Below are 288,358 nucleotides of genomic sequence, written 5' to 3' on the forward strand. Positions count from 1 at the left end.
ACCCATTTATTGTCCCACTGCTGGGCATGAGTCTCCTATCAGAATGAGAAGGTTTAGGTCATAATCCATCGCGTTAGCCAAGTGAGTATTGGTAGACTCACATACCTTTCAGATTTTTTATTATATAAATCTTTCAGGTGTAGAAGATTTCTTCACGATGTTTTCCTTTACCTTTTAAGCAAGTAATAATTAATTTCTAATACACACATAACTTTGAAAAAAATTCAGAGGTGATTGCCTGGGATTTGAACCTCGGACCCTTCGTTAGACAGGTCGAGTTTCTTAACCATTAGGCTATCACTGCTATTCAAATTTAATTTCTGTTTATTCAAATGACCATTTGTGCCATAACTAATACGATTTCTAACTTTGAATTAAGTTTATTTTATACTGTGATCTATCATTTTATGAAAAATAATGATACTATCATCCTTTATACTACATATTAGACATTTACTATTTTTATAAATATGCCCTTCATTTTTTAATAACCGACATACCTTTTATTATTCAATTCGATTTACTAAGAAGCTGCATAGGTACAGCTTAAGTTCCATAGAACTAAAGTTCCACAGAACTTTTGGTGAACAGTATAGAATTTTAAATTCTTTGTTTTTTACCTTTACCAAATCTTTAGCTCCTCCAATTTTAAACGTAGTCTGTCATTTAATACATATTAATCCTTTGTATTTTCAAAGTGATCAGAGTTTTCAAATCTAAAAGAAAAACAAGTGTCAGGGTTAGAATTGGAACAAAAATCAAATAAATTTCATTTTTAAGACATAAAAGCGAAACTGTCCTTATTTTTATTTGCAGTGTCCAATGCATTTACAGTTATATAGCTACTACTGTCTCAATTTTGTTGCAATTAGGTACTTGATATAATGACAGTTAGCATCAGTAATAGCGACGGGTTCAGATCGCAAAAAATATAATTTTTACACCAACAGTTTCCATGATAAAATTCATATTAGCTTGTGTATCTGCATGATGTAGTAAGTATTCTTGTAGTAGTTTACACATTTTTCTATATTAAAATTTATATTTTTACAAGCGTGTTATATTTGAAGTTCAGTTGTTTCAGGTCTCAATTTTACTTTGAACATTTTGAATGTATTCATTGAATCTAAAAGATGAGACATTGAATTATATGCATTCCGTCGATTCGTTTCATCCTTTGATCCATAATCCGTCGATCCATTTCATCCATTGATCCATTTAATCAAGTTTAGCACCAAGTTAGTGATCATATTACTCAATCATTAAAATAAGTTGTATCAGCGTTTGATATCTGGTCGCAATTCCAAATTAAGTTGTTTCTTACGCAGTCAAAATAATTGTGTAGCCAAAAAATTCTCCATTCGTAATTTTATTTAAGTCATCCATTATTGTTTTCGCCGTAGACGGTATTGGTTTAGACACTTATATATTATTGTTTGCCATCGCCGTTCGCCATCAAACATTTTTCATGTGTCTTTTTCTTCCGCGACTCCATGTTTGAAATATTACATAAATTTTATACTTAGTAGATGACTATATTTTTCAATATTTTACGATAGCGTAGCCTGGGCCCATAACCTGTTGGGAATAGGCCACAGGAGAAACGAGAAAATAAACTATGAAATATAATAAAATAAAATTCACTCCAAAAAGATACTTTTTATTATATCGAATCATTGACAGAATGACAAATTAGAAGAAGTAAAAATATATGTTTTTCAGCTGCCAGCTTTATCATATATAACCTACTTGAATATTATACATTATAAGAGGCTTGAGTTTTTGCTATATTCCAACATAAATGAATTAAGAAGATGTATAGTCAATAAATTAAGTATCTTATAATACTAGAAACAAATTAATAAAATTATGGTAAAATATAAAGTATTTAGTAATATGGGATTGTAGGAGAATAGTTAAGAAGTTAGCAACACCATAAGTAGTTTTCTTTGAAGATAGTGAAAAATGTGTGGTGCGCTATATTCAATTTAACTTAAAAATCGCTTAGACTAGACTTCTTTCCTAAATGTTAACTTTCATACAGAATGTTATAGGTGGCCGTAATCCGTAGCACCGCACTGTACATATTTTAACTTATGGGTTTTTTTGTAACCCTATATTATGTATCAAAGATGGACTTTAGAATCGATAACCCAGTTCGTAGTGAGTGTTAAGTAACTCTGTTAAGCTTGCACTGAAGCTCAGAAAGGCATCTTATAACTAATGCTGGTGGGAGTGGAAGCGTTGATTATCTGTGGGTCGTGTTAGATAAGATAGCGAAGATGTTGTTTACGCCAATTTATATTGCGATGACTTTCATCAAGACCTGGCGCATTCGCTCGTTCAGAGCTCGACTTTTGGAGTTCCTCAGTGGGAACACGAGTGTCGCGTTCTGCAAGGTGCCGGAGAATGCTGCAGGTTCGACTTTTCACAAATATAAGACATGATATATAAGACAACTTAGTAGATATGAGATGAGATATCAATAAATTTAAACTGCGGAAAGTTGCGTCAATTTATGATTGTTAATTAAAAAAAAAGTTATTTATACGTTATTTTTAATGAAACACAACCTAAATTTATTATCTACTTTGTGTTTACACTATATAATAGATCACAAGATCATTGAACCAATAACTTATTACTAAAATTAAAAAAAAAATGGATTTAAATATTTTGCTTAAAAAAAAAACCTTTGTAAATTATAAAAAATAATATGGGTTTCATTGTTACTGCTTGCTAATAATGCCTATGTAATGTCAAACTGCACTTTTTCTATATAATATATTATAAATGTTCATAACTTTGAAAAAGAGGTGGAGGGTTCCATGTCCGGTATTCGAACCTCTGACCGTCTCCATCATCCGTCAGCTGATTTTCAAACCATAAAACTATCTACTGCTAATGTCTCTTATTAATAATTTGCGTCTAATAGGAATTGTAAAATCCCAATCTTTAAAATAGATTAATCCATGGATCAATTATGGATTTTATATTACAGAAACACCAACACTCAGTTCCAAGTTATGTACAAATCCAAAGAATGCCTATCTTTGTGATCTGCTTGACTACACCAATGCATCCAGGATCTGCAGTATGAAGCCTGTACAGTGCATCGAGATCAGTGACTGGGTGTCCTGTGCTGGTGGTCTACCGCTGGGGTCTAGCGACACATCACCTATTACTGACTTGGATGTCGATGTCCTGTTTGAGTGTGAACTGAACCCACATGAATTCAGTTCTCAGTATGATATTGTCACTGTAAGATATTATTCTATACTTTCTATTCAATTTCTACTTACTCAGCGTTAGTTTCTATTATTTTTTCTCTCTTTTATTATCTCCTTTTTTTATAGTCATTTCAAGTGGCTTTTATTAAGCAACTGCAGAAAAGTCATTTCAAAATCTGTGTCAAAACACTTAATTCTTTTATCTGATTCAGCTATTTCCTACTTGCTTTATATATTTCCATCCATTCTCAGTTTATATTGGGAGCATTTCACAATATAGCAGTTTTTTATGAAGTCATATAAATGTGTTATTTTAATATAGAAATTTAAATGAAAGAACAAAGAAAGCAATAGACCACATCAGTAGTTATCTAATGGAATTTGTATAGTCTTACCAAAGTTTTATGTACTTATATACTTAATTGTAGTTATATAACAGAATGTGAAGTAATAAACTAACACCCATTAATAGTTATCAACTTAACAATGTTTTGTCTACCAAAGGCAATGGGACAATTTTTGTATACTAGAAAATGTCAAATTTTAATATTTAGTATGCAAAATTTTAATAGATTGAATATTGATACATAAGATGATATATTAACGCAAAAAATACATCAAATTTATAATTATCAGTTACTTTGATAAAAGTGTTACACTTATAAATAACATTGTGACCCATTTTTACATTTTATTTCCGGTCCAGATAATTGTAATTTACTTGTATGGTATATATTTTTAGCTGGAATCAATGGGTCAACCAATCGCATGGAAGGCAGGTGCCCACTTAGCGATAGTGGTGAAGACAAACATAGAACATCTCAGTGTAATAGGATTCCAATTTGTTGGTGGAGAGTTCATTATTGACCGTAAACTGCCAGTTGTAAGAATACAAAGTAAGTAATACAAGTAACCAATATATATAATTTTTATTTTGGTTTTGTCCACTCTAAACTTCTAGTCTGCTCTGAGGTTGTTGCTCGCAAGTGTCGAACACAACTACAAGCATATACTCCATAGCAACAGTAAAGGCACACTAACGCAGCTATGTAGCCATGGGCGAGAGTGGACAGTGGATGGGTGCCGGGGAGGTCCCGTACTGTCTTTGTCCCGCTAATATCTACAAGTTGCTGTTGCAACTCTACTCATTTCTGTATTCAAAGCGGACTAGAAGTTTGGCGCGGACTATACAATACTTGAACTTAATATTCTGTTGCTTTTTCAGCTGTACAATTATCAGGTGAACCAAATAAAGCAACGGATCCATCTATGAGAGGCCTACGTTCAGATATACAGCATGGGCTTAGACAGTCCCTTGAAGACTTTCAGTGGCCTGTTCATGCAGCATTATTAAGAAAATTGTCTAGAGTTGTGGATATTAAGTCCGAAGTCAGAAATACCACCATTGAGATGAATGGTGGCAGTGACCAGGCCTTAGATTCAATTTCAGTAGGTAAAAGGACTGTCACTTTAGCAGATGTCAGCACTATCACCACTAAATCTCTCTCAGCTGATGAAGATACTGATTTAGTTGAGCCGATTCCAAAGACTGAGCCAGAAGTTACAAAAACACCTGAAAAGGTTCTGGAAAAATCTCCAAAGAAAACTCCAGAGAAATCTCCAAAGAAAACACCAGAAAAATCTCCAAAGAAAACTTTAGAAAAGTCGCCAGAGAAAAAAGCATTAGAACATGCAGGAGATAAGGAGTTGGTGGTTGAGAATGTCACTGTTGAAATTCAGCACAATATTACACCAAAGAAATCTAGTCTGAAATTAGATTTGAAGAAAGGCACAAGTCAACTCTCTACTTCTCTACTGAATATTTCCAGTCAAATAAAATCAATTACAACACACAAGAGAATAGTAAGTACGACAGCACCAAAAAAGGCTCAACCACAGATAGAATCATCTTCTCATGTTAAGGAAGAAAGCTCACAGGCTAAGGCAGAAACTCCCCACATTAGGGAGGAATGCTCAAAGAATTTGCCTTGTCAGGCAACACCTAAGTCTATAAAAAGTTCCCGTCCATTAGTGAATACGAAATCTCCAAATGTATTAATATATTCTGATAGTATAACTGCTAGAGATAATTTGGAAGCGACCCTTAGGAAGGTTTTAGATTGTGATAGGTAAGTAACATTTGATTTTTATAAAGGTAAATATAAATATAAAAGGATGTTAATATAAAACAGATTATAATGTTAATTTGTATATAAACCAATCTAATAGCTGCACCTGGTCCTAGCGCGGAATATCATTATTTGGATGCCTGTTCTCATGTCATCAAAAATAAGGAAATCTGCAGCGGTTGTAGCAGTTGAGGGACGTGTTACCCTCCTGGCTTATATATATTCGTGGCAATAGGCAATAGGGCGGTAGGTAGGAAATTCGGGTTTCTAGAGTTTCCTCTTTTCCTGGGCAGATTCTCAGGTAGTCAAATACCCCTCAAATTTCAAATATTTATTCATAATAGTATAATGTTATTTTAAACATAATATAATGAATAAATATCAAAAATAAACCAACACCACTGTTAAGTGGGTGCGGTACCTTGTGCGTCATTACATTCATTACCGAGCTGACTGTCGGCACCCTGATGAAGCAAATCAATGACTGTCCACTCCCACTGTTGCTGACGTAACACTTGTAAGGACATGTGTGCAGGTACGCGGTGACGGGCGTGTCGGGCGCGGCGCTGCGCGGCGGCGCGTGGCGCGGCCGGTGCGCGCTGCTGGCGGTGGCGGGCGGCGCGGCCGGCGCGCAGCCGCTGCTGCTGGCGCACCTGCTGTCCGGCGGCCGCCTGCTCGCGCTCTGCTCCGACCTGCTGCACACCGTGCTGCCCCACTACAAGACCGCTGAGGTACACACCGCACACTTACCACTGTAGCCACTTCCCGCTACTCGTCAATCAAGAGATGGCGCTGCTGAATCACGCTATCGAAATTTCTAAAACATTTTGCATATATACAAGCTCCGAGCTGAGACTGTTGGAGCACGGCCACTCCCCGGACATGATCATCTAGATCGGCGAGAGATATCCCTTTGCCAAACCACCATTGATTCATGAAAGTTTTCTTATCTTGCAAGTATCTCGCCGTTGCTAGGACGTGGTCCTAAACTCATTATTACTCAATTACGCGCATATATGTGCATACACGTAAGCGCACAAAGACACATACAGATGTGCATGCGGACGACAACACACTAAAGCCTCACACATACCGAAGTCACCCACACGGCACACACACGCAATGCTCACACGCTAACTAAACATGAAGTAAAGTGACACAACTATTTTATATTTTTCAGATTCGGGAGAACGAAATTGTACAATTTTCATATGACAAGTGGAAGTCAGTTAAAATGAAGCACCACATATTCTGTTACCAAGCGTCGCCCGCTAAGAAACAATTTTCAACTGAAAGTGAAAGACAGTAAGTAACACATGCATTATTTATTCAATAAATGCGTAAATAAATAAAAAAACAAGCTCCTACTCACGTATGACAGAGTAATTTCAGAAATATTTTAATTACATATTTCGACCAATACAGGTCAATGAATTATAAAAAGACATTACATCAATTGAATTCTAAATTCATTCTGTAAAATAAATGAAGCATTATGATAACCTACTGATTGATTGATGGTGAACTAATTTATTGTCTCTCCCATGTTTTATATTGCGTTTCCTATATGTGTAATTTCAATATAAGTAATATTTTTATTCTTAATGCCAATTGAACACACCATAGAACGCAAAAGATTAAATTATTTGTTATAATAAAGAAATTAATGGTAGTATTTCTAAGATAATGCCTATATCATATATAATAGCTACTTTATTTTCTTCCTTATTTGTTACTGTGGCGCGTAAAAGCATTATAAACAAAAGCTACATGTGCTATTGTTTTGTTTATTTTGTTAAATAACAAAGTATGTTTTGATTGTAATATGTAATTTTGCAGAGCCAGTCAGGACGCTAATATGTGTTGGTACGCAAATATAATTAAATGATCCCCTTATTTAATTTTTTAATAGCCATTACCCATAATTATTAATACTTTTTGAACTTTACTTTGTAGTTTAGATTCTAGTCATTTTGAATTATTTGCTATTAATACTTCAATACGGCTTTACTTTTAAATATGACGATATACATCATTGTTTTTCATCAAAGTAAAAAAATAAACAATACTTTACTCCACAGTCATATTACGGCATTTTTAATGCATACAATTATTTTGCTTATAAAACTGCTCAAAATGGCAATAGTAATTCAAATAGATGCATTATATTATTCTACACAATCATACATAAAGGATCAGAGGCGTAGCGTGCCGTGGGCAGAGGGGGTTGCTAGATTTGGGGGCGGCAAAATCAGGCTTTTCGTAATTTATAAGGTGTTTTTATGTGAAAGGAGTTTGGTAACCTAAATTGGGGGCCCGGCGCGGCACATTTAGGGGCGGCTTTTTTTAATACTCGCATTTTAATTTCAATGAATGAATGAATGAATAATATGTGGTCCTGGACATTGTTTTGTTTTTCTCTTTCTTTGCCTGCTATTTCCTTATGGGTAACAGTGATTGAAATTTACAGTCCGGGTGGCGTTAACCCACGCTACGCTACTGTTGAAGATCCACTAGTTTTGCTCACAGATTTTGCCGCATAATAAGTCATAATATTAGCATCACAGACATTAAGAGCATGATAGAATACGTTATCATCGCTGGATATCACCGGCAAGAAGTTATTCGATTTAATATCACCAAGTGCTTTCTACTTTCCCTACAATTAATATGGATTACCTCAACTAATGACAGCGTGGTCGATCCGAATTATCGTACTACTAGCTTTTATAAATATAGTTGTAGTATGAATAAGTAATATTATTTGTAGAGGCATTATTTAATAGTCATTATATTTTTATGCAACATTTATAAAAGCCTTTCACAATTTGCTCTAAAAATATTTGATTTTTTAACATCAAGGTTTCTGCTAATTAGTAAGAGATGAACTGAAGTTAATTAATGTCGTCTAATATATGTTATAAATTACAGAAACCATTATTTTTGCAAAATAGTAGGTATACAACGCATTTTGTGGATGGCATGACTTTACACATTACACTATTAAAATGAAGGTAACACAAATATATCTAGATATTTTGAGAATAAGATCAAAATCCCTGTTCAACAGTAAAATATAAGTTGTTATTGTTTAAATTTAAGATCGTCCACAACATTATTTGTGTTGCTTTAGAATAAAACGCAATTAAGTCACTCATTTTAATAAGATTAGAAATGTATAGGTTTCTCACCACCATTAAAATTTTGCAGGCCGTCTAAATACACCGGACACCCCGGTCATGAGCTGGATATCCAGGTTCTGGCCTCGGAGGAGACTTGGCGGACGCCCTCGCTGTTGCAGGCCACCGACACCACTAATAAGGGCATTGCGATCTTCTCGCAGGTAACGTTCTCCCTTTTACCAAAATAGTATATAAAATATACAAATATAGTAGAACTATCTATGCTTGTGTGCTTAAAGCAGCATTGTAAACGCTATTGTATTCTGGTATCCCTCTCTCTCTCTCTCTCTCTTTCTCTCTCTCTCTCTTCCTTTCTCTCTCTTCCTTTTTCTCTCTCATTTCCCTCCATCTCTTCTCCCTCTGTCACACATACTCTCCCTATTACTGCTAATGAGCTTGTCTAGTTAGTACAAAATTTTATTTGGCCCAATGTATGACGTGACGGATTATGTACAATATATTATGTAAACACATATTTATTAGGAAAAAATGTCATACTTTCATTTATTTATTTTCAACTATTTCAGATTCATTTAGAGGCAGATCCTTGCGATTACTTGGGCGAAGAGGGAATCAAGAGCAATGAGGCTCGTTTAGACATCTTACATAAGATATTGGGCGATATTCTGGGTCTCCACGTCAAGGACCCTCGCGAAATACCCCAGATCCAATATACCAGTGGGTACTTCCTCGGAGATCACGTGGTAAGGACGTTTTTATGTGATGTCTTAAGTTTTCACGTTGGGTTTCGTTGCATCGCCATTATATCCCATGTATCACTGTAGCTGTTGCTGAAATTTACGTTTCCTAGATAATAGAAGTTTGGTTATAATGCATTTTGGTTGAGATTTTTGTAGCATTTCGGGTATATATAATTGAAGTGATATTCAAAATTCAAATTGTAATGAATAATTTTTCACAAAATATGATAGGTGTGTCTTATGCCTTCTCCAGGAAGGTATTCCTTCTAGGAATTCTTCTTCCGTAAGATCACTTGGACAGTTACGATATATAGAAACTAATTTTCATGTGTCGATTTCAAAATACACTGAAATAATTTTACTCCCTTGGAGCCTAGAATGATAGAATGAACTCACTGAAGAAACATTTTTTTTTATTTCCTGTTAAAAAGGGGAAAATAATATTAAAGGGTATATGAAGACAGGGAAGAAGTAAATAACACTATTACCTAAATGGTACTTTCCTAATAGTATGACTTTCCTAATAGTATGATTAGTCAAGTCAACAAAACGCATTCCCAATAAGCCAATATACCCGATATGCTTTACTTGAGTTATGATCAAACTTTTATTTTTATTTAATGAATAGACTACTTGAAATGTAAGCGTCCCGGTAATATTATTGTTAGATATAATGTATTAATTATTGCATATTGTACTAGAAGTATATTTGAATAAAGATTAATGTATAATATCACTTATATTTATGAGCTTTTTAGAAACACCGTCATCTGGTTTCATCTTCGCTGCATTATTATTTTTCGGATTTTGATAAATTAAGGTACTTACCAATTTACATTGGATTTATTTTAAAATAAAACTGGTTTTCAAAATTGTGTAAATAGCACTATGTGGGTACTAATGACTCGTGTATATCATTTGGGCATTTCGATCATTTTTCAGCTTAGTGTATGTAAAACAATAATAGAAAAAACAAAATATTTTTTAGGATTTATGGTTGCAATTTTAGTACAACCGTCGTATATGAATACATATGAACGTACGATAAAATTTGAAACGAAAACTACAACTTTATGTTTCTTTATTACTCTAGTAAATTAGATCCTTTATTAATCTTGTAAAAAAAACAACAAATATACCCAGAAACATATTATTGTTCCAATTATTTGTTCTGTAATGAGTTGTGAGTGATTAGGTTGACGCTGAACTATAGAATGAGTCATATAACACAATCACAAACCATGAGCATGTTAATTTACAGTACAATAGATAACATACATATGTTATCTATTGTACTGTAGGTAGCGTCTTTAAAACGTTTAGCGTCGCCGGTCTATGACAGTATGTGACCGACTCGTAGGATATCGTTCGGATGTGTGATGTCGTTCACCCATTCATTCAAGGTAGATAGACATTTTAGACAGATATTGTAATTGTTGTCATGCTCATGTAGTCTTTTTATACAATGAAAGTTAACCCACTCACTACACTAAATAAATTCACCCTACATCATTGTACTACGTAATTTTGCCGACGCATATATTTTGCAACTATTCAAAATACATACTTATACTAGTAAAACGATCACGAAAACTGAGCATGTTAGCGTTTCACATCACACAGGATAGGTACCGTTGAGGTTAACAATCATGTAGTTGACATACAACACCTTGGTAACTTTAGTCTTGAACATACATTATTATAGCCAACGTCATATAGGTACCACCAGGTGGCATGTCTGGTCGTTCGATTAATTACTAATGCCTCATTTAGATTTTCGGAAGACAGCCCACCGAATAACTTGCCGAATAATACGTGCACGAATACGATCCAAATTACATAGATCTTTTAACGTGAATGACGTGTGACTCGCTGCTAAAAAAATAGATTATAATTTGATTGACGAATCATCGACAGTACCAGTCTGTTCGAGTACTGAATACACGCGAGTAAGTCAACGTATTCGTGCGTATACGTCTGTATTCGGCGATTATGTAAATGTTGAAGAATGTTACAGTCCACATAGTGCTATGGGGTCCCGAGCGGGAGTGTAATGTGGGGTGTTGTCCGCTAGGGCGCGTGGGCGGCGGGCGCGGCCGGCCCCGGCCACTTGACGGTGTGATGTCCGGTGAGACGACCGCTTCACGCTCTATCATTATATATGTTGTTATATTGTACCGCTTACTGTACTGGGATTTTAAGATATAATGTTTTTTAATGAAAAAAAAAATGGAATAGTTTGGTGTGCATGGTGTCCTCTACACTGATATCAAAAATATACACACTGTGCTATGTGTATCAGATATCAGTTTCATTGATATATTATATTTGGTTACATTCACTTGAAATTAGAAAGGCTATTAGCTATTTACAATCTGCTTTGAAGGAGCTTACCAAAAGTAATATGTTTTATTTCATTTATTAAATAAATTGTTAAATTCTATTTTGAAAGGGAAACATAAATAAAAATTGTATACGAAAAATAAATAAATTATATTGTATAAGTGTTATGAGAGGCAAGTGATAAATTGATGATTTATGTTCATTGTTGTTATTTTGTTTTACAAATCATGTATGCCTTTATATACGCCATAATATAACTGTAACATTATTTTCTTAAAATCTCAGTTAGGCATATTGTATCTATGCTTCGGGCTACTCGCGAATATTGCATGTGTTATTGAAGTCCACAGTATATGTGATATCATACATTCGTGCGTTTTGTTGTCACAGTGTGCACTTTTTTATATATCTGTCTATTTGATGTTCATTTGTTATTCATTGTTGACAAATATTTAGTTTGGCAAATTAATGCTAAAAGAACATTAATTTTAAATTATTTAAAATCAGTAAGGTAACCAAAGTAACGCCAAATTCTTCAATTTGCGTAAACCCAAAAATAAAATTTATAACTTAACATCTTTTCATAATACGCATGTTTTGTTAAAAAGAAGCCTTGTGTTACAAATTTTTATTTTTTACAATCTAAATGGATAAATGTTTACAAGAAAGCTACATAAATTCTATTTTATACAATTATCCTTAATTTTCCGCTAATTTAGTGATTTTTTTTCGAAGTGTTTTTGTTACGAAGTTGTTTAAAGTAACGAAATTTCTATAAGGTATTTAAAATGGTCAGCTTGGTTCAATCTATATAAAAGAAATGAATGTTTGTGGAATTTTATATTTATTGGTTCGTATAAATGTACTAATTTGTAAACAAAGTAATTTGAGGTTTAGTTATGGGTTATATATGGGTGTAGAAAACATTAAAAGCTACTTTCTGTGCAAATAGAAATGCAAATCAGATTTTCTAAAAAAATATTTAAAAACTAGCATGATAAATATCTTACCGAAATTCGTACAACTTTGAACAGCAGCGCTAATTTGTACATAGCGACGTCAGCACCGCTAGACCCTGACAAGGGACATAATTAATAGTGGCTACTCACGGTCTGTGATATTACGGATAGAAGTGGAAATGTACGTACCGGATTAACCGTACTGTTTGTGATCCTTAAGAGCGTTTGTCCACCGTCGTCACCGGACCGATACCGAGAACGAGATGACGGCGCCGAAGTAGCGGTACATTTACTATAGCTTTTTACTATACCGCACGTTCGTCACCTGAGCACCGTGACGGACGTGGACAAACGCTCTAACGGTAAGTTGGATCCGCCGCGGTTCTATAACTTCAAAGGTGCATTGCGCATCGTACAAACTGCATTTTTTTAAATGCAAAAATGCACCGCAATTTAAAGATCGAGAGACCGTTACGCACCGTTGGATTGTCACGTTGGACTGTTCGTTATCGTTCATCGTCCGTACATAGATCCATAGTATCACAGACCGTGTAAAGCCACTGCAACAGCATCGTGGGCATGCATCAATTAACATAGTGACGCGGGTGTAGCATAAACTATCGCTAGTGGAGGGGTTCCGGCGGGCGGCGGGCGCGCGGGGCGCGGGCGGGCTGCGGCTGCAGTGGTGCGCGCGCGGCCAGCCGCCCGACGAGCCGCCCGCGCGCGACTTCCTGCCCGTCAAGCTGTACGAGTGCCCGGAGAACTTCTCCACCGTTGAATATTTTGACGTGAGTGACGGATTTGCACTTATTTATCGTGTTTTTAGGTTTTATTGTTAAGGCCCCTCCATATTCTCGTGAGAAAAGCACGAGATACAAGACATGTGGAGCCGATACGAATCAGGTTTTTCTCGCGTTAGGCTTTTGCAAAGGATACTGTTCATTATTTAAAAGTGTCTTATACAAAAGTTTATTATGAAGTACTCAATTTATATGTAATTAAATGTTTATGTTTTATAATAAAAAAGCGTAGTAAAAATCACACGAAGACGTTTTACCGAGTATGTGGAGCGCATGCGCATCAGTCGGAGGCTCAGAACGGAGTGACTGTAAAACTAGCCGGACGCTCGGTCGTTATTATTCGTTAAGAGAGGGTATTAATACAAAATCGCACTTACGACACTAGCGATATGACGATGATTTGCAAAAAAGACATTATTTATTATAATTTATATTTAAGGTAATTTGTAGAACTCAAGAAACGCACATATGAACGTGTGTAGAAACTCATTCAAATATAAATAAAAGTGGACACATTATACTACGTTTTGTACGAAATACAATGCAATAGTAAAATATATCACTGTTGACCCCTCAGAATCTCACATCGAAATCGCTGGGTCGGCTGGTGGTGTACGCGGATGTGTTGGAGTCGACGCAGCGCGTGTTCGCCGGGGAAGCGTTCGCGCACGGCGTGGCCGCGGTGTGTCGCCGGCAGGCGGGCGGGCTCGGCCGCGCCGGAAACGTCTGGATCTCGCCGCCCGGACAGGCTATTATATCCTTGCAGGTAGGGTAAGGAGGGAGGGGGTGGATCAGCTGTGCATGTATACTAATTGCGACATTAATAGCAAAAGTCTTACGATTGACTCGACACGTTTTCGTTTGTACTCAAGTCGCTTAGGTTTATTTTTTTGTAAACACTAGAGATGCATGTTTCAACTGAGTGCATGCAGCTGGACTGTCGTACATGATAAAACACATATATCATGATATGCAATTATCTTTAACTGCACAAAAACGTTGACAAAAACAATGAATTGATAATGTAACTGGAATATTTCCCTTACCAAAAACAACAATAACTTAAAATTATACTAACTATTGTAATTTTTATGAAGTAACAAACGAGTGACACAGTTTAATTAGTGAACGTTTAAAGACATACGCTAAAACTAACGTCGATAACCGTCCACGTGCTTGTTTTGCACTGCGATAATAATATGCGAGTGTCCGCTAAAATACTCGTTTCTTCATCAGTTGAACGTTGCCACTACGTATCGCAGTTTGCACACAGCGGATATTTACTGACGTCCGCTCTGTACCCTTAGTACGAGTTTTTACGTTTGCTCGAAAAGGTTCAACGTTAGTTCCAATAACGTCCACGTGCGTAACCAGCGTCCGAGTGCGCTGTATGAGCGAAATCGTAAACATTAAACATTTTCGAGCAAACGTACAAACTCATACTAAGGGTACTGTACACGCCGCAAGTTTTAGCGTACGCCCAAAAACGTGTGACACAATAAAGTACATAACATAGCCCGCTTGTACTAACGCGGCAGATCTGGCAGCGGGCGCACGCGGCGCTGCCGCTGGTGCAGCACGCGGCGGCGCTGGCGGCCGTGCGCGCCGTGCGCTCCGAGCCCGCGTACGAACACCTCGACATCAGGTAGGGATGTATAGTGGGAGTATTGGGTTGTGTTGGGTGGGAGCCCGAGCTCCGAGCCCGCGTACGAACACACCTCGACATCAGGTAGCGGGGGATACTGGCAGTATTGCATTGTATTGCATTGTTATGGGTGGGAAACCGCCTACGAACGCCTCGACATCAGGTAGCGGGGAGAAATGTGCTGGCAGTATTGCATTGTATTGGGTGCGCGCCGTGCGCTCCGAGCCTGCTTACGAGCTCAGGCTCGACATCAGGTAGCAATACTGGGAGTATTGGATTGTATTGGGTGGGAGCCCGCGTACGAAGAACTCGACATCAGGTAGCGGGGAGGGATAACATATTGAGAATATTGGATTGTATCAGTAGGATTCAGGTAGCTGGGGAGGCATATACGAAGTATTAGATTGTATTGGGTGAAGATTTGTGGTTAAATTGGGGATTGGGGAAATTTGGTAATTGGGTGTTTTTTTGGTTAAATTACGGGGATTAGAAAAATTGGATTAATAATGGTGATTGTTCAATTATAGTATTTTTTTTATTTATTGTGATGGTCATCGTTGATTAAGTTAATTCATTTTTAAAATGATAAAGTCCTTTGTCGATCTACTCTGATAAATAGGGTGTAACGTATGGTAAAGAAGACACATGATGACATTTTAACTTAAGTTTAACAAATTTAAATGATTTCATGACACAGATTAAATAGGAGTTCGATCCTTCAGAACTAGTTCACATCAGATGAACTGCATGCTTATTTGCTAATGCAAATAAAAATTCTAATGAATTTTATAATTCACATCTACTCAAAGTGACAGACTAAACTCATTTGGATAGGTACCGCTTATCAGACTAGGGGACCATAGGAAATAAACTTAAGTACTTAAAATACTTTCAGAATAAAATGGCCCAATGACGTGTATTATGGACGGGAAGTGAAAATCGGAGGCACCATCGCCAAAGCGAACTGTATTGGGGACGATGTCATCGTTGAAGTGGGTAAGAAACAACGCACTTTTCTACATTGAATTAACTAAAATGTCCAACAATATACAATAAAAACAATTTCTCCAAATACACCCATTTTATTTCATTGTATTAGAAACATTGATCACTTTAAAATGAACGCATGTGACCTTTGCTCCATTTGTGCTTAAGAGTTGAAAATTTGAAATATCTAAATAAAATATAAAAATCTAAAATTGCTAAATGCAGAAGGTCTTAAGGTGCAGATTGGGGCAGTTCTACGTACAACTGATATTTTGTCTCTAAAAATGTTATAATTCTGAACTTAAACTTGACTACAACTCACTCGACACTTTACAGGAACAATACAGTGTACAGGGGTAGAGGAAATGACATAAAACACTAAGCTATAAAATATTTCTACCTATATTACCTAAAATAAAAAAATGTAAACAGGAACAGGAGTGAATATCTCGAACAGCGTACCAACGACGTGTATAAACGACATAATAGCGGAGCACAACGCCAAGCACGGCACCAGCCTGCAGCCCTTCACTATCGAGCGGTACCTCGCGCGCTACTGCTCGCAGCTGGAGCGCATCCTCGACTACATGGCCACTGATGGCGGTATTGATGCCTTCAAGGAACAGTATTACCAGTACTGGTTGCATGAGTGAGTAGCCGTAATTTTTTTTGCGTAGCTATATAAGTACACTTTATAATAGATTGAAGTCTTCTGGAGAGATTGTATATTTATATGAAATATAATAATAATTGTAAAATTCTAATTGAAAATATGTTTTTAGCCAAGCCAATAATTGCAATAATTTACAAGATAACAAATTACATTTATATTCGGAGAAATTGCAATTTATTTTGCAAAATACTAAATTGTATATTTTTTAATTTTGTTAGAATATGGAGAAAATTATGGGGCATATAATATTTATCATAGTAATTTAGTATCTGGAGGCACGGAAGTGCCTCCGCCAAGTCGAGCCAAAGCCAAAAAAAGCGGCACGCCCGTAGCATTCTTTTCTCGAAGCAATTTGGCCCATTTTTGACTCCCTGTAACTTCGTTACATATTTTTTTCTAGAAAATAAAGAGACTTTCAAGAAAAAGGGATATATAAACTATACATTAAATTCTCTAACTTTTGTGTCACTAAGGTTAATGTAATTCTACCTATTTACGGCTAAAAGTAAGCCGAGGTTGGCGTAAACCACATAGACGGATGGATAACCTTATCTAAAATAGTTAATAAAAATTATGTATTATTTTCCAGCGGCGAAGAGATCCAAGTGCTAACGGAGGGTGCGAGCAGCCCCGTGGCGGGCACCGTCGCGGGCGTCGACGACGCGGGCTGGCTGCTGCTGCGCGCCGCCGCCGGCCCGCTGCGCCTCGCGCCCGACGGGAACACCTTCGACATCATGGCCGGCCTCGTCGCGCCCAAGCAGTGACCGCGCGGACACCCGCGACACCGTGGCGGCCCGCTGCGCCTCGCGCCCGACGGGAACACCTTCGACATCATGGCCGGCCTCGTCATTTGTTTGATTAAATGAGAATCAAACTCGGAACTCGAGACAGCCTAACAACCGTACCGGTCTCCAGACTACTCCGCGACTCGGGATACAAATGAACTAAACATCGTATGCCACGTAGCGTGTAAAAATGACTCCGCCACAAATACTTTCACAATACAAAATGTGTAATAGCGTCAGCTCAAAACAAGCACGAGTAACAATAGAACCTCTTAATAATCACCAAGAACAATTTCAATTGTTTACAAAAACCGCTTCTACAAAACATAACTAATTCAAGATCTACTCGTACTGCCAGATTTTACTACTCACACGAAACAGGATACATCAAAGCAAAATAGACACCGACATAACGAACTGCGGCAGTGCCAAGGAGTAAGAACACAAAATGAAGCCACATAGCGACAAAACTTAATGAGGATATGATTACATTACTTAATGAGTTCGGTTTCATAAATTAGTTTCCTGAAGTAGCATTACACTAAACTGAAGTAAAAGAACAGTTAACAAGTAAACTGTCATGTTGGTTCCTATGATCAAGGAAAAGTCTGATTATTAATCAGTACTTTTTATAAAAGTATTATGGTAGTGATTTTTGAAACATCAATGAAGGTTGTGACTAACGATTGCGGTATATCGGCCTCCACGACGATAGTTATAGAGACTATTTCGACTTTATTCTCGTAATGATGTGATCTACATAAAACATAATCATAATATGTAGTCTACTGTACGTATGTGTGTATTTTAGCAGTAAGTCTCATTTCAAAATGTGTCACTTATACAGCAAAATATGTTGATCCCATTACATCAAAATACATACATAATACGCCATATATCGCATAATACCTAATTCAAAATCAAGATCAAGTTTTTATAATGTTTCGCCATCTTTTTTTTTTATTGTAGAATCGGCAGTATATGAATAATCTTAACTTAGTCTTCGCAATGTCGCAATAGACTGCTTGTCTAAATTATTTTAGTCTAGCTGACCGAAATACTTTAACGCAAGGCTGCATATTTTTTTCTACTTTTTAAATATTTTTGTGTAATTAACAAAGAGACAATTACCCTAATTAGGAAATTTAACGTTTACATACTATCGTTTTAATCAAATTTAGTTAACCCTAACCACAGCTTTTACAAAAATGACTGACTATCTAAAATGCTGCTTTTTCTCATTGGAATTACATACAATACATCATGTTCACGTTAATGTCGTTACAGAGGGGAAAAAAGGGTTGTACATAAACCCCACTACTTATTAATTAGTGTGAATTAGGATTAATAAAGTGATGGGAGTTGTTATCAGAGGTTAGCTGTTTTATATAGATGTGATGGTATATGTATATAAGGGTTTATTTGAATATTTTATGATAATGATAAAAAAATATGAAAATTGAATAAATAAAATCACATGAAGAAACAAATTGTAAGCTTACATTAGCTATTAAACCCTTCCGCGCTTCGCTTCGGGAAAAAAAAGGTATATTTTTGGCTCGACTTGGCGGAGGCACTACCGTGCTTCCAGATAAAAACACTTAAATAGAAATGCAACGCGTAAATATAAAATCAATACATCGACTTCTTAACGAGTTATGTGATCACAAAAATACGAAAGCACATTTTTTTAAATGATGTTATGTAAATTTCGACTCGATCGCATTGTATGCTAGTATAACCTGGATCATAGTTTTCTGAAGTGTAGTTGCTATCATATCACGGAGTACGAGACAGCCACATCACTGCCAGTGTTCTTAAAATATATTTATAAGAAATTGGTGTAAAATATACATAGTCATATTCTAGGACTAAATTAATTATATAATCTTTCAATGTTTCAAATAAATTTATAGTATTTTAATATTGATACATCTGTTACATATTATGTCAATTAATGATGTTATACATGCGACATATTTATAAATAATAAATGATGTACCCATCACCTCGCTCTGTAGGCTACTAGCATTGTAATAGATTTACAAAGGCCTATGTTGATTAAAAATATCAAGTAATAACGTCGTCATATTAAAATGTCTCATTCAGCTTACTACATGGAGACAAAAACTCACATCACCTTTGTTTTCGATGACGGAAAAATGTTGACAATTGCTTAAAATACATAAGAAAATGTATAACAAATGTTATTACGCATCGTGAACTATGTACCGGTTTCCTCTTTAAATTGTCAACAATATTTTCGAAAGACTTGAGCAACATCCTTGACATAATTTATTTTTAAATTTTACTGACTATACAATTCGTATTTGTCATATATTACAAATAAATGTATATGTTTGTTAAAATATTAAGCAATATTTTTTTGCTTTTACAGTTAGTGATTGTATGGACCATAAGGCTTGTCATACATATTTAAGACAGAAAACTATATAGATCCTTTCCAAAGGAATATGTTTATAAATTGTTCAAAGGATGCAAACAAAATATTATGCATGATTGTAATTTATAGGTTGTTCATATAGAATTGAAATTAAATCGAAGTATAGAGTATGAATTAAAGATCAGCGTAGATATTTGTGTATTTACTAAGTACGATTAGTGATGTAATCGAATAATTTTCTGACTCCGAGCCTGTTCTTTAGATAGAACGTAGAGTAGATAGTTAGCTCAATTTTATCTTGAACTTAGCCTTTTTTATGTGTTCCATTATCCGGTTGTAGAAAGATAGATGTGTTCTAATAGTATATAAAAGTCTACCTCATTCATTTTATTTCTGATATTTTTTCCAATGAATTATCTGGTGAATTATCAACCAGATCCTATTTTACTAAGATTCAAGGCATGTTTAATTATTATTCATTATGTATTAAAAATGTTTCTGTACTTAAAATGTAGGTGACAATTTAATTTGCCAATAATTAGGAAGTGTTTGTTATCGTTGCCAAGAATAATTTGAATTATTTATTAATTTAAATAGTATTGTGATGTGATAGATCTCGACTAGAACGACTATTTTTCTACCAATTAACTTATGCCTACTTACTTGAAGTAGTATAAAGAAATGGTAGATCAATAGTTTTAGTCTTAATATATTAATATGAAATAGACCCAAAGAGGGTACTGATATTTTATTAGTACTTGAAATACAGTTTGTATTCATATAAAATACTGTTATTCAGATAATTATACTTGTTCATTGTTACAATAGTGATTATTATTATAAACAAGTAAATGTTGAATGTTCTGAGAAATAATGTACCTATTTATGTATTTGTTATATGTATAAGAATGTTCGCACATGACAAATGTTAAATATTAGAATTATGTAGATTGTATTTTTAGTTGGTAGTTTTATTTTTGTTAATGAAATGTGCCTAAAAATATAACATTATCTACACGAAACTATATCAATACAAGCTTGTAGGTAAAAATGTAAAATTGTATTGTAGACCTAAGCGACTTATCATAATGTTTACAATATCGTCGGTCTATATATAACGTTTCAACTTTTTAAAAATATTCTCTCCTGTTGAATCTTTAAATAATTTTGTAGTTAGGATATATTAATTTAAAAATTTTACGACTATATTATCTGGTTCTCGAGGAACTTTTCACAATTTACTAGTCATCTTTTGCTGTTGTCGTGTGACGTTTTGTTATGTATTAAAGAAGTCTAAAATGTTATACAACTTCTTGTTATTACAATTGTTGTAAACGCATGTCCTAATAAATTATTTCTGAATAACGAACAAATTATTTTATTTCAAAGAAACTTTACGAATTACCAGTAATTAATTTTATTTCCTAAAATATTTTGTAAATCTTGAGTTTCCGTGTCAAAAAAGCGTAACAGATGCAAACAAAATTATATGTTTAAAACTATATGTTTTAAGTATGAAACAGTGTTCGAATGAAATGATGATCCAATGAAAAAAGGAAAAATAATAAAAGCTCGTAAAATTCTTATAATTTATTCATAACTTAGTTATGGTATTAAGTTTCTTATATCTAAAACTTATCCAGTGCTAATATGTATGGGATACAATACAATACTAAATAGGTATTTGTCAAACCAAACGGAAGATATCGAGAATAAAATTTCTTGTTAATTTAGAAGAGTAAGGGTAGCAGTTGGTGATACAACATCGAAACATTGAATTTATCCCAGAAAATGATATTATCAGAAAGGAATATTTTGATCTGTTGAAGGATTTGTCAAATTTTAAAGTTAAGACACTTCAGTCCCTTTTAGTTAAATATACTGAATACTTACAATATTTTTTTACAAATGTTCATTACTATTAAATGAAGACAGTCGTTAAAATTAAAATCAAGATATAAAAATCTTACATTGAGATTTATGGTCCGTTACTTTGTAAAAAATAACATAATTACTATCAGCCTAGATCTTAATCCTATTACTACTTTAATAAATGATTATCATCTAAAGTTTTCTATAAATAAATGTTTCATGTGTCTGTATTTACCAAACATGTTAATGTTTGATCTAAAGTTAACGTTATTAGTTACACACCGAATTACTTATTTATTAAATTGGCATAGTTATTTTTTACAAATTGAGTTTTTATTACGTGTAATTCAAACGTTGATTGTTTTTGTTTGAATTAAATGTAGATACACATAGATGAATGTGCTGACCGTATAAATTGCGATGATATTATATTGATTTAAAAAAATAACAAATATGCAATGTCTTCGTCTGTAGATGTAGTAGACGTAGTACACTTTCTGTAAACTATTTAAATTAAAATACAAACTTTTAGTACAGTTTACGCACAGACTTGTGTGCGAATCGAACATACGTTTAATGCACACATCGCATCACATTAACTGCACAATAATTCACGCACATGATAGGACCTACATGGTAGACACATAACCCTTATCGGTATGAGTTCTTGTTATTGCGTTAATACCTAGCACCCATAATAACCCAGGTCTTGTAAGTTACAGTAACAATTCAGGTCCAAGTGCTAACACAAACTCCAAGTATCCGAAATTACTCTGGTCTGTGCGGCAGTGGCCATCGCATATGGTTATACGGACAGATCTGAATGGTTACGGTGACAGATATTAAGTCTCCGTGATAACTACTTAAGTTTGCAAATTCCGCAATATTTCCTTGTTCGCTTGTTATTAACCAGTTTACGACACCATACGACTGGGTATTGAATTCTCCGTAATATTCCTAGTCCATGTGCTAATACGTAACGCCCAGGGTACTAGGCGAGCAGATGTTGTGTAGCAGTGTGTGTGACGTACTAGGCGTGTAGCGGCGCGGGCGCGGGTTCGGGCGCGGGCGCATCCGCCGGAGGTCCGCCCGCCACCGCCACGCCCGCCGCGCCGCTCTCCGCTTGCAACCTACGAAGTACAGGCAACATTTATTAAACCCGCTCCACATTGAAGGTGGTAGAACCCTTTGTGGTTCGACTCCGGCGGCACCACCGCCACACCTATTTCTGCCTAATAACAGCTGTGTTAGGCGCTGCTGATGTGATAAGGGAGACATACTATTCCGAGACATTCCAGCTTAGACCTCAGGTAGGAATATCTAATCCTATCTGGAGTTGATTACAGATGTCCATGGGCGGCAGTAGCCACTTACCATCAGGTGGACTGCATGCTCGTCTGCTACTCCTATATTATAAAAAAAAGAAAAAAAAACCTCGCGAAAACGCGAGAAAAACTCGATTCGCATCGGCTCTACATTCTCGTTTCTTGTGCTTCTTTCGCGCTCTCACGAGAATGTAGAGCGGGCTTTACTAATCGGATTATCTATAAAGGCGAAAACATATTATGAAACGCCGCACTACAAAATGAAGCACGACAGGTGTTCAACTCAAACACTCAATTCAAACTGGGACACCAGTGTAGCAAACTGAATTTCATAGTAATAGGCTATCACTGCTATTGATTATTTATGAAATATATTTTTTTGATAATGAAAAACATCAAGGAACATAAAGTAGTTAAATAAAAATACTAAAAGACACTCAAAGCTAAGTTAAAATTATTCATACCTCTGGTGTGCTTGATGCCTCGCGCGGAACTCAGCCGCCTTCAGCTGCTCCAGGTGGAATTGCTGACGTTCCTGGATTAACTGTTGTCGTTGGTATTCCAAACCTAGTTAAATATACGTAAGAAATGTAATTTAAGACGGACAAGGTGTTCTAAATTAATTCTAATTTTGATACAAAACATAATTTGATATTTTTTTATGTAGTTTTAGAATAAACATAAATAATACAAATGTTGTCTTTAAAACAGATAAAAATATATAAACTCTCAATAACTATATCTATATGAAAACTTCAAGTCTTCCAACTATGAAATCTTTCAACAAATTACGAAAATATAATCTTTTTTTACTAAGCTTTTATTTATTTTATTTACATAATCATTTATTTTCATAATCATTTAAAACTGCATTTAAATTATACGGACGAAATCGTATTTGTTTTTTCAAAGATATTTTTCTTTATGTGTAGTAGTGTCTAGTAAAATTGATTGATCCATTGCAAATATGAACCAACCATAATATGAACCAATATGAGCGATACCATACCTTCTCTCTCGCGCTCCATAGTAGCTTCCAACTCCTCGAAGTGTCTCAACTTGATCTCGAGCTTCTTCATCTGTGTTTCAACGAGCAGTGCGACTAAGGACTTGATCTTGCGCTCTTCAACGCCCGCAAGGTGCTTCGCCTTCACCGCGGCCGCTGCGAGCGCCGCCGCCGCCGCCGACTGTAGCTTCGCATCCACCGCTGCTACGGGCTCTGCCAAAAAAATGCCGATATTTTCTTATTTTTTAAATAAACGCTTTGCACATTCTAAACTACACACTAGGATTCCCTGCATCATGAGTGCCGTGGGTGGACACACCCAAAGATGAATACACAGACTCCCCGAACAGATATCTAAATTCATCATTCTGATATCTGGCTGGGGATAACGGAACCCAGAACCCTTTATGCGTCAGATCGGTAAGGTGGCCGCTCTCTGCTTTTGAACATACACATTCTCGTTTATCAAACACGTCAAAAATCCTTGGACTACATATGGACATGCCTGAAAGGTTTGCGGGCTTATGTATAGATAAACATGAAAGGGCTACCAACAAAGTATATAGTATTATTATTAGAGATAAAACGGATAGCAGTACATCCGAATACCGGATATTCCGCCAACCTTGTAGCCGGCCAGTCGGATATTCGGCGGAAAGTTGAGAAAAAGATAATGAAGACACAGTCAGCTATTCCCAAATAAGAAACAACGTCTGTGTCGTAACGTATCATTTTTCTATTAACGTCGGCGTCGTAACGTATGTTTTTCCTTTTCTATTAAATAGGCCAAAGAAGTACGCATAACTACACCTTACAAGCGCACATGTGGTTAAGATCATTTATTCTCAAAAGAATTGGTTACAATTCACTTATTGAGAACTTCAGATTAATAAATTACATTCACAAGTAATGAGCATGAGGGTAGACTGCAAATATAATGTGAATGTTAGTTACATAAATAAATTAACACTTTATTTAGGAAATATTGACTCACCGGGTTGCGGCGACGCTTCTTCCTTAGCCTCCTTGATGTCTTCAGCAGGCGCGGGCTCCACCGGCTCGTCCTTGATTTTCGCTTCACCTTCCTCCACTTCCATTGGTTCCACTTTCACGTCGGAGCCTTCTTTCTTTTCGACTTGAGGAAATAATTTTGAACATATTGATTTAAGCTCGATAACGTGGCTCAGTAATTTAAATAAATTGATAATTTTAACACTGGTTTAACAAGTAATTTACAGGGAATATTAGAAAAGTATTAGTTGAAACTCAATTGATGTCTCATAACATAGGAACAGTCATGACTGTGGGTACAAGTTTCTTTTCGCAACTGGGCCTGGCCTAGAATTTGATAGTTTCAATTCGACATTAGAACAACACAAATCAGTCATTGTCCCCGAAACCGCTTTTAATTTCTGCCCCCAAATTTCCTTGGGTAATTAAAGGTCTTCTATGGCCTACAAGGGGGCGATAGACTTCACTTGGAAAACCCTGCACAAGACTGTTATTGCTCCTGTTAAAGAATCCAAAAGTACGGCGTGTAATTCTGTTACTATTGTTTGTATTACAAAAATACAAAAGTGCGGCGGATTACTTTGTTATTATTGCTTGTATTATAAAAGTATAACAGTACGGTGTGTTCCTATTACAAAAATAGATAAGTATAGATATCTCACCGCCTTGTAATTGAAGGAAGCCAAGGAAGGAATTAAATGTTTTAAACGGCTGACGAATATGTCAGCCATTTAATAGCTGTCATGGTATAATTACGCGGAAAAGTGCGGAAGAACATTGTTTCATTCGTAAGTCATATAAAAAAAAACATTTTATTAACATTTTTCAAATACGAAAATAGATGACAGTGACAATTTCAATTGTCAAAACTGGTAACATTTTCTTGTTAGGAATGAGTAAGATTCTTTACTTATCTATGACTAGCTGACCCGGCAAACTTTGTACCGCCTCAAAATTTATTTATCAAATATATTTCATATAAAATATAGAGTAACATATAAAATGTTACTTGTGGATAATGTAGCTTTCGAATGGTGAAAGAAATTTTTAAAATCGGTCCAGTAGTTTTTGAGCCTATTCATTACAACCAAACAAACAAACAAAGTTTTCCTCTTTATAATCTTTATATATATATATATATATATATATATATATATATATATATATATATATGTGGGATAATACCTACATGGTTAGATTTTAGTTTTACTTTTTATTTTTATATAATAACTCTGACGTAGTTTGATTGAGTCAAAGTAGGAACATTGAAGAAGAAAGTCAGTTGGAGAGAGTTTAAAACGATGTACGTGTATTTTGACATGAGCTCTGAAAAATAAAATAAGAATTAAATATCACCATCGACCTCTCATTTCTACGATCCCCCCACTTTTGGGGGCTCGTCCGGGATATCGTCCGGGATCTCGTCATTGCAGTTTCGATGGTGATTAACGAAGAAGATTATGAAAATATCCCGAAGAAAATTGTAAGAATTTTTCTCAATAATTTACGCCGGTTACCAAGCAACGCGTCAACAACTAATGTTTCGGGACGTAGCACACTATACTAGATGAATGCTTAGGAACGTGCTACACTATACCAACCGAATGATTAAATGAAGAAAGTTTTGAAGAGAAAGATATGAAAGAAGTATAGAAGAAATATTAAAGAAGTAAAGATTAAGAAGTCAAGATGCACTCAAGAAGCCGATCTAGAACCATGCCGCCGAAGAAAGAAAAAGATGTCGAAAGCCCAAAATTCAGAGAGCCACGAATATCCTTTAACGATTTAGAACAGTCTATGATTCCGTTTACTGGTGACGACACATATCCGATCACGAACTGGATTGAAGAATTCGAAGATACTGCTGGAATTATGGAATGGTCTGATATTGAGAAACTTGTGTATGGAAAAAGATTACTTGCCGGTACTGCTAAACTATTTCTCAGATCTACAGGAAGTGTGAAGAATTGGGATACTCTGAAGAAGCTGCTGCAAGAAGAGTTTAGTCCGAAGTTGAACAGCGCTATCATACATAAGAAGCTTGCTTCACGTAAGATGAAGAATGAAGAAACATTTCAACAATATTTTCTTCACATGAAGGAGCTAGCCTTAGACGCTGCCCTTGAAGATACAGCCCTAATGGTTTATATTATTGACGGCATTCGTGACAGTGAAACCAACAAAGCTATGTTATACGGAGCTAGAACCTTAAAAGAGTTTAGAATGAAGTTACAATGTTATGAAGAATTAAGACAAAGAATTGAAAGAAAGACTAACTCCAAGAATAATATACAAGGAAATAATTCTGATGACAAAGTTTCCTCAACCAGCACAGGGCGGAAAGTAAAGAGATGCTACAACTGCGGCGATACTGATCATATGGCACCAGCTTGTAAGAAAGGCATTAAATGTTTTCGGTGTAACGAATTCGGACATAAAGGAACTGAATGTCCTAATCAGCCGAAAAAGTCTCTTATTATTCAGAAACAAGAAGTTATGGATAAGATACCATTTAAAAAGGTTAAAATAAATGAGGTGGAGATGACTGCTTTGATAGATATTGGAAGTAACGTTAATCAGATAAAGATGACCGAAAACAAGAATTTTCACGACGACTACACGATGGAAGATGCTAAACTTTCTGAAAATATAGAAAAGACGATTAAAGAATATAAACCCGACGAAGCTAAGAAAGATAGTAATAATGAAATGAAAATAATACTTACCGATAATAATCCAATTCACCAAAATCCACGTCGACTGCCGCCTCTAGAGGAAAATGTTGTAAATGAACAAATAGAAGAATGGTCAGAACAGAACATTTTAGTGAAGAAAAAGAATGGACAAAACAGACCTGGAATTAAAATGAATCATGCTGAAACCCTCAGCAAGCAGCCTGCTTGCTTAATCGTTACCGAAATGACCGCACGTATTAAAAAAGCTCAAGACGAAGATGTACAGATTGAAAAAATAAAGAAAATTTCAGAGAAAGAACCTTATAAAGACTGCCTTCTACAAGACGGAATACTTAAAAAAGAGAAAGACGGAAGCAAACTAATTGTAGTACCGAAGAAGAAGAAGATGCAGTATGTAATTGTACGAAAGAATCGTGAGGAAGAACATTTTAGCTTGGATAAGACTGAAGAATTAACAAATCGCGAATATTTTAAAGTAAGAAACAAAGATGATGAGATACTGAAGTTGATTGAAGACGAAAGAATTGATAATTTTTATGAAAAGAGATCTGATTTAAGAATAAAAGCTAAAGAAATACAAGATATACAAAAAATACAAGATGAAGATAGAAGATATTACAATAAGGTTAGAAAAAAAGCTTATGAATACAATATTGGTGATTTAACTCCTATAAGAAGAACTCAATTTTTTTGGGACCATATGAACTAGTTCAGAAGAAGCGAAAGATTATGATTACAGTTCATCAGGGTCTGATGAATGAGCAGGATGGCCGTGTGGGATAATACCTACATGGTTAGATTTTAGTTTTACTTTTTATTTTTATATAATAACTCTGACGTAGTTTGATTGAGTCAAAGTAGGAACATTGAAGAAGAAAGTCAGTTGGAGAGAGTTTAAAACGATGTACGTGTATTTTGACATGAGCTCTGAAAAATAAAATAAGAATTAAATATCACCATCAACTTCTCATTTCTACGATCCCACATATATATATATATATATATATATATATATTTCTTATGTGCGTGTGTATGTCACTGAACTCTTACTAAACGACTGGACTGATTTTGATGAAATTTGTTGTGTGTGTTCAAGGGGAGTTGAGAATAGTTTAGATTCACAATTTAATCCGGTCTTATATATAAAATTCTCATGTCACAATGTTAGTTACTGTACTCCTCCGAAACGGCTTTACCGATTTTCACCAAATTTTATATGCATATTCAGTAGGTCTGAGAATCGGCTACTATCTATTTTTCATACCCCTAAGTGATAAGGGTTGTTCAACCTTAACATTTTTTTATTTATATGGCAACACAACGTTTGCCGGGTCAGCTAGTAAATAATAAAAGCGTGTTAAGAACAAGTTGGTGTTACCGGGCGGCGGCGCGGTGCCGGCGATGCCGGTGGCGGCGAGCGCGGCGGCCGGCCCGTGCGCGCCCGCCGCCTTCACGTGCGCCTCCATCATCGCCGCCGGCACCTCGTCCTGCGACACACCATCAACGTCAAAATCAAAAATATTTTATTCGTAGGTATAGTATCGTAGTAGGTCGTACGATTATAGTAGGTAGTAGATTATAGTAGATTATAAGTAGATTCTTTACAGAATTGTTTTTGAACTTAAATATATATATCACCACTTGACAAGGATCAACGTTAGAGGCGCTTCGCCTACCGCGTGTGTGGGCTTGACCATGCATGCAAAGTAAAAGTCAAAAACATTTTATTCGCAGTAGATTCATTACAGAACTGTTTTTGAAAGTCAATATATCTACCGCCACTTCACAAGGATCAACGTTAGAGGCGCTTCGCCCACCGCGTTTGTGGGCTTAACCCATGCATGCAAAGTAAAAGTCAAAAACATTTTATTTGAAGTAGATTCTTTACAGAACTGTTTTTGAAAGTCAATATATCTACCGCCACTTCACAAGGATCAACGTTAGAGGCGCTTCGCCCACCGCGTTTGTGGGCTTAACCCATGCATGCAAAGTAAAAGTCAAAAACATTTTATTTGAAGTAGATTCTTTACAGAACTGTTTTTGAAAGACAATATATGTACCGCTTCTTCACAAGGATCAACGTAAGGCGCTTCACCTAACGCGTGTGTGGGCATAACCACTAGCAAGCGTACCACTTGCATCGTTTTATTAATATTACTGTAAAAAATGTTGACTGTGGGATGTATAATAATTGGGGGTAAAACTAATAAAAACATGTAAACATATTATATTTCATATATGGATGTGTCACTTACAATTTTTAATTATTACCGTGAAGGTAAAAGTAATCCCTAAGTTAAACCACAAAATAATAAAAAAATCGGCGTCAAAATTTAATATAATATCCTGTGAATCTTTGTCATTATAACATACATGCACAAGATTAAAAATTGTTCAACGATGTTTCAAACAACTTGAACTGTTTATCTAAAAACTCATATTTTTTTCAGTGATTAAACTGCAATGAAAACATAAATTTACCTTAATAGCTGCGAACTCATCCATAGCAGCACGAGTGGCCTTGGAAGCTATACGAGGATCGACCACCGACGCGAGGAAGGCCACCGTACTCATCACTGGATTGCCTGTCTTGCTGAACGGTATTGGCTGGTATGCTAGCGGTCCTAGAACACCACCTGAAATAAAATAAATAGTTTACACTGTTTATAAACGCATTAATTGATTAAAGACACGACATGTCTTGTTATGTTGTCATTTGCAGGCGATATGTAGGTAAGCTTCTTTGTTGATCATCCAGCGAGTCGTAGCTCAGTGAAAGTATAGTCCGCACCAAACTGCTAGTCCGCTCCAAATATAAAAAAGAATCGCGTCACAAAAGCATATTGCAGATATTGGCGGGCTTAAGATAGCGCGGTACCCTCCCGGCACCCGTCCGATGCCCGTTCTCGCCCACGGGTATATAGCTGCGTTAGTGTGCCCTTACGTTAAGGAGTATATCTTAACTAAACTTGCGCGCAACAACTTTAGAGCGGATTAGTAGTTTGGCGCGAACTATACCTAAACAAACCTATACAAATGCAATGGCTTCTTCACCGGCAGCGGCAGCGGTGCCGTCGTATGCTATCTCCGGCGCGCGGTATAGTTACCGTTGGGCGCGTCGTGCAGGTAGGGGTCCTCGATGGGCAGGCGCAGGAAGTGCAGGATGCACTCGTCGTGCGTGCGCGAGCCGACGTGCGCGGCGACGCGGTTCCAGTCGTCGCGGTGCAGCTCCAGCGCCTCCAGCAGCAGCAGCGTCTCCTGCTCCGTCCACTCGCGACCGCGAGCACCACCACGATACTAATATAAAAAAAAACAATGAGCTATGCAGAAAATTTACTAAGTATTTCGTAAGGTGACAGAATCCTATGAACGAGGGTTACCAACATATTTATTTTTATTTTTTTATTTTTTATTTAATAAGTTTTTGTACACAAAAAAACATATCAATACAGAAGAGATAAAAATGAAGTACAATATTTTTCTCACAATTATTGCCATTAATATCTAAAAGAATGCGATAAATTGATAACTAAAGGTAGTTTATTTTTTTCATTAACCAAATTTATAGGCACTTGACATGAGTCTGCAGCAATGCGTTCTAAAAGATGATAGCTAAAATAATTTGCTATCTAGATCAAATACCTGATCCATTTTCAAGCCAGCTAGAGTGCCCAGCTCGAGCGTCGGTTCTGGTTTGACGGGGGGCTCGGGTTTGACCGCACCCGCCTCCGTACCGTTCGGTAAGCCGGCCTCCACTTTAGGCACTGCTGCGTTTTCCGCTGTAAAAAAGGAAAAAAAAATATTTGAAGGACGTATAAAAAATTCTGAAAATGACTATTTGATTCTAGGATAACTACTTGATATAGAAAACAATTTACAGGTGATAAACTTTACATAAAATTATTTTGCTATTTTGACAGCATACGAAAGCATCGGAATAATATTCCCTCGCCACGTGCAAAATTGTATCAATATCAGCAATAGTTATATAATGTATACATGTGGGAGAATGCTTCATTTCATATATAAATATTCCGTTTTTAAAATCACATGATATTAATTTCGAACTACCGCTCCGTATTAACAATTGGCTACCTGTATCATGGTATAAAAAAGGGGCGCGCAACTGTCAACAGATCAGAAGTTGTCCAATATTGGGCACGGCACGGTGGTGCTCTGAACTGTTTGGTATTTTGCTTGGGTGTTATATGGTACTATGGTGGCATTAACGCTTATTCATTTAATTATTTTAACTATATTTTTATAAATATTGGTTAAATTAGTCGAATCGAAATACCATTGTAGATCTACCTACCGGCGCGCCCACATACAAGTGTTGAAAATTTCCAATATCTATTATAAGTGATAGTGAAACATACCAGGTCGCGGCTGTGCAGGTCTCGCCGTGAGCGGTTGTAGGCCGGAGGGCGTGTCGGAGAGCACGTGGAAGTGTGATGTGGGCGGCGGACCCATCGCCGTCGGACGGGATTCTGCCTCCAACTGCAAATAAATTGTACTTGATAAGAAATGATAATATCATAACCGTAACAGCAACCCTATTGACGTCTGTAATCAGTCCCAAGTATAAAGAAACTTCTAAAGTTAGTCATAAATTTATTGGTATCTCTGAGAATGAAGTTGGAACACCTTATGTCCTCTTCTTTACTACCATCCTCATATAAGAACAAAACAGCACTCACCAGTGCTGTTAAAAGACAGAAACTGATGTAGCGATGGTGCCTAATGAGTTGAACCACGAATGGCTTTAAATTATCATTTAAAAAATTTATTTAAATATTAAGATCCTTTCAGTTTCTATTGATGCTGTTAGTTATTGCATATCATTCATCGTTTACGTTCCGTTACAGATCCTGGTGTCCCCTACGAAGTGGTTCTTAGTGCGGCGAAAGCCAGGTTGCGGCGGCACGTGGTGCTCGTCAGGTACCGTCGAATTCAGCCGGTAGTGTCGAGCGTGGGGCCCCGCCACTGTACCTGGTAGTTGATGAGCCCCCACTGCTCCAGGAAGCCGTGTACGCGCATGATGGCGCACACGTCGCCGGCCAGGTTGCGGCGGCACGCGGTGCTCGTCAGGTACTCCGTCGGGTTCAGCCGGTACGTGTCGATCATGAAGTTTCTGCAACGATATCATGCTATGTCAGAAATTGTCAGGGTGCAACACATTTTGTATCCAACTTCTGTACTTAAGTCTCCTACAAATGAGACAGACCTGGAGTTTACTCAATTACGTGTGTCACATAGTGTTAAACCTCCTGTAAGCCCTTTTTTAATGTTTATAGTCCATGAAATGATAACAGATTACAGGGATTGAAATCGGGAGCACCAACTTACCGTGCCTTGCGAAGGACATCTCATTCCATTTATGACAACATTAGACATCGCTTATCAGTGCAGATTGGCGAAAATGTACAAAATATAATTAAAATGATTTAATTGCTCTAGTTTTGTTTTTAAAAAAATAATTAGGATAACTAAGATAGTGATCATTAAAAATATAATTTAAAATTCAGGTAAATTTTTTTTTAAAGCAAATTTTGTGCATACCTGTATGCAAGGTATATTTCCGGCGTTTTCGACTTGTTCTTGCCGTTGAAGAACTCCGGTAGGGCGCGCTTCTCGATCGTGTGGATAGAGTTGTAGTCGAACCAGGCGGAGTACGACGGCACTACGATGTGATGTGTCTGATCTGTTACGTTATCTTCCATTTCTTCTTTAGTTATCATTTCCTAAATAGTGAACAAAAATAAATAAAAATAATGAGAAATAAATTAAACCCTTTTATCTCGCGAAATACAAAATGATCATGCAATTATCTACAAAATAGTACGAAATCCCCATTTCTAGTGTGCAACGATTCTAAAGGTTGGAGAATTTGTATTTTTACCACGCTTTTATTAGCTTGACCTGTATCTATGTATATATGTAACGGAATATTTGAACTCGATTTTTACCCACTTTGAAAGGTCCGATTAACTTAAAATTATGAACAATTTTCAAGAACCGATGACAATAAACGATTTAAACAATTTTATTCCATTCACCTCATAAGGATCTTCAGGAATCAGGATTAACGATTTTCCTTGTGCGATTTTAGCGTGGTTTTTAGTTTTTAAACTATAATCATTTTCATAAATCAAAAACACAAAAAAAATATAAAATGACTAGCTGATCCGGCAAACGTCCTGTTGCCATATCAATAAAACGATGTTAAAGGTTAAAACGATGTTGAAGGTGAGCAGTGGTATGAAAAATAGATGAGTAGCCGATTCTCAGACCTACTGAATATGCGTATAAAATTTGGTGAAAATCCGTTTCGGAGGAGTACGGTAACTAACACTGAGACACGAGAAACTTATATATAAGATTTAAGATTCCATCTATATGGGGTATCGAGTATCGAGTGTTACCTGCGTGTTGGAGTCGCTGTGCTTGCCCTGCGAGTCGTCGTGCTGGTCCATGGCGGGCGCGGGCGTGCGCGGCGCCTCCGCCGCCTCCGCCGCGGCCGCGGGGGGCGCCGCCGCCGCCGGGGGCGCTGCACACACACGTGTTACGAAGACATGCTTACTTACGTCCGGTATTCATAATCAATCTATTTAATTTTCACTTACTAATGATCGAAATTTGACAATGTGTAGTATGAAGAATTTGTCAAAGGTCGATATTTAATAGACATCACATTGGACAAATTGATTATTATTATCGGACTCAACTACGATAAAGCAATGATAGCGCAATAATTTGAAAGAGACCCCTTCCTTAGAAATAGAACAATAATGTATTTACAAGCTAGTTTAATTCTTTGTCGTTTGTCTGTAGAAGCACACCGTTACACCATTTCAGTACAACATTAAATTGTAAAGACTGGATTATTTTGATTTAAACGACATAAAAAAATACTATATGCGAAGCGTAACATAATAAGGAATCCCGAATTATTTCTTAAGAATACATGTAAATCCAACCAATAGTAAAACTTTTGTTAGAATTGACTTGAATTACCGATGTAGACCACTTAACATTATCAATAAAAGCAAGAGTTTATTACTATTTTATAAAAAATGAAAAAAAAAGTCCTGAGAAATAAGATTATTATTATTACACGCCTTACAAAAACTAAGAAAACATAACTTCAGATTAAAAACACTTACGCTCAGTAGACCGTTCGCTCTCGGGAGTTGGCGCGACATCAGTGTTGTCCCTGGAAGCGTTATCTTCTTCATCCTCGCCGTCATTATCGCGCCGTTTCGTCACTCTGCTAAATATTAAAATAACCAAATTTTTGAGTTATTTTAGAATAAAACACATACAAACTTTGAGAAAACAAATCGTACCAATTTTAATAATAAAGATAAAAAAAATGTCTTTAAAAACGCACAGATACCATGATACTATCGAAGGTAGGTTGAAGGTGGTAGAACCCTTCTGCTAGCATCTGTGGCCGACTAGTGGCTTACCACTTACCACTTACCACTTACCTTACTTAAAAAAGGTAGGAATATTTTTTTTGTGACATGCTACATAGTAAATAATTTTGATTTAGTAGTTTTCTATTTCCTACCTCTTTCTCTTCCCATGTTTCTGGGGCGGCGGTGAGGGCGAACGTTTCCTTTTGCCTCCCTTCTTGCTCTTGCTGGATGGCTCAGCGCCTGGGATCAGGTCGTCCACCGATAAACGTAGTTTGTGTACCTGGAAATAGTGTAAAATGTTACTTTTTTGTTGGTTTTCAAATATCATCCAAAATCGCCTCAAAGACTATCCTTATTAATATTATAAATCCGAAAGTAACTCTGTCTGTCTGCCTGTTTGTCTCTTCTTACCGCCTAAACCACTGAACCGATTTTAATGAAATGTTGTACAAAGATAGTCTGGACCCGAGAAAGGGTATAGGATAGTTTTTGTCCCGGAAATCCCACGGGAACTACGGATGGGAATTTGAGATCAATTAATTACACAGCAGTTCCTCCTTCAACGCGGTGATCTCCCTACCTTCTTCTTGCCATTAGAGTCCACTTCGTAGTCCTCCTCGTTCATCCACTCGTTGTACTGCGGCAGGTCCAGCACCCACGTGGCGGACACGCGCCACGGCTCCGAGCGAGTGCACTCCCAGTTTACGCTCTCTGGTACATCCACCTGGGGTATTGAAAATTATGCATTATTTAATTTAAGCAAAACTTATTGCTTAAACTATTAATCAAATCAAACTCTCGGCTTCCATCTCTTTCGAATAACCGCAGAACCATATTCGTACGAGAGTGAAAAAATATTCAGAACTTCATTGTCATCATCATTTAAGGCGCAAAATTTCGTAAGGAAATACACAAGATCAGTGAAATGGACAAACTGGTACATGGCCAAATATAAGATGAAATGTATACGTTATTGTATTAAATTAATGAGGCTACCTTCATTTTGAGGGCAACACTAAAAATTTTTTAAAGTAGATATGTACGTATCTTTATATACACACCGTTGTGTAGCCCTGAAGTTGATCACATGTAAGTTAACGTAAGTTAAAACTCCTCTTGGTAATCCATATATGCTCTTCAAAGAAATCTTATACCCTGGTACGCTATTATAAGACAGAAAAAATAATTAATCTTACCGGTAGGTCAGCCTGTGCCCACGTGTCGTGACTGTCGGGCAAGTAGTACCAGTGCACGAGGACGTTGTTGCCGCGGCGGAACACCGGCCGCGCGTACTCCTCCTCCAACGGGTCCACTGACGGGTATATTATGTGCGTGGCGTCTTCTTCGTCATCTAAAACATGAGATAAACTCTTTAAGATTTGAAAAGAGGTTCCACCGGAAATGTATCATAGCCATGACCAATTCTACTGTGAAGAAGTTTTTGCGCTGATGACGCGACCTTAGTCCTCCGAAGTGGTAACGCATATCGCATATCGGCATAAAGAAATCGACTTTATATACCTACTCCCAGTGATAATTAAATCATACTTTACTAAGCTTGGTGCTAAACAAAGTGGAATCAAAATTTGATAAATGTTACTTAATATTTTTTAAAACAAGTTTATTTAGACTGTATGTGATCCTTTTCAAGTCCAACGGCTGTGCACGATTATTTCGAGACAGTTGAAATCTCCCCTTGGTCCAATGTGAATTAATGTCAAAAATGCAAAATTCTTACCACATATTTCTCCCTGATGATTGACCACTATATCCTTGACTTTGCTAGCAGTGGCCTTGTCCACATCAGGCCTGATGAACACGCACGGCGACCTGATGGTCTCGGCGCTGAGCAACGCGGACTCGATCTCCATCATCATTTGCACGTTCAGGTCTTTGCGAGACGGGTTCTGCAAATGGGGGATGGGGGGGAGGGACCAGAAATGGGAATTATGTGAGTACTTACAAAATGAAATGAAAATATATCTACAATCATTGTCCAAAATGGAAAAAAGTTGAAACAAGTTATTACGTATTATTTGGAGTAAAATGAAGATTAAAAAATAAAGTAGGGAATCTTTTTAACATAACTTTTTTATTGTATTTATGTAAGTTAAATTAACTACCCATAATTTCAGAAGTTGTATATTATTTATTACATGTAAAATACTAAATCAGGGCTGATACGAAATCGAAATGTAGGTCTTCATTACATTTGACATAAATAAACATCAAAATTACAAACTATACTTATTGTTACACAACTTTACATAAAATAAATTATTTTACATAATTCACATTTAAGTATATAACGGATATAAAATTTAGAAAAGAGAAATAGCAACAAAATTTAAATTGTATAGAAGCAAATATATAAAATTTCAAAATACGTATGCATGCGTCAATGGTAATTTTGTGAGTAACAAATCCCAATTCGTATTAGTGACACAACACATGATTCGTTATTGAAACACACACAAATATATAGGTACAAATATAGTTGAAGACTACACAATCCCAACATTGATTCCCAATAGCAAGGCTATGTAATGAAACCCAGGAAAATGAGGGACATTTAATGACTGATATAATGAAATTCGGGGGGGAAATTCCAGTTTACATTCTATAAAAATATTTATATTTTGAGCTTTTCATTTATTTTGCAAAAATTTACATTTTATAAATGTAAACTTGAATGACTACAAAGAAGTGTATTCCAATTCTTAATAATTTTTATATTGGCTGGACACAGATTGAGTACTTTACTTTACCATTTTATAATTCTAAGTATTAATAAAATAATATTATCGAATTGAGAATTGTAAGTGAATTTAAAATAATAAAGAACAATAAATATAATAACGAAATATCAATAGCTTAATCTTTAAAAATGTGCTGAAATGCATAAACATATAAAGTAATTTTGTTAATATTTTATGTTGTCATACCCAGATTCGTGCGATTGGACTAGCGGTGACACGCCTGTGACGTTCATACTTTAATAAGAATACGTAATACTTTAATAATAATATTTATAAACTGTATACTTATCTTCAGAAAGAACAATTTCTTATTATAATAATAATGTATGAAATTAAATGAAAATCAATTTTGCAATATCATACGTGTGGATAATTTTACCAAAATTATATTAAACGGAATGGTATAAGGAAGAAAATAATTACCTTTGCAAATGTTTAAAAAAATATAAGTATTACGCGGCATATCTTTTAGAATAGTTTTAAGTTCAGTATAACGCTTTAGTTCTACTTTAAAGGATTCCATATGAAAGAAACAAACACGTTTGGAAATTGTATCTTGTTCGTCACGCATAGTGTGAACTATAGACAGTCATGACCAGCAGGGATTACTGTGTATCTGATCTGCGCGTTTACGGCCTCTATGTCACTAATTATACTTTTAACCTAATGAGGAAAATCTTTCTGATTAATACATTATTTATCTATTTTCTATAGAAGTTGACCGTGACCAATCAATCAAGAAAAACTGTGTTTAGTTCATATTTTCTATTTATGGTTTCCTCATGGCAATTTTGTTGAAAGCGTACTGTAACAGCAATTATTGCTTGTAAATAAAATGTTGAATATTTGGGATGTTTTATCACATCTGATTTAAAGTTTATATCATAATTCGAGGTTTTAGGCCTAATTCGTTTATGTCTTTATGTTTGGTATCATCTTAGACACGTAGTTTACTTAAGTTGACTGTTTTTACCACGTTTTTATTAGCTTGACCTGTATGTATGTATGTAGCGGAATCTTTGAACTCTATTTTTACCCACTTTTAACGGTACAATTAATTTAAAATTTTGAACAATTATCATGAACCGATGACAATACACGATTTTAATCATTTTATCCCTTTAAGAATCGTCAGGAATCAAGATTAATGACTTTCTTGTGCGATTTTAGCGTGGTTTTCAGTTTTTAAACTATAATTATTAACAGATAATAAATTTAGGTACAGGAAATAATTTTAGACTAAAATTATTGCGATATTAAAAGACATTTCACTATGTAGCTGGCACTCAAGATATGCGGTTTTTAATTTATTTATTGCCGATATTTCGACCCAGTTGCATGGATCGCCGTGAGCACGATCCATGCAACTGGATCGAATATCGTCAGTAAAGAAATTAAAAAACCACATATCGTGATTACAGATAATAATATCAATTCAATCATATTATTTATAATTAGTTAACATATACTAGTAGTATGACGTCACAGGCGCGTCACGAGCGATGCATTGTTATGGAGCTCGTGGCGGGGGGCGGTCGCGGGGTCGGTCGGTGGCGGCGGTGCGGGCGGGCGTGCATACCTTACCGACCTGGAAGTCGAACTTGCGCCACCGCTGCTCCGACTTGAAGCGGAACATGGTGGCGAGCACCGTGCACAGCGAACCGCCTGATTTCATGTCCATGAACACTTTCATCTGGAACAATTTACACCTATTCATTTCTTTACTTTAGAATTGTTAATTAGTTCGCAATCGGTCATTAAGCGTACCGCTCGTCACTCACCCCATTTTAGTATAATATTTCCATTAAGTAAGGTAATATAAAGTTTTAAGATTTTATCTTTCTTTTATTTAGTTTATTTAAACAGTTACGGTTTAACCCATACAGTATCCATTGGGCGTTTGCTATACTTAGGTACTTTACCATACAAAAACATGTTAAAAAAACTAGATTTAAATGTAAAATTTTTTAGCTAACGAATAATTTGCAGCATCATATATTCAGTTTACATCATATATTCAGTTTACACAAAATACATCCCAGAACTCTACGTAGTTCAACTTTGAGGACAAGTACGATAGTAGCGTAGCACCTTTGTTATATAGCAGCATAAAGCTGCTATGTTCTGATAAGAAATATATTTTGTAGTAGGTAACATTGGAGTCGATTAGTCAAGTGCTTGCCCGTTGGGTACTTCTTTAACATAAAACATCAATTTTTGTATCTAGTGATTCATAAATAATCCTCATGTTATATAATTACAGCACATATAAACAACGCACAAAAAGTCAATTACAGTGGCAAGTTCAGGGTCGAAATCGCAGTGTAGTGCGCCTTAAAATAATACGACACCCATTACAGACCGAGTAAGGGCAGAGTATACTTATTAATTTAGCACCATGACCATTTAGGACTGAACAAAACAGTTGATAGTGCGAAATGATCCATTGAAATTCAATGAACGCTTGCAATAAATAAATAGCAAGTGCTCGTGCTCTTTAGATTTAAAGATTTATCATTCCCTTCCGTCTCGATAAGAAAATATATTTACAAGAAGTAACTCAGTATACTCCGCGTAAAACTGCTAGTCTGCTCTGAATATAGAAATGAATCGCGTCGCCATAGCAAATTGTATGACTTCACCTGCTCGCAACAATTTCAGAGCGGTTTAGCAGTTTGGCGTGGACTATACGTTTGGTTTGTGACTTATGCATGCAGTTCGTCTAATAAAATACTAAAACTCTATAACATTTAATTACATATAGTATGACGGCAAATTTATGGAATACGTTTTCACATTTCTAGCGTAAAGATGGAAGTGTGTGGCAGGATGACTTACTTATGAGGCGACCACCTTGTTACCAAGCAGATGCAACGCATCTAAAACCTGTTCTATAGTTATTTGATCACAAACATACATAGGCGGTAGTACCCAGATATCATTAAACAGACTGTAAGCTCATTCGCTACTCCAGTCTTACAAAATAATCATCCTTCTAATAGCGTACCTAAATAGCAATACAGTATACCTAATAAAGATTACAAAAACCAGTTGATTCATCTTAAGGCTGTAAAAAAGACAATAGAAAGTAATGAGTTGACTTTAATGAAGCTATGGGGGAAATGAATATCATTAACTAGTTATTTACATATCTTTTTCTTCATTAATGTTTTTTCTTTTATTTTTACCGTTGCTACCTGAAGTGAACTACAAAAGAAAATATTTAACATTTGATTGTTATAAAGTCAATGGATAATGGATGGTCGACATATCAATATTATTTTTACTCCGTCAGTTTTAGTAGCATGTTCAATTTAAAGGTATTTAAATTTTCGCTCAGACAATTACATTCTAAATGTTATATTTACATTGTGTTTCGCATATTTTGAACGGATATGATCGGTTTATGTGCCCCTGCGAATATAAAATTATATGGTTACCATTTAGCAATGCCAATCAATGAATAAGTATACTCTCCGTTAGTTTTAGAAGTAATCAGAAGTGAAATAAAACAACTGTTAATTTTGTTAGTTCATGAAAATGTACCAGTCGATAAAAGGGTACAAAAAACAAATTAGAAAAGTATACATATGGAAAAATGAAAACCCGGCAAATAAAATACATTTATGAAAAAAACATTTTTTTTTTATAATATAAGAGTAGCAGACGAGCATGCGGTCCACCTGATGGTAAGTAGCTACTGCCGCCCATGGACATCGGTAATCAATCCCAGATAGGATTAGATATTCCTACCTGAGGTCGGCCACAGATGCGCCGATACCCCTGAGGACTAAGCTGGAACGCCTCGGAAAAGTCTGTCTCCCTTACCACACCCTTCAAACCGGAACACAGCAGCGCTTAACACTGCTGTTATTAGGTAGAAAGAGGTGTGGCGGTGGTGCCGCCGGAGTCGAACCACAAAGGGTTCTACCACCTTCAAATTACGAGACTAATGAGAATGAGTTCTGCAGTTCAAAGCCACATAAGAAATCTTATAAAGACTAATATAATTGGAGGCCTTGGCAGAAACCTGAACACTTCCGCGGAATCTCGGTGATCCGTGACGGATTTTTCCCGACTAATCCATTGAACTAGTTACATTCCATTATTCCTAATCGACAATAGTAATAAAACAGTAAAGTTAGCAAAGGTGTATTAGTGGTTGAAACTTAGCCTCAGTCTTTATGGTGAAATAAAATATTGCGAAGAAATCTACATCATCAAGAGTTCTTTACAAAACTTCTCGTAGGCTATGGCAAAAACCTGTTACTAAAATGATATTAAGAAGTAGTAAGTAGGAAATAAATTAATCATAGTAACTAGAAGAATAAATAAACCGAAATGACAGGTATAATAATAGTGTCAAATGTTGAATAAATTATTGTAAAAAATTTAAATGCAATTTTCTCTGTTGAATAATTCGTTATTGTAAAGACGGATACAATTCCCGTCCATGAATGATATTTTTAGAATTTATTCTACAGATTATTTAGTGTAATGCAAACTAAACCGGAAATGAATAGTGACGTAATTAAAAAGACCTTTGTAATTAAAAAGATTGTTTTTCATACAATTCTTATTATCATTTGTACTTTCGTAGCCCCAGAATGCATTGTAACCCAAATCGGTACACTAGCCACATACATAGCTATTTGTTTATCAATTATTATGTATTTGATATAGACCATTAATTATTATTTTATAATAAACATACAGCAAATACGTCATCGTATCAATCCTTCTTATATTAAAACAATACTACATAACATAAGTAAATAGTTAATCGAATTATAGAAATATGATTCATTATTTTAGATAGTTTAAATCAGCTTGCATTATCGGTGTGAAATAGAAATATTCTATACTTATAAAAAACTATAATTGACTGAGTGATATAATTGACTGACTGATTGATTTTTAATTGTAGATGCTTAACTACTGAAGAAAGAAGCGTGAAATTTGGAGAATATGTTCCTTTTATAACGAGAGCACCCACTGAGGAAGGATTTATGATATCCCAATTTTGTTTCTGTTAAATTTATTATTTGGATTTCTAGTCAGAAATAAGGAAACATCAGTTTCATCCTAAAATCAACCCTAGGGAAGTAGAGTAGATTAAAGATTGTATTATATCGTAGAATAGCGTAGAATATCGTAGCGTACGAAGTCGCTAGCAAAAGCCAGTCATTTATACTCTTACAAAACTTTATTCAATGTAGTAATAAGCCGTCAGTAACGTAGCATTGACCGGATAACCACGCGACGAGGTGGACGGGTATCGCGAACAAACGTTGAGGTTAAACTATTATAATGTTAACAAAAATAATGTTATTTTCTAAATTATTCCTATTACTCATGATTGTGAATGTGTACGCATACAGATCGAAGTCGCCTTTAATAAAAAATGTAAGTATTTTATTGGTTTTTGTTACTTTAGTTAAAACTAATTGTTTTTTAGTGGAAACAGTTCATTACGTTTGGTTCAATAAACTACTAATCGATTCGTGATAAAGTTTTCTTGCAATTAATTGTGACTATAAATCACTTTTTACAATAATGGTAATGTAAGGTGTATAAGTGTTTTATAAGTTGTTACGACTATATTAAGAAACCAATTATTGTAAGAAGATTCGCTAGAATTACAAACAAAAAAACATAAGTAGAGATATTTACAGTCGATGATCAAATATAATGATTTTAGGTTAATAAACTTGCCCAAGAACAGTATGTAATTCGAGTTTCATTTACTTTTTAAAACATAGAGATTTTGTATCTATCTAAATATGAGTGAAATTTTAAATGTTATAAAGTAACTTTTTCTGTTTATTTTTTTTACTAGAACAATTAATTCGAAACATAAGTATTTCATGAGTTAAATTCTAATTGTGTTCAAGTGACCTTTCTGATTGATTTTACTATAAGAATTGTAAATTAAAAATATTTTTTAATTATAATATTGAACATGCGCTATGTCATAAGCACTCGCATGTAACATTTTATATTTATACAAAAGTAGACAGACCTTAGTTCCAATCCTATATTAAACATGGTATAGATCATACTCATTAAACATAGACATAGACATAATTATACTTATTAAAAACAAGTTCCAGTAAAAAATAAAACACTTGCATCAAGTCGTGCGCAGAGCTTTATAAATAAGTATTGCATTATAACTGTACATTTTATTGCAATACGCAATTTGTTGAAGGTGTACCGTGGCGGCGTGCATTTAGAAGGTCCCCACTGGGCGAAGGCTGAGAACGCGCTCTATTGGGTCGACATAAGCCTTCAACGGTTACACAGGCTGGACGCGGAGACCGGAAACATTACTACTAGAGACATTGGTACTATATTTTACTACTACTACTTCTTTGCGAACGCTTTATGCACACAGTCGCATACTAGGATTCCTTGTGTTGTGGATGCCATGAACAATCACACACGGATGAATACACAAACACTCAGACCCAGAACAAATATCTAAATTCATCATTAAAATATCTGTCTGACCGGGGACTTACTAATTTAATTGATATTATAATTGATAATTAATATAAGATTGGCGTAGCAAACGAGAACGCAGTCCATCTAATGGATGATCAACTCCATATATATAGAACAGGTGCTACGAGTACCTGAAGTTGAATACAGATGCCTTGCCACTTTTCATAATTCTGATGATCGGCTTATATGTAAATCAGCCGGTTTCCATACCCTTCTAATAAATAAATGCGGCGGTGGTACGACCGATACTCCGATAGAAATATACCTTTGAATCTAGCACCGTTCTTATTATCTATACTAATATTATAAAGAGGAAAACTTTGTTTGTTTGTTTGATTGTAATGAATAGGCTCAAAAACTACTGGACCGACTTTGAAAATTCTTTCACCATTCGAAAGCTACATTATCCACGAGTAACATAGGCTATATTTTATATGAAATATATTTGATAAATAGATTTTGAGGCGGTACAAAGTTTGCCGGGTCAGCTAGTTAGTAATAATTAGCTAACAGTTGTTAAAACATTATAACCACAAAATTATATTATTTGTGTTATGCTTCAAATAATTATAAATTAAAAACAAACAAGCGATATAAAGATATTTATTTATTAATACAAATATCACACTTGATTTGTACAGATGGCGTAGTAAGTGAAAATATTGAATTCATGGATGTTCCAAATTAGTAATGAAAACGGAGATCTCAATTAGAATAATATACCTATTGTACATGAAAATATTTTTCCTTATTTCGCTTAGCAGTCCCTTATATGGCACCAAATTTAGAAGACTTAAGAACAGTCATTGTCTACAGTAATGCAATCTTTATCTTAAATCGTACTGATAAATAAAAGCTAAAATGGGCAGACAACATCTTCCAATGGATCGATAACGATAGAAAAATATTAGAGGGTAAACATTACTTAGAAAAAGTAGCACATATCGATCTGACCATGTGGTTGGGTAACTAAAGAAATTAAACAATTCAAACCGCTGGATAACACAGAAACGTCCTGTACGTTACCGGTTGGAATAATCCCAAACAGTAAAGACACAGTACAAATATCTATAATCCTATACTATATACCTATATAGATTCATACTAATAGATCTATACGTATAGATCCTTATACTGTGGTAAAGACTACCTCACATAGGTGGACCATAAAATGAAAAATGTTTTTTACACGCAATTTTTTTTATTTCTAAAATTTCATATTTTTTTCAGGCTATGGACCTGTATCTTTAGTAATGTCAGCGAAGGACTATCCGAAAATGGTAGTGGTAGCAGTACGCGCAGAGTTATATTTACTGTCATGGGATGCGCCGGCGGGAGACAAGGCCTTACGACTGCTGAGTGCAGTCGACATAGGGCTGCCGGATAACAGGATCAATGATGGCAAAGCTGACGCTAAGGGACGCCTATGGTTCGGTATGTGTGTTCAATCTTTAAATACGGAATCGGAATAAAAGCAGCCTATTGTTATCGTTGTTAATACCCAATTCATCAACATTTTGCCTCATCATCATCATCATCATCAACCCATTACTGTCCCACTGCTGGGCACGGGTCTCCTCTCAGAATGAGAAGGAAATTTTGCCTACCCAAGATAAAAAATTGTCAAATTCTAGTTATGGAGTAATTGTAAAATATTAATCGTTGTTCGCCTAACACAAGATAGATTGATAATTAGTAACGGGCGTATGTCACTCTCTTAAAAGACATTTTAGTTTAAAAGGATACAACATGCAATATATAAGTATTGTGCATATAAAATTATGACATACAATCTTTAAAGGTCGAAACAAATAGAGATCACTCAGCATTGTATTATGCTTAATAATGGGGTACATTTCGCTTTAAATAACCCAAATTACAATGTTTTCGTATATTGCAAATCTTTACTAGAAGTACACATTGTTACAAATTTGAGCTTAAAACAGAGATATTCAAATACAATTCAATCATCTTATATAGATGTAATTCCCGATAAATATACGAACTATATGGTTTTTCCTTACTGCATCTCTTTTATCAAATTACATTTTCTATCTTCCAGGAACGATGGGCAAAGAAACAGCACAAACGCTCGAGAAAGACCAGGGCACGCTTTATATGCTGGACCAGTACAACTACAAGACTCCTGAGGAAATGGTGCGGCCAGTTTCCATATCCAACGGCATCGCTTGGACATCCGATAACAAGTTCATGTTCTACATAGACTCGCCTACTCGGAACATTGACGTGTTCGACTATGATCTTGATAATGGGACTATACGTAAGTTTAAAAGTTATATGTACAAACTTTAATAACGTTTTTGAAGGTGGTAGAACCCTCTGTGGTTCGACTCCTGTGACACTACCGCCACACATATTTCTGTCTAATAACAGCAGTGTTAAACGTGTGTTTAACGCTGCTGTGTTTTGGTTTTAAGAGGACTAAGTTGGAACGTCCCGGATAAGTATAAAGATACATACTTATCCGGTACGTTCCAACTTAGTCCTCAGGGATAGCAACATATCTGTAGCAGACCTCAAGTAGGACCCTGATCTAATCTAGAATAGTTTACAGATGTCCATGGAAGTTTGGACTCTCGTTTGCTACTTCTAAAGTATTTAGTAGTAGACAATGTCAATTTTACAACAAATCGAGAGTATATGAGAGATATCTACTTATTTTCAGGAAACAGACGGACATTATTCAGCTTTCAAGCCAACAATGTAACAGGTGTCCCTGATGGAATGACAATTGACAGGGAAGGAAATCTATGGGTCGCTTGTTATGATGGTGGAAAGGTAAAACATAAATCATTAATTATGTTATTTTCACTGTTACAGCCGTATAAGGTGGTATTTATCATCATAATACCCATTTTTACCATGAAGCTGTTTATTGTTTTAGTAGAAAAGTATGGATACCAGTGGATGACTAATTGTGTATGTACATAATCGGCTTCAGGTAAAACCTGTTGTATGTGGTGTTTCACTGATGTCCAAGAGCGGCAGCAACCATTTCTCACCAGTTGAACTGCAAGCTTGTTGACTATTCCATTATTTTTTTAAGAAAATCAATTTAAAATTAGTTATGAGTGACATTTATGATTTTATAGAGTTAAAATTAAATTACTTGTCAATTATAAACCCCTGTATAGATGATTAAAGTTATAATGCAACTAATCAAAAAATTATAAATTTGTTATATTTGGATTAATATTTTTCCTATGCTCTTGCATGTCCATAACAATTCTTAAAATTACGGAACTTCAGACTCTACCCAAAAATAATGTTTTAATTTAAAAGTAGTAAATTACATATTAAACATTCCTCTCCACAGGTGATCAAGGTTGACCCCAGAGCAGGTAAACTGCTGGAACAACACAAAATACCGGCTACCAAAGTGACATCGGTTATGTGGGGAGGGCATGAACAGTCCATTCTGTATGTGACAACGAGTAATTTGAATCTGAACCCGGTAGAGCAATCCCAGCAACCAGAGGCTGGCTCCCTGTTTGCTATAGAAGGAACCGGGTCTAGTGGATATACGGAACATCAATTTGTGTTCCCTAACGCTGATAAATATTAAGAAATATTGTGCAATAAAATTGTATTTCAATAATGTAATAAGTTGAGGGAATGTTTGCGTTGGGGTAAAATATTAATCTAACTGAATTGATTATTTAAGAAGTTGATTAATTAGCCTAATTTAGCCTCCAATTCCTAATATACAGCTACCCCAGTGTCAATATTACCTTATTTACATTACATTTACTTTAATCTCTATATGAAATATCAAATAATCAAAGTAATATATGAAGAGTTTTACTTCAAATTCAAAGTTAATTTATTGTTGAAAAAGTCTCAAACAGTATGTAATTATGCATACATTGTATATCAAATTGTTAAACAATTATTTTCAGTTATTGTTATTAATAAAGCCAGTCAAATATCTGAAGGCAATCGTTCATTATAATTGAATAATTAATGACCAACATTACATGGCCCATCAAAATTGATTTAATAAGTCTTTACATACATAATAATATGTAATGAAAAGTGTCAACAAATTCTCTATTGATTTTATCATTTAATTTATTTTTACCTTATTTAATTTGATTACTGTTTATATTATACATAATAAAGGTCATTTTAATAATTAACTAAGTTGCTGTTTTTTATGTTCATTATCCACAATAAAAATCTGCATATTAAGTCATTTAATAATTAAAAAGGTGAAAATGCACATTTTTTCTATAATTACCTAGTCTTCAAGTACTTATGCAGTTTTGAGAAAGGAGAACATTATTATCTATTTTAAATAGTGATCCATTTAAAAGTTAACTAACAATTTCCAGCACAGTCACTGAACACCATGCTGAAAAGCTATGTAGATGCACACCAACCTTTATTACTATTTGTGGAAACGAGCACCCAACTGATGGTATATGGTTATAAACATATAATCACCACCATATAGACAAGTGGTTCTACATAAAGTTACTCACGGATACGTTGATACTCCTAATGGCTAAAAAGATTGCCTTATAAGTAAGTTAGCCACATTCTAACTTGTTCTAACAACTTACAAATACTACCTTATTATTATGAATATGATTAGAACAACTACATAATTGTTCCCTTTCCACTTTTGGTGTACATAACACTCAAAATAAAATATCACTTGTTTTAACAATAAAATATAACAATGTGAGGAAGCCGACATACTTGAGAATACTTATAAAAAAACATTCTCAGTGGTGCGTGAACTCAACCTATTTAGACTTAGCCAATGCCATGGAATATAGGCTAAGTCCTTCTCACTCTGAGAGGCAACCATGCTCAGCAGTGGTACAGTAATGGGTTGACAATGTGTACATTTTCTTAGTACTGGAGAGAATAGTTATGTGAATGAGTAAGGACTTACCGGCAGCCTTAAAAATGGCGGATCTGAAGCGTTCTTGCCCAGCTTGTTCTCCTGGTACTGTATCAACTGCACCACCAGCTGCGCCAAACCTTCCTTCGTTGGTGGGTCTGTTTGAACATGCTAAAACAAATACAATATTGAGCATTTAATTGTAAACACCATACAAAAAATAATGGAATAGATGTACAATGCATAGTTATTTTCAAAAACACATTTGTAAACATAATTGAATCTGACTCAAATTATGGGATGGAAAAAAGGCTTATACAAAGTAGTTAGAGCTGTACTTGTATTTCAATTGACTTATGAAAGGGCTTCAATTTAGTGAATAACAGAGGTTTCTGTGCTTTTAAAGGATATGCATGCAATTAATATCAGCACTGTGGGCTATTGGCCTCAGCCTTCTCATTTTGAGAGGAGACCCGTGCCCGGCTGTGGGACAGTAATGGGTTGGTGAAGATGATGATGAATAACATAATTTATAAATTGACAAAAGTGTTTCGTGATCATCCCATATTTTTTAAAGAAAAAGTCGATAAACACTCGCCGTTAGAACACAATACAAATAACAATAGATAACTTATATAGGCTAATGCACTATAACAATGTAATACTAACCTTTTTACAGTTTTTTTGTAACCAAACACGAATTTGGTCGAATTGAGCCAAAGATTCCGGTGACTGAAAGTACTCGGCGTTTGGCCCTCCATCTTTCTTAGGACCTATAGTAGTCATGTCTGAGGAACTTCTATATTACCACACGATTGAGATATATACGATTAACAAGGAATTATTAATCCAAAACGAAAAGAGAAAATCCAAATGCAAGCTTAGAAGCCTCGTCGCAAGCAAAGCGTCGCATTGATTAAAATGTCAGCAAAATGACAATGACTGTTTGACGTTAATCTTTTTAATAACAGATAGGCAATAGTAGACAGAATGGCAAAGGTATCAGAAAAATACAGCTTACTTTTTATGATAGTATCACACAGTCGAAAAATTGCTAAGAAGACGAAACAAAAAAAAAGCTACGTGAGAGAATGAACTACTATAGTCTTTGGTGAGAGAAATATTATGCTGTAAAATAATAATGATAAAAATATCACTTTTCTATCGTAATCTTTTGCATCGTCAAAATCGTAGAACAAGTTACTAAAAAAGTCTTTTATGTAAATTATATTTACGAAAATGTAGATTACTAGTATGTGAGTTTTTACGTTTTTTATTAACACATGTTGTTATGGATCCCAGAAAAGGACAGAAGTGCGTTTTAAGGACGCGTTAAGGACAATGTTATCAAATTGTTGTACTGCCGTCGACCTCACACCGCAAGCGAAATCGCGGGTAAAAGTTATAACTAAAATAAATTTGATTTAAAAAATAATATGACGTACGTTGCGGACAACTTTATTCCCGCGCAAATTTAATCGTACGTCCTTATACAAAATTAAATTTCCGGACTTTCAGGTATTTTATAAATAATAGACGTAAATATAGTTTCACGTTTATTGAACACCTATGTCTTTAACCAGCATTAAATTTATAAACTTTTACAACTTTATCTATTTGTCTCATATTTGAACCAACATCTTGCGCAACTTCTTCGGAACAATCTCTTTACAATAGTTTCTAACGGTAAAGTTTTTTGTGACGTGATCCGGTTGTGTATTTTACATGATATTTCGTATTTTTGTAAATCAAATGTTGCTCATGAGGAGCTATTGCGCTATTTTTTAGGATCCATCAGAAAAGACCGCTTCTGAAATAGAATGTCAATTTATTTATGAAATATGTTAAATATAAATTAGATAATTTCCACTGTTCACGTAAGAAGTGCTTGGGTTAGGTGGAAACTATGATAAGAATATTAAAAAAAAAACAAGATGCACTTTTCCCCTATTGCATATATTTAAGGGTTGTAAAATTACCTACAGGACAGATAATGCAGGAATTCTCAAGATTTCTAAAGCGGTCATTTCAGCTCCGGTACATGTGCTACGATTTATAAACATTGTTGATATACATGGAGTCAGTGTGAATACACCTTTAATAAACACAGTCTAATTTACCACTGCAGCTAATCTATTTACAATAATTCATTTATAACTCGGAATGGACCAAAAGCGTTATGTTAAACTATTATTAATTGACGATTACACTGAGTAAATAGCCACTTACACTTTTATATAGATATACTTATTGTCAAATCATGCGGAGGAGCAGCTAATACATGATATGCATTTAAATAATGAATATAGCAGTACAGAAAATATGTCAATCATTTTTATTGCTGTTATAATGTTAAATTAGTAATGTATGTTTCTAGTCTTTCCCAAGAGCCATTGTTCATTGCTCCAAAAACATGGATAATGCAACAAGACCACTCTTGATATTTTTTAATTTTACGTATTTCCGATAAATTGATGGCTATTTATTAATAAATTAAACTTCGCTATTTATGTTACGTTTGATATCATTTTAGTACAAATACATATATTTGTATAAACACTCACGAATTACATTTATAACTGCAAAAAGAGGCTGAAGATAGCAAAGTTTAGTTATGAAAAAAAAAAAAACTGTATTGCAATAAGCAAATCTTGTTAATTCATCCAGTTAATACGACTGTGTGTAGAAGTAACTATAAAAATAGTATAGTACATACCCTTGACTTTAATTGATATCGATAAGGTGTATATCTATATGACAACATTATGATTAGTAAAATAAATTAAATAGGCATATCGTGGCAATGACAGTAACATGTCAGTAAAGAGTAATAAAGCAGAACTTGTTTCATTAATTATTCATCGAAAATGCATACGTATTGTGCTTAATTAAATATATAAAGTATATTGAACACTGGACTTATACGAATAATTATATTTAGCAACAACAAGGCAAAATATTCAAATCTACGTTGCACGCAATCAACTCCTAAATATGTAGTAATCTAAACTCCTACAATACGACGGAAGATTAACATCATAATCATTATAATAATTAGTTAACATTCTCAATTTTGTAAAGGATAAAATTGACATCAATCTGAATATCGGCACGCTTATACTAACACCAATTTTATATTTGATAGATAATTATTGTCAATACGATAGGTGAAGGACAACATCAATAATATTACAGTAAACATACGATTAATACAGATCCTTTGGATCTCCATCTTATGCATAAGGAAACAACTATTAACTCAAAAAAAAATCACACATATGATCAGTTATAATAATAAAGTAACAGAGAGGCAGTTTCAATGCTATTAAATATTAAAAATTAATAATTAAAATATAATGTAACAAGAGAAAATTTCAAACTTTAATTTTAAAGTTAATAATAATCATAATAATCTTAAATGCAATTCGTACAGAAACCTAGCATTAACCTAATAATAACTTTGTGTTTTAGTAACCATTCAGTGACACCATTTTAAAAGTAATAGTTAAAACAATTTCAACAAGCAAATTATATCTAAAACAGCAACAAATATGGTAACAACGTAAATAATATAATTTAATATCACTTCAGTGCTCTCACTAATCCAGGGCTGGTCTGCGCAATACACGAATAAAGCCCCGTTTGTATCTACAGACACAGCGTGCCAGACACGGGCCGTGACAGACAAAACAACAGTTTTGTATACAATATTATTGGCCGGGGCTGTTCGTATGTGTGCGGCCGTACGTTTGATAATAACACGTTATATAACATTGTAAACGAAAATATTATTCTGTCTGTCACAACCTGTCTGGAGATATAAGCGGGGACTAATGTGAAGAATAAAACTGACAGCTGAACACATGGTTGGCCAACACACAAAGAATGTACTCTTTCATAACAAGCAAGATTTGCTGTCGTCGAGAATCGAACACGGAATGTGTCACTTCACATCTTTTATTGTCAATGTAATTAAATACAAATAAACCTTTTGTACATTGTTTTTGTTATGAATAAATTCTTGGCAAACAGTTCTAATTATACGCTTGGGCCATACAATACTGCCATACTGTAAACTGTATACACACCCGTTATTGATAATCGATCTATCCAATGTTTTGCATACCAAAGGTTGACATTTGACAATTTCTGCCAACTAGAAACTGTTAAATTCCGATCTTTGGTAGGCAAAACATTGGATAGATCGATTATTAACAACGGGTGGATACACCCAGTCACCCCGGAAGTTTGTCAAGTGCGAGCACAACTTATAAAATAAACTAAGCATATGAAATTGAGCTATAACACGTATCACTAAAGAATAGTCGCTCTCTTCGAGAGTATTACATTAAACGACAGTCAGTTGATACCGGTAGTGCATTTGTCTTGTATTCATACACTTCATAATACACATAATATCAATTCCCGCCTATTTTTTTATTACACTAATCTCTATTGATATTGACATTGTAATTGATATTGTAATACAGTATTCGGTAAGACATGTGAGCAACTTGGTTCAAGATATTTTTTATCCATTTCTTTACAGTATACAATAAATCAAGATGATTCACAATTAACCATTATCTTGAAATTAGGTTGGTTTTATGTTCAGGTCACGGAATACATTACGTTCAGGTCACAAACAGAAGGTTTATAAAGATGTTTTATATACAATTTATAGATGTTGTGTTTATTAAGATGATGATTGCAGATACTAAGTGAACCTTATCTAATACTGGTTGATGGTCATACCATCTTCGATCTTTCTGCGCAATAAACCTCTGCTTGAGTACAGTAACATAACAATATTGTGCACAAAAATGTGTGTTTTCGTTATATATTTGAAAACATCTTGAATCAAGTTGCATCAGTTTGTTTTGTATTGTAAAATCATGCACCACAATTCAACCATTTCTATAATTTACTACAACTAAACAATTTAAGCGCAAAATTGAATTAAAATGTCATATAAATTACTAACAATATGTAAGAAATAATTTAAATTAAAATTTTATAAAAGTAAAATAATATACAAAATGCACATAAAAGATATTCTGCGCGCATTAGTATTTAAAGATTTTGAAAAAATATATTGTAATACAATAAATTATACACGAAACAAAGTTACGTTTTTTTTTGTATTTTTTATCTTTTCAATATTTTATTAATCAAAATAGATAAATAAATAAATATATATAATAAATAGACATTTGTTGGGATTCGTTCAAGAAAAATTAACAATTTAAATATTGCGCTTCCAGGTCTGTGTAATTGCCAACTTTACTTGTATCCTAGCAATCTTTCCGCTATGCCGACGTAGTAGATGGCCTGGGCGATACCGAACAGCGGCGCGATCACGATCATACGGCAAGCTCCGCCCTTGAAGAACGCCGTGGGACCTTCGTGTGTCAAGGTCTTCCTAAAAAATTTTAACAATTACTAGATTAATAAGCTGCTTGAATAATTGATCATGTTAATTGTTGCTGACTTGTTTAATATAGTAGAAGTACTGTAATATAGTATACACTCTTTGAGACAATGAATCTAAGTTTGTCATACCAACAAATGTACCTATTGAAACCAATGAGCCTTGATCATGCTCATAAAATGAGATAAAACTACATGAAAAAATTATCCTAAATATATGTTTTATAATATTGGAGTACCAAACGAGCTTGCAGTCCACCTGATGGTAAGTCGTTTATATACAGCTGTAACTAACTTCGTATAGAATATGTTCTATTTGAAGCCTATGACATACACTAACACCTGAGGACTAAGTTGTAAATAAGAACTTTATATGTAAATCAGGCAGCATTGAAACCGTTTCATCACAACCGAAAACTATTTCATGCTAAAAATGGTCCTGGGGGTGATACTTCCCGGTTCGAACCATACTGGCTTAACCACATTTCACAACGTTTCACTAGAACGCAAAACCGTTTTACGCTGAAATGGGCGTGTCAGTGGTACCTCCCCGTTCAAAGCGTACTGAATGTACCACCTTTTTTTATTTTTTTTTATCATATAGGAGTAGCAGACGAGCATGCAGTCCACCTGATGGTAGGTGGCTACTGCCACTCATGGACAACTGTAATCAACCCCAGATAGGATTAGATATTCCTACCTGAGGTCGGCCACAGATGCGCCGCTACCTCTGAGGACTAAGCTGGAACGCCTCGGAAAAGTATGTCTCCCGTACCGTCTACCGTCCCGTAGCGCCTAACACTGCTGTTATGAGGCAAAAATAGGTGTGGCGGTGGTGCCGCCGGAGTCGAACCACAAAGGATTCTACCACCTTCAATAAATAGAATATAGCTACACAAAAGCTACATAAATAGAGTATAGCTACACCTGTCGTAAATAGAGTAGAGACACAAAAGGAAGTATATATATATGTACTAACGTGATACAATCCATAATGGAAGTGTACTGTCGCTCGCCGCTGCCCTTGGTGAGTGTCTGCATGCGCGTCTTCACCACGTCCATAGGGTTCACCGCCAGAGCAGCCGTCGAGCCGGACCCGCAGCCCGAGATGAACGACCACCTGTGATAACATAGGCTCATTTAAACCATTCACGATCATATATGATTTTAGACTACAATTGTCGCGGAATTGGAGACATTTTATTATGTAACGGGTATTCACGATATGCGTTTTCTTAGGGTGGGCCAAAAATTATTTTTAATTTTTTTTTCGCTTGATACCATGAGAATATCTTTCAAAATGACGAAACAAAAATTCTGGTAAAGTTTGAGCTCTTAATATTAATATTAAGAGGTGGCGATTTGTAATTTTTAATTTCCCATTTAAATAACACAGGAATATTTTTCTATTTTCTTCAGATTTTTGATAGGTTGGAATGGATAACTGTCGAGTAAAAACAAAAACTTATTTTTGTAGAGAATTTGACGATCTACAAAAAAGGTCTGATATGATTTTTCGCTAGGTTGAGTCCTTTGAAAGTTATTCGAAGTTTAATTCCAACCCGTAATTAGAAAAAAATATTTTAACAATTTTTTGAACTTTATTACAAAATAATGCCTCAAAAGTATAAAATATCTTATTTTTCATTAGTTTTGTACTTTGTATTCGATAAATTTATGGTAAAAAAAAATTTCTATACATTTTGATTTTAATGAAAACTAGCATTTGAATTTGCGCGCGCAAGCGCGCGCCTTAACTATAGAGTTGCATATATTTTTATGTTTATGATATATTGAACCAATCAGATGACGAATAAATTGGCTTCACATATATTTCATCTCAATTTTATTTAGGGATCCATTTTGTAACAACGTGTGGAAAAGATTTGAAAGATTTAAAATTTTATGATATTATACGATGGATTACTCCTATTACTGTTTCAAATTTTTTTACCGCGAATATCAGTCTAGTCTATAATGGCGCCATCTTAACAACGTTATTAACATTTGAATAAAATTAAAGGTTACACTGATGTTCTTTAGCTTTGTTTACTAAATCAGATCTCCGTAGTTTGATTTTTATTCAATCGCATTAAGAAAAGTCATCTTTATTGTTTTAGTTCTGAATTTCTAAATTTAATTATTTGAGATTTTTAGGGCTACTTTATAATGAGCTGCAAACCTATTTTTTTAATCGGTTCTCCCAGCCCAAACGTTTTTGGTCGTAAATTACCTACTGTTAAAGAGGTTATGGCTGTGTTTTTTCATCATCATAAAGTAATGAACGAGACAATTAATGAAAGTGCAGTGAACACAATAATTAAAGTGGAAAAACAATGGCAATCTGCGGGATTACCGATTTGTGGAAGACAAAATGCTATTAAAAAATTGCGAAATTTACATTGTAAGTGGAAAAATTTACAGAAAAGTAGCAACAAAAAAAACTCATCAACTCAAAAAAAAAGTCTCTCTTCCAAAAAATACTAAATGAACTTTTTGATATTACGGATCACAAAAGCCTTGAATCATTAGATGATGATAAAAAGATTTTTCTAGAAGGCCAAAAAAGTTTGAATCGAAGAGGAATTATTAATTTAAGTTCACAACCAGATACCGAATCAGATGCGATGACAGTTGATGAAATAAGTAAGTATTACATTTAATGAACGTGTACTAATATTTACAGGGCTCAGATTAATATTAATTGTTAATGTATTATTTAAGCTCATTCATGAGCTCATCAAGTAAGATTTGTAGCTGTAATTTTATTAAATAACTGAAACTCAGTGAATACAAATTCCAGTTACTTCCAATTTTCGATTAATGATTTCACATCTTCTAAATTTGGCAAATTATTCTGCGATTCTGGCACCACACAATGACTTAACTCTGATGCATGACTTGATTGAGTATAAAGCTGTGAACAGTTCCGTATCAAAAGCAGCTTGTTCAAAAATGATAAATCACCTGTGGTACTTAAGTGAACAGTTGGCCATTATTTCTCTCTTTGACGATAATGTATCTATTCTTGTAAAACAAAAAATGATTCGAGCTTTGAACAAAAATGAAATGAATACTGATCCAAAGAAGAAGAAATTTGAAATTGAGCTAAGAGACTTGGATAGATTGTTATCAGTAGACCTAAGTGATTTTGTATCAAAAAAGTCGCTGATTACATTTCAAATTTTTGATTTACCTACTGACTTTATCAACAAAAATGTAGAATGTTGGACACAGGATGAGAGCTATCAAGAGAATATGGCATTTTTTGAACGTCTCAGCGTGGTCGCATGTCAATGATGTAGCAGAAAGAGGGGTTGCATTGATAGAACAGTATAATAAATGTCTTACGAAAAACGAAGAACAGTTGCAATATTTGCTACAAGTGGTTAAAAATCACCGGCAAAAATTTCCGAATTGTAACAAAACAAATTTAATTTGATTTTATATGAAAAGTGTAAAGATTATAAAATAAAAAATTCCGTGATAATTTAAGAATTATTGAAATTTAGCGTTTATTATTTGATACTACGTAATGGTCAAGTCTATAAAAAATAGCTATTATTTTTCAGGAAATAATTCTGTTCTTTAAGTCATTGTTCAGGTAAAGTAAAGTTCTGATTTTTTTTCAATGAAGTAGGGAAAAATGTATTACTTTGACGATATTTTATTCACTTTTGATTTAATTTTAACAAAAATGAGATACTTCATACTTTTGAGGCATTATTTTGTAATAAAGTTCAAAAAATTGTAAAAATGATTTTTTATAATTACGGGTTGGAATTAAACTTCGAATAACTTTCAAAGGACTCAACCTAGCGAAAAATCATATCAAACCTTTTTTGTAGATCGTCAAATTCTCTACAAAAATAAGTTTTTGTTTTTACTCGACAGTTATCCATTCCAACCTATCAAAAATCGAAAGAAAATAGAAAAATATTCCTGTGTTATTTAAATGGGAAATTAAAAATTACAAATCGCCACCTCTTAATATTAATATTAAGAGCTCAAACTTTAACAGAATTTTTGTTTCGTCATTTTGAAAGATATTTTCATGGTATCAAGCGAAAAAAAAATTAAAAATAATTTTTGGCCCACCCTAGCGTTTTCTATTGGCGATATTTCGACTCAGTTGCATGGATCGTGGTCACGGCGAAAAAATATTTATCATCAAATTTAAAAACACAAACTTTATGGTAATAATCCAGTAGCACATCCACAAACAAAGAGAAACATTTTTAATTTATTTTGGACCTACGATCTTGCTTTTATTAGATGGTGGTAGGATATTTTTGGCATACTATTTTTAAATACATGTTTTTTTAATTATAATTAATCGATGCCTTATTATAGTTTCTTTTTAAAAAGGGTTTTTTTTTCTCTAAAAAAGAAACAAGTAGCCATAAAGTAATTGTTACATTCCTTCACTTGAAAAAATATTATTTTCATTATAATGTACGTATATAGTATGTACGTATGTAATGTAAGTAAGTATGTAATGTATGTATGTTATTTGAATAAAAAAAATTAAGAAATTTTCAAGTACCTCACTCCCTTTAAATGACAGTTGATGGGATTATACCAGACCTGCCCGCCCATTTTTTCTCGCCCTCGTACCTAATATGGGGTATATTTACCTATATATTTACCTACTTTGTACGTCCCAAGTCCCAACTAGAACTCACCAGAAGGGCGTGGCGCCGGTGACGGGGTCCTTGGGGCCGAGGTCGTTGAGCGTCGCGAACAGCGGGAAGTACACGACGCTGAAGGACACGTCCCTGGCCGCCGTGGCCGTGATGCCCTTGTACAGGCCGAACACGCCGCGCTCCGCGAGCAACTTGCGCGTTATCTGCATCGCCGTCACACGCTCGAACTTGCGACCCTCTACCATTTGAAAGAAATAGATATAAGAAATGTAACTTACAAAATAAATGGCTTGATGAAAACTTTATATTTTAGCCCCTGATCGGGGGAAACTGCAGCTGAGCAGAGAAACATACGTTTTTATTTAAGCAAACGAGCATGCTGTTCAGCCGATTGTAAGTACCACTGCCACAGATGGACATAATTATGTGATTACACATTAACAAATTAAGGGTTGATTGAACAATAAAATTAGGGTTCCACCTGAGTCTTGATCTACAGAATAAGTTAAAACGCTTCGGATAACTATGTCTTCCTTACCCCACTCTTCAAAGTGGAACGCAGAAGCATTTAACACTCACTATAACACAGAAATAGGTCAGCTGGCACCTTACCATCACATGTACTGAAGCTCGTTTGCTACTTCTATATATAAAAAAATGTTGATTACTAACCAGCTTTAGCCTGTGCAGCTATTCGGCCCTGATCCTGCATCTGAATCTTGAGCAGCTCCATGGGCGTGGTGATGACGATCTGACACGCGCCCGCCATACCACCCGCCAACATTTGCCGAAATACAGGTAGAGATCTGAAACCAAAAATATAAGTACATATAAGTGTTTACCTTTACAAAGTTTGTAAAATATTATTTTATTCATCGGTGAATTATGCTTTTCCGAATTGTCGGATATACAGAAATTTAAATATTAAGTCAATACCCACATAAGACTTAATTTTTATTTTTGGCATAAAAATTTCAATACGTTTTATTAACATTGAAATAATTCAGTTTTTTCTATAGTAGTTTCTTTGTAATATAGACTGCACAAGTGCACATGTATCAAGTTTAACTTTTCATTGGAAAGCAAACATATCGATTTCAAACTATGACGCCAACAGTTCCAGTCGTTTATTTGCTCGCCCTTCATTGCCAGTTTTCAAGATAATTGATTACAATTAAAGAGCGTGTGTGTTTTATGTATGCAAGTAAAAAAGTCTTTGAACATTTCTACCGTGCCTAGAGGGGCAATGTCTCTTTCCCATACCCCCTCTCTATTATCTCTCTCTCTCTCTCTCTACTATCTCTATTCCCACTCTAGAAATGCAAACTCCGCCGTTATATACCACCCACAGCATCACTCTGGATGATCAACAACATCCATCTATTGGGGTACTGTTAAGAGCTATGAAAGATTTAGACGAACCGGCATACGCACAACATAAGTATACTTACGTAATAGGCAATACACGAAAATAACTTGTTGTTTGTGTTAATCGCGTTTTGCTCTAAATTGTCAATGTCAATGTACCGTGCTGGTCTAATTTTAGTAGATGGAGCTCGGCAGGAATCTAAAATAATACGGCATCTACGCATACATTGTTACTCTTACGTCGTCATGTTAATAGTGGGTTGATATGTGAACGAGCTATCTTTATCAATCATTCGCATCGCTTGACACTTGATAGAGATTGAGTGGATTGTTCAATGATAAGTGTTTATTAAGGAGATCGATTCGGAGATGCGTCTGATGAAATTTATTTTTGTTTTTCATAAAAAAAAATGTAAAGCCTGTCTTTCTTTCCACATTTTTTTAGTCAACATTATAATTATTTATTATTACGCTATTATTATTTATACTTGCCTAACTTGTTAGTTAACCTGATGAATCAGTAAAATAGGAATTCAAAGGTGTGTAAAAGTCTTCTAATAAACGCTAGACCCTTCGAATAATTACGGCCTACACTCGTAACCAAGCCACTCTAAGAGCAGATCCGTGGCCAACAATAGGCCAAAAATTGATTAATGGCAAACATTTTTGGCATCGTCGATTTATTATACAATTTACTACCACATTTTGTTCACCGAATCACTATTTCCTAAGACACGCCCAATAAAAGTATCGCCAAATCATACAAGTTGTATGATGATGTATGATACAAATATCATTCAATAATACTTTCATTGTATGATACGCCCCCATCAATCAATTCAGTCTTTGCGGAATTACGCATACTTGCCAACAATGTCCTAATGGTAGGGCTTTATATTTATACGAGTAATAATTTACTGAAACATTTACATGTGAAATAACTATCTTAGTCGTCAGCTCTTCAGGGCAACGCACCCGTAATCGACTTCAAGTAAAACCCCCTATTCTTAATGGAGTCGATCCATAAGTAACCACCAGATGGACCAATTGCTCGTTTGTTATATAAAACAGTACCTTCTTTGTTATATAAAAATGTTTAATTTTATACTCTATACTAGCAATGTAGTATTACTAGGAGAGGCCCATTGCGCAAATCCCGCGCGTAATCAAATATGTTACGTAATCACACGTCCGTCAGGAAGCGTCAGTTCGAAGGCGGAACACACCGTTGGCGACTCCTTCAGTGTCATGACGATAATGTCCGACCTTGGTTTACACCGAGACATTACGTTTACATAAATATAAACAAAAGCCCATTTATATTTGCTCGTAACAATTTTACTCGTCAATAACGACTAACCGAATAGAATACGAATTGCACAATATTTCATATTAAAGTTTTTTTTTATATTATAGGAATAACAGACGAGCATGCAGTCTACCCGATGGTATGTGGCTATCTGTAATCACTAGGATTAGATATTCCTACCTGAGGTCAGCCACATATGCGCCGCTACCCCTGGAAGGACCCCTGAGGACTAAGCTGGAACGCCTTGGAAAAGTATGTCTCCCTTACCACAAGCCCTTCAAACCAGGACACAGCAGGGCTTAACGTTACTGTTATGAGGCAGAAATAGGTGTGACGGTGGTGCCACCGGAGTCGAACCACAAAGGGTTATACCACCTTCAAAGTTCGTCTACAAATCGTAGAAACAGAGACTAAAATAATATATAAGAACTATATAAGACTAAAATTCACTGGACACTAATTGCTTTTAACAAATGGACAACATAATAAATAATATATAGCTTCTAGTTCAAGGCCTATTTGACAAATCTATTACTATGTTAGGCATGTATTATGTTACTTTGTCTACTGTCACTAAAACGTTGGCATTACTAAACGGACATAAAGTGGATAAAGCTAAGTGGATAGGAGACGCTAACCCACTTAAGTTTGCCGCCGACAGGTGTATTGTTATCAACGACGTCATCAATATCTTCGAACATTATATTGAACGGGGGCATAAATATTGGAAAGGGATTCAACCTCTGCTCTCACGGACAACATAACCGAGCTTTTACGTAATTTTGCGTAATGTTATAATATTTGAATATCTAGGAGTCTATTTTGTGTGCGCAGTTTTATTACATTTCTATTGCCTAGTACTGCGAATGAGTATTGGCACTTATTTAGCTCATGTACTAGTATTACTTTTCCTTCAAGAATGGACAACCTGTGTGGTGGAGCAATCACAATCGTCTAATGCAAGGACGTTCCGGATTCGATCCCAAGCCAGATATACATTATCATCAACCCATTACAGGGCACGGGTCTCCTCTCAGAATGAGAAGAATTAGGCCATAGTCAACCGCGCTGGCCAAGTGCGTATTGGTAGACTTCACATACCTTTAAAAACATCTTCACATACCTTTAAAAACATTTTTTTAAGATTTCTCAGGTATGCAGGTGTCTCACCAGCCAGATATACATCTATATGAAATTAAATTCCTTTCCTGGAGATGGACATTTGTGGATTCGTCTTTGTGTGTGTCCATAGCATCCACACAGAGCCCTATGAGTGTAGAAAGCGTTATTTTTTAACCATATGTCTTACCCGTCGGGCAAAGTGAGGTAGAACCGGAACATGTCGTTAGCAGCCAGCTTGATGGCCTTCTCAGGCGTAATGAGGATGATGTTCACCGCCGAGCCCCTGTACATGCCGAAGTAGCCCTCTGCCGCGTATGTCTTCTTGAAGCAGTCCAACCTGAGAAATACATATTAATGGTTAATAATTAATGTTGAATAAAATTTCTTGTATTTTTTTTCTAATATGTCCTCTATGATCATTCAAGTTACTTAATGGTAGGTCACGGCTTCTCTTAGTCATCGCTTCATCTTTATGCCTTATTTTTAAAGTCATGACTTACATTGATATTGGCATTGAGGAAGGTGATCACTAAGGACGATATACGGTCAATAATAATAAAGCAACAGGGTCATTAGACTCAGTTTTTAAGGTTTTCAAATCTCTCACATATTCGCAATGCTAAGTATCGCAATAGTAAGTAGTAAATATACATCGTAGATACATCAAATTATGAGAAATCTAGACGCGTACTGCGTTAACAGTTTTTTTACGGATGACTTCATTTGGCAAATTTATTTAGAGTAAACAAATAAAGAGACTAATTGTGTAAGGAATATGTATACACTTACATGTTCTTATACTGCTTCTCGCCATTGGGTCCAACCGTCTGGTTCTGCAGACGAGTCTTCACGAGATCCAGGGGAAATACCACCGACACACCGATGATGCCAGCGATGCCGCCGTTTATAATTTTTGGAAGCAATCTGTTCAAGTAATCGATAAAAAATTCGATTTAAAGTAATGTTATTATTATATCAGTATATTTTTTATTACTACAAATAAATGTGATATATTGTAGAGGCTTGATTAACCGGACTGTTTGTGTAAGGCATTCGGATAATCGAAAGTTTGGTCAATTCAATCTACTAATAAAGAAAACCTATTTTTTTTTATTTTCTTTAACGGTCCTAGCAGATATGTTAGTATGTATGTAGCATCGGTGATCGATTATTTTACTGATTGTCGTTAGATCTAGCGGCCTAACTGCTAACTAGGCTGTGAGGTAAATTACAAAGTTACTTGATCGCGGTTTCAATCCAGATCGATAAAGGAGAAATACATTTAAAACAACAAAATGTAAAAAGTATGCGAACGACAGAGTTGTTAACTATCTTAGAACTTGTACTATCATAAATTGCGATTACTTGTATCTCGCTGGTTAATTAATTATAATTAGTAATTTTATTCATGCTATGAATAGGTCAACCAGTTGTATTAAATGACTATGCAAATAAACCATACAACAAATTGAACATAGTACCTAACATACTTTTTATTGTATATGATACACATATTTTGTATTATTATTACATACATAAGTATACATAACGAATTTATCAATTGGCAAACCAGCCAACTCCATATACATACACTTAAAACTTGGCGCCATACGAAATAGACCCCTTTAATAGCGTTTTATGGAAAGAATAATTTTTATATCGTAATTGTTGTTTTTGCAGATCCCCTAGAATTACTTCATGCAATCTAAACCAATGAAAACTTTTAACGAGATTGGAGCTGCCTGATTTGCGATTTAAGGTATCGATATGTATCTTGCACGTTTGCATATAAATAGTGATTATCTCGATATCTCAATAAAATGTTATAAATTATACAATCAATAAGTTATAATCCCTAAATCTTATTCTATAACTAAGAACAAATAAAATTATATCACCTTCCATAAAAATGGTAACATTAAGCTCTGTAAACATGTAGATAAGGATACAATAGGCCAAGTATTATTTGTATTTAACGATTATTGTCATCAGAAGAAAGATAAGGAAATTTTATTTATTTAAGATAATACTTTGGAATGTCTTGTTTCCGTAATAATATCAAACTCAATTACGTTCAGACTCCTGCGTGACGTACAAAACCTTTTTACTGTCCGCATAATATAACTATTTTTATTAAAATTTTGAACTCTAGGTAGGTTATATTTTACCGAATTATTGCTACAATACAAAAGTTGAAAAGACGATTTTTGAAAGTTCATAAATCCTCAATAGTTTTTAGATAATGAACACTAATAATTTCTCAAATCTCCATAATTCCAAAATAGTTCGGCGAATAAAATTAAATTGAATGCAATTTTTAAAAAAAATGCATTCATATAATGAAATCTTTAATAATCCACCAAATTCTGCTATTGTGGAGTTTCCTTGTTCGGTTCGCACATTTTTTATGGATATATTCGCAACGCTTGTTTTGAATTGCAAACGTAACTGTTGGTCGACAGCCAAACGTCGATTGCACATCACTGACGGTAAACAACGCCACCACACCCTCCATCGTCACGGAACGGTTATTTTTACCGTATATTTGTGACAAACGATGCTGTCAAATTTTCATGAACAACAAGGAAAATACTATTTTTCATACACAATACTTGTAGACAGATATTGACAAATTTCAATATTTGAAAGGCAAGATTGTTGATTACAGAGGGTTAGCTGCTTTTCGGATGTAAAAGATACAGCGATTAACCGCTTTAATACGCACATGCTTCCAAATGGGTTGCAGCTACTTTTGAACATTCAACGAAGTAAGTGAACGTGAAACACAATGCATCATTAATTCAGCCGCTAAAACAAGTTTTTGAAATCGCGCATTTTGATACCAAGTTAATGAAATCGCGAAAACATAGTGCAACAACGATGCAATCCCTAAAACGTGAATCACCGATGCTAAAAGATAGCTAGTCTGCTCGGACCTCAATAATGTTACATCTACCCTTTTGTTTTGGGTTAAGTGCTATGGTGGAACTAACTAAATTCGCTGAATGTTAAATAAATAAACTAATTTTAACACAACAACATTGCTATGTAAGATAACGATGTAACTTAATTCTGACCGTCACAGCAACGTCTGTCTTTGTTATAGACATGGTATAGACTGCAAGTTATATTAAAAAATGTATTCGCGATCTATTTCGATATTTCATGTTGCCGGCGAAATTCATGAGCGTCAGTGGCTACATATTTTTAAATGGACAGCATGCAAGTTTGCTTTTCATAATATTTAAAAACGTAAGTCAGCAGATCTCTGGAAAACCCCTATAATCAGTTGTGTTGTTTATAAAACCTAATCTCGTTGACTAAGTTATCTTGGCAACGACGAGGCACGAGAGGAAAATCGATGCCTTGTTACCAACGCGACGATATAGTAGCGACCGATAAGAAAACCCCGCCCATGAGTGCAATCTTCGATCGACATCTTATGAAATTAAGATAAATTATGAACCTTTCTTCTGTGTTTTTTCTCATAATCTTTATAATTAGAACCCGGCTAATATTGAAAGAGTTGAATTTTTATTTTTAATTATTTATAAGGTTATAAAGAATCGAATTTACAGCGTACTTGTAGATACAATTATTTTTTCTTCCTTACAAATTCACAGCGTTTCGTGACGGGAATACGAATTTCAAATGCCGATAATATAATCGCGCGAACAATACTTCATTAGAATGGATGGAAAAGTAGAAGTCTTATAAATTGCAGTATCCAATGGCGCCAATTCAATCAGTATCGGCATTCGAACATTATTGTTGGAAGCCCTATTTCTGAATGATTGGAATTATGATCTTTACTTATTGTCTGATTTTTTATACTTCAATTTATAAATCTTCTTATATACAAAATTCTCGTGTCACAAATGTTAGTAATCGTACTCCTCCGAAACGGCTTTACCGATTTTCACCAAATTTTATATGCATATTCAGTAGGTCTGAGAATCGGCTACTATCTATTTTTCATACCCCTAAGTGATAAGGGTTATTCACCCTTAACATTTTTTTATTTATATGGCAACACAACGTTTTAGAGTCGTTAAGATTCGCGAAATTATAAATTGTGCATTAGAATAGCAATGTTCTTGCTCACAATCTGATAAGCAGACATTGTCGATGTTATGTAGAATATGTACAATTTATTTAAAATATTTTCTTTTCGTTATAAAAGGGCCCCGTGAATGTCGACAGACATTGAACTTGTCAGGCACGGGTCGTGGCACAAAAACATTTTTAATTTCATATTTTAACAGGCCTATCCCGCATTTGCGCAATGCTCAGCTGTATTACACTCTTGATAATAAAAAGGTTTATACAGGTAGTGATTAATACACATCGTACTGGAGAATATTTTTTTGTCTGCCACGACACGCGTCTGACACGCTCTATGTCTGTACATCTAAATTTCTAAATGAACCTGATATCTTTTCTGAGTAAGATTTGTAAATAGACTTATTAAATTATATGTGGCACTTACAAAATGTATTACTAAAATTTGTGGCACTTAAAAATGCGCAAGCACCAAATTATATCATCAGTGATGATCATCACTATGACATTGTGTATCTCTGACAGCATTGTAGATCTATGAATTTTATTTTACAAATGGCCTTTTTAATTTTCTACAGTCATGGCTAACTATGTAATTAGTGAGTTGAATAGACAACCGGTATCACATGAATAGTTAATTTAGTACGAGTGCCAACTTGCAATGAGCCATACTAATATTTGCAACACAATACACTATATTTAGGACAACCTATTTTTTTTTTTTTTTTTTTTATAATATAAGAGTAGCAGACGAGCATGCAGTCCACCTGACGGTAAGTGGCTACTGCCGCCCATGGACATCTGTAATAAACCCCAGATAGGATTAGATATTCCTACCTGAGGTCGGCCACAGATGCGCCGCTACCCCTGAGGACTAAGCTGGGATGCCTCGGAAAAGTCTTTCTCCCTTACCACACCCTTCAAACCGGAACACAGCAGCACCTAACACTGCAGTTATTAGGTAGAAATAGGTGTGGCGGTGGTGCCGCCGGAGTCGAACCACAAAGGGTTCTACCACCTAAGGTGTTACTTTGATGTACTCTTACATTGTAGAGGAATTGGAGTTTTTTTTACAAGGAACAATCATTTTGGCACTAAATAGGAATTTAGTTTTAATTGTAATACTGTAATAGTGTAATACTGTCATTAGGTATAAAATATTTTTTGATCCTTGAATAATATGGACTGTTTTTAGAAACTGAAACTATTAATGTTTCGTCATTGGAAAAAATATATACAGAAATTTGAGTATTTAGGGCAATTGGTTACACAATTGTTTTAATTACGAGTACAGGTAATTACCTTCACCTAATTATTTTCTATCTGTTTCATTGTATTCATGACAACTTGTTTATGTTTTTAGAACAATATATTAGGTTTTCAGATAACAGATACAGAATCAACAGTCTCTCTTTCCTAACACAAAGTGATTGAAAGAATGACATTTGGTTGTCAAGTCACATTGTAATAAATATGTTTCAAATTTGTTATTTCTATCAAATAATAGTATTTGGATTTCAATAAGGAAAACAAGTGATATTTTCATTATAATATGTAGACAAGTAAATTAATGTAAAGAAATTTAAATTTATCAAATTATGAATTCTATTTTACTAAATATTCTCAGGGCATTTTAATATGGTATACATGGGATCATATGTAATTCCTTTTTTATATTTCTCCAGTGTTATTGCAATGTGCTAAATATACATAATTACTTAGGTACATAATATTCAATTTATATTATGACCATCTAAGTATCCAAAGTGAATAAAGATTTGTTTTGTAAATTTGTAGCAAATGTAAATTTCAATGTAAATTGTGTTACAATAATATGTTCTAAATTTTCCATTTAAAATCCTATTAGAGTCATTACTCCAATAATACATTACCAAATAGTGGTAATGGTAACATAAATCTTGCAGTACGGTGTTAAATACTTACGAAAACTGTTGTGGTGGTTGGTTGGGTTTAGCTGCTCCTCCGCTCATTTTGGCTGATTTTGGGTGACCTGATAAATGAATTTACAATTATTTTGGGGAAATTTTATCCATTTCGATTTAAGTCCTACTAATTCATTAATAAAAACAGTAATTGAGATGATTAGATTTTTTTGCAATCTAATTGAAAATTTTATTGCTAATACCATGATATTGTGATATATGCATTGATAGAAGGTAAAGAGTAAGTTTATATTACATTATATGAAATAAAAAATAATTAGATAACAGAGTACTATTTTTTTTAATTCGGGCAATATTTTTTAATTTCATAATTAGGGGTTCTTTCGAAAAAACATTATGGATATGACATGGGTCCTGAACCGGTTCAATATAAATGGTCTGAAAAATCAATACAGCGAAATCTTTCTTTGAATTTTACGTGAACAGATGAATTAGTCAAGTTGTCAAATAAATCAGTTGTGTAATAATATGTGTTAAAAATTGATTTAAAATTACACAATACTACGCGAAAAATATAAAATATTTTTTTTTAATTTGCTAGCACATTCAAATCTTTTTTCCTGAAGTTAGTTTTTTACGTAATCGGATCGATATTTGCCGTACGCTTACCTGTCTATGTTTATACTGCTATTACAAAGTATGATTTAGAAAAATATGGTTTGTGTTAAAAAAATAACATGGCGAATTTGATGTGAAATAACAATGCCCAATCGAAGGCAAGGGCGACCGGAACGCGATCAAGTTTAATTTTTTGTGACAAATGTGACAGCTGTCAGTTACAATGCTGCCAGATGTCAAACTCAAGATGTAAAATACTGGCTGCTTATTATTACCACATCACACAGTAAGCAAACACAAAAGTTTTGTTCATTGTTGGCCTTTTAAATTATTGGTTTACTTTCGAGTGTTACTGCTAGTATTAATATATACCTATGGTATTTTAATATACCTATTCTTATTAATCTATAAATGGAGAAGAGACAATAAATAATTATATACTTTTGAATAAGTCATTATAGTTTTGTCCACTGTGTGTTGCTTACCTAAGGTTGTAGAACGTTTTTTTGATGTGAAACATCTATAGCCACACGTAAAACCGATTTCTGGCGTGGCGACGCATGCCGTGGCGCCACGCTATACGATGGTATATATATACAGTCTATATGTAGTAGTATGTACGGTGTGGCGACGCGTCGCCATGCGCAATCGAATTCAATAAATTGTCATCGTTATCTGGAAAAAAATCGTAATATTTTATTTTATCATTATGACATATTTAGTTCCTATCACAATATGTTCTTTTCTGCATATTACTTTTACAAAATAATGTCGATGTTTCACATCTGCCAGGCGTCCCGTGACGGCTCACATTTTTTTTATAATACAGGAGTAGCAGACGAGCAATGTAATCCAACTGCAGACAGCTGCAGACATAGACAGATAAGATTATATTTCTACCTGGCGTCAGATACGCCCCGCTACGCCCCGCTACGCCCCGCTACGCCAGAGGACTAAGCTTGAACTTGCTCGGAAAAGTATATCTCTCTTACCACCCCCATCAAATCATAACACAGCAGAACTTAACACTGTCGCTCTAATCTTATCTGGGGTTAATTATTATAAATGGACCATCAAGTGGACTTCATGCTTGTCTGCTACTGTAATATTATAAAAAAAGATTCCCTAACACATATTATGAAGGGTAGTAAGTTAAATAAGTAAGGGTGTGGAGAACTGGAACCCCTCGGACTGGCTACTGCAGCCCCAGGACATCTATAATCAACCCCAGATAGGATTAGATATTCCTACCTGAGGTCGGCCATAGATGCGCCGCTACCCTTGAGGACTAAGTTGAAACGCCTCGGAAAAGTATGTCTACCTTATCACACCCTTCAAAACGGAACACAGCAGCGCTTAACACTGCAACAGCAGCCTAATAACAATTAGGCAGAAATAACTTTATAGAAACGCTTCACTTCCGGACTTTATGGTGCGATCGTCTCGACTGCATGGAGCACAAGAATGGAGGTTCGTCGCCTCTGCTGATTCGACCGCCGCATCCATTGAGGTCGCTTGTACGTTAGACTTTGCTATGGTATCCACACATATACCGACCGATAGTAATAAGTCTCCTGTCTCTGAAGCACGAATGTCAAGCCAAAAGTCTTCTATATAAGTCTCACTTTGTATTTATCAAGAAGAAAACTACAAAGAATAATAAATATTACTTGAATATTAGCTTTTAAATATTACTTGAATTTTCGTAAAACTAACATGAAATCATTGGTCCGATCGAGAGTGATAGTACCTATTATATGACTATTACCGAACCTAAACTAGGTAGGCATTAGGTACTTTTTGTCCAATTACAGTCCATAAATAATAGCAAACAATCCCTTTCTATATTATTTTAAACTGGAAGACTTCCGTGTACAACAATATAAAATGTTTGTTATCCGTCCACACAGCATCAGAAATTCGATAGAAGTTCTAGCAACGACATCTTCTTCTAACAACAATGACTTTTAAGCTTGTTGTGAGTATTTTTCTTTTTATTTTATGTCGCTTAAGTTTTGGGCCTGTGGTGTAGGACTAGGTAATTAGTCCTATACCTATATTATAGAATCCTTGCTAATTAAAAATATCATTAGGACTATGTTTCGTAATAATTTGTTACATTTTCTTTTTATATAATTTAGGAGTAGCAGACGAGCATGCAGTCCACCTGATGGTAAGTGGCTACTGCCGCCCATGGACATCTGTAATCAACCCCAGATAGGATTAGATATTCCTACCTGAGGTCGGCCACAGATGCGCCGCTACCCCTGAGGATTAAGCTGGAACGCCTCGGAAAAATATGTCTCCCTTAGCACACCCTTCAAAACGGAACTAATAACGGAACGGAACTAGATAATTAAATTACTTGCTATTACATAATTGTTTATTTAATCTCGAGATGTGCATTGTATAAAGTATACAAGTTACTCTTTCAGTCTCTCATATCGTTCGTGGCTATGGTCATTGGAAGCAATGTTGACAAGAGAAGCGCTGGCGGGTGGGACGCGCCCAACTTGGTACCAGTTGGAGGGTGGGTGCAAGTACAGAGCGGACCAGCTCCGAGTGGTAAAAATACTTATTTTAACTATTTGCTTACTCAGGATGTTGTCTGTAAAAAGTATTATTTATCCTATATAGATATTAAAAGAAATAACTTCATATTTTTACAATTATTGAAGTTGAGAAGCAGAGGTACTTAACTACTTACTAAGTACTAAGGTATTAGTAACAACTTTTTAAATTAATATGAAAAGTGTTTTTTTTTACATTTTGATATCTAGCATTTAAGTATATCAGAATAAGTTTTGGGTACAACAGTTACTTTTAAATCGTAGATGTCTGATATTATTTTATCATTCAGCAAACTACTCTAAATTTAAAACGTAACTTACAGTAACCTTTACTAATGTATAATTTTAATGTAGGTTGGTCATCAGACTCGAGTTCTGACGTAGCCGGCGCAATTGCTGCAGCTAAAGCCGCCGCGATGGCTGTCATGGCGGCTCAGCGGCAAGTTTCTGCAGCTAAACACTCTGCGCTCGAACAACAAAGCGCTGCAAGTGCGAAGGAAGCGGAGGCTGCTCATGCTGCTCATAAGAGGTCGGGATTGTTAAGATTTCAATGTATATCGTTCTTTTAGACTTGATAGTGAACAAAATGTATAAAGCTTAATATCGTTCTCCCGCCTTATTCTAAGTCGGTAATAAAGTGACAATAAAGGGTAACATTGAACAAATTAATAACAATAACAAAAATAATAAAGGGGCCCAAAATTTTACTCCTTCCATTACTTAGTATACCTACCTTTCATCCATGATATTAGAGACGACATTTATTTCAAGTATTACATTTTCTTATGTAGGAACATTTGCTATAAATTATTTTAAATTCCCATAAAATCGTAAACAACAGAATCATACAACAGCAGTTATCATCTCTACTTGATCTATACTTCGTAGTGAGGAGGCAGCGAGAAACGCTCGCGCCCACGCTCTAGAAGCCGCTCAAACTGCAGTCCACGCGCAGGCTCAACTCGCTGCAGCCAAAGCCCGTGCTGCAGCCGCGCAGAAGATCGCTGCAGCGCGTGAGGCAGCAGCTGCTAGAGCTATTCAACGTGCCGCTCACAATCAGGCGGCTAGGCTGCAGAATGCTGGTAAGTATATGGATATATAGATTTTCTGATTTTACTGAAAATAATTTGGTCCTAAATATTTAATTTTAGATAGGGCACGTTCACTTTTCTCCCATTGTATTTATGATAGTACACTGGTCATTAGGGACTGTCTTATATATGCCTGCAGTAAAGCCTTCAACAAGATTTAAACTTTGGTTTCAAGAAGAGTCACGGGAAATTATATATAGATATATATATTAGATAAAAAATATTTCTAATCTTGATAGTATGTTTACTTTTGCTCAACGAAGATAGACGTGAGAAAAAATCAAATGTTAATAAAAATGAACGTATCGATACATTGCCGTCAGTATTAAATAAACTTCCTGTCCGTACCCAGATTTGGAGGCTCTGAAGCTTTCAGTACTGCAAAGCTCCGGCGCAGCAGGCGCTGCGGGTGCCGCTCAGCATGCAGCCACAGCTGCGGCAGCCGCGCTTCGTCCTGCTGGCTGGACCCCTAGTAGCTCAGCTCCCTGGACACCCGCTCCTTGGGCTTGGTCTTAAATCATTATTAACGTAGCACATCTTCATAAGTCGATTTGGAAGCGTATCAATGTAGGTAAGCTTTTAGGTTTTTGATGGCGAATATTTAATGCCAGCGTAAGGTCGATTTTTTTCCATTTTGCATCAATTAGGTTTAACCAAAGCAAATAGCTAATTAAAAACAGACCCTTTTACTTGTCGATATCCGCTCAATACTGTCTGGTACTGTCTCAGTAAAAAAAAAGATATAAGTACTCACCCATTTTTAATTAGTTGTCTTTTAATTAAAACGGCCCAGGTCTAAAGTAAAAAATCCAAATATAAATATTTCTAAAAATAATTCCTTTTGAAATATAAAGCTCTGGTTCTGTGTATATTTGAAATATGTATATTGTTTTATATAGCCAATGTTGTGTGTTTACTTTATTGTTTACTATTAGATTCTAAGTGCTTGTTTTTGAGATTTTGCTCGATTTATATTATAAAATGTAATGTAATAAATATTATAGAAATGTCGAAGCTCATCTGTCTTGAAATAAAGGGGAGTATACCCTTACCACTTATTATATAACGTAAAGATATTGTCTTAAAAAATATATCTTAGATAATCTTTAGTATTCGAGTATTTTTTGTTGTTTTACATAAATGTATACCAACGTGTATTTTTATTTAAATAAAGGCTTCAAATTTATTTTTTGTATTTTTACTTGTATACGAATTACGAAATATAATTAAATCCTTCAGTATACATACATACATATTTTTCCAATTGATTGACTGATTTGAAACGCAGTACGCCTGCGCGGTGACCTAGGCAACGGGAGATGAGGCTCCATCTGCCGTTATCCCCAGCATCCTTCATTTGTTTTGATTACGTAAAAGGTTTCTCCGACAGAGATAACAATAATAAAAATGAACTGATTTTTTTGGATTTAACTTTGGACATTCCTTCGGGGTAAGTAGTGTAATAATTATTATTTGTTTATTGTAAGTGTAGAGGAGCCTTAAGCGGATAAATAAATGAAGAATGGCGCCTCTAGACGCCTCAAATATTAACACACAATCTAAAGTTGAGATGAAATGGGGTTGTGATGTACATTATCCTGTATGACAAGGGCCGTAGGGAGTATTCCATACCTTAAGTTCAAGAAGCAACAATTACTTAATGGATTTAGTAATTTTGGGGATGAACAGTTAGTAGAGTCGAGTGTTTAAGAAAATCTAAGTGACTTTACGTGCTATGTAAATCTGATTCCTGATGTATGAAAGATCCTTGATTTTCTTGATTATATAACAAGTATCAACCAACACAATATTTATTTCACCTGAGATTTTAAAAGTGAGCTCAAATTCAAATGTGCACATATTTTGTGGGTGGTTATCTCAATAAAATAAGAAGATATTCTTTTTCGTGACTACTTAGTTACAACGTCATAGAAACTTTAGTTACGAATATGGCTGGAGCGTGACAAGCACTGTTCTTTTTCAGAAACAAAAACAAAATGTGGCGTTATGCCATATGTTTAATTTACTTTGGCTCCACTGTTTTTGCTGACAAGAAAGGCATAAATCCTACGTACTACAATGTGGGCGGGGTGCTGTCCAGTAACGAGTCAATTGCCTTCTTCAAAGACACTATTTCTGTAAGTTATCTAATAAAACTTGCAACGCCTTCTAAATTTTCTATATCAATCGTAATATAGCGTAGTGTTTTGAGGTAAAGGCACCCATTTCCGCGGTTTGTCAAAAACCTAGTAATAAGTTCGGAATGTACAAAAGCTGCTCAAGGTACTCAAAAATCAAATCAACAAAAACTTTGTCTGCTCTCCATTCTTTTTACCTTGTTTTTTTTTCAGAACTTGAATTTTAAAGACAAATATGTCCCCCGAGGAGTGACGTACCATGATTATTCGATTCTTATGGACCCGAACCCTATAAAGACCGCTCTCAATGTTTGCAAAGACCTTATTGGCCATCGCGTGAGTATTTGCTATTTCCTTATTATAAGGCCATCTTTATCAGTAGTTAATTGACATTGATAATAGTATTTTAAAAAGTAAACATTTGCATACATAGGTATATCCTATTTTATTTACTTGAGGAAACCCATCACCATCATCATCCGCCGCGAGGGTCACATAGATATAGTGATGACTGGACCTTGCCGGTTAAAATCCTGAGGGTGTTCCTCTGGATTCCCGTTGTCGGAATTCTTGGAGCTAAATACCTACTTTTGCGGACATAACAGCTCTTTAGGTGTTCAGTCCTTTATATCTTTTATGTATGTGTAAAAATGAATATCTTCCTCGTTACTGAAGGACCTTAAATCATTCATTTGCATTTCAGGTTTACGCAGTGGTCGTATCTCATCCCTTAACTGGCGAGCTGTCCCCAGCAGCAGTCTCTTACACTAGTGGATTCTACCATATCCCAGTCATAGGCATTTCTTCAAGAGATTCCGCATTCTCAGATAAAAACATACATGTGTCTTTTTTGCGGACTGTACCTCCGTATTCGCATCAGGCCGATGTGTGGGTGGATGTGTTGAAGCACTTCAACTACATGAAGGTCATTGTCATTCACAGCTCAGATACGGATGGTAGAGCCATCTTGGGACGGTACGTTTGAACGCAAATAACATTTATTTAAGGAACACTTATGATCTAGGTATATATTTATGATGAAGTTCGTTAAAGATAGCTGATACAACAGCCTAAGGAAATTAGAATTTCCTACCATAAAACGAGTTGCATATGAATTTAATTAGAAATGTGTTGTTATATCTCCAGTAATAAGGGTAAAACACAAAACCCACGACGCAACGCCGTGCCACAAGACTTAGCAACTTTTTACGATGCAAGGCCGTAGGCATAGAGTGTCGTAGAGATGTTTAAATTAAATATATACCTACAAACTGAAGATGAAGAACCATAGATCGTTTATTAACTACTCATACTTCGTTTTATTTGCGACAGATTTCAAACCACATCTCAAAGTATCGACGAAGATGTAGATCGTAAAGTGGTGGTGGAGCAAGTTATCGAATTCGAGCCGGGCTTGGATTCCTTCACGGACAAGCTTATGGATGTGAAAGGAGCGCAAGCGAGGGTTTTTCTTATGTACGCCAGGTAAGTCTTATGTAAGCTAATTACCGATTAAATCATACGTTCTGTCAACGACACCGCAAGGAGAGAGATACTTAAGTATATACCAGTACATGATTCACGAGAAATGATACTCGAATTGATAAAAAATAGAAGCCTACCCCTACCCTAGATAGTCTTGTATAAATATCCTACCACTGCAACACGTCATGCCAACAATTGGGGAAGACTTGAAGCTTGCTGCACCATAATACTCCAATGTGGATTGATAAAGGAAAGTACCGGGTAGTGGACAACCCGATGTTTTCAAATAGCCCATAGTCGAAGGCCTTAAGAAAGAATTGAACGAGTGTTACCCAATGACAACAACCATGCTCTGACTCTTACGTTAAGACCGTTAAAAGAAACAATTATTTATTACGATTACAGTAAAACCGATGCAGAGATCATCTTTCGTGACGCGACGTATCTCAACATGACGACAGCTGGCTACGTGTGGATGGTGACGGAACAGGCGCTGGACGCCGCAAATGCTCCTGAAGGCTTACTAGGTCTACGTTTAGTCAATGCCACTAACGAACATGCGCATATTCAGGATTCTATGTAAGTAAAACAACCATGCTAAAAATATTTATGCGTGTGAATTTTTTGACTAGATTACGAGTGTCTGTGACTAAACTGTTTTCGGCATCGTACCTATGCGATATTCTCTATTTTTCTAAATGACTTTTAAGATAATTGGGAAAAGTCGTATTACAAATATATTATAAAGATATGCAAGAATAATTAATATATAAAAGAATTATGAACAACTATGAAAGTGGAATTACTAATATCCATTGCAAATAGAAGCATAACATTTGCCTACTTACGAGTATTTACCTTTATTTTAAACTCATCATTATTGAGTAAATGAAGAAACTTAATGAATTTGTATACGAACTAAAGGGAATATACTATCTCTACAGCTACGTCCTTGCATCAGCAATCCGTGACATGAACACATCAGAAGAGATAGTCGCACCACCGTCAGACTGCGACAACTCTGGTTCAATCTGGATGACAGGGCGCCTGTTGTTTGACTACGTAAGACGGCAGAGATTGGATAATGGAGCGACCGGCCATGTAGCTTTCGACGACCACGGGGACAGAGTGCACGCGGAATACGATATGGTGAATGTAAGAGCGCAAGGAGAGCATGTTGCTGTTGGAAAGTACTTTTACTCGAAGGTAATTGTCTGGTTGCCTTATTGCTATTTGTCTATGTTGTTGTAAGGTGCATAGACTTTCAAGAAGTACATAAGGTGTGGGCAGGTTACTATACTCTTTGCGCGTAGGTATATCCGTATTCTTTAATATGGCAAATTAATGAGTGACCATTATCGGTATATATTATATATCGGTATTTCGATGCGCCATGATCTTATTAGAAATTTTATCAAGCTGAAATTACGACATAAAACTCGTAGATTTTTTGTTATTTATGGTTAATCCATTTGGCTTTCAAATTAAGACGACGAAAGAAATATAATAAAAAGAAGTACCTTAAATAGCGGTAAAATTTATTTGATAGATTTGTTGCTCTACATAATGCATCTAACTTTCAGGAGACACAAAAAATGCGGTTAGAGTTAAAAGAAAGTGAAATTATTTGGATGGGTCGCAGTCCATCGAAACCAGAAGGATTTATGATTCCGACGCACCTTAAGGTAAGGAGAAATACATTTCTGTAGTACAATGGTAACCATATCTACTATACTAATTACTTCGAGCCCTAAAGTGTAGACATAGACATACTTAAAACTTAAATATGTAATATATTTATTCAGTCTTTGTATTTTTACAAAGGCGGGAATGGTTTATGTCATAGATTAGTAAAGATACTTCGCCGCCTTGAAATTGAATGAAGCCACAAATGGCTATTATCGTATGTTCTTTTTTTTAATTCTTGACAAATAAAAACATTTTTAGAGAAAATTTGCGAATAAATAACTAATACTGCGTAATTTACATAATAAATAAATAATTTATAATAATTATTTTAAATATTTTAGGGACATTTTAGAACGGAGACGTGGCAAAACTTTTTTAAGCATCTATTTCAATTCTCAAAACTGGGTACTTTTTCTTGTTAGGAGTGAGTAATCTTTACTAATCTATGGTTTATGTATATATTTTTTCCTTAGGTATTAACAATAGAAGAAAAACCATTCGTGTACGCTCGTCGTGTTGACGACGAAAGCGACTGCACTTCTGAAGAAATTCCATGTCCACATTACAATGCTAGTGATGATCTTGGTGACTTTTACTGATCTATTAACTTATACAATTATTTTTAATAATGAATGTATGATTTATTTATCATTAACAAAATCAATTGAATAATTGAAATATCATCAATAATTCGTGTCATCAATAGTTGTTACCGAAATAGCAACAATAATAATTGGCAAGAGTAGTTCTTGTAACCATGTCATTCCCGATCATTTACCCACTAACAAATTCTTCGAAAAATTGTTATATATGCTTTATTTCGTAATATTGGCTATTAATTATGAATCGTGTTCTTAGGTCACTTGTTTTCACAGATCGCGTATACTGTTGCAAAGGGTTTTGTATGGATTTGCTACGTTATTTGTCCAAAGCAATTAATTTTACGTACTCATTAGCCTTGTCCCCTGATGGCCAATTTGGAAATTATATCATTCGAAATCTATCTGCACCAGGAGCTAAGAAAGAATGGACTGGTCTTATAGGTGGGTTTAATATATAGCTTCGAAAGTAAATTAATAACACATCGAAGAAAACTAATTTGTTTTGTTACCTCATTGCTTTGCAAAGCTTAGCTGATTTTAGAGTTTCATTTAGTAGAGCACTCGTAATTATTCTGTTATAGTACGTAGAATAAAAAATAAGTCTGCAATGTGGTAAGAAATCTTGCGTTATCCTTAATTTAAATAAAAATAAACTGAAATTTACAGGTGAACTAGTTTATGAGCGATCAGATATGATTGTGGCGCCGTTGACCATAAATCCGGAACGCGCTGAGTTCATTGAATTTAGCAAGCCTTTTAAATACCAAGGGATTACTATTCTGGAGAAAAAGGTAAATTTTGTAGAATTTGAAAAGTATGAATGGAATATCACAAATAAGTGTAAGTAATATCAACATCAATTTACAAACAGGTAAGATAAAATTTGATGATGAAGATGATTTTTTCCTTGGCAGCCCTCGAGATCCTCAACCTTAGTCTCATTCTTGCAACCGTTCTCAAACACTTTATGGATCCTCGTAATGGTTTCTGTTCACGTCGTTGCATTGGTCCTTTACTTGTTGGATCGATTTTCACCGTTTGGAAGATTCAAGCTTGCCAACATTGATGGGACCGAAGAAGATGCTCTGAATCTCTCCAGTGCAATATGGTTTGCTTGGGGAGTACTCCTTAACAGCGGGATTGGTGAAGGTAATTTTCTTGTGGTGGCCATAGATTATTAGTGGAGGCTAAACAAAAATCTGATATAATAATTTCATGTTTTGAAATATTTATCTTCAATTATTTAAAATATGGTAGATAAGTGATAAGTTCTACAAAATATTTTTTAACACAATAAATAAAATGAACACCTTTGTGTCCTAAGTATATATCCTTAGGACAATATTTAGAGTTTAAGCAATTAAATATATAGGTACTTTAATAGATGGCCATATATAAATTTAATATATTTTTTCAGGAACACCGCGTAGTTTTTCAGCCAGAGTGCTTGGTATGGTTTGGGCTGGTTTTGCAATGATCATTGTTGCATCGTATACTGCCAATTTGGCTGCTTTTCTCGTGCTGGAAAGGCCAAAGACTAAACTTACTGGGATTAATGACGCAAGGGTATGTAACTCCAAATTATTATGTGTAACCATTGAAACTAAATGCGGCGATAGAAAATTATAATTGGGTACTCTGAGGATTATAATTGGATAACATAGATAGTTTTATGATCATTATCTCTTGTTCCCAGCTTCGAAACACCATGGAGAATCTCACTTGTGCGACTGTGAAGGGCTCAGCAGTGGATATGTATTTCAGACGGCAGGTTGAACTGTCCAACATGTATAGGACCATGGAAGCAAATAACTATGACAACGCTGAACAGGCTATTCAAGACGTGAAGAATGGGTAAAATTTCATTTTATGACGTATACATAATTATACCTATCTTAGAAGGTGAAGAATAAACCCCGCATTAAATTCGTAACCTCTATTTTACCTCTTGATGATTTAAATGTGTTTAATTCCGAGAAATTCAAATTTCTTAATTACAGAAAGCTGATGGCCTTTATTTGGGACTCTTCGCGATTGGAATTTGAAGCAGCGCAGGATTGTGAACTTGTAACAGCTGGAGAATTGTTTGGACGTTCCGGGTATGGCGTTGGGTTACAGAAAGGGTCTCCGTGGGCTGATTTAGTAACATTGGCGATCCTGGATTTTCACGAAAGTGAGTTATAACATTATAACATTATATTTTTAAACGTTTATGTATTTTTCTCGTATCTTCATTGCTATTTGAAATTGTAGGTGGCATCATGGAATCGCTCGACAACCAATGGATTCTTCGAAACAATCTACTGAACTGTGAGGAAAATGAGAAAACACCAAACACTTTAGGCTTGAAAAACATGGCGGGAGTGTTTATTCTCGTACTAGCGGGTATTATCGGAGGAATAGTCCTAATCGTCATAGAGGTGGTGTACAAACGTCATCAGATCCGGAAACAGAAGAGGATGGAGATCGCTCGCCACGCGGCCGACAGGTGGCGCGGCGCCGTTGAGGTAAACAAAGCAAAGATCGCAGCCATGGACTACATCGACTCCAAACAGCATTTTGAATCTAAAATATAAATTTCGTGTGCCCCGACCGATCGCTTTATGTTAAATGGACTTATTGTTAGAGACCAATATATTTATACTTTGAAATAAATACGATTCATGTTTAAGCTCTTAATTTCAATCGTAAAGCTATTTCCCGCTGCTTGGACGTTCGACAATTGCTGGACGTAATAGAATTTCATTGTCGTAAGTAGACAGTACCTACGTAGATTTTGTATGTGCCGGTCAAGTAGATAATCGATTGTTATGTTTCAGAAACGCAAGACGTTAAGAGCGGCGATTCTGCCGTCGCAGCGTCGAGCGAAGTCGAATGGTGTGAAGGAAGCTGGGACTATCAGCTTGTCTGTGGACCGTGGCGTGCGGCGAAGGGATGAGCCTAGAGTCCCGCGGTACTTACCTGCTTACACACCTGATGTGTCTCACCTCGTAGTATAATCGAACATGTCTTCAACGTTTCCTGCCCTCCTTTATGACCTCCCTGATCGTACGGCCGCGGATGGTTGAGAATTTTAATGCCCAGTATCTACGCCAAGCTTCGAGGAGACTTCAAATTTAGCAAGAAAATGATTTGATTTCATTGATCCCGCTCAAATTCGGTTATACGGAAGGTCATAAATTCAATTCCCGGTTGTGTCAGCATGCTCCATTTTGGACTTGGAGACTCTATCTACTGCACGTATGCCTGTAATACCTGTAATATCGATCCCGGAAGATGTGTGTGGTGTTTATTCATAAGATTAATTAACTTAATTCCTTATCGGTGTCTATAAAAATAATCTAAATTATTGAGAAAGTTTAATGGGTAGTTGTGAATGTTAATAATACACTAAAATAAAGAATAATTAATAAGGAATACGTTGTTCGTGGTAACTTTTTGGTTTTACGCACGCTTCGCGTGCGCAAAACCCCCATTTCCGACCCCGTAATATAAAATTTTATACAACACGCGGACGAAAAATGTTTTTCTGACTCGTGTGATTGCAGTCCTCGCCTGCGGCTCGGCCTGCAAACTCACACTTGTCAGAAAAAAATTTTTCGTCCTCGTATTGTAATGTACTATTTATTCGCTCTGTACTGACTTATCCCAAATTAAGATTTATTTCTAATAAGATACTGAAGGATCGACGCAAAAAAATCCTTTATAGTCTATTTTTACATTTCCATAAACCATGTTATATATTAAAGATTTTACTTCAATTTATTTCAGTGGAGCTGGAGCTAGAGCTTTATTTCAAACCACACGTTCACGCGTTATTATAATTTAAGCATTTTTTATATTTCTATAACGTATATAGGAGCACTATTATTTTAATATGTTTAACTCTCAGATGTTAACTTTTTCTGAATCAGTTATGAGTTCGTGACTTTATTTTCATTTACCTATACTTAGCAATAAGTGAAATAAACATGAACAATAAATAAAATATGAAATAAAATATAAACAAGTTTTTTTACGTTCTACCCACTTCAATCTTATAATTAATTTGCATTTGTTAAATAACATTTCGTAAAGTTAAATTAAAGTGTGTAAAGAAAGTCGTGGACACCGTAAGTGCAACAAACCTTGAAGAAATTATTGCTAAATTGCTTAATTTGTCAGTCTCTTTAATAAAATTAAGGATTAAGTTTAATAAGAGACTAAAATTTTAGGTACAATTTCATATCTATACGATAGACATTAAAAACTATAACGATGTTCTTATTAGTGATCGAAGGATATTAACGATCTTATTTGTTCAAAACAAAGCTCTAGCGACCCGCTTTATTCAGCAGCGTGATAAAGAAGGGCTTTTGGCCAAAAGTTAAACATCTATTGTTGGCATGGGCTAATTTTTTAAAAGTAAATAATGAAGTGTTGACATAAGGTTCAGATTAAAATTTTGACTTTGAAAGATAACAGCTGATTGGGGCTTAAAATTTAAATTTAGAGGTAATATTCGTAGTACAGTTCATAGTTGTATAATTCAAAGTATTTTTAAGTATTAAATGTTTATATAGGTAATTCTTTATTTAGTACAAATTACACAAAACCAACCAAAGCCGATTTGTATTATTTGTGTCCGGTTTTCTAGTTTCATATTAAAATGGAGTTTACACCAGTTACACACGTACTGTTTGATATGGATGGATTGATTTTGAGTAAGTTATTTATTAAAATGTGTTGGTAACTATCTACTTTTCATTTTGATGAACATAATATAATATTAATCTGGATTATAATTATACCACAGATACTGAAAACTTGTACACCGTGGCGTTTCAAAATATTGTTTCTAAATATGGAAAAGACTATACTTTCGAGCTCAAATTGAAGCTGATGGGATCGCAAACACACGAGACAGCTAACACTATTGTTAAAGAATTGGACTTACCCATGACTCCTGAAGAATTTATAATTGAAAGCAAAAAACAATTTGAACTTTTGTTCCCAGACACAGAGGTTCTACCAGGTTAATAGTTTTTATTGAAATTTTAATAATAAAGAGTTGTATTTTGTATATTTTAAATTTTAACACATTGTTAAATATGAAGTTGTAAATATTTGATATCATAAAATTATGTTAATTGGTAGAGTTGGTGCTTTGAAATATATGAAGAAACTACGAATTTTCCATATTCTTTCTATAATCATAATTTTATATAACGTTGTATCTGTAAAAAGTGAATATTAAAAACTATTACTACCAGGCTATATAAATAATAATATTAATAAATAAAACTGTTATGGTTCATAGTTCTATCTCTACAATAATTTTTAATTGAACTTATCACATTATATAACTTGTTTTCAGGGGCAAAGAGATTAATAGAACACCTACACAATAAGAACTTTCCAATTGGATTAGCAACCAGTTCTAGCGAAGAGAGTTACCACTTAAAAATAGACAAACACCACCAGGCACTATTTTCTCTATTTCCTTACAAAACTTTTGGATCCTCTGACCCCAATGTGAAGAGAGGGAAACCTTATCCTGATATATTTTTAGTGGCTGCAAACAAATTCCCTGAAAATCCCAAACCTGAACAAGTATGTAGCGTTACATTTTAAGATATTTTTGCTATTACATTTCTTTCAGGAAATTAATACACTATGGACTCATTTCTTTCTTTTTTCCTTGTTTGATATCCAACATTTCATTTGTATGCATATGCTTCTTTGCACTATATTAAAACAAAGGTGTGTAATATTATGAGCAAACTAAAACTGTGGAGTCAGTTAATTGTGCTAAATATGCTGAACCAATTTTGGCATAATTTTTTAAATTTTAAAATTCAGCTAAAATTTTACAAGTGTAATGTACATTACATTTCAGTATTTTACATATAAGTAGAGTAAAAATTAATACTTATTTATGAATATCTTTTCCAGTGCTTGGTCTTCGAAGACGCTGTGAATGGTGTTAAGGCTGCAAAGGCAGCTGGTATGCAAGTTGTGATGGTGCCTGACCAACGCCTAGATAAGAGAATGACAACTGATGCCACCCTAGTCTTAAATAGCTTAGAAGATTTTAAACCAGAAATATTTGGCTTACCACCTTTTGACGATTAGTAAAATTAGAATTTGTGGGTGATTCTCATCTATGGTGATTGTTTAATTAAGTTTTTGAATAACAAATGTTATTTTTTTGTACACATTGTGATACATAATATGCCATTATTATAGATTTGAATAATGAGTCTCATACTCATGCTTATATATTATTTAAGTACAAAAATAAAATGTTTTATGTATTTAAGACAACTTATTTCATTCATTACCTTCTCATTTAAAAAATTGAAGACACGAGATTAACACTTGAACATGCAAATGCAAAAATGGGAATTTATAAATTTTGTCCATCCTCCTTACAAAGAAAAATATATGTATTTGGTGGCACAGTAGTGCCCCACCAAGTCAAACAAAAAACGAAGATTTTGCACAGTTCTTAGTTATTGCGTAGTTTTTTCCGCCCGAAATATTAGTATTTCGGTTTTTAAACATAATGTATTCTATCATTGTTCAACAATATATCTAAGTAAAAAACAATTTGAAAATGAGACTCGTTAAATGGCATCAAATTGTTTGTAATAAATTCATCAATTCCTATTAATATAAGAATAATTTGGTATGGGAATGGGTTGGGTTTAAATGAAAGATTGATTTAACACATCTATATATTTACATAAGAATTTTAACAGTGCCATAATGGGAATAGTACAATATATACTTACCTTATTTATAGAGCTATGGTGCTCCTTTACTTTGACAAAAGCAAGCCAAATCGAAGATATTGCCAGGACAACACGATATTTATAGGAATGTGTAGTACGACTGCAAGGTTCAAGTGTGACACTACACTGCTCCCAGTCAAATCTTGATTTGAGTGAACGCAGCATAGGATGCTGCCGTCAAACTCCAACCTTACAGCCATCATTTATTCCTCAGAAAGTCGACAACAAGGAAAGTTAAGGCGTAAACATCAATCCGAAAACATTTAACATTGACAACAGCAAGATTACATGGAGAATACAATAAACAATCCGATATATTATAATATCGATCTACATCCAAGCGCTGTAACATACCTTGTGCTATTATTATAATACTGTAAGTGGACGTATGCATTAACGTCTCCATATTTTAATAACGGTTATACTGCATTACCTAGGAAATCGGTAACTTCTTAAATACATATAGTATATATTTTCCAAATTCTAAAACTACATCTCTAACATAGATATAGAATGGGCTACGTGAATGAATTGTAATAATAAAATATTTTAAATTTGAATAGATTAAAGACATTCAGAATAATAATTAATTTAAGGCGAAACTAACGTACAGTTGCGAGTAGGGTCTCCGTGAACGAGCGAACGCGGCCAGGCGTCAGAACAACTCACATGATCACACATTTACACATATTCCGGCGACTTAACAGGTTCATACATCAGAATAAGAATACATTCTAAACAGCGATAAAATTGTACGCATTATAATAATAATATATAATAATTAATTAGGCAAAGTAAAACACTTATTGTAATATTATTTTAGGTCTACCAATTATGAAATAAATTGTTAGTAATAACAAGTGTGTATAATTTATGAAGGGTTGTTTAATCAGTGAATTTACGGTTAGGGTTGCGGCCGAACAGGGCGGTACGGATCTCCGGCAGCAGCTGTTGGGCAATCAGCTCCAGACGAGACTCCAGAGTGTTGCAAATCTGGAAAACAGAAAAAACGCATGTACAAAGTTGGAAACATATCAAATTATTCTGCAAATATTTTTTTGTTATATCAAAAAGAAAAAAGATTATTCAAATGGAAAATGTTAAATCCCTAATTCATATAAATACAGAAGCTGCTCTCTGGTAAAAGGATTTTTTAGTAAGAAATAAATTACAATATATGTCCTTTGTGGATCTAACTGACATACTGCTGATATTGCTTTTAATTTTAAATAAGGAATAATTATTAAATTTAATTGTGTAGTTTCAAAGTGAAGTGTTTAAAGTATCAATATTTGTGTACTCACCTTAATGCGTCCCTTGGCAGCAACCAATTCAATTCCACCACAGGTGTCGGGGGACAGGTATGCATCGGGGTCCACCTTGAGCTGAATGTCCTTCTTCAGCTTAGCTTTGTAATCGCCCTGAGCTCTGCCGAGCAGAGATTCCACCAGGCCCTTGTCGACTTGTCGCACGCGGATGGTCACTGCAGGCTCCACCAGCTAAATGGAAATTTTAACGCAATATTTTAGTAGATTTATTAAATAACAAATTTCACCATAAAATTGTAAAACTAAACAATTTGACTATGTAAAGTAGTAAATTACATTCTTAATTAATGGAGTAAAAGTACACTAGAAACACTATAGTTTAAAATAAAAATGATATTACGAAAAATAATTACAAAAAATAAACAGTTCAAAGTATAAAAATAATTATTTTCCAATTCTTTCATATCCTGTATTTGCTACAAGTCACTTTAATAATACAAGGTTTCCCTATATGCAATTTTCACAAATCCCTTAATTTAAGAGATCATGATGGCTACCAATTTTAAAATATCTTAATGCTAAATGTATGTAATTGTAAATAAAATTTAAACATATAATTCACCTGGAAGAGGGCTTGTACAATGAGTGTAACAAGCAGATCCGAGTACAGCTTGGTGTCTTTGGGCACCTCAGCCAGGCGCTTGCGGGCTTCGTCGAGTACATTACGTACGTGGTCTTCACGCACTTTGAGCACCTTCAGACGAGCTTGATTGAGCATGTTCGATGATTGACTGAGGGTTACAATAAAAATTTTGTTAAAAAAATTACTGTGTTTGACAATGTTTCTACAGATTAGAGTAATCATCAACCCATTACTGTCTCACTAATGGGCACGGGTCTCCTTTCATAATGAGAAGGATTAGGCCATAGTCCACCGCGCTGGCCAAGTGCCTATTGTAGACTTCACATACCTTTGAGAATTTTTTTTAATCTCTCAGGTATGCAGGTTTCCTCACGATGTTTTCCTTTACCATTTAGCAAGTGATAATTAATTTCTAATACACACATAACTTTGAAAAATCCGAGGTGCGTACCTGGGATTTGAACCTCGGAACTCTTGACTAAGAGGCCGAGATTCTTAACCTGTAAGCTATCACTGCCTTAATTACAGATTAGAGTGTAACTTAATAATCTGATATGAAACACCACTTATTCATTTTTAAATACCCCTAATTATATTGTTTATAAAAAAGAATACTTTTATAATAAAATTTAGGATGTAAATTGCAATACATTTTATATCAAATATACAAATTTTTAGTGAAAATAAATTTAATAATACATATATTTTTAATTGCATTCAGTTTTGTTTGGTTTATAATCATAATTTATCATAAATTTAATTGAATTCATATTTCATATTTAGCAGCATTTTTGTATCAATATGGAGGTTCAAGATTGAAATATTTTATTATTTTATTATCTATTATAAAGAAGTAGAAATACACAGTAACATAATTGCAGTATGCAATTCCTATATAACATCCTAAAACATTGGTGTAAAAATTCTCCATGGTAAAGTCCTGATTAGGTAGAGAATCTGATTTAGTTTTATCTCAAAAGATAAGAGACTTAGATATTATCACTCATTTCCCACACATTGCAAAATATGATGTTAATAATTTAACAAAAAACTATAAGACCAATTTAGAGAAATGTTACTGAAAATAGTATTTTTATATAGTTTATTATGTTAACCATAGATGTTAACTTTGATTATTCTTTTATATTTCTATGTAATTAGCCATTTTAAGATTTGCTTTTAGTTTCTGTGGAATAATTTCGACAATCTATCAATAATATTGTGTTGGTAATCTTAAAACTTATACTAATTACTTGAAATTTAAAGAAAATTAAAACTTATACAAATAATTCTGTTAACTTAATACATTGAACAATCTGCAAGTCACATGATATAATATGTAATTGTGTGAATGGCTGTTAAATAGTACAATTTCATAGATCATACTTAAAAGTACAGCATATACTTTGTAAATGATCAAAATTTGCTTATAATCTTTTGATCATGACTTTGTAATTATATTAAAAACATAAAGCTAATATCACAGAAAGGATTTTCATATCTGCAGACCATGTGAGCAAAAATGCATTGGAAATGATGGATTTGAAAAATATATAACAAAATAATATAAGTAGACCACTGATGTCCAATAAGATTTGGACAGTTATTTTCTAATAAGATAATCATGAAAATGCCTTCAGCCATAGTAATTATGCCATTCTTCTAATATATGTTAAAAATGTTTCAGAAAAATCATCGATTTATGAAATTTTCATAGTAAAGGCAGGCAGGTAAAGGCAGATGTTGCATACAAAATTTAACCTACATCTTTTTCTGGAGTTCAACTTGTTTCTCCTTCTTCTCATAGTACTCCATGATCTTGAGCCGCTGCTGCTGGACGAGGCGGCCCTTCTCGATGTTGAACTCCTCCTCCGCCTTAGCATCGATTTCTTCAGCCTTTTCATTGGCCTCTTGTTCGATGAAGGCCATCATATGCTTGATCTGAACAGAAAAAATGCATATTTTTTAAGATAAAACCACGTATTAGCCATTTCTACACGATCCCCGCAGGCTTATACGAAGAGAACATGTAGTAATGCACCACCGATCAATCATTCTGACAAACCCCATGTCGATGAAAATTACATCTCCCGATTATAGCGATAGTTATCCTGTATTTTTATACGTACCTGCTTTTGAACATCTGCATCGCTGAGCGCCATGGCTGATAGCTATTTTTTAGCACCACTAACACGTAAAACAACCGATATTGAGCCAGAAAATTAAAAACTGGCTTGAAGAAGTAAGTCGACGCCTATCAGACGTGCTTCTTCATTGAACAATCATATGATCCCCGATGTTACCATTTTTCCACGTGAGTTTCCCATTGTTATCCATAGACATATCTATGGTATGTCAAATTTAAATGAAAATATTTTATTTTCAGCCATTAAAATAATATTTAATTTTATCAAAATAGTTTTTATAACACCACTATAATGTCAGTTTTTATCTGCTGAAAAAATATCCTACAATTTTTTTAATTAAATCTAATCGCCATAAATGTACATATAATATTTAAATGAAATAGATATTTTACCAAGAGATTATTATTCCATAAATAGTCGATTACATAAATTATATTACAATTGCAAAATTAATATATTTTATCATAAAGTAAATAAGAGGGTATTTGGAAAAAATAATTCCCTTTAGAAAATAATAAAGTTATCTGTTATAAGTCATTTAAGAGTCGAAGAGGACAACTTGTGAATAAGTTGGCTATAAATTGTGGTAATTCATTTATTGTTTTGCTATTTATGTATAAATAATATAATATTAAAAAGAATAAGAAGATTATGAATAATGAGAAAACGTTCTTCAAGTCGAAATAATAATGTTTATCAGGTGTGATACTGACCACAAATATTTTTAATATGAATATAATCCGAATTTTATGCACGTATTGCATCTTAATTAAAAACCAAAAAAATCTGTGAAGAAGGAAACATTTCAAAATAATGTTTATTTCCCCAAAACTGAGCACTTTTATAACGCGGTAACTACAAAATCGTGACCGCGGTTCAAATAGTCAATGTAGTGTCTCAATAAATGATTATCATGAATAAATCAAACCTTTGTTTAATAAAAAAGTATTTTCAGGTGTATAATTGGTGTACAAATTCAGTTAATGGAATTTGAGTTTTTTTATATTATGTGATCAAATGTGTAAAGTTAGTCAAGATGATCAATTTTATAAGTTTCCGCTTTTAACAATATGGCCGCCAGTTGTTTAGGGTAATGTGGCGTTCGACAAATCTGAGTGAAATTACTAAAATATTTGAAAGCGACGCAAAGATGCATACAGTTTTAAGCGTTTTATAGCAGTGTTTAATGGAAAGGCTGTATTAAATATAATTTAAGTTGGTGAATAAAATTCTGAATGCACAGAAATTGCCTTAGAAATTGAACAGTCAACAAACTTTTGTTTGTTTCGTTCGTGTGGATATATTTATTTCTGCTGGGAATACATTATTATGAACCATCTATACGCTTCTTGAAATAGTGGAACAAGGACTGACGTTGACACATTAGGTAAATATACGTAACTTTTGAAGGAGAACTGAAATTAGAACATGTTCCAGTGTCGCCATTGTTTGACAGTCGAATAAATAACCATCTTGATCTACGTATAATACCTACTTTATTTGTTATTATTGACTTTGGTTATCAGGCGTATCTTCGACATATGTTTCTATATGTAGCCATAAGATTTCAGTCACGAATTAACTGTAATAATGCTTCTCTTGTACTCAATAATACTTGAACAGTGCATCTGTTTAAACCTCAGATTCATTTAAAATATGCTTTTGAAGTTTTAGTTAGTAAATGTAAGTTCTACTTTGAAATGTATGTCATCTGATAACTGTAATAACTGTATTGGACCATATTTATTAATATCCATTGTTTTCAACTGTAGTTTATCATAACTTTAGCATGACTTTGAGAGTGACCTGATAGTCTCATATTTGTTAAACAAGTCCTTGCAATTTACTTATAAAATCATTGAATTCTAACCTTGTTTTGGATCATAAAGAAGGAACTGAAACAACAATCCAAAAACAGGTATAACTTTGTTTCATATAACTGGCAGTTTAGCATTCTGTAACATTGTGGATTATCCTTGGTTTCAATGTGAAGTTGTTACACATCTACTGTGATATTGTTTGTACCTGTTTTTATGATTATCGATTTATTATCATGAGATAATGCATATTTATGAATATTGTGTTCTTTTAAAAACACACTATTTTTGTTTGTTTTCTCATTAAGAGTTATCTGCTTAAAAATAATTCATTTTATAAAGAGATGTATATGTAAGTTTAAGTAGTGTGTAAAATGTGATAAGTAGTGTACGAAATATTGTTTATATTGAATGTGGACATGGTGTGTTGCAGGTTATGGCAAACTTGAATTTCCAACAAGCGCCCAGAAGCCTAGCGAGCGGCGGGGTGGGCGGGCGCGTGAGTTCAGGGCTAGTGAGTGGAGTGTCTGGGCATGTGACACCTACATTTGGGGGCGCACTGTCCCCCGGCCGGGGTTCCACCGCTATGCCAGGTGGCGCTCCACCCTCGATGGCGTCCCGGGCGACTCTATTCGGGCAAAGAGCATTCGCTGACAGAAGGGTACCAATGCCAACTACAATGTCACAGGCAAATTCAAATTCTATGGTTACTAATGTAAGTAATGTTTATTTTAAGATTGTAGTTTTAAAGGTTGTTACTTATCAGAAGTATATCTTATTTTAAAACCACCAAATTTACTAGTAAGTGGGTTCATTTCATTTAAAGTGATAACATAATAAAAGCTTTTTAATTGAGAATATTGCTAGGAAAGAATTCTTAATGAAATGTGCATAAATCATTAGTTTTTCTGCTTTAAATGAGGAAGCATTAAAGTGGCAATAAGTTCACTGGTGGTTAGTATTCCTACAGTTAAATTTAATTACATATATTACAATAATTTCCCTTTGTTTGTAGAGATAAGTACTCCCTATTTTATATTATTTCCCTTAGAATATTTTTTATGTCAATCAAAAAATGCATGCTGTGTGAATGTTCACAAAATGATGTCAGGAGGTTTGCAATATAAGCATATTTCTCGAAAATCTTACTCAACTATTACATTAAAGTCTACATAATTTTCTGAATCATCTTTCAAATCCATTATCCTAATAACATAATGAATACTATGCTGACTATGAATAAAAAGATATAATTCGAAAATAGTATATAATAATTAATTTGTCATTGTACTCATACTTGTAAATGTGCATATAAACATAACATTTTTATAAGTAGGATAAGTTGAATATCTCAAATTTCAAATCTTGTTGTATCTGTGTTTATGAGAAATAGCTCTTATGGTATGGACCAAAGAGCTGAACATAGTCTGCTGCAGTAATTTTTATTTTTCATAATTTATCTATCAATAAAACCATAATGAGTATCTTAGGTCTAGTCTAATCTCAGAGATATGCTAACAAGGGAGTCCTCATGAAGTTTATTTTGATTGTTTTAGCAAATGATATTCTATTGTATATGGCATTAATCTTGGAAACCTTAAGTAGCTTAGTGCTATCAATAGTACCAGCATATTTCTAACCTCTAAACAGTTTGTTTGATCGGCTGTATACTTTAATAGTTTCTTTGGTGGTAGAACACTATGTGGTTCAACTCCGGTGGCATCACCACCACACCTATTTCTGCCTCATAACAGTAGTGTTAAACGCTGTTGTGTTCTGTACCCTTGGTATGAGTTTTTACGTTTTTACAAATGACTGTTTTTGTATTTGTTTACGTATCAGCCCATACATTTCCAATCAGCGCCCCTAGTGGACTGTATCAGAAATACGTAAACAAATACAACAAAAAAAGACATTTTTGTAAAAACGTAAAACCTCATAATAAGTATACTGGTTTGAAGGGTTTCAAAACCTACACATCTAAGAGTTCTTTTAAAAAAATGTCTGAAGAGTACCCATTCTTACTTGGCCAGCTCAGTAGATTATGGCCTAAACCCCTGTAAGAGCAGACCTTTGTCCAGCATTGAGACAGTAATTATCAGTTAAATATGTAAAAATGATGGCATTTAAAAAAGGGAAAATGAGAATATTTTTATTAAAAAAAAAAGAAAACCCCCTGAGTTTCTTACCAGATCTTCTCAGTAGAGGCCGTGTTCCAATCCGGTAGTAGTTTAAGAAAAATATTGTAACTGACAATTTGTAACTGCCGCTGTTGGCCTATACAAAATAAATTATATTTCATTTCATTTCAATGATCTGACGAAGTCTAATATGAAGTAAACATTTGCAGCAGTCAAGTATGGCGAACCTGGCCCGGTTCAACACGAGCAGCAACTACCACTCGGTGTTCGGCGAGGGCGGCGACACGTCGACGCCGCCGCTGCTCGACCTGAGCGAGTTCCCCTCGCTGACGGCGCGCGGCGCGGGGGACCAGGCGCCCGCCGCGGCGCCTCCGCCCCCAGGCTCTAAACCTTACGGTATGCATCTATATTAATAGGTTAAGACATGCACAATGAATATTTGTTTGGTAGTTGTTGATGGGCTGTATAAATTACTAGCTGACCCGGCAAACTTTGTACCGCCTCAAAATCTATTTATCAAATATATTTCATATAAAATATAGCCTATGTTAATCGTGGATAATGTAGCTTTCAAATGGTGAAAGACTTTTTAATATTGGTCCAGTAGTTTTTGGGCCTATTCATTACAACCAAACAAACAAAGATTTCCTCTTTATAATATTAGTGTAGATCAATAAAAAAACATTGAAAATGATTGTTGTCGATAATGGACCACTGTACAAACTTCTTATTAAATACATCTAGTAGTTTGAATTATAGTTTCTCATTTTGGGAAACTTATATGAAACATTTTTCTCTTATTTTGTGTTTAAAAATGTATGATGACATGCTTCTGTAAAGGGCTAAACATTGCTATGTATAAACTTGTATGGATGAGTTCTATAAATAAAAACTGAAAAGTAGGTATGTGATGTTTACCTATAAGCACATTATTATGAAGCAAGCGGTGAACTATTGCCAAAATTCTCATTCTGTAAGTAAACCTTTCTCAAGAATGAAGAAGTAATGGGTACCTGATGATGAGGAAATAATTGTATTTTTTAAATGACCATACATTTAATGTGGTTAAATTCTTGTCAACTTTATTTTAATTTCAATACATTATGTGTAGTCTAATATACTCTAGGCATTGATAAGCATATGACTGTCCTTAAAATAAAGATGAATCTCTTGCTTACAAGGATATAGTTCATAACAAAAGACTGCGTGAATAAGGATTACTAAATAAGAAATATGGAAATTAGGTTCACCAGGTCCAAGATTTGAAACCGATAAAGACACAGACAGGTATCTTGTGACTTGTTCTGAATACGCAGTTATGCCTTTCAGTTGTTCACCAACATCGTCATGGTAAGGATTATTCACTTCATAATAGTCATTTGATATGCATCTGTTCGTATAAAATCATACTGATTTTATTTTTAGCAACATAAGTATTGGCAAAAAATATAATTTTATTACATGCAATTTAATATTTATGTTTGTATATATTTCTTTGTTTTTTGTTGTAAATATGTGTACCAAATTTTGCAAAAATGTTTTTGTACTGTTTTTCCTTATTTACTTGTTATTGTGATAATGTGATATGATTTCTATCAGTTGATTTCCCCTTACTAGTGTTTTTCCTCAACTGATAGGCCTAGAGATACAAAAGATAAGAGAGCTTAAGCAGGGCGTTCTTAAGAACCTCTTCTTAAGAACGCTCTGCTTAAGCTCTCTTAAATTTTTCTCTTAGCTTTTCGCTATAAAGCTTTAGGGGGTGATAGGACCAAAAATCAGTGGCTTAGTCAGTATCGTCTGAAAAAGAAAGTCTAGTCGAATCTCGGCGATATGCTAAGGGGAGTGGCCTCACAGTATTTTCTTTGACCATTATATGATGTGATAATTAATTTTTAATACGCACTTCGTGCTGGAAAAGATAGGTGACTGGGATTTGAATTTTAGACTCCTCAGAGTTGCAGAGTTTCAATTATCTATGTATATCTAGTGGATTGTTATGAAGAGCAAGTGGCGAAAATCTTCGTGTGTGTGCAATTTGAAATCTTTAAAAAATAAATATTACACAATTTTATGGGATGAATGGATTGTTTTATATTCTGTTTGTACGAGATATGTTCGCCCAGCGAAAAGATCCTACTGTAAATCTTATATATAAAATTCTCGTGTAACAATGTTAGTTACCGTAGTCCTCCGAAACGGCTTTATCGATTTTCACCGAATTTTATATGCACATTCAGTAGGTCTGAGAATCGGCTACTATCTATTTTTCATGCCCCTAAGTGATAACTTTTATTTATATGGCAACACAACGTTTGCCGGGTCAGCTAGTAAATAAATAAACGTATGCCTTACGCTCGTTGACGTATCGTACGCTCAAATCCCCAGTGGGTATGGTGAAGCAGCCAACGTCGGAGCAGTCGGAGTTCACGATGTCGTCGGAGGACTTCCCAGCGTTGCCGGGCACGTCGGCGGGCGCGCAGGCGGCGGCGCACGCGGCGCTCGCGCACCACCCGCCCGACTACACCAACCACACGAGCGACGCGAAGCCGAGGAAAGGGATACAGACGTCGCCCGATGGTGAGTACTTTTGTGTTTTATGTATTAACTAGCTGTAGGTATATCTAATCATCTATCAGGTAGGAATGTCTAATCCTATCTGAGGTTGATTACAGATGTCCATGGGCGGCAGTAGCCACTTACCATCAGGTGGACTGCATGCTCGTCTGCTACTCTTATATTATAAAAAAAAAGCTGTGAGGTTCAACCGCGTTAAAAAGAAACAGGGGGCACAGCTAGTTCTAAAATATAAGTAGTCTAAGTTACTCAGTCAGCTACCTGCCAATAAAAGTCCTGTCAAAATCGGTCCACCCATTTCAGAGATTAGCCGGAACAAACAGACAGACAAAAATTTAAAAAAATGTTATTTTTGTGTATGTGCTGTATGTATATGCATATGCATGTAGTTAAAAGCGGTTATTTCAATATTAAAAACAGATATGCTAATTTTATTTATATTTATAAATGAGCATACTGAACGCCTGAGGTGACGATCCGCGTGGCGGAATGGTCACCAAACTGATCAGATGTGCAAAGGGTTCCGGGGTTCAATCCCCGGTCAGACGGACGTCTGAATGGATATCTGTTCTGGGTCTGAGTGTTTGTGTATTCGCCTTTGTGTGTTCATGACAACCACAGGGAATGGTAGTGTGGGGCTGTGAGTGTACAAAACTGTCTGTCTTTATTACTGTCTCTGTTAAGTGGTCAATGCAGCCTATAGCAATGCAGCCCTTATAACTTAATGGGATGAATGTAGTCCGATAGAATCGTAGTAGGAAATGACAGCAGCCTGTTAAGCCTATTAAGGCGTGCGTTAAAACTTATACTGTCTGTATTGAAAAATGCATGAGTAACACTATAGATGGGTTTTTACATCCGCGACAGGCGGCATAAGTATGTGGACCCGCTGCCCATTCGGTCGTATACTGCTTTAATAAAAATTAGTTGAGAATCGTCACTACATAACACGAGTTGCATGTGACAGATGTCCGCGGCGGGTCCTACAGCGTCTAGAGCGGACGCCTGCCCTGCACAGTGTGCACCTGCCCATGTTTTAGCGTACGCTCTTAGGCCACCTGTTAAGTGGTCACAATTGCATATGACTAATTGATAAAGGGTCGTAAACCGTGATTAGTACCACCAGAGGTCGATGAAAAGCGCCTTATTGACAATTAAACAAGTAGCAAACGCTAGTATTTGCAGCTAATCATTGTTATAATGTGTACTCACTTGTGTTTTAAAATAAATATAATTATGAATTCATTTAGCTTTCATATTATAGTTGTGTGTTCTAATTTCTATTTTGTTAAACAATAACAAGTAAAACAGTTTTTACTGTAATAACTTTTTTCATACTTTGCAATTCTCACGGCATCTAGAACAATGCAGAACATAATAAATTAGATCCATGTATTAATTTGCTAACTGTGTTTTATACTTTTCGATATTGATGTTAAAAGTAGATCGTAATTCTAATGAGACATTTAACTTTGGCGTTCATAAAATATTATGTCACACTAAGAAAATTAATTTAATTTTCAATCTACCCACTTCTTCTTAATAGCAGTTCGTCATATTGACAACTCCTTATTTTTGAAATACACGGTGGGGTCTCTTCAAGATTGCTTGTAATATTTTAACTTTTGCTGAGGACCACAGATTTATACTCGAAAAAAATGTTGTCAAAGTCGCTGCTTATTTACGCTTACTGTTTGAGAATCTTGTCAAATTACGTGACTTGTTCTTATTTATATTTTTATTAATAACATAATTTAGTTTCCGAAGAATATAATGTTATTAAAAATGAAATTATAGTTATATTAAATTAAAATCATGTGTGACAATGTGACGAAATATTTATGCCGTCTTCGCTTATCATTACATGTCATCATGCTAAGCTATTGCCTTCTTCGTCCCTTTACATGTGTTTATTCTATGGACCCAACCATTGCACTGGGTTTGGTAACGTTTTGCCGAAAATTTTAATGAATTTATTGTAACTTACGACATTGACACTACTAAAATGGCAATTATAATATTTGACTAATATGGTACTATCAATACTTTTGTTACTTGTAATAAATATTTCCTGAAGACAGTATGAATATAATCGACATAAATTTGATCATGTTGTCGAGAGAATCATTATCCATGACCAATTTTGGGTTTATATTGTGGCTATAATTGAGTATTGATTATCGAATCTATGCATCAATAAGAATTAAAATTGACCAGGCCCACTATGTCGTAACGTGTGATGTAAAATAGTACATTACGATACGAGGACGAAAATTTTTTTTCTGACAAGTGTGAGTTTGCAGGCCGAGCCGCAGGCGAGGACTGCAATCACACGAGTCAGAAAAACATTTTTCGTCCGCGTGTTGTATAAAATTTTATATTACGGGGTCGGAAATGGGGGTTTTGCGCACGCGAAGCGTGCGTAAAACGTCAATTTACGCACGCCGTGATATAAATAATATTTTATATGTCAATTGTATATCTCTTTTATCCAAGTATCATCCAAGGTACAGATGTGGAATTATTAACTATCTGACATTTTTTTCTTTCTAAAGTTGTCAGTCAAGGAGATGATCACACGGATTACTATGGTGTGTACTTGAAATTGTTGGAAAATGATATTATATTGAAGTAGTTAACGTGTGTGGCATGCTTGAGCATTTTACATGGACATTACATATTATTTAGCACTTGAAATCCGCTTTTTCTATAATCACAATTTATTTGCATTCAATTGAAAATAATTTTCGATTAGTAGGCATTATTTGATTTTGTTTTTTTTATTTTTTGTAGGCAAAGTAACGAATATACCGGAAACAATGATACCCAACCAGTTTGGTATTGTTGGACTATTAACGTTTATTCGAGCAGCGGAATCGGACCCCAGTTTGGTGTCGCTAGCATTAGGACAGGACCTAACAGCACTCGGACTGAACTTAAACTCACCTGACAACCTTTACTTAACCTTCGCCGGACCGTGGGCGGACACGCCTTGCAGGTGAGCCTAACCCTTTAAATACTTATAGTTCCTGGCATGGATCATGAGCACTGATAAACTCAGTAAAGCAGGGTGTATGGACGTTTGAAGTAATTTTCCTGTTCGTCTAGGGCAGCTCGGGGTTAAACAGTATGAAACAAATTGCAGACTAATAATTGAGCCATTTTGTTTTATGGGCATCATTTTTTTGAAATATTGGTCAACTCAGCCTGTAACTTCTATCATGCTTTAACTCTAGCACTGATGTTACCCCAACTTATATTGCAATATATTACAGTCAATTCAGATTCAGATTTAAAGTCAATTCACATTTAAGTAAAAAATCATAGATAAGTATAAGTTTCACCGCCTTGTAAATGAAGGAAGCCATTTAATGGCTGTCATGGTGTAATTTACGCGGAACAATGCCGAATGCGGAACATGCGCAGTTAAGTGGTGCAAAAACAAGAAATCGAAGTAAAAGTGCGGAGAAATATCGTTTCATTCGTAAATGATCTAAAAACTACATTTTTTTAATATTTTTCAAACAAGAAAATAGATGACGGCGACAATTTCAATTTTCAAAACTGGTTACATTTTCTTGTTAGGAGTGAGTAATCTTTACTATTCTTTGTAAATAATATAAAAGAAGTACATCTTACATTGTACTTCTATGAACTGAAAATCCATGCCGGGAACTATATTTTAGTAGATATATCGATGTACCTATCTAAATCCAATGCTTCTGTGTTATGCTTGAAATGCTTCTTATTTTTATCATTTCATTATATAACATGTGAACACACAACACATTGATATTGACCTGATCCCTTTTAGATATAAAAGATGAGGATTTTTTTGGCTCAAAATGTTATCAGTTTTTTCATTGTAGATATTTTTGTCAGGTACAATTTGTCAGATTAAAAATAGAAGGACTTAGTCATCTAGTAAAGATAAGTTTAAAATGAAATGAAAAACTCAGTGTCGAATATTTTGTGAGGTACTTTGTGTTTAGCAAATAACATATATTTACTATTAGATATTAAACATGATTAGTATAATCAGACAATGATGTTGATTTACAAATTAAATGTTAAAATCTTTATTCTATTATTTACTATACAATAGATGTATGTGGTTTTCCTCATCGAATGTAGGCAGCCATAGTATAGTGAAATCTTCAGATAGAGTGCGATCATTGCTTTAAATCATCTCATAGTCACTTTCCGCGAAGGACAGGCGTGCGCATTCACAAAAAATACGAAATCATCCCGATAGAATTTTTGTTATTAATTTATTTATAAATTCCCGACCTTTTCAGACCACAAGACATGGACTATCACGTGCCACCTGAATATTTGATAAACGGCTCGATAAGAGAAAAGCTGGCACCCTTAAGATTGAGTCGATATAAGGAAGATCTGTTGTTCTATTTATTTTACTGCTTTGTGGGCGACGTGCTGCAGATAGCAGCGGCGGCGGAGTTGTGAGTATAACACACATTGCTCATTATTTATTATCTTTTGCTGTTCGTTTGTCTAGCCCTGCTATGCATTTACTTCCTGACTCATATAAAGGTAGTTTAAGATTAATTTAATGTTATTATTGTGTATTTGCTTCATTTGTTCTGTATTATTTAATGTTGTTGTTAACTTTAAACAGGGTGGTGTAAGTACCCTGTATGGTATATGATTTTTATATTATTTGTCAGAATTATCAGGTCTATAATAGAATTAATAATATTTCGTTGTTCGACAAAATAGTGTCATAAATGTTTTTTCGAAAGAATTAAACAAACTCTGCAAAACCTTTTCGTTTCTTTACTGACACTTCAATGTCTTAGTTCCCCAATGAGAAATAATTCCACTCTTTAGGTCTTTCCTTATTATTGAGAATCATCACTTTGCTGCCCGAATACCAACGAGGTATCATTGGTTTCCTTAAAAGTTTCCTCATCACGATGAATCGTCACTGCGACCTCCGAATTCTCACGAGAACACATCTCTTTTAGTCGTTTCTTTATCATTAAAAAATTGTCACTTCGATGCCCTAATTCTAATGAGAACACATCTCTCTTGTCCTTTTCTCATCATTAAGAACCCATATTGCCGTTCCTGAGTTCCAACGAGAACACGTCCCTCTCCGTAGTCGTTTCATAATAGAGAATCGACACTGATGTTTTTCCGACGGAAACAAATCCCGTTTTCAGTCGTTTCTTCATTATTGATATGGTCACTAAGATTACCTTGTCCATATTATCAGTAATCATGTCTTTGATACTTCAGCTTCAACAATAAAATTGTATCGTCGTGTATGACATTAATGTACTTTCTTTCGTCGGAATATATAGCTCTCTCTCTCCCTTTCTCTCTACGCCTTATTTTCGGTTTCATATAACGAAATATCTCTAAATGCGTCCTTATACTTGAACTCTCAGTTCTCATCTGCTTATCGATTATCCAAACGCCGCCTAAGAGTGATGAAATGCTAAGCGTAAGAATTGTCACATCAAAATAAGGAAATAAATGTGTAAATTAGCCGTTTGGTTGCAGATATAATCGTGAATGGCGGTATCACATGGAGGAGAAGGTGTGGATCTCGCAAGCGCCCGGCATGCCGATGGTCGAGAAGACGTCGACGTACGAGCGCGGCACCTACTACTTCTTTGATGCGCACAACTGGCGCAAAGTAATTATTTGTTTATACTATTATGTTTAGTTAATCTATGATGGTGTTAGATTAGATTTATATATTGTTTTTGTGTACTTTGCGGTGTTGTCACGACCCGCGTGGCGGAGCGGTCACCATGCCGGTCTGACGCGCAGAAGGACCTGGGTTCGATCCCCGGCCAGGCAGCTTTCTAAAATATGAATTTAAATTTCTGATTCTGGGTCTGGGTGTTCGTGTATTTGTCTCTGTGTGTCCATGGCACCCACGATACAGGGAATCCTAGTGTGGGGCTATGAGTGTAGAAATGTTTAAGCGTTTGTGCGCTATGGCGTTGCTATCGTAAAAGGCGAATAGAGTATGAGATTTTTGAGACCACCAACAATATCTGCTTGCGAAGTCTACTGCGCCCGTAGGTACTTAGGCACGACATTTACGGCAAAACTGGCGGGCTTTCAGCTGTTGATGAACAGTGGTCTATTTAAGACTTAAGATATGTTGTCTGCATAATTATGTAATAAAATAGATTATAATTCAAAAGTTAACTCGCCAAACTACGAGTATTTAACACCTTTAGTGTGCTAAATTAAATTTCTTCCATCTACGATTCCCAGTGTTAACCTGACATCATTATAAAGAACCCTAATATGATGCTCTACAAATCGATTATAATGATATCATTAACGCTGTTTGGTCACCAAACACCGATACCGATAATTAATGACGGCGCCGAAGTAGCGTACATACATTTGCTATAGCAGCTTGTCCACCGAACGTCCGTCACCCGAGCACCGTCATCCCATAGTAAATGTATGTGTACGCTACTTCGGCGCCGTGATTAATTATCGGTATCGGCTCGGTGACGGTGCAGTGGACAAACAGCGTTAGCCTATATATGTAATTAATAATTATATATTTTATTTGAATGTTGTTGCAGGTGGCGAAAGAATTTCACCTAGACTACAGCAAACTCGAGGGCCGACCGCAGATGCCGCCGCACGTGCTCACGTAGCGCCCGCGCCCTCTCTCACACCTATTGTAGTTTTGTTATATAAAAAGTACAAGTTAATAACGTATTTTTATTTATTACCTATAAAGTTTATTGCTAAATGCTGAAAATGGAGTTATTCTTCTATACATAGAATTTAAAAAAACGTGTAGTACAGTCTATTGTGGAGACGCGAGAGCTTCGACTGATCTAATAACGGCCAATAAACATTGCAAGCAAAATTATGTAACTTAAAATGTTACAAAAGCATTTTCTCTAGTATTTTTCTTTCATTAACAGCTAAAGAGGTTTTATAATAGTTCGTATTAATCCTGTAAATATATGATTGAAACATACAATGGTTATTGTTTCGATAAATGATGACCATTCTTGTAAAATATTGATTAGACACGTGAATGTCATTGTTCTATAACTCGTTTATAAGCTCTAATTCTCACGATCAGTGATTGTTCTATAAATATATGCTTATTTTTCCGTAAATGTTTTTTCTAATTACGCCATTATCAACTAATTGATATGGTTTCCGGGTAGTGTTCAGAAGTTTTGAAAGGGAAGATTTTTCAATAGGATAATCGATATAACATAGTGACTCACGCGGATGCAAGCCCACGTGTTTGTACAGAAAATAGATGATTTTTGGTAGAACCCTTAGTGGTTCGACTCCGGCGGTGCCACCGCCACGCCTATTTCTACTAATAAAACCAGGGACAAGCACTGTTGTTTTGGTTTGAAGGGTATGGTAAGGGAGATATACTTTTACAAGCAATCCAGCTTAGTCCTCTGTGGTAGCGGCGCATCTGTGGCTGGCTTTAGATAGGACTCTGATCCTATCTGGGGTTGATTATAGATGTCCATGGACATCTGTAGTAGTAGTGTAATGAGCGGCAGTAGCCACTTACAAAGCAGCGTCAAAGGCACGCGAGTGCGTAAGACGCATGGCGCGTTCGTATATTGTTTCTCAAAATCATTTGTCATGTTTTACGCAACGGGCGTCCGCGGTTAGTCTCAGGTCATCCAGAGCAGATGCCCTAAATCTACTAAGCGTGTGAATAGTTTTAATCTGTAAATTTTCATTATTAGCTGTTATATCGTATATAATTTTAGATTTTTTGCCGGTAATGGACTCTTTTAAGTGAAAGCGACTATTTATAACAAAAGAAAACAACGATTATAACAATTTTATAAATTGGGGCTAATAAATAAGATACAACATGCAAAATTTGATAAATTCAGTTTAATACGTAAACGTAAATTATATACACAAATAGTGTTATTTGCTCTCTTGCTTACTTAATCATTATTTCATGACATTGACAAAAATTAACAACTAGCATTCAATACTATCAAATAAAATGATTATTCCTTACTAATCCAACATGCATAAAGGCAAAAGTTAGTTATAATTGTGGAATATAAAGCGTTTCCTACACTGAGGTAATCTAAGACACTTAGGATGAATGAACTTGGAACTACAAACTACAGTCTATATTATTTTGGAGGCACTGGACATTTGTATGTGAAACGCACAATATTGCTTTATTTATTAGAACACTGAACGGGCTTATTTACATACTATGTTAAATAGATAAAAGCGGTTGAATCTCTCAGTCTATTTCTTCGGTGCTGGCAGAAGTAGCGGGTTTGGCTGCCTCGTTGGGGCCATCTACGTTTTCCTTCATAGTGGGTTCTTCATCATTCTTGCCAGGTACCCACAGGCCAGCATCCACACATCTCTTCATGTAGTACACAGCTTCTTGTTCTGGCATCTTTGCTATTGTTGCTTGGAGCATTGGAACATCTTGTGCATCAAAGCATTTCTTTAACTCCTGTAAACGAAATATGTGAAATTTCATGAGTACCATCTTTTAACTTAAAAAAATACTTTAATAACATGGGTTTAGGTGTACAAAAAGCTTAATTGCTGAACTGTTCTAACCAAAAATGGGGCTGTATTAGTAAATAATTACAAAGAAGCAGAGAGAGAGAGAGATTTTAGCAGAGAAAAGGGCAAAGTATGAACACTATGTTTTAATGTATATGCATTACCACAATTTAAACCAGATCATAGCAGGCTAATCATTACTGCTATAGATAGAAAATGTAAGTAGTTTTATATGCCTTGTTACTTACATCAGGTAGCTCCTCATACACTTCCACAGGATCTAGACCGCCAGGGCCGAGCCGCGCTTTTTTCTCTTCTTCCTCCTGTTCCCTGATAGCATCCTGGATCTTCTCAGCGGCGCGCTTCCTGATCCTACCCTTGAACTGCTCCAGCTCATCATCAAATGCATCCTTGTACGTTTTCTCTGCAACTTGGATCCTGAAATATCAATGAAAGAATATGTTAAACTTATATATAAAATTCTCGTGTCGCAATGTTAGTTACCATACTCCTCCAAAACGGCTTTACTGATTTTCACCAAATTTTATATGCATATTCAGTAGGTCTGAGAATCGGCTACTATCTATTTTTCATACCCCTAAGTGATAAGGATTGTTCACCCTTAACCTTTTTTTATTTATATGGCAATACAACGTTTACCGTGTCAGCTAGTGTTTATGTAAACTTACCTTCACTTGAGCCAATTGTAAAGCTGTAATTCTCATGCCTATTGCCATTACCAGATATATCTTCAAATAAGAATGCATCAAGTAGAGATAAGGGAAAGTAGTGATGCAACAGCATTTAAACAATATAACAATATGAAGAATGAATTTTACTACCTTGCAAAGAATGATCCTATGCAAGCTCTTGGGTCCACATCCAACTGTTTGGAGAGCTCCAAGATGTACTGCATACAAATAGTCTGGTGGGCTACATGGGCCATCAGTTCATGTTTCTGAAAATAAATATAAGACATTTTAACAAACTTTACCTTGCTATTATTGCTGAATGAAAAATTTGTAAGGCTGTAGTCTATTGAAAAATGAAGTCGATGTAGTTTTTAAAGCCAATAGATGCACATAGTAAGTACACATGCAGTTTGCTATAAGTTGTCACTGTCATCGGTGTACCTTGCAACCTGGTACAGTTAATTCGTATAGAAACAATTCTTACCACTTAGTTCTTGGTAACACTGAATCCAAGTTGGATAACCTAGTAAAATATTTCTCTCGTACCATACATTTCAAACCAGAACACAGCAACTACATTGCTATTATGTAGACATGAAAGTTTAGTGACCACTTAACATCAGGTTTTGCTATTTCAGTAAATACAAAAAGGCCACTGGTATTCAAACCTGCGCAATGCATTACAACCAAAACGTATTGCTGTATCCAAAGTAATTTTAAATGTTTAATGAGGTACAAAGTAAACATACCTCTTCCATTTCCAAATTGATACACCAAATAACAAGATAGTTGGCAGTCTCCTCGCAAACTAATTGAGTGTTTTGCTGAAGGAAGTGCTTGGAATCTTCATACTTCCGGAGCATTCCGAACTTCTTCAAGAGACTCTCATTGTCTTTTATGAACTTCTTCATCTTCTCCTCCTTTTCTTCTTCAGTTAAGTTCTCGTCTTTCGGCCTATTGGGCTTTGTATTAATAACTGTTTTGGTAAAACCTGGCTCACTGATAGTGTCAACATTCCATGGGATTAATTTTTCCTTTTTCTTTAATTCTTCCTCCTTCATCAAAATCATCTTTTCTTCTTTTTCCAGGTCAGCTAGAGCTTTCTTCAGGGACTCCATGTTGGGACTGTTAGGATCTTGTTCGGCTATAAACTTCCTGGTTTGCGTTAGCTTTGCCTTGTTTTCGTTTTTGCGTTGTTCGTGCTCGTCGAGTTGCTTGCGGCGGTCCTCCATGCGCTCGACGCGCGCCTGGTGCCGCCATCGGAACAGCGACGCGGTGTCAATGTTTGGGTGGGTTTCGTCTTCATCATCAGAAATCTATATAAACATATATTTGTTTAACTATAGTAGCAGTCATAATTATCAAGCACAACAGGAGTTCCACGTGATATAGTTCGCAGATGTTTTGCCACCCCTGAGTGCTGTGTTGTATCAGTAAGTTCGCATTATTAGTGTAGCATTGACACTGTAGCCCTGCTAGAAGATAGAAATGGGTGTGGCGGTGACGCCGGCACTGGCAAACCATGCATTTTTACTTCCTTAAATATATATACTTATAAAGCAAAATTTATGCTTTATTTTACACTTGTCAATATGTCAGTCTATAATGTGAATATGTTTTCTGTTATGAACTAATTTTAATGAGTGTAAACTTATACTTATTGCAGCATTGTTGACAAAATTCGAGTTTGAAATAAAATGATACGAACCTCAATATCCTTCCACTTGCTGTAGTCTACCATTGTTTACTTTAGTTTATATTGCAATGATTCTAACCTAATTTGCTCACGGTTTCACTTGTTGTCTATTCAAATTGCGCCAAAATTAAGCCGGTTAAATGAAATGCACACAATAATCTCAATCTATCGTATACGCAGACGGAATAGCGATAAAAGTGAATTTGACATTTAGCAATTTAGATTTATCCGGAATATTCTTTTCCCGACGAGTAAGCCAATCAGAAGGCTGCTTGCTGGTTAGTCAGTGTTGGCATCTCTATTAACTACTTCACCCTTTAAAAGTTATGAAATAAATAAAAATCTAATTCAATTTCGCTCTCCTTAATCTCGAATATAGTTTTTTAATTAACCTTTTTACGAAGATCAATGGAATCCAGGCTACCCACAATCACATCATAATCACATTATTTCAGGTCTCCTTTTCGTGTTATGATATTATGGCGATAACGAAGATTATTGCGTATAATTATTTTCCTAAGTTTGGGGATAAGATCCATTGATCCTTACTAATATTATAAATCCGAATGTAACTCTGTCTGTCTGTCTGTCTGTCTGGTTGTCTCTTCTTCACGCCCAAACCACTGAACCGATTTTAATGAAATTTTGTACAAAGATAGTCTGAGACCCGAGAAAGGACATAGGATAGTTTTTATCCCGGAAATACTACGGGAAAGAGGGATGGCGATCTCAGATCGATTAATCGGAGAATGGACCTTTTGGACCCAAAACATCGATTATTTTAATCGATATTAGCAAGGATTGAATCGTAAACTATGCATTTGATCAAGTGATGATCTTTAGCAAAGTTAAAGGTACGAATTTTCTTTTAAACGCGGGCGAAGCCGCGGGCAAAAACTAGTTGATTATATTACAGCAAGCCTCATTTTCTTTTCATATATCAAATAAACTTTACCTAAAGCTAAAATTAATTTGAAATATACCGTGTCTATACAATGCTTGCTTAGCTCCTGAAAATTCAGACTTCTAGCTTCATATGCAACGAAGTTACAGGGGGTCAAAAATGGGCCGAATTGCTTCAAGAAAAGAGCGGTACAGCCGTGCCGCTTTTTTTGGCTCGACTTGGCGGAGGCACTAGCGTGCCTCCACATATTATATTATTCGGAATATGCTAATAATTTCCGCTAGGTGTCACAATCGCCCGCTTTTTCATTTATTAAAGATAAGATAGTTGTAAATAAATATTGCTGTGCTTAAAATGCTTAAGAATATGAATAAAACACATATTTGATTATAATACGTATAATGTCGATATAATGTTTTAGTGGATACTAAGTCATGTATCTATATTATACATTTTATATAGGTATTTGCCTAAAAATCTTAAATATTCGTACTAAATAATAATTATCGTTACGGTTTAGTGCTTTTTCTTTTTCTTGGCTAGTGTTGTAATAATTGTAGTAGCTACGGTAGTAGTGGTTGCTGCAATAGTTGAGCTCGTTTCGTTGAAGAAGGTCTTTTCATCAGTGTTCTGTTGAGTTGATTGGCTATCATCAGGAATACTGATTTGAAATTGTAGAAGAACGACTAGATAGGTGACCATTGTTGCTAGAAGCTGGAACATATACTTATTATTACAACAACTAGTAAACATAATATAATTATTTTAATGCAAAGTTTTAAATAATTATCCATAGTAAAGGTGGAAAAGTAATAAAGTAACGCAGTTAGAGAGTTCGTAGTTAATTTCACCAAAATTAACGTCGAACTAATCAACTGCAAAACAATTATTATTTTTCAATTAATTTAGTAAAACATACAGATTTAAAAAGCGTTCGATTGACGTCAAAGAATCCACCGAGACTGATTTGCGATGGATTCATTTCTGTGGCTCGCAGAAACATGTTGACCTCTGTTTGCGCATCAGTATTCATCCAAGATAACTCCACGAGTAACAGTTTCTTCTGGAAATTCGTTCGAACCTTCAAATACAAAGAAATATCTTTACATAACGACTAAAGTATTATCAAAATGATTATTTCAGTATTTAAAAAAATCCTATTTAAAGTTACAGTGGTTTTAATCTTTTCTTCTTACCACAATAGCATTTAATTATTGACTCATAAATCATTTTTCATGAACATATTTGCTTTATACTTACTAAAATTAAAAACTTACGTTATGTGATGCATAATGAGCTTCATCGCAAATAAAGAAGAGCAGGAAAATACTGCAGATAGCTGTCAAAGCTAATCCAATGTCCTTGATGCCAAAACCCTCAGAAATCTGACTTAGTAAGCCATAGATAGATAACGTTATGATGAGGAATAGGTAGAGATTCACGAACGTGAAAGTGTAGCAGTTGGCGATGCCAGTGTCTCTGGCAAGTTTGCTTAATCGAAGCCACAGAGCTCGGTATTCTGCCACTTTGGACGCTGGCCCGATGTGACGAAGCGCCTTAAATATAAAAACGTTATTGAGTTACAATAAAACTTCTTTGCATATCATACAATTGTGTAGAATCGAAACTTTTTTTTAATTTTACGGTTCTTACGTAGTCAAATGTAAGACATGCGTTTTACTAATCAATCTTAACTGTGATCATATAGCGGTGGAATTGGGTTCAACTCTCCCTCAACAATAATTTAAACAACCAACCATGATAATCATGTACGTAGTCAGAGCGAGCGGTATTCTTATTTATTGCCAGAGAAGACCGTTTATTATCAAACATACCATATGAATCATACCTTATGAAAATCTTCAGCCAAAATATTGGCGCAAATGCTCAGCGTTTCACAAAGTAGGTACCAGTAGCCACCCAAAATGTATGTAAGTATTTCCAGGAAAATATATGGTAGGAGCTGCATAAGCTTGAAATGCACCATGGTCATGTGGGTAATGATCACTGACGTGGTTGAGAGAATTGGAATGATGACGGAAATCGCGAGAGCTTTCTTATATAACTTTACAGGCAGGGCGCGTCTGGATAATGTCTTATAGGCAATCTGTAACCAAAAATATATTTAATAAAACGTTTTAAAGACAGTTATACATATAAAATCAATGTCACGAGCTTAAGTTAGGAAAGAGTAGAATACGATAAAATTCAAGTACTTGTAGTTGTGTAATATTCTTAACACAAGAATTTTGTACTGAATTCTTATTAACCTTTAGGCGCAGTGGCTTAAATGAAAATATTAAAAGGTAGTTCCCACAGACAATTTCCCTGAAAATTTTCTGTCAAATTTTTAGAAGAATATGAGTTCTGAGGTGTATCTCGTTTAGCCAGGTGCAAAATCCTTTTGGCATTGATGTTTCTTGGTGTAGGTCCAAGATCAATAAGTTTTGCTGATTCGATACTTGCCAAACGATACAATCATAATCATTTGTAAGTAAACCAATAGGAAAATACGATATAAGGTAAGTTCTGTAGCAGGTTTACTTTCTGCTGATGTCAGATCTATTAGACTTTTTCCAGGTGCAAAAATCTTTTGTCCGGAAAATTGTCCGTCATTGTGTCTTGGCGAGTATCCAAATGGGACTCTCCGTTCAAACTAAACAAAAAGTTATTTGTCGAAAGCAATCTATATATTTTCAAGATGATAAATCTGTAATAGATTATCTACTAGATAGTAGCGATTGTAGGTGATTTTAATCGTGTTATTTTCGAAGTACATATATATTATACCAAACAATGATGAATATGATAAAGATTTTGATGAGCAAGCAACATTATTAACTTGAATGCAATTTTGGTTAAGCCCGGGAGGGTGATATTTGGACATATGTGTTAGTGCGGACTTCGTTCTAACTTAGAGACTAGGAGTGAGGACAGGATTAGGTTAGGTTTGGTTAGTAATTGGTACAGGCGGTAATTGATACATTAACTTTTATTATACGTGTGAATCAACTGCTATATAGGATAATTATAAAAAAATAAAGTTGGATTAATAGCATTATGTAAATTGGACACTGAACAACAATTGACAACTGTGTTGGCACTGTTACTTTAATATAGAAAAATACATAGAGGTATTTTGGATAGATGAATGATCTATGTCTAGAGATGTTATATTAGGGTTATTTTTAGGTATTCCTATTATTGAATATATTAGCTATCGTATATTATGATACTATACCTATTATAAGGTATTAGTCACATATTAGTGATCACTATTAGCTACTCAATGTAATATTGATACCTGCGTAGGTAATATTATCTACAATAATTAATATAAAATACAAGATCTCGAGAATATGCACGATATTAATCTCGTAAGTATGCCTATTACAGAAGTAAACTGGTGAAGGTGATTAAATTTTCCTTCATGCTTCAACAGCCTTAGTTGTTTTCAAGCGCATGTTTGTGTGAGTGTGCCGTTTCGAACGCTTGTAGGGAGTTTCTATACTCGTCTATATTTCTACTGTTGCCGCTGGGCGAGTGAATGAGAGGAGATGACCGCGGCCGGCAAATCATATTGTCATAACGAGGCGACTCGCCTGCTCGCCTCGCTATTACGCGTCGCTATTATTTGACTAATACCTGGTAACCTATTACTCTATATTCGCCTATCCTAATATGAATATACATGGCTTGTATTATAATACCTGTACCTGTTACTAATATACTAGTCACACCTCTAATCTATGTTACAAATTCAGATTTCATTCGTAAAAGTTACGATTCAATTATAATGTTTATTACAGCAATAGCGACAAAGCAAAGATTTAGTAGAGCGAAGTAGCAAGGTGGCGCCTTGCATATTGAAATTTATTGTTGCAATTACTTGTGTACGTTTATAGCCTATGCCTATGCCTATGCCTAAACATGTTACTGAAATTGTTACACTCCGTCTCCGTCAGACGCTGCATACGTCGCTCACTTGATCAAATTATATAACTTAATATGTATGAAATATTCTAAATAACAAATAGTTCAATATTCATTAAATTAAAATAAAGAAATTAAATAAATACGAAATAAGAAATTTTAATTGCGTTTTAACGCAAATCGTTCGTAGTAGGTAAGACATATTATAGATCGTTATGTAAGTTACTCCGGTAATATTATTAACTAAATATATTTCAAACAAAAACACATAAAGGTCCGATTTTTACTACACTACTAATTGAATTTTTCTTACCTCGAAATCAACCCAGCCATTTAACACTCCAGCAATTTTCCGCGTCTCATACCACAGTACTGGTATCACGGTGAGAGGAAAAAGATACACCGTGAACAGATACTCAATGACTGCTTCTTCAAATTTACCTTCAGAGGTACGTAGAATTTGTACTTTGTTCAGAGAAAGGTACAGAACGTAACTGAGTAATGATATGAAGCAAAATATTGAGTATAACATAGATGGTGAGGCAATCTGGAATTGATTCACGCCAGAGGCAGGTCTTGTTAAAGGCAGGACGCCCATAATACGAAGTAATGTAAACACGGGCTTTATATTTTCATACACGATGTCCTTGTAAATTTTGGGCGCAATCAAGTTATCTCTTAGCGGGCTGACCGAATTCAAGGACGGACTTTTTAAACGAGGAGTTCGCGTGGGCGTCACGTCCAGGAAAATTATTTTATTTTTCGGCTTTTCGTCGAATTGCGTCGCGAAGCCATTCGGGAGTTTGATAGTCGGATATAAGTTATGGTTGGTATATAGTCGAGACATTTTGCGTATGAAATTGAATTACATAAGCGACAAGGTTATAGAAATTTGGGGAGAGAAAGCGAGTGTGTAAATTGAGTACTAGGACGAGAATGAGGTTTGTTCGCTCTACGAATGCCAGCTAAGTTTAGCGGTCACTGCAATATTTCAAATTTTGACAAGATGATTATGGTAGTGAGTCGCTTTGACATCTACATTAAACTTTCATATTGTTCTTCACCTTGGGAAATACCTTGAAACAGACCTTGGTGGACACAAGGCAAATGGCTATTTAAGGTTTGAATATTTGAAGATTATTGTTTTACTGCACCTTGATCAAGTAATGTTTGACATACGACAACTAATTCGGTTATAATAATAACGGAAATGTTGTAAGTCCATAAATAAAGTTATATGCACACTATTTTATTACCTTTTTTTGGAGTTTACTCCTTAAGAAACGATTTGAGTTATAAGGCCCGGTACGGAAATTTTATGAGGAGTAAAATCAAGTGTAACACGAAAAGTTGAGGCGTAACGTAGAAAGAGACAAACATATATATCCACACTTTACGCGCAACACCAGTGAAGTCACTGAATAGAAATGTCATAATTTTATTTTTTTGTACTAGTGACGTGAAGGAATGCGTTGTATCGGTAAAACAGGTTCACAGACTACATATTAAAAGTATTTTTAGCCACAAATAAAACATAGATAATTTAAAATAAGCCAAATACGAAGGTGCTAAACTCGGACATGTATACATGTCCGTGGACGGTTACGGTACATTTCGTTTCGGACATGTATACATGTCGCTGGGCGGCAACGTATAATGATCCATTACAATCCCTCCTTTTTATTACAATCATCATATCCTCTCAAAAAGGAAGTAGCGTTTTTAACCAAAATATGAATCAAGAGTGCTTTTATTAATTTAAAATACAGTAAGTTCAAATCCCATATGAAAGTAATTATTACAATAAAAATAATTAGCAATATATAAAACATTAAAACGTCATTAACTATTTTCTATTCGATATATATCATAATTATCGTTCGTAAGGAGTAAACTCCAATCGTAGCTGACACACACACACTTTTTTTTTGTTTACGAGGGGGAAACCTTCAAAAGGTACTCGGTGCCGTGAGAGCGACACAGGGTTATGTGGGATTCTTACCGCACTAAAACCCCTTCCGGTGGCCGTCCTCTAAGTTGCCAAGAGGACTCCGGGATCTCCTACGGAACGCAACCGGAGTCCTCTGAACGCGTTGCCCCTTCGGGCTCCTCCTAGGTGAGCTTCAGGAGTCGCCACACCGTCTGGTGTTTACGACGGTATGCGACCACACACGCCGCCGTCCTTCCCGGAGTAGCTTGCCAGACGGCTCGACCTCCCAATCTTGCCGCCCGCAACCCCGGAAGCCCCCTTTTAGTCGCCTCTTACGACAGGCAGGAGTTACCGTAGCCCTATTCTAGTCCCGGAACTACAGGGACAACTAACTACATACCTAAGTAATGTTTTTTATTATAAAGAATTGATTTACAAGTTAAAGTTCACTTTGGGTTTCATTTCTCTGGGGGGATGATATAAATCTAATATAATCATATAAAAATCATATAAATATAATCATAGGCTTAATTAGAACATCTTTTGCCCGCGATTTGATGCGGTACCACGACTCAAGCCTATTATCGTCTCACAATAGGATACGTATTGTTCCTGTTAATTAATACTAGACGTCAGTAAATTCCCTTTGAGTTTGATCCCAAAAACTGCCTTACGACCTGCATAACGTATACGAGAAAACAAAAGTCAACACGAAAGAACAATAAAAGTTTTATCGGCGCGCATCTTGGTAATAAAATATGACGTTTTATAGAACACCTGCTCAGCATTCCACAAACGCGCTAGATACTTAGTTGTCCCGACAAATGAATGTTGGAATACCGTTTTATGGGTCATAAAGCTTAAGACCAGCAATAAATAAAACACCCGAGTGTTTTGTAGTGGACATTGAATTAAGGCCGTAAACAGTCACTTGAAACTGTAGAGGCAGTGAAGAGGGTAAGTGCCCACCTGAATTCAGGATGATGAGGCCTTTCGTAGAAATAGCGATACTTTCCACAGCTTATTCAAATTGTTTTAGATTAATAATAATAATACACTTAATAATATTCATAAAATGAAATAACAAAGAAGCAGACAAATTTACAAAAATACAAAATGTGACCTTGTCGCTAAACAGCGATATCTTCCAGCAAACCTTACGGTGAGGAGTTAAAGTTAGGAAGAAATAAAAATAGGTACTGTCCAAATAAGAATGCAGTTTTAAAACAACAGTAAAGTTGTATAGTTTAGGAGTAAATTGAGGATAGCATAGAACATACAATAATAGGAGAAGGAAAGCAGAAATGAAAAGGGATGAATTAATATAAATTGTAGAGATAATGTGTGTCTCCTGTATCGTCGAATGAGTATTTTGTGGCGCTTATTTTCCGTAAAAAAACAGCGTTGGTAGATTGTTGACTAGCATGAATACTTGTTTATGAATTAAGTTTAAATAAATTTCAAGGGAGGAGTTTAACCCCATTCTATGAATAGTTTGATGACCCATTCAGTTGAAAGCAAGATAAGCAAAAATAATAAAATTTAGGGCTTATATAGTGACAACGAACTAAATTTGTAGAGAAACAGAAGGGTGAATTTTATGAGAATATTTATTCGACATTTTTTTTACTATTTATTGAATAATAATCTAATGATTAAATTTTTGAACGCTACTTGAGTACATTCTTGCTTAGTGCCTAAAGAAACTAAAGGTTTTATTTCTATGGAGCGTATACTTGAGAGAACTTAAATTACATTATTATGTGCTTGAAGTAGCAAAAAAAGCATATTTTCCAATTGATTGTACATAAGTGTTCAATTAATGGTATGACGATTGATGTTATTTAGTAATTTGCTACTTCTGAGTATTACTTTGGAATTACTTGTATAAGTTTCTAACCCTTATAATTCTATAACTTTTCAAACCAGAATATAGAATGCTCGACACTGTTATTATAAGGAAGATTCCGGTGTTTAACCACGAAATGTTTTGTAGACTCCCAAGCAGTCAGAGGTTCGGGAAGAAAGTTGATTTGATTTCACAAAATTACAATTTTAACTACTTTGCAATTGTGCCAAAGGATACAGAAAAGGTGTGGGTATTGGAGATGTTCTACACAAAATCCTGGCGCTCAGCATTGACGGTTGAGAAACGTTTTTATACCCCCTAAAACCTCTTCGCTACGGAGTCGGTTCGCTATCTCTTTGATAAGGCTCTAAATGAGAAGCATAAACAAAGTCACTTAAGAGTCCTTTGAGGTTCTAATTTTCCATATAAATTGCCTTTTCGCGGTTTCATAATAATTTGACGCAATACAATTGTTTAGTATTTCCGTCGGCGGAAAGAGTAAAACCGATAAATTCAAAAAAATAATATTGACAACACATGTAAAATAACCCTTCCTTGGCAGTCGGGTAAATAGGCAAAAATAATGTGTTTAATAAGTATAAGCCTTTAATAAATATTAATGTGTATTAAATTTTCTTCCTCTTTTATTACGTAATTGAAGTAACAAACCATTATAGGGTCCACCTAAATATGAGTGGTCACTGCCATAATGAAAAGCTTCTACCTGAAGCCTATCGCCGAATTGAATCCGGCATCCACACGATTCGAATGAAACGCAACAACTGCTTCACGTTAGAAAAAAAAATTAAAGTTTAAAGGTGGTAGAACCCTTTGTGGTTCAACTCCGGCGGCACCACCGCCACACCTATTTCTACCTAATAACAGCAGTGTTCGGCGCTGCTGTGTTCCGGTTTGAAGGGTGTGGTAAGGGAGACAGACTTTTTCGAGGCGTTCCAGCTTAGTCCTCAGGGGTAACGGCGCATCTGTGGCCGACCTCAGGTAGGAATATCTAATCCTATCTGGGGTTGATTACAGATGTCCATGGGCGGCAGTAGCCACATCAGGTGGACTGCATGCTCGTCTGCTATTCTTATATTATAAAAAAAAAAAAGAAAGAAGTGTGGCGGTAGGTACCCCGGTCGGGTTGCGGGCGAAAAGAGTGGGAGCTCGAACCGTCCATTAAGCGACCCCGAGAAGGACGGCGGTATGTGTGGTCGCATACCGTCGTGAACACCATATGGTGTGGGAGGAGCGAAAACTGCTCTCTCAGGGTCTGCCCTGGGAGAGCAGTTTCTATTTTACTTCTATTTTACTAAGAGTACAATTAAAAAAAATGGTATTTATAAATTATCAGAGTAATCACAGCTTGCAGTAATTAAAATCTTGAGAAACTAGGTTTAAGAGAAGGGCCTATCTCAGGGAATTTAATCTTCGACGTAGCCTCGCTATGCAGGTAAATTCGATTGTAGGCGTTTAACGGCTTCGTGACCTTTCTTCTTGATTGACTTCTAAATAAATAAGAAGCGAGGCCCGTAACCCTCATAATTCTATGGAATTGCCGTATTGTATCTATACTAGCAAGACCATAAACCAATGCTACTTGGTTTGTTTACCATTTGTGGCGAAGTTTGAAGGTAGTTCGATTCCGGCGGCACCACCGCCACACCTTTCTGTCTCATAACAGCAGTGTTAAACGCTGCGTTCTGGTTTGAACGGGGTTGGAAGGGAGATATACCTTACCGAGACGTCAGCTTAGTCGTCAGGGGTAGCGGCGCATACTTTGCCGGCTTTGGGTAGGAAAATCTAACCTATCTGGTGTTGATTACAGATGTCCATGGGCAGCAGTAGCCACTTACGATTAGATGAACTGCATGCTACTCCTATATTAAAAAAAAACAGTTTCTAGTATTCTGCATTTAGCATTTAGTAATCAGCTGTATGTTAGCAGTATGTAACAGGTGTAGGTATATTGTTTGAAAGCTTAGGGTGGTGTTGCAGCCTATGACCTATGTATAACTAGATGATCTGTTCTGTTGCTGTTTTTGAGCTTCTTTATTTCATGAAAAGCATAAATCTTCTAAATATAGGAACATACTCCATGGACTCTACGAATCAACGTTATTCCTGCCTTAGGGCGTGAGAAGCCGCTTTATTCTCGATTATGTGCAATCTCTTCTTAGTTGTACAGTCTTAGATCCTGGGTGCCCTCTTATTGCTCCATCATTAGAAGTTTTAAACCATTAAATTGGTCTCTGCTCGTTAGGGACTCCTAGGAACTCAAACCTCTCCTAATCTCTCTACATGTACAAGCCAACAGCTCCTGTAATGTGCTTGAATAATTTATATAAATATACCAGATTAATTGCGAGGGATTGCAGGACTCATACATACGAAATCTCAGCACACAATTCCTATCGCAAAGTACTGGAGATATTATTTTGAGTATTTACTGAAGGGATTTTCTACGTCTACTAAGTTCGTGAATTGTATGCGTATAGGCCGAGAAATTCAAATTTGAGGTCCCTAGCAAGAGCTCTCGACGAACCAACGTGTCAGTCGCACCCATTCGATTCCATTTCAAGTCTCACTTTAGCCACACTATTATAATCGTAAATTATTCTTCAAGGTCTGATAATACTTGACCTACAAACTGTGACTCCGTTCTATGGGATGTAATATATTACGGTCTATTCTTTTGTTTATGTTGATGGGAGGTCTACCAAAGTTACGTAAATTAATATTAGTTTGCTTAGACTAATCCGCACTTAAATCGACGTTATTATTCATTTTTTTTGTGTAGTTCTTATGCAAAGATGGTCGGTTCGTAATAATAACAATGGTATGCTTTGGTGTGTTTTGATTTTAAGGGTGGGGTAATGTTGATACATTTAGACGAGTTATTTTAACTTAGCCCTTTCTACCATTGTAGAGACGCATACGTGGTAAATTATAATTTTAAATTGTATTTATTTCTAATTAACTTATAACTACTTCACACGGCATCTAAAAAAATCCTTTAAATACAACAGCTTTGTACATAAGCTTCCAGTCCAAGTTATTTCTCGTATTGTTCGGAGCAAACCGCAATCCCTTTAAAGAAATGGCGGGATTTTTCTGTACAATTTTAGAAGCTTAAGGCTAATCCAAACCTGAGGACAACTTAGGGTTTTGTTGTACACGTAAAATCTCGTATTTATGCAATGGCCCTGCCGGTTAAGGAAGGTTTATGAAAAATACTCTCTTACAAAGATGATGCGAATACAGAAATGCAAACCATATTTATTTTGACAGGCGCGTTCGCAAATGCAATTTTCAAAAGTAGTTTGTTCTGTGACTTCAATATTTAAAATTATGTATATTTTGCACATGATTTTTGTGTGGTTTGATGCCATTATTCAGATTCCTTTAATAAATATTATAAATTACAGCAAGGTACTTTTATTTTTTAAAAGATCACTGTTTAGTGTTTAAGTAATGTTTTTCAAGACTCATTATTTCTTATTAATCTTAAAATGGCTAAATCTTTCAACCCCAGATCTTTTTAATTTACTTGAGCGAAGGACTTTAAGAACAACTTCTTTAGGGAAATTATTTAATTAGAATTCTAAATACTTTTAAGTCTGCTTGAGGTTCACGGAGGATCTGAGGAGTTTCATTTTATGCTAACACAAGATAATCCGTCAAGTGAGGACAAAACATAATATTTTTAGTAATTGTTAGAACCAGTCAATGATATTTTATATAACCAACTACGAGTAGTTTTTGCCCGTGGCTTCGCCCGCGTTTAAAAGAAAATAATATGTCATACGAACATACATAAAACTGAAAATTCGTACCTTCATTGGAATGAAAGTGGCGCCATCTGGCGAAAATTGGATGTACCTCAATTGGGCTCATGTACAACAACTTTGCTAAAGATCTATTACTTCATGAAATGCATAGTTTACGATTCAATCCTTACTAATATCGATTAAAATAATCGACTTTTTGGTCTAAAAGATCGATTCTCCGATTAATCGATCTTAGATAACCATCCCTAGTTCCCGTGGGATTTCCGGGATAAAAACTATCCTATGTCCTTTCTCGAGTCTCAGGCTACCTTAGTACAAAATTTCATTAAAATCGGTTCAGTGGTTTAGGCCTGAAGAAGAGACAGACAGACAGACAGACAGACAAACGAACGGACAGACGGACGGACGGACGGACGGACGGACAGACGGGCTGACAGACGGACAGACAGACAGACAGAGTTACTTTCGGATTTATAATATTAGTAAGGTATTAGTAAGGATTTAGTTTGACCAGGAAAGCAGGTGGTCGTGGTTATCACATGTATTTTTATCATGAAGTAGTTTTGTGTTTGAGTGAAAGGATGTGTATGTCATCTAACTTATTGAGTTGTAGATTACTATACAACCAATTACTTGATACTGCTACTCACGGGTATCCATCCAACCATAGGTAAGATAAGTTTGCTACATGCGGTCCTTGTTGTCCTGTGGATAAATATGACATGTCTCTCTTACTACTCTCTTTAAACCAGTGTACAACAGGGCTTAACACTTATTAAGCAGGAATATCTAGGTGTGGCGGTGTTGCCGCCGGAGTCGAACCACAAAGGGTTCTAACACCTTCAAAAATGGGATAGGGGTAATGCTAAAGCAAACTACGGTAATTCTCTTAATACGAGTTAAAACCAAAATAACCGCTTTGAAGTGGTAAAGTTTTAATGGGAATAATAATTGAGATGATAAAATTTCATTGACAGTTCAACGACCTGCTGCAAAAATCGCTCTAAAAATTATTTCTTACAAGATGAGATCACCTTTCAACTTTACTATAAACCTTTTAATAAATATGGCATTTTAAATTATACATAGCGCAATTACTTGAATCGTGTAAATGACAATATTAACGAATCTTAGTCGAACATTAGGTTTAAACGAGTGGGGATAAATAGGTAAATAATCCAATAAATTTTAAGCACTGCTGTGTTCTGATTTGAAGTGTGTTGTAAGGGAGACGCAGGCACTTTTCCGAGGCATTCCAGCTTAATCCTCAGGGGTAGCGGCACATCTGTGGACGACTTCAGGTAATATGGTGTTGTTTACAAATGTCCTAGCTGGCGGTAGCGACTAACCATCAAGTGAACTGCTCTTCTGCTACTCCTATATTGTAAAAAAGTGGATAAAGCTGTCAATAATTATATTATCCATGCATTTGTGTGGTAGTATAAATATAAACTAGTTTTGACATTTTACGAAGGTCGGGCGTTCAGGTGTATCTATTAGAGTAAAACATAGGTCAGTGGTTTTCAAAGTGTGGATCGTGACCCCCTGGGGTCGCAAAGCTTTCGTAAAGGGGTTGCGAAGTCTTCGTTGTGAACTTAAATTAAAATATATATACAATGATTCCATATTTGTAACAAAGTGTCAGAAATAGCGGAGGGTTGGAGGACGGAAGATATTTTAAGTATTCGATAATTCTAAAGGGATAGTGATAAAAAAAATTGAATAGCACTGACATAGGTGATGTTTGCTTATCTTATATTTTTGTCCTCTACCCAAAGGAAAGGATGCCTGGCAGCTATCGCAGTTAAAAAGATAAGACCGGCTTTCGTGTATTTGTTGATTTACGAGGACACAACTTTTTGCCTTTGGCGCTCAAGATAAAGTTTAGTGTATATAAAAAAAAAATATTACATCAATTTGTTGGATTGTCAATGTGCATGTGAATTATTTATCTAATAATCAGATATTTAAGGAGATATTTAATTTTATGCATGTAACTATTGATATAAGTACAATGAATGTCAGAGTATTTGTTATTGTTCATTGAGTAATTATAAATATAGAGCGAGCCGTCTGGGCTACGAACGATGGCACAAGTGAGAACATCAGTATGCATATATACTGTTAAGTTATAATTCAAGTGGAATGTGTTAGCTAGTTTTGCTGTTTTAATAGTAAATATCGTAATTCCCGTGAAATGTTCTGTGAAAGTAAGCAGTATTTTTTACAACTAGGCTAGTTCTAAGCATATTTGCTTATGAGTCGTTCAAATGCCATGTGCGTCATAGAAAAACTCTATTCTAATTATTACTCTGAGACGAATCTATTACAAGGAGCAAATCATGAACGCTTATCAATTTTGTTTATAACTGTAGACCATTCGAACTTTTGCGCTGCGGTTCAAAGTTACTTCAAAAGCATCTGTTGGTGGCTTTTATAAATTACTTTCGGGGAGTGGACATAATTTTCTAAAATAACTTTACCAGATTATCCGACTTACACCAAACCGCTTCAAAGTAAATTAAATATTTATCGTCTTGACTGTAATATTGTGACATCGACTTGAGCTGACTGTACTTAAGTCTGTTAAACTTATTCGGTTATTCTTGGTTGGATTCGTCAGGAGAACTTTTCGGTTATTTAACAGTGTCAATAAAATGGTAGGAAATATACTGGTTAAACTTTGAGCGCGATTGATTCGTGAAATGATGGCAGATTAGTAAATTATCATCGATTTACTTCTGCTTCGAATAAATCGAACTTGATCTTTGGTAAATTAAAAAGAACTCAGGCGTACGATCATAGGCGAAAAATCTGCTAAGTTTCAAACTACTAGGCTAAAAAATGTCTCTACTTAAAGTTGGACCTCTGTGATCGAATTAAAGTTGTTTTCTTTGATGTTAACGTTTTAACTTATCAGTAATAGTTTTTTTTTTTTATAATATAGGAGTAGCAGACGAGCATGCAGTCCATCTGATGGTAAGTGGCTACTGCCGCCCATGGACATCCGTAATCAACCCCAGATAGAGATATTCCTACCTGAGGTCGGCCACAGATGCGCCATTACCCCTGAGGACTAAGCTGGAATGCCTCGGAAAAGTCTGTCTCCCTTACCACACTCTTCAAAACGGAAAACATCAGCGCCTATCACTGCTGTTATTAGGCAGAAATAGGTGTGGCAGTGGTGCCGCCGGAGTCGAACCACAAAGGGTTCTACCACCTTCAACAGTATATTAAATAGAAGTGATAATAACAAAAGTTCGAGAAACTTAAATTAATCATGTCAAGCTATATTTTTTAAATACAACAATAACAGTACATACATGCTTACTTGCATACAATACAAGTTTGTAGTGTAGTCACACATAGTAGATACTCGTATATTGTCAGCGGAATGTCTCTACATAATTTCATTTGCTTAAGACCCAGACGGGAGTTAAAACAACTTAGTTAGAAACATGCATTCACTTTAAAATTTCCACATCTTACCTAAGTAAGCCACAGCTTAAACTTTAAGCTTTTGTAATGGCGTTTAGTGAAATTTATTTTTTCCCGCTCAAATTAATGCACAAAATGGAATAAGACGTAGTGACCACTATGGTACGACGGTATGCGACCACATATAGCGTCGTCCTTCCCGGGGCCGCTGGCTGGACAGTTCGAGCTTCCACTCTTGTCGCCAGCAATCCTGGAAGATCCCCCTTTTAGTCGCCTCGTAAAACAGGCAGGAGATACAGTAGCCCTATTCTAGTCCCAGAACTACAGATTGGCAACAACGTCTACTATGCTTGTTTTCTTATTTGTATATCTTTAGGCCTTAGGTAGTACGTCCGGTTTCGTTCCCTGGAGATCCCGGAGTCCTCAACGCAGCGCCGAGGATGGCCACCGGGGGAGTTTTAGTGCGGTAAGAATCCCACATAACCCCGTGTCGCTCCCACGGCATAGGGTACCTTTCGAAGGTTTCCCCCTCGTAAACAAAAAAAAAGGCCTTAGGAACGACTCTTATAATGTGACTTCCGTGGACAACAGTAGTCAGTTAAGATTCAGGTGAATTTATGATAACAATAATAAGCACTTATTACAAAAACCAGATGACATTTGAATATGCGTTTAGTTACCTAAAGATGCTGTCTGGACTCAACGCATATCACATTTAACCGGTCTCTACGAAAGTCGAATAGAGATCGAGGGATCGACGTGTAATGAATATTAACTACTACCACTATCTATTCCTCTATCAAGTCCTCTACAATCTTTATCAGATTCGTATCCATGACTACTTTATAACGGCTATCATAAATACATTCTTAAAGAAACTATCAATGGATAGTGACTTGTTGCGTGCAGTTTTACGGACGTAATTTTTTACTCAAACAACTTATACGGGCAGTGTAGTCAGCTTGGGAATATAAGTAACACTAATTTTGTTAGCGTAGAGGTTATCTATTTAAGGTTCCTTCATCAGACCGATATAAAATCATTGTGAAGGATGTGTCGACTTTAATAATGTTGTTACGGTCGGATTACATAATACCGATGAGCATTAAGAGGCTCAAACATAGTCAATTCATTGTTTTGACCACATATCCTAACGTAAAATATTGAAATATACTTAATTAAGCAAAAATCATTAATTTTCATAATCGTAATAGTGTTATTAATATTAAAATATTAGTTTTAGGTATATAATAATAAGTTACCAGCATAAATCCATGTAAAATCAGGTATTACGAAAAAGTATTCGTAGAGGCTTCGTAGAGACACATGCTACGTCTAAATATATTTATTTATTTTGTGACTTGGTGAATTATTGTATAATTGTAATTGTTTTATTTTGTTTAGAGATGTTTGTAGATGGCAGTAATGTGGCAGACAAGTGCTCTACAGGTGCATGAGCTATGTTTATTTGGCATGCAATACGGCGTTTCCAAAGTATAAGAATAGATATATTATATATGATATAATTTACACATACATATATTTCTACCTAATAACAGCAGTGTTAGGCGCTGCTGTGGTCCGTTTTGAAGGGTGTGGTAAGGGAGACAGACTTTTCCGAGGCGTTCCAGCTTAGTCCTCAGGGGTAGAGGCGCATCTGTGGCCGACCTCAGGTAGGATATCTAATCCTATCTGGGGTTGATTACAGATGTCTATGGGCGGTAGTAGCCACTTACCATCAGGTGGACTGCATGCTCGTCTGCTACTCCTATATTATAAAAAAAAATTGTCAATTTAAATCATTTTAACAAGAATAAAAAACATATTTCTAAAGGGATGGGGCATATTCTACACATTCTCGTTGTCCCTTTTTAAGCATTAAGAAATAATTATTATAATATAAGCAAATAAAATAAATGAAGTAAGTACTAAAAGAACTTTATTATTTTCAATCTCATGTCGCGGTGTTTAGTCGGTATCTGAATATTCATCAAGCAGCCTACGTTCGTCTAAATGAAGTTCTGCGGAACATTTTCACCCCGTTGTAAATTTCCATACATCAGTTATGATGTTAGGGTGTACGCTACCACGATTAAGTGAAATTTCCTCTGTTTTGCATACCGTTTGCTCATATGCAAAGTGATTTTAGTAATAAAAACTAATTAATTAATGCATTTTTAGGAGTTTTCTATTACCTACTTAATATTTCCAATTCACAATAAACATGTATTTTATATAGAGGTATTATTATATACCTAGTGAGTCAATAGTTTTACAATTTTAGACAAGTAATATTGTAACAAAGGTATTAAAATAAGATGTGATTTTAATAGTTGTAATAGCTTTGGGCTTTGTCACAATTTTTAGTCATATGCGAATAGAGTCTGACGCTAATAGATGGCGAATATGGCGATGTACGTATTGAATGTTACTATTAATTGTAAGTATGTATATACTAGATAATAGACGTACGTACTACCCTTCGATCACTAATAAGAACCTACTACCAAATAAAAGTGGTACTACCGACATGTCGTTTAGAATTGTTTCATTATTAAAATTTTACATTATCAGTACAGGCAGATAAATGAACTAACTGGAGCGGCTCTTTCTTCCACCATTTGTATTTCTGACTTCTGTGCAATGCAGTAGTTGCAGGACAAGCCATTATTATCTCGGAACTTTCGCTACGTAACTAAATTCACCCACGAGCCTGTCAAACTTATGAACTTTTGTTTGCTAATTAAGCGTGGTAAAATTATATTCCCTAGATAAATGTGAGCAAATAAAGTTCAAATTTCTCCGCAATTTGTAACATAGATGAAACAAAGTTTGTTCCGAATTTTGTTTTGATGATATACGATTTTCGGTGTATCCCTTGTACAAAATACTTAATTAATTTAAATATAAATTAATTTATATGATCCAAGACCGAAGACTGCTATATCATCATTGTTTAGGTATAAGACGAAGTAATATATTATATTTATTGAAGTTAATCTTTTTTATTATAATATAAGTTTTAATTCAATTTCAATAAATAATCAATGTTTGTTACATAGATTAGTAAAGATTACTCACTCCTAACAAGAAAATGTACCCAGTTTTGAGAATTGAAATAGTTGCGTAAAAAAGTTTTGCTACGTCTTCGTGCTAAAATGTCCCTAAAATATTTGAAATAATTATTTATTTATTGTGTAAATTACGCAGTATTAGTTATTTATTCGTAATTTTTATCTAAAAATGTTTTTATTTGTCAAGAATTAAAAAAAAGAACTTACTAATAAGCCGTTTGTGGCTTCAATCAATTTAAAGGCGGCGAAGTATCTTTACTAATCTCTGGTTTGTTAATGTAATGTTTTTCTTTTTATATCACAAAAATAGGAAATGGTACAGAGGTATGGCTTTGGCTGGGCTATGATTCCAAAATTTATTTTCGATTTATGGGAATTGCTAATTTGCGCTATGCTAACACAAAGGTCACCACGGAACTCGTATACGGAGGTTTCGGGTTCGACACCGGCCAGACACAGATAATGAATTAAGGTACTATGGGTCTAGTTATTTATGACGTCATTTTTATGTGTATAGCGCCCATGATGATGTGCATCTGTCTTGCTATACTAAAACCGTTAAAAGAATAGTTCTAGACAAAAACAAAACCTAACCAAGCGTCTTTGTAAGTTTAGCTCAGCCATTACTTTTGGAAGTTTATCCGTGCATCTGTGCAGGACAAGCTCCCCTCATTAGTCTCCAACAACTTTGCCACGTAAAACTGGAAGTTCCTCTACAACATTGTCAAAGTTCTAAAGTTACGCTGCCTTAATTGAAGGAGGTGTACAATTAAGACTGTTAAGTATAATTAAGTGGCAGTAATACGTGTCTCACGAAGTCTAGACTTCGTATAATTTTAAGATGGGGTATTTTCCGCTTGCTTGGTTGGCTGGACATTTAAAGGGTGGATCTTTTTTTGTGGATTCTAGTTTTCGTAGGTTCCTATTAATTGTCGTCAACCCATTATAGTCCCACTGCTGGGCATGCGTCTCCTTTCCGATTGAGTAGGATTAAGAGGGCCTAAGACTATGGAGTCTACCGTTTCCAATGTATAGGTAGACTTCACATAACTATGAGATTTTTTTAAGATCTCTTAGGTATGCAGGTTTGCTCACGACATTTTCCTTCACCATTAAAGCAAGTCATAACTGATTTGTAATACGCGCATAACTTTGAAAAATCAAAGTTGTGTGCCTACTTGGGATTCTTTTACTTTTGTATTACCGTATAGGTACTACTTTATTATATTTTTCAATCTACTGAGTACTGACCTCAAATACTCGTTTGTAACCTAAATTCTTTATATCAAATATCGTGGAACAAAAAAAACCAGGTAAGCCCTTTATCATATTATATGTGTTTTCTCACAGCCGTCGAAACGTTGTGATGTGATTATTTTTATTAAATAATCTGCTAGGGCTGTCAACAGTACTGTAGTATTTATTTGTGTTTCGTGAATGTTATTATTTTTGTTTTTCCGAAATATGTTTTTCCGTCTAGGTTTGCAAGAATGGTGATAAAAGTTTAACCTCGTCAGACCAACGGTCGGCTTTAAACTTTAGTCGATTCTTACATACTAACCTGTATCTTCGATATTTTTTTATAATATAGGAGCAGACGCAGCATGCAATCCACATGATTGTAAGTGGCTACTGCCGCTCATGGACATTTGTAATCAACCCCAGATAAGATTAAATATTCCTACCTGAGGTCGGCCACGGATACGCCGCTACCCCTGAGAACTAAGCAGGGACACCTCGGAAAAGTATGTCTCCTTTACCACACTTTTCAAACCAGAACACAGCAGCACTTAACACTGCTGTTATGAGGCAGAATTAGGTGTGGCGGTGGTGCTGCCGGAGTTGAACCACCTTTAATAATAATATTCGGACACTACATAATGGGTTCATATGATTTTGACCACTCCTGAGTTTTCGGGGTTTTAGTAGTTTGACTCGCGAGTAGAACCATAGAGGTATTCTATCCATCTTTATTACTAGTGAATTTAGAAACTGAAGATCTAATATTTTAATGTCCTCCAAAAAGTGAAATAAAAGAATACAATTAAATATTTTTATCTCCATTATTTATACACAAAATGTAGCAAACCTTTTCGGTTGTGGTTCCGGTATGCCGCGACCCTAGCGACCTCAGTAAATCTTGTTACATTCACACATAAATAATTCACAGATTATAGTAACGAGAGCCGCGGGCGCTGTAGGACCTCAATGATAAACACCTCCGTATGTCACGTATTAATTATAAGAGATTTATTTGTCTAAAAAAGCATCTGTGGTTTTTCAGGGCGTCGTACTTAAAGGACACGCATCCCTGTTACTAAGCCTTCGCTGTTTGTCCGCCTGTCCCAAGGTTTTATTACTTTAACTGTAATATACAGACATTTGTATTTTTGCATAACGACAAATACTTTAATATAAAAAAAAACTTGCAAAATATCGGTATTTTCGTCGTAATAGGAAGACGGTTTAAATTTTCACACTGCATGTACTTCTATAAGTGTTAAACTTACAAATTTACCAAATAAGGAAATCTAAAAACCTAAAAATTATTCTTCATCGTGCAGGGCCGGATTTAAGGGAGAGCAACCGGGGCGGCAGCCCCGGGGCCTCCACGAAAGAGGGGCCCCCACAATAGAGACGCCCGGATTTTTTTTAAATTCCGACTAGTAAACACTAGTTAATAAAATATCTTCCTTTGATATTTTTTACAGTACTTTGTACAAACTTGAATACTAGAAGAATGTACCTGCGTTTTACAATAAAATATTTATTGAAAAACTCAACTGAAAAAATTGTTCATTTTATTCGGAAAATAATATGGGGCCAGGGGGCCTCCACTTCTTTGTTGCCCCAAGGACTCTAGACCTCTAAATCTGGGGCCTGTTAACGTGCGTACAGTCTACAAATTCGCACTTGGCGAACGCCTAGCGGTGGACCGGTGGACCTAGCCTAAATTCTTTTTACTTGCCAGTAATGATTACCTAATTACCCATTTGTATATTAAAAAATGAGAGTAATAAGACGATGAATATTAAATTTGTAATATTGTGTAGCTACAGTAGCAAAGGTATCGTCTGTCAATTGTTTATTGTTTGAACAAAGCCCTTAAAGGGATTTTCTGCGAAGTGAAAGAGCGTAGCATTAGCATATAATTATGTTAATATAAGCAATTGTACTGAGGTTGAAATAATAAGATCATTGTTATTTTTCTTATTTCGTTGCTTAGTTCGAATATTATACCGGTTGTTCAGAGCATTCTTAGAATTACTATAAGTACTTATTATTGTTATTGTTTATCCTCCAATTCGCACTTAGCGCGGTGGACTATGGCCTAAAATCCTCGTACATTGAGAGGAGACCAGTGCTCAGTATCGGGACAATAATTGGTTGACAACGTTTCTTAGTGAAATATCCAGGTTATTAACCAAAACTCAATCTAAATTGGATTAGTATTTAGAAAATCTCTTGCATACAAACTTACATACTTACATAGCAGTGAAATACAAAACCTTCTCTTTTCTAGTCGGTTAAAAATTAGTAATAGATCGAAACGACTATGTAATAACAGTTTAGGTAAAGCTATTAAAATATGTAATACTACAATATATTTATCTTGTTTTGTATATTTTTACAATTCACTTATGCTGAAAACTTTACTTTTATTACTTACATTTCCGTAATTTTACATACATTTATTTTCATTACATTTTACGAGGAGAAAAGAAAGAAAAACAGACAAAATACGGGTGTATTTTTGTTAAGTAGCAACCCTGTAAGAAAAAAGGTGTGGCTTGGGAATAATCAAGAGTTGTGAACTTTAGCGGATTAGCAGATTAGCACAGATTTGTAATTTATTCGAGACTTGAGACGGCTCGTGGCTGTTTGCGGGTATTCGGGTTGCCATGTTTGTTTGAAAGTGTAAGCCATATTATATATAAGTCTATGGTTTAAGCGCCATTTCTGTGACGTAATATTATATTTCTACCTACATAATTGGCAGGATGACAGTATTAAAAAATCAAAGAATAAATGATTTAAAAAAAAAAAAACACAATATATTATAAGGATCCCCAAAAATGACTCAGTTTAAAAGCAAACTTTAAGATTTATTATATTTTCAATTAAATAAAAGTATAAAATACTACAGTCGGCCATCTTGTCTGAAACGCTAATTGGGGCGCAATTTCACCACCCACAAATTCTGTGCGTGGTGGTGTTTCCGCGCCGTTGTGACCACCGTGGTCACGTCTGTATCTCGTGCTACCATCGCCGTCGGGTAGTAAAACGCGCGGTTATTAACGTGATTTCATCTTACAAAGAGCGTGTCAGATACGTGTTGGAGCAGACAAAACGTATTTTCCTATACAATGTGTTATTTACACAGCCACGTAGACATGGACAGCCTGTAAAATATTGTATGGAAAAATATACTTTTGTCTGTGACGATCCGTGTCTGGCACGTTCAATGTCTGTTGTTATACGGGGCCCAATAGGTACCTAAACGAAGCCTGCAAGTGATTGTGTAGTGTAGTGTAGTGTTGTGTAGTGTGGTATGGTGTGGTGTAGTGTGGTGTCGTGTCGTGTCGTCTTGTGTCGTGTCGTGTAGTGTTGTGTAGTGTGGTATGGTGTGGTGTAGTGTCGTGTCGTGTCGTGTCGTGTCGTGTCGTGTCGTGTCGTGTCGTGTCGGCTTGTGTCGTGTCGTGTCGTGTTGTGTAGTGTAGTTTAGAAGAAAGAAGAGGCTGACTGTGTGAAAAGCCTTGTTTTGAGGCAGTCGCGGAATGGTGTTGCAGTCCTCAAGGTAAGTGATTGTTATTTAGTTAAAAACCTACTTAATAAATCTAGGGCTGAATTATATCTGTGTTTCCCGGTCATGACATACAAATAAAGGTATTATTATTTGTCTGATAAGCGAGATTATGAACTATGGTAGTTATCAGATAAAATGTTTTCTATTAATAACAATGTTACGTTACTGATACTTAAAAAGTAAACTGGTAAATTAAAATTTAATAAGTTTCCTTTTTATAAATCATATAATCTTATATATAAAATTCTCGTGTTACACAATGTTAGTTATCGTAGTCCTCCGAAACGGCTTTATCGATTTTCACCGAATTTTATATGCATATTCAGTTTGTCTGAGAATCGGCTACTATCTATTTTTCATACCCGTAAGTGATAAGGGTTGTTTACCCTTAACATTTTTTTATTTATATGGCAGCTAGTATAATATAAAAGTTCGTCAGCTCTACGTAGGTAAACGTAGATACTCTAAAGTGTGTTAAATATATAAAAAAACATTCTTTAAAAATATAGCCTATATACAAATTAATCGAATACATATTTTTTTATAATATAGAAGTAGCAGACGAGCATGCAGTCCACCTGATGGTAAGTGGCTACTGCCGCCCATGGACATTTGTAATCAACCGCAGATAGGATTAGATATTCCTACCTGAGGTCGGCCACAGATGCGCTGATACTCCTGAGGACTAAGCTGGAACGCCTCGAAAAAGTCTGTCTCCATTACCACACCCTTCAAACCGGAACACAGCGGCGCCTAACACTGCTGTTATTAGGCAGAAATAGGTGTGGCGGTGGTGCCGCCGGAGTCGAACCACAAAGGGTTCTACCACCTAAGAATCTAACATATACACCTTGTATTTGTTAAAATCCATCAAGCCGTTTTGTGTTGTAGGATGTGCCAAAGAATGAGACACAGATACATACATACGCTAACAAGCATTACCCTCCGCTGTCAGGTAAAAAGTTTACCAAAACAATCATCCAATTTGTAGCCTCCGTTGGGGCTCCGCTTCCCATTACAATTTGCACATTTTATTTTCCATTTGGGAAATTCACAATGAAATTTCGCTTATAACGATGACGGGAAAGAACAGAGTCATTGAAATTAGGAATTTTCGCACTTATTATAGCTTATTTCTATCACATATCGCTTTGTATTCCGTCTATTCGTTTTTAAACTATTGAAAGTAGTAGGTCAAGTCAACAATAATTAGGCGAAAGTAACGTAAGTTAAAAAACCTAAAATAAGCATGGGACGTTACAACTTTGTTCCTTGTTCCTTTAAAATAAAATGCAACAACAAAAGAAAACTTACATGTAGGAAAATGATTTATAATGTTCTGAAGCGTATGTAAAATGTAGAAGATACTGTAACTTAACTTATATTTTGATTAGGTATACCTTTTTTTTTTTTGTTTACGAGGGGGAAACCTTCAAAAGGTACCCTATGCCGTGGGAGCGACACGGGGTTACGTGGGATTCTTACCGCACTAAAACCCCCCCGGTGGCCATCCTCGGCGCTGCGTTGAAGACTCCGGGATCTCCAGGGAACGCAACCGGAGTTCTCTAAGCGCGATTGCCCCTCCCAGGTGGGCATAAGCTCGCCACATCCTCTGGTGTGTACAACGGCATGCGGCCACACATGCCGCCGTTCTTACCGGGGTCGCTGGCCGGGTGGTTCGAGCTCCCAATCTTGCCGCCCACTACCCCGGAAGCCCCTTTTAGTCGCCTCTTACGACAGGCAGGGGATACCGTAGCCCTATTCTGGTCCCGGAACTACAGGGAAATGATTAGGTATACCTACCGATATTACGTATTACGATTCTTCTACGCCTATAGGTACATAGATAAATCCTTTAGTTTATGCTCCCCTCAAAGCTAAGTTTTAGTACCTTTTGAAACCCAGAAATATTCATCGTTAAAAATATAAAGTGAGACGAAAATAAGGTAATGCGATGAGCGTTGAGAGCTAAATAAACGAACATCAAAAATTAGAGGATATTCGCTTCGTGTCAAGTCCATTGCGCGGAGGGATTTCTTGTGAAAATAGATTTTTCAAATCCGGCAGCAAAGGCATTTTCCCTTGGGATTAACTGGATTATGTAGCTGAACAAACAGTTGAATTGTTCGCGTTAGCGGTGCCTGTAAAAGCTGCAAATCAGGGTTTTACATTGTTTTATCTAATTGCTATTGTATGTTTTATTCTAATATTTGTGTATCATATATAGGTATTGCTATAACAAACGTAGGTTACGTATGATATTATACAATAAACGTATATACAAACAAGTTTGAAAGAAATGTTACGACTCTTATAAAAAGCAGCTGTTGGCATAACAGTGGGTACTTATCATATTTTAGCGCCATGTTATTTTGCGATTCTATGTTTACATTAATAATAAATAACATTTACGAATGTTTGGATTTACTTCTAAACAAAGAAATAAAGTAGCAAACGAGCATGCAGTCTACTGATGGTGATCACTGATGTCCATGAACACCTCAGGTGTCACACCTGTAACCAAGTAAATATAGAACAGTTCTACCTGAGGCCGATCACAAGTGGGTTGCCACTCCAGAGGCTTAATATGATCACATCACATCAACAACCCATTACTATCCCACTGCTGGGCACGGGTCTCCTCTCATAATGAGAAAGATTAGGCCATAGTCCACCGCGCTGGCCATGTGCGTATTGGTAGACTTCACATACCTTTGAGATTTTTATTCTTTATAAATCTCTCAGGTATGCAGGTTTCTTCACGATGTTTTCCTTTGCCGTTTAGCAAGTGATAATTGATTTAAACTACGCACATAACTTTGAAAAAATCAGAGGTGCCTCTGCCTGGGATTTGAACCTCGGACCCCTCGATCGAGAGCCCGTGTTTCTTAACTACTTAGGATATCACTGCTATATTAATATGATCGCGTTATAATTATATAAGCCAGCTGTCATCCTTGCTCTTGCACCGAAGCGCAAAAACTGCGTCGTTCTAGAAATAGTTGTAGCGGTAATACTGGTTCTACTTTTCGTAGGACAAATATTATAAAAAACATTTTTATACAATTGTTTGTAAGCAGCCAATCCACTTACCAGTGTTAAAGTAATAAAAGAAATCAAAACAAAATAAACGTAAATATTTCTCGTTTTCCTTGAAACGTTGCAATCTGCATTGAATTGCAAAATACACTAATTAAATATTGTCTTTGTGAATGACGCGAATAAGATATATCTTACTTAAAATGGCATGCATTCATTAATAATCGTGCACCAGATAAGACTACACGTTATTTTAAAGTTATTCAATATGTCTGTAACCGAAGATCGTCTTCAAAATATACTCAGTCATGTCGCTACTAAGTGCTGTATGAAGAACTGGCGCTACGAGCTCGGAGAATTAAGTGACACAATTGAAAATTATGCTGGTTTCCTCATACCAGTGACTGTGATTGGGGTGTCTGGTGATAAAGAACGTACGCAACATGTATTTGTCAAGGTGCCGACTACAGTAGAAGCTGTGAGAGCGTTTAGTCATTATTTTTGGGATGCAGAAGCCTATGTCTATGAAACCCTGGTACCTATGTGGAAGGTAATATCAAATGTGGAAGTGGATGAATTAATTCCTGAGTGCTACTATGCAGATGTGACAATAAACGACCAAGCCTTAGTGCTAAAAGACATGACGTATGAAGGTTTTCAAAAATATGAGGAGAGATTTTTAGATTTTGATCATGTTATTGTATCTTTGAAAAGTCTCGCTCAATTTCATGCACTTTCAATGATCATTAAGAACGATCAAGTAGCTCTTGATGCATATGTTTTGCGGGTATACACAGACACGTATCCTGTCGAATTAAATTTTGTTTTAAAGAAAAGTTTTCAGACACATTTAGAGTTATTCAAAGGTTCAAAATATGAGAATTTCATGAAAGCAACATTGGAAAATTATAAAAATGTCGTGTTGGATACCAATTACAAGGTAAAATGCCTGGTCTATGGTCATGGTGACTACTGGAAAGAAAATATCTTGTACAAATACGAGGTAAGAAAATATAAGTATTAGTTAAACTGTGTTTGTAAAGCAAAAAGTAATGTACCTACTTCTGATAGATATTCGGGTGTCTTCAGTACAGTATCAACTTACTATGACAATATTTATAACATATTATTTATATTTTAAAATATATTTCCTACATAAAACATGAAGTTGGTTCATAAATCTGAGGTAATATCTTATGCCTCACCAAGCGTTGTCGAACTCTGAATATAGATGACTGCTGGTAGCAAATACAAGAGGTAAAATTATTTGGAGGTGAGGCTTTATCTAGATACTACTTTTTGCCCGCAACTTCGCCCGCGTTTAAAAGAAAATAATATAACATACTAACATTCATAAAACTGTAAATTCCTACCCTCAACTTTGCTAAAGATTATCACTTGATCAAATGCATAGTTAACGATTCAATCCTTACTAATATCGATTAAAATAATCGATGTTTTGGGTCCAAAAGATCGATTCTCCGATTAATCGATCTTAGATCGCCATATAGTTCCCGTGGGATTTCCGGGATATAAACTATCCTATGTCCTTGCTCGGGTCTCAGACTATCTTTGTACAAAATTTCATTAAAATCGGTTCAGTGGTTTAGGCGTGAAGAAGAGACAACCAGACAGACAGACAGACAGACAGAGTTACCTTCGGATTTATAATATTAGTAAGTATAATGATAAGGATGTAACGTAAACATAAATTGTACCCACAAGCTACTACTGCTTTAAGGAGAATGGGCGCAGAATAAGAAGGTTAAGGTCATAATTATTATAAGAAATATTGTTATTTAACAAGTACTTATTTTCAGAACAACAAGCCGATAAAAGCCTGCATATTGGATTTCCAATGTTGCCGCGTCATGAGTCCAGCTCACGACTTCTTGTTTTTTATTTTAAACAGCACTAATTCGTACTTGAGACAGCAACATTATGAAGAGTTTCGTACTAAATACTATGCCTGTTTGAAAAATACTTTATTTAATCACAATATTCAACTAGAAAAGATTTACACAGAAGAAGATTTTGTATCCGATCTACAAATCGTAGCACCCCTGTGTATCATTCGCATTTTTATGGGGTTTTCATTGTGGTTAGGTTTTGAACCAGAGTCAGTGATTAAAAGTACAAAAATATGGAAAAACGAAGAAGAAAAGGAGGAAAATTTGCAACATTTGAAACAAATATTAGCTGACGCTATGCAAGATCTTCATGACTATGAACTAATAAAGTTATATTAAAATGCTTCTACGTTATCTAAAGATTGAGCTAACTATGAGAAAGTGTTTTGCCAATTATCTTAAGACACGTAATTAAATATTATATAATATTTCCATGATTTTTATTTAACGGGAGTATTGAGTAAAGAGGATGAAATGAGTATAGTCCAAAGAAACAAAACAATAAAGCCAATGAGTAGGTACTTATTTCAAAAAATTAAACCTATAAGTACCTGCTACAAAACATTAAATATGTTGTTGTTTTCAGCACGTTATCAAAGCAAATATTCATCTGTCTGTCAATCGACTTTGCACGCTTCGCGTGCGCAAAACCCCCATTTCCGACCCCGTAATATAAAATTTTATACAACACGCGGACGAAAAATGTTTTTCTGACTCGTGTGATTGCAGTCCTCGCCTGCGGCTCGGCCTGCAAACTCACACTTGTCAGAAAAAAAATTTTCGTTCTCGTATTGTAATGTACTATACTTTTAAGCTAACAACAGTTTGATTGATATTTTCACTATAGTCAAATACCATATCATGAAAGAAATTAAGAAAACCAAGAAATTGTTCCGTGAGCATTGTAGCGTACACATTGAACGCACCCCACTGATAAGATATTGTCATTACTTGTCATAAAATTCTAATGTCACTGTCAATATTGGCAATTTGGCAATGGTTGGCATGGCTGTTTGTTTTGTTTTTGATAAAATGATAAAAGTAAACATGTTTATTTCAATAATGTCTTCGTAGTCTCATTAAAAATGTCCAACATATCTGAGAGTTATGTTTACGAAGTGTTGTGTAAAGTGGCGTCGGCGTGTGAACTAACAGAATGGAGTCATATACGACAAACATTCGATAGTATTGCACAAAACTACTTCGGTGTTCTTATCCCGGTGATTTTAAAAGGAAAGAGGGACGGGAAGGACCTAACCTTACACTTGGTATTAAAGCTAGCACCCACTGATGAAAGATACAGAGTTAGTGGTGCCGTGACCTTATTCTTTGCTAGAGAAATATTTGTTTACTCCGAATTACTCGAGAAGTATGATAAAATACAGGAATTATTGCCTCCAAAATGTCATTTTGACAGGCCCAGGTGCTATTTTGTTAGTAAGGAATATTGTGAAGAGGTTATAGCCATGGAGAATATGTGTGCCAATGGGTATTCACCATTTACTGAAAGGTTATTCCTGGATTTAGATCATGTTGTTATTGCTTTGAAGTCTTTAGCGAAATTCCATGCACTGTCATTCATTCTTAAAGAAAAAGACAGTGCTATGTATGAGAAAGGCAATGATGTATGTGTTCCTCTTACAAATAAAACAAACAATAGAGTTATTACTATATACACTGATCGATTGATGAAAGCATCGATCAAATTTGAAAATTCTATTTATGTGCCATTATTGGAATGTATGAAAAACAACTGTGTGTATTTTCTTGAGTCTGCAATATTTAGAGTAAGAAATGTTTGTCTATGTCACGGAGACATATGGAAAGAAAATATAATGTTTAAATACAAGGTAAAGTATAAATAAATAAATATAAATCACATACCTTTCATGTAACTTTTTATAAGCTTTATTAAGTAAATGACCATACCACCCACCTGATAAGTGGGTCACTGCCAGCATTTGTAAATAACTCGATATAAAAAAGTGTTTTACTTAAGGCCAATCTCCAATGCCTAAGGACTAAGGCGTTACTAGTAAATCTACATATTAATAATGTATGATAATGATTTTCATGTTTTGAACAAAAAGGTGATGAAACACTTAATGAAACACCCTTTGTATGTAAATAAAACTATTTTTTTGCCTTTATTGTAACTTTATTTTTTTATAAATATATTTTTTTCTCTTCCAGGATAACACACCAATTGCAGCTTGTCTTATAGACTACCAAACAACTCGAATGAGTACTCCCGCCTTTGATGTACTATATCTCATAATAACTAGTGTTGATACAAACTTCAGGCTGGAATATTACAGAAAACTAATAGACATATACTATGAAACATTTAGTGAAATGTTTTGCCACGCTCAATTAGATGCAAATAAAATTTATGGAAAAGAAGATTTGCAGTATGACTTGAGTATAGTTGGTCCTGCTTGCTTCATAGTAGCTAATACAGCTATCTGGTTGTCATCGGGTCTACAAGAAGAAGGCCATGTTAGAAGCAAGCACATACCTACCACGGAGGTGGAGAAATCTGAAGCTGTTAATCAATATAAAACAAGAATAAAGGGCATAATAGATGATCTTTCTAGTTATGGATATTTGAAACTGACAGATCTTTTAAATAAATAGTTATGCTGTTGGAATTTTATTGTTTAAATATTATACATATAGTTTAATTTTTGGATATTACTGTTAGGCAAAGTCATTATTAAATAAGTACACAAGAGGATAGTTTGATATAAGTGTTATATATTGGCCTTAACCAACAATAGGTATTCGCCTTAACTAAATTTATCAGGAAGAAATCCGATTCTGCACCGCCGCCGTGCCGTGGGAACGCTGACTACGCACCTACGTTGCCACCTCATAGTCGCGAACGTGGGAATTCACGCTGGGCGCTAACATTGCCCCAGCAAGTCACTTAGGATAGTTAGTTTTAATTTAGGTTAGATTTAATCCAAAACATGTAATATTCTGTTTTCATTTAATACGTATATATAAGTAATTCGGTCTTTCTGCATCCTGGCTGCTGCATCCCGACGCAATACATAACTTAAGTATGAATATTTATTAAATTACAAATGTTTGTCAACAATACACTTTCTACTTATAAGCTACGATTTTTTAAAGATATTTTTTAACATAAAAAAGGATATTTAAACGTATTACGTAAAAATTTAAATGATTGTTCACTGGAGATAAAATGTGACTGCAAATGCACTTAAATCTCTTGCATAATGCAAGATTCCTTCACGTTTCAAATTGTAAAATACGGCACGAAATCACTGTGAAGGATAGCTTGAGCGCTAGCATCTATTCTTGTAAGAAGATAGCTTGTAACGGTAACTTTTTTTAAAGTATAGTAATTGTTACTTTAGTACGGTACTCTTATTTTTAACATTTATTAATGTATTTTACTTCGCGTTGGCGCTGGTAGCTTATTAAAATTTTACAACTGAAATAAAATATGAACTAATTCTACGTACGTAGGTAACATTTTCTATTATTTTTATTATTTCTTTAAAGAATTTAATAAAAACTTGTATAAAAAAGTAGTGAGAAGGGTAAATTATGTTATTTTAGCATTTTACTAACACATTTTCCAGGCAAGTCGACTGGAACGAAGATATGGACAGTGAAAAGTGTTTGAAGTAGTTGCGTGGAATAAAGTAATTAGTTAAATGCACTCGACGAAGTGAATGATGTAGCTACTATTTCTTTGTTTGCTGATATACTACCCATTGAATACTCATATTTACATAAAATAGATTTGTCTGTCTGTAATGCCAAGATATGTTTTAATATTAACAGTCAAGTTTTCACGTCAGAATATTGACACAATCATTAGAGTACGTGGAGTCCATAGATTAGTAGTGGAGTCAGAAAAAATAGCAGCCATGTCACCACACCCATTTCTAACTTGAAGTTGTTCTTGCATGTCGGTGGGTCGATTGTCAGCTGAAATACCTATTAGGCAAGAATCTTAGTCTTCAGAAACAGTAACCCATCTGTGATCGGCTTCAGGTAGGTAGTTGGTTACACAGGTTAATGGGCAGCTATGAACTTTTACTACCGGTAGAATTAGTTCATATTTTTTACTTCAGATGCGAAAGTTTAACTTCCAGGGCCAACGGTTAGTAAAATACATTAATGAATATTAAAAATAAGAGTACCCCTAAAGTAAGACTTACTATATTTTATAATAAAAGTTACCGTTACAAGTGAAGCTAACTACATACAAGAATAGATGCTAGTGCTCAAGCTATCCTCCACACTGATTTCGTGCAGTATTTTACAATTCGAAACGTGAAGGAATCTTGCATTATGCAACAGCATCTTGCATTATGCCCTATAACAATCTTAAAAAAGCTTGTAATATAATGACGCGGAGAGTTGCAGGCAAACCGTAGTGGTAATATATTGTGCTTTAGCGTGTACAATGTGATCATGAAGCTACAAAGTATCTGTTATGTGATGTTCCTAATGCTATGTGTTACGGAACGGGCAGCTACCACTTATCTACTCGCTGCATAATTTGATAAGGATAGCTCTTGCTTGCATAAGGATAGGGTGCAAGATAAGATACAGGCTACTGGAAAGGAATTTAAATACTAGCCTAGGTTACCTGCATGGCATACTCGTATAAGTATTAAATGTTTGTTTTTATGAATCTAGTTAATTTGCTGTTTTAGTAGATTTTGTACATAATAATAACAAAAATCAAATAAATTATTTACCTTTATTGCCTATAGATAAATTACAGTCTACATATTAATTCTGGTTTTAATGGCGAAACTTATCTCTCCTTGACTACATCCGCCAACCAAAAATGTTGCAGCGCTTGATACTTTTGGAGTTAGGTTCCTATATGAGGTAGAAAGTTATTTTTATTAGACATAGCAAATGAGTCTGCAGTCCACCTGACCTTAAGTGTCCTCTGGAAGATAGGAGTAGTACTTGAATTCGGTATCCCTTCTTTTTTTATAATATAGGAATAGCAGACGAGCATGCAGTCCACCTAATGGTAAGTGGCTACTGCCGCCCATGGACATCTGTAATCAACCCCAGATAGGATTAGATATTCCAACCTAAGGTCGCCCACAGTTGCGCCGCTACCCCTGAGGACTAAGCTGGAACACCTCGGAAAAGTCTGTCTCCCTTACCACACCATTCAAACCGGAATACAGCAGCGTCTAGCACTGCTGTTATTAGGTAGAAAGCACAAAGGGTTCTATCACATTCAAAACCTACTCGTATATGCATTCAAACAACACTTCTTTACTCGTACGGTCGAAAATATTTACGAGGCCCCCGACAATGCATTTATAACGCAAAGTTTAAACTACGCTAATCCTAAATAGGTGGCATTTAACTTCTCCATAAGCATTGTACTCCATTTAGGTTAATTTCCGTTGAATTTTCAACTGTTCAACACCTGTAAAAGTTGTAAGCAGCGATAAATTGCGCTCCGGACAAAGCTAAAGTTATCTTTGTTATCTCATAACTGCGTAACTAAACCCATTATAATAATTAAAGTTTCAAGTAGGGTAGTAACGTTTCACGAAGTTATTGTGGCATTTCACAAGTTGCAGTGCAGTTTATTTTTAATTATTTTTATGCATTATTTTACAATTAATACCATATTTTACGCCGTTTAAAAACCGTGCTTATTTTATTGATGTCAAAAATTAATAATTGCGTTGTATTTAACTTTTAATTTAGGTACCTTTATATTCGTATTTGTAGAATCTATTTTAATTTGACCACCCCCACACCTATATCTACCTAATAGCAGCAGCGTTAGACGCTTAAACGTTTGTAGTCCTCAGGGGGAGGAACGAATCTGTGGATAAACCTAGTTAGGACACTAACCTTATCTGGGGTTGATAACAGATGTTCTTGAGCGTTTTAGCCACATATAGTCCGTGTAAAAATGCTAGTCCGCTCTGAATATAGAAATGAATCGCGTCGTCATAGCAAATTGTATGATACACCTGCTCGGAACAATTTCAGAGCAGACTGCCAGTTCGGCGCGGATTATACATACCTACCATCTGGTGGACTTCATGCGGGATTGCTGCATAAAAAAATGTTATAAAAATTGTAAAAGGCTATAAAACTATATGGATAATAATTTAAAATGGTTAAAAATATTCTATCATTAATTTATATTGGTACACATAAAGAGTAATAAAAATTGTACCTAGTATTTTGGATAGCTTATGCATTTTTTGGCGGACGACCAAATTTAGTCGCTAGAATAGAGACAATGAACTACCGAAGTACATCGGGCTTTTTTATAAACAGAATGAAAAACTTCCAGCCTATAACAACACACGAATAATAACGACAACAACAACAACTGCTTTTTAAAGGCAGTTGTAATGGTACTACGCTTTATAATTAAAAGTATGTTACAACCAAAATATATTAGAGAGTTTCTACCTATAAGTATTTTAACTAAATGTATGTTTATAATATTGGTATGTTTATAACGAAAATATCAAACATTCAGCTGTCTGGGATAAATAATAAAAATACTATGTAACTATTATAATCAATGGATAATAATAATGTAAGTAACATAAATGATATTGATCTGATATTGTATACAAATGCTTGCTAGTTTAAATTATGTAGTAGCGGTAGAAGATAAGCTGTGATAGCCTATTGATTAAGAAACTCAACCTCTTGATCGAGGGGTCCGAGGTTTAAATCCCAGGCAGGCATCTCTGATTATGGTCTAATCCTTCTCATTCTGAGAGGAGACCCGTGCCCGGCAGTGGGACAGTGATAGGTTGATGATGATAATGATGATGAGTAGCGGTCGGCTGTTATACTTACTAAGCCAATTTAACTATCGGTAAAGTTATGCAATGAAAATGCTTAAGCCAAAGTTTTAAACTACTTTACACAAAGTTGGTTCGGTAGTGGAGCTTGATTGAAGGTTGTTGTATTCTAATCCAGTGGATATGCGCTGCATTCACCCTCATTTCTGCGACCTGAATCTTGAACTATTCCAATAAACGTGAATGGTTTCTTACTAACTTTTTTCACTGTAAGCGGTTAGCGATAAGCTAAAAAGGACGAAGGAAGAAAAGCTGTTGTTAAAGAAACGAATGATACTCGTATGTTAATTGAATTCAATGACACATTAAATTACAATGTACATAACCCACCAAACTCGTAGATTGAGTCCGGAGATCGGTAATGACTTTACACACGTAACGCTTAGGTGACTGAGCTCCAGTTGGACTCCTTTAAATCTCCACTTTATTTGGGATGCATAATGCAACTCCAATAGGTAGGTATTTTTTATTTTACCTTTGACCTAAATACGCTACAGACACTAAAAGTTCATAGTATCATAAAATATAGGCAACTATTCATAAATGATATAATAATGCTGTAGATTATATCGCTACTCGTTGTTCGTTGGATATGTAACCTGTCTTTTATATAAGTACGGACTTAGTGGATCTCATTTTCTCTTCTCTGTTCAACGCTGTGTAGTAAAATAAGCTTACATTCAAATGGTTCAACGTTCTAATTTTCTAAAGTTCTGTAAATTATTGAAAGATATAGTGTAATAGAAAAAGCAAACAATGGAGGTTATTCAGACATTTTTATTTAAGTTTGAATGCATGAATACAGACCACCTGGGGTAAGTCGCAACTACCGCCTATGGACGTGTCTATATTGAATAAAGGTTTGAGTTCAAGTCGATCACAACCAGATATGACAGCCGGCCACACCTTTCTACCAACACCAAACTATTGGAACAACTGCTATACGCTAAAAATACCACTTTATACGTTCTTAAACTATGATTCCTTATGTCGTGGATACTTTGGATGACACAAAGACGATGTCCGTAAACATCCACATACATAAACACCCCAGGCAAATGACCGACACAGGGTATTACTATGTGCAAGCATATTTATAGGTACTCTTATCCATATTCGTTTTGAAAAGCTCACGATATTGCATGCTTCCCTTCTAAAGCATGCAGATATTCCTATTTCAGTATCATTTTATACCAATGCTTCGAATTCTATTTGAGTATCTATAGAATATTCTCTTACTGCAAAATTTAGTATACATATCTGATTATTTTCTCGTACATCGTCCATTGCTGGTTTTTGTTACAACGTCTTTTGTTGTTTGTAGATTACCGGTCAATGGACTGAGTTTTATAACTAACTGGTGTATTCTACTAGAAAATCCAGTCACGTCACGCGTGTGTATCCCGTCAAGTGTCAGGACGTGATGGCATCAATGTAATGCAGTGTACGTGTAGATTTGTTCCCGCTCTACCTCGCTCTAGATATATTTTACTCCTAGATAACCCTATTCAAATGAACTTGCCTTTCCACAGTTTCTGTAATGTTCGGGTTTTTGGGGCGGAAAATCTAGTTTAAAGATGCTCCACTGTATTTTTAACTTACATTTTGTTGAAACATTTTTTTGTCTATTGTGTGCTTTCTATAAGCCTTTGAGTTTCTGGGTTATTATTCTGTGGAACCTCTGTCTAATATCTGTGCCACAATGAGACTATTAATGGTCTTGTGTCTATTAGTGATAAAATAATCAATCTTAACTTTAACAAGTAAAAATTTCTTGTTTTATATGTAACGCAAATATCATAGTAAAGAAAGAGTAGTAGCACAGCTTCATACAAATCGGCCTCCGCCGGTTTGAATGTGTGCTTAAGTAGTGGGCGCCATTTAAGCACGCACTTTTTACGCACACAATCAAATAGAGGAGAGAGGCCAAGAGTTGCCTCAGTACAGCGCCCCGCGTATGATCGCTTTCTTTACTATGCAAATATTCAGTAATGGTGTAAAATATCCTAAGTTTATCGTTTGCGTTTAAAACGCAAATTAAATTAAAAAAATGTTTAAAATTTTTAGGGATGAAGCTTTTGTAAAAAAACTGGTTTTATGGACCGTGAAGTCAAACTACCCAAAGTAAATAACGGAATAGTAGGTAATTCGAATTTGGTTTCGACTTTTAAACAATCGGGGGACGCCGAATTTATAAATACCTTCAGAGGGATGTGAAAAAATTATTAGATTATTTTGTGTACTAATCGATTTTTAAAATAATAATGACGACGTTTTATTTTCGGTCAATTTTTAAGTGCACTTTCTAAAATCGATTTTCAATTGATTATCACTACAATAATCATTTTTTTATTAATCGGTTTACTTTTGAAAACCGAAATATCGATTGTTAATTAATCGACTTATTCTGCTTTCTTTCTTCCATCCCCATTCAGAGGTTTTCGTGTACAGCTGGATTTTCTCCGTATTCTGCTCTGATAGAATCATTAATTTAATGAATATTCTATACACTCGAGTTTGGCATGCATCGCACCGGCAGGCTTTCAATTCCAATTTTGCCACTGAATCGAAAACTATATAAACCTGAACTCGTTACTTCATTTGCATATTAGGTATGTACGGCGATCTGCATGTTTATTGGTGTCGCAATAACGGTCAAAAAATCTCATATTTCGGGCTTTCAATCTAGGAAGTTTAGCATTTATGTTAAAATACTAGTGGTTCCCGCGGCTTCGCCCGCATTTTAAAGAAATAATATGACAGACATAAAACGGAAATGAATTGGAATGACAGTGGTGCCATCTTTCGAAAATTGGTCTTACCAACTCCCAAACCCTGGTGGGATCTTGGACTCTTTTCCCATGGACTAAATTGTGAATCTAAACCATTCTCAAGTCCCCTTGAACACACACAACAAATTTAATCAAAATCAGTCCAGTCGTTTAGTAGGAGTTCAGTGACATACACACGCACATAAGAAATATATATATAAAGATTTTTGTCGTTATCATTAACCCTTTTCTGTCACTGTTCGGTATAAGTTTCTGGGAGAGTGAGGGTTTAGGCTTACGCTGGTCAAGGGTGGGAAACAACTTGTACTTTGACCTTCGCGAATTTTTTCCAGGTACATAGATTTTCCCTTGATTATTTCGTTCACTGAAAGCAAATGATCATATTTAATTAATTGTAATTGTAATTTGTAAAAACTTTTTAAAACCTGTGTTAAGTAGTTAGAATTGGAACACGGAACACTTGATACCCAGTGTGAAAAATCAAATTTAAAACCACTGCTTCTGGTCAAAATCTCTTTACCTATCATTGAAAGTTTTTCACGACGTTGTTCTACCCCAAAAATCCATGATTTTAAGAATGAAGACTAAATTTAAGCTTATTTTCAGTTACCACCCTCTACGGCTGTTATCAAAGAGAATGAACTGCTCAATTACCCGTAGTCACTCGTTTCTGAGACCCACAAAGGTGATAAATGCTTTGCGGATGGGCTTATTCGATTACACGCACGGCTTGCGGTGGTATCTAGATACGCCACACACACTTGAGTGTCAAGGGCCTTTCAATAAGACGAATGTTGTTGGTTAGTGTAGATGAGAACTACCTACTGTTTTTAACAAAACACTTAATTGTACCATCTATGAATTGTAGTGGATTAAATAGTACATTACAATACGAGGACGAAAAATTTTTTTCTGACAAGTGTGAGTTTGCAGGCCGAGCCGCAAGCGAGGACTGCAATCACACGAGTCAGAAAAACATTTTTCGTCCGCGTGTTGTATAAAATTTTATATTACGGGGTCGGAAATGGGGGTTTTGCGCACGCGAAGCGTGCGTAAAACGTCCATTTACGCACGCCGTGATATAAAATAGAATATTTATACATAGGTACTGCATTACGCATGCTACAAAGTCATGACTCAGTCAAGTCAAGTCATCAAAAGAAAATCAATTGATGACGATGTTTTCTTTCAACGTTAAAGCGTACGACAATTGAGCTTAATCGCTTATAACTTTTATTTGAGAAATTAGTGGCACATGCCTAGAACTTGAACCTTAGAATCCTTGGAGATGGTATTCTAACTGGTATTAAATTCACAATCCTCTAGAGCGGTACGTGATGAACGAGTCTCGCGAGCGTACGACGGGGTGAGGTTATTCAATTACACGCGCGGCTTGTGATGTGTTGCCTGTTCCTTGAACATCGCTTTGTTTTAACTAAAACACCTATTACATGCTTCAACAACAAAATAACAACAATACTAACTTGGTTACCAAAATTTTAAAAGTTAGCCTAATCGACGGTTAATTTTTGTATAGAATCATTTTTTGGAAACATGAGGGGATCGTTCGGCGTGTGTATTTTGAACGACGATGTTTTACTTCACTGTTATAGCGAATAACAATTTTAAAGGCAATTAACTTTCTACAACCAAAAGATTAGGACCTTGGGCCCTTAGATTGAGATACCGAATTGAGAACCGAAAACAGTATTAAATCTACGATGTTCTGGAGCGGTAGGTGATGAACGAGTCTCGCGAGCTTACGACGGGGTGAGTTTATTCAATTACACGCGCGGCTTGTGAGTTGTGATGTGTTGCCTGTTCCTTGAACATCACTTTGTTTTACTTGACTACAAGTTATACTAACCTAATACCTATTTTATGCTTGAACAAAAAACTAACAGCAGAATTAACTTCGTTTTTACAGATTCTACATATTTTAATTAACGGCCAAGATTTTGTATATCTATACCTAATCATAGTTGAAAACATTATGTGACCATTCATGTATGTATTTTGTATTAGGTATTGCTTTGCAAGATGTTTCGTTTATAGATAAAGACTTTTATAATAATGCCTCTTTTGGAGGTTGAAATGCACCCTAAACATATTTTACTAATTTATTTTCACTTTATATCGCAAGTAACTTTATTGTTTTTTCTTGTTTTGACGTTGCCTAAGTTGCCAATATACATAACACTAGGTTAAAAAAGTTCAAATAATTCCCAGGTTTTACTTTTTTTAAAAATGTAAACTAAGTAAACGTAATCTTTTCCTAAAACTACTGCTTTCTGCATTTGTTTTATTTCCTGCTTGTAGTCGTGTTCTCGCGTTACAAAGGAAATCTATCAGATCCTCTATTTTATTTACATATCCACGCTGTCTTACATTTAAACTGGAAATCCCGGTAGATGCTTTATGCGAATAGAAGTGTCAATCTGGCTCAGTGAAAATTGAGGTGGGATTTCAAAATTTATTTGACTCTACCATTTTTACAGACTTGTATAGAGTTCTTTAGAATATAGTTTTATTTATAAAGCTTGCTTTTCCTGACGGTTAATGGTTAATTCTGCATGGATTTCTGTATTTAAAATTGAACATGTATGGAGTAGGTACATTAAAAATTCAGAGAGTAAAGTTGGAATGCCTTTAGTAAGTGTGTCTTCCTTATTACACTCTTAAACCCAGAACACAACATCGTTTGACACAAATAAAGCTCGAATAGCTTTTTTTATCAGCAACTTTTTAACATTCAATAAATTTGTTTTATGCATATACCTATTACTTTCAGCATTATAAAATGCTTATGCCAAAAATCCATGACATTTCCATTTATTAATATACTCCCGTTGCCCTAAATTTAAATCCTAGAATTCTCGGTAGACGTTTTATTCGAATAGAGGCGTCTATGCTCCGGCGCGGTGAAAATTGAGGTCGGATTCCATAATTGATTCATCCCCGCGTCATATTGGCGGTAATCTAAGAAATCCGTTTCTATTTACTAGTTTCCGAGTTGTGATGTGTTTGGGGGAACCTAGGCAGCTAGGAACGGAATATATTGTTCGTAATTTTCGCCTTGAATCATAGGTTGAGTACGTACGAGTACGTACTAACTTGAAAAATCTGTTACATATGGATTTCCTTTTTGCAAATAGTTTTGATCATTTAAAGTGCTATTTGCTTATTAATAAAAACGTGCTTATACCTACTTATGTATGCACATAAGTTATACTTTTTTGTCGTAATTAATAAATTATTTTAATTAATAAAATATGCATTCAAACAACATTCTATTGAGCTACTGGAAGTAAGTACCTACTTAATAATACATATGTATCGTAAATACAACACCAATTTACAATTGAAATCTACTATATACTTACTTGCCTTTACTTATAATATAAATGTTTTGTATAAAATCCTCTTTCGTTTATTTGCAAATATATCTATGTTGCCTTAAATAAAAATCCTAAAATTCCCAGAAGTCTCTCTATTGAAATACGAGCGTCTATGTTCCCGCGAGATATATCTAGGAAATCGTTCCTATTTCTTAGAGTTTTAACGTAATCCTAAGACGGAAGTTGTTTAACTTAAAACATCAAATAATATATTTTGACAAGAAGCATGTGATTTTAAAATTTAATGTTTATAAAGGAGATGTTTCATTTTCGGCCATCTCATGTACACTATATCTAAAAAACACGAATATTTTGTATAATTGAAAAAAAATACACATATATTTTGATAACGTAAAGTATTCCTGTTTAAAAATATTTAAAATAAGCATTCCTCATTGAAATATTAAATATGGCGGAATACTGTCAATGTCAAGTTTTCAAAACTGTCGATGTCGGTCAGTTAACCTACTCGTATGTGTACCCCCACGTCGGTAATTCTGTATTTCGCTGTTTTTGTCGTAAAGTTATTGTTACCTTAGTACTTTACAACCTGGCTTTTGTTTTGGGTATCCCATCATTATTTCTGAATTTAATTAATTATTTATAATAATTATAACAAAACCACCTTTTAAATAGTATCTGGTTTTATAGATGTAAGTGACATGTCAAATTAAAAAAGAAGAAGTTGTCAATTTGATATATGTAAAAGTGATATATACATATTATATAATAATATCCAATGTAAACGTTGAATAAATATGTACTGATGAGAAGATTCCATTTCAATCCTGAATATATTTCTAGTTCTACTCTGTGCTGCTTACGATGTTGGACTGATTCTACCTTACTTATAGCTATAGCTAATTTACCCAGCTTATGTTTTATGGACTCTTGTGATTTTCGTGCGATCGTTGTGGATTGTGTTGACAAGGATTCAATATCATCAGGTAAAATATACATCAGTTATTTATATTAATGGTGAAATAATCGTTAATAATTTTAAACTAGAGAAGTTAATCTTTTTACATTTGTCTTTTTTTAGATAATTACAATAGCAAGACAAGGACATTCTTGGGATGACAAAATAATCAGTTATTATTGCAACTGCATCGCTGGGCAACGAACAATACTCGTAGCTAGCTGCGGTCACATTATGACCATTGTTTGATGTTTGGGCTGAGCTCGTCACAGGATATTACAGAACCTGCTACATGATTAGATGAAAATATTGATAAGGGAACATATTGAAAATGAATAAATAATGTATCTAAGTGAAGAATAAATAAAATATTATGTAAATGTGTACTTGAAGTTACTTTGTTTTATTTACACACTTAAATGTTTTAACTAAAATAAATTGGTATAGAAGTACATATTTTGGTATGTTTGTTTTAAGTCAAGATTTATGAAAGTAAATATAATTTATATTTATCAAATATAGGTATTGTTTTTCAATCCATACAATACAACATTTATATATCTACGCCCATTCACGTAAAAATATATTAAAAAGTATATAATGTATATAGTAAGTTAAAATAGAATGACAGATGACATTATTACGGTAATCACTACCGCCATGATGTTTTTCCACTGTTGTGTTGCAAGTTTAAGTGTAAATAATTGTTTTTAAACAATTAAACGAACATGATTTGAAGAAAATGAAGCCCTACGAATTGTTCTTTGCATGTTTTCTTAGTTTTTAATATAGTGTACAAAAGGTGGCCGGGAGCCCATACATTTTGAAACATCTCCTTTATATTGATTTATAGGTTCTTTTTGCGCGTTTTGTGAATAAGATATAGGAATATTTTTAGCGTGGAACTAACTTGCGGGTGTCGATGTAACACATGATTTATCATTATATTATTTTAAAATTTGTATTAAAACATAAACATAATTTTTAATCACGCTACCTTCTTACGTGTGTACACGCGTCTTATTAATATTTATTTTATGATATAAACATATTTAAAGAAATAACTTGCTATGCCTGCGCTCTAAAAGCGTTTTAAAGTCCTAGTGAAATAATTATTCGCATTCTAAGATTTCAAATAACGTTATTTTAAATATACTTTAAAGTTATTTCGTAAGTATATCTAGCAATATATGCAAGTATATGCAAAATTGGCTTAACCTCTATATATTTCGAAAAATATTCAGGAAGAAAACGATTTAATCGAACATTTCCTTGAACACGAGCACATATCAATTGTATTCGATTAGACTTCAATCCGGCCGGTCCAATCTTGCCTTATACTGCGCAACATTAATTTTTAAACTAATAATGAATTGCCGGGGCGCGCTCCTGTACGCTTCTTTGCCTTTAAAATCAGGGTTGCAACCACCTTTAAAATATTTAATACATTACTTTTGTACAACAGCTTCATGTGTGTGTACGGTAACGCGACACTGTACACATGTAGTGCTGTCACACACACTTGTTCATGCTTGTACTTGACAAATACGTTCGAAACCGATTTCTAAGAAGAAAGAAGTCCACTGTGCTTGTTTTGAGAACTCTCTGAAGTTCAGGCTTCTTCGTGATATTTTTAAATATGCAAGTGATAATTCATTTCTAATGCGTATATACTCGTATATCAGAGATTTCCCGAGGTTCGAACCTCGGAATCATTCATTCAGAGGCCGATTTTCTAACTACTAGGCTCATTTTTACATTTACAAAAATCAGTGATGCGTGTCTTGTCTTCGAACCTCGGGTCTCGAGCCTATTTACTAGTAAATCCGCTCAGTTATTAGAGAATCCTGTTCCCAAGAAAGGTACAATAAAGACTTACAAAGCCTTACCGTAAGTCGTAGCCCTAAAACAATGTTAGTTAAGCACACGAGCGGCCTTGTTAGTCGATCTCAATTGGTTTTCTCCGAACATCAGCTTCATATACTCGCTTTAATGAACTTTAAGAACATTAACAGGTGGGTATGATCAAGGCTCTTTAAAACTCTCGTTAATTATGCTTTGGTTTTTGATACAGTTTATTCAAAGGTTAGGTATTTTCGTTATTTAGCTGTAGAATAAAATATTTAACTACAATACAAAAGTGTAAATACTACGCCCATTGTTCAAAGTTTTGCCTGCTTAATATTGACATTTGGCTATTTGTGCATACTAGAACACATAGAAGAGAAAAGTTTCTGTTTCATGGTAGAACATTTCTATTTATGTTTTTTTTTGCACGAAATACGCATGATAATGGTGCTGGGGTCAAGCTTATGAGTTGTAATAACGCGTAGTGGGAGTTGGAGTATAGACAGTGGGAATACACCGGTCCTAGGACTTTAAAATTTAATAACCAATATGCATATTCGCTACTTCTATATGGGTCAAATCTATAACATCTACGATGACGAAAAAACGCTTAAACAATTTCTACACTTACATAGTCCTACTTACGTAGTAACTATTTATTAACCTGTGGTCCTACCCTAGGATTCCTTATGTGGTGGGTGCCATGTTCATTGTACACACAAAGATGAATACACATACAATGAGACCCAGAAGAGATATCTAAATCCATCACTCATTTCCATATCTATCTGAACAGGGATCGAACCCGGAGTCCTTTGCGCGATAGACCGCCCAGCTTCGCGGGTCGTCTTTATGTAAAATAGTGGCATTTTTAAATCATAGCATGTACGATAGAAGCTTATTCGGATTCTGAATTGCACGAATCCAGAACGGCAGCTTGTTAGGCGTTCGTGAACGATTTCCGACGGAACTCCAAGATTTTAAGGCGGATTGACTACATACGGGTCTGCTTGATTGAAGAACATTTTATATTGAGAATATTCTTGGGAATAGTTGAATCGGTGTATCAATATACTCTTGCATAAGGTATATGGTATTATTGGTATGTTAATTAAACCATTTTAACAGCTTTTTTTTTAAATACGAGTAAATAATGTTAGAAATATAAAAGTACTAAAATAAGTTAAGTTACTGTAGAGTTTATGAGTACACGTTTTAGTTATTAATTATGGTAAAAAACCTATATTACCAGAATTCCCAGTGTTGTGTGGTGATAGAAAACAAAATAATCATCATTCATATGTCTATGTGCCCAGGATCGAAAAGTCAACTCTCTGTGGCAATACCACTTTGAGCCACATTTATATTATGCATTAAATATAACTTTCAGATAGCTATAATCACATGTTAAAATACACGAGTATACATAAAATACATTCACAAAAATCGTAACTTTTACAATCAACTTAACCATAAAGTTATGAATAGCAAAGATTATTCTCTAGAACGAGTTATTGTCTAGCGCAAGACTACTTTAGATTTAAAACCATGTTAAAATTTATAACAGACATAAGGCTTTTGACAGTGGCTTGCACTGAAAATGTAATAAAAATATATGAATCATAAAGTCGCGTGGTTTTCCGTCAGCCTTATGTTGAAGTTAATGGGCCAATTTTATGAAAATTTCATCTTTTACGATATAAACGAACACAACATAAAATATTAAGGGTATTATCACATAATGTAAGATAGAGATTATATCGCCCACTGTATACGGTTATGATGATCGTAAACAAATAGCTATTAATAAAATTAGTACGTAAAAGTTGATGAAGAGTTGATTACTATTTTAATGAAAATATTATAGTAGTTTTATTATGACAGGGGCAAAGACATACAACATTCAACTTTTAACTACATAGTAGCAATAAACAGGGCATGGGGAAGGAATGTGTTATCCATCAAGTTATTACTATTGGTAATAAGTCCATCTGAATCTATATCACCCGTTTCGACGGGTCCTACGTAAACTGGTGCAAATGCGATTTCACACATTATTCAACGTACATAGTTAAAATTTTAAAATGGTATAATTGAATTCTTTTGAAAAAACCTGCATTATACGTGAATAATGCAAATCGCTCTACTGTAAAGTTGTGAAAACGCACTTGCACCAGTTTACGTAGGACCCGTCGGTTTATTCATCCAAGTGTGTGTCCGTTGGAAGCAGTGTGAAAAGATCGAAATTTGATATTTTCTAGCAGGTATAATCCGCGCCAAACTGCTAGTACGCCCTGAAGTTGTTGCGAGCAGGTGTAGTCATACAATTTGCTATGGCGACGCGACTCATTTCTATATTCAGAGCGGACTAGCAGTTTGGCACGGACTATACATATCGTCACATTTCGAAAAATTAAACAGATTGATTTAAATAACATAAATAAAACTCTTAAATGCAGCTGGCTTATGCCTAAAGTTAAGTTTAAAAATAATTTGTGCGTTTATTCGAATGAATTCCATAATTTGTTGTATAGTCAGAAATTACATAAGTTGTTGTTCCACAAACTCCACAGTTCATCGGCATCTACATTATCAACTTGCTTGTTTGTCAATATCGGCTATTGGGAGGGAAATGTAGGAATTTGGGACCATTACTCTGCTAAGGGCAAACAGGACGGGTCATCGAGCAGACCTTTCCGAGTCGCCTATAGAGTCAATGTGGTGGAAACACTTCGACTCCGGCGATACCCGGACCTTTCCGTTTTCGATAACCATTTAAAGGTACGTGAATGGCCGAGTATTAAATTTGTTTGCGAAGAACCATGCGGTCCTCTTTGTTGACAGCAGCTCTCCGCTTGTTCTACTGTGACTGGTAAGCTGAGAGCGAGATCGAGAAATATAATAGGCTTAGATAACCCTTTCATTCATTCACATAACCCTTTAACGCTGAATGCTCTATATGCTCATAGCCTCAGACATGATACATGTCTCATGGTCCTAGCATATACTTACACGGATTTTCTCTGTGTCGTAGTTGTCATGGACACACACAAAGACGAATACCCGAACACCCAGACTTGGAACAGAAATCTAAATTCATCATCTAGATATCTGTCTGGCTAGAGATCGACCCGAGACATCTTGTCAGAACGGTATGGTGACCGCTCTGCCATGCGGGCCATCTTGCCAAGGAACGCACCTTACACGCTTTTGTCAGTATAAATACACTGCAATATAGTTTAAAACGATATGATATCAAGTGAGATATGATGTCGGAATACTTGTATCCATACCCGAGTTCGATCTTTAGAATCTTAATTGGAACATTTTGAGTATTGCGGTGAATGAACCACTTCTTTCAAGCCGCAGAAACTGCTCTAAAACTGAATGGATCAAAACAGATCAGATGAGAACATAGCAGAGTAGAGCACATCTGAACAATTTAAACCAGAACAAAACATGTTAGAAAATAATAGACTAATACTAGTAATAAACTGGAATATCAAAATAAATAAAAGATAAATAGTTTATGTCACGAGAGATAATTTACGTAAAAAGCTTTCATATATCAACTTAGATAGATTTCTCACAGAGTCGCACATATGAGCAATAGAGTATTCGTTTTCATAGCATTTCCCTACTTACCTATTTGGTTCTCGAAGATGTAGATGTGGTAATAACATAGGTGTTTAACTTACTATGGCCATAATAAGAAACGCAAGAAAATCTGGCGAGGGCTGCTATCATTCGTATTTCCATCTATTAACCACAGAGAATAAAGGCTAGGTTTCAACCAGTCGTTACGGGACTAGAATAGGGCTACGGTATCCCCTGCCTGTCGTAAGAGGCAACTAAAAGGGGGCTTCCGGGGTTGCGGGCGGCAAGAGTGGGAGCTCGAACCGTCCAGTAAGCGACCCCGGGAAGGACGGCGGTATGTATGTGTGCAGTATCAATACCAGATGGTGTGGGAGGAGCGGAAACTGCTCCCCCATGGCAGAGCCCGACCGAGGCATCGCGCTTGGAGGACACCGGTTGCGTTCCGTCCGAGATCCCGGAGTTCTTCAACAAGCGTTGAGGACGGCCACGGGTTTTACTGCGGTAAAAATCCCACATAACCCGGCATCGCTCCCACGTCGTCGGGTACCTTTTGAAGGTTTCCCCCTCATTAACAAAAAAAAAAGGTTTTCAAACAGTCACTCGCTGGTAGTAAAACAAACGGCTTCGACACCAAATGTCGCATCCGATAAGTTATTGTTATTCTCACTTGTGAGTTAGGTCGACGTATTCACAATGTTTGCAGACAAAAAGTCAGACCGGATTCCTACTTTCCGAGTCGTAAGGTTTTATTAGTGCGTTTAAATTCTCTTCCCTCGATATTGGTAAAACATTGAGCTTATCCTACCCGTATATAGTCTGGCCTCTCTTTGAGCTTTACAAATTTTGCTCTCGAATATAAAGTATGGTATCGTTTCTTTGAAAATTCATATTGATAGTATTATCTTATATATAAAATTCTCGTGTCACAATGTTAGTTACCGTACTCCTCTGAAACGGCTTAACAGGTTTTCACCAAATTTTATATGCATATTCAGTAGGTCTGAGAATCGGCTAATATCTATTTTTCATACCCCTAAGTGATAAGGGTTGTTCACCCTTAACATTTTTTTATTTATATGGCCACACAACGTTTGCCGGGTCAGCGAGTAAATAAACAAAAGCTTTCTACACTCACAGCCCTACACTAGGGTTCCCTGTATCATGGATACCATGGACACACACAAAGACGATTACACAAACACCCAGACCCAGAACAGATATCTAAATTCATAATTCAGATATCGGTCTGTATACCGGTATGGTGACCGCGCCGCTACGCGGGTCGTCCTTATATCCTCAGGATCTTTTGTTTCGGTTTAATGCCGAAGTTAACCTAAAAAAAAATAGATTCTTTTTCAACTGCGAAACCTAGATTTCGAAACTCTTTTATTTACAGAAATCAGCATATAAATAAGAGATGGGCGCTGGGTTAAAATTTTATAACGAAAGTGTAACATTCATTTTCTTGTTTTTGTAGAAATTCCGTCCGGGATTGCGTATTACAAAGCCGAAAACATTTCTAAAAGTAGGAATAAAATGTTTTATTACGCTTTTTATACGTCTGTACCTACCAAAGTAAGTATTATTTTGAACGCGGTATTATTTTAGCAAGTTCTTTGCAAGATAATTCGACAGCTGTCTTCTAAGGAAAATCCACTTTTACAAATCTTTGCGTGTCCGGGTATGTTTGTTTTGAATGGCGAGTTTGCGTGGCATGCGTTCTTGCCTTGTCGCATGCGTGCACGTGTGTCTGTGTGTGACCCACATTGACTGACTCTGTGCCTGAGTTTTTTTTTTAAATATACGAGCAGCAGACGATTACAAATAGAATTCGACGATTACAAATAGAATTCTACAATAAGCGCAAACTTGGCCACTCAACACAGACTTGGTACTAAAATTTCTCTACACAACAGTCTAACGTATAATATACGCGTACAAAGGTACGATATTGTGAAACGGGGTTCACATGATGACATTGTCATACATACTCGACGTTGGTAGGAAGCCCCGGGACGGTTGTAGGCAAATCCAATTAAGTTTTGAGCATCATACTGGCGGAGTGCACGCATTGTGAGTCAATGGCATTGTGAGAAAGCGAAAATTCCGCACCGGTTTCAGAACTTGCCTGCAAAATGAACAAAATGTGGATCGATTTAATAGTACAATGATATTTAGATAAAGGTCAGTTAACTTGTTAAAACTTGCTAAATGCAGACTTACTTGACTGTATTCTTTTTATTACATAGAAACCTGTTAACACAATTAAATGTTTTTTTCGTTTTATTATTATTAAAGCCGATTTATTATTAAATAAAGTAAAGCTCATTTTAAAATTAAATTTGCTTCACTTCTTAAATAATTGCGCACATAAAAATAAATAAAGTTTCAAGATGACTTATAAGTTAAATTTAATAATTTATCAATAGTACCCCATTATTTTTACTACACAACCAAGCATACTTGTATTGCTCTATTTACATCTATAAAACAACTATTTTAACAAATAATTATTATAAAACAAAAAGAAACCCGGCTACTAAAAATAAAGCAAACTAAAAATTCGCTAAGCTGTTTGGGCTGTAAAGCGTGCCAAAGAGAATACATAATTATATAAGCTTATAAAACATTACTATCCGAAGATGGCTAAAAATAAACCGACGTAGAAAGCATTTATAGTATCTTAAATTATTAACACGTCTCACAAAATAAATATTATACTTAGCTACAAGCGCGGAAATAGAGTTGCAATCATTATTTTCTTCCAGCTTACTCAATCGCTATTATGTTTCTATTTAAGTGCTTGTTCACGTTGACTCGCGGGCGCGGTGGCGGATACGGTTACGAAATATCAAACACTAGCTGACCCGGCAAACTTTGTACCGCCTCAAAATCTATTTATCAAATATATTTCATATAAAATATAGTCTATGTTACTCGTGGAAAATGTAGCTTTCGAATGGTGAAATAATTTTTAAAATCGGTCAAGTAGTTTTTGAGCCTATTCATTACAACCAAACAAACAAACTAAGTTTTCCTCTTTATAATATTAGTGTAGATAAAATATAGCCTATGTTACTCGTGGATAATGTAGCTTTCGAATGGTGCAAGAATTTTTAAAATCGGTCCAGTACTTTTTGAGCCTATGCATTACAACCAAACAAACAAACAAAGTTTTCCTCTTTATAATATTAGTATAGATATGACGTGATATCCAAGTGTTCACGTACGAAACGCACGTGCGGTCTAAGTAGCGGGCAAACTAGCGACAGGCGCTTACGGTGCGCTTGCGACTGTATCAAGCGTGTGAGTCGATTTTGCGTGCTGTTCAGGCTAGAACTCCGATTTCGCAAAGTAAGCGATTACGATATGATTTGAAAGATTGTTCTTTATTTCCGAAACTTCAAATTTTTGTCATCTCCCAATTTAGGTATGAATTTTCGATTAAAAATAAAAGATCTTTATCAATGTTTTCAACCCCTGACTACGCGTCACAGTCGCAAACACAAGGCCAACGAGAATATGAACTTGGGACGTCCACCGCGCCCGCGCCCGCCACCGCATCCGCCACCGCGCCCGCGCCCGCCACCACGCCCGCGCCCGCCACCGCGACCGCACTCTCAATGTGAACAAGCACTAAGCTTCATTTCAAAGCGGAAGCGTACCTCATTCATTCGCTTTATTTATGTCGCCTTAAACAATCGAGTGTCTTGCAATAGTCACAATAGCTGCAACACGGTTTTAATCTTGCTTTAAAAGCTTTGAGTAGGTGTACAATTGTTTATCCTTTAAATGTCTCGTGGTATTGTTTTGATTAGAGATGGTTTGTCAAAAGATTTCATATGAAAGGTACTTTGTGTTTGATATTTAAATGACTTTAAAAATACATGACTTAGTATTTGGTTCATTCTTAGTAGTTGGTGAATACATTTTTTAATTATTATTTGGAACTCGATGAAGATATTAAACAGCCTATTACATTTAAATATATATTATACTTTAAAACATATTAGTATTCAATTTAATGTTTATTTTACTTCAATATAAGATATACTCCTACATTTTAGTATGTAGATACGAGCATATATTTTAAGTTTGACGTTCACGACTCCTTTTATGTGGCAACCTCACACTCTCGGTCGTATACCGCGTTCAATTGACGTGTTTTATCGGAAAGTATACCAGCTGAAATGTGGTATAACACATTTAGTTATAATAAATGGGGCTGCAATTCCTGGCTACTCTATCCAAAGTATATTTGCATGGCGATGGTTATGACAAAGGTTAGTAAGGTAACTAACCTTTTGAAGTATGAACTTTTCTATATAAAATTAAGTATGTTAGGCTTAGGACATGTTTTTTTTTTAAACTTGTCATAAGAAACTTTATATTAAAAAAAAATACAAGAAAAAAGTCACGTTTCACGCAGTATGTCTCCCTCAACATCTTTCCAATCGGATTACAACAGCGCCGAACACTGCTGTTATTAGGCAGAAAAAGGTGTAGCGGTGGAGTCTCCGGAGACGACTCCAAACGGATCTACTATCCTTGAAGTTTCTTAATCCTACGTCGGTTTAAACCATCACCTGTTACCATCTATAAGTAAAAAGAGTAACGATTAGTAAAGGGGGAAAGTATGCACTGATCAATTGAAGTATTTTATGGCGGTGAGTGCAGAAAGGAACAATATTGGCTCGCTTGTTTCGAACATCGTGGAGACAAAATATGCGTACAGCCATCGTAAACCATTGGATAGTTCACAACTACTTTTTATTTGTATGACCAGACGAATGATGTGTGGAACGTGTTATGGCGACGGTGTTTACAACCTTTTTTATGTGACGTGAATACGCGTAGTATACCGAGTTCAATAGCGGTATTTTACGGCGGTTTCGCCCAAAACAATCTGTACAAACAGGGAAAAGACTGCTCGTATTGACACTTTAGAAGTATCGACCGTTTTTTATACTTCATAAAATTTAAAGGTGTTAGATTCTTTATGTAGTGAGAGCCTAGTGGTTTTGAATTCGGCCTCTCAGGGTGGGGCTCGAGTAGGTACTTATCGCCTTCCTTTACGCCTGAAAGGTGTTTAAAAAATGTCATAGTTTTTGAGTAGCCTACCAATTTGAAGGTGGTAGAACACTTTGTGGTTCGACTCCAGCGGCACCACCGCCACACCTATTTCTGCCTAATAACAGCAGCGCTGCTGTTCCGTTTTGAAGGGTGTCGTAAGGGAGACATACTTTTCCGAGGCGTTCCAGCTCAGTCCTCAGGGGTACCGTCGCATCTGTGGCGGACCTCAGGTAGGACTATCTAATCCTATCTGGGGTTGATTACAGATGTCCATGGGCAGCAGTAGCCACTTACCATCAGGTGAACTGCATGCTCGTCTGCTACTCCTATATTATAAAAAAAATCACACTTGACCAGCATGATGGGCCTCTATCACTGTGAGAAGAGACGTATGCACAGCGGTGGGACAGTAATAAGTTATAGATTAATCCTTTACGTTCTATTACGGAATATGATCAGTGTTAAAAATTACTATATTTTGGTTTAAGATATGTTGTAAGACGACAGCTACTTAGATAACATATTTCCATTGTTTTGACCTAAAATTTAGACTTAGAAAATTGTAAATATAAATTCCAGTGAACAATATCAAACTGTCGGAAATTGCCTAAACAAAACAATAGGGCATCCGAAGTCTGGCGTAAAAGTTGACTCGATAAAACTGGAAGGTTGGAGGGAAGCGAAACAATCGCCTAACACGGCTATTGTTGTTCTTAATGAAAGAAAACCCGCAAGATGTCAACTTTGCGAGCCTTTTGTTGGAATGCCTTGACTCCTTTTAAGTTTGATTTACCCGTAAACAGGGGTTTTGGAATGAGGGCAATATAACTATTTTTGGATCAAATTTGAAGTAGTAAACTTCAACTGATATTACCATCAACTGTTTACGTAGACTGAATTCCCGTCTAAATAAGTGTCTCTACGTTATTGTACTTCAAATCTTAAATAAAAAGTAGTAGGGATCGAAACAGCCGTTATAAGGTTGAAATAGTTAAACCTCGATGGATTTTGACCAACTTTAATTAAATATCAGGATGACTTATTATGATGCGGCTATTTTAGTCCTTAGGAAAGGCAACGTAACTGTGATCGGCTTCACGTAGAACTCTAAGATACTCTATATGGAGTTGGTTGATATCCATGAGGGGCGGTGACCTCTTATCATCTAGTGGACTGCAAGCACTTTTTCTTAAATTTTCACCTTCCAAAAAATATTACTAAAATATAAAATCACTCCGGCAATTGCGTCTGTCACTTTCGTTACTCCAAACCGCCTTATTATCTACATTTTCCTTTTTTTCGGCCTTTTCCTGGTCTCAGATACTAAAAGTCGTTTAGTCCCAGTCCGTAACACAATCAGTGGCAAGTGGCATCGATCTTGCTTTCCCACAAGCCCCCTGGGAGCTAACAAAGGCCTTTGGACGGCCACACACACATCCATTTAACGAGAGCACTCACTTCGCGTTCCCACTATTTTATAAACGAATACACACAAACACAATATCGCTATTCATACATTGCTAAACTATTTTTAACTATGAATTCAATAAAAGTAAAAACTAATTATCCTCATATGTTTGAGATACATCTAAGTAGTTTGGGGTAACATTGCGGTAGTGACTATATTCTTTTTTGTTGCATATTTTAATTAAGATATTGTAAATTGGCTTAGTTCATTACATGCGTAATTTCATAAGCTATCCGATGGCATAATTTTTTTTAGATACCGCTTAGGTGCTCCTGTGGGCAGTAAACATGTGAGAGATCTTTATAAAAGATGTTATTATGAAAGTAGTGCCGTGCCCAGCAGTAGACAATAGTGGTTGTTATGGACTTAAATAAATAATTAAAACAAGTAACATTTCAGCTGAAAATACTCTTTTAAGTTATCAAAATAAAAGTATACTTGTACACAAAGTATTCAGAAAGCTATGATTACTATCACATGACGACATTAAATGGAAAACGTAAATTAAAACTAAAACCCGGAGTGGACGTTCTTTGTAGATACAACATAGCTCTGTGGTTGATGAGGACATTATTACAGTTTTAAACAACTTTATTCATACGTATGTGGGACTTATTTAATATCGCTTTGTTATACTGTAAGGCATACGTCCAAAGGTTATCACTCGAGCAACTGATACCTATACCGATTATGTTGTCATTAACGCAATTTTCGGGAGTTCGAACCGTCCAGCAAGCAACCGCGGGAAGGACGGCGGTATGGGTTGCATACCGCCGTAAACACCAGGTGTGCGGGAAGAGCGTAAGCTGCTCCACTCACGGCAGAGCCCAATAGGGGCATCGCGCTCTGAGGACTCCGGTTATGTTCAATCGGAGATCCCGAAGTTTTCCACTAAGCGCTGAGGACGGCCAGAGGGGGAGTTTTAGTGCGGTGAAAACCCACATAACTCGGCGTCGCTCCCACGGCGTCGGGTGTCTTTTGAAGGTTTCCCGCTCCTAAAAAAAGGTAAATATCACAAAAATAACATAACACCGACTATTCAATGATATGTCTGTATAAGGTATTTCTCTTACTTTTACGTGGGAGGAAAATATCTGTAAGAATTCGTACTTGGCATGGTAGACAATGAACTCTTAAAGGAAGATTTTATCTCCTATATTTTGTGTTGTGGTTAAAGCGAGTGTATAATATGCTATTACAATTCTGATATCTGTAATCGCATTTAGATAGAGTTGAATGCAGTGCCCCAGGGCTGTGGTCATTAACATAAAGCACATTGCACACCTATTGGTTACTTTATATTTTTCTTACAAGCTTATTTCAAATACTGACGTTAGAGGTCACTGCCGCCTACAGACATCTGTAAACAACTCTATTTAGAACAGAGGTTCCTAATACATGAAGCCGATCACAAATGCTTTTAGTTATCTAGGGGTTCTTTTAACAACAATCGCTAAAGATAAGGAGGATCTGGGGTTAGTTTTAATGTACATTGTTCGCTAATGCACCGTCAGTCCTACTTTGTTGACTTAAGGTCATTAAACACTAGGCCAGGCGTTTTCTATTCGTGTTCCTTCCAATTTGTTTACACCGTTCGTTGTTAACGGACAGTGACGGGTTAAGGCTGAGATGATCGCCTCATATGCAAGCCCTTCGGCGCCGCCAGGCGGGTGCAAGCGAGGAAAATATGTATCATCATGTGATCATCGAAAAATAGATGGTAAGAAATGTGTATTATAGGTATATCAATTAATAAAAGGTCGCCAGAAGCAAATAAGTTACTAAAATTATATAAGACCATTTCGATAGTAGTCGCAACGGTCCAAATGGCTATGCACCACCTTGAAAATAATCCTGGCGGCGCCCATGTGTAAGCCAATGAAGGCTGGTTGGCACACCCTTCTACTAAAAGAAAAAAAAAATAACCGAAAAACTAAATTTGTTTTACTTTACAAAAATAATAACCAAACGTAATATACGTAGATTACATTGAAACAATATGGAGCAATTTAAGAAACTTTATGTGTACAGATAATGTCTCAGATGATCATTGTTTGTTTTATGACACGAGAACAAAGAAGACATACTTTATGTTCCCATGGATTACGTTTAACTAAACGCACCCATTTATTTTACGAGAAATTAAGTTTATCGAGTAACCCCGAGTTGGCTGCGTGCCCATTACAATGTTATATTCGTTGTATGTATAAAGGAAATAAAATACCAAAGAAGTTTTATGGAGCCCGCGATAACTGTCTGTACCCTGAATATGATATGCGTCATATCGCTGCGAGATTAAAGGTTCATTTACATCTAGAGACAGAGGGTGAGACGCGTGGAATGGCAGACTAAAGTCATTCGCTTCTAATACTGACCATTGATATACCTCTATTAAAAGCGTAGATAAAACTATTAAAAACGTAGTATGAAGGCACCACCGCCACACCTATTTCTACCTAATAACAGCAGTGTTAGGCGCTGCTGTGTTTCGGTTTGAAGGGTGTGGTAAGGGAGACAGACTTTTCCGAGGCGTTCCAGCTTAGTCCTCAGGGGTAGCGGCGCATCTGTGGCCGACCTCAGGTAAGAATATCTAATCCTTTTTGGGGTTGATTACAGATGTCCATGGGCGGCAGTAGCCACTTACCATCAGTTGGACTGCATGCTCGTCTGCTACTCTTATATTATAAAAAAAGCTCATAGACGTTCGAAAAGTGCCACGTGAAATACGAATTAATTGTCCCACGCAAACTATGCTTATCTCTTTTGTGTGCATTCATTTAGACGTGATACTTGCACCTCTTGCAACTTTACAGTGTGCATTTCTCGCAATGAGTGCTACTAAAAAGCTCCGATTGTTTTTTAGTAACCTATCTACGTTTTTTACTAGTAATATAGCAATGGTGCTGTCGTATTATTATCTACTCTAATACAGCGGCGCCGATAAGCGCCTTGCCTTTTAAAATATTCTATATAAATTATAGAATGGAGAAGAAACTGCGATACAAATTCATAGTGTAGAAAACTCACGGTCTATGCTAAATTATATGTCTTCAACGGAGGACTGATTCCTGATTCTATGTTTAGATCGTTTAGACTTTAGAAGAACTTTCTTTACTCATAAGTCCGTTCAAAATCAATGTAATTTAACGAGCCGCGTGGCGGAGCGGTCACCATACCGGTCTGACGCGCAGAGGGTCCCGGGTTCGTACCCCGGTCAGACAGAAATCTAAATTATGAATTTAGGTTTCTGTTTCTGGGTCTGGGTGTTTGTGTATTTGTCTCTGTGTGTGTCCATAGCACCCACGATACAGGGAATCCTAATGTAGGGCTGTGAGTGTAGAAAGCGTTTATTTATTTATAATTAATTGGCGACGAGGGTTGACTGTCAACTTGGATGCGAGACTGTCAGTATACCTATCTGGCATGAGAGAGTTCCGGATTCTATCCCCGGTTAGGCAGATATTAAAGCTAAAAGATTAAAGATTTCCGTTCTGGGTCTGCGTGTTTCTAAACTCGTTGTGTGTTAAGCTCACACGGCTTATCCTAGTGTGCTTTAATTTCCTTGTATGGAGGTAACCCTATTATTTCGGTAAATTTCAAGAAATAAATACAGACATTTCCACCCTTATGAAGTTGTACAAACAATTCGATAAGATCGTAGAACGGAGTCTTGTTAGCAGTAAAAACAGCAACGTATACTTATCTTTGTGACTTGTTGTTGACCAGTATGCAATTTTGTAGTTCAAGACAATTGTTTTAAAACAAAGTCGTAATAAAAAGCAAGACCTTATCACGTAAAATCTGTGTTGGTATTTACTTTGTTTCGCTGGATTTTTAAATGTACAAACATTGATATAATATATACTTTGTAATATATAAGTACAAAACGAATTTGTAATCCAACTGATGGTAAGTGGCTACTCTTGCTGATGGACATCTGTAGTCAATCTGAGATAAGATTAGATTCCTACCTGAGATCGGCCAAAGATGAACCCCAGACGACTAAGTTAAAACGTCTCGGTAAAATGTATTAATTACCACACCCTTCAAACCAGAGAGTCGAGATATAGAAATAGATGTGACAATAGTGCCTCCAGAGTCAAACCACATAGGTCTTAAACCTTCAAAAATGTAATGTAATAAAACGCGAGACCTTTTAAAATCGTACACAAAATGTGTTTGGGTATTTTCTTAGTTTCGCCGAAACTTTCAAATTTTAAGACATTGGTTTTCAATTAAGAAGAACAATGAATGAAGAAGTTTTGTAGAACTATTTGTGGTTGGATTGTGATGCCAATATCATTTATGTCCACTTTATACAAGCATCGTGTTATGTTACCTATTCTTTTACCGTTCCTTCTTCATAAATGAAATTGAAGCGAAGTTAGAATATTCATGATCAAAAAATAATTTTGTAGTAAACCTTTTTTAAAACTTTAATTTTCGGCTTGGGCCGCTTTAGCCCAGTGCGAAGTATACAGTTATTTATTAAGCCTGTTTCCTGAAGTAAATAAATATTGACTACCTAATAAGTAGTTAGTTTCATTCAAGCGTAGTGTTTTGTCTTTGTTAGCACCAATCAAACAACAAACAAACGCTTTCTACACTCACAGCCCCACACTAGGATTCCCTGTATCGTGGGTGCCATGGACACACACATAGACAAATACACAAACACCCAAACCCAGAAGCAGAAATCTAAATTCATCATTTAGATATCCGTCTGGCCGGGGATCGAACCCGGAACCCTCTGCGTGTCAGACCGGTATGGTGACCGCTCCGCCACGCGGGTCGTCAAATCACCAATAGCACCAATCAATATTGTCTTTTAACGTGTGTTTCAGCTTGCTCTGCTTATACATATTATAATAGGTATTAGGATGTAATCGAGAGGACTAAGCGTAAATTAATAAGCAAGACAACTTTTAATGTACAATTCCAAAGATTAATAGAAGTACGAACTTCGCGAGTTGGGAATGAGATGAAAATCTATCTCTCCGGCGCCTATAAAGTTTGTTTGACCAGTTCGATAGCTCTGAGGACTAAAGTTTGAATTAATGGCTCTGTTCGGCACTAGACATAGTATTATACATAGTCGATGAGTTTGCTCGTATCGTGAACATTTTCCCATATTTTTGATCGAAAAACATAATTGTAATAGTGACATGTTTTTTTAGAAAAAGTCTTATTTTAGCGGTCACTGTAGGTAACAAACTTGTTTATCTAGAATTAATAATATTTTTAGGGTCAGTCTTGGCTGTACCATCAATTTTGAAAGAATCTCATCAAACACGTTTCAGCTTATCTCATCTAGCTGAACCGGCAAACTTTGTACCGCCTCAAAATCTATTTATCAAATATATATCATATAAAATATAGCCCATGTTACTCGTGGATAATGTAGCTTTCGAATGGTGAAAGAATTTTTAAAATCGGTCCAGTAGTTTTTGAGCTTATTCATTACAATCAAAGAAACAAAGTTTTTCTCTTTATAATATTAGTATAGATGAAAGTTCTACGGTTAAACGGTTTTAACCCTTTGCAAGAAACCTGGGATTTTGAACCTCGGATCCCTCGATTCAACTACTAGGCCGCGTTTTAACCACTAGGTTATCACTGTTCCAGGAGCAATTATTATCGCCTTAGTTTTACTCAGCTTTTTCTGGTTATAAATATTAGCAATTACAATGTAATCGAGAGGACTAAACGTAAATTAATAAGCAAGACAAGAATTCCAAGGATTAATAGAAGTACGAACTTCGCGAGTTGGGAATGAGATGAAAATCTATCTCTCCGGCGCCTATAAAGTTTGTTTGACCAGTTCGATAGCTCTGAGGACTAAAGTTTGAATTAATGGCTCTGTTCGGCACTAGACATAGTATTATACATAGTCGATGAGTTTGCTCGTATCGTGGGCGTACTAAACATTTTCCCATAATTTTGTACGTTCAAAACATATTTGTTATCATGACATGTTAATAGAAAATGTCTTATTCGAGCGATCAATATGAGTTGACACACTAGAGTTAACAGACATGTTTACGTAGAAATAATATTTTTAGGGTCAGGTTATGGCATTTTCAGGTTGTTTATTTTAAAAGAAATTCGGGTCAGACTTTGCCAAATATCTTATATGGAAGTCCTTTTTAAATCAGTTCAGCCGTTTTCGAAATAATGACTATATTCAACTAAGTTATGTGGAAATCACTGCATACTTTAATTTTACTTAGTAGAACTAGCTATTGTCCGCGGCTTTGCCCGCGTGGGCTATATTTACTACGGTAAGTAGCATTTGGGATATAGTATAGTATGTACTATGTACGTATCTAGGTAATAAACTATTTGTCCCTGTAGTTCTGGGACTAGAATAGGGCTACGGTATCCCCTGCCTGTCGTAAGAGACGGCAAGAGTGGGAGCTCGAACCGTTCAGTAAGCGACCCCGGGAAGGACGGCGGTATGTGTGGTCGCATACCGTCGTGAACACCAGATGGTTTGGGAGGAGCGACAACTGCTCTCCCAGGGCAGAGCCCGATGGGGGCATCGCGCTTGGAGGACTCCGGTTGTGTTCCGTCGGAGATCCCGGAGTTCTCCAACAAGCGATGAGGACGGCCACCGGGGGGGTTTTAGTGCGGTAAAAATCCTACATAAGTCGACGTCGCTCCCACGTCGTCGGGGTACCATTTGAAGGTTTCCCCCTCAATAAAAAAAGGTAATAAACTATCAGTAGTTTTCGTTTGAAACTGTAACAAACATTCATCCTCACACACCTTCGCGTTCATAACATTAGCAGATATAGATTTTCAAGAACACAATAATAAAACAAGATAAATCGGCATATAAACGAGGAATATGGGAAATTGAAATAAAATTCGTGTTGCAACGGTCATGTTTTATGGTGACAAGGGAAACTTCGTGGGTTATTTGAGCGTTAAATCGGCCCGAATTTTCATTACTGGAGCTGTCACGGGCCTAAGGGATCCGATTTATTTCCGACACCGGAACGACTTAACGGATTCGGCTAATGTTATTTGTTATTGAAGATCCGATTATCGTGTGGTTTTTAATCTGTGGTTTCTGATTTATTGTAAAAGGTTCATCGATTTTCTTATCTTTTGCATGTACGAGTAACTTTCTAAGGAAGAAACAGTAGTTACATGTAAACCTATCATTGCTTTTGAAGAACATTTCTAATACAAACTAAGTCAATTTAAATTATTTATAAAAGTCTCTCATGCATAAATTTCAATTAGGTAGATTAATGATGTATTAGGTAGACTTAAACTAATATTGAGTATAGTAATATTGTGCTAATATAAAGACTATGTATAGTATGTACATAGGAATGTAAAAGGTAATTTTCACACTGACAAAAATATTCTAATAACTTTTTGTTGTTCATTATTTCTATTTTTTGGTAATATTAGAATATACACTGTTAAACACTTTCACGACTTAAAAATTAACTCGTTTGACTAAATACGGTAGCTGTGAACAAAATCGCGGACGAGTGCTATTAGGGTACCCGTGGTCCCGAAAAAGGGCGTTCAGAGGAACACCGTGGGGTTCTAGCCGGTAGGAGTCCGGCATATCCTCTCCACTGCCCCCGCAGCCGAGAGGAACCCATGAAAGGTTTCCCCACGAAAAAAAAAAACAAAAAAAAAGGCTGTGAACAAAAACATTGCAAACTTATAAAGATTTAACTCTAAAATCGTTAAGCCCAAAACTTTGTGCGATACCTTATTACAAAACACACATGAAAACTTTATAACAATGGTTATAAAAACTTTTAAACATGTACATACTAAAAGCTGATGGCAATTCCGAGTATAAATAAGTTTATAAATAAAAGACAAAGCTCTCAAACTCGTGAGGAAGGGAAGCGGGTTGCCACATAAAAACATTTGCGTAGAACAGACGTTCTCAAAGTTTGCCGTATCGCCAATGAGAATTATTTATTTTCTAGCGCCCTACAAAATTAATTTTACTACTTCTTAAAAACACAAAGTTTAATTCAGGATAACTAACTTTACATACAATCAAACAGGATCGGAATAAGAACAAATCGATGGAGTGTAATGTTTTATAGTTTAACATTTTAGAATACCATGTATTACTTAAACCGTTTCAACACTCTTAATTTTTTTCGAGTATTTTTCTGCCCCACTGAAAGCCTTCAACATATTTGGGCGTTATCGCAAACTTTGAGAATGACTGGCGTAAAGGCATTACGTAGCAGCAATAATAGGCTAATAGTAATTCCGCTCAAGAACATTAAACCTTCCGTATACTCTTATATCGTGATTCTCTTTTATCTAATGTGTATATTAATGGTAGTAGAATTATTTGGGTTAATCACAACACCTTTTTCTGTTTATTACATATCATTTCGGAAAAATTAAAGCAATATTGTTCTTGAATATGGAACCTTATTTAGCGACTTCAAACAATTATTGTCCCATTGTTGGGCACTGGTGTCCTTCCAGAGGACTTTTAGTTGCCAAGGAATCAAACCTTGAACTCCCAAATTGAGACCAAACTTCAAACCACTCTGCTTCTGCTTTTTGTGTGTTTGTAATGTTGTATGTATTTAATGTGAAATATAAATATGGGACAGTAGTAAACGTAGATAAATCGTAAAACAACTTTGTGACATCGTAAATCTTTTAAAGAGTGTTGTGTTAATTTTAAACAAAAGCTTTTAAAACAATTATTTTGTACAAGTAAAAGAAATTCCGTTTGCAACGTGAATCCTGGCTTCAATGGGCCGATCTTCAAACAGTATTGTACCCCTTTTGCAAAATTATTGGTTTATGTGGAGTATTATTTTATTGCGTGGATCCGATAAAATTATTATCTGTCAAACGAGAAAAAAAGAGAAAAAGATTTCCTTATAAAACATTTGAGTAAAGCCATTATAGGACATAAAGGCAATGCCTTTTTTGAAAATCAATCCTCCATTGCGCCCTTTGAATGGTTCTACGTACACTTTTTTTTTAAATTATTGATTTATGTATTATGTACATAATAACATTTAATTTCCACGATTGTTCTTGTTACATATAGGTACATTATTGTTTTGCCCTTTATTAGCAAGTCGTTTACAAAACTCCCCATTGAAATATCATCATCATCATCGTCATCAACCCATTACTGTCCCACTGCTGGGCACGGGTCTCCTCTCAGAGTGAGAAGGATTAGGCCATAGTCCACCGCGCTGGCCAAGTGCGTATTGGTAGACTTCACATAACTTTGAGATTTTTTTTTATAAATGTCTCAGGTATGCAGGTTTCCTCACGATGTTTTTCTTCACCGTTTAGCAAGTGATAATTAATTTCTAATACGCATATAACTTCGAAAAATTAGAGGTGCGTGCCTGGGATTTGAACCTCAGACCCCTCGATCGAGAGGCCGAGTTTCTTAACCACTAGGCTATCACCATTGAAATAATTAACATCATAATCATTACGAAATGTCGGTTAATATTATATTGACGTTCAAAAAAATTGTGTAAGGAATCTACTTTGAATAAAATATTTTTGACGTTGATTTTGGCTTAATTTGGAACCAATATGATTATCCACATTTGGACTAAGCTAGAAACAAGAGGAATTTATATCAAGTGGCATAGATTTGTTTTCTCAGACAGATTATTAACAATATATTAAATTCTCGTGTCACAATCTTAGTTATCGTACTCCTCCGAAACAGCTTTACCGATTTTCACTAAATTTTATATTCATATTCAGTAGGTCTGAGAATCGGCTACTATCTATTTTTCATATCCCTAAGTGATAAGGGATTTCACCCTTATCATTTTTTTATTTATATTTCAACACAAAGTTTGCCGGGTCAGCTAGTTAACAATAAAAAGCACACAGACAGACCTATTCACTAAAACGTATATAAAAAAATGTGACGGCTTTTGTGTGGACATCAGACCAAACTTTCCATTACAAACTTTTTATGATGAGTCTTTTTATTTTCTTAAGGATACAACCCACCGCTCTCAAAAGTTTTAATTACAGAAAAAGTAACTTTCATAATGATAGCAATAATATAATGCGTAACCCGAGGAAGTATGACGAAGTCGGGAATTGTAAGAGAATTCCAAGTATTGATGAATTTGTCTTTCATTGTGACATTGTTTAAACGTTTTGTTATACTTCTGAACTTGATAATGAATAACGAAATTTGTAAGATGTGAGACTGCTTACAATTGTGGTATTTTCGAAGTGCGCATATGTGGCTCTTTAAAAATGTGCAAAAGGACTTCTTCAGAGGAGTCGTTGCTTGTTTTGAAGGATTTTGAAGAACCCTTTGAGGTTCGACTCCGAAGGCATCCCTTCCACGACTATTTCTGCCTAATAGTAGCAGTATTTATCAATAGGTTTGGAGGTTTCTAACTTAGATCAAAGGCAACGCATCTCTTGCCGACCTCAAGTAGGACTCATATGGGGGGACTCATATCTCATATGGGGTTGATTGCAGTTATCTATGGGTGGCCAGTTAAAAAATATCGTCAGATGGCCTGCTTGCTTGCTACTTCTATATTCGATAAAAAGTTTCAAGTGTTCATAGGAGATGGCGACTATTCTCCTTCAGGTGAGCCGACTGCATCGCTAGGTTTGTTTATAAAAATGTTTATCTATACTATCCGTATCAAAACACAGTAGCGAAAATACAGCGTCAATATGACAGTAATGGTTGAGGGTCTAGTCGGATCACAAAAAGTTATACCACCTTCCGTCTTTTTTCAAGTTTGAATGATGGTTACTGTATTTTTTATATTTATATTTCCAATGTTTCATTCTCGTTTCAAGCAATGCTTGGAGTTTTTTCTATTTCCGTGCCAATTTATCATTCTATATTGTACCTTCAAAAAGTTTTTTATTTAGTTTCTTTTTATTTTCTTCGCCAATTGTGTTGCATGATCATTAAAAGATTTGAAACTAACTTCATATTGACGGAGACGTATTTTGTGGTGCTATTGTGTCAGTATTTTGACCTAGTTCTAAGATAGACAGTAACTTCAGTGTGAAGAGATGTAAATTATTTATTTATAATTATTGTATTTTTTACTTTATAGATTATACCTTGCCTGTATATTTTACGTATGAGTACCTATATTACGCATTTACATGTTTGGGTTACCGTAATCCTAAATGGTAGTATGATAAGCAGAATATATATTGTGTGTTTTTTTACAAATATCTTGCTACTTTAATGCGAGGGCCAAGGGCGTCCAAGGGCATACATGATAGAAGTTTCGGCATTGCGTCGTGAACGACTTTCATGTTTGGAAATGTACGATTTTTCTGGTAAATAATCACGACATGACATCGTCGGCCATGAAACGATGATCATTAAAATTAGTGATATAATTCTACGTTTTTTTTTTCTGAGTATGTTTTTTCATGGAAATAAATCGATCGTTACATCCATTTTTTACCATCACAAATTAAGAAAATCAACTGACCTTTTCAATTCTTTTCCGTATACATAATTCATTACTTACGTAACACAATCACAAAGAAAGCGTGTTCAAGATACAAAATGTCTTTTATCAAGAGAATTTTTGCAAAACTTCTGAGTTATCGAAATTCGGCAATAAAATGGATACGACATTCGGAGGAGTATGATTCATTTTATAAATGATTGATGACGTCCCCGAGTGGAATCGGGCAGAATTTTCGAGCATCGAAGAATTTTTAGTACACCTTCGACGGACGAATATTAAAAATTCGTATCAATGGGTCTAAATATTTAACGGAAAATGAAGAAATAGTACGTACATGAGTATATCTGCTATAGCTCGGAAACTGGACCGCTCAATCGAGGGTCCGAGGTTCGAATTGCTCCACTGATATTTCAGAATATGTATTACAAATTAATCTGCTATAGCTCGGAAACTGGACCGCTCAATCCAGGGTCCGAGGTTCGAATTGCTCCATTGATATTTCAGAGTTATGTATTAGAAATTAATTATCTTTTGATTTAATGGTGAATGAAACCATCGTGAGGAAATCTGCATACCTTCTTCTTCTCTCGTTCTTAAATAAAGTTCTACTTATTCGCACTTGGTCAACGCGTTGGAATATGGTTTACCCTTTCTCACTTTGGGAGAAGACTCGTACCCAGAGGGGAATAGTACTGGGTTGAAGACCTCTATGTGACTTTATTACACATTCAACACGTGAGACTTTGACAATCTAATTTTATCACGGCTAATTTAAACTTAGACTTAGAATTTTAATATCCAATAATTTTCACGCAGTTTAAGGTTGAAATAGTAAATTGGTCTTAATTTTCGTAGACTTATCTTTATATGTCTTAATTAAATCAGCACAGTGCCTACTAAGAATATCTATTAGGGTAGTTTGATCTCTGGTTAGGTTAGGTAGGCAGTGATAGCCTAGTGACTAAGAGACTCGGCCTCTCGATCGAGGGGTCCGAGGTTCAAATCCCAGGCACCTCTGATTTTTCAGTTATGCTAAAATTTTTCAAAGTTATGTGCGTATTAGAAATTAATTATTACTTGCTAAACGGTGAAGGAAAACATCGTGAGGAAACCTGCATACCTGAGAGATTTATTTAAAAAAATCTCAATGGTATGTGAAGTCTACCAATACGCACTTGGCCAACGCGGTGGACTATGGCCTAATCCTTCTCATTCTGAGAGGAGACCCGTGCCCAGCAGTGGGACAGTAATGGGTTGATGATGATGATGATTTCTGGTGAAGATATTAATTAGAATTGAAATATGGTTAGGCAGTTACTTAAATATTTAACTTAGGACCCCAGCACACGTACAACTTTCATCATCGGTGGCTGACAATTGAGCTTAAAATTGAGGTTAGATTTAGAGCCACTAGATATATATTCAGTGTGTATGTATCCTTACCTTTCTTTATGTGTTATGTTTTTTTTTATTGTGTTACAAAACATTACTCGTTGAACAACCAAATTACTGTTTTTACTACTATTTGCGAGACACGAGATGTCTAACCCAAAATATACTATTATGATCTTCGCAATATAATAACTTATAAAATATTTGCAATTTGTAAGCGCCTTATAATGGCCTTTGAATATGGCATGTAAGTACATACTTACACTGTTTTAAAATGAGGGCTCAAAGGAATGGTGGCCATTTGCAAGATATATCGAGGGTTGAGGCTTTAAAAGCGTTTCGGATTAAGATCAGGCCTGACTCTTGTATCGTTACGTCACGTAGAACAAAATTACAGGGATATTCTAAGTCTGAATAAGTCCCAAATGACTATATATTCTTATTATTACCTCATCTACGTGTGTATTACCTTTTATTCGGACGATACGGCCATTCTTAAGTAGAAACAAAATTCGGCGCTTCTTATAAAGGCTTTTTAGTAAACCTATTTTTTATAATATGGTAGTAGCTGACAGCATGCAATCCATCTGATGGTCAGTGGCTACTGACACCCATGGACATCTGTATTCTGTAATCAACTCCAGATAGGATTAGATTCCTATGGTCGCCCACAGATGCGCCGCTACCTCTGAGGACTAAGCTGGAACGGCTCGGAAAAATATGTCTCGCTTACCACACCCTTTAAACCAGAAGACAGCAGCGCTCAACACTGCTGTTATTAGGCAGAAATAGGTGTGGCGGTGGTGGCGCCGGAGTCGAACTAGAAAGAGTTCTACCATCTTTAACAATTAGATAATTACACAAGTGACGTAAGAATAGGTTACGCATGTTCAATATTACACAGTAAACTAACTGGATTATTACGAAGGCTGCTACTGCAAAAATGGTTCTTCTTTTAGATAGAGATGGATTATGACAGTGGTTATTGATTTCAATTATAGTCAAAAGTAAATTGATGGATCATACCTTCGAAAATAAAATGTTGACAAGTTTCAGTCAGATTCTTGGGATAATTAATTTCAAATAAATGTCTTCGAAAAACCAGAGCCCATTACTGTCCCCTGTCCATTAAGGTATGTGAAGTCTAATATTTCGCACCTGGCCAGCGCGGTGGAGCTTGGCCTAATCCTTCTCGTTCCCATGCCCAGCAGTAGTACAGTAATGGGTTGAAGATGATGATGAGGATGTTATAAATAGACAGGTAATAAGCGGTAGATTCAAAGTTGTATCTTAGAAGAGTTAAATATCAATGTGTAAAGTAGTGAGTAACACAAAAATTTAGTAGCTTTAAGTTGTTATTTTGAAAGCTTGTCTTTTTATTACTAAACATATAATTCTTACTAAGGAGTTAAATTCTTCTACCAAGAGTGGATTAACTGTTCAAATTTGATTCATAGCGTACGTGCTAAGGATACAAGTAAATAGAATAAAACAAAACCGACGATGTATGTATTTTCCTTGTAGCATCTATACAAATAAAGCTCTTTGAAGTGTCTGTTTGTAATACCAAAAATTTGCCATTTTCTAACTTTAATTTTTTGATGATATAGGAGTAGCAGACGAGCATGCAGTCCATTTGATGGTAAGTGGCTACTGCCACCCATGGACATCTCTAATAAACCCCAGATAGGATTAGATATTCTTACCTAAGGTCGATCACAGATGCATCACTACCCCTGAGGACTAGCTGGAACGTCTTGGAAATGTATATCTCCTTTACCACACCCTTCAAATTAGAACACAGCAGCGCTAAACGCTTCTGTTGTGAGGCATATATAGGTGTGGCGGTGGTGCCGCCGGAGTCGAACCACAAAGGGTTCTACCGCCTTCATATTGTGAAAGTAGTACGTTATACACCCAAGAATACTTAGTGTTCTTACATAAAAGACGAACATCTATGTTTAGGGTTGCACGTAAGCGGAGTCGCGTCAAAGTTCATAGCATAGTAAACTTAGTATTCTAGCAGCGATTCTGTCGTTATGTTTCGCTGTGCTTGTTCAGTTTTCTGACTGAATAAAAGCTGATCTTAAATTCGTCAAATTTGTGATTTTTCAGATGAAATATTTTGTTCCAAATATGTATTGTTTTATTGGAAAATGCATTTCATGAATTTCTATAACACAGCACTTTTAAATCATAAATGTAATAAAATGTGTTCGTAACTTTAAGTGTATTGAAGATAGAACAAATAAAATTAGAAATAGAAAAAAGTTTTTTTCAACGTTATTATCTGGTAAGTACCTATAGAGAAAATTTTCGATAAAATTTTCTAGTATCCATTTATATAAACTACTAAACGAAAAATAAAATAAACGATTAGTAAATAAAGTGGTGTCCTGAAGTGAAGAAATGAAAAAGTTTTTATGGAAACACCAGATAACTTGCTTTTTAGAGTAAATTTTCAGGTTCAAAATCAACTTTTATGTAGAAATTACATTTTTAGGACAATTTACTTTAGTTTTAAAACGAGTTAATCATATTTTATATATTAATATATAAAAAAAAACATACCGATTTAGAAAATTAAACAGGCTATAAGGTAGATGAACTTAAACATGAGAAAAGTGTAGAAAATCGAGATTGTCCGTGTTAAAGTAAAATATATTATCTGTACAATTTAAATTTCTGCCTTCCGTCTAATGTCTTTTTCATTATCTGTGACTCTTGTCTGTTATTCCCTCTACTCTGCGGAACATTGTAAAGTGTATGTGTAAATTTAAAAGTAATCCAATAAAATCGAATTAATCCACAATTCAGTCATTTAATTGTAACAGTTCAAAAATATCTGATTTTATTTTATCGTACAATAATAAAGTAAAACTGATTAGTACTGCCAAAAATAGGTTTGATGTAAGGAAGAATTTGATATACTTTCCGTCACCCTGTAAGCGGGCTTCACCGAACCGCGAAGGATTTTCATCCATGAGTTGTCGCGACATGATATGACGGTCTTCATGGGTAATGGATGTGAGGCGTTGGTAACTTGCCAGATTTAGCTCCTCTTTACCCCTGAAATTTAGTCAAAACTTAGACTATTTAAATATATTGTAAAACTTGAGAAGGACTCGTTAGTTTTATTTGGTATTGTATTTTTATAACATAGGAGTCACAAACGTTTAGTCCATCTGATGGTATATAAACTGGGTAATTTTTAGGTACGAGTAAGAGAAAACCTTAGGCTATAGCGCACCACGCTGGCCTAGTGGATTCATGGACTTCAGACAACTTTGTGGACTTTATGGAATCCTTAGCGAAGTATGTAGGTTTTGTCACGGTGTTTCCCGTTACCGTTAACATTAGTTATAATTAATATGCAAAATACACAACTAACGTAAACTCAGAGATACAGTAGCACTACCATGAGTTGGCATAGAAACGCCACTATAGAAATTGTAAATAGAAAACTATTGTCATTTTGCTAGTGAATAACATAACTACTATCGTTACGGTATTTCTTGACAACGTCTGTCAAATTAATGACTCATGGGACCGAATTTGTATGGCAATAGATCATAATGACATTCGCTAGCGATTTGATTTCGATAGGTTTTTTACGTTACGAGTGGCTCACACTACGGAATTTAGTTCTACGAGTAACCACCAGAGGCGCTGTACAATTTTTCATACATTTATTTTACGCAGTCGCTAGCGAGTAATACTTTTGTGAACTAATGGTAGTGCTACTGTCCCTTATAGAGACAATTCGAACTATCGACTAAAATTGTGCATAGCGCAAGAAATTTCATTATATTTATATAAAAGTAGTTTGCTTGAGTTTTGGGTTCTATATTTTATTACATTTTTACCTTTTACGTTTTATAAGATTTCTCTTACACATACTATTATAATAATATTATTTGTAGCCATGAATAAATCACTCATCTGTAAAAAATATTTCTTACAGATAAAACAAATATAGAAATAGATAAACCTTACGGCTTGTCGTAGCAAGAAGCAATCCAAATATAACGATCCTTTATTCCGCGTAGGATGGAATACTTCAGGGATATCGAGAGATGATATAAAGATTGCAGTTATTCTTTTGTTTGCGTATGAAAATGCAAATCAGGAAAATTATTCTCCATGTTTTTGTGAATATGGTACTTTAAGATAATGATAATATAATGTAATAAGATAATGATTATGCACGGGGTTTATAAATATTTGATTAATGATAAAATAATGAACGTGTTTTTGTCAAAAGAACGAAAGATTGTGTAATTGTTAACGATCTTTAAACAAAGTGCATGTTACCGTCGCTACGCATTGCTACGGCGTAGCAATTGTTACCTCCGGTGGATCAAATTTTGAACTTGGCGATAAAAAAATAATTGCTTTTTGCTATGGTGTATTTGTTGTAAGCTTTTTTAATAGATTGCAGTAGCAAAAGGGCATGCAGTCCACCAGTTGGTCATGCAGTCAGTAACCACTACAGCCCATGGAAGTCTTTAACCAAATCCATATTGAAAAGAGGTTTTATTTGAAGCTGATAAGTATTAGCTAATATATCTATGACCGACATACATAGTCATCGTGGAAAGTAAGAAATACTTCATATAAGAAGTACCTTTCTAGAACAGACAAACTCAATAAACCTCTAAAACTGGTAAGGCTAACTCATGGGTGTTCCAACTTAATTCTCAAAAATATCAACGCCTGTGATCGATATCTGCCTTTATGATAAAAAAATATATGGTTATTTCATTTAGGTAAATGAGATGAAACGCATATTTTTTGTAGAATACTAAAACTTTATATTAAAGGCTTCATCCTATTAAAATACAAAACATTGTTTTAGTGTTTAATTAAAAACAGTATCATCATTAAACGGTATGAATCGTTCATCAATTTTCTGCATCATCACCTCACCCATTAAGATTCAGCAGATTGCCTGAGGCTCTATACAAACTCTACAAAGCGGTAGAACCTAATTGCTCGGAAGATGTACTGACGGGCGATTTGTATCGTTGGGTTATGTATTGGTATATATTTTATCTTTGTAAATAAATCATGTTTAAATTTTATTGGGAATAAATCTGCTTCGTTTTTTTTCCTTTTTTTGACAAAGAAATTGTGGGTATTTTTAGAGGAAAACATGACTAAAACTTTTTTAGATGGTCATTTTATTAAAAGGGAAAGTTTATGTTTTTTATGCTTAATTTCTATTTAAAAAAGTAGTGACAGATCACTGACGGATTGTTTTTTGGCTTTCGTTGAGTTATTATTGGTTAATCGTGCTTGGAATACTTGGATACTTCTTGGAAAACCTCAAAATGGAAATTTGATAACGGAAAATTAAATGTTGCATAACACCCATATACTTATGTGAGAAATCACTCAATCAATTTCACGGTTACTTAGAAGTAAAAATGGAAGACTTGACAATTTGCAATATAAAATTCTGAAAATATACAGAGACAGGAGCCCAAGACAAAGAAATCTATTTGTAACTACTTCTAACAATATATAAATAGTGTCGGTGTCCATAAATTCCAGTACTGTTTCCAATCCCATCACGAGACAACAAAGCTCCACGTGTAAGAATATTTATTTGTACGGAAAGACACGTTTGCTAGAGTAAATATAAGCAGATGGGAACATTGAACTGTTTGCTCTATCAGCCAATACAAGTTTCCGTAAATAGGCAGCTCACTGAACGGTTAAGTACAGCTGGGAGTGTTGTGACCTGTCCCCTTAGTATGAGCTTTTACGTTTTTACAAAAATAATTGTATTTGCCCATACATTTCCTGGACTGGACTGATTGGATTGTATTTCAACTGATTGTATTTCAACCTTAACCAAAAAGGTGCAATATTTTTTTTTGCTATGGATTGACAGTTTGTTAAGCTTTTGTAAACGTTAAAGTAACGTGGTGTAACCCACCGTTGGACAAAATAGTATAAAATAATAACTCAATTTTTCCTAGGATTTAATAGGCGTGTGTATGTGTGGGCATCGGCTTGTGTGTATACCTATATAATGTTATTATCCTATATATTTACTGAATAATATATAGCGCCATATACGTAAATTATGAACTACGAAGAATTTATTTCGGAATAGTATGTTGTAACTGAATTGTGGTATGCATAAAACTAGTCTACCATCAGTAGCGTGTCACCCTACGTCACCCTGTCTCACCCGGAAATATTCCACTACAGCCGACAGGGTGAGCTCCAATAATTAATGGTTTTACATATATTCTCAACCGGGTGTCCAGTTTGGATTGTCAATTAAAATAAAACCAAATAAACACAAAAATAGTATTGCCAAATATTGTTTGAAAAGTTTTGTATATATTTTTTTAATCAAAATTATTTTTAGTAGGTAATTAAATTTCTTGAAGTAATTTAAATTAAATGTGAATTATTTTTAGCAAATATGTGTATATTTAATGTACTATATGGGTTTCTCATACAAAAGAAATATGTACCTCCTTAATGTCATTAATAATGCATTATGATAATATGGCGTATAAAACCATGACTGTCCCACTGCTGGACACCAGTCTCGTCTCAAAGTTAGAGAGATGATATAGGTAGGTTGTTACGCATAACAAGTTTTACTTCTAATCCATAATTGATATAATACATTGATTAAAGTAAATAAAATATTAAAATTCTAATGTAATGTAATTAAGATGAATAGTATTAAGGATATTCTAGTCGTAAAAGCGGTGTTACCCTATGTCGTATTTAGCTATGTCATCTCGACCGCCCCCGGATTGGGTGGGTGAGTTCACTCAATTAATAGTTTCTCGGTGTACCAGATGCTTTCACTTATTACGTAAGTTTGTTTATGAAGTTTGTGAAGTTTACGATACTTTTTCCCTTATATAGTCTCATCCGTTTTTGTATTACTCGTGGACATACGAGTATGTTAGTAATTTCCTTCTGTCGGTCGTAAACTACATGTAAGGAATGCCGATGGACGTAAGAGAATACAGATGTTATTATATGTATGTCATAATAAAATCTTATGTCAGAAATATAAAGGTGAAATAGAAATACCCTCTATTTCTCGTGGACTTAATTCGCTCTCAAACATTTGCAATTATTAGTTTGTGGTCCAAGCCCGTAATAAATGTGATCGTTTTTTTATCGTTATTTCTTGGATATTCTTGCAAGTTTACATTTCGAAATTGCAATCATAATTAATGTTAGCTTCAAAATTCCCATTCGAGATCAACAATAGAACGGCAGAGGTATTCTTGTTCAATCCAATATCTATTACAATCAGCAGTAACATGTCACCCCGCATCACTTTGTGTTATCTCACCCCGAATTAATCCGCAATGGCCCGACGGGATGAGCTCCGACGATTAATGGCTTGTGGCCAAACTCCATTGCTGTGTAGGTTATAGTAACTTAGTCCTTTGTTGAATGTCTTTTGTTGAGTTTGCTTCTCCCGTTGTCATGCTTTGACGTGGCAAATAATTTATTTTTGGTGTTTACACAAATAATGTTGTTAAAATACTGACAAACCTATTCAGATACTTAAAACTACAATAGCTACTAAATAATAAGTCTATTTTATAATATTCGCAACAATTTGTAATCTTAATTAACTCCAGCCTCAAAACCTTAAGTTTTGATCAACAATAGAACAAGAGATATTCATGTTCGCTCCGATATCTATTGCAATCAGCGGTAACATGTCACCCCGCATCACTTTGTGTTATCTCACCCCGAATTAATCCGCACTGGCCCGACGGGATGAGCTCCGACGATTAATGGCTTGTGGCTTAACTCGATTGCCGTGTAGGTTATAGTAATTTAGTCCATTGTTGAATTTGCTTCTCCCGTTAACATGTTTTGACGTGCCAAATAATTTATTTTTGTTAGTCACACTAATAAAGTTGTAGAAATATGGTTCAACCAATTCAGAGACATAAAATTATTATAACTATTAAATTTTAAGTCCTTTTTGTAATATATGGCATAATTTGCAATTCCTAATATATGATGTAATCTTAAGTAACTCCAGCCTCAAAACCTTAAGTTTTGATCAACAATAGAACGAGAGATATTCATGTTCGCTCCGATATCTATTGCAATCAGCAGTAACATGTCACCCCGCATCACTTTGTGTTATCTCACCCCGAATTAATCTGCACTAGCCCGACAGGATGAGCTCCGACGATTAATGGCTTGTGGCTAAACTCGACTGTCGTGTAGGTTACAGTAACTCTCTTTTGTCGAGTTTACTACTCCCGTGGGCATGCTTTGACGCGGGAAATTAATTTCTTTCTGTAAGACACACAAAAAGTTGCAATGTGAGTCAAGCCAAAAAAACTTAATTATTTCAAGAAATATTGTTTAATAAGTATATTTTGAGATCAGTGTTATTTTAACGTTACTTATATTACAACTTTGTTATGAAAAATCTAGTTTCTTATTACATTTTGCTACGTGTAATAAAAAAAATTGCTTTCAACGAATTTTTTTCTGAAACTCATACATGATTGAATCTTATCAAGTTTTTCATTTGTAGGCATAGATTAGTAAAGATTGCTCACTCCTAACAAGAAAATGTAACCTTTTGACAATTGTCACTGTCAATTATTTTCATGTTTGAAAGATTATAAAAAAATGTAGTTTGTAAATCATTTACGAATGAAACCGCACTTTTTCTTAGATTTCGTGTCTTAACTGCGTATGTCGGCATTATTCCGCGTAAATTACACCATGACAGCCATTAAACTGCTGACAGAATTGTCAGCTGCTTAAGTCATTTATTGGCTTCCTTCAATTACAAGGCGGCAATATCTATACTTATCTATGTTTGTTGGTTAAATGAAATAGTTTGTTTAATGCATCTTCATTAATGAAAATAGCTTTGGAAAATAGTTTACGTCTTGAACGCAACTCCTTGCATATTCATAGCGTACCGGCCTTAGTTTATGGTAGTTTTATGATAATGATCCTTCATAAATTCTTTAAATAGAGTAGTATTTATGTTATGTTATGTTTGTGTAAACATTATTTCCGCGGAACATAATAACTACTGCGTGTAAGCAGAGTTTCTGGAGACACGTGTCTTTCCTTCATGGTTTCATCTAGCTATATTTAGACATTTTGAAGGTGGTAGAACCCTTTGTGGTCCGACTCCGGTGGCACCACCGCCACACCTATTTGTACCTAATAACAGCAGTGTTAGGCGTTGCTGTGTTCCGGTTTGAAGGGTGTGGTAAGGGAGACAGACTTTTCCGAGGCGTTCCAGCTTAGTCCTCAGGGGTAGCGGCGCATCTGTGGCCGACCTCAGGTAGGAATACCTAATCCTATCTGGGATTAATTACAGATGTCCATGGGCGGCAGTAGCCACTTACCATCAGGTGGACTGCATGCTCATCTGTTACTCCTATATTATAAAAAAAAGAAACATAGTGATAGCCTCTTTTTTTTTTGTTTACCCGGTACAAAAGGTACCCGACGACGTGGGAGCGACGCCGGGTTATGTGGGATTTTTACCTCACTAAAACCCCCCAGGTGGCCGTCCTCAGCGCTTGGTGGAGAACTCCGGGATCTCCGATGGAACACAACCGGAGTCCTCCGAGCGCGTTGCCCCTATCGGGCTCTGCCCTGGGGGGAGTAGTTTACGCTCCTCCTGCACACTTGGTGTTTACGGTCCTGCGCTGTCCTTCCCGGGGTATCTTACTGGACGGTTCGAGCTCCCACTCTTGCTACCCGCAACCCCGGACGCCCCTTTTTGTAGCCTTTTACGACACGAAGGGGATATCGTAGCCCTATTTTAGTCCCCTGACTACAGGACAGACACAGTGATGGTCTAGTGGTTGAAAGTCGACCTCTCGATCGTGGGGTCCAAGGTTCGAATCCCTCGAAAGCCTCTAATATTTCAAAATTGTAAATCATTACCACTTGCTTTAAAGGTTAAGGAAAACATCGTGAAGAAACCTGCATACCCGAGACACCTTTAAAAAAGGGGTTTAAAAGGTATGTGAAGTCTACCAATATGCACTTGGCCAGCGCGGTGGACTATGGCCTAATCCTTCTTGTTCTGGGATGAGACAGCCTAGCTGTTGGACAATAATGCGTTTGAATGAACTCATGAATTCACTAACCTTTAACCCATTCATATTGTACGGTTTGTTAAAGGTCAAATGTTATTTTTTGAAATTATTAAAGGCTTTAGATGCCACTAAAATATATAAGATATTGAGGACTATTTTACATAAAAAGTCTAATAACTATACAAATATAATCTGTAAATTATATTTGTTATGTGTATAGTTAGTATGGAATATTAAAAAAATAGTCATACGCCTAAAAATGTAAATACTCGTTGTTTTCATTAAGCCTATGTGTAGTATATCTAAAATAATTGGCCAAGTGCAAGTCGAACACGGAGGGTTCCGTACAACCAAAATGTTCATATTTTTATCCGACTTCAAAAAGGAGGAGGTTTCTCAATTCCACCGTATGTATTATGTTTTTTTACTCGTATATTTGTTCGCGGTTATTTTCGTCGTTTATGAACCGATTTTGATGATTTCCAAGGAGGTCCCAATATAAGGAAATACGAGTTTGATGACGGCAGACCAGAGAAATCGAGGGGCACTTTCAAAGGTCGGTTGTATTTTTTTGTTTTGTTTTTTTTTTATTAGTAATTGTTACTATAGTAGCCATTGAAGTAAATTAATTAATTATTGAAGTAAAGTAAGTTACGGTTCAATAGATAAAGTGAAAACGTGAAAAAACAGCGGTTTATTGTATGGCGACCGCCATTTATTTTAATTATTTTTATTTTTCGCATTATTTGTTATAGCGACCACCGCTATACATACTCTGTAAAAATCTGAAAAAAGTGTATATCTATTACGGTTCAGGAAAAAAAAATCTGTGACAGACAGCAGAGGCTTAGTAATAGGGTTCCGTTTCTCCCCTTTGGGTACGGAACCCTAAAAAAGCAATATAAAGCATACAACGCCACGTGTTAAAAGCACATAATATTTACATTTCCATTTTAGTTCTACAATTTAATTATATGAAACCACAGCAATTAAGCTTGTTGCACCTGTTCACTGGTAGAAATTTTAATATGAATACTAAGTATACAATATGCATAGAATTAAAACCACATGTTACACGTCGCATTGTCGGATTTATTGTAATGCGTAACCACTGTGATGTCAATAGGTAATCCACCAATAAATTATTTTAATTATTATTGGATTGAATATTTAATATTTTACTGTCTCATTACAGTCCTACTGGGGTCTCGGGGGATAGACTTCAAATAGGTGTAAACCTTTTTTTTTAAGATTTCTCAGGTATGCAGGTTTCCTCACGATGTTTTCCTTCACCATTTAAGCAAGGGATAATGAATTTCCAATACAGAATAGGGCTACTGTATTCCCTGCCTGTCGTAAGAGGCGACTAAAAGGGGCTTCCGGGGTTATGGGCGGCAAGAGTGGGAGCTCGAACCGCCCGGACGGCGGTAGGTGTGGTCGCATACCGTTGTGCACACCAACGGTGTGGAGAGCGTCACTCTCACCTGGGCGGAGCCCGACGGGGCAACGCGATAAGAGGACTCCGGTTTCGTTCCTCCGGAGATCCCGGAGTCCTCTACGCAGCGCCGAGGACGGCCACCGGGGGGGTTTTAGTGCGGTAAGAATCCCACATAACCCCGTGCCGCTCCCACGGCACACGGTACCTTTTGAAAGTTTCTCCCTCGTAAACAAAACAAAAAAAGGCTTTCATTGCTAATGTCACAATAGGTCACTCTCACTATTTTAACGAATCCAACTACACCTCATATTTTAAATTTTGTCAAGTAGTACGGACTACAGGGCGTGCAAAAAAGGGTCACGTTATATACGTATGACTCTTTTTATCGACCTACCGTCGAAAAATTTCACTTTCCATACTTGGGTAAATAGCTGATTTTCACTTTAAATTTTTGCAGCATTATTGACTCATAAAACAAACATTTTTAGTACTTTTTGCGTCATATACCCATAGATAAGTATAGATATCTTACTGCCTTGTAAATAAAGGAAGCCATTAAATGGCTTAAACGGCTGATAATTCTGTCAGCAATTTAATGGCTGTCATGGTGTGATTTACGCGGAACAATACCGACATGCGCAGTTAAGTGTTGCAAAAACACGAAATCGAAGAAAAAGTGCGGAGAAATATCGGTTCATTTGTAAATGATCTAAAAACCACATTTTTAAAATATTTTTTTGAACACGAAAATAGATGACAGTGACAATTTCAATTGTCAAAACTGGTTACATTTTCTTGTTAGGCGTAAGTAATCTCTAATCTATTTACTAATCTAGAAACCTTAAAATATTATTTATTTGCAACATTTAATACTCAACTGAAAATTTCCTTGATGTGATGTAGCAGCAGACAGCTTTGACATTACAATTTCCTCCAATAAATCATAGGAAATGAATTATTTCCCCAACATTATATTCGTTAAGTGCGTAATAAATGATGTTTTCTTTTATAAATAAGTTATCTTGATGATATCGTGTAGTTGATTTTTAATTAAACTGTATTTTAAGTGATATACATAATCAGTAAGGATTTTTTCTATCTTTATTTGACTAATATGGCTTTTAGCAAAATCATATTAATAACCTCCTATATTAATAATCGATCTTTTATTTCTTGCTGATAATGCCAATCGATCGAAATTTGACAACTTCTAGAAGGCACAAGTAGTTAAATCCCGCACTTTGATAGACCAAACACTGAATAGATTAGTTCATTCGATTCCTTAATCATATACCCCCAATGTTACAGTATTCTACTTTTTCTTCTTTTTTTATACTATATGAGTAGCAGACGAGCATGCAGTCCACCTGATGGTAATTGGCTACTACCGCCCATAGACATCTGTAATCAACCCCAGATAGGATTAGATATTCCTACCTGAGGTCCGGCCACAGATGCGCCGCTACCCCTGAGGACTAAGCTGGAACGCCTCGGAAAAGTCTGTCTCCCTTACCACACCCTTCAAAACGGAACACAGCAGCGCCTAACACTGCTGTTATTAGGTAGAAATAGGTATGGCGGTGGTGCCGCCGGAGTCGAACCACAAAGGGTTCTACCACCTTCGAAAACTACTTTAAAAATTATTAACTCGTTTGCATTCTCGCAGTTTGATACCGTTCTGACAGTGCGAACTTTAAAATATTTTAGTTTTCATATGAAAAATCTTTTTAGTTCCGTAGTAGCTTCAACAACAGATGTTATGGAATGGAATGTCAACGAGGTATGGATTGAGCAACGCATGTTAACGGGTAGTGCATTGGTACTCAAAGTGGTTTATATCGACCCCCGGAGGTCGATGACGACCTGCCAGGGGTCTGTGAGAGCAAATTCTGGATCTGATTTTGGCAGGTTGTGACTTTACGACAAGAGGTCTTAGTGTGACAGAAATCCCATAAACCCTCGTGTCTGTTCCAAGGGACTGTGGAACTGATTCCATAAAAACTATACCGCCTTTCGACGTCTTTTTCCGTCATCAAAAAAGGGCCACCCGGTGTCTCCCAAGGAAGGAAGGAGGTCTACTAAAAATAGGAAAATATATCAAGTGCTTTACGAGCTGGGACAAGGTTGGGGACCTTATGTGTATAGTTTTTGTTTCGCACGCTACTACTCTGAATATTTCAGTCGTAAACGAGCGTTGTAAATTACGTGTCGTTGAGTTAAGTTGAGTTATCTTTTCGTATGTGGTATGTGGAGAAATAGGTTTACAATCTATCCAAAGTGACAGCTTAGTGATTGAGATTCGCATGTACCTGTTAAAACGCGTTAATCTTGGTGGTCAATATCGACCCCCCAGAGGTCGAAGACGACCTGCCAAAAAACAAAATAATTGAGGTAAGTTATATGAGAGACTGAGTCGAAGACAGATGTACGCTGAGAAAGGCCAACGAGAGATCTTAATATAATGAAAATTCTAAAAAACCTGGTGTTTATGCCAAGGTACTGTCGGACTCTTTTCGAAGGTACCATGGAGCTTTTTAAAGGTTTCCCCCGTTACCAAAAAGATCACCCGTTGTTTCCCAAGGTCTTTTTTCATCACCCAAAAAAGGCCGTTGTTTCCCAAGAAAGAAAGGAGGTCGACTAAAAATAGGAGAATATATCAAGTGCTTTACGAGCTGGGACAAGGTTGGGGACCTTATGTGTATAGTTTTTGTTTCGCACGCTACTACTCTGAATATTTCAGTCGTAAACGAGCGTTGTAAATTACGTTTCGTTGAGTTAAGTCCGATATCTTTTCGTATGTGGTATGTAGAGAAATGGGTTTGCAACCTATCCAAAGTGACAGCTTAGTGACTGAGATTCGCATATACCTGTTAAAACGCGTTAATCTATATCTTGGTGGTCTATATCGACCCCCTAGAGGTCGAAAACGACCTGCCAAAAACAAAATAATTGGGGTAAGTTAGATGAGAGAATCAGTCGACGACAGACGTACGCTGAGAAACGCCAACGAGAGATCTTAATGTAATAAAAATTCTAAAAAACCTGGTGTTTATGCCAAGGTACTGTCGGACTCTTTTCGAAGGCACCATGGAACTTTTTAAAGGTTTCCCCCGTTACCAAAAAGATCACCCGTTTTTTCCCAAGGTCTTTTTTCATCACCAAAAAAAGGCCACCCGTGTCTTCCAAGGAAGAAAGGAGGTCGACTAAAAATAGGAAAATATATCAAGTGCTTTACGAGCTGGGACAAGGTTGGGGACCTTATGTGTATAGTTTTTGTTTCGCACACTACTACTCTGAATATTTCAGCCGTAAACGAGCGTTGTAAATTACGTGTCGTTGAGTTAAGTCGATCTTTTCGTATGTGGTATGTAGAGAAATGGGTTTGCAACCTATCCAAAGTGATAGCTTAGTGACTGAGATTCCCATGTACTTGTTAAAACGCGTTAATCTATATCTTGGTGGTCTATATCGACCCTCCAGAGGTTGAAGACGACCTGCCAAAAAACAAAATAATTGGGGTAAGTTAGATGAGAGAATGAGTGGACGACAGACGTATGCTGAGAAACGCCAACGAGAGATCTTAATGTAATAAAAATGCTAAAAAACCTGGTGTTTATGCCAAGGTACTGTCGGACTCTTTTCGAAGGCACCATGGAACTTTTTAAAGGTTTCCCCCGTTACCAAAAAGATCACCCGTTGTTTCCCAAGGTCTTTTTTCATCACCAAAAAAAGGCCACCCGTTGTTTCCCAAGGAAGAAAGGAGGTCGACTAAAAATAGGAGAATATATCAAGTGCTTTACGAGCTGGGACAAGGTTGGGGACCTTATGTGTATAGTTTTTAGAGATGTTATATTAGGGTAATTTTTAGGTAATCCTATTATTGAATATATTAGCTATCGTATATTAGGATACTATAACTATTATGGGATATTAGTCACATATTAGTGAACCGATCACTATTAGCTACTCAATGTAATATTGATACCTGCGTATCGTACATTAGGATAACATACCTATTATGGGATATTAGTCACATATTAGTGAACCGATCACTATTAGCTACACAATGTTATATTTATAATTTGACTAATTTCTGGTAACCTATTACGCTACATTCGCCTATATTGCCATAACGAAGCGACTCGCCTGCTCGCCTCGCTATTACGCGACACTATTATTTGACTAATTTCTGGTAACCTATTACGCTACATTCGCCTATATTGCCATAACGAAGCGACTTGCCTGCTCGCCTCGCTATTACGCGACACTATTATTTGACTAATTTCTGGTAACCTATTATGCTATATTCGCCTATCCTAATATGAATGTACATGACTTATATTATGATACCTGTACCTGCTACTAATATATTAGTCACACCTCTAATAGTTTTTGTTTGGCACGACTACTCTGAATATTTCAGCCGTAAACGAGCGTTGTAAATTACGTGTCGTTGAGTTAAGTTCGGTATGTTTTTGTGTGGTAGCAAGGAATATGTTTGCAATACATTTAAAGGGCGTCCTAGGTTTAATCTCAGGAAAGTTATTAACCGTTGAAATTAATTGTTATTAATATCAATTATCCTTACTAATATTATAAATCCGAAAGTAACTCTGTCTGTCTGTCTGTTTCTTCTTCATGCTTAAACCACTGAACCGATTTTGATGAAATTTTGTACATAGATAGTCTAAGACATGAGAAATGACAGGATAGTTTTTTATCCCGGACATTCTACGGGAACTAGGGATGGCGATCTAAGATCGAGTTAGATATTAGTAAGGTCGTAAACTATGCATTTGATCAAGTGATAATCTTTAGCAAAGTTGTTGTCCATGAGCCCACGAAGGTTTCATAGTTGGCACGACCAATTTTTGCCAGATGGCGCCACTGTCATTCCAATGAAGGTACTAATTTTCAGTTTTATGTATATTAGTTATTTTCTTTTAAACGCGGGCGAAGCCGCGGGCAAATACTAGTTAATTATATTTGATTGTCGGACAAGCATAGCGGAACACACCTAATAGAGTTCTTTAAACAGAAGAGAGCAACGCTCAAAAGCAGAATAGTAACGAGGTGACGACGAATTTACTTGTAGTATTGGCCAGTGAAGTGTATACCAGTCATCAAATCTGTAGCTATTTACTTTGAAGCCTTTTTTATATAATATAGCAGTAGCAGACGAGCATGCAGTCCACCTAATGGTAAGTGTCTACAGCCGCCCATGGACAGCTGTGCTGAACCCCAGATAGGATTAGATATTCCTACCTAAGGTCGGCCACAGATGCACCGCTACCCCTGAGAACTAAGCTGGAACGCCTCGGAAAAGTCTTTCTCCCTTACCACACCCTTCAAAACTGAACACAGCAGCGCCTAACACTAATGTTATTAGGTAGAAATAGATGTGTGTTCCGTTGGAGATCCCGGAGTTCTCCAACAAGAGCCGGCCACCGGGGGGGTTTTAGTGCGGTAAAAATCCCACATAACCCGACGTCGCTCCCACGTCGTCGGGTACCTTTTGAAGGTTTCCCCCTCGAAAAGAAAAAAAAAAAACAAAAAAGGTAGAAATAAATGTGGCCGTGGTGCCGCCGGAGTCGAACCACAAAAGGTTCTACCACCTTCAAAGTAAGATATGTTTAAAGTGCAATATCAAATTCAAAAACTTAATAATCCAAAAAGTAATACTTTATGTGGGTCCATTTTCTTTTCAAACGTAAATGAAGCTGCGGGTAAGGAAAGGTTTATGGGTAATAAATTGTTATTGTTAATTCTATATGTAGCTTGTTTATGTTTTTACGGGGACTTAATATAATATTATTGTTATAATACGTTATAATGAAAGTATAATTTTTCATTAAGTACTATGTGAAATTTATTATTACCACCTAATTTAGTTACAGTATCAGAGAGCCAGAAAAACGAGCTACTCAAAACCCAAATTGCCAGGCCGGGGATCGATCTTGGTACCTTCTGCATGTCTGTTAGGTATGCTGACGGCTCCGCTAAACTAAACAATGTTAGCAAGATGGCAAGCAAGATGGTCGTCCTATGCCGCGGCGTGACTTCGCCGCATGGCGCAGGGAATACGGGCCTCGAGGGATCCCTCCTTACCCGGGCAATCTCCTCAGTGGGTACACTGCCCACCGGTGTTGTGAGCTGCCGTGTGGCAGCGGTGCAGCAATCGGTCCTAACGTGACCTGTGCTAGGCTGCGTGTGCAGATTTTCAGTCCTCCAGATGGTCGGAGGACACCTGCCCCTCGAGTTCACGAGGGAGCGGGCGACCGTCGGGGGGTCGAGCGTGGAGGGGCGCGAAGCCTCTCAGATGGGCATGTGGACCGTTGTCGGCGCGTGCGTACATACGACGCGCCAACCCGGCCACAAACCCGTCTATGGTCGGAACCTTGAGGTCGCGCTCCAGCACGTCGTTCCGAACATAGCGTCCCGCCCCCGCGATCGGCTAAACTAAACAATGTTAAGGGCCAGATTTAAATAGTTAATTGTATCAGGCGTTACTTTGCGGAAATCCATGCTATTAAGTTAAGATTAAAACTACTTCGCAACAATCCGCTACAAATATGTATGATAGTATATATATTTTTAAACCATTCAGTATATACCACTCTCCCTCCCACAAAGGATACGTGCAGATGCGAAAAATATGCACCACCATACATACCACCACCAACACGTGTTTCGCTCCAAAACGGAGCATCATCACGGTAAGTTGACGCTACGACAGTTAATCGTTAAGTTACTTAAGATTTATCTAAAGTATAAAATAAAAATAAGGCATTTTGCACATTCTCTTTTGTAGCACAATCAGTGACCTTTGCCTTTTCCCTCATCCAGTTTTAAAAAGATCGCACAGCAAAAATGTTCTTTTGTTGAAAACTCAAGAAAATTTTCTGCTTATATAGTTTTAGAAGTTAGTTTCACGTTTCGAAAAATAATGGCTTCCATTTAGGTACGTTTCTCTAGAAACTTGTCTTTTTAATTTATGTTAATTATTCTGAGTACATTCATAAAAAGTTTTTATTTTTACCACGCTTTTATTAGCTTGAGTTGTATGTATGTTTGCATGTATGTATGTATGTATGTATGTACAGTAGCGAGCAAAAGTTTCGGGCCACCCTATTTTTCATACATATTGCCCAGAAATACGATTATGAAATAAATATTAAAGATCAATTTTCACATATATTCATCTGTATATGAAAATAATGAGTTATACACGCGGATATTACTTTCCAATAATTTATTTTTCAACATTTTTTTTATTAATAAGTGTGCAAAAATATTGGGCCACATACTACTTCATCGAAAAAATCAAAAATAATAAAGTTGAATTGCGGTTTAAAGTCTTGTACCCTCTTGCTCGACTCAGTACTTTGTTGCCATGCCCTTAGCAGCAATGATTGCTGCGCGACGACGAGGCATTGAATCGATTAACCGCGAGATTCGTTCTTTTGGCAATTTTTCCCACTCTTGTCGCAAATGATTCCACAATTCCGTCTTTTTGGAGTGATTTTTTGTTCCAACGCGAACCTTCACGTCTTGCCACAAATGTTCAATGGGATTTAAGTCCGGTGAGTGCGAGGGCCAGGCTGGAAGACAGACTTTTCGGCTCTGAAAAAATTTTTTCACTAGATGCGAAGTGTGTTTTGGATCGTTATTTTGTTGAAAAATCCAACCACGAGGCAAATTTTTCGTTGCAAATGGAAGCATATGATCCAGTTAAATATTCTTATACATTACAGTGTCCATATTGCCGTGAATTTCTATCAGCAGACCAACGACATAAGCAAAAAAAGCTCCCCAAACTTTGATGTTCCCACCACCGTGTTTAACTGTAGGAGTTTGATACCTTATAGCATTTCTGGTACCTGTTGGACGTCTTACGTACTTCCGACCATCACTTCCAAACAATTGAAATTTAGATTCATCAGATCATAGATTTAGATTCATCAGTTCCAAACAATTGAAATTTAGATTCATCAGATTATAGCACTTTTCGCCAATCTGATGCTGACTAGTGCTGATATTTTTTCGCTAAGTCCTACCCGGCCTTGTTATTATTTTTGCTAATTAGTGGTTTCTCGAGACCAACCCGTCCAATCAGTCCTACCACCTTCAGACGGCGTGACACCATGCTCCGACTAACATCGGCTACATCTTCACTTCGCAATTCCCGTGCAACGTCAGCTGCGCTTTTTCGCGGATCAACAACACATTTCCTTTTTATAATATTATCGACACGACTCGAAGTTTTTCGCGGCCTACCACTCCGTTTTTTTATCACACAGTCAATTAGTTGTTTTATATTTAGAAATAATACAATTTACAGTACTTTTACCAACAGATAAAGACCCTGCAATAAAACATGAACTTTTTCCTTCTAAGGACAGCTTCACTACGATTTCACGAACCTGAATATTCGTGTGTTTCGGTATAGTCATCAAAAGAAAACTAATTTTCCTTTATGTAACTTATTTTGAAACCAGCGACCATGAGAACGTAAACCAACTAGGAGTACAGAGCATCCGCGAGTAGTGGCCCGATACTTTTGCACGACGACGAAAGTCAGTTTACGTGTACTAACATAAAATATTCTATGAATCAAAGTAATATTTGAAGTTTCTGAGTATATTCTAACTCGTTCATATATTTCAAAAAATAAATGAATGAAGGAATTATTATTTTAATTGAAATCTATCAAAGAAATGAAAAAATCAGGGTGGCCCAAAACTTTTGCACGCCACTGTATGTATGTATGTATGCATGTATGTATGTATGTATGTATGTATGTATGTATGTATGTATGTATGTATGTATGTATGTATGTATGTATGTATATATGTATGTATGTATGTATGTATGTATGTATGTATGTATGTATGTATGCATGTATGTATGTATGTATGTATGTATGTATGCATGTATGTATGTATGTATGTATGTATGTATGTATGTATGTATGTATGTATGTATGTATGTATGTATGTATGTATGTATGTATGCATGTATGTATGTATGTATGTATGTATGTATGTATGCATGTATGTATGTATGTATGTATGTATGTATATATGTATGTATGTATGTATGTCGGTAACGGAATCTTTGAACTCGATTTTTGCCCAATTTGAACGGTTGGATTAATTTAAGATTTTAAACACTTATCAAGAACCGATCACAATACACGATTTTAATAATTTTGTCCCATTCCCCTCATCAGGATCGTCAGGAATCAGGATTAACGATTTTCCTTGTGCAATTCTAGCGTGGTTTTAGTTTTTAAGCTATAATTATTTTATTTCAGTTTGTTGCTTTCTTAAAAGCCTTTAGCATAATTAAAAGTCATTGAACTTCGTAATAGATTAATGAAAATGGTACACGCTATGTGACTATTAAATTTTATTTTTGTTTGTTATTACAAAAGTGCATTATAATATCGAATTAAGGGATGTGGATTACAGAGGCAAGCGTGGAATAAAAGTGTTTATGCAAAATTAGATGTTTTGAAAAACCTTTACAGCTTTTTTGTGGCTTACTATTTAATTAGTTGTTAAAGTGGCAGTGGCCCAAATACATTTAACTAAATAGTAATAAAGCAGTGATAGCCTAGTGGTTAAGAAACGCGGCCTCTCGATCGAGGGGTCCGAGGTTCAAATCCCAGGCACGCACCTCTGATTTTCAAATTTATGTGCGTATTAGAAATTAATTATCACTTGCTTAAACGGTGAAGGAAAACATCGTGAGGAAACCTGCATACCTGAGAGATTTATAAAAAAAATCTTAAAGGCATGTGAAGTCTACCAATACGCACTTGGCCAGCGCGGTGGACTATGGCCTAATCCTTCTCATTCTGAGAGGAGACCCGTGCCCAGCAGTGGGACAGTAATGGGTTGATGATGAAATAGTAATAACAATTTTACTTTTTTTTATAATATACGAGTAGCAGACAAGAATGCAGTCCACCCCAGATAGGATTAGATATTCCTACCTGAGGTCGGCCAAAGATGCGCCGCTACCCCTGAGGATTAAGCTGGAACGCCTCGGAAAAGTCTCTCTCCTTTACCACACCCTTCAAACCGGTACACAGCAGCGCCTAACACTGCTGTTATTAGGTAGAAATAGGTGTGGCGGTGGTGCCGCCGGAGTCGAACTACAAAGGGTTCTACCATCTTCAGATTTACCACTTACTTACTACTACCACTTACTTACTACTTACGTATTTTACGTTATTTACGTTGTCAATTAGTAATAAGTTGGTTTGAAATATGTCAATCATATCAGTGATAATCTTGAAACTATCAATTCTATAGCTCTATTTAATTTAAGTAGTCTGGCTTGCAAAATAACTACATACAAACAATATTCATACCGGGGCTGCGACGAATTAATAAATCTACTATTTTTTACTGTAATAAACATTTTGACAATATTTACAGAGTTTTTAACAATTTTATAAGTAGAAATAAACAAAAGCAACAAAAATTGGTAAAATAACTACGCTATATGCATAGTGAGTCATATATCTTTTATGAGTAGTGCGGAAATTTCCGTTCTCGTAAGTTTGCCTGTCCAAACAAAACCTACAAATCAGTGCAGAACGCTACATGGCTGCAATAAGCTGGAGAGATATATGGGTGTGGTACCGCCTTGGTTAAGCAACACAGAACTAAGTACTAACTTCAGAATATAGTACTATATAGTAGAAAGTGTCTGTCTTGCTACTTTAAGAACTGATGTCTTTTGCCTTTCTTAAAAATATCTGTCATAACTACTGTTGAATGTTTAATCTGCTTGCGCCGTTTAATTAACTAAATCGTGTATTTATTTTGTTTGTTTATTAACACGCTTTTATTAGCTTGGGTTGTATGTATGTATGTATGTATGTATATAACTATGTAACGGGATCTTTGAACCCGATTTCTATCCACTTTGGACGTCCAGTATAATTCTAAATTTAAAAGAACTATCAAAATCCGATGAGAAAACATGATTTTAATAATTTTGTACCATTGTCCTTATCAACATCCTCAGGATTAACGTATTCGAGGCGAGATTGTTCGAGCACCTTAGAGAAAGTTCATCGCAAAGTTACTACATTGGAACAATTATTGCTTTTTAGTTTCATTAACAGTTATAGCATTGTTTTTAGTATTGAAAATAATAATGTTATTATTTTATAGTACAGGAGTAGCAGATGAGCATGCATTCCACCTGATGTTAAGTGGCTACTGCCGCCCATGGACATCTGTAATCAACCACAGACAAGATTTGATTCCTAACTGAAGTCGGCCAAAGGTGACTCGCTGCCCCTGAGGACTAAGCTGGAATGCCTCGGGAAAGTATAACTCCGTTACCACACCCTTTAAACCAGAACACAGCAGCACTTTTACTGCTGTTATTTGACGGAAATACTTGTGATATTTCTTGCAAAATATGCAAATTAAAACCGTTTAAAGTAATTTAAAAATTACTGCAATTTTGTGGTTTTCAATTGAAGCCAAATTTATTTGAAATTTTACACAATTTATACATATAATTTTTATTGAACGTTATTATTTCTTACGTGCAATTTATTTGTAATTTGCCGGAATACTCGAAAGTTAAACGAACCGTTGGATAAGTTTCCGTCAAGACATCGGAATTAAAGGAACTCTTCTTGTCAGTTTAATGACTTTTCCTCTAATTAAATGGAACTTTTTGATGCTTACTGATTGCTTCTAACTTATGTTGAATCATTTTGGAAATATTACGATTAGATCAATATTTGGACTGCTTTAGTATCCATAATATTATTTGCAAAAACCGTTCATGGATGGATGAAGGTGGTAGAACCCTTGGTGGTTCGACTCCGGCGGCACCACCGCCACATCTATTTCTGCCTAGCAGTGTTAAGCGCTGCAGTGTTCCGGTTTGAAGGGTGTGGTAAGGGAGACATACTTTTCCGAGGCGTTCCAGCTTAGTCCTCAGGGGTAGCGGCGCATCTGTGGCCGACCTCAGGTAGGAATATCTAAACCCATCTGGTGTTGATTACAGATGTCCTTGGGCGGCAGTAGCCACTTACCATCAGGTGGACTGCATGCTCGTCTGCTACTCCTATATTATGAAAAAAATGTTAAGTGCATAAACTAATGTTATATCCAATTTTAATAATCTATACCTTAGTTCTTTAAGGGATAAAGGACTTATTTTATGTCCGAGTATATCGATTTATATTGTTGCAGTCTACCTTATAGTAAATGGTCACTGCCGCCCGTGGACATTTGTAACCAACTTCTAATAGAACAGGTCCTTTCTTAAGCCATGGTCACATAGTAAGTCAACTGGCGTTCACATTCTTTAAAGCCCGCACATTCTTTAAATCTCGAGAGAATCTCGCGAGAACGCGAGAAATACCCGTATAGACTCCACATTCTCGTTTCTCTCGCGTGCTTTTCTCGCGTTCTCGCGAATTCTCGCGAAAATGTGAAGCGGGCTTTATTGAAACGCAAGAACTTCTTTACACGAACAGTGATAGTCTAGTAAGCATTGATAGATTTTTTTTTAACGAGTGTCGTGGGAGCGACACGGGCTTATGTGGGATTCTTACTGCACTAAAATCCCCCCGGTGGCCATCCTCAGCGCTGCGAAGAGGACTCCGGGATCTCCAACGGAACGCAACCGGAGTCCTCTGAACGTGTTGCCTCATCAGGCTCCGCCCAGGTGAGACCAGGCGCTCTCCACACCGTCTGGTGTTTACGACTGTATGCGACCACACATACCGCCGTCCTTCCCGGGGTCGCTTGCTGGACGGTTTGAGCTCCCACTGTGGCTGCCCTCAACCTCGAAAGCCCCCTTTTAGTCGCCTCGTACGACAGGCAGAGGATACCGTAACCCTATGCTGATCCCGGTACTTCAGCGACAAAGCATTGATAGTCTAGTGGTTGAAAGTCGACGATGGATCGAGGCGTCCAAGGTACAAACCCAGGCACGCATCTGATTTTTCTAAGTTACTCGCCTAGTACATAGTATCATTTGTTTTAACAATGAAGGAAAATATGGGGAGGAAACCTGCAATCCCCACAGATTTTAAAAAGGTCTCAAAGCAATGTGAAGTCTACCAATATGCTGTAGGGCATACCAAAGAATGAAACATAAAAAAACATTACCCTCGACAGTGGGGTAAAAATAAGGTAAGGTAATTTAAAATGCCATCGAAAACACCGGTTTACTTAATTAGCTGAACCCTCGTCCATTTTAATTCGAATTCCAACTAAAACAAACATTCGAATTGCAAATAAAGTTGAGAAACTCAAAATTGATTGCGGAAAAATTACAGAATTATTTTATTCGGGCAACGTTCCGAAAAATACTATTTCGGCAAATTGGCCGGAATGCTTCGCCGGAAATACATTCAAACTCGTCTGCTAACCACTTACTGCTTAATTGGACTATTAAGTGCTTGAAAAGCATAAAAATGAATACTTCTATAGCTTGTTTTAGGTCAGTGACCTGAATACCATATTAAAGTTTTATGTTTTCTATTTACATATTACTCACATAAGTATTCACTGTTTTATGGTGCTGACTATATTGCAGTTGTGAAAGTTTTATTATATTAGAATGCATTCGTCGTCAACTTACTATCGACCCATTACTGTACCCTTACCATGAGTTTTCAAAACATCCCACAATTTTACGTTTGCTTCAGTAGACTGAGTAAACGTATCAATAAGTAAGTGCTCAAGTCAGTTTGTCTGCCTCACATGTTCGCAAAAAAGAGAGACAAAACATAAAGCGCCATTTTGTCAATTTAGACATTTAATGTTACGTTACTGACACTATAGTTCTGATACAATCCGCTAGGGGCGCTGATTGGAATTTGTATGGGCAAATACGCAATCAAATACCAAAACAGTCATATTTGTCGAAACGTAAAAACTCATGGTAAGGGTACTGAACACGGGTCTCCTCTCAGAATGAAAAGAATTAAGTCTATGTCCACTGCGCTGGCCAAGTGCGTATTGGCAGACTTCACATACCTTTGAGAACTCTTTTTTGAGAAATCTCTCAGGTATGCAGATTTTCTCACGTTGTTTTCCATCACCGTTAAAGCAAGTGCTAATAAAATTAATTTGTACAACATTCCGAAAAATTTTGATTTTTGAGGTTCATTCCTGGGATTCGTACCTCTCGAACGAGTTTCAACCACTAGGCCTGGTTAATTGCCTATAATACCCTATCATTCACCCGTAACATTATGATCGTGACGTCAGTAAATGTCACGCAATATCCGTTTCCGACGCAATGATTTATTTTTAGCTACGCCGCTGAACTTATTACGAGCTGCCATTGAATAGGGCATATGTGACTGATGTCAATATATCCAATATACGGCACGTATACGGGTATATTATATGACTGATATTAGTATAACCGATATTATATTTATTTATTTATTTATTTATTGTCAAATAGAACGGTTTCGCAGAACCAATTATACTAATTGACACACACTAATTAAATGATATTATAAAACAATTTGATGTCGACATAAAGAATAAATACAAATCAAATAACAATATTACATCTCCAATTTAAAACATAATAATAATAAATTAATAATTGCAAAAATAATAATTAATCGTTGGAAATTTATATGAAACGTATAATTGTAAGCATTGAAAGACCTTTTTGTAGTTTTGTAATGGTAGTAGTAGCAAATAAGTGTGCAGCCCACCTGATGATAAGTGACTGTAGCTCGTGGTCATCTGTAATCAACCTCAGAGCAGACTAGAGTGAAATGAAATGAAATGAAATGAAACGAAATATATTTATTTTTGTATAGGACAACGGCGGCACTTACAAATTGTCAGTTACAATATTTTCTTAAACTACTATCGGATCGGAACGCGACCTCTACTGAGAAGATCCGGTAAGAAACTCAGTGGGTTTGTCTTTTTTAATTTTAAAAATAATTATTCTCTTTTTCATTTTTTTTAAATGCCATTATTGTTATATATAATTAATAAAGCATTAGCTCCAGTATCTTGCTTCACATTTATCTAAAAAAAAGAAGTTTGTTCAGCAAGATACGCTACACTTTGACATTTACTTAATTAACTAATAATTTTGTTATTGATCAGTCCCAAGCTGTTTTATCATTAATATAATCAGAAATTTTATAATAAGCTTTACGACTAAGTTTGCTTTTGAGTCCTACATGAGGTGAGCCACACCCCTGAGGAATAAATTGTGCGTGTTTTATTGTGTACTAGTTTTTGCCTGCGGCTTCCCGCGTTTGAAAGATAATAATATAAGATACTAACATACATAAAACTGAAAATTTGTACCTTCATTGGAACGACAGTGGCACCATTCGGCGAAAATTGGTCGTACCAACTTTGGAACCTTCGTGGGCTCATGGACAACGTTGCTAAAGATCATCACTTGATCAAATGCATAGTTTACGATTCAATCCTTACTAATATCCTTTCTCGGGTTTTAGACTATCTTTGTACAAAATTTCATTAGTTCAGTGGTTTAGGCGTGAAGAAAAGACAACCAGACAGACAGACAGACAGACAGAGTTACTTTCGGATTTATAATATTAGTAAGGATTAGTAAATTAGTAAATTAGTATATTAGTATTAGTATATTAGTATTAGTGTATTAGTATTAGTATATTAGTATTAGTAATTAGTAAGGATTGTGTCTCTCCTTCAAATTAGGAAATAGCAGCGCTTTACTGTGTTATTTGGCAGAAATAGACGTAGCAATAGTGTCTCCGAAGTGTACGTACGCTGGGTTCTATAACCTGTATATTTTGGTAAAAATCCAAAATGGCAAAACAGAAAAGCCTCTTACAAATTCAATCTTTATTGATACAAGTGATACACTACTGCAAAGTTATTGTTCATACCCCCATGAAATTTGCTCGATAAGTTACTAACCCAAGTTTGCAATGTCATGTTTGAACATGAACCGTTTGATCGCTTCACACTCCCCTGATCACGTGTTCGTAATGTATCGACTTAATTTGGGCTCTATATTATTAGTAGTTGATTGACATGACATTACTAATGAATAATTTTAATTTTATTTGAAGGTGGTAGAATCCTTTGTGGTTCGACTCTGGCGGTACCACTGCCACATTTTGTTCTGCCTTATCACAACAGTGTTAAACACTGCTGTGTTCAAGCTTGGAGGGTGTGGTAAGGACGCCATACTTTTCCGAGGCATTCCAGCTTAATCCTCAGGGGTAGCGGCACATTTGTGGCCAACCTCAAATAGGAATATCTAATCCTATCTGGGGTTGATTACAGATGTCTACGGGCAGCAGTAGCGACTTACCATCAGGTGGAATGCATGCTCGTCTGCTACATCTATATAAAAAAAATATATGTATAATTATGTTGCAATGTAAATTAGGACATAAAATGTATACAACATTTCACGTCCTGAAACACTCAACCTAAGGTCGGGGCCAAATCTGGAGATTAGATGGCGGCTGTACGTTATTAAGATTTGCTCCTTACCTAATTGTCCTAACTTTCTGTTTATTAGGCTAACTAATTAGACCGACAGAACACGCTACATACGATAGGCGATGGATAACAATATTAACAACAACAAAAACAACAGATAGATAGATAGGTAACAATATATTGATTTAGTAGTGACATACTCGTATATACCTTTTCTTTTTTTTTCTCCGGGATTTCCAACGGAACACAACCGGAGTCCTCCTAACGCGACACCCTTCTATCGGGCTCTGCCCTAGGGGGAGCAATTTACGCTCCTCTCACTCTTACCGCCCGCAACCTCGGAAGCCCCTTTTAGTCGCCGCTTACGACAGGCAGGGGATACCGTAGACCTATTCTGGTCCCGGTACTACAGGGTTGAGGTTGGTCACAGAAACGTTGCTACCTCCGAGGACTAAGTTAAAATGTCTTGGGTATCTCAACTCGGGTATTCAATGCCGAATACAGCAACGCTAAATACTGCAGTTATTAGGCCGAGATTGGTGTCGTTGGAGTTGAACCACAGAGGGATCTATCCTTCAGGTGGGTTGCATGCTCATTCGTAAACTCTTTTACAAAAACTTACCTCGTTTCTAGTTACTCTCTGGTAGGGAAGATAGTCCTTAACGGCCGGCTTTTGGGATTACGGAAGACGAGGGTTGCTACAGGGCTTAGCTTTACGTACTTACGGAAGCTAGACTTGCTTTACTCAAGGCATCCGGCACTTATCTCTCTTTAAGTACAAATAAATATGTCGTTCTTTTGTTTTTAGATGTACTACATAATATAAGGGTCTTTTCACCAGAGATGGCTGAGGTGGTAGAACCCTCTGTGGTTCGACTCCGACGGCACCAGCGCCATCCCTATTTCTGCCTTATAACAGCAAAGTGAAACGCTTCTGTGTTCTGGTTTGAAGAATGCGGTAAGGGAGACATACTTATCTGAGGCATGCCAACTTAGCCCTCAGCTAGCGGCACATTTGTCGGCGACCTCAGTTAGGTATTCTAAGCTTATCAGATGTACATGGGCTGCAATAGCCGCCTACCATCAGGTGGACATGCTCGTCTGCTATAGATACTATATAGATCAATAGAGCTGTGCTGTAAATAAAATACCAACACGAAATCGAATCGTACAAACTCTATTAGTTCGAGACGACGGAAATTAATAAAAAAATGTATTTTCAAGCATGAAATTTAAAAATGTAATCTCTGTGTAAAAGAAAATCTTGTATCTTATTATTATGGAGTTTTTGATTATTCAAAATGCAAGTTTTGTCGTAATATAAAATAATACTTTTCATAGTTTCTTTATTTTTTTCTATCAGATATTAATAAAATATCAATTTGTAAAACTTATGTAAATTCCACATTTTGTGTGTGCAATATGTACATGTTGTATAGAAAATATCAAGATACATCGTAAACTTTTACCTTTGATAAGTAATATAGACAGATACTTCACCGCCTTGAAATTGAATGAAGCCACAAAAGGATATCATTTATTGTTTGAATTCTTGACAAATAAAAAACTACGTTTTGAGAAAATTTACGTATTTACAACTAATACTACGTAATTTACGTAATAAATTTGAAACATTTTAGAGACATTTTAGATTGGAGACGTGGCAAGGGTTTATTTACGCAACAATTTCAATTCTCAAAACTGGTTACACTTTCTTGTTAAGAGTGATCAATCTATGTATTTTACTCATCTAAGACTTTTACTAGTAAATTCTTTTCAACAAGCGCGGACCTATTTTACGATCTTGCATAAACTCGTTCTTGCCAAAATGGGTTCTTGCAATACAATAAGTCATGACAATATCGCTATATATTACTCTGGCAATCTTTTTAAGAAGAGACCGGTGCCCGAGCGCTTAGTTATGACAATCGAGGTAATTTTTTGGCATCGAAAACTGAATTTATTCATACAATCTCTAGTTAGTTATGGCTTAGGATTTTGGCACTAAAATGTTTTTGCAAATGGTTGATCGTTATTCATGTATTTAATTGGTTTTTTTAGTTATCTTTGATTTACGTTATAGTATTTTTAACGTAGGCGTATTTTCTGGCCTGAATACTTTTGAGTATAACATAATTGATTTTTTTAAAACTTGTTTTTTACGGTACAATACGTATTTTTCGAGGCAATCCAGTTTAAACTTCAAAATAGCGGCGCATTTCAGGCTCAGGTAGGAACCTAATCTTATCTGGGGTTGATTACAGATGTCCCTGGCGAAAGTAATCACCATGCTACTCCTATATGACAAAGAAACTATTGCTACATAAGTTAGTAGACTAGTTACTAGACTCAATGAGACCGCCTTTTGAGTTTGTTGTAAATCAAAAAAACAGACATGGCAAACAATTCAACTGAATCGCGGTTAGAATTCTTGAATTGGGAATGCATTCGCTAATTGTAGATATGCAAATAAGATTCGAGATGCCAATTAAAAATGCAAATAGTTTTGCAGACTTTGATAACTAGCTGGAAGCAGCGCTTGATAGGGGTGGCAATGCCTTCCGAGAAATATCGATTCTTAAATCGATTCGAATCGAAGTGTAATAACCCGATTCACAACAAAATCGAGGTCCAAAGCATCGATTCTCTAAAATCGATTCTTCAAGAACCAAGATATTCGTTCTTTTCAGCTAAAAAAGGTGGTGAAAGCGAAAAATAGGGTCATCAGGAACAAGCACTGAACGGAACTGAACTGAAGCAAAAAAATTCTAAAACAGATCCAACCATATTCGAAAAGATCGACTTTCGATTTTCTAAGACGAAAGATCGATTCACTGAATCGATCAATTACTGGAGATCGATTATAATAATCGATTTTTTGGCCCAAAAGAACGATTTTACAATTAATCGATCATCCCTAGCGCTTCATTCATAGCGCGCATCCACCAACATTCCGCATCTACAATGATAATTATTCATAGAATCGAACGGTACGGTGTTAACTGTATCTTAAAGTATAAAGATCGTTATTTAGTATGATGTATTTTTTATTTAAAACGGTAACATTGTAGCTTCTTTGTATATTGTACACGTTGTAAACAAGTATAGAAATCACCTGATGGTAAGCGGTAATTGTAGGAATTGGATATTTGTAATCAATCCTAGATAAGAGTAAAGTCTTACTTTTGGTGGTTGATAAATGCCTTTTTGCCATTAACAAATGACGATTTTTTTATCATCAAAACAAAAAGTTCAATGAATTGTTATTTATCACCAATAAAAATAATTCATTGATCTTTTTTTCCATCTGATGAAAAATGATGAGTGACTCATTTTAAGTTTTTTACGTTAAGATACTCGTAGAAGCATATTGATTATCTTATATATAAAATTTTCGCGTCACGATGTTAGTTACCGTACTCCTCCGAAACGGCTTTACCGATTTTCACCAAATTTTATATGCATATTCAGTAGGTCTGAGAATCGGCTACTATCTACTTTTCATACTCCTAAGTGATAAGGGTTGTTCACCCTTAACATTTTTATATGGCAACACAACGTTTGCCGGGTCAGCTAGTATGTTATGGTATGATTACGTTTATGAATAAGGTTAAATAAAACAGAGAGTTAGAAAAAATATTTAATATAAATTTATATACGACAACCAATTTTATTTAATCTGGTAACTAATCACATATTTTATTCACAATCTCAAAATATTTAGTCTACTTATATGAACTATACAGTTACATAAACGACAAGATGAACATAGCTTATATACTTGTTATATTACAATAATACTGATTTTTACATAATTACCTACTATACAAATAATTATAAGTAGGGACAGGCACGCTAGTATGTATATATCTGTTTATATACAGACATAGAACGTTTCAGACACGGGTCGTGGCAGACTAAAACATATTTTTCTATAGAATATATTGACAGGCACGGCCCGTCTCTGCCCGGCTGATACTTTAGATATAAATACATTATTAATACACGTATTTTTTTGTCTGCCACGGTATGTGTCTGAAACGCTCTATGTCTGTAGAAGTAAATGAATCCTTCTGTTGTTTAATATCCGCGTACGTGACACACAAATGGAATGTTATTTTTAATAAGTTTAACACAAGTTACACATTGAATTTCATTCGGTTCATTTAATTTGTTATTGGGACTGTATTAAAATGATGATAATGAGAGAATATAAATTAATTCTCGTTTTAATTTATCTTTTTGTCTTTTAAGCGTTTAGGAGAAGTTTTCGGAATATTATTGGTGATAATTTAAGTAAGATCGATACGTTTACTAAAAACCGTTGTTTTGCCAAGCTGTTTGCCAATATTAAGTAAAATTGATAACATAAGGTAAGCGTGGAAAATTTCTTTCTTTCTAATTATTACTTTTCTTTACAAAAGTAACAATTTCCTATATTATATTTTTTTACATAATACGAGTACATAGAAACAAGTATAAGTTGCATAGATAAAATCTCATAAATACAAATTGGTACCTACGAGCAATGCTACTGTTTTATATTTTGTAACTTTCACTGTTCCATACGAATTTGTCTCTTAGCAAATATTTGCAGAACACTGCAGAAACAGTAAAGTGCAAAAATATAAGCAATGTTTGTTCGTCTGCGCTGTAGTTACTGAAAAATTGTGAAGTGAACTATGTATTTTGTCCAATGAACTTTGTTTCATTTATATAACGATCCAATACATTTTAATTTATTTATTTATATGTATGTATTTACCAATCCATTTCATTTATTTTTTGATATTGAAGTAGAAAACGAGTATGCAGTTTATTTTGAGCTAGGTTACCAGTTAATTCTATTTAGTGGTCGATCGAAGTCGTCTTTGTGACAAAGTTTCGGCCTAAATGAGATTTCAGCCGAAGTTTCGGTTTAGGCCAGAAATGGGCCGAATCCTTTGGCCCAGCCGAAACATGCGTTTGTTCACTCTTCGGTTGTGTCTAAGAAGGCTTGGTTTTAACCGAAACTAGGATAGAAACCGAAGGTTCCGGTTGCGTTTCAGAAACCAGTTTCGGCTGGACACTAATTCTAATTGGGATGGAAGTATTAGCTGATGTTGGTCACAAGAGGGTTGCTTTCACCAAATATGGAGTAAAATGCTTCGGGTAAATATCTCTTACTTACCAGATCTTTTACAAAAAAATATAAACGCTCGGCACTGTAGCTATTCGGCAGAAATAAAACCTATACACTTCATCCAAAGTTATGTATTATAATATACTATATACAGGGTGAATCTCCATAAAGTGCACATATTGAAACAGGTAAAATTAAACCGCATTTTGTCGACAAAAAAAATAAAAAAAAATAAAAATTGCTTTTTTCACACTAATCTGACTATTTTTTTCTGGGAAGATAAACATTTTTGTTTTTTTTTTTCATGGATCAGTACGGTCTATCATTGGCAATCATTGTTATTTTTGTTTGGACCTGATAACCCTCTTAGTTTAAAAGTTATAGCGATTTATTTACTTCAGGTGCACAATTCCCAAAAAAAAATTCAAAAGGTCGTAAAACCCAAAAAAAATTTTTTTTATTTTTTTTTATATTTTTTTTGTCGACAAAATGCGGTTTAATTTTACCTGTTTCAATATGTGCACTTTATGGAGATTCACCCTGTATAGGTGAAACCAATTTATATTCCTGGTAAACCAGAAATATAAACGCTTTGGGTAAATATCTCATATTTACTAGATCTTTTACCAAAAAATATAGTCGCTCGGAACTGTAGCTATTCAGCAGAAAGACAACCTATACACATAATGCAATGATATGTAGGTAATCGTACCTAGTCTAGATCTAGTCCTATCGAGGACTAGATTCTATGTTTCAGAAAACGAGACCCAAAATATATTGGATTGATTGAACGCCATCCGCGTGTAATGTGTGTGGGTGGATGAGATATGGGGTCACAAATAACGCGGGAGAAGTACACTGTATACATAATGTATACAGTATTAGATACCGTATTTTTATGACGAGAGTGCGAAGCTTCATCTATAGTTAGTATTAGCTGACACGGCAAACTTTGTACCGCCTCAAAATCTATTTATCAAATATATTTCATATAAAATATAGCCTATGTTACTCGTGGATAATGTAGCTTTCGAATGGTGAAATAATTTTTAAAATCGGTCCAGTAGATTGAGCCTATTCATTACAATCAAACAAACAAACAAAGTTTTCCTCTTTATAATATTAAGTATAGACATGCACGTGAAAGAACTTACTTATAGTAAAAAAACACAATTATTATTATTTTTGCCTGTTTGTCCGACGGCTGGACCGATTTTAACAGACTTTTACTGGCAGTTAGATGTTGTTATAAGGACTTATGCGTTTCTTTTATTTTAGAAATAAAATTATGGTTCCGCTAAAATGTTTTATCATTTAAAATCCATGAAATCTCTAAGGCATTTACACTCTTTAGCGCATTTTTTTTTATAATATACGAGTCGCAGACGAGCTTGCAGTCCACCTGATGGTAAGTGGCTACTGCCGCCCATGGACATCTGTAATCAACCCCAGATAGGGTTAGATATTCCTACCTGAGGTCGGCCACAAATGCGCCGCTACCCCTGAGGACTAAGCTGGCACGCCTTGGAAAAATATGTCTCCCTTACCACAACCTTCAAAACGGAACACAGCAGCGCCTAACACTGCTGTTAAAAGGCAAAAATAGGTGTGGCGGTGGTGCCGCCGGAGTCGAACCACAAAGGGTTCTACCCTTTTTTCTGTTTAAAGCTTGTATGTAATACATATTTATATAAGTGTTGACAGTTATGTCGTCACGTTATACATATATTCTAAAGCGAAATTTACAAATTTATAAAAGCAGCGATAATAGTTTTAAGCACAACATTTTTATTGCAATCGCCTTACCCTTCTCTCAATGTACATTTCTGAGAAAATATTTGAGGTCCCTTCGGTTCCTTGTACCTGAGAATTGGTTGTCTTACTGTCCTGAATTTTTAAAGGGTTAAGGTTGGTAGACCCTTCTCACGGTATCGTTTTCGGTATTGAACCTAACATTCAACCATTTTAAACTTTTATTGTATTAAGTAATAATCGGTGTTTTATTGTTCTGAAAATTTTCATAAATGATAATACAACAGAAATATGTAGGAGTATAACGAAATTTTCATTTTATAAATAGAAATGTAGGAGTATTAAAATGTGTCAATGGATTCTTTGTAATTAGTCTAGAATGATTCGAATATTTGGAAAGAAAATATATTGGGAATAGGAATAAATCAAGTTGAAGGTGGTAGAACCCTTTGTGGTTTGGCTCCGGCGGCACCACCGCCTATTCTATTTAATTATACCAGTGTTAAGCACTGTTAAGTTCTGGTTTAAAAGGTGTAGTAAGGTTGTCTTACTTTTCCAAGGCGCTCCAGCTTAGTCCTCAAGGATAGCGGCACATCTGTAGCCGACCTCAGGTAGAAATCTGATTCTATCTGGTGTTAATTACAGATGTCTATGAGTTCTATCGGGAAGTTACCACTGCAATACCAATGGGATCAAATATGAAGCAGTTTTTGCGTTTCGTTGGAAGAGTGTGGATGCTGGCTAACTTACATTTTAGGCGATCATCTTAGTCTTCAGGGATAACGTATCTATTCGGCTTTAGGTCTCTCTTTTCTATATTGAGTTGTTTATATAAAACATCTAAGGTGGCGGTAGACACTTACCAGGTAGACATTATATGGAGTTAGTTATTGTAAATGGAAATGTCTAAGTTGGTGGTAACCACTTACCAGTTGGAAGACAGCATTCTCGTTTACTACTTCAATCTTTTAAAACGTTTACTTTTTAATTATGTTGATCTATCTTTATATATATATTTCTTATGTGTGTGTATGTCACTGAACTACTCCTAAACGACTGGACTGATTTTGATGGAATTTGTTGTGTGTGTTCAAGGGGACTTGAGAATAGGACTTCACAATTTAGTCCGTGGGAGAAGGTTTTTTTAATTAATTTTTAATTCGTAAGTAGTAACAGAATCGGAAACTATGCATTTGATCACGTGATGATCTTTAGCAAAGTTGTTGTCCAAGAGCCCACGAGGGTTTGGGAGTGGGTAAGACCAATTTTCGACAGATGGCACCACTGTCATTCCAATGCAGGTACAAATTTTTCGTTTTATGTGTGTCATATTATTTCTTTAAAATGCGGGCGAAGCCGCGGGCACCACTAGTAGTCTATATATTTCTCCTGTCTTTACGTGTTTGTGTACAAATATTTATGTGTGTACAGGTCAAGTGGGTATAGTCCGCGCCAAACTGCCGGTCCGCTCTCAAGGTGTTGCCAGCAGGTGGAGTCTTACAATTTGCTATGGCGTAGCGTATTCATTTCTATATTCAGAGCGGACTAGCAGATTTACGCGGACTATACAAGTTAGGATTTACCAAGCTAATAGCGATAATATATTATATTATGTACATTTTTATGAAGCGCATTACTTTTCATATACAGAAATTATTTACAGATTATAAAACAGCTATGTGAAATGTTATATAGAATACATGCAATGCAAGTCTAGTATTCTCCCCTTAAATATAATAATATGTAGGTAGGTATATAAAACTTTATTTAACTATACACATTTATCGATTTTTAAAAGCAAATTAATAAATTATGTTATAATAATTATAATTATATAATGGATTAAAGTAATAGAAAATTGAGCTGAAAGTTAAGAAACTTTTCAGGATTGAAGTAATTTAACATATACATAGGATTGCCTGGTGGCTTTTACAAGTTTAACATAATATACTTAATAAGACCAACAGTAGGCTTCGCTTTATATAACATATATTTGACTGATATATTAACGAAAAAGGACAATGCCCATGAAAGTATGGACCGCCGTCCAGAGTTGCATCAAATTGAAACTTGTTGTGGACGATGTATGATTAACCAAATACTACCACCAATAATTATTTTTTAGATCAGCACCCGGGTTCTGAAGTTATTTACCTAAATGTTACATAACCTCAAAATCGAAAATATCCGACTATAGATTGATGGTCGGTTTTAACTGATAGTAGGTATCTATAATGTAGTTCGACTAACATATTCCATTTACTTTTAAAGGTAGTAGGTAAAAAAACCTAAAATAATCCTAAAAACCTAAAATAATGAATTCCGAATATGAAATATCTCCATTTTAATTTTTAAGAACAACAATCAACATTTCGTCTTATTTTTTCTTAAATGGAACCCCCTTGTTCAAAGAGACTATTCTGATCGACAAACTATGTAAAAAAATCAAAAAATAATTTTAATATTACTTTCATTTTGATGCATGAGAAAAATCATTAATCAAAACACTAATAGATCTTATTGAATTCCGAGTATAAAATTCCGCCATTTTAATTTTTAAGAACAACAATCAACATTCCGTCTTATTTTATCTTAAATGGAATCCCCTGTCCAAAGAAACTATTCTAATCGACAAATTATGTAAAAAAATAAAAAAAATATTTTAATATTACTTTCATTATGACGCATGAGAAAAATCAGTACCAAGAATGGGCATTCTCCTTTATTTATAAAATACTTTTTTTAATACTACGTTTATGTAAGCTATATTAACAAAATTCTGTATATACAGACATGAATATTTACATAGCTAATCAGTAAATCACAGCTCCTGATTAAAAATTTAAATTTCACAATGTGAAAATGACTAGAAAGTATGTTTTTACACCTACTTTTAATTCGCTATCTATGCCCTACGAAATTAACATTTACTAATAATGGAAAAAGCGAACTCACTTGTTTTTACACACGAACATAAAACACGAATTTATTACACCAAGAAAAAAAAAATATATAAGTTGAATGAAAATCTGCGTCTATACATTTTGGAGTTGTGGGCATATTCAACGATTTAAATCTATGGCTGTTGTTAAAACTATATACTAATTTGAGATCACTTCCGCTTTGGTTTGGTAAGTAACTTTCTTGCGTCTCAGAGACGGGTGTCGACTGTCGCTGTCTATGCTCACTTCACTGACCGACTCGGAGTCGGGGCAGAGGATCTCTTGACACAAGTGTCTGTCGACGCACTGTATCGGGTCGTCCGTGTGCGGTAGTGTCCGCATCGGGTAGGCGTCGGGCCGGTCGCCGCTCCGTCGTAAGGAGCGACGGTTCCGACATCAGGAGCAACGCGCGCGCGGAGCTCGACACGTGCCCGCGCGCGCTTGGTGTCACAAGCGACACATCTCGTGTTGCGACACTGATGAATACATCATCGTTGACACCGGGTACTGTAAAGAAGCGACAGGTTTTACGTATTTTAGAAGTAAAAGTAACTAAACCGACATTGGGTGCCACGATAGAATTGCCAGGTTATTAGACATAAAAATAGTAGACAAAGAAGTGTACATTTTCGTTGCAAATTTTAGGATAGGTTTAAAGTTAAGAAATAACAATACTTTGAAGTACAATAAAGTAAAGTTACTTTTGATTACAAATTTACATATGATTTAGTGTATAAGTAAATTATGTTTAGACAAAAACTACATTTCAATCCAGAAATAGATGAAAACGAAGGCACAAATAAGTAAACAAGACCAAAAATCCAAACAAGGTTCATAATAAAACATTCGAAGAACAAAATCGAAATGAGATTAGGACAAATTTCCATTAAAGTAATTCCACCAACAATACCAACAAGAAATTAATTGCAAGTGCTTGAAATATTAGGGAAGTCTTAGTTGGGTCAGTTGAAGCTGTAATTTCGCTGCATAATAGATTGCTTCGGCTATGGGCTATATTCATGCAAATAGGTTTAACAGATTATACAACAGCAACGATCATTTGTATATTAATTAGGTGTGCGTTTACTATGAAGCCGATACTCGGTGACTAACAGTTTGATGCGTGCTTCTTATAATTGTGTCCGATAGTCATTATGTATGTGCCTATGATTGATTGGCGCGTGATAAGTTTAAGTTCAGAATTGTTAAGTCATGTTGACCATATGGGTTCAAGGGAATTTGTTCTGATATTTCGATATGTTGCAATAAGGGTATCATTAAATCTACTTGCCGCAGAAAAGCAAAAGTGCACGGCCATTTGCTCAAACGCGAAACAATTAACTAAATATCAGTAAATTAAATCTTCCATGGCGGCGATCGAGATTAGAAGCCTCGACATGACAATCGACAAATAAAACAATTAGATCGGTTTTTGACTAGTTTACAAAATTAGATAATGGTCAAAATATTTTGTCTAAATAGACAGCTGTGATTTAATTATTATTGATGATGACCGTGCAAGCTGTAAGCAACGAGAAGCGGCTTCGTTATAAATGCAACCAAACCTACATAAATGGGTTTAGAAGTAAAATTTTCAAACATTATATGGCGCTTTTTTCCATCATCAGATACATGCATGGAAAGGTGGAACCAGTGGGTCACAGTGAGTCGGTAAATGAAAAGAAAGCTTAGTTGAAGGCATTGCATTTCGGGGTAGAATACCAAGTGTAGGACAAAATGCATCGAGGAGTGATATTCTGATAGAAAAGGTCTTTGTCAGTGCAAAAGTGAGGGTAGGTGGTAAAATTCACACATACCTCCGTTCACTTCAGATTTAAACTGTTGTGGACTAATGTTTTGACTAGATTTAGGTTTAGATTACTTTGAATTAAGATTTAAAGGCACTTGGAAAGTATAGAAAGATTTGTTATTGAGATGCTATATGTATGTTTGTTCGCAGGAGTTTTGCCTGATGGCCTGTAGTTCACTCGACGAATAATACCGTCGGGTTGTGCGCCACTGAAAAACAACCAATTTACAACAACTTAAATTAAAAAAGGGAAATCAAAGACATCAAAGGTAATAAAATTGTACTTGTTGTTTCTATAGTTTAAATGTACTTAAACGTGAGAAACTTTGTACCTTCAAAAACCTTACTCTTTGATAAGTAAACTAATTTTCGATGTGTGATCGCTAATAATTGCTAATAAAACTTATGTACAAGTATCATATGAACCAAATATATTATAGACTCGACTTGGCGGAGGCACTGCCGTGCCTCCAGATATTTTTGTCAAAGTTCAATTTACCTGCGATTGTTTAAATCTAAGCTGTGGTTGGTACTTCCGACGCAGCTTCCGAGGGCAGCATACGCAGATGATCCTCAGAAAAGCCCTGAAAAAAAGGAACCATGAATGAAGGGGACATGATAAAGTTAATAGTATAACTATAAGTAAGATGATTTTCTTAAAAATAAGCATTTTTTCTTTTTTTTTATAATATAGGAGCAGCAGACGAGCATACAGTCCACCTGATGGTAAGTGGCTACTGCCGCCCATGGACAACTGTAATCAACCCCAGATAGGATTAGATATTCCTACTTGAGGTCGGCCACAGATGCGCCGCTACCCCTGAGGACTAAGCTGGAACACTTCGGAAAAGTATGTCTCCCTTACCACATCCTTCAAACCGGAACACAGCAGCGCCTAACACTGCTGTTATTAGGTAGAAAAAGGTGTTGGTGTGGCGTTGGTGCCGCCGAAGTCGAACCACAAAGGGTTCTACCACCTTGTTTTGTTTGTCATTTATTATTACTTGAAAAAAGTTAATCCTCATTAGCAACTTCATCCAATGGCGTAATCATTTCTTTTTTTTTCGAAATGACGTCGTTCGAATGCAATCTGACACACCTTACAGCGTTTTTCGCTAACGCTTATATTTTCGGACTTTTCCTGTATATACCAAATGTATACTCTGTATATGTAAAGATAATCATTTAGAAAATACAAAAGATACAGCCTTTACTTTTAATTCCTATGCAGACATGGAGACTCCATGACTACCTACTTTTGACCATCTGCGTTACGAATCAAAGAATTTTAGGAACCGAAATATTAAATCTTTTTGTAGATTTTGCCTATGTATGTGACACATGAAAAGAGAATGATAAATGGTGATTTCACACAAAAAATAAACCTTTCTTTATAATATTTTAACGTGTGATTAATAACTGTTCTGAAAATATTTCCATGTTGCATGTTGCACGTACCACATCTTTCTTAGTAGTGTAAGGTCAGAAAGCAGTGATAGCCTAGTGGTTAAGAAACGCCCTTTTGATCGAGGGGTCCGAGGTTCAAATCTCAAGCACGCCTCTGATTTTTCAAAGTTATGTGCGTATCAGAAATTAATTATGACTTGCTAAACGTTAAAGGAAAACATCGTGAGGTAACCTACGTACCTGAGAGATTTATAAAAATAAAATCTCGAAGGTATATGAAGTCTACCAATACGCACTTGTCCAGCACGGTGGACTATGGCCTAATCCTTATGAGAGGTGACCCGTGCCCAGCAGTGGGAGTTTATGGTCAAACATAACGAATACATGATATTGCGTTTATTATTATTGTAAGGGATCGCCGAAAATAAAACGCGTCGTGTTACGAAAATCTCGAATGGCCGACTGATTTATTCTATTACAAAATACCCTAGTTTTGAGAATTGTGAAAAATATGAAATCTGTAGGTACCGACATTGTTTTACGGTTATTTTACATACAAATATTATTTTAAATGTTATAAATACAATGGAAACAAAATAAATAAATTCGTGTCAGGAATATGTACGCAAAGGACGCGCGTGTCGCCTACAATTATGTTGTAAATTTTTATTACAGTTTCATCGCTAGTGCATAATTAATTTAGTTATTATTTTTATAGTTTATAGGGTTCCTTTCATATTATTCAGAGTAAACAATAAAAACAAAAACTTAATTATAAAGACGGGCCTAAGGGATCCCCCTTACCTACAAGAAACTTGTAATTTTTAGTTTATTTGATCTTATTTGAAATTTTTACATGATTTCAATTTTTTGCACTAAGTAGGTTCTATAAAAATGTTGAATAGATAAGTGGATCCTCATGCCAAAAAGATTGTTTGCATGGGTATACTCCCCGAGTGCACATTAGACTCGCACTTGCAAATGAATATAAGAAATAACATAACATAAATATGGCAAAAGAGTTTAATATCTTTTAACTTTAAACCAAAAACTTAAGTCATTCGAGTTTCAAAACTCTCAATTTACAGAACGATTCTGCTTAGATTCGAAGACGTGATTTTCGTGTCAATTGGGCTGAAATCAAAGAGGAATGGCATTGTATTTAAAGTAACTCCTGAGGTTAATTTACTATGCCGGCAGCGAGATAATGAAGCGCGTTAACCAGGCTCAGTGATTGTCGTGCGGGGAGCAATCAGTTTGTGATCGACGTCGCTTGAAATAATTCATTCGCTGCTTCGAATAGTTCATTCATTCATTCGTTCTTGGTTTACATTTGTAAAAAGTAAATTTAGAATTTAGTTTGATAAATATTGTTATTCAAAATGGCGACCATTGTGTATAATGCAGAAAAATGCCGCCATTCTGTATGTCAATATCTATTGTAGTAAGTTATGCTAGTAAATAGATTATATGCCTATATTTTACAAGGTTCTATATCTCAAATCAAAGAGGAATGGCCATTGTATTTAAAGCAACTCCTGAGGTTAATTTACTATGCCGGCAGCGAGATAATGAAGCGCGTTAACCAGCGTTAGTGATTGTCGTGCGGGGAGCAATGAGTTTGTGATCGGCGTCGCTTGAAATAATTCATTCGCTGCTTCGAATAGTTCATTCATTCGTTCGTTGTTAGTTTAAATTTCTGAACAATATAGGTTAAAATAAATTTGTAACTTGGTTTCGTGAATATAGTTATTTAAAATATAGGTTAAAGTAAATCTATAACTTAGTTTGATAAATATTGTTATTCAAAATGGCGACTTTTCTGTGTAAATAGAAAAAATGCTGCCATTTTGTATAACAGTCTATTAAATTATGTTTCATTAGTAAATAGATTTTATGCCAATCTCATAAAAAAAGTTTATTATAGTAAAGTAGGTAGATAGTAATTAGGTACGCTTGAAAAATCCTTACGAGGGTACAGTTATTAATTGTTAACGTTATTTTCTGGTCGGATGAACATACTTAATTATCCGCCTGCCCAAACTAAGCCCGGATATTATTTACAAGTTTGACCTCTTTTGGCCTCATATCTCTTCTTATTAGTAGGGTGAGTCTAGAGCAAATTCCACAACGCTACTGCATGGATTAATGGGTTTATAGACAGGTCCACTTAGCTTACTATAAGTTGTAATATTCAAGAAATTTACACTTTTATAATTTGGTTTGAAAAGTGTGTTAAGGTATAGTCCACGTAAAACTGCTAGTCCGCTCTGAATATAGAAATGTATCGCGTCGCCATAGTAAATTGTATGACTACATCTGCTCGCAACAACTTCAGAGCGTACTAGCACTAGCACTTTGGCGCGGACTTTTATTTAGTATGTTTTATTTAGTACTCAGACTGACTTATATGAGGCTGTCATCTTAGTCCTCAGAGTCCGCATCGGTTTCCGACCTCAGGTAGGTTCTTATCTGGTGTTTTTAAATGACTATAGGCAGCAGTCACATACCAGTATGTTTTAGTTCCGAAAAAATGGGCTATATAATATCATTTACCTGCACTTTTAAATTGAAAATAATTGACCAGCTCACAGGGAGTGATTGTTCTTTAACTATACTTTTAATTTACTATAAGGTATCGCCGCTGAGTTTAACCACTACGATTATAAGCAGTTTATAAATCGTTATCAACCCATTACTGGCCCATTGCTAGGCACGGGTCTCCTCTCAGGATGAAACGAATTAAGCCATAATACATCACGCCGGATGTGTACGTATTGGTAGCTTCACATACCTTAGAGATTTTTATTTATAAAACTCTCAGGTGTGCGGTTTCCTTATGGTGTTTTTCTTCAACACTAAACTAAGTGATAATTAATTTCTAATAAGTAGATAATTTGGGATGAAACTCAGAGGTACCTGGGATTTGAACCTCGGACCCCTCGATCGAGCAAGCTGTCACTGCTTTTATAAGTTATCCGCGGGCAAACAACGTTGATTAAAAACACGGAAACGGCGGCGTTACAAAGAAAGGTTATCAGATTCATTTCAAATTATCATTACGGATAAAATTGAAGTTGGGTCGAGGAGCAGAGACTCCATTAGCATTGTAATTTGCTTCTCCTTTCAATGGGCTCGGGAAATTCGATTAAGCCTTAATTACGTGGTCGTGGAACCTCATGGCCGATACAACCATTGTCGTGGAACCTATTGAGTATTGAATGAGTTTTATTTCGCCAAAGATAAGGATAGTTACCCCCACAGGATTATGGGGGAGAGGGTAGACGCGTTCTACATAGACGCTTTCTACACTCACAGCCCCACACCAGGATTCCCTGTGTCGTAGTTGCCATGGACATACACAAATGAATACACAAACACCCAGACAGAGATCGTTCAGGTCTGGCCGGGGATAGAACCTGGGACCCTTTGCACGTCAGACCAGTGTGGTGACCGCTCTGGCACGCGGTTCGTCAAAGTGGATGAAAGTCGCTGAGTCACGATACGGGAATTTGTCGAGTGGTTACTTGGTTGCTGTGGATTGAAGTCACTATGACGGCAAATTTGATTAAGGAATCGCAGGGTAGCGAAAGCGTAAAAAAAGTTTTCAAACTATGTGAAGTTTACCAATTTGCACTTTGCCAGCGTGGTAGACTACGAGCTAATCCTTCTTATTTTGAGAGGAGTCCCGTGCCCAGGAGTGGGACAGTAATGGATTACCAACGAAAGTATTTTTCTTTCAGGTGTGCTTCTGCAAATAGTGAAGATCGGTTATGAGCTTTTTGATTCCCTCTCCGTTCTTTGACAAGTACGATACAGTATCGCTAGCTATTCCGGTCTATTCCGGACGTAAGTCTCAAGAGCAATGCAAAAATAGGATACCAATCATCTAGGTGATGAGAATGTTTTAGGACAGCGGGGGTTTTAGTGCGGTAAGAATCCCACACAACTCCGTCGCTCCTACACCACTAGGTACCTTTTGAAGATTTCCCCCTCGTTAACAAAAAAAGAACTGATAAGGATGTCTAGGGACGTCAGTGGACAAGTTAACTGTATGTATGCACATTTAAATTTTGCTACTTTTCCTTTTTCCTAAAACTATTATTAACTTAATTTTATTAACCTTAACTTTAATGTTATTTAAAACTGCACTCTTATTTGCACCCTACCTACTTTTAACTCTTCCTTACTTTTACTCCTCACCTTAAGGTTGCCTGGAAGAAATCGCTGATTAGCGATAAGGCCGCCCATTGTATTGTTTTATATTTGTATGTTTCTTTGTATTTCATGTTGTGGGTACAATAAAATATATTATTATTATTATCTGATTCTACACTTTAAAAAATATACCTAATTATTCTTCCTAACTAATCTTTTAGTTTTCTTTCCATGGCATAATATATCTCTGTTTTGGCTTGTGTACCTAATCTACGTACTAAACTAGCGTGCACTAGCAAGTATTCGGAAATGCTGCAGGCTCTATAAAGGAGATTGCCTCTGATTGCCGTAACGACTTCCGTTTCTAACCGGAATATGACGTATGTATACAAATGTCGGATATACATGCCGTTACATTTATATCAAGTGTATTAAGACACTGAATGTTTTTTATTTTATTTCGAAGTGCAAATTCTCTATTGAATAATCGAAATATAGGTATTTAAAAAAAAGATTCTTCTCTCACAGCCCCACTACAGCTAGGATTCCCTGTGTTGTGGGTGCCATGGACACACACAAAGACGAATACACAAACACCCAGACCCAGAAACAGAATCCTAAATTCATCATTTAGAAATCTTTCTGGCCGGGGTCGAACCCGGACCCTTTGCGCGTAAGACCGGCATGATGACCACTCCGCCACGTGGGTCGGGTAAAGATTTAATTGTAATTACATAAGTTAAAATAAGACATACTCTTTATACACTTTGTACTTGTAGTTTTCCGGTAATCAAAAAATAAGGAAGAATTAAATGCAATATGCAAGCTATTTAAAAAAGTGTCACTATATTAAAACGGTTTTTAGTATAATTATGAGTGAGTAAGTGAGTATTATTAAACACGTGATTTATACAGAAACTCCCAAATTTTCGTTTAAAATACAAGGATAACAATTCAATTCAAGAGTACAGTGATTTGCATTTAGTTTGCATCAACTTCTGCAAGTACGCTCGACAGCTAAAACAATAAGTCATTTCGGCTTGAATCTAATTGCATCCCGTAACTATTATTACTCAATGCATTTATTATCAGAAGCTTTTATTTAAGTTTCTTTGTTAGTTTGTTTTATTTATGTCTATAAAACAACATGATATGTATGTAATAACAGCAGTGTTAAGCGCTGCTGCGTTCTAATTTGAAGGAAGGAAGACGTACTTTTCCGAGGCGGTCCGAGCTTAGTCCTCAGGGGTAGCGGTGCATCTGTGGCCGACCTGAGGTAGGAATATCTAATCCTATCTGGGCTTGAGCACAGATGTCCAAGGACGGCAGTACCCACTTACCATCAGGTGGACTGCATGCTCGTCTATTACTCCTATATAATAAAAAAAATATATGTGTGGTTAAAATTTTGCTACCGAATTTTTAGCTAGTAACCTCCAGCCGATTTAGCTGAAATGTTAACACTTTTAGTTTAGTTTGGATGATATTGTATGGTTAGTTGCCTGACGTTATATCCAATATGCCGGATACCTCCAAATGCCGGACCAATTATTTTTAGCTTTAAAAAAATCCCTCTGAAAATAGGTTAACAAAAAAGGTCTGCCCACTTCCTAAATATAGACGGTTCGGAATATCCACTATAATCCTAATATATTTGGTTAACACACCTTTGAAACTAGAACATAGAAGCTATACACATTTAAAAAAAATCGACTGGATTTGGTGCCGGATTTGTTGGATTGTTGGAAATTGAAGGATTTGTTGAGGAGATATCAAATATATTTTTGTTATATTTTCTTCAATCTGTAATTTTAAAGTTATTCAAGAATAATAGGTTAACGAATAAGGTTTTTCTTATCTTTGTCGGTTCCTCATACGAGCCTTATACCTTATGTATTTGGTTTAGCATACCTTTGAAACTATAATATGGAAGCTATAAAGTACTAAAATAAAAAGCGATTCGCCTTTAGTGCCGCTGTCGAACATTAATAAGATGTAAGATAAAAACTGCTATCACGTTAATTAACAAAAGATATAATACCGCAGATCCGGGATTAAAGATATTTTTTGCAGTGAGAATTTGCATTTTGATCGACACTGATTTGAATCTAGTTTGCATTAACTGGCTGCTGGGCTAAGCTAGCACAACATGGCGGCGGCATCGTAAATCAAATTGGTATGACGCAAATAATAATATTGTCAGTATATTAAATGAAGTTTAGGAGGCTGAAATATTTTATAATATACTTAATCAAATCAAATCATTTTTTAAATATAAAATAGGTTCTTTACAGCGCTCTTTTTAAATGTCAATATAACTACCACCACTACACAAGGTGTTTCGTTATGGAGAAGAAGCGGCGAAAGAAACTCCATAAGAGGAGTAGTAGTATAGGAGTGGCAGTCAAGTATGTAGTCCACCTGATGTTAAGTGGCCACTGCCGCCCATGGCCGCCATTTTTTATTTCTTATTAATCATAGTTTTAGCCAACACTCTCACGGCATATTATTTCACATACTAAATTTTATATAAAAAAAAATTAATTGATTAAACAGGTATGTACCTAGTAAACATAAAATAGGGACGACCTCCCTAATTTGGATTTTGGACCTACCTAGCAAAAAAGACATTTGTAGCACATTATTTTGATTTTGGACCATTACCTACGTAGTAAAAAAAATCTGTGGCATTTAAAAACTCTGTGATACTTTAAAAACATTTTCTACTTTCTTGCCCCTATTTTTAGTGTGAATAACTGACTGAGTTTGAATAACTGACAGGTTCCGTTTACGGGTAATAACTTAATAAGCTAAGCTTAACACCGAATGCTCATGAAAACTATTCATAGTTTGTTTTCTACATGAAAGGGGTTTTAAGTTACGACTTAACGAGCTGGAAATAGCAACTTCGTTGAATGGAAACTTTAAACCGTGCAATTTACGGAAAAATAATATTAAGAGTTTTACAACTCTATATAGGTATGTATAGCATGAGCTTATTTATAGAAGGGACAGGTTTATTGGATCAAGACCTAATCAAAACAAATATACATAGTTCAAAAACCAAAAACCACGCTAAAAACGCACAAAGAAAATCGTTAATCCTGATTCCTGACGACCCTGATGAGGGGAATGGGTTAAAATTATTAAAATCGTGTATTGTCATAGGTTCTTGATAATTGTTCAAAATTTTAAATTAATCGGACCGTTCAAAGTAGATAAAAATCGAGTTCAAAGATTCCGTTACATACATACATACATACATAGATACAACCCAAGCTAATAAAGGCGTGGTAAAAATTAATTAGGAGGACTATTGCGTACATTTGCAAGACTATTTGTTTAACATTGCTGCGGAAGGTAACGTTTTTTGAGTGTATATATGTATATATGATTCATTTATTGGCACGCCTTATAGCTGAAACAGCTTCACTGTACCCTTACCATGAGTTTTCAATACATCCCACAATTTTACGTTACGTTTACTCAATCCATTATTCTGTTCCGTTTGCTTAGTAGACTGAGTAAACGTAACAATAAGTAAGTGCTCAAGTCTTTTTGTCTACCTCACATGTTCGCAAATAAGAGAGACAAAACATAAAGCGCCATTTTGTCAATTTAGACATTTAATGTTACGTTACTGAGACGATAGTTCTGATATAATCCGCTAGAGGCGCTGATAGGAATTTTTATGGTCAAATACGTAAACAAATACCAAAACAGTCATATGTGTCAAAACGTAAAAACTTATAGTAATTATAACCTATGAGTAGTAACCGTAAATGTTGGACTCGTCTACATTGTGGGAGTAACCATAGGCTATATTTTTTAAGTGGTCGAAGTTTTGTTTTTATAATAATTGCTAATTGACAAAATTCTTTATCAATTTGTATTGAGAGCGACTTTACCTTCTAGATCGAACAACGCGAATCTTGCTTTGGATTTCCTCTTCACAAAGATAGTAGTAGCAAGACGTTGTTGTTTACTGGCTTTATGTAGGACTCATCTATATTCGAGGTCGAGAAGTCCTATTACTTGGAGTGAAGAGATCTAGCAAATTGTTTCGTATTCAAATAACATCAAATAATATATTGGTGTTCATATTTATAGATCTGCATCAACATAATTGTTTTAGGGCGCTTTTCCTGTCACGCGTCTAAGCTCTCACGTGCGTCTCACGGTTAAATATGAATTAAGGGCCTTTTTTGTCACGCGTGTTCGTATTCGCATATGCATCTCACACACAAACATGAATTAAGGATCTTTTTCCTGTCGCTACGCCACAGGTGCGTGTCATACGCACTCGCGTCAATTCTTGTACATCTTATCTTTTTATACGCACACGAAGAGATTGTAACGAGTTAAATCATGTGTGCGTGTGGGACACGCGTGGGTGTAAACCTGTGTGTCCCTGTAGTTCCAGGACTAGAATAGGGCTACGGTATCCCTGCCTGTCGTAGGAGGCGACTAAAAGGGGCTTCCAGGGTTGCGGGCGGCAAGAGTGGGAGCTCGAACCACCCAGCAAGCGACCCCGGGAAGGACGGCGGTATGTGTGGTCGCATACCGTCGTAAACACTACATGGTGTGGGAGGAGCGGAAATTGCTCCCCCAGGGTAGAGCCCGATCGAGGCATCGCGCTTGGAGGACTCCGGTTGTGTTCCGTCGGAGATCCCGGAGTTCTCCAACAAGCGTTGAGGACGGCCACCGGGGGGGTTTTAGTGCGGTAAAAATCCCACATAGCCCGGCGTCGCTCCCACGTCGTCGGGTACCTTTTGAAGGTTTCCCCCTCGAAAAAAAAAGGGTGTAAACCTGTGCGACAGGAAAGACGCCCTCAGGAATAAGGTTAATGTCAATGATAATAACCCGTTTATTGGCATCCAAACGTGATTTTTCCGGGTCTGTTACTTTATATATTAACTATACATGTGTCTTTATGATAATTTTTTATGGACTATGAAAATGATATTATGAGCATTTCGTTTTCAAAGAATTGTTATGCTTACTGTCATAAAATATCAAAGAGACTTTTATTTTTATTTGTACAGATTATATAACTTTCATTCATTACTTTAATGGGACGGGACATTTGTGAAAACAAAGCATAATAAGGAAAGAAACAATATTCAGAGACCGGAGTAATCCGACCAATACTAATGATGTTTAATATAACAAAACAGAATTTATTCGGTGTGAAAGTGAAGCGTAATTTTGCGAACGTAAATTGACGCTGACAGTTGTCTACTTATTCCACCTGTAGCATTACCATGAGTTGGCATAGAAACGCCACTATAGAAATGGTAAATAGAAAACTATTGTCATTTTGCTAGTGATTAACATAACTACTATCGTTACGGTATTTCTTGACAACGTCTGTCAAATTAATGACTCATGGGACCGAATTTGTATGGCAATAGATCATAATGACATTCGCTAGCGATTTGATTTCGATAGGTTTTTTACGTATCGAGTTACGTCACTACGGATTTTAGTTCTACGAGTAACCAGAGGCGCTGTACAATTTTTCATACATTTATTTTACGCAGTCGCTAGCGAGTAATACTTTTGTAAACTCATGGTAGTCCTACTGTACCCTTACCAGGAGTTTTTACGTTTTGACAAATATGACTGTTTTGGTATTTGTTTACGTATTTGCCCATATAATTTCCAATCAGCGCCCCTAGCGGATTGTGTCAGAACTTGGAAATAGTATGGGCCAATACGTAAACAAATACCAAAACAGTCATATTTGTCGAAACGGAAAATCTCATGGTAAGGGTACTGGGCACGGCTCTCCTCTCGGAGTGCAAAGATTTCGGACTTAAAGATTAGTTTAGGCCCTAAACCTTAGGCCATAGTTTGATGCTGGCTCATTGAAGATTAATAGATTTCACACAACTTTTATGGATTTCATATAACTTTTTTAAAAATTTTTGGGTCATTGTAGGTTTACTCACGATTATTTCTTTATCGCTAAATCAGCTTTTAATATGCGCATAGCATCGAAAAATAAGTTTTTTCCATGGGTTTCAAACCTCAGGTAGATTGTCAGCTGAATTTCAACCCACTAGGCTATCTGCTAATATTAATTTGGTGTGAACGTAAACCTAAATTGACGCTGTCCATTAGTGTAATATTCGTTGGAAATCTCTGAGCGGCTCGGATGGGGCGTTAGGAGAAATTATGTTTTTTAATTTTGCAAATATTTTTACAACCAACAAGGGTGTCGCTAGCTAGATGAAAAGAAAAAATGTCGGCGTCATATTCTCCGTTCATCTTGTTTGTTTAGATTTACGGCATATTTAAGTACGTTCTACTAAAAATGTCAAAAAGTGAATTTACCACCTACGAAAAATTTGCCAGAAAAACAAGTATTTTCAGGGCACTAAGCTTCCAGTTTTAAAGGTTTCTTGCCCTTGTTGTTGTAGATGGTACAACCCTTAGATCTGAAGGTGGTAGAACCCTTTGTGGTTCGACTCCAGCGGCACCACCGCCACACCTATTTCTGCCTAATAACAGCAGTGTTAAGCGCTGCTGTGTTCCGTTTTGAAGGGTGTGGTAAGGGAGACATAATTTTCCGAGCCGTTCCAGCTTAGTCCTCAGGGATAGCGGCGTATCTGTGGCCGACTTCAGGTAGAAATATCTAATCCTATCTGGGGTTGATCACAGATGTCCATGGGCGGCAGTAGCTACTTACCATCAGAAGATCACAAAAATGTAATATAAATAGAATGTAAACTACAGACCTGTATTAAACAAATTTAACAAATATGATTTAATATATTTATATAATACAGATTTATTTAACAGTGACAATATTTTAAACGCCTCCTATATAACTGATCTCTTTCCAAATTTATAAATTCATTAACATTACTTCTAGCTTGAAAGGCGGCTACCATAATTAATGGACACAAAACCTTTATTTCATAGTTGTTTAAGATCTTACAGAATCTTGGCATTAATAGTAAAATGGGTCCATGACAAGTGGACCTATTAAGTGTGGACAAAAAGTGAACCCGAAGTAAATTGCCCCGTCCGTAACAACGTATGTGATATCTGGCTTAAGAAATCTTTTATTACTTTCCTAGGGAGTGGAGTTATCTAGACAATGGAGCTGTTGGAGCGGGTCCAACGTGGGGTGAAGGTCGTTCACAGTCAACACTGTATAATAACAATATTAGTCATCACTTCGTTATTATACGTTTAGATGTTCCGTTCTCGTTTTTTTCATGGTCGTGGCGTCTATTAGTCACCTTTCCCTTAATTATTTGTCGCCATCTGCCGCTATTTTCGGCTATGTGTAGGGCATAATGTAAAGTGGTGATGAGATTTGTGCGGGTCAGTGCAGGGACCCTTACCATGAGTTTTCAAAACATCCCTCAATTTTACGTTACGTTTACTGCATCCAATATTCTGTTCCGTTTGCTTAGTAGACTGAGTAAACGTAACAATAAGTTAAATTATCAAGATGATTAAATGCTCAAGTCTTTTTGTCTACCTCACATGTTCGCAAAAAGAGAGACAAAACATAAAGCGCCATTTTGTCAATTTAGACATTTAATGTTACGTTACTGACACTATAGTTCTGTTACAATCAGCTAGGGGTGCTGTCTGAACATTGTGTGGGTCAATATGTAAACAAATACCAAAACAGTTATATTTGTCAAAACGTAAAAAATCATGATAACGGTACAGATAAATGCATCGAACTGTGGCCCCGGGATCTCTTACGATCGATCTCTCTAGTTACCAGAAGCTATTTTAAATTATCTCTTCTTCTGTCACTTTCGCCGAATTTAGCTTTTTTATCAGAATGCATTAAATCAAAAACATTTTAGTATTTACTTCGTTTTTCCAAGGATAGTAATTTCGTAAACATATTTTAGTTTCGTGGCTACTTCCCATCACGTAGACCGTTTAATCATAAAATATTATTATTACTATTACTAGGTACGTTTTACCTAGAAAAGTAACATATATCATATTAATATTTTGACAATATTTAAAAACAAATATTAACAACATACCGTTTTTGTTTCAGGTATTGTGACCAGCTGTTTACCATTCATTTACATAAAAATGGCAGCATTATTAATCCACGGCTATAATCAGTAGGTACATTACAGGCTCGACACGGCTCGTTAAAATAATACGGATCATTGGCGTAAAAAGCGTTGCTGCTTTTTGTAACGCTTGGAATGGTTATTGCTTGCGGTGAGAAGCGCTTAGTTGGCTTATGATAATAAAGTTACTAGATTTGGTTACTGTAGTAGTAAGTACAGTAATCGTTTAGTTTCTTATGATAAAAGTTTATGCAACATTTTAAATTTACCTACTAAGGTTTCTATCTGATAATAAAAAAAAAAAACAAAAAAATTAAAATACCCCCCGACTCTTTCAAAAATCATTAAAAAAGCAAGAAACAATAGGTATGTATCGGTCCACCAAATTTCAAAACACTAGTAATATTTTGATCCAAGAGTTATGAAGTCAGGGCACTGCTAACTTAATACTAGTTAATATGTTACAGCTTCGACATAGTTCGTTAAATAATACGGATCATTGGCGTAAAAAGCGTTGCTGCTTTTTTAACGCTTGGAACGACTTTTATTGCTTGCGGTAAGAAAGCGCTTAGTTGGCTTATGGTAATAGAGAAAGTTACGAGATTTGGTTACTTTACCACTTTAGTTTCTTTTGACAAAAGTATGGTAACAGTTTATGCAACGTGTTAAGTTTAACTACGTAGGTTTATTTTTATCGGACACTAAGAAATGCTTAAAAATCCCAACGTTTATAGTTGATTAATTGAAATATACAACATATATGATAATTGTTTAAATATATAATCAAGGTATATTAGTTTGTATGGAATAACCTTGTATTTTTTTAATATATTATTTCGTGATAAGTTTTATAAGTAAAAAAGTAAAATATCAATATGCATCTTAAAAGGTCGTTGATGGAGTTGAAGAATACTGCTATAGGTATTTGAATAAAATTATTAACCTAGATCATAACCTTGACCTGGACTTGACCTAGAATACATGAATGAATAAAATAACGGATGAATAATACAAAACTTAGATGTTTCTACCAAATACAGCAAAATTTCTTGCATAGAGTTATATAGCTTTATAAACACGTAATATTGAACCACAGATTATTTATTGGTAATATTCGTGAACAATTAAACAATTACGTAGAAAGAAAAACATACAAATATTTTTGGCTATAAATCTCATTACGATGTTTACATCGTCAGTCTCACTGATAGCTATTTTTCTCTTTCTCGAAGTACTTAATAGTGACGGAAAAGTTTTTTCATACTAATCTTAATCTTATAAGGTACAAATAAAACTGTTTTGAGCTGGACTTCTAGATGACGAGTAGTAAACATTTTTCCGAGCAACCCTATTGATCTGATGTTATTTTACTATTCCTTTTATTATTTACAAGTTGTATCTGCCACTTCGCGTGGCTTCAGAATATAACGTAAATGATACAACATCATCTATCAAGCTCACGGAGCAAACCGGGAAACTGAAATTTTCCGCTTTGTGCACATTTCATGCAAACTAAATGTTAAGTCAAAGTACGGACTATGAATATACTTCGAATTTTAATTTAATCCATTGAATTCAATCAAATACTTTTGAAGGTGGTAGAACTCTTTGTGGTTCGACTCCGGCGGCACCACCGCCACACCTATTTCTACCTAATAACAGCAGTGTTAAGCGCTGCTGTATTCCGGTTGGAAGGGTGTGGTAAGGGAGACAGACTTTTCCGAGGCGTTCCAGCTTAGTCCTCAAGGGTAGCAGCGCATCTGTGGCCGACCTTAGGTAGGAATATCTAATCCTATCTGGGGTTGATTACAGATGTCCATAGGCGGCAATAGCCGCTTACCATCAGGTGGACTTCATGCTTGTCTGCTACTCCTATATTATAAAAAAACTTTTGGTTTGATGACATTCTAAACACACACAAACAGGCAGATAAAAAATTAAAAAAATACATTGTTATTATTCTCAATTCTCCTAACTACTTTTGCAAACATATTCAATCTACAAACACGCAAAACTTACATTCTTTTGATGTGTGTAGATTTGCTTTTCTTTATTGTATAAAAATTTAGAAAGTGTAAAAAAATGACTTAGTTTTATAATAGCTGTCTAAGCAATTCCAAAAAGAAATGGGAAAACTAGGTTTATGTACTAAGGTTTCGTTTTGAGAATTGATTTTCGAGGAAAAATAAAAATAAAATTTTAAATATTATAAAAAGTATTCAATTATTTAAAGGTTGAAAATCATCAATTCAGACTTTCAAAAATACATTTTAATACGATTCAAAATTTTCAGGATCAGGATCTTTTTAAAGGTCATTTCGAATATGACTTTCTATAAGACTATAAAATTATTTATAAAAGCATGACTGCGTATTCTCATCGCCTAGATTCGTTCAGTGAAACAAGTGTCTTACGGCATTTATTACCTACAATATAGATCTAGACTTCAAGATGTCTGTTGTTGAAAGAAGCTTTGTGAGTCAGCTTCAGTAGATCTGTGTAATTTTTCACAACTGAAACTTTTACTTTGCATTTTCATCGCTCGGTTGCTTTTTAAAACTGTTGAAGGAAACAAATAAAATAAGAGTTTATTTTGTCTTCAAGTAGGTTCCTTGTCCTTTGAACCGGAACGAAGGGTCGTTACTTATTAATTTATAATACTAATCTTATAACTTAATTGTACTAATTGGTCGTAATTTTTACTTTTTAAATTTTAATTTCACAGGAGCAGTCCACCAAATGGAAAGAGGCCACTACCACCAATGGCCATATGTAAACAATTGCAAATAGGATCAATATGCCATCCTTAATTCGATCCATGTAATTGAAATATTAGCATAAAATTGTTGTATCTTCAAAATCGATTACAGGTTGAAATCGACACAATTACTCCAAAATCTCTAAGGCTTTTTCAGTTGTAAACGAACAAATGCAGTCGATAAACATTTAATATTATTTTTACCCTATTGAGGAAGGTAATGTCATTCGAGTGAATGTATGCCATATTCTTTGGCACGCCCTACAACTCAAACGGCTTGACATATGAGGTGTCATTAAATCATAGATATATTTGTAGAATTTGTAGAAGTGACATAGTCTACATTACGTCTCTTTTAACGATTATAAAGCATTTGGATTTTTTACACTAATTACTACATACAATATTAATAAAAAACAATGTTTATTTAATGAAAGTCGCCGTACGAATACATAAAAGGGCGCCATAGCTCGTGAGAATAACAAGGGAAAACACTTAAAGAGCAATTTACAAGCGACCTAGACTAAATTACCAACCCAAAAGTTTGTTGACAAGTAATAATAACTATAAAGGAAGATTTGAGATGAATAATTCCTAACTTTCGTCTAATATTTTCTTGTTCAGTTGTTACATTTTCTATTCACAAATTATACAATAACAATGGAATAAATAGCATGTTTTTGTTACTATAAAGTGAGTGAATGAACGTATATTTTTATATCATAAATGTATGCCATCCTAAAGAAATCCCGACGAAGGAAAATAGTAATTAATAATTAGTCATGAGGCTGATATAAGTTAAACTGTTTGCAAGCCGTAAAACGTAGAACAAAGTAGTCAGCATTAAATGGAAAAGCTGAATAACTAGCGGAAAAGCAAAAACAGGCAGCCGTAGTAAATGAAGCAAAGTAAAACCGTAATCAATCTTTACGTGCGGCTCATTCGCGTCGGAATTAATTTATCGGGATTTAATTAATCGCAACGAAATTGCCCGCTTGCGTGCAAGTACTGCACTTTGAGGAAGTAAAAAAGACACTTTGTTTTGTATAATTAATTATGAGACTGATATAATTAAAACATTTGCGATCCGTAAACCGTAAAACAGAGAAATGAGAATTAAATAGAAACGTTGAATAACTAGCGGAAAAATAAAAACCGGCAGGCATAGTAAATGAAGCAAAGTAAAGCCGCAATCAATTAATTTAGCAGGATTTAATTAATCGCAACGAAATTGCCCGCTTGCGTGCAAGTACTGCACGTTGAAGAAGTAAAATAGGCAATTTGTTTTGTATAATTAATTATAAGACTGATATAATTAAAACATTTGCGATCCGTAAACCGTAAAACAGATAAATGAGAATTAAATGGAAACGTTGAATAACTAGCGGAAAAACAAAAAAAAAAAACAGCCATAGTAAATGAAGCAAAGTAAAGTCGCAATCAATTAATTTACTGGGATTTGATTAATCGCAACGAAATTGTCCGCTTGCGTGCAAGTACTGCACATTAAGGAAGTAAAATAGGCACTTTATATTACTCTAGTTAATGATGAACCTGATATAAGTGAAACGATTTTGATACATAAAACGTAAAACAAATTAGTTAGCATTAAATGGAAAAGCTGAATAAGTAGCGGAAAAGCAAAAACAGGCAGCCGTAGTAAATGAAGCAAAGTAAAGCCGCAATCAATCTTTACGTGCGGCTCATTCGCGTCGGAATTAATTTACTGGGATTTAATTAATCGCAACGAAATTGCCCGCTTGCGTGCAGATACTGCACATTGAGGAAGGAAAATAGGCAGTTTGTTTTAGTCTAGTTAATGATGAGGCTGATATACTGATACAGTCTGCAATCTGTCTAACAGGATAATAAAGAGGGTGCAATGATAGTCTAACGATTGAAGGCCTATCAATCGAGGGTCCGGGGTTTGCATCCACGACACATTTCTCTGATTTTTTTAAGTTATATGGGTATTAGAAATGAATTATCACTTGCTGTGTAGGAAAACTTTGTGAGAAAAACCTACAACCTCAACTCTTAAACAATGTCTTTAAACTTGACCAGCGTGGTGGACTGTGGCTTAAATGCCTCTCGAAGTGCCCAGCAGTGGGACAATAATAGATTGACGGCGATGACGAGAGTAAATTTAGTCTCAATTTCACAGATACTAAATGTCTAAATGAATAATATGTTATGTATCGTTTGAAGTTATATAAGCTTGTAGTTATATAAGAACTTTTAGATGATGTGTATAGATATCATCATCATCATCATCCATTATTGTCTTACTGCTGGGTACAGGTCTCCTCTCAGAATGAGAAGGATTAGGCAATAGTCCACCGTGCTGGCCAAGTTCTGGCCATTGGTGAACTTCCCATACCTTTGAGATTTTTTTTTATAAATCTTTCAAATATGCAGGTTTCCTCACGATGTTTTCCTCACCGTTTTAAAGCAAGTGATAATTAATTTCTAATACGCACATAATTTTGAAAAATCAGAGGTGCGTGTCTGGGATTTGAACCTCGGACCACTAGATCGAGAGGCCAAGTTTCTTAACCACTAGGCTATCACTGCTATAGATATATAGTACTCAAATGACATCTATAGATTCGTTGGAGCGTTTTTGAAAGAAATACGGAAATGTGATGACACCGTTTATGTATTTTTGACAACGTTGCAAGCGAGAACGTCCAAATTAACGCCGAACTGAATGGAATTGATGACGAACGTTATAAAGAAAGTCTTGAATTGGTACGACCTCGTCAGCCTATCTTCGATCTTTTAAATGGTAAAATGGTTAATAATCCACTACCTCGATCAAGTATAAATTGTTTCACAAATGTAATCTCTTTTTATCTAAAGATTTATCTATTCCCAATTTTAATTTAGTTTCAACTTGAATTTTAGAAAAAAAAATATAAACTAAAAAAGCTTCTTCAAATTTAGTTCCCACGATTAAAGCAACTAGAAATCCGAGACCTCATTTTCCTAGAGGATTTTTATTCTAAAATTTCGTCGCGATCATTTTACCCCACCTGCCCCGAAATTGGTGATCAAATTCACAATTTGTCCTCGCTCTCCCAACCGCAATCTCCCCGTAAAGTGGCTTCGAGAAAAATTGCTTTTGTTTTCCATTCTCGATTAAACTTGAACGTGTTTCGTCGGCGACTCGAGTTGCGAGTTTCGTGAGTTGATATAGTTACGAGCATGTAATTAAGCTCTTTCGAATTTACTTTAGGTGCAAAATATTTAGGAAGTTTAAGGAATCCTTGCTGTTCTCTTTTAAAGTGTGCGGTAAGAGAGATACTAGTATGAGGGGTTCCGATTTTGTTCTCACAAGAAGTAACACATCTTTCTAATACGCGGTAATACCGGCCGAGTTGTATTACTCATGACATGTAATTGAACCATTATTACTTAAATTGTTTATTTTATGAAAAACTATGGGAAGTAAGGGAATCTTTCAATATCAAAAAAAGTCCTGGAAAATACCTCGTATTTCAATCATGTTTCAAATTTATACTTAGATCCCCGAGGACAACCAAAATTCCCGAATTGCTTATCATTTCTCAAATTTGCACGTATAAAACAAACAGACCGACAGTTTGTGTTTAGATACACTAATCTCTAAAACCCGCTCCGAATCTAATTAGATTATCAGCGCTATTGTCTAATTTGTTAGGTAAATGATAATATTAAATAAATATGTTTCTTTGTAAGGCTTATTTTCCTATACTGATTATAGTTATAGATGACATATGTATATGAGTACCATATATTTAGAACGCCTTTTTTATAATATAGGAGTAGCAGACGAGCATGCAATCCACTTCATGGTAAGTGGCTACTGCTGCGCATGGACATTTGTATTCAACCCCAGATGCGATTAGATATTCCTACCTGAATTCGGCCACAGATGCGCCGCTACCCCTAAGGAGTAAAGTGGAACGCCTCGGAAAAGTATGTCTCCCTTACCAAACCCTTCAAACCAGAACACAGCAGCGCTTAACTCTGCTGTTATGAGGCAGAAATAGGCGCGGAAGTGGTGCCGCCGGAGTCGAACCACAAGGAGTTCTTCCACCTTTTAAATTCTCCCTTAATCGACATATGAAATTTTTGGTCCGCTTTGGACTAAACGTTTCCAAAAATTGACTAAATAAAGATGATTAGGTACGATTATGATTAATGAGGTAATGTTACTACTTCATAATGAAGCTGGAAACTTAAACAGCAGATCACGATTGACCTCGGTGTAGGATTACCAAGCGATTGAATTTCCTCGGATTTGTTCTTGTTTGAAGGCCGTTTGGATTGGGTTCTGAATTCCCGGAATGTTTTGGATTTAGAAATCCGATTAATTTAAAAGAAGTACCTAGAACTAGTATGGTCCGACTGGAAAGATACCACCCGTTTCTACACCCATTTCTAACGTGAAACTGTTCTGCGTTTTCGTGAAAGAGTGTCGATGTCGGCTGACCTAAAAATGAGTTGACTATCTTAGTTCTTAGAAGTGGGAATGCATCTTGATTGGGATTAGTCTCAGGTACAGCTTTATATATATGGAGTTGCGTGAACATCTGAATATTCACGGGTGGCTGATCACTTACAATCTTATAAAACAAAACGTAAATCGCATCCTCATTTCCGATTTCCGATGTCTAGCACACATATTCAGGAATATCTCAAATTCACCCAAATGTTAGGGATTATCGAATACCTTGTCTTATGTCAGCAATTCAGCTGATTACAGCCGTCTCAGTAGAAAAGGGGAATTTCAATGCTCGCATACATGCGTCATACAATTCTTGAGTGTTCGGGAAAATCTCGATTTCACCCAAATATTTGGGCTTTACAGAGTTTTTGTCTGACGTCAGCAATTGAGGTGATTGCAGCCCTATCTCAGTGGGAATGGGGAATTAATTAAGCGAATTAAAATTCCTGGAATAGGAAACGATAATTACACTGAATGCTGGAAATGAGACTGAGAAGTTGAACTTTAGATTGGCTAATGACTCGTAATACAATTAAAAAGTTTAAAATGCCGAAAGTTTTCACCTTTAGATTTGATAATGAGTAAAAAAACAGTCGTAGCTGCAGGTAGAACCCTATGTAAATCCGCGCTATAGGCACCACGGTCACATCATTTTTTAATATAGGAGTAGCAGATGTGTATGCACTTCATCTGGTGGTAAGTGGATACTGCCGCCCATGGACATCTGTAATCAACCCCAAATAGGATTAGATCCCTAATTTGCGGTCGGCCACAGACGCGCCGCTACTCTTGAGGACTGAGCTGGAATGCCCCGGTTAAGTATGTCTCCCTTACCACACCCTTCACACCAGTATACAGCGGCGCTTAACAGTGCTGTTGGAAGACAGAAAAAGTGAGATTTTATTTCAAAGTTATAACATCGGTGCTGTTGTGTTTTGGTTTAAAGAGTGTGGCAAGAGAGATTTATAATTTGGGGATGGTGAGATAAGGTAGGGAGGGTAATTTTATCCGAGGCATTCAAACTTAGTCCTCCAGCATAGCAAAGCATTTGTGATCGACCTCAAGTAGGACCTTTAATCTTCATCATCAACCCATTATTGTCCCACTGCTGGGCACGGGTCTCATAATCAGAAAAATAAGGCCATAGTCCACCGCGCTGGCCAAGTGCGTATTGGTAGACTTCACATACCTTTGAGATTATGCAGGTTTTCTCACGATGATTTCCTTCACCGTTTTTAGCGAGTGATGATTAATTTCTAATACGCTCATAATTTTGAAAAATTATTATTATTATTTTTGCCTGGGATTTGAACCTCGTACCCCTCGATCGAGAGGGCGAGTTTCTTAACCACTTCGCTATCGCTGTACTCCTTTAATCTTATTTGAAATTAATTACAGATATCCACAGACGAAAGGCCACTTATAAGTTCAACAAACTCATATAATATTTAGTACATGGTAAAAAGATTAAGATTACTTATTCAGATATACCCATTTTATAAATCTGTATTAGCAGAAATCCTCAGAGATATGACTATAAGACAATAAAACATATTAAAGTTAGAATAAACATAATTTATAGCCCCATTTGTTTTTGGGGTACCTATGTAACTATACTTGTTTAAGAAAACAAGTATAATTTATTGATACTGTTCTTTTATCAAAATATAAGTAACATTTGGAAGACAAAAACATGATAATAAATATTTGATATTTAGAAGATTTGCGTTGTAATTATATTTATCTAAAGCAAAAATATTTTTATCTAATCTTTCGGGACGATGTAACATCAGAAATAGTGTAAACATTGTAGGTAAATACCCTCTTAAAATTGAAATTGATTCAATCGATGAATCACTTTAGTTCAATAAATATTTAATCTATTAGTCTTGCTTATTAAGTGATTAATCTGACAAATCTATTAAAATAACATCATATATTATTATTTATTACGTCTAGTTTAAAATTCAGTTGCAATATTTGACCCTAAAACTCCTACAAACTAATAAAGCAAGTTACATAAGCTTGTAAAAAGAAACGGTTAATATTGTAAACGCTGTCTACACTCACAGCCCCCACATTAGGATTATCTTTATCGTGAGTGCCAGTGACCCACACAAAGACACACACGCACCCAGACCCAGAGCAGATATCTAAATTCATCATTCATCTGACTGGCCGGGGATCGAACCCGGAGCCCGTTCCACTCCGCTCCGGTCGTCAGTTATCTTAAATATATATAACTCAAAGGTGACTGACTGACATATTGATCTATCAACGCACAGCCCAAACCATTGGACGGATCGGACTGAAATTTGGCATGCAGGTAGATGTTATGACGTAGGCATCCGTTACGAAAGGATTTTGATCAATTCTACCCCCAAGGGGATAAAATAGGGGATGAAAATATTACTTCGTAACGCGAGCGAAGCCGCGGGCAAAATCTCGTAGTCTCATAAACTCAATAAATAACACAATATAATACAATCTATAAGTTTGAGTGACGTTGCGTGTCGGCCCCACTTAGTTATTACGCACCAACACTCATTAGTGATTTGCATAACGGATTGAAAGTTTGCTTACGAAGACATTTCTGACATCCTCGTTAACGTAGGAAATTATGTTTAATACATGTTATTATCATAATGGCTTACTAACCATTATTCAGTGTTAGATCGATGTGATGATTTTAACGATAAAAGTGTTTTTTTTTAAGCGTAAAAACTAATGGGGTAGGTAGTGTTTTTGTTTTTTGTTTGTTGTTTTTTGTTTTTTTTTTTTTTTTTTTTTTTTTTTTTTTTTTTTTTTTTTTTTTTTTTATAAAATAGGAGTAGCAGACGAGCATGCAGTCCACCTGAGGACCAGGATTATTGGCTACTGCCGCCCATGGACATCTGTAATTACCCCCAGATAGGATTAGATATTTCTACCTGAGGTCGGCCACAGATGCGCCGCTACCCCTGAGGACTAAGCTAGAACGCCTCGGAAAAGTCTGTCTCCCTTACCACACCCTTCAAACCGGAACCTAGCAGCGCCTAACAATGCTGTTAGGTAGAAATATGTGTGGCGGTGGTATCGCCGGAGTCGAACCACAAAGGGTTCTACCACCTTCAATGTTAAATGCTTTGTTAAATGTTATTGTTGTATGTAATTGTTAAATGCTCTTTAGTTCATGGATATACCTAATATGAACTTCTAGTTTGTATAAGCTCGTAGTTTTGTAGCAAACGAAGTTCAAAAATACAAAAATAGCGAATGTATATGTAAAGTCAATGATATTTTAATCGTACCACGCTGCGGACGTGAAATTTAAAGCTCATTTCTTATTTTTCGATTAAGTGCTTAAAACGTATTTATTATGTATTATTTTAATGGTGAAAAAAAATCAATATGACCGAGAATTGTAATAAATATTTTCAAAAGTTCATGAAGCCAGGTCTATTTTATATTCAGTGTGAGGTCTAGTCCGAGCCAAACTGCTATTACGCTTTGAAGTTGTTGCGAGCAGGTGTATTTATACAATTTGCTAGGGCGTCGTGATTCATTTCTATATTCAGAGCGGACTAGAAGTTTGGCGCGGACTCTAACTTGTTAACTTTGATTAGCAAAGGATCGATAACGATAATAATATAAGCAACGAAATAATAACACCGTATGTCTCTGGTTCAATTATTCGCACCAGAAATGGCGACAACTGACGCAAAACTTTATCACCGCAGCTGGTTTCGCCAATTCTGCGGAACGTCTTAGAAGCACGTCGGCGAACACAACTTTGTAGTATTGTTGTTGTTGGTACATCTTCTTATACTCGCAAATAAGTTACTCGTAAATATGGTACAAATAAATAAAAGCGAATGAAATTTCTATTTGTTCCTTAAAAATGAGTGGTACTTATAAGCTGACGTGGTTATTTCTTCCAAAGATTCTTAAGTTAGAAATAATTCGTCCAGAAAGTATTCAGAACACTTGCGTAAATATTGAAAAATCGTATGTAAAGGTACGCGAAACTATATCTGTCCAAGGGTGATTTGAATATATATCTACAATATAAATATAACAAATAGGTTTACTACCGATGCTATTTCGTATCTACGTAGCGCTGTTTTAAATGCGTAATTCTTGGAAAACATTAAATATTTTCAAATAATAATCCATTACTAGAAATCTACCACAGATTTCAAAACATGGTATAGTACTTTACTGAGCAAGGCAATACTATGTTACCTACACCTTAGAATTGTAAAAGCAATCTAATTACTTACAATAAACATATTCCCAAATCTTATAATCGAGCCTTGTACATGTAATTTGGGGTACACGGTAAATGCATTACGTATTTGTTAATCATATCCCGCTAACATGTATTATTCCCTTGTGAATGTACGCGTTACATACGCACTATACTGTGCTTATATCTAGGAACATACTCAGTACCCTTACCATGAGTTTTTACGTTTTGACAAATATGACTGTTTTGGTATTTGTTTACGTATTTGCCATACAATTTCTGATCAGCGCCCCTAGCGAATTGTGTCAGAACTATAGTGTCAGTAACGTAACATTAAATATCTAAATTGACAAAATGGCGCTTTATGTTTAGTCTCTCTTTTATGCGAACATGTGACGCAGACAGAATGACTTGAACACTTACTTATTGTTACGTTTACACAACCTACTGACGCAGACGGAACAGGATATTGGATTGAGTAAACGTAACGTAAAATTGTGGGATGTTTTATTGGTTATTTGGAAATAGACACGATGACAGTATTAAAGAATCGAGGAATAAATTAATTTAAGAAAAAAATGTGTTGAAAGGATTCTAAAATGTCTCCGGTTAAATAAAATCTTTGACATTAAATTTATTTTTGATAAAACAAAAGTATGAAAAACAATGCAATCTGTCATGATAACTAAAATACTATGACTATGACATCATGTCTCAGTAGACATACACAATATTTTCGACTCTTTTCAAGCATAGACAATGCACAAGTGTGACGTCACTAGGCACTATGATAAGTAGCTACGAGTTACGAGGACCGCTACGAGCCTCTACGTAGGTTATTTAAAGTAGGGAAAGAATCCAAGAATTTGCGGTTAAACTAAACATGATGTTATTTATTGGAAAGATCAGATGTATGCCTTCATTATATAAGGATACTAGCTGACCGGTAAACGTTGCGTTGCCATATAAATAAAAAAATATTAAGGGTGAACAACCTTTATCACTTAGGGGTATGAAATATAGATAGTAGCCGATTCTCAGACCTACTGAATAAGCATATAAAATTTGGTGAAAATCGGTAAAGCCGTTTCGGAGGACTACGGTAACTAACATTGTGACACGAGAATTTTATATATAAGATTAATAATACATTAAGCGTATTATGTATTAAAATTGAACATTACCTTAAGTTAGTACAACGCTATGAGTAGGTAATGGCGTGGTGTCTTTCTTGGACGTTTATAACTAACCTATATGAGCGATACCTACACTTAAGGACAAAGAATGCATCGTAAATGTCTCTCCCTTACTGATAGCTCAGTAATATAACAATGACTCGTCTAAAACTTGAACAAAAAGTATTTATTACGCAAGTGACTAAGCAAAGAGGCCTAATAACTAAGACAAATACGTGTCACGTACATTACTCATTTCTCCGACGCTTAATAACAGCCTGCGAACATGAATCATTCTAACAATAGGCTAGTACACCGTGCAATAGGTACCGATGTAGTAGAGCACACCTAAACTAGTAGGTGAGGGCTGTCGCATCTTTATATATTTGATATGGTTGGTATTTGGTATGGTTGGTTGATGGTTTTATTTGATAGGCAGATAATACTGCCGTCGCAATTACAAAAGGCACAAGTAACATTTTGCAAATGTTGAGAAAATCGAGATTAAAATATTTTTTGAATTTTGTTAAAAAACATGTTTAAAGTGTTTTTTTTCTGAATTGTGTAAAAGTTAAAAGTTGCGTTTGTTTAGTATGCATACAACGATAGTTATATAATATTTTTAAATGGGTTGGGCACGGGTCACTCCTTACAACTAGTGATGTGCCGGATCTAAAAAAGCGTAAAAAATCCTAAGAATCTCAGAAAAGGATACTAATACTAATATTTTAGTACTAATACTAGTAGTTTTATACTAATAGATTTACTAATAATATTAGGTTTTAAAAGTGTCTAAAGTGTGTTAAGTGCGCCATTTCTGCTAGACAGAAAGTTTCAAATTTCGTTTGTTCAATGTATCTAAATGAGCCAAATTGTAATATTATGGAATAAAAATATTCTTTTTTCTATTAAAACATAACAATTTTTCTACCAGTTGATACCGACAACCCTATCGGCACTATCCCCACACGCATTTTGTAGGAAACATGCATGAGTCGTCAGGCAGCCATTGTTTTCAAATTTTTAGTCAAAATTGTTACGGTGGTTTAGCTTGCCTAAAAATGCAGTGATAGCCTAGTGGTTGAGCTTTGGCCTTTTACTTCTGGCCGATCCCTTACCATGAGGTTTTACGTTTTGACAAATATGACTGTTTTGGTATTTGTCGACGTATTGGCCCATACTATTTCCAAGTTCTGACACAATCCGCTAGGGGCGCTGATTGGAAATTGTATGTCCAAAACAGTCATTTGTTTGTTAAAACGTAAAAACTGATGGTAAGGGTACTATGTGTGTGAGCTTATGTGTGTATCAGAAATTCGTTATTATTGCTTATGACGGTAATGGAAATAGTCGTGAGGAAAATCATACGCTCGACCAGTGTGCTGGACTGTAGTCCAGCCCAAACTAGGCTAGGCTATAGCTCAAACTCCTCTTTGAGAGAAAATCCGTGCCCAGGTGTGCTACAGCAGTGAATTGATGACTTAAATAACATTATCTAAATATATATAACTCAAAGGTGACTGACTGACATAGTTATCTATCTACGCACAGCCCAAACCACTGGACGGATCGGGCTGAAATTTGGCATGCAGGTAGATGTTATGACGTAGGCATCCGCTAAGGATTTTGATCAATTCTACCCCCGAGGGGATAAAATAGGGGATGAAAATATTACTTAGTAACGCGAGCGAAGCCGTGGGCAAAAGCTCGTTGTTCATATAGATTCTCCATATTTACTTACATTTCTTTCAGAATTAAAATACTTCGATTTGAAATACTTAATACGACTAATTAAGCAATATTATAATTTTTAACCGGCTCAAAAATGTCAATTTTGGAAGTAAGTACTAAACCAATATGTTATTTATTTTGTATTTCTTTGAGTCATATATTATCATATAGAAGTCGACTGTATTATTTCTTAGAAAAAATATTTTTAGTAATGCATATTTTTACTACTATTGCCGCCAAGTTTCAAAAATGCATATGACTGACCTAATTCTATAGGGTATTCATTATAGGTGTGTTTGCATAGTGACCTTAATAGATTGAGAATGTGTATTTGCTTCTTGGCTAGAATCCATTTAGAGGTATCACAATTCTGTCGATAATTTCAATAAGTCATACTTGCACTGTTTGTTGTGTTATGTTTGAGAGTGGTACGACCTTTGTGGTTTGATCGATGGTGCCATCGCCAGACCTATATCTGCCTAATAACAGTAGTGTAATGCAACTGTGTTTTGGTTTTGTGGGTGTGGTAAATACTTATCTGAGGCGTTTTGACTTAGTCCTCAGTGGTAGTAACGCATCCGTGGGCGATCTACGATAGCACTCAAATCTTATTTGAGGTTAGGATAGATAGATGGATGAATGGAAAGAAGTGTTAATGGTCAATTTAAACTTTAATTTTATAAATTCTTTATCATAAAGCTTTAGGTGATTTTCTTTCGAAGGTTTCCATGATTTTTGTTTACACAAAAACTGCTTACGACCAAAGAAGTTTGCACTTCAAAATGTTTTTAATATGGTTAACATTACCATTTTAGTAGTTCAGTAATATTTTCCTAATAAAAACTGCATGTTCGTGATGCTCTTTAGCAAAAATTCCCATCGAAGGGAGGGTATGTCAAGATGTCCTATTTATAACATTGAATGGGGGACGCTGATGAGATGCGTCGCCATAAAGACGCGTGTCTTGGGGTCTGTGATAATGGAAAAAGTAGATGGAGTGCACACAACTACGAGATTAAAGGTAGAATTAAATATAATAAAGACAGAGGGTATTCCAATTTGAGGATATTTTCTCATTCTAAGTTAGAAATATATTTTTTATAATATAGGGATAGCAGATGAACTTACAGGCAATCTGATGGTAAGAGGTTACAGATACCAATGGACAGCTGTAGTCCTAAGATTTGATTCGTACCTGAAAATAGTCATAGGTGCTACCCTCGAGGAATGAGTTAGAATGTCTCGTATAATTGCTTGAATTAGCGTTTTATTTGGACTTATTTAGAAACTTTATGTTTTACTTATAGTTTTTATAGTCTCTCTGGAGTTTTGGCCGTATTGGTCCCTATTGAGTACTTATCTGATTTTCATATAATCTGTGATTCATACTTATTGCATATTGAAAAGCCATGTTATTCCATACTGTATTTCATACTGTATAAGATTACTGCGGCTTTTACACATCTTTCACCGAATGTTTGGAGTATATATTCCATGTATATCAATAGCTATTTGTATATCAATTGCAAGATTAAAGGGGTACCTTATGCATGATACTTAATATATATGTAGATGTTTGGTGTAAAAAACTAACAGTAAGTTATTCAACTTCAACGCTTACAAGTCACCTCATATATAAGTCAACCGGTATCTACAGTTGTCCATCGAAACTGCTGCACACTAAAAAGCAGTTTGCTTCGGAAAAGTATGTCTTCCACACCCTTCGAAGTAGAACATAGCAGCGTTTAACACAGCAGGTCGTAGAACCCTTTGTTGTTCGACTCCGGCGGCACCACCACCACACTTATTTCTACCTAATAACAGCAGTGTTAGGCGCTGCTGTGTTCCGGTTTGAAGGGTGTGGTAAGGGTGACAGACTTTTCCGAGGCGTTACAGCTTAGTCCTCAGGGGTAGTGGCGCATCTGTGGTCGACCTCAGGTAGGAATATCTTATCCTATCTGGGGTTGATTACAGATGTCCATGGGCGGCAGTAGCCACTTACCATCAGGTGGACTGCATGCTCGTCTGCTAGTCCTATATTATAAAAAAAAGCTATGATCCGTCAGGCCGTGGTGCCGCCGGTGTCGAACGACAGGGATATCTACCACCTTTCACCTTTTATCAGTGAAGAGTTGTCATTAACTAATTCTTAATTAAAAATTAACGTTTTATGTATTCTACTTAAGATTACTCAGATAACAAGTAATTAATTAAAAAAATCAAAAACCCGACTGCACCAAAGAGGCTGAAGTAGAATTTCCAAAAGCAGTGAAATAGGCATTTCATTATTTTTACCCAGAAAGCCAAATAGAAAGTTTCATAGTAGGTGTCTGATATCAAAAGATTTCAAAAGATATTCAAACAATATTATCCTATTTTATCCTCGTAGTGCTCATTTACGCTATATAAAGAACCTATGTGTAAAATTCTAGCACGCTTAAGTTCAGCGGTTTCCCTTTGCGTTGATCTCAGTCACACAGCACAGCAACTCACTAATTTAGTCAGACAGTCATCTCGATGTGTATATACGAGTATATATGTACTAGCTGACCCGGCAAACTTTTTGTTGCCATATAAATAAAAAAAATGTTAAGGGTGAACAACCCTTATCACTTAGGGGTAAAAAAATAGATAGTGGCCGATTCTCAGACCTACTGAATATGTATATAAAATTTGGTGAAAATCGGTGAAGCCGTTTCGGAGAAGTACGGTAACTAACACGAGAATTTTATATATAAGATATATTATATAATATATGTGTAATCTCCTCTTAATTTCCTTTATTTTGACACCCTACTCGATAGGTTTGGTTAACTTTTTTTTTAAACGTGTAACTATTTCGCGAAAAAATTCACCATTTACGGTCTATAAAATATATAACTTCAGTAAATCAAAGTTTCGGTCATTATTTTACCTCGTTAGAGGTAGAATTTCATTATTTTTATCCAACAAGCCTGATACAAAATTTCATAGTGTTTGCTTCAAAATTGACGATTGTTCAAATGAACTTTTAACTCTTATTTTACCCTCTACGGGGTTGATTTTTCGGAGGGGAATAAATAAGTGCGTCCTTGTTCCTATCCAGAAAGCCAAATACAAAATTTTATAGTAGTTGCTTCAAAATTAAAGGATTTCAAAAAAACTGTTTTCCCCTATTTTACCCTCTTAAGGGTAGAATTTCCAAAAGGCCGTTTTTGGTACTTATTCACGCTATATAGAGAACCTATGTGCAAAATTTCAGAACTGTAAAGTCCTTGGTTTAGGCTGTACGTTGATTTCTGAAAAATGAAAAAGTCGTTTAGTTGGTCAGTCAGTCAGTCACCTTACTGTTTTATATATATACATATATGTTTTTATAATCTCCGTTTAATTTCCTTTCATTTGATACCCTACTCGATAGGTTCGGTTAACTTTTTTTTTTAAATGTGTTACTATTTCGCGCCAAAAATCCGCCATTTTGATTTTTTTTTACTAACACCTATCTAAGGACACTCGGGTCATTGAGACAAATATAATGACACCTTAACTGTTGAAATTCATCCAGCCGTTAGTTAGATCGAATCAAGTAAAGAAAGACAAACATACAAGATACGCGCGAAAAACATAACCCTTCCTTGGCAGTCGGGTAATAAAGAAGAAGCAATAAATAAAGTACATAAAAAGCTCATTTACCCAAAGCTATTGCCGTATTATTTTTTTTTTTTTTTTTTTTTTTTTTTTTTTTTATCGTTTAACCTAACGATTAGGCAGACGTGCTACCTGATGGAAAGTAGTCAACGCCGCCTATGGACATTTGCAACACCAGAGGAGTCGCCAATGCATCGCCGGCTTTGTATGAGAGCTCTTTTTGCACCTTTTTTGAAGAGCCCCATGTCATAGCGCTCCGGGAATACCTCAGGAGGAAGTTCATTCCACATCTTACACGTCCGCGGCAAGAACGTCCGTGCAAACCGAACCGTGGAGGACCGCCACGGGTCCAGTTGGTGTGGATGGAACTTCATCCTTCGGCGAGTGGTGCGATGGAGGAATGGTGACGTAGGCACCAGGTCAAATAGTTCCTCGGAACACCCACCATTGTAAAGCCGGTAGAACACACAGAGGGAACCTATGTCCCTCCGCAAACTCAAAGGTTCTAACCGATCGGAGATCACCGGGTCGTTGACGATTCGGACCGCGCGTTTCTGCACGGAGTCAAGTGGGTTAAGTTGGTATTGGGGCGCCCCTGCCCAGAGATGTGAGCAGTACTCCATGTGGGGTCTCACTTGCGCCTTATAAAGCAGAAGGAGTTGCCCCGCGCTGAAGTACCGCTTCGCTCTGTTCAAGACGCCCAGTTTTCTTGATGCCAACTTCGCCTTAACATCCAAATGACCCCGGTACTGCACGTCACACGATATGTCAACTCCCAGGATCCCCACACTTTTACCAATGGTGAGCGGGATACCTTGGAACCGTGGCGCTATGACGAATGGGGTTTTTTTAGCGGTAAACGCGCAGACTTGTGTCTTCGTGGGGTTAAACTCAACAAGGTTAAGTCGACCCCATATCGAGACCTGCTCCAGAGAGTCCTCGATTTCAGACACAAGTCGGATTCTGCTTTCTTCCACGAGAGTCCGAGAGGTATTTGCGCGGCCTGTATACGTAGCGTCTCCCGTACTATCATCTGCATAGCAATGTATGTTGCCTACTTGTTGCAACATATCATTGATATGCAGAATGAATAGTGTGGGAGATAGGACTGAGCCCTGGGGCACGCCAGCGTTTACAGGTTTCGTATCAGAGCAGCATCCGTCGACGACGACTTTGATGTGCCGCTCCGACAGAAAGCTGGTTACCCATGCGCATAACCTCTCAGGAAGACCGTAAGATGGAAGCTTCGCGAGAAGGGCTCTATGCCAGACCCGGTCAAAGGCCTTCGCGATATCCAGGCTAACCGCCAATGCCTCACCATTGCTCTCAATGGCTTGCGCCCATCGGTGTGTGAGATAGACTAGAAGGTCACCAGCTGAACGGCCCTTGCGAAAACCATATTGATGATCGCTGATCAGCTGGTGATCCTCGAGGTACCTCAGGAGCTGTGTGTTTATAACACGCTCCATCACCTTTGAGAGCAGGGAGGTTATCGCTATAGGCCTGTAGTTGGCCTATAGGACCTATATAGGCACGCGTAGACATGGGTCTGCCCCCCAATATCTGCGCGCACCCACAACAAAGATAGGTCCTTGTCTTCAAGGCAGCTGAGACGGCGGCAGCAGATATCACCCCGAACATACACACATACCCCGGCTCGACGCCTAAAAGCATGTTGTAAACTGTAGCCGGGGTAATCTAAATACGATGTATCGCCCGAGGGCGATATCTGCGTCTCCGTCAAAAAGAGGAAAGCCGGCTTTGCTGTCTCAAGGTGGTGGTGGACAGCATCCAGATTGGAATGGAGCCCCCTGATGTTGCACATATCCACAGTAAGTGTGGAGGAGGTCGCCGCTGTGAATAACTTTTCCTTTTTTTTCTGCCTTTTCATTGGTGGTCCAAAGAGATGAAGGACTAGAAAGGATTTGCGGTGCTCCGCCGACACTCCACGGGACAAAGTGCGGGTCTCGTAGCGCCGTGCTTACAGTGGTAATGTGGGATGCTGGCGCGGGGGACGGAAGGGCCCCCGGTCCCCCCCGTGCACGACTACCCGGCTCCATTCCGGTCTCTTACTCCGGCAGGGTAATCGTGCAACGGGACTTTTCGCCGGTTGGCGGGACAGCCTCCCGGGCCAGAGGTTGACGGTGTTGCCCGGGTTCGGGTCCCCAACTAACCGGCGGGCGGCCAGCGGACAACCGTTTCACCGGGTCTCCCTGGCCCCCGCGCCAACGCACCACGCCTCCGAGAGCAACGATGCTTAAAGAGACCCACCGGACCCGAAGGTTACGCCGTCGGAAACACCACAAGAGGATGGGCAGGGGGGGTTAAGGGGATGAACTGGCTCCCAGGCGCACTACCGAAACACGACGAGTCGTTATCAACGGTAGACTCCGGCCTGAGGGTGGTAGCTAGCCAGGCAGATCCCACGAAGAGATCTTACCACCAAGCGTGGTAAGTTATTAATTAAAAGCTAGATAAAGTTACGGTCAGTGAATAAATAGTACCTACTCTGTATGCTCGCGTGAGTTTGTCATTTGGTCAGGTTATAAAGCCACGATCATGGATTTTCGAACTACATAGAAACAGGCTACTGAAATGTTTAAGCTGCAAATAAATATACAGGTGATACGTTGAACAATAAATGTATGTAACTATAGTAAAGGACAATGCCCATGAAAGTATGGACCACCGTCCAGAGTTGCATCAAATTGAAACTTGTTGTAGACGATGTATAATTAACCAAATACTACCACCAATAATTATTTTTTAGATCAGCACCCGGGTTCTGAAGTTATTTACCGAAATGTTACATAACCTTGAAATCGAAAATATCCGACGATAGATTGATGGTCGGTTTTAACTGATAGTAAGTATCTATAATGTGGTTCGACTAACATATTCCATTTACTTTTAAAGGTAGTAGGTAAAAAAACCTAAAATAATCCTAAAAACCTAAAATAATGAATTCCGAGTATAAAATACCGCCATTTTAATTTTTAAGAACAACAATCAACATTTCGTCTTATTTTATCTTAAATGGAACCCCCTTGTTCAAAGAAACTATTCTGATCGTCAAACTATGTAAAAAAATCAAAAAATAATTTTATGATTACTTTCATTTTGATGCATGAGAAAAATCATTTATCAAAACACTAATAGATCTTATTGAATTCCGAGTATAAAATTCCGCCATTTTAATTTTTAAGAACAACAATCAACATTTCGTCTTATTTTATCTTAAATGGAATCCCCTGTTCAAAGAAACTATTCTGATCGACATATTATGTAAAAAAATAAAAAAATAATTTTAATATTACTTTCATTTTGACGCATGAGAAAAATCAGTACCAAGAATGGGCATTCTCCTTTACTCAAAGTACATAAAACAATTAAACAGACTTATTAGGAAGACTTAAGTCATAGTGATCGTATGTCCTAAAACACACTAATCAACCAAATGTGGAAGTCAATAAAACAGAGTTAAACAATAAATAATTCGCCAAGTACGAGTCGAACTCGCACATGGAGGCTTCCGTACCACCAAATGTTCATTATTTTTCATTTATTTTTATTCATTTATTATTTTCAACAATATTTAGTTATATGACACAATAATAGACGGCGTTGGGGTGATTATGAATGATACGTAAACAATGCGGCAACGTATAATAAAATTAAAACATGTTTTTATTGTTCTTATTTAGATTTGTTATACTCGTAATAGCAGTTAAAGTAGTAAACGGATTGTAAAAATTTCAACCGTCTTTCTAGTAAGGTTTAACAGATAGATCGAAAAATGCCGAAAAATGCCGATTTGTTGTATGGAGACCCCCTTTAATATTCAACTTTATTTTATTTTATTTGTTGTTATAGCGGCCACCGTTATGCATCCTCTGTTAAAATTTCAAGTGTCTATCTATTACAGTTCCGGAGATAGAGCCCTGTGACAGACGGACAGAAAGCGAAGTCATAATTCCGTTTTACCCTTTAGGTACGGAACCCTAAAAATGAAGTGAAAATAAAAAAATACAAATAATTTATATAAATAAACGTGATTATGTAACACTAGTATGTAACGCAATAACTTCATCGCTCGTATTCTTATTTACCTTAGTATGTGTGTACTCTTATCTTCGTAAGCCATTCCTCCGTTAGACAAATGTCCCCCTAATGAATGAAAGCGGGGACTATACTCAATCCATATCGTTACTCCTTCATTTAATTGGACAGTATTTCATTTATAATCCTTTATCATAGTTATAACTTAATACTGAGAGAATCATATCATAGTGAATGTATAAAGGTCTTTATAATTCTACAGAAATTAAGTTGTGTTCTGATTATGATAAGCGAAAGATATGAAGCGTTATAATTTAGTGCTTGACGTCGATCTCTAATACGTTGTTAGTTAGTCACTTGGTTAACTAAATTATAGTGAAAGTGGACCCAGAAGATTATAGACTTCAATAAATCCAACTAATCTATGTAATCTTTGTATCTAAAAGTTTATAGACTTTATAATCCAACTAATCTATGGCCAGCTGCCCCGAAAAGGGCAATATTTTTTGGGTTTATGTATGGGGTTATATCTATTTTTATATACTTTGCAGTTTAAACGCCTTAATGGATTTTAAACATGTATTTTTTATCTTCATTTTAGGAGAATTTTAGGCTATATTTTTAGCCTAGAGCTTCACTACTAGAACATTTTTAAGCCAAGTACACACATGGTATCTTAATAAAATATAGGTATTACCTATATGTAGGCGGATTTTAAGAATTTTGATATTATTAGACTTGTTGCTAGTGTTAATACGAGTATATTGACGAGTAGCATCTGAAGAGGAAGCGGTTATGTTGCAATCAAATACATTAATATAATGTGCTTACGCCCTTACTATTGTGTTTAGGTACTATTGTGCTGACATAAGTATAAATTCGCTAGTTTTACTTAAAGCAATATATGAAGTAAAGTGAAATTTTATTGTAAACTGTCCGTTGGTTCATTTTGTATTAAATACACAATTTTCACTTTAAGCATTACAACCACTAAGCGTAAAGTCGTCATTATATTACCACTAGATCTAACAGTTCGTTTGAAGCTTTATTTCTTGTGTGCTTAGTATATTTGCGTTCTCTTATCTTAACCATCCATTCCTACGTTCCCGTAATGAATGCGAATGTTGTAGGGAACAGCGGGATAGATTCCATTCTCGGGATCTGGAGACATCGTGACTCGACACGAATAATAAATTTTCCGTCGATATACGTAGACAAGTAGTAAATTAACTTATGGTGATCTTATATTTCGGTCTTTCTTTTAAATATATAACTCAATTATTTAAAGGCTTTGTAGGCGTGTAAATTTTTAAACTCTAAATTTAGAATTTTATTAAAAAAAGATAAATACCTCTTCATCTTTTTTCAACTCTAGCGGGTCACTCCATAAATCTCAAATTTTAAGGGATAGTAAGAAAAGCAAGTAACTGAATTCCTTATCTTTTTTACTTTGTCTCTTAGTCTATATGGCTTGTTAATTTGGTATTTAATTGTAATCAATATTTGGTATTAAGCGTTATAGCCGCATGACATAAAGTCGTCATGATATAAGCGCTAGATCTAACAGTTCACCTGAAGCTTTATTTCTTGTATTCTTAGTATATTGGCTTTCCCCTTATCTTTACCAGCCATTCTTACGTTCCCGTAATGAATGCGAATGTTGTAGGGAATAGCGGGATAGATTCTATTCTCGGGATCTGTACCCTTACCATAAGTTTTTACGTTTCGACAAATATGACTGTTTTGGTATTTATTTACGTATTTGCCCATACGATTTCCAATCAGCGCCTCTAGCGGATTGTATCAGAACTATAGTGTCAGTAACGTAACATTAAATGTCTAAATTGACAAAAGGCGCTTTATATTTTGTGTCTCTTTTTTGTGAACATGTAAGGCAGACAGAAAGACTTGAGCATTTACTTATTGTTACGTTTATTCAGTCTACTAAAGCAAACGGAACAGAATATTGGATTGAGTAAACGTAACGTAAAATTATGGGATGTTTTGAAAACTCATGGTAAGGGTACTGAAGACAGAGTGACTTGACATGAATAATAAATTTTCTGTCGATATATATTATCAGCAGAGAGAAAGCTCATGTAACTGATTTTGTTTGATAACTGATCCGTTGATGTTGAACTGATGACATGATGACTTAATTATATTTAGTATATTTTTTTAAATTTGAGATTACAATAAAATAATATACAGGAAGCGTTATTTATTTATCATACGTTCTAAAATTCATAAAGCGTAAAAAGGCACAAAGGTATTTTTATATCACTGCCTCATATGATTTTATATCCAGGAAAGGTACAAAATCAATTCGGATTTTACATCGTCATCTGAGAACACATCCCTCACTTGACGGGGGGCTAATGGAGTCGGCGGGCAAACGACGGCTTTTTGTAAGCCACAATGCCACAAATTGTACCGAATGTACCGGAATTCGCGGGTGCGTGCCTCTTCAAACAAGGAATGTGTTCTGAATAAAGAGTGACGCTAAGGTGATTTATTTTATAATTTAAATCTATTATAGAAAAGGCTATTCTAGATATTATAGTACTATTAAAGAAAGCCTACTCTATTAGAATAGTCGGGCAAGAGACAGTTTTTTAGTCATAGTGCCGTAAAATGTATCGGAACTGTCAATACAATTCATCCTTAGATATATTACACTAGTTTCAAAATTCAAAAGCATAAAAAGGTTAAAGAATACGTATCTTCATATGTATTATATCCGGGATAGGAACAAAATCAATTCGGATTTTACATCGTCATCTGAGAACACATCCCTCACTTGACGGGGGGCTAATGGAGTCGGCGGGCAAACGACGGCTTTTTGTAAGCCACAATGCCACAAATTGTACCGAATGTACCGGAATTCGCGGGTGCGTGCCTCTTCAAACAAGGAATGTGCTCTGAATAAAGAGTGACGCTAAGGTGATATATTTTATAATTCATTTACAAGATTTTGATGTAATGCGAATGATTTAAAAAGTCCCTTGTCATTGTTTATCTTTTTGAAAAAGTTGTCAATGTTTATTTTTAGGGATATATTACGTAGGTACCTATTAATTGAAGTTGCTTTGATATATTATTGTTTTTTGTTCATTTCTTATTATTGTGTTTTAAATTCTAATAGAGTTTCGACTAGTCCTATTTTTGATTGTGTAGTTTAGTAGATTTTGTTTTTTTTGCCCGGTATTACGGACAGATTAACCGGAACACAGAGAAAACAACAGCCGTGTTTCCCACAACGCCACAAACCGGATTACGCACACAAACCCACTATCCCACAAAACGCACACATACATATTATTTAGATTTCGGGATTAAATGTACGATATAGGTTATATTGTGTTAATGTTATAATTCTGAAAGTTTGTTCAGTTTTCGCGGTTTAACTGATTATCATAAAATTATATGAAACACGATATACGTAATTATACATAATTACTAGCTGACCCGGCAAACGTTATGTTGCCATATAAATAAAAATGTTAAAGGTGAATATCCCTTATCACTTAGGGGTATGAAAAATAGATAGTAGCCGACTCTTAGACCTACTGAATATGCATATAAAATTCGGTGAAAATCGGTAAAGTCGTGTTGGAGGAGTAATATAACTAACATTGTGGCACGAGAATTTTATATATAAGATATAGTATGATCAATTAAACATAGTAAATATATGATTATGTTAGAATAATATTTGAATCTCATTAAGTAATTGAAATGCTGACGGACGAATAAAAATCGCATCATAGGATACAATATTTTTTTATTATCCTATCATACTTATTATCCTTTGTCCTAGTATCCTATAGTATCCTATGATTATTATTTATAGTATCATAGGATACTATAAATTTATTGCAACATTAATGACTTAAAAGCTATTTTTTATTCACCCCTCAGTATTTAAATTATTTAATGAGATTCAAATATCATAATTTATTACTTTCTCATAGTTTCGAAAATTACTATATCCTATGATATTTTGAAATTATTTTTAAAATTATGATAATTATGATAATAATTTTTGAAATTATGGAAAAGTAAAGCTCGTGACCAAAGCTTTTTATAACATTAAAGTAACACACTCATTGCCATCCGTGGACATCGGCTGTAACCAATCTCAATAAGGGTTCCACTTGAAGCGAAAGATTCTACAGATGAGTTGCCACACTTGAAGGCTAAGACGATCGACTCCTATGCTATTTAACTTCCATTGACACTGTTCCAGCAAAACGCTACAAAAACTACGCTAGAAATTGGCGTGACGTGGTACCTACCCGGTCAAACCATACGCACTTTACCACCTTTATTTTTTTATAATATACGAGTAGCAGACAAGCCTGCTGTCCACCTCATGGTAAGTGGCTACTGCCGCCCGTGGAAATCTGTAATTAACCCCAGATAGGATTTGATATTCCTACCTGAGGTCGGCCACAGATGCGCCGCTACCCCTGAGGACTAAGCTGAAACGTCTCGGAAAAGTCTCTCTCCCTTACCACATCCTGCAAACCGGAACACAGCAGCGCCTAACACTGCAGTTTTTAGGTAGAAATAGGTGTGGCGGTGGTGCCGCTGGAATCGAACCACAAAGGGTTTTACCACCTTCAAAACGTTCCCGGCCAAACCATAAATAAGTAAGAATAAGTTGGAACGCATCGGAAAAGAATGCCATCACACCATTCATACTAGAACACAATATCGCTTTACACTGCCGTTATGAGGCAGAAATAGTGGTGTGGCGGTGGTGCCAGGAGTCGAACCAGAAAGGGTTCTACTACCTTCAAATAAGCAATATATTAATATCTGAAATTGTATTCTAAAAATTCGAAAGTTAAACCTAAAACATTCGAGCCGTACAAACTGTTGCTAGATATGTTTAAGTCTAGAACTCTCAAACTAGAACACAATGGATAGTACTCGTGGCACCACTCGAGTTAAGTCTTGTGAAACAAAAGGCTAGACTATGTTCACTTGCTACCTGTATTGCCCGGTCTGAGTTAGTTTTTAAATATATTTGTGTAAAAAATTTAAAGAAGTTTTCGAGTATACAGGGTGAATTTTTCAAATGGGCCTTCAGATGTTGACGTAATACAGGTTGCACTTTTTTCAATATGAACTCATTCGATTCCCGGCTAGGGAAATAGATTTTTAAAAGTCTAATGATGTAGTTTTAGCTTAGCTAGCTTTCAGCATTTTTCGCTATTTCTAGTAATTTCGGTTTTAGCCCTGAAGGCCCATTTGAAAAATCTCCCTATACTGAAGGAATAAAACTATTTCTTCAACCGATTTACAACTTTTATTATTCCCGCTCAAAATATAACTCGAACGTCAAGACGCCTTTTTATTTTTAATTCTAATTCATACTATCAACAGCCAGTGATTATATAAATGAGAACTTCTTATTGTAAAAATAACACATCATGAAAATAACACAAAATAATTAATTAAAATGGTAGTTATGAGACTAGTAAGCCTTTAGTAATGTTTAATTTTAAACACATGAATAGAATAATGTTACTAAGCAAATCAAACGTATAATCATCACACATATCAATAACCATTATCGTCCCACTGCTGGGCACGGGACACCTCTCAGAATGAGAAGGATTGAGCCATAGTCCACTGCGCTGGCCAAATGGTAGACTTCACATACCTTTGAGATTTTTTTTATAAATCTCACAGGTATGCAGGTTTCCTCACGATGTTTTCCTTCACGGTTTAAGCAAGTGATAATTAGTTTCTAATACGCACATAATTTTGAAAAACCAGAGGTGCGTGCCTGGGGTTCGGACCCCTCGATCGAAAGGCCGAGGTCTTATCACACAGAATCTTAAACACTCGGCTATCACTGCTATAATACATGTGTAAAATTCAGCCGAATTGGTTGTGGTTTAAAATTTAGTCCCAAAATATGGCAAATACTTACGAACTATTATTTTTGAGACAATGTAAACAAAAGTTTTTTTTTTTTTTTTATAAAAAGCTTGTAATTATATGAATAAATTCTGTACTGTTGTTAATACACAGTGTCAGGGGAAATAGATCCCTAAAACCATACAAATGCATAAGGCTTGTGGTTGATAAAGCCGCTGTTGGTTCACCCCTCCCGACACGTGTCTAACATAAAATGCGAAAAGAGTTTTATGTATGTTTATGCTTCTTGCTTTTATTTTTATATCCCATAATATTTAAATCGCAACTGAAATTATTAAGACTGGTCGGGAAAATTTAAGTCCTACTGTATTAAATCGCGGTCCTCAACAAGTTAATCAAACAACGATGAACATTTTAATCAGCCCGCTGTTAGGAATGTACCTACAAAGTGTGATTAAAACTTCGACGAAGGATTAAAATGAACTTTTCAAGAAATAAAAAACAAAACATGAAGTTATTGGAGATGACGTTAAACTTATTGTTTATCTTACGAATTTCGAAGAAATTTAATATGTTTTTAATTTATGAAGTATTCATTTATTTTATACACATCGTCCATCATCTCTATTTAGAATGTCTTGATTGGTTAAAAGTTCAGTTACAAGGTTTATCCCTCAGATACTAACGAACAAGCTAAATAAAATCTTGTAATTATAGACTAGTAAATATTACTCGCTCCTAACAAGAAAATGTAACCTTTTGACAATTGTCACTGTCAATTATTTTCGTGTTTACAAAATATAAAAAAATGTAGTTTTTAGATCATTTACGAATGAAATGATATTTCTTCGTACTTTTTCTTCGATTTCGTGTCTTAACTACGCATTATTCCGCGAAAATTACACCATGACAGCCATTAAACGGCTAACAGAATTGTCAGCTGTTTAAGTCATTTAATGGCTTCCTTCAATTACAAGGCGGTGAGATATCTATCCTTATCTATGCTTGTAATGCAATAAATCAAAACGTATAAAACTATAAAAAACAAATAGGTTTATTTCACAAAAATAATGTTCGCAAAGTATCGTATCAGCATCCACAAGAGCCTTACGAGTTCATTCCCTTTTACTGTTCTGTAATAACAACTTTATTTTTACAAGGATTGTTTTGTTGGGGCCCTCATTTCCTTAACCTATCGTAAGGGCTTAATGTCGGTTGTACGTGATTGCCCGGAAGAACTCCGTTTGTGGAAACAACTCTCTTGACATTTCGAAATGCAGACATCTTGTTTATCTTGCTATTCGTAATTAGAATTTTTAAGTAAGGGTTGAGTAAGATTTTTTTATTTGAGTACAAAATCTGCACAAATATTACTATTCTATAGAAATAATGTATATTTATTATAAATACTAAATTAAATAAAATGTGTGAGTCGAGTTATTTTTATTTCAATAAGATAGTTATGTAAGCTGAAATACTATTTTATATAATAAAAGATTCAATTACAACTCCCTTATTTATTTTCTCTGACAATGCATTCCATGACATCTTATTTCTCTAAAAAACATATAATATCCTTCTTTATTTTTATATTGTTTCCCGCTACATTGCTGCTCACGAGCAATTAAATAGACTTTTATTAACATAAATTAACTAAAAAGTATTGTAATGAAAATATACCCTTACAGTTATAATAAGTTTTGTCAGTATAACGGTGGTAGAGCTTTGTGCATAGTTGCTCCGTGGTTCGCTTCACTAGCTACAGAAAAATCTCGAACGGGGGACTGGAGGTGCCATCCTGGGGCGACCGCCCATAGATTATTAAAGAATACTCACTCCTAACAACAAGATGCAACCAATTTTGAGATTTGAAATAGTTGCGTAAATAAGTTGTGCCACGTCTCCCATCCTAATATGTCCCTAAAATATTTGAAATACTTATTTATTTATTACGTAATTTGCGTATTAGTTATTTATTCGTAAATTTTCCCTAAATATGTTTTTTATTTGTCAAAATTAAAATAAATAACAGACGAATCAGCCGTTTGTGGCTTCATTCTATTTCAAGACGGCGAAGTATCCTTACTAATCTATGCGTCCGCCATATTGGATTTAGAATGACGTCACTAAGGTTATTACGAAAACTAAAGTTGTATAGAAAATTTAAAACAAAATGTCATTATTTTCGTTTGCAATATAACAATAACATTATGCATTAATGACAAAAGAAAACTAAAGTTATTACGTTAAAACTGACAATTACAAGTTAATTGTACTCTATATTACTTTGTTACGCAGATTACCATAATGAACTCACTTTCAAAAAGAAACACAATTATATTTTCATTTGTGCAAATCATGTTAAAGGTCGATTTTATTAACCCACATTCTATTGAGTTACTGAATTAATTTTCGCCTATTGTTAAACGTTAGTACAGTACTTCTTTTCAATTTTAATGGTGGGCGTATAACCCAGTTGGTTGGTTTTGGGTCAAAATCCTCATTTATATACGCCGGTATATTCTCAGTAATGAGGTAGATGGGCTACCAAACGAAAAGTCAAACGCTTGCGAAAAATCAAAATGACGTTTTTATACTTATGACACCTTTAACAGTACAGGCAAGCACGTCTTGTGTTCTAGTATGAAAAAAATCTCAAATGTATTTGAAGTCTACCAATACGCACTTGGCCTGCGCTGTGGACTATGGCCTAATCCTTCTCATTCTATGAAACCCGTGCCCAGCGATGGAACAATAATGGGTTGATGATAATGACGATGATTGCGCATAGATTCTTTATTGTCATTGTTTTTTTTAACATTTTTTAAAGGATAATGAGCATACAGTCATCCTCATTATAAATTAATTATCATTTTATTTGGTTCTGAGGGGAGATCGGGGACAGTAATAGTATGATGCCAAGGACTGTACAGAGCTCCTCATCTTATAATGAAAAAATAACAACAAAAGAATCTATGCCTAGTAGTAGTACAACATAATGACTCAATTGTATTTCTCATAACAAAGCTTTCGATTACACATATTCATTATTCACTATCCGTTTCACTTATCCCCATTTCCTCAAACTATTTTAACGGAAAACCGTGATTGTCAGGAAGTAAACGTACGAGTACATTAACTAACAGGTTTCACTCAGATAAGGACGGTACTTTCCTTTTAAATCACTAGGGATTATACCGTAACTTTCTACTCGTACTTTCCTTAAAATATTCTTAGATAGTTTTTATTTTACCCCGGGATGGACGGCGGTATGTGTCGCATACCGTCGTGCACTACAGACGGTGTGGTGAACGTCAAGCTCATCTGAGCTGAGCCCGACGGGGCAACGCGCCAAGAGCACTCCGGTTCCACTCCGTTGGAGATCCCGAAGTCCCCTACGCAGCTGAGGACGACCAACGCTGGGGTTTAGTGCGGTAAGAGTCCCACATAACCCTGTGTCGCTCCCACGGCACCCCGAATACCTTTTGAAGGTTTGCCCGTCGCTTCTCCCGAGGTTAAAATGGTAGCTACGTATGTAAGTCAATCGCTATCCACACCGTTCCATTGAATACAAAACTATTTGACATTAGAAATGAGGAAGGCCGCAATACCTCCCGTGTGGAAACATACTGGCTCTACCATTTTCCAATCTTTTATTAGACTGTTCCGAGCAGCGCATCTGTGGCCGATCTCAAGTAGGAATATGTAATCCTATCTGGGTTTTATTACAGATGTCCATAGGCGACAGTAGCCACTTACCATCAGGTGGACTGCATGTCCGTCTGCTACTTCTATATTAAAGGACCAAGACAAGTAAGCTTTACCGCGGTATCAAGTTTCATAAAACCGACATCCGTATCCCTGGACTACCATTACGTAACCATATAAATATTAATAATAATATTCTACAAAACATCAAATGTATTAAAACACACCAATCAGTGCCTATCATATCGTGCCGTTTTCACTTAGAGTCATTTCCTTTCGTTTACGGCGGACGACCGAGATTGCCGGATGTAGCCGTACATACTGAGGTCGTTACGCTACTTGAACATCTCACACGTAACATAAAATGACAGAACGTTTCACTTCTTTCTTTCTTATGTAGGATTTTTTTTGAAGTGAAAACTTCTTTAGCACCTTGTTTAGCTTTGTGATGGGTAAAAAATGTTAAACTTGCTTAAAGACGGAGCCTGATCGAAAATTCGTAAGATGACTGCAAAAGTCAAGATGTAATCCGGTGTCAGCATGAAAAAATATGTCAATGGATGTCATTAGTAAACGAACATGTAGTTCACCTGATGGTAAGAGGTCACTACTCTGTACCCTTACCATGAGTTTTAAAACATCCCACAATTTTACGTTACGTTTACTCAATCCATTATTCTGTTCCGTTTGCTTCAGTAGGTTGAGTAAACGTAACAATAAGTAAGTGCTCAAGTCTTTTTGTCTACCTTACATGTTCGCAAAAAAGAGAGACAAAACATAAAGATCCATTTTGTCAATTTAGACATGTAATGTTACGTTACTGATACTCTAAATTAATTTTATAAATAATTAGTGCAATTAAAATATAAACTGTTTATAAATATTATTACAGTGGATGCTTAACTTTTATTATAATTATTATCTGTTTGCTATTTTTTAATTAATCAATTTATTGTCAATCAAATCAAAGTTTAAATAATTATTTTGTGTTCGACATGCTCCAGTAAAAATAGTCCAGCGTTCTTTGCAAAGTCAAATTAATGTAAAATCGCTATCTATATCAGACCAGTACATAAACAATTTAAACTCACATTTATAAGCAGGAGCTGGCACAAGACTGCAAAGTACAAACAAACACAAGGAAGTTACAAAGTTGCATCTATCATGTGCTGAAAGTCCGATATCTTCAGGAACTTGTAGCAAGCAAGGTTTGGCGCTCACGTAATAGGTTTACGGAGGACTTACAAGGCACATTGAGGATCATGGAAGCTTAAGTGTTGGAATGTCCACAATTACTACGATGCATAGATTAGTAAAGATGTAGTACTCACTCCTAACAAGATATTGTAACCAGTTTTGACAACTGAAATTGTCACTGTCTCTATTTTCGTGTTTGAAAAATATTAAAAAAATATAGTTTTTAGATCATTTACGAATGAAACGGTATTTCTCCGCACTTTTTCTTCCATTACAAGGTGGTGAGATATCTATACTCAGCTATTTCCTAATACAATTCTGTCTTAAATGACATTAATACTACTACGATTTTCATAAGTATATAAGTATCACTCAAAGCGCGAATAAATATAAAACTATTTCAATATTTTATGTGTAATATCCTTTGTCGTATTTTGTATATTTTTCCAAAAAACTCTAAATAATCTGCTCTAAATATAAATATTCAAGTTTTGAGAACGATAATTTGAATTCAAAAGTGCGTACTACAACTTATTGTATTAACCCGTAGTCTCATGTCTTTATTAATTAGTTTAATGCTCTAATAAAATCAAACAGACTGTGATTCGTTTGTTTAATTACAGTATAAACTTTCATAAACTTGTATTTGTTTAAACTAAAACGCTGACAAGGCCTCTGATAAAATTAGGATGAGTTATTATCTGAAAAAATAGGCCAGGATAATTTGTATTCATTTACTACAACAAAAGTGAAATTTAGAAAACAAATATGTAGCTCATATAACATGAACAAGCAAGAAAGAACATACGAGTATAGCAACAAAGAAAATGATTATACTACCAAATTAGTGGAGTACAATAGTTTGAAAGGTAGAATGAGTATGGTTTTATCAGGGAGGTACCACCGTCACACCTATTTCTAGCGCGAATCTGTGTGGTTTGATTCCGGGGGCACTACCGCCCCACCTTCTGCCTAAAACAGCAGCGTTAAGCGCCACTTGTGTTCTGTACCCTTACCAGGAGTTTTTAAGTTTCGACAAATATGACTGTTTTGGTATTTGTTAACGTATTTGCCCATACAATTTCCAATCAGCGCCCCTAGTGGATTGCATCAGAACTATAGTGATTGTAACGTAACATTAAATGTCTAAATTGACAAAATGGCGCTTTATGTTTTGTCTCTCTTTTTTGCGAACATGAGAGGTAGACAAAAAAACTTGAGTACTTAGTTATTGTTACGTTTACTCAGTCTACTGAAGCAAACGGAACAGAATTATGGATTGAGTAAGCGTAACGTAAAATTGTGGGTTTTTTTGAAAACTCATGGTAAGGGTACTGGTTTGAAGTGTGTGGTAGGCCAGTGTTTCGCAAGGTGTGTACCGCGGCCTGGTGTACCGTGATCATTAGTTGGTGTGCCGCGGAAAAATTAGGGTTATCTTATACAATTATTATAGTAAGTAAGGGTAAGTAAAATACCTACACAAATCACGCGAGCGCACGAGCGAGGCGTTTTGTTACGTTCATCTAATTCTTTGGTTTCAATGAATGTTGATTTATATTAGTTAAAAACTAATTATTAATTTATGGTGTACCTCAAATAATTTAGTATTCCTAGATGTACCTTGAACACAAAATGTTTGCAACACTGTGGTAAAGGAGTAAAATTTTTTCGAGGCATTCCAACTTAGACCTCAGGGGCGGCGCATCTGTGGTCGACCACAGGTAGGAATCTAATCTTACCTGGGGTAGATTACACTACCCCGGAGAACTAAGAATGCCTTGGAAAGGTTTGTCTCTTACCACACCCTTCAAACCTGAACACAGCAGCGCTCACCACTGCTCTTATTAGGCAGAAACCATTACTCACCAGGTAACCATTAAGCAGCAAACGTTTCTCACTTCAATCTTTAACAAAGATGAACCCAAGATTAAGTAGACATAGCTGCCATCGTAAAATTAACAGCGGTATAGACCTTTTTACTGTTTCCAATGAACTCTTCGGGAACATCTAATACGGTTGGACGTCGAAAAAAACCAATTGGAGCTTGACGTATATTTTTTAATTTCCTCGAGGTCCCGAGGATAGGGATAATTTTCCATCCCACTTGCTCCCGTAATTGGCCCTTCGCTTGCTAATCGGATACCTACCGACCAGATGTAAGTGACACGTTGCGTTTTTTCGTTTTTATTGCTGAGTCTCGAGTATTTTTACTACGTTTTTATTAGCTTTACTTGTATTTATCTAGGTATGTACCTATGTAACGGAATCTTTGAACTCGATGTTTACCCACTTAGAACGGTGAGTTTAATTCAAAATATTGATGCATTGTCAAGAAGCGATGACAATACACGATTTTAATCATTTTGCCCCATTGTCCTTATCAAATCCAATGTTAATCTTTGATAGCCAAAACATAGAATTGTTCTCAATAACGAGTCTAAGACATGTCTGTACGAAATATTTATTTATCTTACTTATGTAGGTAAGATCTTTTGTGTATTTTTGCTCCGGTGCGGTTCAATATAAACGCCAGATGTCTAGGTTCGGAGTAATTTCAGACTTCGTAATAAAGAAATTCGGTTGTCCAAATGGTTATACGGAGTTTGACTTGGGTGATCTAATTAACTCAGTTAATACAATACTACTTTAACTACACGTTATGCTACTATAACGACATTTATAACATTGTTTATCTGTTTCTTGTGTACAATTAATAGTTTTGCATATTTTTTATAGTATAGTTCCAATAGTGAGTATGATGAAGTTATACGATATAGGTACATGAATGAGAAAGTGAACATTAATCCGAACCAAATTAAGAAATTATACATTGGTAAGCTATCGTAATATAAATAGTTATTCAAAGGTGGTACAATTTTTCTTGATTCAACTCAGGTTATAAATAAAAAATAACTAGAAAATCATTATCAAAACAAATGTACGATTGCTTCAAAATATAGCTTTGTCCACACAATTCAGAAAATCCAACGATGGCTAATAAATAAATAAATGTTAAAATCTATTAAGCCGCTATAGGGCATGACAAAGAATGAGATATATACATACAATATATGGTCAGGTAAAAAAGCATCATTGGTGGGTAGAGAAAATGTGAAAGGCTGCGTCATTATAAAAGTTCCGAGTCAGAAACGGACATCAGGCGAATTATATTAAATTCCCAGAGATTAGAGCAGACCTTTATTAAAATTAGTTCGTTTCGGCAGATCTAGTTGGGAACTTTGTTCCGCCGTACTGTGACAACGCGTAGAGCAGAGGTTCTCAAACTCATTTCGTCTAATTTTGCTACCATTTTTCTAATGCCTCAAAAACAGCAATGCCAGCCTTAGTAACAGTAAACAGTAATGGCCTCATGCTTGAATTTCTATTTGGCCTCCCAAATAGAAATTCAAATTATCTTTGCAAATAAGTCGAGCAAAATAAAAGAAGAATAATCAGACTTGGAAATTAGTTGCTGAAAAATATCAGGCTCGTTATTTTGGGTCTTGCAAAGCCGATCCTTTGTAGTTCCACTCCGGAGGTTATACCTCTTCCTGCCTAAATAAGAGTAGTGTTAAGAGCTGCTGTCGACTTTAAAGAGTGCGGTAGAGAGACATACCAACATCCGAGGCGTTCCAATTTAGTCCTTAGTTGATTATACCAATAACTTCATGCTCGTTTGCTACTTTAATATTACAATAAAATAATGGGACACACACTTTGAGAAGGACTGCCCTAGAGCTATGCGTTAAGAGGCTTATCGCTGCTCTACGGAGTTTAAGCTCCATAGTAATTCTACATAGGGACACTATACTTGTTTATAAAGTTTGGGTATCCACATACTCATGGTAATATTGAAAACATTATTGACAAAACTTGTTCTCTTGTATAAGTAACAGTATAGCTATAAGTAACCACATCTATTTATACCTCTAACAGCAGCGTTAAGCGCTGTGTTCTGGTTTGAAGTGTGTGGTAAGGGAGACATATTTTTTCGAGGCGTTCCAGTTTAGTCCTCAGGGGTAGCCGTGCATCTGTGGCCGACCTCAGGTAGGAATATCTAATCCGATCTCAGATATCCATGGGCGGCAGTAGCCACTTACCATCAGGTGAACTACAAGCTCCTCTGCTACTCCTATATTACAAAAAAGTAAGACGTTTTTTCATAAAGTTTGAGTACACCTGGATGATATGTTTTGATACTTGGTACTTTTTTCAGCAACTCAGTTATTCAATTCAGTTAATAAGAGATAGAAGTGGCTCATTAAGTGACGTATAAATGCAGTATTTAATTAAGATAGAGAATTCATTTCAAATTCCGTTGAATTTCAAAATATTAAGATCCAATTTATTTCAAAATTTTAAAATTTAATAGAATTACTAGTTTAAAGTGTAGTGAATGTGAAATCTCGTACTCTCGTCGTGTAATCTCGTTTACTCTTAACATTTTTTATTTATATGGCAAGATAACGTTTGCCGGGTCAGCTAGTTATTTTATAATGAAGTATCAAATCAGCATGCAGTCTACCTGATGGTAAGTGGTACTTGCCACCCATGGAGTTGGACATCTACAAATACTTAACCCCCACACGTTACAACGCCTCGGATCATAATGTAAATAAAGTGAAAAGTGAAAAAATGTGATAATAAAGACTTGAGCACTTACTTATTGTTACATTTACTCAGTCTACTGAAGCAAACGGAACACAATAAGGGATTGAGTAAACGTAACGTACAATTGTGGGATGTTTTGAAAAGTCATGGTAAGGGTACTGATCTTCGATAAGGTTTCTGACTATTTAGTTCTGATGTTTGGTGGAAAAACATAGAATAAATTGATTAACGGGGGTGAGTGTATATCCACGTCTGTCATAGTTTTATTCCGTACTTATTAATTGTTTTGGTCTCATGAGTATAATCAATGAATCCCCAAAGGATTGAAAGTAGAAATGAATGGCTTGAGTTGGTTGATCAGTGTTTCTCAAACATTTTCATGGCACGCTCCCTTAGTAGCTCTGAAAAGTTTTTGCGACCCTCCTCTACTTCTTACCCTCCCCCCCCTCCTCTACTTCTTACCTGTATGTTCGTATGTTACGACTTACAAATACATACAAAATTGGTGTTTATGTTCATAGTTAATATCGGTTAAAGACATAATAAAAACCAATAATTTATTTCAAGAGATTAATATATGTATATTGATTTATTAAATAAATAATTAATTTGTTGAAGTTATCCTAAAATGTTTCAACGGACAACAACGTAAGTCAAACACCATTCTTGGATGGATGATGATTTGCAAGTAACATAAAACTGTTCAAAAAAGATGGCGTTGTGGTGATGATGAATAATACGCAAACAACGTACAATAAAATTAAAATAACGATATTAAAATATGTTTTATGGTTCTTATTTGTATTTATTATAATACCAGTTAAATATTAAACGAATTGTAAAAATTTCAACCGTCTTAGTACGCTTTAAGAGTTAGATCGAAATATGCCGAAAAATACCGGTTCCCCTTTAATATTCAACTTTATTTTATTTTTAGTATTTGTTGTTATAGCAGCCACCGTTATGCATCCTCTGTAAAAATTCATGTGTCTATCTATTACGGTTCCGGAGATATAGCCCTGTGACAGACGGACAGACAGCGAAGTCTTAGTAATAGGGATCCGTTTTTACCCTTTAGGTACGGAACCCTAAAAAACACAAAAATAAAGAGGTAGGAAATTAAAAATTAAACTATAGCAAGTTTCCGTCGGCAGCGGCGAACTTCTCGGGCGAACTTTAAATGGATTATCGAAGGCGTTGAAGATCGCTCGAGAGTCGAGGCCGACCGCTTACCGAGATTATGATTAATAGAATTTACCACCTTAATTAATCTAGGATATGTTGTGGCGACGGTGTGTTTATATGTGGTTTAGGGTTAGGCTTAGCTTATTTAGTTTACTTAGGTTTACATTATTAAGGTATTAGAATATCAGAATTATGTTGTTAATCTTTCGAGTAATTTGGTATGAGGTATTGTTTTTTATTTAGGAACTAGCTGACCTGGCAAACTTTGTACCGCCTCAAAATCTATTTATCAAATATATTTCATATAAAATATAGCCTATGTTACTCGTGGATAATGTAGCTTTCGAATGGTGAAAGAATTTTTAAAATCGGTCCAGGAGTTTTTGAGCCTATTCATTACAACCAAACAAAAAAGCAAAGTTTTCCTCTTTATAATATTAAATAATATTAGTATAGATTAGAATAGGGTAATACAAGTATGATGAAAAAGCATTATTTTCCATTTTTATAGAGTAAACAGTAATTTCAATTACTTCTCTATCGCCATTTATTAACCAATTTTTGTCTAAAGTTCGAAACTACAATTTATCTATTAAATAATTGTCTATCGAACTTTAGTAAGTAAACATTTGTTACGATTTATTACTAACGTATATAATTAACTATTTTAGCATTTGATTTACAAATTAATGAAATATTTACCATCTTAGATTTTTTTCTTTCGGTTGATGATAATAATGAATAGTATCATCATTATCATCAACCCATTTTTATCCCATAGTTAGGCATGGGTCTCCTTTCAGAATGAGAAGGATTAGTATTTATAATGAAATTATATATTTATCTCTATCAATATACTGCCGTCATAACAAAAAAAGACGTTTCTACGAAAATCTAATATTGGAGAAATTAAATGTTTTGCAATCCAAAAAGTAAATCAGTTGCTGTCCCTAACATTATAAAATATTTCATGTTATTTTGGTGTAAAAATGTGAGAATTGTTTTCAGCTTACTAACTTTGAAAATGGTTAAGATGAAATTAATATGATTAAATAAATAAATGCAATTTTCCTTTTCTCTGTAGAAAAAAAAATATTGAAAAATTAATCATACGAAATAGAAAAGACGCTTCTGGCTAGATACGCTTTTTCAACTTAGCAATTTTGAAAACGTTTTTTCTACCTAGTAATAATACGATAATTACCAAAAGAAAAAGCCTTTTCTACCATCATACCACCTTTTCAATTTAGTAATACCTGATTAAATGATGCGACAAAATCCGTCTAGTTTACAAATATGACTACTTTGCCTAAAATAAACTCATTAGATCATAATGTATTTAATTTGTTAAGATAAAATAAAACAGCAATGTACTCGTATGTAAGAAATAACATTTATTTATGAAAAAAGTTCTTAACAAAAATCCCAGTTTCTCTGGTAAAAACAAAAACATAATAATCCTCTAAGAAATATACATACTCATTCTTAAATAAGGAACGTTCCTTTCCTTTCCAAAAATCAGGAAGGAACTTTTACAAATGAATAGGAGCTTATCTAGTTCTATCAAAATAATTCGCTCATTGTAACATTTCTTTTAGAAATAATCAATCAAAATTTGTTCTTAAAACCATTAAAACTATAACTAAAACATGAATGAGATCAGAAAAAATAAATTAAAAAGATAATAATAATCAATAACTAACAATTAAGTAACACAATCATTACAATGAAATATTTTTAAGTTAACAACAACAAAGTACAGTTAGTAATAATGTAACGTTAAATATTATGAAGTAAAATAAAATATCTGTCTACTACAAATTCGAAAAAAACACTTAAATCTAAGAATTTGGTAGTCTAAATCACATTTAGTTTTAAATCAGTCTTCTTCATGACTTCGGGAGAGATCAACACTATCATTGTTAATGGGTAGATTATACCAAAATGGTTTTCTGTTGTCTGGCATCAAAGGAGTCAGTTTTTGTATGATCATCGTCTTACGTTCATATGTAATACCTCTGTATTTTGATTTCACTTTTGGTGGTGGTATCCCACTTTTAATATTTTTTAATCTTAAGAAATCTAGAGAATATTCGGATTCACTAGTGAAATCAGTCTTATATTGAATGATGTGGGTGCCTCTGTGAAATGTTACTTCACACATATCACTTAAGTAAGCTCGAGGTGTAGTGTTTTGTAGTTTGTACGACGAAGAACAGTCTTCGAATTGACAAAAATCATCCAAGTTCATTACTTTGACGTTAATGTTTGTCCTAGTGCTCGCAACTGTTTGATGAAAATCTTCGAAATCATAGAGATGTTTCTTCTTTTTCATAGCCAATTCCACCTGGTGGTGAAATTCGTCAGCGGACATAAAAGTATGGCCCACCTCTAAATATTTTAGTTTTATAGAATCAAAATTGACCTCTACTGAATTCACAAGATGAGTCAAATATGAATATAACGTCCAATTTTTGTTTTGTGACGCACAGTTATCTAACCAGATAACTATGTGTTTTAAATCTCTATTGGCATGTAAAAAAGCTTTGAAACAGCTCGCTATATCACTCATTTTACGACCTGATACCGCTTCGTGCCATATAGCAGCAAAGGTTTGACAAACTGGGTTTCTCTTTTTGTCACCTATAGGGACAAAACTCTCATTAAAAATTATAATTCTTGGACAAAACATGACAATTTTAAATTGTTCAATACGTGGAAGCATGATAACTTTTTCTAAATCAGCCGAAAAATATGCAGTTTCTGGGTTCATATTAGATGTATTTTGTTTATTGACGTCTTTTTTATACTCTTGCCTAGCTGTTACATACTTCTGATGGTGATGCTCATAACTGCGACAATCTTCACATTTCCTGTGTCTTAGCTCTTTATGATATGCATTGTGAAGAAAATATTTTTCACATATCTCACACTCTTCGTGTCCAAGTTTTGTAAAAGATATATTTAACTTCTTTACAACTTTCCTGTAGTACTCATAAGAAACCTGTTGGTTAGTACCTGGGTTATCTGTAGGTTGCTTTTCACAAAAATCTTGATACATTTTTGATACGGTTAGGTCAGATGGTAAATATTTTTTATTTGGTGCATGAATTCGCCGGTAATGAGATACGGAAGGGTTAAATGAATTGATATGTTCTATAATTTTGGTTTCATCTATCTTATTGATATTAGGATTAGATCCACGTCCATCTAATGGTTCTCCATTGTATACGCCGCTTAAAGCATTTCTTACAGCTTTATCATTTCTCCGATTGAAACCCAACGTTTCTAAAAAAAAAATTTTGCAAACCTTTAATTTTGTCCCTTTATCTTTAGACAAAAAGTACGTGACGGTGGTGTTTCTATCTATTTTTCGATTTTCTTTAACAGTCTTCCTCTTAGGTTCTTCTTTAGATGTATTATTTCTTATAAAATATTGTTGATCCTTCCAAGATAGTTTTCTAAAAAACTTATTGAGATCTTTTCTTTCATCTTCTGTGAAACTTTCATGGCATTTCTTTTTACATAATTTTATATCACATCCTGGTTTTAATTTATATTTAGATTCCATGTCATTAAGCTTTTTAAGTTCCCGCCTCTCTGCTACTGATTGATCATACTTCTTACGTTTCCTAGGGTTTCCTTTTTTAGTTAAATCTTGTGGTGTGTTTTCGTCATTACAACATTCAGGCGATTCAGGCACAGTTATATTACGAGACTGTGAATTTGGGATAATATTTGATGAAAAATCTGAATCATTGGAATTAGCAGCGGAAATTAAATTTGGTGGTACATAATCTTTATCGAAAACTGAATCATCTGAATCGAAATCTAGTTCTCCGTCTAAGTTACACTGTAGGTTGTCATAAATTGGTATACTTTTGTTTGTTTCCGGTAAATGTTGAAATAGATTATCATTATTAATGTCATGTGACTCTTGGTTGGAACTCGTTGATGGCTCCAACAATGCCAGTATTTTTGAGGACCGACTGCAACTCATTCTAAAAAATAAAAAAATAAACTTTTTTTAATGAAAGCGACCTTGTTTGTTTATTTCTTTATATGTTGTTACAAAATAATTGCAAGATAAAACTAACTCGTAATAAAATTAATTGTAGTAGGCATTACTTTTCGGAACCTACAAGATTAAAAATATTTAGTTTTTGGCTCCGATTAGTTTTAGTGTCAAAATGCAGTGTGCACTAAAATGAATCAGAGCTAAAAACTAAATAAATATTTTAGGTTAAAGCAAATAAGGTGAAAAAGTTGTTTAAATACAGCTTTACGAAAACTTACCTTAGGATGCGAATAATAATTACACGTGTTGAATAGTCGCGACGTGCGCGAACGCAACGTGATGTCCTCTTCGATGTTTAGGCGCAACTGCCGATCGGACTCACAACTGCGACCCCCACTCCCCTCCGCACAAACATTGATACTAAGTAGAAAAAACACATCTGCCACTTGCGCCCTGCCTAATTTTCTTAATACTAAAATGAAAAAACGTATCTGTGCAGAACTGACTTTTTTACTTAGTATCGTGTAGAAACGTTTTTACATTTTAGGATCAAGTTAATATTTTGGAAGAAAGTAAGACGCTTCAACGTAAATGCGTTTTTTCAACGTAGTAAAAACCAGAAGCGGTTTTTTATTTTAGTAATACTTTCGATAATACTCAAATGCGTCCTATTTCATAATCATTAACAGGGTTCCAGTTTGGAATAGAAAAAATTCAAAAATACCAGCAGATGCGTCTTTTTTTACTGATTCCGAATATGTACATAACTCAATTTTGGCAAAAGTGTTAGATACGTCTTTTTTTCTTATGACGGCAGTATATACGACGCATACCATTAGGTAGTTAAGAATTTTTCGACTTTTGTGTTTACTTAGGTATAGATAGCAACATTAGTTAGTAAATATAGTTTATAAAACTTTTCAAACTTATAAACGACGAAATCCTACAGAAAAAACATATTCAGAATTCACTTCACGATTCGCAATGGTTCATATTTAGTTTTCTAGCGCTGGTATAAAGCCCGTCGCACTCGTAAAATTGTGTTTACGCTTCCCTCTAATATAATAATCCTGGCAGCGAGGCACCCTTACTGAGGTACAAAACAGTGTTATTATTTTGTTGTCAAGTATTTGTAACAATTTATGGTGTTTTCCGTTAGGTATTTAGTTCCTAGCTATCATTATAGGCCTAGAACTTGATAAGCATTAATTTAAGATTAATGTTGTAACTTTGAGAAAATTGTTATCTGTGACATTAAATATGTTTTTTGGGGTTTTTACCCAAAAGGTGATAATTTACCAAAATCCGCTATTCGTCTGTGCATCATGTGGAATGTCTTGAACCACATAGGTACTAAAATTGAACTATAGAATTTATATTTACCACAACTACTGACAAAACTACTCTGATAAGAAATACTACAAGTACAAATCTTACAAAATTACGGGGTTCCAAAATCCTCATAAGAAAACTGTTCTAACGAATTTTTTACTGTTTTTAAGATTTTTATTATTATCGAAGTACTTAGTTTTGCAGTTTCAACAGTTAGGTACATAAAATGTTATGGTTTTTTCGTGATTGAACATTCGATAGTCGAGATGCGTTATAATAGTTCATATCATACATTCCAAAGACTATTCATTTCATATTTAAAAACCTAACCTAACCTACATCTTACGTATGGCGAAATTATTTTTATTACAGATGTTTCCCAGATGTATCATCCGTGTGACATTGTTACGTGAGAATTATCATATAGAATGAAGGATACATTGAAAAACGTACGTCTCGTGCAAACAAACGAAGGTTGTCATTGTCGGCTTGAGGCCCTTTCCATCTCAATGTTTACACGCGAAAATAATGTTGATGGAATTTTTACATTTTTTCACATTGTTGATTTAACACACACCTGTTGAAATAATTAAAAATTACACGTGCCCTTTGAAATTTTAATAATGGCATAATGAAGGAAATTTTCCGTTTCGAAAATCTTCAGACATGACTATATAACAGGTGGTAGAACCCTTTGTGGTTCGACTCCGGCAACACCACCGCCACACCTATTTCTAACTAATAACAGCAGTGTTAGACGCTGCTGTGTTCCGGTTTGAAGGGTGTGGTAAGGGAAACAGACTTTTCGGAGACGTTCCAGCTTAGTCCTCAGGGGTAGCGGCACATCTGTGGCCGACCGCAGGTAGGAACATCTAATCCTATCTGGGGTTGATTACAGATGTCCATGGGCGGCAGTGGCCACTTACCATCAGGTGGACTGTATGGTCGTCTGCTACTCCTATATTATAAAAAAAAATATATACAAATGTACAAGTAAATTTACTCTAAAGGACTGATATGGTCGCCTCTTCTAAGTCAACTGGCATCCACATTATTCTGCCGAAATGCATAACTGCTTCAGGTTTTGTTTTATAATTTAGAAGTGGTAGACGAGCATGCAGTCCATCTGATGGTAAGTGGCTACTATCGCCCATGGACTGTAATCAACCCCAGATAGGATTAGATATTTCTACCTGAGGTCGGCCACAGATGCGCCGCTACGTCTGAGGCCTAGCTGGAATGCCTCGGAAAAGTCTGTCTACCTTGATGATACGGTGGTACTACCCGCTTAAACACCTACTGGTATACCTTGTTTTAATAAAACTCTATTAAAAATCTATAACACACTTAATAGTAATAGTACAATGGCGGTGCGTTCGAAGAGTCTTTCTCCACTACTGCCCAGCAGTGGGACATAAAAAGGATTGCAATACATAATCCCGATCCTTTCTTCCATTCTTAAAATATCTTATTTCCATTCCAATAGGTTTTATACAGTTAGCTACAAGAAATCCAACAAGCAATGTTTCACAACTTTCTCATACTTTCGAAAAAATTCATGTTGAAAATTTTCCAAACGAAAACAGTTAGCAAACTTGTGATTCATGGCTTGTTCTTCGAACCTACTTTACGAAGTACGAACTACTTTCCGTGAACTTTACGCTTTAAAATTGAAAGCGGTATCGTTCGGTTCGGAATCATTAGTTTCCCGCGGGGATGTAAAAGAAATGTGAAGGAATTGAAATTGCAATTCGATTACGATATTGGCTCGCGGTAACGGTTTTTATTTTGTAATTGGAATTTGGCAGCGCACGGCCTATTCCAATTTCGTTTTTAGAATTCAAATTAAAAATTATAATGAATGCTGTCGTTGTGTTTGCTTGGCGCACCTTTATCTGCGACTAGCTTTTGTCCGTGACTGTGCTCGCGATCAGATGTTTTTATCTATCCCTCACGAACAATATTTTTTTGGTATAAAAGTTACCCTTTATACTTTTTTTTAGCCCGTGACGTGCATACAATATTTCATGACAGTTGGTTATATAGTTAAGGCATAGATAAGTTTAGATATCTCACCGCATTGTAATTGAAGGAAGCCATTAAATTACTTAAACAGCTGACAATTCTGTCAGCCGTTTAATGGCTGTCATGGTGTAATTTACGCGGAATAATGCTGACATGCGCAGTAAAGACACGAAATCGAAGAAAAAGTGCGAAGAAATATCGTTTCATTCGTAAATGATCTAAAAACTAAATTTTTTAATATTTTTCAAACACGAGAATAATTGACAGTGACTATTGTCAAAAGGTTACATTTTCTTGTTAGTAGCGAGTAATCTTTACTAATCTATGAGTTATCATCATCAGCAACCCATTACTGTCCCACTACTTATATCATAGTTAAATGGCACAGATCGAAACTAGTGGGCAACAGTTGCGGTTGTTTCATTATTACCATGCTCAGTCAGCATTATAATGGTTGCGTATGGTTCGATTGTTCCATACAAATTAAAAATACAGACTAATATATAATCGTTGTTCATGCCTATAATTGGCACTCATACGAACCTTATATTATTAATACTACTATAGTGTACTTATAAATACTATATAATGTATTGTGTGTGTTGCTGTTGGCATGTAAATAAATAAATAAATAAATAAATAAATAAAGGTGTGAAAGTGTAGTAAACAAAAAACTCACTTTTGCATTTAAAATATTAGGTTTTTAGGGCTTTAAGGTTTTACAAATGCAAAGGTTTTTCTTTGAACGACAACATCTAAATGCGCGGGATTGTATTAGACAGAATTAAGGAATACATTTAAATATGTTGAATTGTTATTCGTACCACAAGTATCTTAAAAGAAAAAGGAAAGTGTTTGTAAAATATTTGTTCCATCCATTACAATATTGTGTGTGGAGGGCAGTTAATAAAATTCAAATTAAATTTGTCTTTTAAATAAAATTGTTAAATGTGCTATGGCCCACATTGAAACACCTTAGTGGAGTTTTCTTTTAATTCTTCCCAGTTGTGTGAAGCATTCCGTGCCCAGCAGTGATACATAAAAGGACTCGTAATCATGACGTCACTACTACTTGAAGACTTTTATAGGTAACGTAATGATAATTGGCGTCGATCGTTTTTTTTCTAATAAAAGACGCTTTCTACACTCACAGCCCCACACTAGGATCGTGGGTGCCATGGACACACACAGAGACAAATATACAGACCGAGAACATAAATCTAAATTCAAATTCAAAATCTAAATTCAAAATCATTAAGAAATCTGTCTGGCTGGGGATCGAACCCGGGACCCTCTGCGAGTCAGACCGGAATGGTGACCGCTCCGCCACGCATATCGTCAAAAGCAAAGAAACAAGCATGCCGTCTTATCAACATCATCATCTTCAACAACCCATTATCGTCCCACTGCTGGGCACGGGTCTCCTCTCATAATGAGAAGGATTAGGCCATAGTCCACCGCGCTGGCCAAGTGCGTATTGGTAGACTTCACATACCTTTGAGTTTATTTTTTTTTATAAATCTCACAGGTTTCCTCACGATGTTTTCTTTCACCGTTTAAGCAAGTAATAATTAGTTTCTAATACGCACATAATTTTGAAAAATCAGAGGTGCGTGCCTGGGATTTGAACCTCGGACCCTTCGATCGAGAGGCCAAGTTTCTTAACCACTCGGCTATCACTGCTACTACGCATGCCGTATAACTGATGGTAAATGACCACTACCATCTACGGACATATATATCCAATTTCCTATAGAATATGGGTTGTATCTAAACCTCTACTCATGATATGTAAGTAAAGATGATCCACCTCTTAAGTAAGCCAACCTCAATTTAAGTTATTAAACCCCAATGTTTTGCTTGCAATTCTCTTTGTTAACTTGTATCGTGAATTGAAGATACTTTATTTATTTAGTCAAAAACACCGGTAAATTCATATGAAACACGAGTTAAATTGATCAAGGGAGGGCTAAGCTTTTTACCGTTAAAATGATTTAGTGGAGCTTTTACGAACCGTAATAAACGTAATATGATTTGTAGCCTCCAGTGTCCCATACTGGTCACATTTTGATATGTATGTAAGCAAGGCTTCGGGATTTTGTGTTAAGCGACACTACATAAACCACGCTACATTTTTAAGGCTCCGTTTGTAAAGGGTAAAAACAGAACCTTATTCCTAAGCCTCCTTTATTTTTTTTGTTTTCGAGGGGGAAACCTTCAAAAGGTATCCGACGACGTGGGAGCGACGCCGGGTTATGTGGGATTTTTACCGCACTAAAACCCCCCCGGTGGCTGTCCTTAGCGCTTGGTGGAGAACTCCGGGATCTTCGATGGAACGCAACCGGAGTCCTCCGAGCGCGATACCCCGGTTAGACTTTGCCCTGGGTGGAGCAGCCCCTCCCGCATACCTGGTGTTTACGACGGCATGCGACCACATATGCTGCCGTCCTTCCCGGAGTTGCTTGCCGGACCGTTCGAGCTCCCACTCTTGCCGCCGCAATCCCCCCCGCCCCCTTTTAGTCGCCTCTTACGACAGGCAGAGGATACCGTAGCCCTATTCTTGTCCCGGAACTACAGGGACAAAGCCTCCGCTGTCTGTCCGTTTGTCATAGGGCTCTGTCTCTTAAACCGTAGTAGATAGATACTTCGATTTTTCACAGAGTATGAATTACGGTGGCTGCTATAACAACAATACTAAAAATAAAAATATCTTCAAAATAAATTTGGTCGTCATACAAGAAACCATTATTTTCAGCGATTTTCGCTTTATCTATTGAACCGTACTAGATAGACAAACTTTCACATGGTAAGTGGCTACTGCCGCCCATGGACATCTGTAATTAACCCGAGATAGGATTAGATATACCTATCTGAGGTCGGTTACATAATATGCGCTGCTACCCCTGAGGACTTAGCTGGAACGCCTCGGAAAAGTATGTCTCCTTTACCACACCCTTCAAAACGGAATACAGCAGCGCCTAACACTGCTGTTATTAGGTAAAATTGGGTTAAGCGATGGTGCCGCCAGAGTCGAACCACAAAGGGTTCTACCACCTTCGAAAACTCTCACTCAGGTATTTGAGTTGAGGTTACTTAACTCAAGACTTTGTTGTTAATTGTGTTAAGTAATAATCGACTCGCGTTTGACCGACTTTTAGTTGGAAACTGACGTCTATCGGACATCTGTAATTAACTCCAGGATTAGACTAGGACTAGACAGTTTTGCAAAAGGCTTTTCCAGTCCTAGTTAATCTAGGACTGGAAAAGCCTTTTGCAAAACTGTAGTAAATAGATATCTGTTTCGTAACAGCTCCATTAATTGGAAAGTTGGGAACATTACTCGCATATTCTGCACATGTAATCACAATTGCAGGGAAACGATGAACGCTGTTTAACATTTTCATACCGAGCGTAAAACGTTCATGCATTCTCATCGCAGAGTTAGTATAAGTATAGAGCGAGCGTACTCAGGTACGAACAAGAGGCACAAGTGAGAACATCTTTGTTTTGCGCGAAGTAGGATGAACAGTTAAGAAGGATGAAGAGTTTTAGCTAAATACGTAGTTATTATTATATTATTTAAATACGAGCTGATCCGGCAAACGCTGTGCTGCCATTAAAATACCCTTATCACTTAGGGGTATAGAAAATAGATAGTAGCCGATTCTCGGATGAATATGCATATAAAATTTGGTGAAAATCTTTAAAGCCATTTCGAAGGAACACGGTAACTAACATTGTGACACGAGAATTTTATATATAAGATAACATAAAAACTTTTTTTACAAAATTAAAGTAGGAAACGAACATACAGTGACTCAATCTATCTGATGATAAGTGGCCTGTAGCCAACTCCTATGCAATATACTCCTATATTGTTATTGAAACCACGGGGTTTCAATAACAATATCTTTCTACATATGTATTGCCTCGTTTGAGGACTAAATTGTTCAGCGTCCAGAGCCAAATAATTTCAAACTATTATAATTATAGCACATAAATCGTGTAAATACGCGGTATGAATGCACTCTATAATTATTGCTCCGAGAATCGCTCACAACTCATTCGAAATGAGCTCTGAGGTCGGCGCAAAAGCTGATTACGGTACAGCTTTACCAACATGCTGTAGCATTGCGTTCCGTTAATAGAACTCTCTTATAACTATTGCTATGTCGTTTAAACAGTGATAGGCTAGTTGTTGAAACTCGGCCTCGATCGAGAGGTCCAAGAGTCGGATCAGTCTCTGATTTTTCATAGATTTCACCTTTAACGGTGAAGGAAAATATCGCGAGGAAATTTTACACTTGAGAGATCTTTCCAATACAATACAGTACAAAACCAAACCAAGTTTAAAGTAAAAAAAAATACAAAAATTTAAAATAAACTAATGTACAATTGGCGGCCTAATCACTAAAATAGCGATCTCTCCCAGGCAACCATTTACTTGTAGCACAAGAAATATAAAGTAAAAGAGATTCAGGGTTTCTTTAAACAAATCTTAATGGTATGTGAAGATTACTAATTAGTATGTAACCAGCGCGGTAGACTGGCCTAATCCTTCTCATTATGCGAAGGGACCGTGCCCAGCAGTAGCGCAGTAACAGGATGACGATGACGCACTTTTATTAATTCGATATTTACTCTTCTATATCTAGTGGTCAATGGTATAATATTCAGTAATCCAGAACAAATCTCGATATATTCTTTGGAATACGTAAATCAGCAACAACGGCAGCTTATTCAATTTCTACTCCAATGCAGTGCAATTAGAATTGGTAAGTATATTTAAATTTTATGAGTAATATATTCATTGGTTACTTTTAAAGCCTTGTATATGAGGATTTGAATAAACCTTAATAAGAGACGCAATCTTTTAGTAAATCAATGAATAATGTACGACTCACCTTCTGAAGTCTCGACTCCAACACGCGTAGATGACAGGGTTCATGGAAGAGTTCACCCAACCCAGCCACGTGACCACCACGTTCACGATCTCCTCGTGAGTTATACACGTCGAGCAGATCCCCGACAAGAGGTTCACTACAAAAAACGGCAACCAACACACTATGAACACACCCATCACTATGCCTAAAGTTTTAGCTGCCTTCTTTTCCTTGGCAAATTTAGCAAGTTTGCGCGAGAGAGAAAAGTTTTTCGGCAAATGTTTGTTATGGGCTACGTTTGTGAGTCGCGTCGAGGAACGTGATAGCCCGTTGTTTTGAAGGGCTGTCAAGGGTTCCTGATCAGCGTCCTCCGGCGTACACGCACCGTGACACACGTCCGCTCGCTGTCGCACTGTACCACCGCGGTGGATACGCAACGTCAGTTCCAACTCACCACTCGGTCTCATCACTTGCTTCGTCCCTATCTTTAACGAACGCGTCTGTATAGTCGCCGCACGATATATACGATAGTACGTGAACACCATCACAAATAACGGCAAATAAAACGATATCGTCGATGAAAATATTATGTACTCCAAGTTTTCCGTAAACGGGCACTTGTAGTCCGGCACTTCTTCCGTACGGACAGCACGCCACCACGCGATCGCAGGAAACGATATAGCACCGGAACACACCCACACGGCTGCTATGAGGAATGCGGCTTTCCGTCCGCTCATTCGCATAGGATATGTGATAGGATCTGTGATGGCCCAGTAACGGTCTAAGGATATCACGCATAGGTTTAGAATTGAGGCCGTGCTGAATAGAACGTCGAGAGACCGCCATACATCACACCAGTCCACGCCGAAGAACCATGTATGTTCCAATACTTCGTACAGCGCCGAGAATGGCATCACAACCAGACCGACCAGGCAATCGGCCACCGCTAGTGAGGTCACGAAGTAATTTGTCGATGTGTGGAGATACCGTTCGCGTACGACTGCCAAGATCACGAGCATGTTTCCAAACACAGTAGTCAATGAAAATAGGAGGAGAAATGACACTAAAAGGGCGCGGTCTTGAAGCAGATTGATATAATCGTTCCAGAGCTCTCCTGATTCGTCGGTGTAGTTGTAACTGGATGAGTTGTCAAACGTAGAATTGAATTCGAGGACGGCGTTGTAAGCACCTGAGGGTTCGAGGGCATATTCAGGCCCCCTGTTCAGTACATCCAGTTGGCCTTTTGCCACCAGTATATCTGGTTCGGTCGCGTTCATATTTCCCTAATAGCTATTTGCTCGTTAGCGCCATGGTGTGTGTTTATGTTTGCTCTGCCTCGCCCGCAGCCATTTGGAGATTACGTTCTTGGCAGGCTTTCTGTTCTCGTATTCCAATCTCGGGCTCATGTTTGGTTGGCATATTCTTGAAACTCCTGACGAATCTGCGCCGCTCCCTGTAAACAATGGAAAATATGTCTATGAGTTTATGACACGAATTGTACTTTCATTAAAATATCAAATAAATCGAGTATAGTAGTCAATATAAAATATTTCTACCAATTTGAAGATATATACAATTTTATATTGTCTCTCTACCATTATGGTAATGGGTTGATGATGATACTTATGCAATTTTGTTCAATAGTTATTCAGATCACCTATGTTAGGATTCAGAAAGGTGTGGTGAACAGTGAAGATGATAAAAATGTATCTTTTAATTTGAATAATTATATTGTTATTATTATTATATTTTATTGTAAATAAAAAACAATTTAACATAAATTAGTAATTACGATAATAATATTCAAATGGTTCAAATTTATTAATCTAAGTACGAGTATTACCCATAGATTAGTAAAGATACTTCGCCGCCTTGAAATTATATGAAGCCACAAACGGTTTATTAGTAAGTTCTTTTTTTGAATTCTCGATAAATAAAAACATTTTTAGAGAAAATTTACGAATAATTAACTAATACTGCGTAATTTACATAATAAATAAATAACTATTTCAAATATTTTAGGGACATTTTAGCACGAAGACGTGGCAAAACTTTTTTTTAGGAGTGAGTAATCTTTACTAATCTATGGGTAATACTCGTACTTAGATTAATAAATTTAAAGTATCAGATATATTTTATAAAACTATTTTAGAAACTTGCGCAGCTTCCATTGCCAGCTTTGCAATGAAATTAGCTTAATTTGTACGCTCATATGAGACTGCTTTCAAACAGTTTCCAAAGAAGATAGTACTGAAAATTTTAATGACTGATATTAACTTTAATAGTGGATAGTAGTCAAGTGCGCTAGTTATAAACTTTAAGTAGTGTTTCACTAAGTAGTATAATTTTCTCTTATTATAACTAGCTTTGTGCACGGTTTTAATTGCGTTTGACATTTAATGAATTCTTCAAAAAAACGTGAACGTTACGTGAACGTGAACGTGAACGTTATAGTGAAACTAGCTGACCCGGTAAACGTTGCGTTGCCATATTGATAAAAAAATGTTAAGGGCGAACAACCCTTATCACTAAGGGGTATGAAAAATAGATAGTAGCCGATTCTCAGACCTACTGAATAGGCATATAAAATTTGGTGAAAATCGGTAAATAAAATAGATTATTATTTAATATTTGAAACTGCGATGGTAGCGAAGTCTGTCAAATCCAATGTGAAACATTCCAAAATCAACAACTACTTACGAATTAAAAATTAATTAAAAAAACCACGGACTAAATTGTGAATCTAAACCATTCTCAAGTCCCCTTGAACACACACAACAAATTTCATCAAAATCAGTCCAGTCGTTAAGGAGGAGTTCAGTGACATACACACGCACATAAGAAATATAGTTTCAAACTAAAATAGCCTGTGTCCATGGGTGTTACGGATAGGTATAAGAACGATTTCCCGAGCACCTAGAAATTTAAATGCATCAATGATGTGTGTGGGGTCGTTTATATCAAATTCTACCTTCAGACTCATAATGGGTCTATATCGGTATTTACCGAGGTAGAATCATAATAATCCGCGTCGCGGAGTGGTAACCTCACCGGTCCCGCCTAACGTGACCCGCTGGGGCTCCGGGTTCGTTTTCCACCTATATTTAAAAGATTAGATATCCTATTTGGATATAGGTGTTCATGTTGTGTCTATAGCACATACGAAACAGAAATAATTCTAGTGTGAGGCTATGAATTTCGCGGGTAGGCGTTGAAAGTTAGACACGATTTTTACTGCACTCTGTATTTTAATATTAGAAATAATTAGTTTTGTTGGTGTTATGTGTAAATAAGCTTCAAAAAGACCTACCAGCTACTTTTGTCATCTCCTGCACTATTTACACGCAACTGCACTAGCACATTCGCTGAAGAAAATGGACTCACTTAAGGACACCTTAACTGCTATGTCAGAGCTATTTAACTCTCGTATGGCGGAGTTCCAACAGGAGCTGCATAAAACCAGCACGGTGGCACCATCTGCTTCCACTCTGGCCGCTGAATTTTCAGCATTTAAGAGATTCGTTGCCTCTGCACTTGAAACTGTGCAAAGGCAAGTTGAATTTCTCGCAAGAGAGTTTGACCGTCTTGAGATGAAAGGGCGTCGCAAAATGCTGCTTATACACGGCGTCCCTGAAGAACAGTCTGAAGACACTACTGCACTGGCTGTGGCTGCCGTCAATAAGAAATTGAACGTGACGGAGTTCACTCAAACGTCCATCACCCGTTGCCATCGCTTGGGGCGTCCTTCGGAGAAGAAAACCAGGCCTATCATCATCAAATTTCGTGAAGTGCCCATTCGCGACAAAGTCTGGTTTGGCAAAACAAAGCTCAAGGGTTCTGGGCTTACGTTGTCCGAGTTCTTGACAAAAACGCGGCATTCACTCTTTATGCAGGCTAGACAACGACTTGGGGTAACTAAGTGCTGGACTCGTGGTGGCATCATATGTGCCCTGGCCTCCGACGGCTCCCTTCAGCAGGTAAATACCCTGGCGGACCTGGACGGCATTGCAGGCACTGCGGCCGCTGCTTCTTCAGTGCATCCTTTGAGTCAGTCGGAAGATAAAGCTGGACAGCGGCCCAAGAGGACGCACAGAAAGTAATCTTTCCAATTATTGCTTTGTTTGTGCTTTAGTAACTTTACTCCCATCCCTTTACTTCACTGGTAACTCATTTTCTTCTGTCACTGCTGCATTAATTATTCAATATTATTCTTTCATCACTGTACTTGATTTTGTATGCACATAATATCTGTTTTAATTATTTTTATTTTTATTTGTTATAAACAATTAGCAAATGTTGTTTTGTAGGTTATCAGTTTGTTTTTGTTATTGCTATGTCTATGAATGATGAATAATTATAATATAGTCGATGACAATAGTCAAAGGTACGCTTTTATTTTAATACTGTAGTAGATTCTAAGATTTTGGCCATTGTCAGGAAGTAGTGTAGCTTGCATTGCACCAGATGTTACTAGTACTACCTATGTTGTTTTTCTGACACTTTGTACAAACACCGTGGTGATAATTGGAAGTACCTCGTATAATTTACTACCTTTCATTGGAATGCTGATTTATTGTCATTTTGTAATTATCCATTTTGTTTATACATTTATTTAATAATATTTCTTACATTATTCATCAGTCATTTACAAAGTAAAGCTGCTGGTGGGTTGTAGCATGAAGCTTAATTAATTAGTTTTGCTTTTTAATTTTTATTTGTCTTTTTTATTGTTTTTTTTTTTTTTTTTTTTTTTTATTTAGATTATTATTATTCTAATCTTATTAAATAAGCAACTATGATGGTATCCAATATTGAAAATGACGAAAGCGTATGTTCCCTTTCTTTTACTTCTGCGTCTGATGGGGTGAGCAGTAACGCCAGTTTTGAAAGCATTCCTCCTTTAAATGTCACTTTAAACACATTGTTTGCGGATGTTAATAAAAATTTTAACATCTGCCATATCAACGCCCAAAGCATACCGGCACATTACACAGATCTGATTTCAACTTTTGATAGCAAACATATTCACGCTATACTTGTTTCAGAATCATGGCTTAAGTCATGTCTTCCTTCTACTTCATATTCACTTCCGGGATTTCATTTAATTCGCAACGATCGCTTCGAACGGGCGGGGGGCGGCGTTGCTATGTATCTCCGTTCCCATATTCCCTTTTCTATAATTCGTCAGTCACAACCCGGTAGTGAAGCTGAATATTTATTTATTGAAGTCCTCTTCTCTCATACTAAACTTCTTCTAGGAGTATTTTATAACCCTTCATCAACACTTAACTACTATTCCACATTAGAAGCTTTATTAGAAGAAATTACTCCTGTTTACTCTCACGTGATTCTCATGGGGGACTTCAACACTTGTCTTTTAAAAAATGACGGTAGATCGAACCACCTTAAATCACTCATTGAGGCAGCTAATCTTCATATTCTTCCACTCTCTGCAACACATTTCTTCCCCAATTGTTCTCCTTCTCTATTAGACTTAATATTCGTATCTTCACCAGACAGTGTTGCAAAACACGGTCAACATGCTGCTGACGGTTTCTCTTACCACGACCTCATCTACTTATCCTACAAATTAAAACCTCCTAAAGCTAAGTCGAGAATACTGCTTCGACGCAATTTTGGTGGCATAGATATTGAACAGTTTCGGCGTGATGCTGAGGAGGTTGACTGGACTGTTATACAGAGTGCGAGTAGTGTGGATGAACAAGTGATTCTTTTTACTTCACTTCTCATTCAATTGTTGGATAGGCACGCGCCTGCTCGCCCTGTCCGTGTCAGACACCTACCTGCTCCCTGGCTCACGGAAAACATTAAAGAACTTATTGTTAAAAAAAACAACGCCAAGACCAAGTATAAGCTGAACCCTACTGATGAAAATCTGGATGTATATAAATCTGTCCGAAATCACTGCAATAAGGTGTGTAGGGATGCACAACGACGCTATATCTACAGTTCAGTTCTAAACCAAAACTGTTCTAAAGTATGGAAATTTCTAAGATCCCTGGGAGTTGGTAAGGCACGCCAAGACTGTCCGTCCAATTTAGATTTAAATCTTCTTAATCGGCATTTTTCCTCTACTTCGTGCATTGATAGCGCAAAAAAACAATTAACGTTGAATTCTCTTTCTAATGTTGCCACTCCCGGATTCCCTGCATTCCAGTTTCGTGCCTTCACTGTTCCTGATGTTGAACTGAGCATACAAAGCATCCACTCGGACTCCGTTGGTTGCGATGGTATTAGTCGTAAGATGATCATTCCTATCATCGACATTATATCTCCTATCCTGACCTATATCCTTAATCAATCCATCTCGACTTGTTGTTTTCCTTTCACTTGGAAAGAAGCCCACGTCATTCCTATTCCGAAAAAGTCCAATCCTTCTGACCTCACTGACTATCGACCTATATCCATCCTACCTTTCCTATCAAAAGCACTTGAGCGTCTGGTACACCAACAACTCAGTTCTTTTGTGTCCAAGCACAACCTGTTAAATCCGTTCCAATCTGGTTTCCGCCCTGGTCATAGTACGACTACTGCCCTATTGCACATTACTGACGATATCCGCAAAGGTATGGATGGCCAGAAGCTCACGGTGTTAGTACTCCTGGATTTCAGCAGTGCTTTTAACACCGTTGACCACGACATCCTGCTGGCAATTCTTCGCTCGTTCAACATATCTCCGACAGCGATAGGATGGTTTCAAAGTTACTTGCATGGGCGCCGGCAACGTATTCAGGTCCAGGAAGCACAGTCTGCTTGGTCTGATGTATCTGCCGGGGTACCGCAAGGTGGCGTGTTGTCTCCTCTTTTATTTTCTCTTTTTATTAACTCTATAAGTCTCAATCTCTCTTCTCTCTACCACCTTTATGCAGATGATCTTCAAGTGTATAAGCAAACCACAGTAGGAGACCTGCCTAAGACAATTTATTCCTTAAATGAAGATCTTGCTCGCATCGTAGATTGGAGTGAATACCATGGTCTTAAAATAAATCCTAGCAAAACGCAACTTATTATAATAGGCAGTTCCCGATTACTATCCAGAGTAGACCTGAGTACGTTACCAGATATAACCTTCGACGGCTTACGTATTCCTTACTGTGATAAAGTTAAAAATCTTGGTATATACTTTGATAAGCATTTATCATGGTCTGTTCAAATTCAGGAAGTAAGTCGAAGAATGTTTTCCGTTGTAGGCTCCCTCAGGGGACTTCGCAACTTTCTTCCTATTGCTACTAAAATTGCGTTAACTCATTCTTTACTCTTTCCTATTCTCGACTATGCCGATGTTTGCTATCTCGACCTCACTGAGGAGCAACTTAACAAACTTGAGCGTCTCCAAAATTTATGTATTCGTTTCATATTTGGTCTTCGCAAATATGATCACATATCCGAGTATCGTACTAAACTCAAGTGGCTCCCAATCCGACTTCGCCGGAATATGCATATTCTTTCTGCGCTTTACTGCGTGCTGTTCAGCCCCATCGCTCCCACCTATCTAAAAGACCGTTTCCAATACCTTTACCTTGCACACGACCGCTGTCTTCGCTCCTCTGTAAATCTTTCTCTCCAAACTCCCTTTCATTCTTCATCCTTTTACAAAAACTCTTTCTCTTCAGTCGCTGTTGGCTTATGGAACAAGTTACCCATGTCCATACGCCGTGCTGAATCGCTTGATTCATTTAAAAAACAGCTTTTAAAATATTACTCGACCGTATGAAATTCCGCCTCGTTTTCGTCTTTTTCATGTGTACCGTGTCATTGTTTTGTTTGTGTTGTTTTTTCTCTCTATTTTTGTTGCTTTAACACTAATACTAAATGTATCCTATCCTTTATAACCTAATCCTTCTCTAACTTCACGCACACTATCCTCCTTTCTTCGCTTGTCTCTCTTTTCTTTTTCATGCATAGGTTGTCTGGAAGAGATCGCTACTTAGCGATAAGACCGCCTATTGCATACTGTTTTACCTGTTATGTATATTGTGTATTGTAAAATTTCAACTGTAAGTGTGCAATAAAGAGTATTTTATCTTATCTTATCTTATCTTATGACTGTAGGAAGCGTTATTTTGTTTACTTTTACCGGGCGTGAGTTTACGTGATCAAAGGCTGATGTACTGAAATCGGTTTGGTCCCATAGAAAGCGATCAGTATTCGATATAAGGTATATTGGATATAAACCATCTCACAATCAATGCTTTTAAGAAGTGTATAACTTTTAAAACCGACTGAATCATTTAAAACATTAATTATATAAATAAATTGTGCACGTGTGTGTATACATATACTTATTATGAATTGGCTTAAGATACATGTGTCGCTATCACTGTATGTGATGTAACAATTGGCAAACCACTTAAATAAATAAATAGAAAATAAAATAAGTAATTCGTTATTCATGTGATCGTAAGTGGCCACTACCTCCACTGCCGCCACAAGATATCTACTTGTATAATCAACTATAGGATTAGAGCCTTTGCTACTCCTGAGAACTAAGTTAGAACGCCTTAGATAGGATCTGTCCTTAGCCACACCCTTCAAACAAGAACACAGGAATGCTTATCATCATCATCAATCCATTACTGTCTCACTGCTGGGTATGGGTCTCCTCTCATAATGAGAAGGATTGGGCCATAGTCCACCGCGCTGGCCAAGTGTGTATTTTCCTTCACCGTATAGCAAGCGATAATTAATTTCTAATACGCACATAAGTTTTAAAATCAGAGCCTGGGATTTGAACCTCGGACCCCTCGATCGAGAGGCCGAGTTTCTTAACTAGACTATCACTGCTTTTTAAGCAGAAACACTTAACTTGCTGTTATTAGGCAGAAACGTATCAAAGTGGGCATAGTCCCGTTGAAAGCGATCCGTATGGTTATTCACTATGTACTCGTATATGTTCGCAGCAGGGCGCGCGCCGTCATGTGGACGCGCCGCTCACGGCCCACAGAGCACAATTCGTTTGATCTCGCCGCTCGCTAATCACTATTTATATCCCGCCCAAGGACGCCCATATACCGCGTCATATTGGGCAGGTATTGTTTCTTGT

The 288,358-nt window shown here is 35.8% G+C and overlaps 13 protein-coding genes and 1 long non-coding RNA gene across 20 annotated transcripts; 7 read left to right on the forward strand and 7 right to left on the reverse strand.

Annotated features, from left to right (window-relative positions):
- Positions 1–1,941: 1,941 nt before the first annotated feature.
- Positions 1,942–17,427, forward strand: Hcs (holocarboxylase synthetase-like protein). Its single transcript, XM_073077251.1, has 15 exons — positions 1,942–2,418; positions 3,002–3,261; positions 3,973–4,126; positions 4,456–5,359; positions 5,895–6,090; positions 6,540–6,664; positions 7,199–7,225; positions 8,570–8,702; positions 9,069–9,245; positions 13,156–13,332; positions 13,922–14,110; positions 14,883–14,989; positions 15,885–15,985; positions 16,409–16,625; positions 17,239–17,427. The coding sequence occupies exons 1-15, from the start codon at positions 2,283–2,285 to the stop codon at positions 17,411–17,413; spliced, it is 3,078 nt and encodes a 1,025-aa protein (XP_072933352.1). The 5' UTR covers positions 1,942–2,282; the 3' UTR covers positions 17,414–17,427.
- Positions 17,428–22,550: 5,123 nt separating this feature from the next.
- Positions 22,551–50,251, reverse strand: LOC140745412 (SWI/SNF complex subunit SMARCC2). Of its 2 annotated transcripts, none has more exons than XM_073077254.1 (20): positions 49,981–50,251; positions 49,363–49,482; positions 39,520–39,624; positions 36,911–37,079; positions 36,369–36,523; positions 35,753–35,896; positions 35,325–35,452; positions 34,915–35,021; positions 34,174–34,298; positions 33,311–33,492; positions 32,741–32,882; positions 32,128–32,248; positions 31,391–31,527; positions 30,856–31,045; positions 30,230–30,384; positions 29,127–29,235; positions 25,036–25,176; positions 24,045–24,254; positions 23,500–23,602; positions 22,551–22,840 (listed from the first exon to the last, which is right to left on the reverse strand). In XM_073077254.1, the coding sequence occupies exons 1-20, from the start codon at positions 50,095–50,097 to the stop codon at positions 22,741–22,743; spliced, it is 2,760 nt and encodes a 919-aa protein (XP_072933355.1). In that variant the 5' UTR covers positions 50,098–50,251; the 3' UTR covers positions 22,551–22,740. The 2 variants fall into 2 exon arrangements, with proteins under 2 accessions (XP_072933355.1, XP_072933354.1); XM_073077253.1 differs by having other exon boundaries at positions 39,511–39,624.
- On the forward strand, positions 43,161–48,598 carry LOC140745411 (regucalcin). The gene is made up of 6 exons (XM_073077252.1): positions 43,161–43,337; positions 44,143–44,278; positions 45,669–45,872; positions 46,501–46,719; positions 47,125–47,237; positions 47,776–48,598. The coding sequence occupies exons 1-6, from the start codon at positions 43,242–43,244 to the stop codon at positions 48,022–48,024; spliced, it is 1,017 nt and encodes a 338-aa protein (XP_072933353.1). The 5' UTR covers positions 43,161–43,241; the 3' UTR covers positions 48,025–48,598.
- A 1,185-nt stretch (positions 50,252–51,436) lies between the features above and the next one.
- On the reverse strand, positions 51,437–69,979 carry LOC140745413 (mitochondrial glutamate carrier 1). Its single transcript, XM_073077256.1, has 8 exons — positions 69,822–69,979; positions 69,193–69,259; positions 63,976–64,110; positions 63,374–63,523; positions 60,060–60,193; positions 59,427–59,625; positions 55,721–55,861; positions 51,437–54,733 (listed from the first exon to the last, which is right to left on the reverse strand). Exons 2-8 carry the CDS (start codon positions 69,237–69,239, stop codon positions 54,595–54,597), a joined length of 945 nt encoding a protein of 314 aa, XP_072933357.1. The 5' UTR covers positions 69,240–69,259; positions 69,822–69,979; the 3' UTR covers positions 51,437–54,594.
- Positions 69,980–71,491: 1,512 nt separating this feature from the next.
- Positions 71,492–74,617, forward strand: LOC140745417 (uncharacterized). Its single transcript, XM_073077261.1, has 5 exons — positions 71,492–71,748; positions 72,206–72,335; positions 72,695–72,869; positions 73,229–73,422; positions 73,784–74,617. Exons 1-5 carry the CDS (start codon positions 71,731–71,733, stop codon positions 73,945–73,947), a joined length of 681 nt encoding a protein of 226 aa, XP_072933362.1. The 5' UTR covers positions 71,492–71,730; the 3' UTR covers positions 73,948–74,617.
- Positions 74,618–74,753: 136 nt separating this feature from the next.
- Positions 74,754–82,783, forward strand: Nmdar1 (glutamate ionotropic receptor NMDA type subunit 1). 2 transcript variants are annotated; one of them, XM_073077257.1, is made up of 17 exons: positions 74,754–74,881; positions 75,416–75,569; positions 75,783–75,905; positions 76,273–76,544; positions 76,902–77,054; positions 77,460–77,633; positions 77,999–78,260; positions 78,638–78,739; positions 79,217–79,328; positions 79,619–79,786; positions 80,012–80,136; positions 80,260–80,494; positions 80,763–80,911; positions 81,042–81,199; positions 81,346–81,518; positions 81,599–81,852; positions 82,165–82,783. In XM_073077257.1, the coding sequence occupies exons 2-17, from the start codon at positions 75,429–75,431 to the stop codon at positions 82,342–82,344; spliced, it is 2,781 nt and encodes a 926-aa protein (XP_072933358.1). In that variant the 5' UTR covers positions 74,754–74,881; positions 75,416–75,428; the 3' UTR covers positions 82,345–82,783. The 2 variants fall into 2 exon arrangements, with proteins under 2 accessions (XP_072933358.1, XP_072933359.1); XM_073077258.1 differs by having other exon boundaries at positions 79,217–79,316.
- Positions 82,784–83,781: 998 nt separating this feature from the next.
- LOC140745415 (pseudouridine-5'-phosphatase-like) lies at positions 83,782–85,648 on the forward strand. The gene is made up of 4 exons (XM_073077259.1): positions 83,782–84,048; positions 84,141–84,359; positions 84,702–84,937; positions 85,280–85,648. Exons 1-4 carry the CDS (start codon positions 83,994–83,996, stop codon positions 85,457–85,459), a joined length of 690 nt encoding a protein of 229 aa, XP_072933360.1. The 5' UTR covers positions 83,782–83,993; the 3' UTR covers positions 85,460–85,648.
- Positions 85,649–86,050: 402 nt separating this feature from the next.
- On the reverse strand, positions 86,051–90,352 carry Vha26 (V-type proton ATPase subunit Vha26). The gene is made up of 5 exons (XM_073077260.1): positions 90,162–90,352; positions 89,798–89,973; positions 88,012–88,180; positions 87,426–87,620; positions 86,051–87,114 (listed from the first exon to the last, which is right to left on the reverse strand). The coding sequence occupies exons 1-5, from the start codon at positions 90,192–90,194 to the stop codon at positions 87,007–87,009; spliced, it is 681 nt and encodes a 226-aa protein (XP_072933361.1). The 5' UTR covers positions 90,195–90,352; the 3' UTR covers positions 86,051–87,006.
- Positions 90,353–90,668: 316 nt separating this feature from the next.
- Positions 90,669–103,427, forward strand: Rga (CCR4-NOT transcription complex subunit regena). 5 transcript variants are annotated; one of them, XM_073077266.1, is made up of 8 exons: positions 90,669–90,765; positions 92,430–92,711; positions 94,347–94,533; positions 96,523–96,714; positions 99,505–99,709; positions 101,010–101,174; positions 102,241–102,376; positions 103,293–103,427. In XM_073077266.1, exons 2-8 carry the CDS (start codon positions 92,433–92,435, stop codon positions 103,365–103,367), a joined length of 1,239 nt encoding a protein of 412 aa, XP_072933367.1. In that variant the 5' UTR covers positions 90,669–90,765; positions 92,430–92,432; the 3' UTR covers positions 103,368–103,427. The 5 variants fall into 5 exon arrangements, with proteins under 5 accessions (XP_072933367.1, XP_072933363.1, XP_072933364.1 ...); XM_073077262.1 differs by lacking the exon at positions 90,669–90,765 and adding an exon at positions 90,859–90,879; XM_073077263.1 differs by lacking the exon at positions 90,669–90,765 and adding an exon at positions 90,859–90,879 and having other exon boundaries at positions 94,350–94,533.
- A 1,156-nt stretch (positions 103,428–104,583) lies between these two features.
- On the reverse strand, positions 104,584–107,896 carry Cdc37 (cell division cycle protein 37). Its single transcript, XM_073077267.1, has 5 exons — positions 107,647–107,896; positions 106,688–107,254; positions 106,089–106,204; positions 105,495–105,684; positions 104,584–105,190 (listed from the first exon to the last, which is right to left on the reverse strand). Exons 1-5 carry the CDS (start codon positions 107,677–107,679, stop codon positions 104,969–104,971), a joined length of 1,128 nt encoding a protein of 375 aa, XP_072933368.1. The 5' UTR covers positions 107,680–107,896; the 3' UTR covers positions 104,584–104,968.
- Positions 107,897–109,054: 1,158 nt separating this feature from the next.
- Positions 109,055–113,318, reverse strand: Gr63a (Gustatory receptor 63a). Its single transcript, XM_073076945.1, has 5 exons — positions 112,785–113,318; positions 110,388–110,645; positions 109,816–110,094; positions 109,458–109,619; positions 109,055–109,252 (listed from the first exon to the last, which is right to left on the reverse strand). Exons 1-5 carry the CDS (start codon positions 113,316–113,318, stop codon positions 109,055–109,057), a joined length of 1,431 nt encoding a protein of 476 aa, XP_072933046.1.
- Positions 113,319–134,545: 21,227 nt separating this feature from the next.
- On the forward strand, positions 134,546–138,960 carry LOC140745635 (uncharacterized). Its single transcript, XM_073077570.1, has 4 exons — positions 134,546–135,402; positions 136,220–136,645; positions 137,344–138,159; positions 138,503–138,960. The coding sequence occupies exons 1-4, from the start codon at positions 134,608–134,610 to the stop codon at positions 138,944–138,946; spliced, it is 2,481 nt and encodes an 826-aa protein (XP_072933671.1). The 5' UTR covers positions 134,546–134,607; the 3' UTR covers positions 138,947–138,960.
- Positions 138,961–212,721: 73,761 nt separating this feature from the next.
- On the reverse strand, positions 212,722–280,674 carry Dopr2 (dopamine receptor 2). Its single transcript, XM_073077269.1, has 3 exons — positions 279,316–280,674; positions 215,242–215,326; positions 212,722–213,439 (listed from the first exon to the last, which is right to left on the reverse strand). The coding sequence occupies exons 1-3, from the start codon at positions 280,569–280,571 to the stop codon at positions 213,380–213,382; spliced, it is 1,401 nt and encodes a 466-aa protein (XP_072933370.1). The 5' UTR covers positions 280,572–280,674; the 3' UTR covers positions 212,722–213,379.
- LOC140745422 (uncharacterized) lies at positions 268,408–271,872 on the reverse strand. Its single transcript, XR_012102663.1, has 2 exons — positions 271,333–271,872; positions 268,408–271,037 (listed from the first exon to the last, which is right to left on the reverse strand). It is a non-coding gene; the product is annotated as an uncharacterized LOC140745422 (long non-coding RNA).
- Positions 280,675–288,358: the final 7,684 nt, after the last annotated feature.

This window comes from Epargyreus clarus, unplaced genomic scaffold (genome assembly GCF_041222505.1).
Source record: "Epargyreus clarus isolate Ecla_fem2 unplaced genomic scaffold, WU_Ecla_fem_2.2 ptg000010l, whole genome shotgun sequence".
NCBI classification, from domain to species: Eukaryota; Metazoa; Arthropoda; class Insecta; order Lepidoptera; family Hesperiidae; genus Epargyreus; species Epargyreus clarus.

Bases quoted from the DNA above. Each gene is read 5' to 3' on its own strand.
- LOC140745411 (XM_073077252.1), top strand. From the start codon at position 43,242: ATGTTAACAAAAATAATGTTATTTTCTAAATTATTCCTATTACTCATG. The intron at 44,279-45,668 runs GTACTATATTTT...TATTTTTTTCAG, and splicing joins CATTACTACTAGAGACATTG to GCTATGGACCTGTATCTTTA. The intron at 45,873-46,500 runs GTATGTGTGTTC...TCTATCTTCCAG, and splicing joins TAAGGGACGCCTATGGTTCG to GAACGATGGGCAAAGAAACA.
- LOC140745413 (XM_073077256.1), bottom strand. From the start codon at position 69,239: ATGAGCGGAGGAGCAGCTAAACCCAACCAACCACCACAACAGTTTTC. The intron at 60,194-63,373 runs GTAAGACATATG...TTTTGGTTTCAG, and splicing joins TACCTCACTTTGCCCGACGG to ATCTCTACCTGTATTTCGGC. The intron at 55,862-59,426 runs GTGAGTTCTAGT...ATGTTATCACAG, and splicing joins ACCGGCGCCACGCCCTTCTG to GTGGTCGTTCATCTCGGGCT.
- Nmdar1 (XM_073077257.1), top strand. From the start codon at position 75,429: ATGTGGCGTTATGCCATATGTTTAATTTACTTTGGCTCCACTGTTTTT. The intron at 76,545-76,901 runs GTACGTTTGAAC...TATTTGCGACAG, and splicing joins GGTAGAGCCATCTTGGGACG to ATTTCAAACCACATCTCAAA. The intron at 78,740-79,216 runs GTAAGGAGAAAT...TTTTTTCCTTAG, and splicing joins TGATTCCGACGCACCTTAAG to GTATTAACAATAGAAGAAAA.
- Dopr2 (XM_073077269.1), bottom strand. From the start codon at position 280,571: ATGAACGCGACCGAACCAGATATACTGGTGGCAAAAGGCCAACTGGAT. The intron at 215,327-279,315 runs GTGAGTCGTACA...CCTTTTTTTCAG, and splicing joins TGGAGTCGAGACTTCAGAAG to GGCTTTTCTGAGGATCATCT. The intron at 213,440-215,241 runs GTAAATTGAACT...GCTTCTTTACAG, and splicing joins TTAGATTTAAACAATCGCAG to TACCCGGTGTCAACGATGAT.
- Rga (XM_073077266.1), top strand. From the start codon at position 92,433: ATGGCAAACTTGAATTTCCAACAAGCGCCCAGAAGCCTAGCGAGCGGC. The intron at 94,534-96,522 runs GTATGCATCTAT...TCAAATCCCCAG, and splicing joins CCCAGGCTCTAAACCTTACG to TGGGTATGGTGAAGCAGCCA. The intron at 102,377-103,292 runs GTAATTATTTGT...ATGTTGTTGCAG, and splicing joins ATGCGCACAACTGGCGCAAA to GTGGCGAAAGAATTTCACCT.
- Gr63a (XM_073076945.1), bottom strand. From the start codon at position 113,318: ATGTCTCGACTATATACCAACCATAACTTATATCCGACTATCAAACTC. The intron at 110,646-112,784 runs GTAAGAAAAATT...TTTTGGTTACAG, and splicing joins ATGGCTGGGTTGATTTCGAG to ATTGCCTATAAGACATTATC. The intron at 110,095-110,387 runs GTATGATTCATA...TTTATATTTAAG, and splicing joins TGGCTGAAGATTTTCATAAG to GCGCTTCGTCACATCGGGCC.
- LOC140745412 (XM_073077253.1), bottom strand. From the start codon at position 50,097: ATGACTACTATAGGTCCTAAGAAAGATGGAGGGCCAAACGCCGAGTAC. The intron at 39,625-49,362 runs GTAAGTCCTTAC...AAATTGTTCCAG, and splicing joins CGCCATTTTTAAGGCTGCCG to ATGAAAGTGTTCATGGACAT. The intron at 23,603-24,044 runs GTATGGTATCGC...ATATTTAACTAG, and splicing joins TATGGAGCGCGAGAGAGAAG to GTTTGGAATACCAACGACAA.
- Hcs (XM_073077251.1), top strand. From the start codon at position 2,283: ATGTTGTTTACGCCAATTTATATTGCGATGACTTTCATCAAGACCTGG. The intron at 2,419-3,001 runs GTTCGACTTTTC...TTTATATTACAG, and splicing joins GGTGCCGGAGAATGCTGCAG to AAACACCAACACTCAGTTCC. The intron at 16,626-17,238 runs GTGAGTAGCCGT...ATTATTTTCCAG, and splicing joins TACCAGTACTGGTTGCATGA to CGGCGAAGAGATCCAAGTGC.
- Vha26 (XM_073077260.1), bottom strand. From the start codon at position 90,194: ATGGCGCTCAGCGATGCAGATGTTCAAAAGCAG. The intron at 89,974-90,161 runs GTACGTATAAAA...TTTTCTGTTCAG, and splicing joins ATGCAGATGTTCAAAAGCAG to ATCAAGCATATGATGGCCTT. The intron at 87,115-87,425 runs GTGAGTACACAA...TCTGTTTTCCAG, and splicing joins CTGCCAAGGGACGCATTAAG to ATTTGCAACACTCTGGAGTC.
- LOC140745417 (XM_073077261.1), top strand. The intron at 72,336-72,694 runs GTAAAAATACTT...ATTTTAATGTAG, and splicing joins GAGCGGACCAGCTCCGAGTG to GTTGGTCATCAGACTCGAGT. The intron at 72,870-73,228 runs GTCGGGATTGTT...TATACTTCGTAG, and splicing joins GCTCATGCTGCTCATAAGAG to TGAGGAGGCAGCGAGAAACG.
- LOC140745415 (XM_073077259.1), top strand. From the start codon at position 83,994: ATGGAGTTTACACCAGTTACACACGTACTGTTTGATATGGATGGATTG. The intron at 84,360-84,701 runs GTTAATAGTTTT...ACTTGTTTTCAG, and splicing joins AGACACAGAGGTTCTACCAG to GGGCAAAGAGATTAATAGAA. The intron at 84,938-85,279 runs GTATGTAGCGTT...TATCTTTTCCAG, and splicing joins AAAATCCCAAACCTGAACAA to TGCTTGGTCTTCGAAGACGC.
- Cdc37 (XM_073077267.1), bottom strand. From the start codon at position 107,679: ATGGTAGACTACAGCAAGTGGAAGGATATTGAG. The intron at 107,255-107,646 runs GTTCGTATCATT...ATGTTTATATAG, and splicing joins GCAAGTGGAAGGATATTGAG to ATTTCTGATGATGAAGACGA. The intron at 105,685-106,088 runs GTAGTAAAATTC...TTGATATTTCAG, and splicing joins ATAGGATCATTCTTTGCAAG to GATCCAAGTTGCAGAGAAAA.
- LOC140745635 (XM_073077570.1), top strand. From the start codon at position 134,608: ATGCATTCATTAATAATCGTGCACCAGATAAGACTACACGTTATTTTA. The intron at 135,403-136,219 runs GTAAGAAAATAT...ACTTATTTTCAG, and splicing joins ATATCTTGTACAAATACGAG to AACAACAAGCCGATAAAAGC. The intron at 136,646-137,343 runs TAAAATGCTTCT...TTTTGATAAAAT, and splicing joins ATGAACTAATAAAGTTATAT to GATAAAAGTAAACATGTTTA.